This window comes from Anabrus simplex, chromosome 5 (assembly GCF_040414725.1).
Source record: "Anabrus simplex isolate iqAnaSimp1 chromosome 5, ASM4041472v1, whole genome shotgun sequence".
Taxonomy (NCBI): Eukaryota; Metazoa; Arthropoda; class Insecta; order Orthoptera; family Tettigoniidae; genus Anabrus; species Anabrus simplex.
In genome coordinates this window covers 397355838-397644195 of record NC_090269.1, presented here as the reverse complement: position 1 = coordinate 397644195, position 288358 = coordinate 397355838, and the positions used below count along the sequence as shown (strand labels likewise).

General features: G+C 40.4%; 3 protein-coding genes across 5 annotated transcripts; 2 read left to right on the top strand and 1 right to left on the bottom strand.

Moving 5' to 3' along the window:
- Positions 1 to 8137: 8137 nt before the first annotated feature.
- LOC136874174 (brachyurin) lies at positions 8138 to 53098 on the top strand. The gene is made up of 7 exons (XM_067147757.2): positions 8138 to 8238; positions 17938 to 18088; positions 26525 to 26696; positions 36336 to 36502; positions 38255 to 38350; positions 39751 to 39890; positions 52135 to 53098. The coding sequence occupies exons 1-7, from the start codon at positions 8194 to 8196 to the stop codon at positions 52306 to 52308; spliced, it is 945 nt and encodes a 314-aa protein (XP_067003858.2). The 5' UTR covers positions 8138 to 8193; the 3' UTR covers positions 52309 to 53098.
- A 23834-nt stretch (positions 53099 to 76932) lies between these two features.
- LOC136874173 (brachyurin) lies at positions 76933 to 125257 on the top strand. 2 transcript variants are annotated; one of them, XM_068227687.1, is made up of 7 exons: positions 76933 to 77074; positions 91414 to 91504; positions 105512 to 105656; positions 114998 to 115170; positions 123140 to 123241; positions 124515 to 124654; positions 124923 to 125257. In XM_068227687.1, the coding sequence occupies exons 1-7, from the start codon at positions 77033 to 77035 to the stop codon at positions 125079 to 125081; spliced, it is 852 nt and encodes a 283-aa protein (XP_068083788.1). In that variant the 5' UTR covers positions 76933 to 77032; the 3' UTR covers positions 125082 to 125257. The 2 variants fall into 2 exon arrangements, with proteins under 2 accessions (XP_068083788.1, XP_067003857.2); XM_067147756.2 differs by lacking the exon at positions 123140 to 123241.
- A 15467-nt stretch (positions 125258 to 140724) lies between these two features.
- Positions 140725 to 278782, bottom strand: LOC136874567 (inactive pancreatic lipase-related protein 1). 2 transcript variants are annotated; one of them, XM_068227952.1, is made up of 9 exons: positions 278726 to 278782; positions 258097 to 258152; positions 209682 to 209759; positions 192792 to 192834; positions 178254 to 178405; positions 161009 to 161257; positions 151849 to 152031; positions 150329 to 150491; positions 140725 to 140902 (listed from the first exon to the last, which is right to left on the bottom strand). In XM_068227952.1, the coding sequence occupies exons 2-9, from the start codon at positions 258146 to 258148 to the stop codon at positions 140827 to 140829; spliced, it is 996 nt and encodes a 331-aa protein (XP_068084053.1). In that variant the 5' UTR covers positions 258149 to 258152; positions 278726 to 278782; the 3' UTR covers positions 140725 to 140826. The 2 variants fall into 2 exon arrangements, with proteins under 2 accessions (XP_068084053.1, XP_068084054.1); XM_068227953.1 differs by lacking the exon at positions 151849 to 152031.
- Between the last annotated feature and the right edge of the window lie 9576 nt (positions 278783 to 288358).

Here is a 288358-nt window from a genome sequence, read left to right as displayed (position 1 = left end):
TGTTATATTTGTGGGTGTAAGTAAAGCCTAGTTTCTTTTCCTGTGGGATTGGAAATCTGTTTATGTAATACCAGGTAAGTAGACCTATGAGATGTTCGAATATTGTTTTAATAACGTAGTTGGTTTTATTAGTACGGTTTAATACTTGCGCACAGAATTCAATTAGGATATACAAGAAATATGAAAAATCTGCAAGGACTCCTCCGAAAAGAAAAGCAACGTTACCTCCTCTATAGAGATCAATTCGGTTGAAATGGAAGAACATTTTGTTATCAGCCTAACCTAACCTAAACTTTTCCTAACACGACTTCGGTACGATTTGCAGAATCAGCCTTTGTGTATTCTTATTGACTTGCAAAGCAAAGTCATCTCCGTACAGGCCATGAAGGCACTAGGAGGGGTGGAAGGTAAAGGCTTTCACTATCCATAACCTTGGCCCTCATGAATTAAACCTGGTACTCATTTTTGGTGTAGGCTGAGTGAACCTCAGGGCCATGTGCACCTCCGGAAGTGGAAATCTCATTTCTTAAATTTTACGATTTCCTGATGGGGATTCGAACCCACGTCCTTTCGGGTGAACCGAGCACGCCTTTACTGCCTCGGCCACGCAGCCCCTTCTTATTGACTTGGGTCATATGTAAATGCAATATATTTTCTCGTGTGTATTATTATACCGTGGTTTCACTTCACTCCGACAAGTAACAGCAAAAGTCATGAAGGGAGCTAAACTATCTACACCAGGCAAACACCGAAGAATTTGGTCATAATAATGCGTATATAAAAATAAGCCGCCTCTGTGGTGTAGTGGTTAGCGTGATTAGCTGCCACCCGTGGAGGTCCGGGTTCGATTCCCGCCTCTGCCACGAAATTTGAAAAGTGGTACGAGGGTTAGAACGGGGTCCACTTAGCCTCGGGAGGTCAGCTGAGTAGAGGTGGGTTCGATTCCCACCTCAGCCATACTGGAAGTGGTTTTCCGTGGTTTCCCACTTCTCCTCCAGGAAAATGCCGGGATGGTACCTAACTTAAGGCCACGGCCGCTTCCTTCCCTCTTCCTTGCCTGTCTCATCCAATCTTCCCATCCCTCCACAAGGCCCCTGTTCAGCATAGCAGGCGAGGCCGCCTGGGTGAGGTACTGGTCATTCTCCCCAGTTATATCCCTGGCCCAAAGTCTGAATCTCCAGGACACTGCCCTTGAGGCGGTAGAGGTGGGATCGCTCGCTGAGTCCGAGGGAAAAACCGACCTTGGAGTGTAAACAGATTACGAACGAATATAAAAATAAGGACAGAAATAGCTAAGGGCTTTACGTCGCAGATAGGTCTTATTGCGACGATGGGATAGGATAGGCCTAGGAGTTGGAAGGGAGCGGCCGTGGCCTTAATTACGGGCTGCCGACAGTGGGATTCGCACCCACTATCTCCGGATGCAAGCTCACAGCCGCGCACGGCCAACTCGCCCGGTGGGACAGAAAAATGTAACATTAAATTGAGTGAGGGTGAGAGAGACTGTTTATTTCATCAATTCCTCATTGAGATTGGAAACTGACTTAATTATGAATGTCTTGATTGATGATTTCTTGGGTAATGAAACCTCCATTTGTGATACATTGAGGTTAGTTTGTTGATATGTTGCTAGTTGAGTTGGCAACAGTGATGGGCGATTATAAAAGAGGATAGGCGGCGATATTTGCTTTCTTGGATGTATAAGAAACACGGAAAATCTGCAAGAACTCCCCCGAAAAGGAAAGCAACGTTACCTCCTCTATAGAGATCAATTCAATCGAAATGGAAGGAAGTTTCGTTATCAACCTAACCTAACCTAACCTAACCTAACCTAACCTAACCTAACCTAACCTAACCTAACCTAACCTAACCTGAACTTGTCTTGTCACAACTTGGGTACGGTTAGCAGACTTACTGACTTGCGGCATATGTACGAGTAAATATAATACTTGCTGAGTACTATACGTATGTCTTCACTACGGAATGTTACGCTTTCAGTGTTCAGTCAACAAGCCTCTGTGAATTACTTACGTGCCTCACAGTTCACTATCCCCAACTAGTTTAGTTCCACACTTCTTATGGTGAAATCGCTATAAACCGAGCCTAACTATAGTCTTTATGATCTTTCTCCACTTCTCTTACCCTCAATGGCTAAGTCCGTTATTCCCCTACGTGCCGGTAACCATCCTCCTCCATTCGCCTCACACAACGCCACCGTCTAAGCTGCTTTATACCTACAGATTACCCTTCTAGTTTACTCCTAATTTAGCCTGCATCTCCACATTTCGTATATCCTCCTGTCATTGTTCCCACCTGTTTGTGTCAGTAGTAATTCTTATTACTTTCATGTGTGTTACTTCTAAGTTATGAATAAGATATCTGTTGTCCACCCAATTTTCATTCCCGTACAGTAAATTTATTCTGAAAACAGATCGAAGTATTTTTTTTCTAGTTGTTTTACGTCGCACCGACACAGATAGGTCTTACGGCGACGATGGGACAGGAAAGGGCTAGAAGTGGGATGGAAGCGGCCGTGGCCTTAATTAAGGTACAGCCCCAGCATTTGCCTGGTGTGAAAATGGGAAACCACGGAAAACCATTTTCAGGGCTGCCGACAGTGGGGTTCGAACCTACTATCTCCAGAATACTGGATACTGGCCGCAATTAAGCGACTGCAGCTATCGAGCTCGGTAATCGAATTATTAGTTTCGTCCGAGAACTGACATCATTCTTACAGAATATTGTTGATCACAACTGCTACATCACTGCATTACCTTTGCTGCCGTTGATTCAGTCTCACTTACTGTACTACAATCCTGGTAGAACACAGATCCTAAATACTTGAAATGATCTACCGGTTCCAGCCTTGTATTCTGTACCTGACATTCAATCATCTTCCTGTTGAAATCATTTTCATCCTGGAAATGATATGAGGACAATTCAAAAAGAAACGAGCCGGAGGCTATAAAATGAAAACCGCTGAAAGGATCGTAATGCAATTGCCTCCAGAAGAAGACGCGGTCCCTATAAGAGCGCTGAGGTCCTGAACTCACCGCTGGAGGGACATTGTTGCACACTAAGTGACGACAAAGTTAGCACGTGCACGCGTTGACCGTCCACTGTACCAGTCGTGCTGATGACTGAAATAGAGGCTTCAAAAGAAGAATAAAATGGTGTAGAGCATTTCCTGACAGCAGAAGGAGTGAAGAGAACGAACATTCATCGAGGAATGGTACAAATGTACGGAGAACACTGTATGCCCGTTGCAAGTGTCAAGGCGTGCTACAAGCGATTCAGGGAAGGACGGATGGCGTTGGCCGATGATGCACGGTCTGGAACGCCACACCCCATTATCGATGCCATTATCCAGCAGCTGGATGCCCTTGTTATGCAAGACCGGCGAGTTACGTAGCAGCCATTGCCACAGAGGTCGGAGTGAGCGTCAAAAGTGTTGTCGCCATTATTAAAGACATTGAAATTTCGTTAAAAGTACGCCCAATTGGTGCCTCACAGTATCCAACCAGCACAGGAAGCATGTCGAATCAACCTCTCTCTTGAACAACTGCTGCGCTATCCCAAGGAAGGCGATGAGTTCCTGTCAGGAGTGGTCGCTCTGGAGTCGAGACATGGTGTCATCACTTCGAACCCGAGTCAAAAGGACAAAGTCTCCTGTGGAAGCATGCAGGAATGGCGCGACCCAAAAAAATCCAAGGTGAACTAATGCAGGATCTGAGAGGCAAGCGACTTACCTCGGATGACGATGTCAATCAGTACCTTCGGAACTGGTTCACAACGCAGCCTCAGGAATTTTGTGTCGAAGTGGGACAATGCCTCAAAATTGCTAGGCAATACGTTTGAAATAACGGTACAGGTTTTGATTTTATAGCCTTCGGCTCGTTTCTTTTTGAATGACCATTATATACTTTTCATGTCATACTCGCTGAGCCTGTTTCACCACAGTCATACAATAAGACCAAGTCATCGTCATAGGCTTAATAAATTACCTCCTAACTGAATCCCTGCATTTCATTTTATCCTTTCAATAGGTGATCCATGTAAACTATGAACAACAATGTTTAAAGTATGAAGATAGTCTAACCCCTGTAACTATTTCGAACCAAGAATTCATTCTACCATCAATCCTGACGGCAGTCAAACAGTAAACATTAATGTCTTTGATTGCTGCAATAACATGCCTCTAGTTCCGCAATATTCCTTAGTACCGCTAACATATTTTCTCTCGGTTCTCTTCCATATGACTTATCGAGATCTACGGAACATAGAATAAGTCTCCATCCCTCTAGTAGTATTTTTCGCTTTCTTGGTGCCTTCCGAAAACGTGGTCGTGATAACCCCCTTTCTCTTTAATTAATCACACTGGATTTCACCCAACTCTCTCTCCACAGTTGACTGTTCTCTCTTTAGTTAATCATACTGGATTTCACCCAACTCACACTCCACAGTTGACTGCTCTCTCTTTAGTTAATCCTACTGGATTTCACCCAACTCTCTCTCCACAGTTGACTGCTCTCTCTCTTTAGTTAATCATACTGGATTTCACCCAACTCTCTCTCCACAGTTGACTGTTCTCTCTTTAGTTAATCATACAGGATTTCACCCAACTCTCTCTCCACAGTTGACTGCTCTCTCTCTTTAGTTAATCATACAGGATTTCACCCAACTCTCTCTCCACAGTTGACTGTTCTCTCTTTAGTTAATCATACAGGATTTCACCCAACTCTCTCTCCACAGTTGACTGCTCTCTCTCTTTAGTTAATCATACAGGATTTCACCCAAATCTCTCTCCACAGTTGACTGCTCTCTCGTTTCCTAAATGCCCGTGAACACCTTGCCTGGTAAACTGGTCAATGGACTACATTTATAGTTGTTTCAACCCTTCCTGTTCCCTTCCTTATAGTTAGGTGCTGTTACTGCGATCATCTATCAGAAGTACCTTACTCACCTTACATGGTTATTCTATTACTCTATGAAGCAAGTTCATCCATGCCTTCCTTCTATATTTCACCATTTCAATAGAAATTTCATGTATTCCTGCTCAATATAATTTATTTTTACCAAGCTTTTCATTTCCTACAGCGTAATTTCACTGCCTTCATAGATCTGCTCCCCATGAAATCCATTGTTTGATATACTTCAATAGAAAAAAGTCTTTTTACATTCCGAAGATTTTCAAAATAATCCTTGAATCTCTCCAATGATTCCTAGAATCCACGATGAGTTCTCCTGATTTATCAAATGGACTAATCATGTTCCCCTTTTTCGTCCCTTTGTACGATTCTTCGCCGCGCTTACAGGTTATTAACGAAAACATCCCATGATATCTTCTTGGATTCCACAATTAATTTTCTTTGCTCCTTTCATCTACATCAGTTCTTCCCTGGAGCCACCTTTGACACAACCAAGCGAGTTAGCCGAGTGGTTAGGGGCGCGCAGTTGAGCGGTTGCATTCGGAAGATAGTGGGTTCGAACCTCACTGTCGGCATGCCGGAAACTAGTTTTCCGTGGTTTCCAATTTTCACAACAGGAAAATGCTTGAGCTATACCTTAATGAAGGCCACAGCCACTTCCTTCCCACTCCTAGCCCTTTCCTGTCCCGTCGTCGTCGTAAGACCTATCTGTGTCGGTGCGACGTAAAGCAACTTGTAAACTTTTGACACGTCTTCCTACGTTTACAACCTGTCCTGACGTCGTCATGACATGAAAATATTCACTTTTCCCCAATTGTTCACGCACAATATTGCTCTTAGATGTTTTATTCCCGTTTCTTCTACAATGTGACCCGAAGTTCGTTAACATTTGACGGGGCAATACTTCACGGAATATTAGAGGTAGAGGGCTCATAATTGACACACATGATTTGCATGACATGGGGTTTTATTGACAACAAAAAAATACTAAAGCTTAGCGAACAGTGCATATTATGGTAACGCCAACATGCCGCGATAGCAGGCGCATCTGATACCGTCTCTCACAACAGCTCCTGTTATACCTTACACGGGTCTCATGCGGCATCACTGTCGTGTTGCTGTTCGTGTCAATAAAACGCCGGATTATGTCAAGCATGCGTGGCCATTTTACCTGACGTGTTGCTGTCCAGCGCCATCCGTTGGCCCGTTTGTGCACTCGTTGTTCTTGTCAATAAAACCCCATGTCGTGTCAAGCATGTGTGGCCATTTTTACCTGACGTGTTGTTGTCCAGCGCCATCCGTTGGCCCGTTTGTGCACTCGTTCTTGTCAATAAAACCCCATGTCGTGTCAAGCACGCGTGGCCATTTTTACCTGACATGTTGCTGTCCAGCGCCATCCGTTGGCCCGTTTGTGCACTCGTTGTTCTTGTCAATAAAACCCCATGTCTTGTCAAGCATGCGTGGCCATTTTCACCTGACGTGTTGCTGTCCAGCGCCATCCGTTGGCCCGTTTGTGCACTCGTTGTTCTTGTCAATAAAACACCATGTCGTGTCAAGCATGTGTGGCCATTTTTACCTGACGTGTTGTTGTCCAGCGCCATCCGTTGGCCCGTTTGTGCACTCGTTGTTCTTGTCAATAAAACCCCATGTCGTGTCAAGCACGCATGGCCATTTTTACCTGACATGTTGCTGTCCAGCGCCATCCGTTGGCCCGTTTGTGCACTCGTTGTTCTTGTCAATAAAACCCCATGTCTTGTCAAGCATGCGTGGCCATTTCTACCTAACGTATTGCTGTCCTGCGCCATCCGTTGGTCTGTTTGTGCACTCGTTATTCTTGTCAATAAAACACCATGTCTTGTCAAGCATGCGTGGCCATTTTTACCTGACATGTTGCTGTCCTGGGCCATCCGTTGGCCCGTTTGTGCACTCGTTGTTCTTGTCAATAAAACCCCATGTCTTGTCAAGCATGTGTGGCCATTTTTACCTGACGTGTTGCTGTCCAGCGCCATCCGTTGGCTCATTTGTGCACTCGTTGTTCTTGTCAATAAAACCCCATGTCGTGTCAAGTGTGGCTATTTTGACCTGACATGTTTCTGTCCAGCACCGTCTGTTGGTCATTTTTGCTCCTTATTTTGGTTTCAATAAAACCCCATTCATGCCAACCATGTGCGTTAATTATTACCTCTAACTCTAATATTCCGTGACGTATTGCCTCGTTAAATGTTAACGAACTTCTGGGTCACCTTGTATATTATTCCTGCATGCCATCCATTATCTAATATGTTCACAATTCAGTTGTGCTCTCTCTGTTTGGCTCGCACTCATCCCCACTAGATGGCAGTACAGCTGCATTGATATATAAACTAACCTGTCAACGATGGATTCAAGCATCTGGTTTTCAGAATAATGGAAATTATTAAAAAATGTGAAATATGATTCAACGATCCCCCCCCCTTTCCACCATCGAGATGAGAACACAAATTAGTAAGCGGAGCTCGCTTGGAATCATAACACAATTTATGATCAATAAATAATCCTTGCATGTACAGGTACACGCACCTCATCTAACCCGTAAGCAAATTTCTGTGTTAACCTGTGGGATTTTCCCCTGGCTCTGAATTACTGGAAGCTACCACACCTTAAACCTGCCTTTTAACGTCATTTGCTTATGACGAGGCATAGTGTATCAAAGATTATGTTTACCGCCCACCCTTATCCGCCTTTATGCATAAAATTGGCTCGTTGTCGTACGGCTTAAGATATTCTGTTGAATAAATAAATGTCCACCATTCAATTAAAATGAATGGATTGCATAATTCGAAAAAGATGGCCACAGGAGCGGGGTGAACGTTAGTAAACATTAAAAGCAACCTTCATTCAGACATAAATTATTTAAGTTTGTTTCGGAATCTTAGGATGAATTTCATATAACAACACGTAACGAAATATTACAGATTAACTTCCAAGTCCTATTACTGTATTAACATTCGTGTAATGAATTCACACGACAGGAAAACAGCTCCCTCACTCACTCATTCACTCTCTATTTTTGTATATTATCATCAGTCACTGAAACTATTTTGAAATATTACGACGCACATTATCGCGAATAGTGATTGACGTGTGTAAATATTTTCCATGAATTTTGTTTTTTCCTGATACCGTATCATCATTATAGCTGACTCAATTGAAGTAATATTTCTCTTATCGTTCATATATAGGTTCAGTACTCGTTGTACAATTGAAAATACTTCCGCAGCAGATCATGAAGTTCATCGTAGTTGCACTCCTCTTTGCAGCAACGCTCCAGGTGAGAAAATCTCTCCATAGTTAATGATAACTAGAAACATAAATGAAAATTCAGCTACATAGTAACAGTACGTGCAGCATTTGTCCAAAAGTATAGTGTACTACAGTTTCTCATCGCATTAGGAAATGTTTTTATTCTTCAAGAACTACAGTGTATTATTCTTCATTTTCTTTCTTTCTTTCTTTCTTTCTTTCTTTCTTTCTTTCTTTCTTTCTTTCTTAATCCGTTTACCCTCCAGGGTTGGTTGTTCCCTCGGACTCAGCGAGGGTTCCCACCTCTACTACCTCAAGGACAGTGTCCTGGAGCGTGAAACTTTGGGTCGGGGGATACAACTGGGGAGAAGGACCACTACCTCGCCCAGGTGGCCTCACCTGCTATTTTGAACAGGGGCCTTGTGAGAAATGGGAAGATCGAAGCAGATAGACAATGAGGAGGAAAGGAAGCGGCCGTGGCCTTACGTTAGGTAACATCCTGGCATTTGCCTGGAGAAGTGGGAAAGCACGGTAAACCACTTTGAGGGTGGCTGAAGTGGGAATCGAACCCTCCTCAACTCATTTCACCTCCCGAGGCTGACTGAACCCCATTCCAACGCCCGTACCACTTCCCAAATTTCGTGGCAGAGCCGGGAATCTAACCAGGGTCTCCGGAGGTGGCAGCTACTAACCACTAAATCAGAGAGGAGAACCAGTATATTATTATGAACGTTGATGTCAAATCATGTCCGTTGAGTACCCCAGACTATTAAAAATAATTTTTGAATAAATGAATAAATAAGAAATTATATATGAAGAAGGAACAAATTCGTTTAAGTTCCTATTTAACTTATTTTAACTCATTAACACTTAGTTTAGTCCACCTCTGTGGTGGTTAGATTGATTACCTGCCACACCGGGAGGCTTGGGTTCGATTCCCGGCTCTGCCACGAAATTTGAAAATTGGTTCGAGGGCTGGAACGGCGTACACTCAGCATCGGGAGGTTAACTGAGTAGAGGGGGTTTCGATTCCCACTTCAGCCATCCTCGAAGTGTTTTTCCTTGGTTTCTCAATTCTCCTCCAGGCAAATGCTGGGTTGGTACCGAACTTAAGGCCACGGCCGCTTCTTTCCCCTTTCCTTGTCTATTCCTTCCAAACTTCCCATCCGCCACAAGGCCCCTATTCTGCATAGCAGGTGAGGCCGCCTGGGTGAGATACAGGTCCTCCTTCCCAGTTGTATCCCCGACCCAATGTCTCACGCTCCAAGACACTGCCATTGAAGCGGTAAAGGTGGGATCCTCGCTAAGTCCGAGGGAAAACCAATCCTGGAGGGCAAACGGATTAAGAAAGAAAGAAAGAAAGAAAGAAAGAAAGAAAGAAAGAAAGAAAGAAAGAAAGCAGGAAACTTATTTTAATTAAGTAGTTTCTTTTTCAGGAATGATGATAATTATGGCATGTGGCCTTCGGAGTGGCTTGGTGCATGTTTTTCTGAATTGACGCCATATGGGCAACCTGCGCGTCTGTGAGGATGGGGCCTTATCTAAGATGAAATCTAATGTTGAAGACGTCACAAACACCAAGCCGCCGAGCCATAGGAATTAATTAATGGAAGTTAAAATTCGCAAACCGACAGGGAATCGAACTCGGGGACCCTTGAACCAAACGCCATCATGCTAACCTTTTGAAACTGAGCCGGACTTTTCATGGAAATTTGTTTGGCAGACAGTTCTGTTTGCGTGATCTCCCTGATTAAGACTTCAAGGAGAGTTCTAATATCTTGACTAAGTTTTCTCGCACATCTACTGTAATATTGCCAGAGTCAGCAAATTTCCCGTAGCCCTATTTCATTTTCGGGAGGCCTGAGTTATTTCGGTTCTGTGCACCAAGTTCACAGATTTTTCGGTGAGATTTTTCTATCTGTCCTCTCAAAACCACAGTTGATCGCTTTCTGGAAATATTGCTTCCATCTTTGCAAATGTCAAGTTACAAAATCTGGAGTTAACCATATTCGTCCCGATTTGGTATAATTCCCTTGTACTTCCGTCTCTTTTGTTCCATGATAATGAATATCTTATTCTGTCCCTTCTCTGTTTCTGCTTCCATAATACATGTCGGAATAAACGTGTTATTTTGCTAGCGTCACAGCACTTTATAATCATTTTCTCGCGTATCTATACGGTGGTTTTTTTTTTTTTTTTTTTTTTTTTTTGCTTGTTGGTTTACGTCGCGCCGACACAGATAGGTCTTACGGCGACGATGGGACAGGAAGGGGCTAGGAGTGGGAGGGAAGCGGCCGTGGCATTAATTAAGGTACAGCCCCAGCATTTGCCTGGTGTGAAAGTGGGAAACCACGGAAAACCATCTTCAGGGCCGCCGATAGTGGGGTTCGAACCTACTATCTCCCGAATACTGGATACTGGCCGCACTTAAGCGACTGCAGCTATCGAGCTCGGTTCTATACGGTTCAGGTATTCATCCATTCTAAATATATCCGATACATTCTTTGCCTCATTCCTGGTTTTAATTTTCTCCTATGTTTTAGGTTACCACCACCATGTCTTTTGCTAACATTCACCTAAAATATGACATCCCAAGCATATTTTTCTCAGCCTAACTGATTATTTCTGCAGTCACCTCCGAGTTTTAATTTTCTTGGTCCAGAGCAGACAGGGTGAACTTCTTCCAAGAAGCTTTTACGACAGCCGTACTGCAATATCCACCACTTCCCCTTAGGTGCTCCAACTTTAAATTTCATACATCTGATGCCAGCATGGTAAGAAACCAAGTCGATGTAGTATTCCTACAGCCTCTCCAGAGAAGATTAAATTTAGCATTGGCTTATCATTTCAAGACCTCTTATCTTACACAGCAATTAATGCACTTGAATATTATTTCTTCCACCTGCAACGGTGATCCAGTGGCTTAACGTTTCAACAAAGAAAGTGTTGATTACTAATTAAAATCCTTAGGAGTGTTCGCTACGTCCTCATCAGTTACATTTCTGTGATCGACGTCGTGTCTTTGACTATACCCCTCCTCTGTTAGCAGTACCAACATGGCCATAAAGTAAACACACATAACAAGTGGTTCCTCGTTTAGGATCGAACTTACATCCACGTCCCTTTATTAATTTATTTCACCTATTAAGCACTGATTATGTTAATAAACAGGTTCTCTACGAATAGCTGAATACCTGTTATTCTCTCGGTTTTTTCTTAGGGCCGATGACCTTCGATGTTAGGCCCCTTAAAACAACAAGCATATATATATTTCGTATGGCATGAGGATACATTGTTACAATTTGGTTATTTACAAATATGTACAATTTTTTTCTATCACTCTTACTGCCCTAAATGTCGACTATTTTACACAGCCATGGAAACCACGATGCAGATGGGAACTTTGCCCTACATTTTATGCGTTGCCTAGGCCACAGAGCTTAAATTGTTTATTTACACCTTCTGCCCTTACTTAGTCAGCCATCTTTAGAGCGGGGTTTTCGTTGCTACACGTCCGTAGGTTTAACCTCATATTACCCTACACGTGATCCCTGGGTGGTGCTAAAAGAGCAACAACTTTGGCTGCTGGACCCAAAGCTCTGCTTTGTGGATATCCCAGCAATTCAGAGGATTCATCAACTCAATATGAGAAAAATTATTAAAATCTTAAATGACCCTTTTAAGAGCCCCACTGAAAATCATGATCCTACTCTAAACATTCTGCAGCTCAACATCGAAGGAGCAAGTCGACCAAAAAGTGACTATCTAACAAAAATACTGACTAACCACAAGGTGTATATTGTTCTACAACAAGCATCATCATGATACAACTCTTCATATCATTACTCAGAACTTCTACACTGTGCCTCTTTGTGTTGGTAAGATATAGTTGGACCCACGAGAGTTGAAATCTGACGTTTAGCTCCACCGGCAGAAAAACTTGACTATCGCAGCTCGAAAATGCTCTGTTGCTATGGCAACGATAACAGAGATGCCACATTTAAAGATGCTATCGCCACGTGGCTTGACTTGCTCTCAGTCGCTTCTGTGATGTTACTCGGAGTGATACAGTGTTAGCTGTGTTAGTTGTTGATGGTTTATGTAATAAATCAACTGTTTGTTCCCTGAATATTATTTTCGTTGTTAGTATTTTTTATAAGTAAATCAGCGGCTAGTTGTACTGTTCTATTCTCTATTTAACATGTGCATTTGTTGAGGTTATTGTCAGTTTAGTGAATATGAAATCTCATATTTATCCGCAATGACGTGTTCTGTCTTCAATGCCGGAATTATTAGCACGAGCTTAGGAACGGGTCAAAGTTTATTGAATTGTGTTAAGCCAACATAATAATAATGTTATTTGTTTTACGTCCCACTAACTACTCTTTTACGGCTTTCGGAGACGCCGAGGTGCCGGAATTTAGTCCCGCAGGAGTTCTTTTACGTGCCAGTAAATCTACCGATGCGAGGCTGACGTATTTGAGCACCTTCAAATACCACCGGACTGAGCCAGGATCGAACCTGCCAAGTTGGGGTCAGAAGGCCAGCGCCTCAATCGTCTGAGCCACTCAGCCCGGCTAAGCCAACATAGTCGATTAAATATTCAGTCTGTATGAAAAGATGAAATGCCGCAGACGGAGGTAACTATGACAACGCAGCGTACTTCTTAGTTAGTGATTTCGCCGCTCAAATGTCAGACTTAATTAAACACTCGTGGGTCCAACTATAGTAAATAACCTCCACCAGTGTATTTATTTCCCCTCTGCATTAGGTCTATGGAACACATACGATCTGCTGCTACGTTCCTTCCATTAAGTCCGTCACTTCGCGCCTTCAACCTGTCATTTTTTCAAAGTATAATGTCCCTACGTTCACGTTTATTCTATGTCTCTAGTACTGTTGTTATGTTGAGGTGGCCTCTCTAGCCAAATACGTGCATTTAGCGGTATCATTCGCATAGTCTTGAAGCTTGCGTCGGTCGGTTGCAATGTACGCTCTATCCTTGTTCAAGAATATACTGTACTAGCTGATGTACCCGTGCTTCGCTACGGAATTCTAAATTGTATACAGAATTCTAGGTTAGGTAGTGTACACGTTGTGAGCAAGATTGTATTAAATTGCGTAGCTCTTAACGTTACCCTAGAAACACGACGGGGAAGTCACCAAACGTTTTTTCACATATGAAGACTGGGTTGGGGAGTTTTTATTTTAATGCCAGACACTCGTTCTCCACCTGCCTTTTTACATCCTCAGAAAGACTGTCTTAGTAGTTTCCCCAATTGAAATGAACATAGGTCATTACAATGACGTCAGTATGAATGGCGCGATTAAAAGCAATGCTTTTATATGAAATACTCGATCAAATGAAAAACCACACATTTTCTCTGCCGATCTAACAGCCCAAAGTTCCAGAGCTGGAATGACCAAGCCGTGATCCGTGAACACACTTCGTCTTATCTTCGGCCGAGTGGGAGTGTCGAATAGTGGAGACTCCCAGAGCCAAACCTATGCCCTCTTACTAATCTGTTTAATAGGAGTACCCGTTCAGTCGGAAAATCTCAGTTCACTACGCAGGCGGCGGAAAAATCTATCTGACTTGGAGACAATTTTTTTTTTCCAAGCCAGAGGAGAAACCCCACCTCACTGCTAATTTGGAATAAAATGCATGTAGAATTTAATAAGAGTGAAGAGGAAGAAGCTTTCCTTAAGAAACGGCTCTTTTCAGGGTTGAATTTTGAGTTATTTTGTGAATTGTGTGGAGCTATAATTTGGATTAGTTCTAAATTGTAATCCTAGACCAGGTCATACTAATACTAATACTACTAAGTGAGCGTTTGCCTTAAGAGCGCACACTGCTCATTGAAAACAGTGTGTCAGAGTAGGGATCGAATAGCAGGAATATTCTGGTGAACCAGTCTGTAACGTACCGGCAGTATCAGAAAATATATGAACCAGAGGAATGGCATGCTAGAGAAGAAAGTTTACTAACTCCCTAGCTATTTTCCTCCAATATTCAGTCAGGCTGTTATACTCGTTATGCAGCAGTAATCCCATCTATTTGAGTTGAGCAGCAGCATAAGAGACAAAGAACATCACAACAAACAATGGTCAATGTAATGTTATTGTTGATCATTGTTATGCACTCTCAATATTGTAGGCTTCCACATTTAGTTTTCCCCCGACTCTGAAATACCACTCTTAGCATAGTCGGTACGGTAAAACTGAATAAAACATAAATGATCGGAAATTGTATTTTCTATAACTTATGTTATGTAGTACTTTTCGGTAGGATCAATAACATGGGTATTTAAAAATTAAATTTTAAGCGCCTTCCCCTCAACTACAATTTCATCCAGGGTGAATAAAATTGTTTACAGCTTAGACTGTAGTTTCTTATTCCCCGACTCCATATACCGATTTTCATTAAATTCTGTTAACCCATGTTCTCGTGGCTCGGCGTCGATATGGACTAAGCAACAAAAATACAAATTGATGAATATCTGTATTATCGAAGCCGGTACGGTAACAATGTATAACATAAATGATCGTAAATTAAATTACATATAACTTTCGTTATGTAGTATTTATCGATAGGACCACTAATAAAATAAATATTTGAGAATTAAATTTTAGGCCTTCCCCTAAACTACCATTTCACTCAACGTGAGTAAAATTATTTATAGCCTAGATTGTAGCGGCTCATCCCCCGACTTTAATACCAATTTTCATTAAATTCTCTTCAGCCGTTTTCTAGTGATGCGTGTACAGACAGACAGACAGACAGACAGACAGACAGACAGACAGACAGACAGACAGACAGACAGACAGACAGACAGACAGACAGAAATTACGGAAAAGTAAAAAGTGCATTTCCTTGTTACTATGAACATGACCGATACAGAAATACAATTTTTTTCAAATTCTGAGCAATGTACAGACAAAACTCTTATTTTATATATATAGATTTCTCTACAAACTATGGTCGCGTGGATGTGGGGTAAGAAGAGCGAGGGGTAAACTTGGCTGTCGGGCATGTTTCAAGGCCTGGCAATAAACATTTGTTCCGTCCGCGGTTATTCTTGCGAAATGAGGTTGCTGTTCTCAGGCTTCAAAGCGGTAGTGCAATAATTTTGCTTTGGTTACACATTTACTATAATTTACATGTACTGCTTATGAACAAGTTATTAGTGAACATGCATCTGTTTCAGAGAGTTCCCACTGTCAGTCACGAGTAATGATTTTAGCTTAAAATCTTAAAACCTACTCGTCAAGCGCAGAGAGTAACCTTTTTTTTTTTTTTTTTTTTATTGAGAGCGAGTACATGAGAGTCCCGGGACGAAAACTATGCCCCTCTACTCATCTGTTTCCGCGACATAGCCGATGAGTCGGAAAATATCCATCATGTGCGCTGGCGGGGGAAAAACGATCTGTCGTGAAGAGAAGATATTTCTCCACGTCAGAGAAGAAACCCCCTCTTCGCTACTCTGTAAAAATCAAATAATCTGGTGGAGTAAAGTTGGGCGAAGAAGAAATTGTTTAAGAGGTAGGGAGCTTCCTTCTTAACAAACGGGACGTTTCAGGGGGGGGGGGGGTGTTGAATTTTGAATTCAGTTATAAAGGAAACAATGAGGCCGAAAAAGGGGACGTTACCAGTTAAAACAGGTCATAAGTTAGCCAAGGGCCGCGATATTTGAATCTAGTGTTCGGCTTCTTGGTCCATGGCTTCTCACTCAGTTTTATACCAGATTTCCTTCCTGTTGCAACTCTCCCCGTTTATCAGAAATTGTGACCGGCACCATGCTTACCTCATTGACTGGGTTTATTTCCCAGATCCTACCGGTGTTAATGTAAATTTTACTGAAGATTATTTTGTACCAAAAAATGGAGGAATATTAAATTCTGAACTCCATACTTTACACAATTTTATCGGAATAGAAAGGTATACTTTACATCAGCCTAGGAGTAGAATGGGGAAGCAAATTAGTGTCATGAGAATGCTTGTGTAAGATTTTTCTATGGACTTCCTTGCGCTGACCATGTCACACAGTCGTACACACAGCTCGGTTGGCTCCGCCTGCAAGAACAACGCACACAGCATACTCCTTGCAGTTTGCATAGTATTCTAAAAACTTTTCAACCAGCCTACCTCCGTGATCGCATCAAGCTCCTGTCCAGAGACCATAACAAAAATATCCGATCCTGCACAACCATGTGTTTATCCCTTCCTGTACACAGAATAACAATCTACAGGAAATAATTCGCCGTTACGGCAGCCCGACAATGGTACCTCCTAGCAGTGGACGTCAGAAGCATGTCCAGCAGCTCAACTTTTAAACATGCCCGTGTGGAAATACTAGGTAAATATGCATGAATCAACCAAATTTGACCTGAAAATATTCCCTCCTATTTCCTCTTCATCATTATTTCCCACTTCCTTTCACAAATCATCATCATCTTCTTCTTCTTATACTTTTTACTAATCCTTCTCTTCACCTCTCAATTTGAAGGCGATATCTCGATATATTGTAGAAATGAACTGTATATATTTATGGAAATTTCTCTTTAGTAGTTATAGTACTAATTATTCATACCAAGCTGGATAGCTGCAGTCGCTTAAGTGCGGCTAGTATCCAGTAATCGAGAGATAATGGGTTCGAGCCCCACTGTCGGCAGCCCTGAAGATGGTTTTCCGTGGTTTCCCATTTTCACACCAGGCAAATGCCGTGGCTGTACCTTAATTAAGGCCCCGGCCGCTTCCTTCCAATTCCTAGGCCTTTCCTATCCCATCGTCGCCGTAAGACATATCTGTGTCGGTGCGACGTAAAGCAAATAGCAAAAAGAAAAAAAAAAAAGAAAAAAAACCTCATTATTCATATATTCTTAATATACTCTACGCACGATGTGAATTATATAGATGATATGATTTGCTTTTCTACATGTGATAATTTCTATTAGTACTATTACTGTTTTTATTGTTAATATTGTTTTCACAATATTGACATCAGTACTTAGTATTCACTGTTTCTAGGTTAAAACTGGTTAAGTGTAAGAATGGGATTACATCCCTAACTTTGCCAGAATAAACAAAACATATTACTATTACCGGTCCCGATACTTCAATGCATGGTCTGTCAAAAGCGGATTGTCAGCGGACGTCCATATGACGCACGCTTTAGGAGAGTTACCTTACCGAGTGGGACTTCTGTTTATAGTGGCAGGGAGGAGCTGATGAGTTAGATATATTGTTATTCGTCTAGACCATACATATTCTGATAACTGTTGGTACTTCACACACTACTTCATCGCAGTATTTAAGCTATCTTTATATAACAGCGTAAACCTACTTTCATTATTAATAATTTGGTAACTATTGAAACAATACAGAAATGTACCTATATTTTCTCATGCACAGTCTCCCAATGTCTCAGGAATAAGCGTATCCCGGTGTTCATTCTGAAAAGAAAGAAAAAAAACACGTGGTTGGTTCATTCCCTAGATTGAAAGGAAATATGGTGACATATCAAGTTTCCCCAGGAACAAAAAATTAGTGATTGGTGTGTTTCACTTATGAAAAAGGGAGTACAGTGCTGGAATTCTAGTTTCAGTATAGACTGCTAACATAGCTGTCTTGCTGGATTTCTTATCACGTACTTATTTTGAAACTTCACCTTCTACTGATCTACAGTATTATCACCTTAACAAACTGTTCTTTCAATTTTGTTTCTAGGTTACCGTGGGTACGGTTACCCTTCATCGGAAACGTATTGAAGTACCCACAAATCCGAAGTACATAAGGGCGGAATGGAAAAAGATCATGCAAAATCAAGTGATAAAACCTGAGAAGAACGCTATCTACAGTGGAACTGATCCACAACCGGGTAAGTTTCATAATAAGAAATAAATACAATTGAAGCGTAAAATGAATTTAGAGGTGTCTCTTTAATTAGCTGTATTAAGGATAATGGAGGTGAAAATGTGGACGCCAGCGGGACCTAAATAACAAATTCTTTCCATTCCGACCAGTACTCAGATGATAGTGGAATTATTTTTCCACATAAATTTGTTAATCGATGTTGAAATAGGATATTCAAGTTGAATTTCTTGCGCAGTGTTCGTGGAATAATGCGTCCTTTTTGGAGAACATCGAAGATACCGAAATCTAAATCACATTAATTAAAATCAATGGGATAAAATAACAGAATGAGTCTGTTGTGGCTAGTTTTAATGACCGAATGCCCTTCCTGACGTCAACCTCATCAGAGGAGTTAATGAGATGAAACCAACGAGCTAGAAAGAGGACTATAGAGTGGCTAACATGGCTGCTACAGCGCTCTGGGTGGTGCGAAGACGAAATAGCGACTCCATAGTTTAAGCGCCATTCATATAATTTCTTCCGCATACGGTGCGATACTTTTAACAGATTAGATCGAAGAAATTATGCTCTCTACGTTTGTGGCATGCAATTGCAGAAATTGTAGAGAAAATACGAAGAATAAATATCATATTTCAGACAAGATTTTTTTTTTACTAAAGTACACAGTTTTGGGCGATTAGCAGAATTACGTTGCCTGTGTAGCACAATCCAGCACGTGTAGCCTACATTAGGCCTACTTTTATTTTCTTGTAGGAACTGGCAGCCAAACACGATAAAAGTTTTCCTGCCTGACTAAATGGCTCAGACGGTAGAGCGCTAGCTTTCTGAGCCCAAGTTGCCATATTTGGTATTTGAAGGTGCTCAGATAGGTCACCTTTGTGTCAGTAGATTTACCGGCCCGTAAGGGAACTCCGCCGGGGCAAAACTCCGGCACTTCAGTTTCTCCGAAAACCGTACTAAGTAGTCGGTAGGACGAAAAACCAAGACCACTATTTATTATTACATTGTATCCTACAGAGCACATTTCCCCCCAGCATTTTGAAAATAAATATAAAGTGAACAACGGTGTTACAAGACGCCTGCTGTCCAACGCCACACCTACAATATTTAGAATTTCCTAGTCACCCCATCCCCTCTGCCAACGATGAGGACTTTCAGTCCTACATCACCACTACTACTGAGCGAGTTGGCTACGTGCTTCGCGGTATATAGCTCTTAGCTTGCATTCGGGATATAGTGAGTTCTAATTCCACTGCCGACAGCACTGATAGCTGGTTTCCCGTGGTTCCCATTTTCACATCAGGTAATTACGGGGGCTGCTGTGCCTTAATGCCACTGGCACTTCCTTCGCAGTCCTAGCATTTCCCTAAACCCATCGTAGCTATAAGGCGTGTCTGAGTGGGTGCTACATAAGGCAAATAAAAATCGGCGTTACCATAATCTTCTTCCAAAGATAATCGAAGTGAATTATTCAGGAAAGTTAACTTATGTGATTTAAGAGCATTATCACAAGAAGAACTGTTCTCCTTTTCAGCAATTATTTCAAATTGTTTATCCTACAAATTCTTGTTCTTATTTATTATTATTATTATTATTATTATTATTATTATTATTATTATTATTATTATTATTATTATTATTAAGGGATACTTTATTACACCATTGTTCACTTCAAACCTTGTACCCCACAGCTCCAGAATACTTATTTTTCGTAAATTATTATTAGTTTTACGTCCTATTAACTACTTTTTCGGATAAGCCAGGTGCCGCAATGTTGTCCCGCAGGAGTTCTGAGGGATATGAGCACCTTCAAATACTATCGTACTGAGCCAGGATCGAACCTGCCAAGTTGTTTAGTGTCGGCACCTTGGCTGAATGATCAGCGTGCTGGCCTGTGGTTCAGGGGGCACCGGATATGACCGGGTTGAGGATTTTAACCGGGTAGTCGACAATTAATTACTCTGGATCCGGGACTGGATAACCTTCTTCATCTACACACAACAGAACATACTACAAACCACTACAGAAACACGCAATATTAAATACATCACTCCACCTAGGGTTGGCGTCGTGAGGAAGGGCATCCGGTCGTAAAATTAGGCTAAATCCATACAAAATTCCAATTCCAGGTAAATGGAAAGATACTAGGATTTATTATTATTATTATTATTATTATTATTATTATTATTATTATTATTATTATTATTATTATTAAAGTTATATGAATTATTTCTCGATGTTGTTATATTACTTTGCTCAAGGTTTTCTGTTCTATATTTTCATTCCCTGTAAGTGGGTCTAAATTTTTGGCAATGTCTTGTGATTTGTTTTGTAATTTTGACTACTGGAAATGCGCTAATTTTCTTTATACAATATGTAAGTACGTAGCCTGTATCTTGTATTTTTAATGTCCTTTTAAACAGACATTGCGCATCTTTGAGTGCTTCCCTAATAAAGAAAACTGTGAAACGGTATTTATTCCCGCAGCCTCTGTACTTGCTTCATCACAAGCCCACTCGACTTGATCGCTTACAATATGGCGGACGTGGCTTTCAAGTAGATTCAAATATGGTGGTCCAATAGCCACTCTATAGTCCTCTTTCTAGCTCGTTGGATGAAACGAACGACGTGATATACGATAGGAAGGCAGAGGGTGAAATACGGTGCCGGCACATAGCCTACTCCTGTCTAATAGCACCAAGGGGTCTGCTGGAGGCTTATCGTCACCATCCGACGGACGAATCACCATCAAAAGTGTCATATGCCCTCACTCCACATGAGCACTGCGGAGAGGTTTAGAAGGTAATCCAGCCTTTTGGCACGCAATTTAATGATTAGAAATTGTATACCAACAACTTCTCTACCCTGCCGGCCAACATTCCGATGGTGAATTTCCTTTTCAACCAACGCGACTCGAACCGGATAACCACGGTATCAGATCGTTTAGACTTCAACGCCTTAACGATCATGGCCACCTGGCGGGCTACATAAAAGTAGTTAAATATTGTTACTATATTTCACTTACAGGGGAAAATAGCCGAATATAGGATACTTTAAAAAAATAAGTACCGAGCCCGATAGCTGCAGTCGCTTAAGTGCGGTCTGTATCCAGTATTCGGGTATAGTAGGTTCGAACCCCACTGTCGGCAGCCCTGAATATGGTTTTCCGTACTTTCCTATTTTCATCCCAGGTAAATGCTGGGACTGTACCTTAATTAAAGCTACGGCCGCTTCCTTCCCACTCCCACTCCCACTCCCACTCAGAGCCCTTCCCTGTCCCATCGTCGCCATAAGACCTATCTGTGTCGGTGCGACGTTGTGACCTACCCACTCTGCCCACAGATGTTTGACAAAATATAACGTGGCGGGTCACTTTAATATTAAAATAAATAAATGATATATCATTGTTTCTCCATAAACAATATCCTATGGGCGCCAGCCTTCAAGTTTATGGCTTGAAAACGAAAGTTGATAATTAATAATAATAATAATAATAATAATAATAATAATAATAATACGTAATGAGACTCAAAAAACTTCCAGGGGTGAGGTGACGAAACACAAATCATTAAGTACACTAACTTGGAATTTAAGGATCATTAATAATAATTTCAGAACATACAAATTAAAACAGCTATTTATGAGGATGAAAAATGTGACGTAACGGCGTATTAACGAAATCTGAACTTACGGAAGCAAAAGAAAAATTGAATGAAATTAACTCTAAGTAAATGAACTGTTGCGCGAAGACTTGCAGTAACTTATGCCATAAGCTCACCATGTGTAGACTTTGTTGTCTTGAAGCCGATGATCGATGGATCTCTCGTACCGGCCGCCTCATCTGTTGTTGGATTCCAGTCCTACTAATGCTTTTCCTGCCTTTAACACGTCCTACTGTACTCCTTACATAAAGTCGTAATGAGTCCTATTTTTAAATGCAAAACCACAATGGGTTATGTTCATGGAGAGAATACACTTGTATTCTTCCGTATTACGGAACAATAGTGTAGCTAAATTCATAACAAAAGCTCTCCTCCCCTATACTAGTCAAAATCGGTCTGCCGTTGACTACCTCTCGTCATTGAGATAACAAGTCCCAATGAGAGTAACTTTTGAGTAGTATCCTACGGTACTACTCAGATGCGAAGTGAACTAAGTTAAAATCTTCTCCGATGTGCAGACGTAGAAACGTTGTAAGAGTGTCTTCCAAGAGTGTCTCAGTGTCTAAGAGTGAGAATCAGAATGTCCGAATACGAGTGACAATCTGCTTACGAGTAAGAATAAGAATGTCCTCTCCAGCTCTTGTCTACGAAGTATATCGGTTCAAAAGTCTCCTTCCATCAGCCATATCACATGGTCCAGTAAGATTAGAGGTCTCATCCCTTCTCTTATGTATTGCTGTAAATCCATCACGTTGCTTCATTACGTTCATTCACATACGCTAAACTTTCCCGCTGAAATAAAGCGTCAGGTAGCGAAGTTCGAAAAGTGGGCGTTCATAAAGTTTCAACTGTCTCTTCTAGAGGTGGAGAGGGTAAGATCTCTCGTAACCTTGATGACGTTCTTTTCCTGGAAATGGGCTGAAATTAGCCTGCTGACTGGTCACCTCACAACGACTATTGGAAAATTTACTGCAAGATATTAATATGAATAATGTTGAAATACTTTACCCAATTATTTGTTCGTTCAGAATACGTTATAGCCGCGATACAAAGAAATGAAATTATGATTTAAATGGATGATAAAAACCCTATATATGTATACATATTAATTTAAAAATGACCTATCAGTGATAAAATATATACATCTTATCAATTAATTATATAGTTCAATAATTGAAAACATGCAGTGATGTCCCAAACATCACAACGTAAAGCAAATAGCAAAATAATAAGTATATAAATCACAAAAGTGATTTCTTGGCACTAACATGTGTTTGTTTTGTTTATAATGGTGTTCACAGAATTTAAACAACGATAGTTCCAGCACATATATTAAAAAAATTACATTTACATGCATAAATAAACAGCACACGTTGTAAGAATAGAGGTAGGAAGTTCATATTCACAGGACATGTTCATTAGTATGTTCTGCAGAAATGGTTAGATTTTCAGTCACCTAGGTTCAGCGTATGTCCTGTTACCTAATAGGCACTGGGTCCTCCATGGGCACTGATAACTTGTCCCATGCGTGATGGCATCGACGCATATACGGCGCGAATGGCGTCCTGGGGTATAGCCATCCATGCTGCATTCACCTAGTTCCACAGTTCATCTCTGGTGCTTGGCATTGGATCACAGCGCAGCACCCGTTGTTTCACCATATCCCACACATTTTCGACTGGCGATAAGTCCGGTGATCGTGCAGACCAGGGCAACAGTCTGACATCCTGTGACAAAAAGAAGGCACATGCAGCAAAAAGTGGTCGCGCATTGTCCTGCTGAAATATGGCGTCTGGGGTGTCATGCAGAAAGGGTATGGCTAATGGTCGCCGAATGTCATTCATGTAGGTCAAACTGGTCACAGTGCCCTGGAGACGCACCAACTGTGTTTTGTGGTTGTACCCAATAGCACCTCACACCATAAGGCCTTGAGTTGATGCTGTATGCCTTGTGCGAATGCAGTCCTCCTGTCTGCGGCGAACCCAAATGCAGCCATCATTTTGAAACAAACAGAACCTGGATTCGTTCGGAAACAGTATCTGCTGCCATTCCTGTCCCCAGTGACGTCGTTCAATACATCATTGCAGTCTAGCCTGTTTATGCACATTGGTCAAAGGTAGACGGAGAAGTAGACAACGCGCCGGTAACGCAGAACGTAACAAACGGCGACAGACTGTCACTCTTGATAGTGTACGATGTTTACACTGTTCCACTGTTAGACCAGAGCCGAGGAGGACGCAGATCTGTCCTGCAATGCCACTCGGATGAGGTGTCGATCTCTTCGGGGGGTGGTCTGGATGGTGCAACCATCTCGTAGTGTTCTACGGCCTTTTGTGAACCATGTCTATACACCCGTTGCACTGCCGACACACTTCCTCCCACACGAGCAGCAATTTCCCGGATGGACGCATGATGTTCTCTCATTCCAATAATGCGCCCTCTCTCAAACTCACTTATTTTACGGTACGGTTCTCGCATACGTCTGCGATGCATCTTGCACGTCTGCTCAAGACACACTAATCCATTACCTTCGGTTTATAGCGACAACGAGAGCCACAAATGATATTAATTTATTCAGAACATATTCATGCACATGTTCTATGAATATGAACTTCCTATCTGTAGTCTTTAAAGGTGTTCTGATTTTCATGAACATGAGTGAACTTATTCCATTAACTTAAATATATGAGGTACCATTAAAATGAAACGTGGGTTCCTAAAATTTGACGATACTGTCTCCTATTTTCGAACACTCTCCGATATTAGGAGGGGTTATGTTGGCGAGACGGTGAAGGCGTGCTCTGGACGTGGATTTGATTCCCCGACAGGAAGTCGACAAATATAAGAAATGAGATTTCCATTTCCGAAGGTGCACATGGCCCTGAGGTTCACTCAGCTTACACCAGAAATAAGTACCAGGTTCATTCCTGCGGGGTGGGGGTGGGGGGGAATGTGGCCACGCGTAGAGCTAACCCCTTTACCCCACCAAGTGCTTAGTTTACGGAGAGTGGAAGCCGTCCAAGAGTCTACATGGCTTGTACTGAGATGACTGTTTTTATATCTGGAATTAGACAACACTACAACCATATGTCTTACATCGTTTCAGTTTAACTCCGTAAACATCAGCTCATATCGAAATCTTCCAGTCATTTACATTGGCACACTTTTCATGACAACTCATACATTTACTACGCCATTTATCGTCCTTAGAAAATAAACTTCAGTACTTAGAGCATAAATATATTCTTCTTCCACTTCATCATCCTCATCTCTATTTGACACAACGTCGTTATTTCTAAAATTCAGTTTTCTTCTTCATCCATTATTAGCCTTTCTCTTTTTCAATGTTGCACTTCCCTGCAATTCCCTTTTGTAAGCAGGTCTCGTAAAGGGCGCTCTACTTGAGCATAACTTTTTACAAGATGTTTTAGGTCGCACCGATACAGATAGGTCTTACGGCGACTATGGGATAAGAAATGGCTAGGAGTTGGAAGGAAGAGGCCATGGGTTTGATTAAGGTACAGCCCCAGCATTTGGCCGGTCTACCTGAACGTACACTCCAAGTAATTCTCCTTTTTAAACCAGTGAAGGTTTTATCTCTGCCACCCCTAGAGTTTAATAGCTTATAGTTTCTAGGTTAAAGTGCATACTTTAAATTTTATTACTGGTTAAGTGGCACAAGAACTATATTTAGCGTTTCAATACCTTCCCAGTCTTGTCTGTCGTGTTTTGATGTATGTAAGCACCACTGTCTTCGAACGGGTTCTCTGGTAGCCGGGATTTGTGGTTGTTATTACCTTAACGGCACGTTATGTCGGAGTTGCAGAAAGTTCATCCTACTGCTTTAAGTAGGGTAATGAATTTTTATCTATATTTCTCTTAATCTCTCCTCGGCCGAGTCTACTACGTTCTTCGTAAGCAGTCCTCCTCAATTCGCCTCACGGAAGTGTAGGCGGTAAGAACGATGTGAATATGACAAGCAGATTAGAGCACATGTAGGATGCAGTAGTTACATAGAAATGAGAAGGTTAGCAGAGGATAGGCTGGCATGGAGGGCTGTATCAAACCAGTCTATGGACTGATGACTCAAACAACAATAACAACCTTATCACTGAGGCTGGTTAATGCATACAAATTCATCAGCTACTGAGTTGATTCCCAATTTCTTTCCTTACCTCCTCATTCCGAGCAGACTCTTTCCATTATGTCCTCCTCTTGAAACCAGCAATATTGGTTTAGCTGTCCGGCTCCATGGCTAAATGGTTAGCATGCTGGCCTTTGGCCACAGGGGTACCGGGTTCGATTCCCGCCAGGGTCGGGAATTTTAACCATAATTGGTTAATTTCGCTGACACGGGGGCTGGGTGCATGTGTCGTCTTCATCATCATTTCATCCTCATCACGACGCGCAGGTCGCCCACGGGAGTCAAATCAGAAGACCTGCATCCGGCGAGCCGAACTTGTCCTCGGACACTCCCGGCACTAAAAGCCATACGCCATTTCATTGGTTTAGCTGCTCCAGTTTATTGAAATTATATACATAGCCTTTCCAGACTTCATTCTCGTAGAGCAAACGTGTTCTGATAGCAGACCGACTGAGAGCGACTCCTTTCTTACAAAACATCGTTGATCCATTTATACTTATTAGATTGCCATTCTGGGAAAATATGCATCCTAAATACTTGAAACAATTCATCTGATCCAGTTTTGTATTCCCCATAAACCTATGAATTAATTAACAGCGGAAGTGAAAATTAATTGTCTTTAATGTATTTCTAGCCGACGCAGGACTTTCGAGAGTAAGTGTTCACTCCCGAATCATTAACGGCGAACCGGCGAGGCGTGGACAATTCCCTTGGCAAGCAGCAATCATCGCAGACAACAGTCATTTGTGTGGAGGGTCCCTTATCTCCAACCAGTGGGTGCTGACTGCCGCTCACTGTGTAGAGCCGTAAGTTATTTTATTTAATCGAATCGCGCTTTTACAGAGCACGTTAAATCAGTACTTCAATTCTTGCTATGTTCGTTCTTCCACTCGGTCCACATCTGTTTCATTCGTCCTGATTTCTGTTTCCGAAGCTGTTCTATGTTATGTGGTTTCTTTCTTGTTCATCCCTGAGGATCACTTTTTGAATTTTGTCTCTAAATACTTTCCAATTATGTGTATCGTTAATATCAGTGTTTGCTTGTTTGAGATCATTTAATGTCTGTGTAAACCATGCTGGTTGTACTTTCAGTTTTATGATTTTATTAAATATTGCTTTTAACAGTCTGTCATTACTCATTCTGTTCAAATGTCCGAAAATTCGACAATCCTCCTTCATGCGTGATGTGTACTGTATTCTCCACATGCACGTAGATTTCTTTATTAGATCGTGGATTGTTACATTCTACAGTGGCCATGCGTGTTAACGCGTTACGGCAATGGAACAAAGCTATGCCTTCAGGAGATTAGTGGTTTCAAACCTCACCTTTGCTTTTACTGAGAATATTTTTTTCACTCCCGGGCAAATGCAGGAAAAGATCCTCTTCATAGGCCGCAGCAGATTCATTCCACCTTCTTACCCAACACATATCATCTCAATGAATATTGAATTTTCACGACCGCGTTGTAATCGAAACCGACTTTCAACCTATTAGGTCGTGTTACGTACATCTAGTACGTGTTGAAGAGATGTTAAGTACAGAACAAAAATGGCCAACCAGACACCAGTGGGATCCGAACCCACAACCTACAAGCTACAGGTCTGGTACTACTACCATCACACTGTGGAGTGCGTTTAAGTTGCCCGTTGAGGGCCAAGTCAATGAATATTGAATCTTCACGACCGCGTTGTAATCGAAACCGACTTTCAACCTATTAGGTCGTGTTACGTACATCTAGTACGCGTCGGTTGCTCTACCAATTGAGCTATGGTGGCCTAGGCCATCTTTGTTCTGTTGGAAAGGATCTAAGCTACAGGTCTGGTACTACTACCATCACACTGTGGAGTGCGTTTAAGTTGCCCGTTGAGGGCCAAGTCAATGAATATTGAATTTTCACGACCGCGTTGTAATCGAAACCGACTTTCAACCTATTAGGTCGTGTTACGTACATCTAGTACGTGTTGAAGAGATGTTAAGTACAGAACAAAAATGGCCAACCAGACACCAGTGGGATCCGGACCCACAACCTCCCGATTTCGAGTCGGTTGCTCTACCAATTGAGCTATGGTGGCCTAGGCCATCTTTGTTCTGTTGGAAAGGATCTAAGCTACAGGTCTGGTACTACTACCATCACACTGTAAAGTGCGTTTAAGTTGCCCGTTGAGGGCCAAGTCAATGAATATTGAATTTTCACGACCGCGTTGTAATCGAAACCGACTTTCAACCTATTAGGTCGTGTTACGTACATCTAGTACGTGCTGAAGAGATGTTAAGTACAGAACAAAAATGGCCAACCAGACACCAGTGGGATCCGAACCCACGACCTCCCGATTTCGCGTCGGTTACTCTACCAATTGAGCTATTGGTGGCCTAGGCCATCTTTGTTTTGTTGGAAAGGATCTAAGCTACAGGTCTGGTACTGCTACCATCACGCTGTAGAGTGCGTTTAAGTTGCCCATTAACTACTCAACACCGTGCTTGGCATCACTAAACTGGAACGCATCTACGATAAAACCATCAGGGAAAGATTTGACGTTGCAGTGATTCAAAACAATATGAGTGAGAGTTGTCTGTGATGGTTTGAACAGGTGCTTGGTTCGGTTGCCCATGGTATCACGAACATGATTTACAGTTTAGAAGAGCCTTAGTAGGAGGCAAAAGGAATCTCAAAATAATGGACTAATACGCTTCACAAAAGTTCTGATGAACGTCATTCTGCATCCAAACATGACCCCGATCGTAGCTAATATGAGCCCTTTTGACGTGCAAATTGCTAATTGTATGGCGAATTACCAATATGTAAGAATTATAGCTCTCATAATGTTTATTACTTGTGCTGGGCTGAGTAGCTCGGACGGTTGAGGCGCTGGTGTTCTGACCCCAACTTGGCGGGTTCGATCTTGGTTCAGTCCGTAGTTTCGCAAATTTCACGTCAGGCAAATGTTCAGGGTGTACCTTAATTAGGGCCAGACCGCTTCCTTCCCACTCCTAACACTTCCCTATCGCACCGCCGCCATAAGACCTATCTGTGTCGGTGTAACCTACAGTACGTTGTAAAAAAAGTAAAAGTAAATAACATTATTGTTTTTATATTTCTTGTGTGACAAAATATTTTAATTGAATCGGCTGTGACTGGCGCCATCTGTCTACGAAGAGGATTACGCCAGAATATTTATTTCTATAACAAGGAAAGGACGCTTGGAGCTGTACTTCGAAGCAAGTGGAACACCTAAGCAGACAAAGGGTAAGTGAGCGGTACTTGCCAACGGTTACATATTTCGACACCCTGTTCGAGGCTAGATTGTGCGCGGATTCCTTGATTGGTCAGACCAGAGAAAGAATAATTTCGTTGATTCCAAAACGACACGCGAAATCAAGTCCTATGCGGCGAAAGCGTCACGACAAATTGTAAATATGATTGAACGAGAAACTGATTGATGCCCTGATTCAGCATGATGGAAAGGCAGATGTCCATGTAATAAAACAGCTGACACTAGGCAAGAAAGCGTCTTTATCCAGGGGAGAATGTGTGCGTCTTATTGTCTTGATATTTAGAGATTCGGAGTGTCTTTTCTTTGGAAGAGTTCATCTTTTCATATTTTTCTACGTGAGTTTCAGAACATCTTAATCCGGGAGTTCGTGCTGGATTCTTTACTTGCGAATGAGCAACTTAATGACTTCATCGAGAGAGAGCACCTTACCACGATAAACTTCCTTTTGATATTTGAGAAAATGTAATGGATTTCTTCCTAAGAAAATACATAGCTTCCAATGACTGTACATTTGAACTTTATTCGTCAAGTCTTACTGGGTTAGTAAGAGGAGTTACACATAACTGAACTTTGCAAACATAGAAATCTGGGACACGCGTTGCTATATCCATGCGATGCTATAGAATTTATGTATTAATGCTGATCAAACTTGCGATACAGGCTTATCGTGCTTTAAATGTAAAGGAGAGGTTCGCCAGATTACGGCAGAAACTGGCGTACGTGTATGCTGATGTAGAAAAAAAAATGGGAGACATCACTGTTCAAGACATGTTGATAGCACGGGAAGAAGGTGGCGATGCAGAGGAGCCAAGGACTCGTGGACACTGAGACCACATCTACAGTAATGGCCGTCACTTTTTAGTGATATTGAGTGGAGGTAGAGCTAAGTTGAAGGAACGAGCGCACTTCAATTTATTAAATAACTAGCATATACACCCGTTCTTCTCATAGGAAATGGTAATCGATTTCACAATTCCTACATGAATTTATGCGAAGTTACATGCCTTGTTGTTACGACATGTTAAACTGATATTCTTCTACAAAAGCACGCGGCAGTAATTTTAATTATGATAAAGCTGAACAAAGTGGAGAAAGAATGGAATAGATCACAGAGACTTTTGAACGACACAGTTCCTGGTCCGAAGTTGTGCGTAATTCTCTGTTACATATTGTTCATCTGAAACCGGGATTGCCACTGTACCTGAAAACTCATGAAACCAATCGTTTACTGTAACCTCTCTTATTATCTGCTCAATCGAAAAGAGTAAACTGGCTCATTAGTTAAACCATTTAAACCAACTGGAAAAGACATGGCAGCCTATGAAACAGTCCATTAATGATAACACCCTTTTTATCCCCCTATCGAAAAAATGCACGTGAGAAAAACATTCTTAAAAATTGATTTTCGTTAAGGCTGCTAGTTTTCAATTAAAGTTGGTCATGAATACTTTGTGGGAAGATAAAAACACGATTTCGACATCCTACAAATCCCCCAGACTAGTCCTGGATTTAGAAATAATATTGACCCTAATACCTACGCAAGGACTGATACAAAGTTTGGTAGAAATATGTAGACTAGTTTGCCAGTTATAAGAACTCAACAAACGGACGAACAGACAAATCGACAGAAAAATTAAAAATATGTTCGCTCGATTTAGAGTGAAAAACATTCCGTTAATGATATCTCCCTTATTAATCCTTTTATCGAGATGGTGTACGTGAGAAAGGGATATTTAGAAATGTATTTCCATTAAGGCAGATAGATTTCCACTAAGTTTGTTTGTGTATATTTTATGGGAGTGCAAAACACGGTTTCGGTTTCGTATAAACGCACAGTCAATTGAGGGATTTAGCAACAATCTTGGCCCTAAAATCTACCCAAGGACAGGTGGATTCAAAATATGAAATTTGGTAGAAATATATCCAGCAGTTTTCAATTAATAATAACTGAGACAAACAGAAAAACAGACGCCAAAGCTAAAAATATGCAGATGGTCATTATTACACCTGAAAAGAATAACTGAGTGAAAATTTCGCCAAAATAGTCAATGTACAGACACACCGTCATTGCGATTTTATTTATATAGATGTTTGCTTAATTAGTGGTCAAGGGTATAGGTTAATTTCATTACTGTGTAAATTCAATTTGTTATCTGTAAATAATTTAACGTAATTATCACCAGTGCGTAGAGTCTTCTTGCTTTAGAAACCAAGTGGGTTAACTTCAATTCCTATTTCAATTTCTTTCTTTGATGATTATTTTGCTTTGTTTGTGGAGATACTATGGTCGTCTTGGGTTAAAATTAATATTTAAGGGTACTTATTCAAGTAATATGATTAATTTAAATTCAGTAAATACATTTTGGGAAACAAACGGGCATGACACATTTAGCCATGCATGCGAATGACTGTGAGTGTGTTAGATCTTGGGGGGGGATTTTGTGTTCGATGCAGTATAGAATCATTATCGATTTTTTTGATTGTGCATGTTTATTTTGGACTATTATGCTGCCCAGACACACAGAGTCCTCGTCTGCTATTCATTTTGTAAATATGTGTTTCTCGAGTGATTAAAGATGTAAGTGTTGTCTTAAATTTCGAATGAAGGGATTTTTTGTGTTGGCCAAACTGGATTTTGTTTCGAAGCCCGCATATGATTTATGTTTCTTTTAAACTTTCAAGTCATCATTTGAATACATGATTATTTGGAATTGACCACTAAAGGTATTGGGAATTTTGGAAAATATATTTTATAAATTAATTCAGGTTGAGCCAATAGCGACATAATTACGGTCATCAGATTTTATTTTAACTGCACGCGCGGATAAGCTTTTCATAACATATTCAAAGTTAATATTGGGAGAATCGCATATTGTGATATGTTAACAATTTATTAACATACATACATACATACATACATACATACATACATACATACATACATTATCATGATAGACTGTTATGCCTTTCAGCGTTCAGTCTGCAAGCCTCTGAGAATTTACTAAACGTCGCCACAATCCTCGATTTGCAACTTGTGTTGTGGCCTCATTTAGTTCTATACCTCTTATCTCTAAATCGTTATAAACCGAGTCTAACCATCGTCATCTTGGTCTCCCTCTACTTCTCTTACCCTCCATAACAGAGTCCATTATTCTCCTAGGTAACCTATCCTCCTCCGTTCGTCTCACATGACCCCACCACCGAAGCCGGTTTATGCGTACAGCTTCATCCATCGAGTTCATTCCTAAATTAGCCTTTATCGCCTCATTTCGAGTACCCTCCTGCCATTGTTCCCACCTGTTTGTACCAGCAATCATTCTTGCTACTTTCATGTCTGTTACTTCTAACTTATGAATAAGATATCCTGAGTCCACCCAGCTTTCGCTCCCGTAAATCAAAGTTGGTCTGAAAACAGACCGATGTAAAGATAGTTTCGTCTGGGAGCTGACTTCCTTCTTACAGAATACTGCTGATCGCAACTGCGAGCTCACTGCATTAGCTTTACTACACCTTGATTCAATCTCACTTACTATATTACCATCCTGGGAGTACACACAACCTAAATACTTGAAATTATCTACCTGTTCTAGCTTTGTATCACCAATCTGACATTCAATTCTGTTGAATTTCTTACCTACTGACATCAATTTAGTCTTCGAGAGGCTAATTTTCATACCATACTCATTGCACCTATTTTCAAGTTCCAAGATATTAGACTGCAGACTTTTGACACAGTCTGCCATTAAGACCAAGTCGTCAGCATAGGCCAAACTGCTTACTACATTTCCACCTAACTGAATCCCTCCCTGCCATTTTATACCTTTCAGCAGATGATCCATGTAAACTATGAACAGCAAAGGTGAAAGATTACAGCCTTGTCTAACTCCTGTAAGTACCCTGAACCAAGAACTCATTCTACATCAATTCTCACTGAAGCCCAATTGTCAACATAAATGCCTTTGATTGATTTTAATAATCTACCTTTAATTCCATAGTCCCCCAGTATGGCGAACATCTTTTCCCTCGGTACCCTATCATATGCTTTCTCTAGATCTACGAAACATAAACACAACTGCCTATTCCTCTCGTAGCATTTTTCAATTACCTGGCGCATACTGAAAATCTGATCCTGACAGCCTCTCTGTGGTCTGAAACCACACTGGTTTTCATCCAACTTCCTCTCAACGACTGATCGCACCCTCCCTTCCAAGATGCGAGTGAATACTTTGCCTGGTATACTAATCAATGAGATACCTCGATAGTTGTTGCAATCCTTCCTGTTTCCTTGCTTGTAGATAGGTGCAATTACTGCTTGTGTCCAATCTGAAGGTACCTTACCGACACTCCATGCTAATTTTACTAGTCTACACACAAATTAAATTTAGGAGGTATGGATTATTTGATGCAGTGATTAAGGGGAAGTTTTCCTATTAAATGCATGCGCAATGAATGCGTAATTTGTTACACTTATCTTGGGTAGTTTATTACTTTGCAGCATCGTCGATTTTACCTGGACCCACGTTGTCTAGTGTCATTTACCTGTGAAGTAGTTGGAATCACTGATTTATTTAGCTGATTAGGTCAGGAACTTAGGACTCTGTCATATTTTATTCCAGCTAGGGCTAATTCCGATAAGGATTTTTGGCTACAAATGACGGTCGTTTAGTGCCTCCTATGTTTATATTTTCGCCCACGTTCCTTGAGGTTCTTTGTTTGATTATTTATTTTACTAGGTTTCTATGCGGAGTACTTTTGTTCTAATATCAGCTGGAATTTAAGTGTAGGACGGGTTGCTAGAGTGCGTTATGATTTTATTCCGAGTTCTCTTGACCATTTATTTCAGGTAACAACGTTGAAACAGTGATTGCTTTTAAGCCTGTTTCCCGTATATAATCGTATAGATATAAAGCATGTAAGGGGAAAGTTAAACCGAAGAAGTGTATTTGCTATAATACAGTACAGCTATTGACCTCTTGTTACTGTCCAAAAGGACAAAAGTCAACGTTTTCCGGTTTCTTTTACGACGCATTTGTGATGAGTGTATGCAAACACGTGTATACTATCTGCACAACAGACATTCACACAGGCGTGTTATGCTTGTCACAACAGGCCACTTGCCGTTGCGGCTCGAGTGGCTCCATTCTTACCTATTGTATTACCTTACATAGAAGTATTGATTTTTTTAAAACGTACCATCACAATACCTACACTATGCCCGAAAAATAAAAATGGTTTCCTCGCATGCCTTGCGTTGGTCTGCCCTCCCGTGTGATCGCGGTGCTACAATACCTATCTTTCACCCTTGTGTATGTATATCTATCTATCTACCCATCCACCTATCTATCTATCTATCTATCTATCTATGTATCTATCTATCTATCTATATAAGATTGATGTTTGTGTGTGATCCAACACAGCTCCGGAACACGCGGAGCAGTTTTAACCAACCTTGGTACACATATGACTTACTAACTGGAAAAAAGGCACTATGGGGGTTTGACATCCATGGCATCCCTAAGGGTTCAAGTGGGAGGGGGTGTCATGTAAAAATAATTGAAAACGATCAATATTAGTGATGGATTCAATAGTTTTCTTGGTCTCTGAGATGAATTATGACATTCTGGATGCTGGTTAAGTCCAAGTTCAGCCCCCATCGGCATGGGGATTGAAAAGGGGGTCAAAGAGGAAATGTCTAAAATTATCGAGATTATTGTTCAATCAACAGTTTTCGAATACAAATTGACTTAGAGCAACTGGTTGGATAACAAACCATGGTGGTCCATTGTGGAGTGATTGGCGTAATGCTTTAAAGATGCTAACGTAGCAGCAGTTCATGCCGTGCCAGGCAGGACCCAGGAAAATAACAAGCCCTTTCTCATGTCCTGGGTTATTGTGGCTATGGTGAAACCCTACGACTTACTAGACACCACGCGATATGAAGTCCTATCGCTCATTCATTGCGAGACGCTGGTTACATAGTGCACAAAGATATCCATAGAGTATCAGAGAACGGCAGTACCCATAGGACTGATATGATGGCCTCCAAAAATAACAACAATGCTTTTACTATGTATCCTATAGCTCGGTTTGAATCGGATGCTAAGCAGCCAAGTGAAGTACACGAGGAAAAGAAAAACATGTAAGTACTAACTATTCCCTTCTACCGACGTGAATACGGACTGGATAACAACGAGGTAATGGATGATTAATGGATTAGCTGACAATGGGGCAACTGTGTATGATCACTTTAAAGCGATTAAAGTATGAAGGCTTACACGGCCGGTGTCAATATAATAAAAATAAAAATCTTCCGGGCTGTTACGCCGTGGTCCACTCCTCTCGCTTCTCCCAGACGTTTCGACTACTGCTGCGGTAGTCATCTTCTGTGGCGTCGTGTAGATACGCTCTCCTGTATCCCGCTGGTGACTTTACTTTAAAGCGAGGTCACCAGATAGGTTTCCTAGTGTATTTTTATTGGGTCAGAGAAACTGATTGTCTCCTCGGGGCTAGACTCTTGTACTTTGGAGCTCAGACTCCTGTGAAGTGTACCTGCTCGGAGCAAATCTTGCTCTTTCAAATTAGTGTACCTGCCAGGAGTAATAATGCTTCTTTGTATGTAATTTAACGACTAGGTAATTATCTCAAGTTTTGCTCCTGATTTCAGGACTTCTAAGTCCGAGATATTATTAGAGCTGACGATCTCATTATTAAGCTGTTCAACTGTTTTGCTATTCATTCAGATTTTCTCTCTCTCAATTTTAAGAAAGGAAAGAAATTATATTCCCGAATTTGTTATATTAATCGCTGTTCTAAGTAATCCCTTGTCGAGCCATTCAACCAAGGCGCTTCCTATTCCTCTTTGAACCACGTTAACTCCGTAACAAGTGGTAGCATAGCGTGGTTTCGATCCACGGACTTCTGGTATTTAGGCCCAGAACACTTCCACAATTCCTAAGTTCTTCTGAAAATTCCTCTCAGAATTCAAACTACCAGACTCTTTGACGAAGCATGTGGTCCTGAAAGCTTTGAAAGGTCCATTACCCAAGCTGAGAAATTATGTATGTAGTCATAAATGTATTTAATATACTTCATTCTCATGTGCAACCTCCTTATGAGGGACGTGTTTATTCTCTGAATAAATTTATATTATATACGTCTTCATCATATTTCAGGTATACGACATTCCTTGTGGTGTTAGGTGCCTCCACTGTCTGGTTTAACGAGTCTGGAGTTGTGCAGCAAGCAACGAGGTCGAAGGTGGTACACCCTGACTACAACTCCCAATTGTACACTAATGACATAGCTTTACTGCGGCTTCTGTCGATCGTGTCCAGCAACAGTGAGTATTATAGTAATTGCAGTGCTGATTTCTAGCTTAACTATGACTGAAAGCAGTACCTACAATTCTGATGGACCCAGAATTCATTCAATAGATTGCATGCCTAAATTCTGGATTCAATTCCAAACCTCTCCCCAGTATTCATATGGAGTAAGGGTAGATGACAGTGCTGATGGTGATTTGTCCGTCGGGTGGGGACGTAAAGCTTTGCGTAGACCCCTTAGTGTTTTTCGACAGGAGTAGGCTACGTGCCGACACCGGGTTTCAACCTCTCCCTACCTTATAATCATTATCATCATCCCACATCAACACGCACAGGTCGCTCACGGGAGTCACATAGAAATATTTGCATTAGACGAGTGGTACATGTTCTCCGACACTCCCGGCACTAAACGCTATACGATTTAAAGAATAGCTTCAATGGCCAAGTACCAGCGCCGTGTCCTGCATCAATTAAATTAAATTAAATTAAGATGAGGCAACTCCTGTGACCACCTACGGATGGTTTTCATAAATTGCAACAACCTGGTATCTACAGAGTTCCCTATACTTTTGGCAAGGTTTGTATTGGGCAGACTTCAAGAACGGAATGTACTCGCATCAAGGAACATACCAGGTGTACCAGACTCAACCAGCCTGATAAATCAGCTGTTGCTGATCATGCCTTAACACCTGGTGATGATGTCTTGCTCCAAGAAGTGGATGTTCTTGCCCTATAAAGAAATATCGCCCAAGAATTAGCAGGGAGGTGGTTGAAAAACGTAAACACCCAGATAATTTCAACCGTGATACAGGCTACAACTTCAGTGAATCATGGCTACCTATTATCAGAAACATTAGAGAATGATACTTTACTGTTACCATTCGTTGTCTCTAGCATGGGGCTAAAATGGCGTCCCTTTTACATCTTAAAACACCATTTTTAAGTTCCTTAATGCGTCGTTTCATTTCTCTGTTGTCTCCTGATGAAGAAAGGCAAGGTTCATTTTGAAACGCGTAAAGCGTGTTTATAATTAATTACACTGCCTACAGAGGGGTGTCATCCATCTAACAGAATTGTTTCCATGATACATGCGTCTATTTATAGCACAAATAAAGGGGTCTTATGTGTGAAATATCATTGATTTTGTCCAGAAATATCGAATTTTGGATGTTACTGAAAAATACTACCCTGTTCTTATCTTAAAGTAGTAAAGTTGTAATTTTACCCTTGGCATATATTTTTTAAGTCGTGAAAGCCATTCAAAAATGGTTGCGCATTGTGTTTAAATTTCTCAGCATTTCACCCACCCACGACTCAAGCACTGACAAATTTCAGTTGTTATTTTCACAAATTACCGCAAACTGAAGTTCTGAAAGTCGATACGCAACATTTTTGTGGCATCTAGACGCAGATAACTCGTCGTTTATTGTAGTAGTCAAGTTCAGCATTGTATATGACTTCAAAACTGACATTTATATCTTGAAATCCTGTCAATTTATTGGAGAACGGCTATAAATAGCTCAGGAGAAAAATCCGTATTAATAGAATTTTAGAACACATGTCTTGAAACACTTTCTTAACATTCCATATACATGGGGACATCGGCAAATTGGTTTTAGACCCATTCCTTTAAACAACGCAACCAGTCAAAGAACTGAATATTTATGTAAATAATAATAATAATAATAATAATAATAATAATAATAATAATAATAATAATAATAATAATAATAATAATAATAATAATGCATTATTCTTTTTGCTTTCAGCCTACATTAATGCAGTACGTCTCCCAAGTGCGTCTCAAGCAGAAAATAGCTTTGAAGGCTCAGTAGTTCGTATCAGTGGCTGGGGAAGTACTGAGGGTAAGTTCTCTATTTACAGTATTATTGCTATTATATCCATATATACAATGCCCGACTCCTAGGTTGAATGGTCAGCATTGAGGCCTTGGGATCAGAGATACAATTCGTTTTGCTGACGACATAGCAATAATAGCGGAGAGTGAAACACTATCATTAACGATAATGTTGGAAGTAATGTACAGTACTCTTACATATGGATATAACATGAAAATTAATTCACACAAAAAGGTAATGGAGATAAGTATGCACCAAAGAAACTAAAGGTAGCTCTGCGTGGGAACCAGCTCAGTAACGCTGAAGAGTTTTCTCACTTAGGGAGCAAAATAACAGCTGATAACCAAAGTGAGGGCGATCTGGTCAGCCGAATTAACCAGGCACAGATAGCCTTCAATAAAAAGAGAAAGCTCTTCACATCTAAAAATATCAGCTTATAACCGAAGTAAGAGCGGTCCGGTCAGCCGAATTAACCAGGCATAGATAGCCTTCAATAAAAAAGAGAAAGCTCTTCACATCAAAAAGTATCAGCTTATAACCGAAGTTAGAGCGATCTGGTCATTTGAATTAACTAGGCATAGATAGCCTTCAATAAAAAGAGAAAGCTCTTCACATCTAAAAACATCAGCTTAAAACTGAGGAAACAAATTAGTTAAGACGTATGTATGGGACATTTTCTGTACGGAAGGGAGAGCTGTACACTAGGGCTGGCAGGGAGGAAGAGGGTAGAAGCATTTGAACAATGTTGCAATAGACGAATAATGAAAATTCCTTGGACAGATGGAGTTACTGATGAGGAAGTATTGGAAAGTGTGAGAGAAACCCCGAGCTTCTTAATGAGTATGAAGAAAAGAAGAAATATATAAATTGGTCATATAATCAGACATGAGATTTTACTAGCCTTCATTCTGGAGGGCTCTGAGAAAGTGAGAATATGTAGGGGAAAGTTTAGACTGGAATATGTTGGTCAACTGGTGTAGTAGCTGGGATGCCAATCTTATGTAGAACTGAAGAGAATGGTTGAAAACCGGAACATTTGCAGAGCTGGTGCCAACCAACCTTAGGGTTGTAAACTTCAGTGGTAGTAGTGTATGTACACTGTTGTAACTAAGATCAGTATTTCAAGATAATAGTCGGTAGCACTATCGTATTGTGACACCTCAGAAGTGCGGAAACCAGCATCAGTAATGCTTCTACGCTTGCGTATCGTATGAAGTGCCACCTGTTGGTCATTCGTGTACTTGATTTTGGTGTCAATAAAACCCCATGTCATGCCAATCGTGTGTGTCAATTAATACCTCTCTATCTTCAATATTCCGTGATGTTCTGTCTCGTCAAATGTTGGCGAACTTTTGGATCACTCTGTACATGACTGTTTTAATTATAACTCTTAACCGTTCAAACAGGAGGAGGTTCCACCAGTGACTACTTGAACTTCGCAGACGTCACCGTAATTTCCAATGAAGACTGTGCAATGTGGTTCGGCAGGTTTGTCACTTCGACCAATATCTGCACCGTTGGAGAGGATGGCAAGAACCCTTGCAGTGTAAGTGCCTTCAATAACATTGATTCTCCTACTTTCATAACCGTGTACATGCAAGTGCACGGAATCTTGGCGATATAAAAATACTGGTTTATGTCGGTGCATAATGCTACAAAACTCTGCCTCACCCAAAACCAGCCCTTTATCTAGTTCTGATATTCCCATGTGTTGACTGGTATTTTAAATTCAGGAGGTCAAATGGACGGTATTGCTATTGACCTGTCCAAGACTTTTGATAGGGTAGATCATGGGAGATTACTGACGAAAATGAGGGCTATTGGACTAGACAAAAGATTGGTTGAATGGGTGGCTACATTTCTAAAAAATATAACTCAGAAAATTAGAGTAGGTGAAGCGTTATCTGATCCTGTAATGATTAACTGGCGGTCCCACAGGGCACTATTTTTGGACCTTTATATTTTCTTATATATAAATGATAAGAGTAAAGATCTAGAATCACAGATAAATATATTTGTGGATGATGTTATACTGAGTTGCAGGATTGTGAGCGACTGTAGGGGCAATTAAACAATGTAGTGAGATAGACAGCAGACAAGGGTATGAATGTAAATAGGATGAAAAGCTAAGCTGTAAGTTTCATCAGGAGGATGTTTGTTTCTTGTTTGCTTGTTGTTTAAACGGACCTAACACTTACGTCATCGGCCCTCACCAAGAGAGAAAGTCCTTTCAGTTTTAATTATTGTGGTTATGGGGTGGCCGGCCCCGTGGTGTAGGGGTAGCGTGCCTGCCTCTTACCCGGAGGCCCCGGGTTCGATTCCCGGCCAGGACAGGGATTTTTACCTGGACCTGAGGGCTGGTTCGAGGTCCACTCAGCCTACGTGATTAGAATTGAGGAGCTAAGTGACGGTGAGATAGCGGCCCCGGTCTAGACAGCCAAGAATAACGGCCGAGAGGATTCGTCGTGCTGACCACACGACACTTCGTAATCTGCAGGCCTTCGGGCTGAGCAGCGGTCGCTTGGTAGGCCAAGGCCCTTCAAGGGCTGTAGTGCCATGGGGTTTGGTTCTTTTTTTGTTTGGTTATGGGGTGATAGTACCTCATGGTGAACAATGTAAGTACCTAGGTGTTAATATAAGCAATGACCTTCATTGGGGTAAACTTATTAACGAGGTAGTTAAGAAAGGTTACATATCTCTTCACATGGTTATGAGAGTATTAGGGGTTGCAGCAAGGATGTAAAGGAGAGGGCGTATAAGTCTGTGGTAATACCGCAGTTAGATTATGGTTCCAGTGTATGGAAACCTCACCAGGACTACTTGATACGAGAAATGGAAAAAAAAATCAAAGGAAAGCAGCACGATTTGTTTTGGGTGATTCCTGACGAAGGCGTAGTGTTACCGGTACGTGAATGTTGCAAACTTTGATCTGGGAAGACCTGGGAGTAAGGAGACGAGATGCTTGACTATGTGGTATGTTTTTAACTATCAGTGGTGAGTTGGCCTGGATTCGCGTAAGTAGAAGTATAAGCTTGAGTGGACCTTTAAAAGTAGGATAGATCATAATATTAAAATAAAGTTGGAATTCGAGAGGACAATTTGGACAAATATTAATTTATAGGACGAGGAGAATAAATCATCGAGGGAAATGTTCGAAAGTTTCCAAGTTCGTTGAAAGTATTTGAGAAAAATCTAGCTAAACAATTATAAATAAATGTACATATAAGAAAAACTAACCTGGTCGACCACCCTAAACGCAGATCATTGATGACTGATGATTGACCGTACCCCTATTCTTCCTTTACAGAGTCTAACGAGGTCAAAACAGCTCAAGGATCAAGTTATAAAAATTTCATTGGCTGGAAAACTTAACGAAAGTTGTTTGGGTCCTCAGTCCATAGGCTGGTTGAATGCAGCTCTCCACGGACCCTGTCCTGTGTGAAGCTTATCATTTCTACGAAATTACTGCACCTTACATCTACTTTAATCTGTTCATCATATTCACGCTTTGGTCTACCTCTGCTGTTCATATACCTGCACTTCTCTCAAGCACTAAGTGAACACGTAATCCTGGTGAGGGTCCCATAAACTGGAAGCATAATCTACTTGGGGTCTTACCAGAGACTTACTGTGTATTGCCCTCTCCTTCACATCCTTACTACAACACCTAAATACCCTCTTATCTATGTGCAGAGATCTGTACCCTTTATTTGCTCGTGGACATTCGAGAAATTGCCTACTGCCTCTTACCAGTGCCAAACGGAAGAGACTCTACAGGGGGAGGAAGAAACATAACTGGTGGTGGTGATTATTGATTTAAAAGAAAGTACAACTGGGCAACCACCCTCTATTTAACACTAATCAGGGAGATAAGAAAAATGAAGGTATCGGCCAAAGAAAGACAAGAGCCACGAAGGGCGTGAAAATGAATACCGTCGGGGTCGAAAAGAACAAGAGTTGACCAAGAAAGGTCGAACAGTATAGGAAAAGTCTTCTCAGTTTTAATTACTGCGTTTATGGGGAGAAAGTTCCTAATGGGGATCACTGAAAGTACCTAGGTGTTAATATAAGGAAACATATTCATTGGGGTAATCACATAAATGGGATTGTGCAGATCTCTGCACATGGTTATGAGGGTGTTTGGGGGTTATAGTGAGAATGTAAAAGAGAGGGCATAGAAGTCCGTGGTAAGATACCAAATAGAGTATGGTTCCAGGATTACTTGAATAAAGAACTGGAAAAAATCAAAAGAAAAGCAGATCGATTTGTTCTGGATGATTTCGGACAAAGAGTAGCGTTACAAAAATGTCGCAATGTTTGGGTTGGGAGGACTTGGGAGAAAGGAGACGAGCTGTTCGACTAAGTGGTATGTTCCGAGCTGTCAATGGAGAGATGGCGTGGAATGACATTAGTAGACGAATAAGTTTGTGTGGTGTATTTAAAAGTAGGAAAGATCACAATATGAAGATAAAGGTGGAATTCAAGGGGACAAATTATGCCAAATTTTCATTTATAGGAAGGTGAGTTAGGGATTGCAATAACTTACCAAAGGAGATGTTCAATAAATTTTTAATTTCTTTGCAATCATTCAAGGAAAGTCTAGGAGGACAGCAGATAGGGAATCTGCAACTTGGGTGACTGCCCTACATGCAGATCAGTAGTGAATGATTGATGAAAGTGAGGAGTCTGGCCCAAGTAATACCAGGACTCTGCTAAGGGCCCCGTGGTCGCCAAACTACACTACGAAGTTGAGGGCACCTGGGGCCCATTTAGTCGTCCCTTATGACAGGTGGGGAGAAGAAACATAAGCTAGAAGACGTCGCCCAGCCTCGTGCCTATGAAGGCTTTCCAGCAATGATTCGCAAGTGGAAGTAGGTACCATCATTGTTTGAACTCTCTCCATGGATGAATGATCAGCGTAGTCGCCCTCGGTTCAGAGGAGCCCGGGTTCGATTCTCTGCCTGGTCAGTGATTTTAACCTTAAATGGTTCATTCCCTTGGCTCGGGGTCTGGGGGTTTGTACCGTCTCTAACATTCCTGCAACTCACACACAACACTAACCTCCACTACAGTAACACCCAGTCCCATATATAGGGCAGATGCCACCCACCCTCTGTGGAGGATCTGTCTTACAAGGGATGCACCGGGCCAGCTGAACATGTCCTCGGACACTCCCGGCACTAAAAGCAATACGATAATTAATTAGTAAAATAGTTAAAGAGGAAACTTATTGACACAGCCTATTAAATTTGCTTCACAAACAGTTATTCAGATATACTTCCTTCCCCTAGATCCGGGTCACTTGAAACTGGGAAGAGAGAACATTTATTTAATGCAATGCATTTATTCGATACATGTATCATAATTTTCCTGTTACATCTATTTGTCTATTACTACATTAAATATTGTACTTAAATCTAATTGTGTTCACGCCGGCGCCACGGTGTAGGGGTAGCGTGCCTGCCTCTTACCCCGAGGCCCCGGGTTCTGAGGGCTGGTTCGAGGTCCACTCAGTCTACATAATTACAGTTGAGGAGCTTTCTGACAGTGAGGTGGCGGCCCCGGTCTAGAAAACCAAGAATAACGACCGAGAAACATGGCCAACGCATTGGTTGAATGTAAACAAGCCTGTGAAACATAAACATAACCTTCTGATTATTGTATTGAATTGTTAATTTGTAAATAATAACGAGCAGAATATTTTACTTTGGGTACTAGACCAATACTATCTAGAAACAGCCTATATTTACATAAGCAATATGTTGAAAATTCATAATATGAGTATTTTCTATGAACTAGTGTGGTCCAGGAAAAAGGTAATATCGGATTGCATTCTATAATAACAGTCCTGGGGGAATATCTGATGCGTTTCGAAGTGATGCAGTTTCAATTCAGTCAATCAATAAATCAGTCAATCCCTAATGATCTGAATTTAGGGCTGTCGTCCAAGTGGCAGATTGCGTGTCAATTGTCTACCTAGTCTTTTCTTGAACTATTTCAAAGAAGTTGGAAATGTATCGAATTGCTGTAGATTTAGCAGCGGGCACCCTTAGTGAATTATTCCAGGGCGTAATTCTTCTTCCTGTAAACCGACACTTGTTTTAGAAATACATTTATTTGAATGACCTTTCTATTACCATACGCCTTTAAATAGAATAACCTACCTCGTTTAAGAAATTTATTAGTAACATAACCTTGTCACAAATTTCAATTCTCTCATAACAATAATTCTGAAAATGATTCACCAAACTCCTATACTACATCTGTTTCACTTCAAATAATCACTACGGGAATTGATTTGAAGTTCTCTGGTGGCATATAAATTTTCGCCAAAATCGCTGGCAGGGTAATTACGTACTGTAAGTTACAGTATATCAGTTTATAGCTCGTCCTCTAATTTAACAAAGATAACATAATCTTGATTCACAGATAAAATCAATAGCTTTATCACTTTTTTATAACCTCACTTTTAAGAACCTCAAAATGTATAGTAATTGAGAAATGCACTAGGATAGGCACCAACACAGAGTTTTGACCTTATCCGGAAAAATTAGCTCATCAAGTACACGGGAAACATCCTCTCTATTAACAAATTTATCCTAGAATATTTTAATGTGCCCTAATAAATTATTTGTAACTACGAAGTCACACAATGCATTAAGTACACTTGATCTGAAGACGAGTGCATCTGTTGTAATACGAATTACATCCAGGCACACAATACGATCGACACGTCCTAATATATCAAAAGAGTTTCAAACCATATGTCAATGAATACTTCACTAAACTAACGTTTTCCAATCAAACAAAAAAAATGGTGTATGGCTTTTAGTGTCGGGAGTGTCCCTGCCGGGAATCTAACCCGGGATTCCGGTGACCAAAGGCCAGCACGTTAACCATTTAGCCATGGAGCCAGACATTAAACCAACAGAAAGGACTAAACATGATTTGCACATGCTCATGTTTAGAACTGAACAAACCGATCGCGGCACCATTTTAGCTAATATCGATAGCTGCATTAAGGTGTGATATATTGTACTTGGTCTTGGTCGTGCTGACCAAAAGACACCTCATAATCTGCAGGCCTGCAGGCTGAGCAGCTGTAGCTTGGTAGGCCAAGGCCCTTTGGGGCTGTTGCACCGTGGTGTTTTGTTTGGTTTAATAGTGTCCATGTCCATTCAACACATTATCACACTTCTTTTTGGTCATAGACGGTATGTTATGCTACATATTCTAGGACAAACATGTATACTACCTTCACTATGTTCGTTAGTGTTTATTTCCGCGTGGGCTAAATCAAACTGGTCCTGAAAATATTTACAATAGGACTGACGTGGGATTGAACATCACAGAAGATGATGGCAATGGCCTCATCTGAAGAAATGAAAAACTGAGGATTCAAAAGTCCTGACTCCACTTCACACAGAAACCACTGGCAGAACTCAACAAGCGAAAGTTCGTCTGGACGCTTTAACGTATGCACAGCAGTCAATTTGTAAGGATACAGATGAAGGTCTTTTTTGATGACGTTTCAACACGACGGTCTCTTAATTCCTATTTGCACAGATAAACAGTGATGAACTTTCGTAGCACTTCGTTCATTCGAGCAATGTTTCCTGGCATTCTAACTCTTTTCAGGATAGTTTTATTCGCTAGATTGTCTGTTTCACGTATTTTGCCACTAAGTTTTGGACTGCAGACTTTGCTGGAGGTTTTGCCAAAACACTCTAGCTCAAACAGTTCCGCACAAGTTTCAAATAACACTCTGCTTCAATGTTAAACAATTTTCCTTTCTTTTGCAACATCTTCACAGCGATGATTGCCTAGAAAATTTAACAGACAGACTGATTTGAAATGTAGAGGCTACGGAAAACAAGAGTGTTTGAAAATAAGGTTTACATTATTGTCAACCATCCCCAAAATGTAACTCGTAAAAATGAATATTGGACGTTCTCCAAAAATATGACAATGATATTCAATTTTATGCGATACGTTGTAATAAATTATGTCGAACTAAGCGATTCCTTGAATGCTGTGTTTATGTAGGATTTAAACGGGACCGTTAAATGTCGTCGTTATATCTGGTACGTCGTTCAACGCAATGTTGCAATAAACGGTTCCGACTGTGTTACTGTTATTGCAGTATTAACTGTTTGTTAGAATCGGTTTGTTGTTGAAGAAATAGTAACAGAACTACCATGATACAATGGATCATTTATTTCATTTTACGTAAAATAAGTACCTATAACCAGCATGACCCGCCAATGCTACGGTCAGTTTCGCAGTATTCCAGTAATGTTATTTTGGTCTTACATTCTTCCATAATCATCTGTTTCTCAGTATGTTTCACTCTAGCTCATGTTCATATGAATGCCCTTATCCCAAGAGACTCCCAATGTCACTGTCACGAGTCACTGCAGGTAGAACAACCGAGGGAAGGTGAGGAACAGGGAACTGTTGCCGAGAAATTTGGAAGTAGGATAAAGGGAAGAGGTAGTAAAGGGAAATGTGGAGTAGTGGATAGGAAAAACAGGTGGAACAGGGTCATGGGATGGAGAAAAGGGAGGAGGAAGTAGGTTCTGCAGCTGTCAGGAAAGATAGGACTAACTAGGTGGGGAGAGGATCAAATGAGGTGGGTAGGGTTGAGGCTCTGGTCATGGGGGATTCTATCGTAAGACATGTCGGGAAAGTGTGTGGAGGAAAGGGTACCAGGGTAGGGTGTTATCCAGGAATTAGGTTAAGGCAGATGTTGAAGAAAGTAGAAGAGAAGGAGGAGGGAAAGGAGAAGGTGGTAGTGTTTCACGTTGGTACTAACAACGTAAGACAAGCAGGTATAAGTACCAACATAGTTGGGGATGTGTGGGATCTGTTAAATGCAGCACGGATGAAGTTTAAGGAAGCGGAGATTGTTATCAGTGGAATACTGTGTAGGAGGGATACTGACTGGAAGGTGATTGGGGATTTAAATGAGACTATGGAGTGGGTATGTGGGAAACTGGGAGTGAAATTTCTAGATCCTAATGGGTGGGTAGGAGATTGGGATCTGCGCTCAGATGGCCTTCACTTAAACCGCAGTGGTACATATAAGTTAGGAAATTTGTTTAGAAGGGTTATAAGGAGGTACATTCGGGGAAACAAGGTGCGCTAGGCAGCGGTATTAAGGGAACAGGGAACTGGAAATCAAGTAGGGATGACATAATACTGTTAGTGCTCAACTGTAGAAGTATTGTAAAGAAGGGAATAGAATGAAGTAATTTAATAGATATATACTTACCGGATATTGTAATAGGAGTTGCATCATGGCTGAGATATGATATAATGGATGCAGAAATTTTCTCAGGGAACTGGAGGGTGTATCGTAGAGATAGGATAGGGAAGGTAGGAGGGGGAGTATTCATTCTGGTGAAAGAAGAATTTGTAAGCTACGAAAAAGTTAAAGATGAGACACATGAAATTCTAGGTGTAAGGCGCATTTCTAAAGATAATAGGCAACTTGATATATTTGGAGTGTACAGATCGGGAAAGGGTAGCACTGACGCGGATTCGGAATTATTTGATAGGATAGTTAGCTATGTGGGAAACGACATGGAAAGGAACGTGATCGTAGCAGGTGATCTCAATTTACCAAATGTCAATTGGGAAGGTAATGCGAACGACAGGAAGCATGAACAACAAATGGCAAATAAGTTGATATGGGAAGGGCACCTGATTCAGAAATTGATAGAACCAACTAGAGGGAAGAATATTCTGGATGAGGAGCTGGTAAAACCAGATGAGCTCTATAGAAAAACCGATGTAATAGATGGTATTGGTGATCACGAAACTGTTTTTTGTGGTGATTAAAAATAAATGAGAAAGGAAGAGATTAAAATTAGGACTGTTAGGCAGTACCATATGGCTGATAAAACAGGCATGAGGGAGTTTTAATAAGAAACTATGATCGGTGGAAAACGGTAAATAAAAATGTAAACAGACTCTGGGATGGGTTTTAAGCAATTGTTGAGGAATGTGAAAATAGGTTTGTACCTTTAAAGGTGGTAAGGAATGGTAAAGATCCATTATATTATGACAGGGAAGTAAAGAGACTAAGAAGGAGGTGCAGGTTGGAAAGAAATAGAGTTAGAAATGGCTGTGGAAGTAAGGAGAAATTGAAGGAACTTACTAGGAAATTGAATCTAGCAAAGAAGTCAGCTAGGATAACATGATGGCGAGCATAATTGGTGGACACACTAATTTTAGTGAAAAATGGAAGGTAATGTATAGGTACTTTAAGGCAGAAACAGGTTCCAAGAAGGACATTCCAGGAATAATTAATGAACAAGGAGAGGTTGTATGTGAGGATCTTCAAAAGGCAGAAGTATTCGGTCAGCAGTATGTAAAGATTGTTGGTTACAAGTAAAATTTCCGGATGAATTTACGTATGATAACAATGATATTTACAAAGATACAAAAGCTGAAAACTAGAAAAGCGGCTGGAATTGATAAGGTTTCGGGGGATATACTAAAGACAATGGGTTGGGATATAGTACCATATCTGAAGTACTTGTTTGATTTTTGTTTACATGAAGGAACTTTGCCAAATGAATGGAGAGTTGCTATAGTAGCCCCTGCATATAAAGGAAAGGGTGATAGGCATAAAGCTGAAAATTACAGGCCAGTCAGTTTGACATGCATTGTATGTAAGCTTTAGGAAAGCATTCTTTCTGATTATATAAGACATGTATGCAAAAATTAATAAATTGTTTGACAGAAGGCAGTTTGGGGTTAGGAAAGGTTATTCCACTGAAGCCGTACTTGTAGAATTCCAGCAAGATATAGCAGATATCCTGGATTCAGAAGGTCGATTGGACTGTATTGCGATTGACTTATCTAAGGCATTTGATAGGAGAGATCATGGGAGACTACTGGCTAAAATGAGTGCAATTGGACTTGACAAAATAGTGACTGAATGGGTGGCTCGGTTTCTAGAAAATAGAACTCAGAGAATTAGAGTAGGTGAACCATTATCTGTCCCTGTAAAAATTAAGAGGGGAACTCCTCAAGGCAGTATTATTGGACCTTTATATTCTCTTATATATATCAATGATATGTGTAAAGAAGTGGAATCAGAGATAAGGCTTTTCGCAGATGATGTTATTCTCCACATAGACTCACCCATCAGTAAACGCTAATATCCTATTGCGCATACCAGTCGTACGAGAGGATGTAAGAAGATATCGGGTGCCGCCGGGAGAAGAAGATCCAGGATTGAGATTGTGAGCAACTGCAAAATGACCTCGATAATGTTGTGAGACGGACAGTAGGCAATGGTATGATGATAAACAGGGATAAAAGTCAGGTTGTGAGTTTCAAAAACAGGAAAAGTCCTCTCAGTTTTAATTACTGCGTTGATGGGGTGAAAGTTCACTTTGGGGATCATTGTAAATACCTAGGTATAAATATAAGGAAAGATCTTCATTGGGGTAATTACATAAATATTATTGTAAATAAAGGGTACAGATCTATGCACATGGTTATGAGAGTATTTAGGGGTTGTTGTAAGGTTGTAAAGGAGAGAGCATATTTGTCTCTGGTGAGACCTCAACTTGAGTATGGTTCCAGTGTATGGGACCCTTACCAGGATTACTTGATTCAGGAACTGGAAGGAATCCTAGGAAAAGCAGCTCGATTTGTTCTGAGCGATTTCCGACAAAAGAGTAGGTTACAAAAATGTTGCAAAGTTTGGGCTGGGAAGACTTGGGAGAAAAGAGACGAGCTGCTCGACTAAGTGGTATGTTCCGAGCTGTCAGCGGAGAAATGGCGTGGGAGGACATCAGTAGACGAATAAGTTTGGATGGTATCTTTAAAAGTAGGAAAGATCACAACATGAAGATAAAGTTGGAGTTCAAGAGGACAAATTGGGGCAAATATTCGTTTATAGGAAGGGGAGTTAGGGATTGGAATAACTTACCAAGGGAGATGTTCAATAAATTTCCAATTTCTTTGCAATCGTTTAAGAAAAGGCTAGGAAAACAACAGATAAGGAATCTGCCACCTGGGCGACTGCCCTAAATGCAGATCAGTATTGATTGATTGATTGATTGATTGATTGATTGATTGATTGATTGATTGATTGATTGATTGATTGATTTATGATACTTATGTTTACCCTCCTCAGACAATTCGCGTCCGTGTTTTCTTTCTTTCTTTCTTTAATTATTGCGTGTCATATTTTTATCTTATCTCCTTCACGCTAAATGTTGTGTGGGCTTTGCCTGTTGTTTTTAAGTCGGATGTTGGCCTGGTTTTAGGAAGCTGCATCCTTCGTGTGGACCTTTGTTCTTTTTTCTGTGGAATTTTAATTGTGTTTCCCTTCGTAATTTGTAAATTATTTGAGACATATTTTTATTCGGGTTCGTGCTATTATCTTTTGTGTTCTTTTTTTATTTACGTGTGGAATATTTGGTTGGCTATCGTTGCCTTTAATATTCGGTGTGATTCCGTGTTTCTGGGATGATTGAATTTCTTGTGTACAGGGTCTGGAAACAAGTTTCAGTTTAGTGTGCTTTATTGTAGTACACCCGCTTAAAAAAACACTGGTCACTGGTGTAATTAATTTTCTAAAGCACGGATCCGTTTTAACTTTTATCATTTATTGACTCTAATGCAAGCTGTAGTTTGTAATCTGATTGTGTTTTCAGGATTTTAATTATTGTAAAAATAGACAATTGTCTCTTATTTTAATGAATTGAATAATAAGATTTTCCTTTTATGGGATATATGTTCTTCTATTTACTTATTTATTTACTATATAAAAATTATTTTACGTTGTTATCCGAGTGCACACTCATAGTTATTGCTTTAAAAATTGAGTTTTATCCGTAATTCAAAGAGGTTATTTATAGTTCAATTATTTGTTCTTCAGTTTTCATTCATTAATTTTTTGAAATTATCCTAATTTTTTAGTAAAGTTCAATTTACTGAAATTTAATTTTGCTTTCATTTAGTAGTTAACAATGTTGACCTGGCAACACCTCAAGTAGCTAGTTTTGATCCTACCCTTTTCCTTTATGTTCTGTGCCCTCCACGCTGGTATATTTAATGCTGTTGCTGCTGCTCGATGGTAAGTATTTTGCTTATTGTGCTCTTTGGTGCTATTTATGGGTTTTGATTGTCATTCCTGGTTTCATCTTCATCGGGTTGCATTTATTGTTTTATTATTTTACCTCATATTTATTTATATTCATTTATTTATAATAATTAATGCAAGCGCCTCATGGGTCCGACTCCTTGGCTAAATGGTCAGCATTGTGGCCTTTGGTTCAGAGGGTCCCGGGTTCGATTTACGCAATAGTGATTACATCCCTCCGTATAATGTTAAATCCACAAGTGCGACACAGATCGCACCCGTGACCCCACAGGTGTGGAAAAAGCGGTGGGAGAAGAAGAAAATGAATTACAAGCGCCTCATGGGGGCGGGGGGGGGGGTGAGAATATCCTCCTTATCACCTCCGTTGTTTACGCCACAGATTCTTGTAGACCCAATATTATTTTATTATTTTTCAATATTATTTTTCAGAATTTATCACTTATTACCTCTGGTTGTTTTCTGTCTACGCCAATGCACAATACAATGCTCACTATCAGTTAATCACAGTTAATAAAATGCCCGTTCAAATGTTTGACAGCAAAAATTATAACACTCGCGACTGGTTGCGTCTAATTTTCGAGTGCGACCTCTGAAGTGTTAATTTTTGGCCGTCTAATACATTTTATACCTGTAATTTTAATTTAAGATCTGTATTTTTCAGGGTGACAGTGGTGGTCCACTCATTACACACGAAAGTGACGGCCGCTACACTCAGATAGGAGTAGTGTCGTTTGGCAGCAGACAGTGTACAGCGAACATTCCAGTCGCCTACAGCAGAGTTACAAGCTTCCTCAGCTGGATATCATCCACTACAAACATCGCTATCAATGTTTAATCATCACATGACTGACGAATTACGAAATGAAGTATCGTATTTATTTATTTGAATGATCAACATATTAGCCTTTAAATGCATTAATTTTTATTTTGAAATATAACACTTGTTGATTCCCTGGAAGGTTTGCAGTGATGAGCAATTGAATTAGACTTAGCTGGATAGTAGCGCGTAGGACCATCTTTTCCACTGATGGTGCTGTTGATGATGCGGTGAGGCATGGACACCACATGATACCAGAAGCATGGAGGAGTCATACTGATCCATGTACACTGCACAACCGAGGAGGATGTTCAGCAGGGTGCTCACATCTCTCTCTTCAGTACCGCAAATGTGCTCAATAGGATTGAGGTTGGGTGATCTTGTAGGCCAGGCAAGAATCCCCATGTCAGTGGACTATTCATCGAGCCAGTCGGCGAAATTCAGAAGTTACGTGTAGGTGCATTGTCTTACTTCAGGTACAGATCTTATAGAGGATGATGGAAGTGAATAAACGGGTGGACAGTATCTGACGAAAGGTACTTGTATCTTTCTCCGATGAGGGAAGTTGTTGGATATACCGGGGGTTCCATTACATTCCAAGTGAATGGTCCCTTTGCTACTATAGTCATCAGGCCAAACTCAGCACAACTTTGCCAAAACGCGGTTATCTCTAATTCAATTACGCACCACTGTATAACAAGGGATAAATAATTTTTAAAATGTCATGTCTGCAGTTTAAAGAGAAGAGATATATGTTTCATTGTTTCATGTATGCTCTATCATGAATAAACGTTTCTGTCAACTAAAATATTATATGTACTCGAGATTGGAGATTGTTTATGAAATAAGAAATATATCCACAGGAAATCCAATAACATCAACATTTTCCTCGTTTCATCCCACGTTAGGTCGTGTAAGTTTTCGGACATTTTGTTTATATTCTAATTACTCTATAGCAGATGGAACGCAAAATGTGTCCGTTTTTTAGAGTGTTTCAACCATGCGCCAAATTTAAGACATTGCTTTTCAAAAACCCTTCATCTGATCGAATTAAAATTTAACACAATATATATCGGGGTGTTTTATATGTAGAAGATAGGTACACTTCAGAATGGTATATTTCCGAGAGCAAAATTTGTTATCACATTTGCAAGGTAACTTTTCCTCTTCGGAGTTTTTGGAAAATTGCGTTCTTGGTCGTGTTGTGATCTTTATATATACAATGCTTATGATGTATGACTTCTTATAAGGTTGTTTGATAGCAACAGTTCTGTAAAGGTGCGTCCAGACTTGCAACCGAACCTCTTAACGTAACTGAGTCACGTTCCTGTCTGGACAGTACTCTGTATATTTGGGGACAAAACGTTGATGGTCTCAGTTCCTGGAAGCGAGTTGGAAGCCGGCAGTCAATCACATCCTGCACTCTGCTGAGTTAACGAGTTCTAAGTGATTCTTGTTTGGTGTGGAGACGTTGCCAAACCACTTTCTTTCTCATGCTCTTCAGGCTTACCGTTTCTTCATGTCGAGTGCAGTAGACGATTTGACAATTCCGGTTTTAGTAGACATAGTAAATCCTATTAGCCGCTAATAGATACCGGGCTGCCGCTGGGAGTGGTGGTGTGAGGCAAAGTCGTCACGTTTTTTACCCAAGTATACGTAAGTCGCGTAACATTAACCAGTAACACGAACGTTACCGAATGAGGTTCGCCGGGTTCCACTGTTTGCCGGATTTCCCGCGACACCTCAAAGGGCTGAACGCGCGCAAGTCACAGCAACCGTGGACGTACACAGAACCTCGGTGCGTAACACGCATTCGCCTCTATCTGCTTGGTCAGCAAACATGTAGTGGTTCGAGCAAAACACGTTCCAGTTTATTGAAAAGAACAGCGGGTAAAGAAATATTTGCGGCTAGCCAAACACCCCAGGGATATCAGCAAAATTTTAAGGAATGGAGCCCTATAAACTCACAAGGTATTCAACGTACAAAGGTGACATTCTGATTTTTAAAATTAGAATGCTCATTAACTGTTTGAAACTTCAGGTCAGCCAGCAAATTTGAACTATCTGTAGTTTCGCCTACTTGTGCTAATCTCCTTGCTTTAATCTTTCCTATCGGCATCCCTAGGCCAACTCTTATTGTATTCAGACCCCAAAGGATTGCAAGGCCTAGGATAGGGATGGCGAATCTTTGACAGCGAACACGACATATGTTGCACTTCAGAAAACATACTAACATATTTTAATCATGTTGTATGTTCAGTCCTCAGTCCTAAGGATGGTTGGATCCTCAACAGCTCTGCCATCAACTTTCATAGATAGCCTAGGCATCACTGAAGTGGCGTACTAGGGAAACGAGGAGTGAGGTAGTTTATCGTTGTTTTCCTCACAGAGCCAGAAATTGGTATTACATATTAGTCTGCCAAGCCCACTGAAATGCATGCATCAACCGACCCTATGAGCAATATTTTAACACCATTTATAGCAGAGACTGGCTGCATATGGAATGGCATTACTAGCATCGCTCATACCTCAGTCACTTTCACATTGTCGAAGCGAGGATAAGACTGAGAGAGGTCAATGAAAGTAACAAAGTAGTTCTAGACCAGGGGTTTCCAGTTAGTAAGGGCTCGAGGGCCACATTGGAAAACATTATTGCTTAAAACACTATTGCACATGAGCATAAAGGAGTTAAATTAAATATTAACACTATTATACCCAGCACAATTGAATTCTGAAGAAAAGCACCCAACAATGACAGTTCATTTGAATTAATATTTGACGAATGACAAAAGAGAAAAAATGCCTTAAGAATAACGTAAATTAATAATGCATTCAAAACAAAACTTAAAAAAGTACAATTTAGTGGGAGTAGTATGGTCGATCTGCTGCATCTACCTCCAGCTCTGTTGCTAATCTCAAAAGATGCAGCAAGGAAGAATCTGAAAGTCGACTTCTGTATTGATTTCAATGAATTTCATAGATGAAAAACAGTTTCACATATGTTCGTGCTCCCAAACATTGAAGTCATTTTTAGTCCAAATTGTCTTAACTTTGTGGGTATTTTCACTGGGTAGCAGATTAAAAACGATGTGATCTCCTTTCTTGTCTTGTCTGTAGGAACGTATCGGCTTGTAGAATGCACAGCTCAAATTGTAGTTGTGGTTCTTGTTCCTCGATTGCAGCACGAAGAGGATTCACGTAAAGAATTTCAGTTTCCTTGAATCGTGTGTTGAATTCTTCAATGATCTCTTGAACGTGTGAACTGAAATCTGAAAAATGTATGCTTTCTTGGTCCTTCTCCGCCGCTAATTGTATACAGAAGGGGAAATGATTCAATTCATAGTTTTCTAAATAACATTTGAATATTTTCAATTTGTTTCGAAATCCATTAACATTTCCCACCATATCTGACAACTCATGGTTTCTTCCTTGAAGATTCAGGTTGAAGGTGTTAACGTGATCTGTCATGTCTATTAGGAAAGCTAACTGCTTTAAAAACTCCGGGCTTCGAATTTTCTCTTCTAGTTCTGAGGTACCTGACGAGACAAACTTATTAAGAAATTCGGGGATTACCTTGCGAATTGCAAAAAAACATTGAAGGCACTTCCCTGCACTCAGCCACCTCACATGGTTGTACAGCAGCAAGCCTCCATATTCTGCGCTAATTTCCAGCAGAAACTGTTTGAATTTTCTATTCAAAAGGGCTCTATTTCCACCTCTTAACATATTAATAATTGTAACCACAAGTTCAAAAACTTCCGTTTTCTTAATTGATTTCCCACACAACACTCCCTGGTGAATGAGACAGTGGACCATTGGACTTGTTACGCCAATTTCTTTTAGCAATCCCGTCAGTCCTATCTTCACCTCTGTCATTGCTGGCGCTCCGTCTGTCACAGTGGCTGAACATTGTCGACAGTTCTTTTAACAGCATTGTAAATGTCCCTCGATTTTGTTGTTCGTTGAAGAGAGCAGACATCAAACAGCTCCTCTTTACTACTGAAGTCTTCGAAGATGGTGCGTACAAATATTAGTGGCTGACTGACATCTGACTGATCAGTGCTTTCAGCAAGGCATAGCGAGAAATATGTGCTTTCCTTAATCAATTTAATGAGCGCTTTTTCTACTTGTTCTCCCATATCAGTGACCCTTTTCTGTATTGTTTGGTTGGAAGGTGGCACTGTATCAAATTTCTCAGTCATTTTAGCATCTCCAAAAGCCTTTGCCATTTCCATAGCGCACTTTTTAACAAGACTGCCTTCAATGAAGGTTCGTTTTGCCTTTGCAAGTTCAAGCGACACTGCGTAGGAGGTGTACAGAGAAGGCGACTGATTTTGTAAGACTTTACCACACATACCTGTTTGCTGTTTTAATTTGTTTTTGAAGTCTGCAACCAGTCTGTGTCGAGCGTCTTCCTTATATGCTGCATATTTTTTCTCGTGCATTGTTCAGTAATGTCGTTTAACGTTGTACTCCTTCGGCACAGACACTATTTGCATGCAAACCAAACACCGAAGCTTCCCACTGTGGTTAGTACTTAAATAGTCACTCTCCCAGCTTTCCTTGTAAATTCTGCGTTTCACTGAGCTTCCGCTCCTTTTCTACTCACGCAAAAGACGCAAGCACATTGCACTCAACACTAAACATAGCCTCCAAAATGGACAGTACGGTAACTTGTGAAATTTCACTACACGTCAAGCAAGCGCGACTGAGTATGTGGAGACGGGAGGAATAGCCAGCAAGCCTTACCGGGCGAGTCTATTGCTGCGTGTATGAAAGGGATGGGGGCAAGGTGGGGACATGCCCCCACTAGCTCTCAGGGAAACGGAAAATATAACGTAGTTAGGTGTTTTTCTTTCAAGAAAATGATTTAAAAGTCGGTATTACGTAGAAGTGGCACAGGATATCGTGGGTGGTATTCTACCGTGGAATACAAGTCGCCATTCATCCTCCAAAATATTAAAAATACTGTATAGACCCAGTTCTAGGCCCCCTACAAACTATCATATGGGCTCCCTTGGCATGAGGGTCAGTGGAAAGGCCCGCGTCCGCTCTTGACGCATCCTACCCTGTGTGATACGGCCCGTCGCTCGTAGAATGGCTGACTGAATTCTTTACCAACTTCGTTTGCTCATTTTTTCTGTATCTTTTTCAGACCAGCCACTTGCTGTTATGAGTGTATTTTACACATTTCATTAACATTAGCGATTAGAGTTCAGTTTCTGTGGAGTTGGGACCGGTTTCACATGAATGTGAATATTCTTTGTATCAATTAGGCAGTGCATTTCTACAAAAACAGTTTTGGACAGGTTGGAAATTATGAAACAGTTGAATGTTGCACATCGTATATGTCTGCATAATAATTCGAATGTTGTTATGTCATTAAGATATGTATGGCAATATTCAAACGTAAGTTATTGACAAATATTCTAAAATGTTAAATATTGATTTTATATTAATTGTAGTAAGATATACATGCAAGTGGAAATGATATCCATACGAAAATATATGCCCTCGCAAGAATGATGGTTTTATATTTAAAAAATAAAATAATCTATTCAGATCAAGTGAATCCTTAAAAACAGGAAATAATATTATACAATGAATTAATTCTGACTTGGAATAATTTTTGAACGAGCTATGCAATATTTTTTGGTACATTTACCTCAAATTCCTTTTATATATATATATCTTTTTAAAGCTCTCGCGGGCCGCTTTTTGGAAACCCCTGCTCTAGGCCATACCAGAAGACATAGTGTACTGCAAACTCTAGGTTCCGCCAGAAAAAGCATCTGAATGTTTTTAACATGTAATACATAGTTCGGAAGTATAGCAACAAAGGATTTGTTAAAGTAGTACGCGTTAATTCTATGGCCCTATTGCTTAAAAGTTTTATTAGGTTAAAGCAAAAATATACCTTATCGTTAAAATGTCCGGCTCATGGCTAAATGATTGGCGTGATGGCCTTTGGTCACAGGAGTCCCGGGTTCGATTCCCGACAGGGAATAATTGGTTAATTTCGCTGGCACGGGGACTGGGTATATGTGTCGTCTTCTTCATCCTCATCACGACGCGAAGGTTGCCTACGGGAGTCAAATCAAAAGACATGCATCTGGCGAGCCGAATTTGTCCTCGGACACTCCCGGCACTAAAAGACATACGCCACTTCACTTCATAGTTAAAATTTACCTGTTTTTTTTAAATGTAATTTTCGGGATGTCCGCAAAATAAAATCATGATACAATCTGTCGAGTCACACCGACGCAGACAGATCTTATCGTAACGATGAGATGAGAAAGGCCTAACAGTGGGACAGAACCGAGGTTTCGAACCCACTATCTCCCGGATGCAAGCTCACAGCTGAGCGCCGCTAACAGCACGGCCAACTCGCCTGGTCCCTCGGCGCCATAAGACCTATCTGCTTCGGTGCGATGTAAAAAAATCTTAAAAAACAAAAAAAGCTCTACAATCAAGAGCAATAAACAAGACTTTACTGTGATTGAAACACTAGTCCGTAAGGGTTTGCCATCTCTGGCCTAGGGTGCCCTGCATTTTCACGTTTATCGTGGCCCTTCTCATTTTTTACTTATACCTTCATCCTCTGAAGGGTCGGAAATCTCTGATTAGTGTTAAAAGAAGACAGTTGCCTGGTTGCATTACACCTTAAAACAGACATACCATCCCCACCACTACCAAATAGAGAATCGTGGAGTAAAGCCACGAAAGCTTGCAGGCTAATTGCGGAAATACGTATGAGTCCATGATATCTGTATGTGTAATTTATCTGTGTTACAGTTATTCAGTCACCTTATCTTTAATAGGACTCTTGACCTACTTTTCTTAATTGCGACACAGGTGATTTCAGGTTTACATGACTTGCAGGCTTATGTATCCCCCACATTCACAGCGCTTCCTTTATTGTTGCTATTCAATCAATCAATCAATCAATACTGATCTGCATTTAGGGCAGTCGCCCAGGTGGCAGATTCCCTATCTGTTGCTTTCCTAGCCTTTTCCGAAATGATTTCAAAGAAATTGGAAATTTATTGAACATCTCCCTTGGTAAGTTATTCCAATTCCTAACTCCCCTTTCTATAAATGAATATTTGCCCCAGTTTGTCCTCTTGAATTCCAACTTTATCTTCATATTGTGATCTTTCCTACTTTTATAGACGCCATTCAAACCTATTCGTCTACTAATGTCATTCCACGCCATCTCTCCGCTGACAGCTCGGAACATACCACTTAGTCGAGCAGCTCTTCTTCTTTCTCTCAATTCTTCCCAACCCAAACATTGCAACATTTTTGTAACGCTACTCTTTTGTCGGAAATCACCCAGAACAAATCGAGCTGCTTTTCTTTGGATTTTTTCCAGTTCTTGAATCAGGTAATCCTGGTGAGGGTCCCATACACTGGAACCATACTCTAGTTGGGGTCTTACCAGAGACTTATATGCACTCTCCTTTACATCCTTACTACAACCCCTAAACACCCTCATAACGATGTGCAGAGATCGGTACCCTTTATTTACAATCCCATTTATGTGATTACCCCAGTGAAGATCTTTCCTTATATTAACACCTAGATACTTACAATGATCCCCAAAAGGAACTTTCACCCCATCAACGCAGTAATTAAAACTGAGAGGACTTTTCCTATTTGTGAAACTCACAACCTGACTTTTAGCCCCGTTTATCAACATACCATTGCCTGCTGTCCATCTCACAATATTTTCGAGGTCACGTTGCAGTTGCTCACAATCTTGTAACTTATTTATCACTCTATAGAGAATAACATCATCCGCAAAAAGCCTTACCTCCGATTCCACTCCTTTACTCATATCATTTATATATATAAGAAAACATAAAGGTCCGATAACACTGCCCTGAGGAACTCCCCTCTCAACTATTACAGGGTCAGACAAAGCTTCACCTACTCTAACTCTCTGAGATCTATTTTCTAGAAATATAGCAACCCATTCAGTCACTCTTTTGTCTAGTCCAATTGCACTCATTTTTGCCAGTAGTCTCCCATGATCCACCCTATCAAATGCTTTAGACATGTCAATCGCGATACAGTCCATTTGACCTCCTGAATCCAAGATATCTGCTATATCTTGCTGGAATCCTACAAGTTGAGCTTCAGTGGAATAACCTTTCCTAAAACCGAATTGCCTTCTATCGAACCAGTTATTAATTTCACAAACATGTCTAATATAATCAGAAAGAATGCCTTCCCAAAGCTTACATACAATGCATGTCAAACTTACTGGCCTGTAATTTTCAGCTTTATGTCTATCACCCTTTCCTTTATACACAGGGGCTACTATAGCAACTCTCCATTCATCTGGTATAGCTCCTTCGGCCAAACAATTATCAAATAAGTACTTCAGATATGGTACTATATCCCAACCCATTGTCTTTAGTATATCCCCAGAAATCTGATCAATTCCAGCCGCTTTTCTAGTTTTCAACTTTTGTATCTTATTGTAAATGTCATTGTTATCATATGTAAATTGTATTACTTCTTTGGCCTTAGTCTCTTCCTCTATCTCGACATTATCCTTGTATCCAACAATCCTGACATACTGCTGACTGAATACTTCTGCCTTTTGAAGATCCTCACATACACACTCCCCTTGTTCATTAATTATTCCTGGAATTTCCTTCTTGCAACCTGTTTCTGCCTTAAAATACCTATACATACCCTTCCAATTTTCACTAAAATTTGTATGACTGCCTATTATGCTTGGCATCATGTTATCCTTAGCTGCCTCCTTTGCTAGATTCAATTTTCTAGTAAGTTCCTTCAATTTCTCCTTACTTTCACAGCCATTTCTAACTCTATTTCTTTCCAGTCTGCACCTCCTTCTTAGTCTCTTTATTTCTCTATTATAATAAGGTGGGTCTTTACCATTCCTTACCACCCTTAAAGGTACAAACCTGTTTTCGCATTTCTCAACGATTTCTTTAAACCCATCCCAGAGTCTGTTTATATTTTTATTTACCGTTTTCCACCGATCATAGTTACTTTTTAGAAACTGCCTCATACCTGCTTTATCAGCCATATGGTACTGCCTAACAGTCCTACTTTTAATACCTTCCTTTCTATCACATTTATTTTTAACTACCACAAAAACAGCTTCATGATCACTAATACCATCTATTACTTCAGTTTCCCTATAGAGCTCATCTGGTTTTATCAGCACCACATCCAAAATATTTTTTCCTCTGGTTGGTTCCATCACTTTCTGAATCAGCTGTCCTTCCCATATTACCTTATTTGCCATTTGTTGGTCATGCTTCCTGTCGTTCGCATTTCCTTCCCAGTTGACATCTGGCAAATTCAGATTTCCCGCTACAATCACATTTCTTTCCATGTCGTTTCCCACATAACTGACTATCCTATCAAATAATTCCGAATCCGCATCAGTGCTACCCTTTCCCGATCTGTACACTCCAAATATATCAAGTTGCCTATTATCTTTAGAAATGAGCCTTACACCTAGAATTTCATGTGTCTCATCTTTAACTTTTTCGTAGCTTACAAATTCTTCTTTCACCAGAATGAAAACTCCCCCTCCCACCTTTCCTATCCTATCTCTACTATACACACTCCAGTGCCGTGAGAAAATTTCTGCATCCATTATATCATTTCTCAGTCATGATTCAACTCCTATTACAATATCTGGTAAATACATATCTGTTAAATTACTTAATTCTAATCCTTTCTTTACAATACTTCTACAGTTCAACACTAACAATTTTATGTCATCCCTACTTGATTTCCAGTTCCCTGTTCCCTTATCACCGCTCCCTAGGCCATCCCGTTTCCCTGAATGTACCTCCCTATTACCCTTCCAAACAAATTTCCTAACTTATACGTACCACTGCGGTTTAAATGAAGGCCATCCGAGCGCAGATCCCTATCTCCTACCCACCCATTAGGATCTAGAAATTTCACTCCCAGTTTCCCACATACCCACTCCATAGTCTCATTTAAATCCCCAATCACCCTCCAGTCAGTATCCCTCCTACACAGTATTCCACTAATAACAATCTCTGCTTTCTTAAACTTCACCCGTGCTGCATTTACCAGATCCCACACATCTCCGACTATGTTGGTACTTATATCAGCTTGCCTTACGTTGTTGGTACCAACGTGAAACACTACCACCTTCTCCTTCCCCTCCTCCCTCTCTTCTACTTTCCTCAACATCTGCCTCAACCTAATTCCTGGATAACATTCTACCCTGGTTCCCTTTCCTCCACACACTTTCCCCACGTGTCTAACGATGGAATCCCCCATGACCAGAGCCTCAACCCTACCCACCTCATTTGATGCCTTCCCCTCCTGGTCAGCCCTATCTTTCCTGATAGCTGCAGAAGCTACTTCCTCCTCCCTTTTCTCCTTCCCATGACCCTGTTCCACCTGTCTTTTCCTATCCTCTACTCTACATTTCCCTTTCCTACCTTTTCCCTTCCTCCTACTTCCACGCATCTCAGCAACAATTCCCTGTCCCTCATCCTCCCTCTGTTGTTCTACCTGGAGTGACTCGTACCGATTTCGCACAGACACCTGTCCTGAATTCTGATCCTGAATAGAGCCCTTGGCCTGCAATCTCCTTCCCCTTAGAACATTAGACCACCTGTCTTCTACAACTCCTCCCTTTCCTTCCCCTCCCTCTTGTACACCTACTGTAACCTGTACATTGTTTGAGGGAGTCCTATCTTCCTTCCTGTCTTCTGTGAGAATCCTAATTATCTCCCTCAAACCTTCCAACTCCTCCCTCATACCCCTCAATGCCTCACCACACCCACAATAAGTACACTCGCGTTCCTTAGCCATTCTTTAGGGGAGAAAATTTTAAATTAAAAAATAAAATAACTTATTTGCAAAAAAAAAAAATGAACGGAGGGATATATTGTCTGGGATAGTACACAACAAATAAGGTAATTAATATACGACTACACTACAATACTACTTAGTCGTGCTCTATTTTTGTTATCCTACAACCCCTAACAGGATAAAAGCTGCTGTTAATTACTGAATATCGAAAGTAATACACAAGAACTACACAATTCCAAACTGCAATTAAGCCTATTCTAATTTCAACAATATTTTAGTAAGAGTTTCTACGGATACCTCTACTACACCAGTACTACACAAATATTTTACAATAATAAAATAAGCACACTAAATTCTAATAGGATATTACTCGTATACTACTGTACAGTACACTACAGTAATTTTTAAACTACTTTCAGACGTATCCTAATTACGATACCGTTACCGTACCGTATGTCACTACTAAGCACAACAGAAATGAAATTTGCAAGAACTACTGTACTCAAAGATTACCAACGAAGCTAAATGCTTAGACTTATTAGTATTACGGTCTAAAAGATATACACGAAAGATAACACACGAATATAGCAGGCAAGATACGGCACTATCTAAATGTACTGTATCTATACTACAATGTATCTACACTACACTACACTGCGTTTGGTTAAATGCTTAAGTATCAAAAGGATTGCCGTACACGAAGAAAAACACGAATATAACTGGCAAGATACTATCTAATATATTATACCTTATCTTCACTACAATTCTACTGAAGTGTGGTTATGTGATTATTACAGCTGGTGGATTACTATTATTTTCCCTACTCCACGGGACGGAGAAAAAAAGTGTCCTTAATTAGGCCTACTGAAAAATACGAGGTTGTCTACAATAATTTCTCAAATATTTCTATCAAAACTACTACTACTACTACTCCAGGGACTTGAACTGCAATTACTGGGATATATGAACTTTATTATTATTAGCTAACCGCTGATAAATACTGAAAGATCGAGGGAGCGAAATATAAATTACGGATACTAACTACCTACTCAGAAGTACAAATGAATGGAATACAAGGTCAGCTGATTTTTATTTATATTTACTTGACTACACTACACCCTTTGTTCACGACTGTAGCCAACAATGCAATATTTGAATATGAGGAGCGACAATAATCAATAACAATACGACTGTTAACTATTACCGTGTAATCTCTTTAACTTTTTTTTAAATAGAAGTTTACAGGCGTATCGTGCTTTTTAATGTAGTAAATTATTACCTTCGCGATAGTTTGAACGTATATCTATACGAAATACCGGAGTACGGTACTATTCCTTATGATAATCTGCCTTTGTAAGTACAACCAATGAACCTACAGATATTTACAAATATTTTTAAAGTTAATATTGTTACCTAAAGTATTACCTAAATCTAAATTCGAAACAAGGTGCACCTAGCTAGCCTACTTAACCTAGAAAACGTAATTTACTGAAGACCAACTGAATTACTTGTTACAAAATTTAAATAATTATTACTACTCCCAATTTCTACCAACAAGCACTAAACACCACTATAAAAACAGCACTAAATGAATCAGATATACACAAAATTAAGCTATTTCAATAGGTTTTCACTACTTTATCACTACAATAATGCAAGAGCTCTCTCAACAGCCAACCGTTCTCAAGCGCATCCAACAATGCAATTAATTAAATAACTACTTCATTCTTCGAGGTGTCGGAAGTATTCCTCATTTACTTTTATTAATATTGCAGTCGCTTAAGTGCGCCCAGTATCCAGTAATCGGGAGATAGTGGATTCGAGCCCCACTGTCGGCAGCCCTGAAGATGGTTTTACGTGGTTTCCCTTTTTCACTCCAGGCAAATGACGGGGCTGTACCTTAATTATGGCCACGGCCGCTTCCTTCCAATTCCTAGGCCTTTCCTCTCCCATCGGCGCCGTAAGACATATCTGTGTCTGTGCGACGTAGAGCAAATAGCAATATATATTAATATTGTAATGCACTGACAAATTTTCTTCTTTCCCTCTGCGGCCACTACCAACACCAGGGCTAAAACAGACTACACTACACTTCAGTTCCTCCAAGATTCCATAAAACCGGTTTTTTTAATTGTCTGCTGCAGTTTTGTTAGAGTATTAAAGATTGTTGTCCAGAAGAAGGTAAAAAAAAAGAAAGGAAATGGAATTTTATGCGTTTTCATCATGTTGCGCGTATGTATCTAATTACGTACATATTTTTTTGATTACATTGCTGCGAGTTCTTCCTTTGGATTGGATGTGACGAGGGTGTTGTCTAAATAAGAGTGTTCTATCTAAGGTGGTTCATAGGTATTGCTCTACCATATGCACGTGGAAAAATGTTTGGCTTAGCATGTTATTCAAGAAACGGGCAGTCTTCTTGCATGGTATGACTTTCAGAAACTTGAATAGCAAGCCATCCTTGCAGACTGTAATATACGCTGCTGTCAGATCAATGAAAGTTACTGATGTCTTAAGCTGAAGTCTTTAAAAGCAGTACCTTTCACGTGTATGCGGATGACTTACAAGCTTACTTCCACTTTTGTCCCACTAACGCATCTTCTTGTATAACGCATTTTAACCATGACATCTCTCGATTGATTGAATGGAGCGCAAATCATAACCTCCAATTAAATGTGGCTAAGACCCAGCTCATTTGCATAGGTTACACAAAACTTCTGAAAACTGTTGACCTCAAATCCCTCCCAGCAATAAAAATTCTAGAGACAGATATTCATTATAGTGACACCGTTAACAATCTAGGTCTAATTTTCGACAGTACCTTATCCTGGTCTGATCATACGTCAAATATAATCCGAAAAGTTGTGTCATCCATGCATATTTTGAAACGTAATGTGTCATGTACACCACCTTTCATGCGAAAACTACTTGTTCAGAGTCTTATATTTCCAATAATTGACTATGGTTCAGTCGTATACAATGACTTATCTGAAACTTTGAACATAAAACTACAGAGGGTACAAAACGCATGTGTTCGTTACGTTACAAATGCCAGGCGTGATGAACACATAACACCCTATTACATACAGCTACAATGGTTGAAATTCCACGAACGTCGGGAAATCTCAGTAGCTGTTGCTACGCAGAAAATTCTCAAACTGAAGACACCATCCTACCTTTATAATGCATTTAAACCTATGAAGTCGGTACATAACAGAGATAATAGGTTTACAAAAACCACCCTTCAAATTCCCCTTCATCGTACCACTAAATTTAACAAATCCTTTGTTTGCACTGCATCAGGTATCTTTAACGCCTTTAATCTTCACCGTTTCGCAAATAACACTAACTGTACACAACTTAAGCAGTTCTTAACATCTATCTTTCTGGAGGATTACGCAAGAGGCTGAGATCAGACATTCTTGTGTCGAACAATCAGAAATATGTATACATCGAAGAAAATTGTTTCTCTGCTCCAGCTTTATATTCTTTAAATCCATGTAGTCCAAAATAACAGAAGGGCTTAATGATTTACTTTCTTACTTATTATATAATGTATGTCTTAACCTTACTGGATTTGGTATCTGTATTTTCATTTTTTTATGTTTCATGTTTAGTTTAATACTTTAATATTATAAAAATGTAGTTACTGTGATCATAAATCTGTATTATATTATAAGAAGACGCTAGATAAAGGGGCTTTTCAGCCTCAGTGGCATGTAAATCATGATCAATAAATTCAATAAATTCAATAAATTCTATAATTCTATTCAATAGCCTGCTTCTATTTTTTTTTTGCTAGTGGCTTTACGTCGCACCGACACAGATAGGTCTTATGGTGACGATGAGATAGGAAAGGCCTAGGAGTTGGAAGGAAGTGGCCGTGGCCTTAATGAAGGTACAGCCCCAACATTTGCTTGGTGTGAAAATGGGAAATCACGGAAAACCATCTTCAGGGCTGCCGACAGTGGGATTCGAACACTATCTCCCGGATACAAGCTCACAGCCGCGCGCCTCTAACCGCATGACCAACTCGCCCGGTGATATCCTGCTTCTATATAAGAGTATGTAGTGCTTCTGTGACGTCTGAATCCTGCCTGCTCCCCTGGGATTTTCTTGAGTATCTCTGGGCAAGTTCTATTGAGAAGGAGCCTTTCTAGTAATTTGTATTGAACCATTCTGTCCATGGTTCAACTGAAGCAATATGTAATGCACTGATAATAATTATATGAGAGCACAGAGAAAGGGTGCGAACTGGAGAAATAGAGCGCTTGGGAGAATTACCGCAATAGTTTTGGGTGTGGTTCAGTGTGTGACAAGGATAGAGAGAAGGGAAGCCAACCACTTGATGCTAGGGGGGTTTTCTTATGCCAGTCTATGGACAAGAAAAGCGGGAGATTCCAGGGCTGAGAAGAAAGTAAACTTGAGATGTATCTTCGCCCACAGACAAAAATCTATAGAAGATAAAATGATAGAAAAATCAGAAATAAATTTCCGAGGGATATGATATGCTTGGCTATGCTAATTGTCATCCCCTGTAATCATTAGAAAGTTTTCGCGGTAAGCAAATTGAGAACCACGCCAACTGCACACAGGGGAATCAAGTGGATTTCAAGTGGGTTAGACGGGAAATAACATGACTTGGTGTGGGTAGTCGATCTAATAAATACTGAGCAGCAGCAGCCAAGACCCCACTCTGTACTCAACTCTGATATTGGAAGTGCGTAATGTGTGTCGGTCGCGCTTAAGCTTAATTTGTGTAACAAAGAGTAATCATCTGAACAGTGTTAGATAAGTTGGAAAACTTTTCTTTGTCTGGACAGTTAGAATACCGGTCAGCTGTTTCTAAACTGAATTATAAAGGCAAACAGCAAACAGATAATTATGTTTCGAATGATAGACATTCTCACTATAGCTAGGATCGCCCGCTACGTAGGCTTAAAACCAGTAAAGATGGACTGCTAACTTTGCTCTAAAGAACTGTGCTAACTCAGACTAAACTGTATAAATTAGAAATTTCGTTAATTGGGCTTTTCATGTGGACAGAAATGAATTTGCGGATGGTCTGTACGCTAAGCTAGATGAAGCTAGAACTGTGAATGTGAATAACACTAACTTAATAAGCATAGCAGTAGGAGAGATGAACTAGCCTCAAACATTTCTTTAGAGTTTGCTAGGACAAAGGTGCGTGAGCGTTTGAGCGCGGTAATTTGCTTGAGAGCTTTCCATCAGGAAAATGATAGGAGTAACGGTGCTGTGCTCTAGTAGGGTAAATGAACACAAACGAACATGAACGTTAATTCAGTGTCTCCTTGCAGTTAATGTTAGACCACATAGACACACCCATAAGTAAACGCTAATATCCTATTGCGCATCCAAGTCGTACGAGACGATGTAAGAAGATATCAGGTGCCGCCCGGAGAAGAAGATTGAGGATCAAGCAGAAGCCCCAGCCCAGGATCAACACGGTCAAGAAGAAGCAAGACCATTGTGCAGCTACTGGAGGTGAACCGAGGACTGTGAACGTGTGACGTGTGACAACATCAGTACCATGGAATGCTAGGAGCCTATGATCCGAGATGGACGACCGCTAAGTTCAAGAAACAAATAATTTTGGACAGACTCTATTTTATGCATGGTTTAGGGATAGAATAGCTTCGCAGATGTTTCTAAATAATTAGTTTAAGCCCTTCAGGCAAGAATGATGTATTTTTCACACTCAGGACTTGCATGTGTAGACAACGTAATTTTCTATTAGGGAGTGTTTTTTTATCAGAGATGTAGGTTGGATATTGTGTTGTTTATATAAAGAGAATTGTGGATTATTTCGGGGATATGGCTTGCAGTGTAAGATCATTTAAAGGAAAGAGACCGGTAGGGTCCAGTAACATCAATAGGCAGACCTCGTGATTTAAGTGAGCTGTTTAGATAGAAATTTTGCATTAGCATGAATTTCAGGTGCAGTTTAACACTATCAGATATTTCCAACGTTGTAGTCAGAATGGTTACCACAATAATTTCCTCAAGTATTCCCTTAGACATGAGCATGGCTTGAACTGCGGGCCACAGAGTCCAAAGAGATGGTGCACAGGCCAGATATATTAATGTTTGATTGGCCTGTAGGCGGCTTGGCTGGTTAACCTTATGTTTGCGTGGATTCCCAAGAGATAAATTTGCAATGTGCGATATTGAGTGGCCTGTAGATGGCTCAATAGAAGAGCCTTATTGTGTGCGTATATACGCATGAGATGAGAATTTATACTTCGCGATACATAATGACGTAGAGACGGCCAGGCAGACAAGCCTCATATTTTGCGTGTTCGCAATGAAAGTAATTATAATTTTGTAACGGACCCAGTAGAGAGCAATCAGACTGACAGGTCTGTAATTTATGATGGTCTGCACAGTATTAGTAAAGGTTTCTGCCGTGACGTATAGCCATGTCTGGGAACTTGAGTGGAATGCGAAGCTGTCGCTGACGTCACTTTGTTTGGGTCTGCGAGTCTCTATCTCATCCCACACGAAGGTGGTCATTAGCCCACGTTAGGGATGTTTGAGATAAGACGGTCTGTTATTTTTGTATGCTGCAAGATTCTCCGCATTTTATTATTGTACATTTCTTACAGGTGACTGAAGCTGCGTTTTTATTTTCCGTCTTTTGTCATTGTATTGTTTTCCTCCGTCTACATTAATGTTACGTTTAGAGGTATCGCACGGATACGATAAGAGCTGTAACGTCTACGTGTGTAGTTTATAAGTATTTTGTATGGGTAATTCAGTCCTGTAGTGCAGTGTAAATATTACCCAAAACATGGGAACAGATAGAGTAAGTAATGCGAAGTGATTTCCTCTCTAATCTCATGTATATTTTTGTTTCAGTATAAATTCGTAATGAATCCAAAATCGAGTGCGTTCAAGCCGAGTCACCTCTCCAGCACTAATGAATTCTCACCGGTTTTGGCCGAATGAAAATTGACTTTGCCAGTTCATGGCTGAACAATTTGTACATGTTGTGATGTAAACAACTGTTCAAAGATTTAATATTTGTTCTGGGACGTCACATCCATCCTCATGTTGTAATAAATAGCTCTTTTGGTTAGAAATCACTATTTTACTCACACAAGTGTGGACTACAGCCCTAGGCGTTTCTCCGGTTACTCTTAATTTCATTCATAATTCACGAGAACATTTTCCACGCATATCTCGACAGTGCAGCCTGGTGCCGAAGAGAACAGGACTTTATGGTAAGATATGTGCCAATATTTATACGTTACTACAGTACTTCCGATACGTTCTAAGCATTCGCTTGACGTGTATTGGAGTCTGTAGGGCACAATATGTCACTCTAAGCAGGGGAATAGGGCGATAGCTCACTGGTTATTAGTTAGCTTTGCCTTTCTTTGTTTGAATTATGTGTTACAACTTGGGGTTCAAAGACAACGTTAGTTCGATGCACATCTTTGGTACTTAAGTTTTCGGCTGCCGAGTACTGTGCTCCTGCTTGGTTGATTAACCCTCACACCGACCTCATAGATACGCAGCTCATAACTGCGATGCGTCTAATCAACAAATATCCCACGTAAACATGCTCTCCTCCGGGAGTTCAGAAATTAATGAATAAACCCCCGTTACAAGTACTTGGCGACATCGCTGTTGTCCATCTGAATCGTCTATGGTGTCGAATTCCACCAATAAGAACTGCAGTAGTTTTTAAGAATTCCAACTTCAATATAATTAAAGAATGACAGGGAAGAAAAGATACTAGGCATGAGTGAACTCTGCCACAAATTGGTTCGTCACTGCCACCTGGATTTGAGCTTTCTCGTAAAACCTGGGTTACTCTTAACAGGATGCTACCGGACCATCGTAACTGCGCAGTTTTCCGCTACAAATGGCAAATGGTTACCAAACCACGATTATGGTGCCTCTAAGCAGACCATGCAGCATATCATCAACGAATGTCCATAAAGAAAGTACAGTGGTGACATCAGTGATTCTGCTTGTGCGTTCCAGACACAATTAGTTACATACAACGTTGACATAAAGTTCAACACTGTTTGACAAAAAAGTTAAGCACCCAAAAGGAGTGGTTGAAATTTAATGAAAGTACGTATGCTTACAGATCATGCACTTTTATTGAACTAATTACAGTATGGGATGAAAGAGACAAGGCCGTTGGCAGTTCCGATGCAATTTTGGTGCCAGGTTAGTAGAGGGTGGGCGCAATGAACGTCCTTATGCGGTTCGAGGTGATGTCAAACAGCCTTGGGATCCTCTCCTGAGGCAAGTTCTTTCACAGGTATTACAGCTGTCCATACATATCCCGTATGTTGGTACTGGGACGTAGTCCCCTTCCAATGTCATTCCACACGTGTTCACTGATGGAGAATCCGAGGATCTTGCTGGCCGCGGGAGGACCACAACATGATCTAGGCAGTCCATAAACACACGTGCTGAGTGTGGACATGCATTATCTTGTTGGAACATTGTCCCAGGGTTCTGTGTCATAGGGGGTAGGACGTGCGGACGCAGAATGACTGTGACGTATCGCTGTGCAGTCAAAGTCTGCCGAAGCACTATTAGAGGTGACCTGACTGCATATCCTATCGCTCCCCACACCATAACACAAGGGATTACGCCTGTGTGTCCTTCCACAATATGAGCAGGATCTTCTCGCTGCCCTCGACGCCAAACCCGCACACGATGATCATCGGAGGTTATGGAGAAGTGGGACTTATCACTGAACGTGATGTGACGTCAGTCGCCTGCTGACCATGCTTCCCGGGCAAGACTCCACTCCAAACGCAGGCGTTGGTGTATTGGTGTCGATGGCAACCGACGCATAGGAAAGTAGAACCCCAATCCGGTGGATGCGAGTCGTCGATACACGGCGCGGGAACACACATAATGTTGTAGAGTCTCAAGTACATGTTCACGGATGTCGGGATCCCACAATGCTTGGCGCACCATACGACAGTCCTTTTCTGAGTGGCGTTCCTTGGTCGATTTGAGCCTGCACGACGTGATTGGATGGCCTCGTGTACCCATTGAGTCCAATCTCGGGCCGCTGTGACATATGAATGACCCATAGGCCTGGAAATTGCACGATACGAACAACTAGCCTCATGCAGTCCCACAATGCGGCCTGTGTCAAATGCTATCAATTGGTGGATAGGCGGTTTAACTTGTCTGCGGGGCATCACGAGTGCTTCGTACCGTACGTAGTCATCTCTACACGTCTTACTTAACTGTCTGATTCACAGCAGTTGACTGGTAACAACTTATCAACAACAGAACGGTGCCATCACCAATGCACCCTGGTGGGCGTTCTACAGATCCTTGTAAATCTAATAATTTAATCACATATCAATGGTATGCATGTAAACCGAAATGGGATAATATTGGACCAATCCTTCTGGGTGCTTAACTTTTTTTTGTCAGGCAATGTACTTTGCTTTCCAAAATCATTTACATATGCATTATATCTGTACAGCCATACGCTAAATAAATAATACTTACGTACGCGCTTCACCAGCAAACGATTGAATAGAAATTAATGAAAATCAGTATTTAATATCAATGCAGAAGGCGCTACATTCTGGACTGTAAATAATGTTATTCACGCTGGATGAAATTGTAGTTTATGGGAAGTCTGAAAATTGACCCTCAAAGTCGATAAAAGCTAGAGAAAAGAGTTGTACAAAATGACACTTGGGATCTTACGTGCAGAAAATATTTATGTTACGGTGAATAATAAGAGATTTTCTCCTACTGATGTCTTACCGTTGTTACTAAAGAATCGTTCGTAACAAGGGGGAAGCTATGGCAAATTCTGATCTTCCATATCTCGTAAACTTTTATGGTAGTATGAAAGTTACCGTCCGGATACTTAAAAGTACTGTCTGTCCCAAAGTTGGACGTTAGCGAGACGTGAGATCTAGAGGAGTTACCTTCTATAAATACTGGTTGGGAATAGCTGAGAACAATTTCTTCTTTATGTTTCCATTTCTCTGGAACACATTTATTCAGATAACTACTGTTATGCAGGCGCTGATAGGAATGGGGAGTTTACAACCGCGAATTAGATAGTTTTTCTCCGTTTACTGAAACCACAAATATACCCAATCTGATGAAGGAAGATTCTACAAATAGTATTGAAATAAGAAGTCTGTGCTAACTTAGTCCACTTAGCATACCTAGTAACGAAAATCATAAAGATCTTGAAGAACGCTACAAAAAATCCACTCAGGAATTTCATCTGGCCTTCCAACCTTGGTGAAGATCGAAAGCTGATGTTTAGACGTACCTACTTAGTTCTCATCTTCTTCTCTTCTTGACCCTTTTTCCCATTTCTTAGAGTCAGGGCGTGTGTGTATTTGGTCCATTTCTACGGCCGGATTCCTTCCGGGTTTCAATCCTATGACAATGGACGCAGTCACTATTGAGTGTTTCTGTGATGGTTATCTGTGATGAAGACGTGTGCTGAGACTATCACAAACACCCAGTTCCCGAGTCATAGGAATTAACGATACAGAGTTCAAATCTCCGGGAATCGAACCCGAAGCCCTCTGATCCGAAGGCCACTATGCTGAACATTCAGTCACAGATCTGGACAAGAAAACACTCTTGCCGGGCTGAGTGGCTCGGACGGTTGAGGCGCTGGCCTTTTGACCCCAATTTGGCAGGTTCGATTCTGGCTCAGTCCGGTGATATTTGAAGATGCTCAAATACATGAGCCTCATGTCGGCAGATTTACTGGCACGTTAATTAACTCCTGTGGGACTAAATTCCCGCACCTCGGCGTCTCCCGAAACCATAGAAAACTAGTTAGTGGGACGTTAAAACAAAAATATAATAATTATTATTGTACCGGGAGCTACACCTCAACGCCGGCATTCAAAACTAGCGCCTAAATGAACTCCTCTATCGGTAAAACCGTAAAACTGAAACTACACCAACTTGGAACTTTAATCAGAAGATGTCACCACTAAAATATTGAGTAATTTTGTTATTGTGAAGTTGCCTAAACTGACTGAATTTCTCCTAGTTTTGTTTGCTATACATCAAGAAGTTGGACATTTCTCCACAGATGGCACTACCAAAAAATTGTGATCATGCACCCTGGTGCAAAGTGAAAGAACTTATAATTTAAAGTTGTATATCTAGGTTTTTTAACTGATTGATGTTCATTTATTTTTATGTTGGCAATATTTACTTTTCCTTTCCGCCAGTTTTGAATCTGGCCAATGAAAAATTTCCGTAATTAATTTGCAACCTATCACAGGCCTCTTGTTCGATTCCGAGTGTAACTTTGAAATTGACGAATTAAATTGAGAAGGTGTGGCTGGTTTAGTCTTGAATGATCTCGAATCTTCCCTGATGGTTTATAAACTGCGGCTTTTCACGTTTCTTGGCCAATTGATCGACGTCTATCTGAGTGTGTGTGTGTTAAGCAGGAGGCGGGCGGCCTGTTTCGTCGGCAGCTAGAACATCTACAAGGTAATGGCCACATAACTTCTTTTTTCTTGCTTCCTCCGCAGTTTGTTATGTAAGAAACTTTTCTAAAATGTAAATCTTCTTCGGCTAGTGTAAAAATTTCATAAGGCTTTGACTTTAAATCGGGGATAGAGAGTGAATTACCCTCTCGAGCTCCCATTCATCTTGGTTTGAGGTTACTACGTTGTAATTTTTTTTTCCTTCCGTGATGTGTTAAAGTAAATCCTATACGGGTCACCTCAGTAGTTTGGGAATAGCCAGTGTTTCATCGGCCTAGAGCCCTTTATTATCTTGGAGTGCAGGGTACGCCTCCATTCCTTTCGTGTTTGGGCCAGTTATTTAACCTGTTCTTTTACATTAAGGCCCCGTAGGTTGGGTATTAAATACCCCTGTATAAATTTTCAAATGGTAAGTTGAGCCCTGAGAGGCCAGTAATTGTAAGTTGATGTTGCCTTGAGTAGGCTTGGAAAACTGAGAGCCTGTTAGCACTTTTTCAAGTGTTGTAATAGTAAAGAGTGCCTCTGGAAGGCTAGATTTTTGTATTTTGGAGAGCAAGTGCTCTTGAATTAGGGGATTTCTGTCCTTGAATAATATGTGCTCTTTTGTAAATTTGAGCTAGGAGCTCAGGAAATGTAAAGCGAGGGGCTTAAAGGCCAGGATTTGTTAAGATCACTAATCTTGCCTTTTCCTAGACTTGTTTTATGATTATCACTGTACCTGATATTTCATTATTATGACGAAAAATTGTTAAGTTTGAAGTTCTGAAAATATAACGCTCAGTTTAAGTTTTAAATTAATTTTGATATTGTAGTTAGACCCATTCAAGCCCGCACTTTCTTTCATCACCTCTGCGTTCCACGGGCAACCACGTAACAATTATTTAAAAAAAACTCTCTTCAGTTTATCCCAGGTAATTCTTAGTCAATCAATCACTACTGATCTGCAATTAGGGCAGTCGCCCAGGTGGCAGATTCCCTATCTGTTGTTTTCCTAGCCTTTTCTTAAATGAGCTGAGCTACCTAGACTCATTTTAGTTTTGGCAGGGAATTTGAGACCGGATGCCCTTGCATCCTGACTTTTCAGTTCAAAATTCTATTGCTATTTGCTTTACGTCGCACCGACACATATATGTCTTATGGCGACGATGGGACAGGAAAGACCTAGGAATGGGAAGAAAGCGGCCGTGGCATGAATTAAGGTACATCCCAAGCATTTACCTGGTGTGAATATGGAAAACCAAGGAAAACCATCTTTAGAGCTGCCGACAGTGGGGTTCGAACCCACTATCTCCCAGATGTAAGCTCACAACTGTGCGCCCCTAACCGCACGGCCAACTTGCCCGGTAGTTCAAAATTCCAACAAGAGATCGACCGAGATACGAACCTCACTCTTCCTAAGCCATTGTGCTAACCATGCCCTCCATTTTAGCGCGCCCTACACAGTTGTGAAATATCAGGCTTCACAACTAGAAATTGCCAATTGGCACAGACACTTTCTATATTTACATTTATTATTATTATTATTATTATTATTATTATTATTATTATTATTATTATTATTATTATTATTATTATTATTATTATTATTATTAAAAGATCTCTGGTGACACATTTGGTGTTTACCCGACACAATTAATTAAATCTCAGCCATGGGCGCCCAAGAGAGTTTCGGTTCAATCGGTCTGCACTCTAGTGAGCCTAGAGTAAAACGAAACGTCAAAATTGACGAGCAGACAGCCAGGTGGCGTCAGATCGAAGTGCCTGCACACGGTAGCTGAGGCCATACGATTATTATTATTATTATTATTATTATTATTATTATTATTATTATTATTATTATTATTATTATTATTATTATTATTATTAATGTTAATAATTTTGTGCGACTCTTTCTATCATGGAGATGCCCTTATAAGGCGTGCCCTCCGAAAAGGGTGGCAGCATCTGCTGTGCATGGGATGGGAAAATTATGTCTAAATATAGTTTGTGGTGTGTGAGATGAAGGAGTTTTTGTTAAAAGAAAAGCACGAAACTCAGTCACCGAGCCAAGAGAATTAGCCGATTAAGATTAAAATCTCTCTACCCGACGGGGAATCTAACTCAAAGGCCCCGAGGATTGGAGACCAGGATGCTGACCACTCACCAATGTGTGCAACTAAAGTGCAAATTTGTTGAACATTGACTGCGGGGCTTATCAATAATAATATCACTCTCCAGTACAGTTTTGTTATCTGTGGCTTATCTCTTCATTGATAACCGAACAAACAAGTTCTTAAATTATGCCAGCAGAATTCTCCGAAAAGGTGCAGGATTTATTAAGTCAGATATGAGTTACTTAACTATGAAACATTCTAGTTGAATTCTGTTTGGAGTGGTAGCGTCCACCTGGAAGAGAAGGAATGAAGATTTTTGTTTGTATTGTCTTGTTAACAGCAGCTCAGGTAAGATGATATTTATCATGTTCCATTTTCAGGAAAGTTCTACGAGAAATTCGAATGTTAGATGGATTTATATATTTATATAGATCAGGCAATGAAGCCTGCTGTTATGCCAAATCATCTTATACAGTCGAACCTAGATATCTCGAACCTCCGTTCCTCGAGTTTTCAGTATCTAGAAGTAACATAAATTTCCCTGTCATTTGCCCTATCCTTTACGTGTATTTATTTCTCTATTACTCGAAATTCGGTTGCACGAATTTCTCGATTTCTCGAAGCAAACATTTCTTCCCGTGAAGCCAAAAATACTCTGTAACTCGAATTCTGTGCAATACTGCATTTGTGGTTTGTGAGGAACAGTTAACAACTAAATAACGATTTACAGTGTTGCTGGGATCCGTGGCTCAGACGGCAGCGCGTCGGCCTCTCACCGCTGGATACCGTGGTTCAAATCCCGGTCGTTCCATGTGAGATTTGTGCTGGACAAAGCGGAGGCGGGACAGGTTTTTCTCCGGGTACTTCGGTTTTCCCTGTCAACTATCATTCCAGCAACACTCTCCATTCTCATTTCACAGCATATATCAGTCATTAATAAATCACTTTGGGAGTGGCGACCCCATCCTACTAATAGCCTATATATGCTTCATTCATTCCATCCCTGACCCGGTCAATGACTGGAAGGCAGGTTGTAGGTTTTCATTTTCAGAGATGCTGGGAGCTAATATGACGGGAACCGAAAAACTAAAACTTCTAGTGATCAGAAAATCGGCGAAGCCTCGCTGTTTCTCGGGTGTATATTAATTACCGGTCACGTACGAAAGTAGCGGGAGACAAGCTCCATTTACGAATCTCGGCTGCGTTGTATTGACGAGAAGTTTCAACGTGAGGAGAGGAAAGGTTAACAGTAACAAACAGAGAGACTAACGGATTTTTTTTCCAAAGGTGTTAACGGAGGTATGTTTCTTATAAAAAATAATATTATAAGGGTTACAATTAAAGTGATGCCATAAAATAGAGCTTGTTTATAAGTTTCAATACTGTTAAAAATAATGTATTGGGTATAAGCCCGTAGATTCTGTTATGTGATATACGTGATCAAGAAATGGTATTCTCTATATTTAGGAAATTCGATAACTCGAAATAAAATGTAGTTCCCGTGGTGATACTAGATAACGGTATATGCAACATTGTACAAACTGAAGTACAAGTCTTAACACGTTCGCTCTCAGCTAATGCATGGGCGATTTAGATGCCATTTATATGCTGAACTGTTTCAAACTGACGTTGTACATGACTGAGTACTTTTGATAACTGTTTCTGAGGTACTTAATTTATAAAACAGGAATTTGTCACATAATTTTACGTTATTCTCTAGTCGTGTTTATCATCATCATCATCATCATCATCATCTGTTTACCCTCCAGGTTCGGTTTTTCCCTCGGACTTAGCGAGGGATCCCACCTCTACCGCCTGGGGCAGTGTCCTGGAGCTTCAGACTCTTGGTCGTGGGATACAACTGGGGAGAATGACCAGTACCTCGCCCAGGCGGCCTCACCTGCTATGCTGAACAGGGGCCTTGTGGAGGGATGGGAAGATCGGATGGGATAGGCAAGGAAGAGGGAAGGAAGCGGCCGTGGCCTTAAGTTAGGTACCATCCCGGCATTTGCCTGGAGGAGAAGTGGGAAACCACGGAAAACCACTTCCAGGATGGCTGAGGTGGGAATCGAACCCACCTCTACTCAGTTGACCTCCCGAGGCTGAGTGGACCCCGTTCCAGCCCTCGTACCACTTTTCAAATTTCGTGGCAGAGCCGGGAATCGAACCCGGACCTCCGGGGGTGGCAGCTAATCACGCTAACCACTACACCACAGAGGCGGACTAGTCGTTTTTAACTGCATGATATATAGTGACACACGTCCGAGGATGCAGAGGAACTGCAGAAAATAGAGAATATTTCCAAACCGGTTACGGGGTGTCGAAGATTCGGTCTTCAATTCAATGCATTTTCAAATCCGATTTTTTTTCTTATTCCTGTCAAAAACATTAAATGTAAGAAAACGTTTAGCTCGGGAACATCTACTAGTTTCTATGGCTGCACGCAAGAGTATTTAGTGAAGGGGTGATGTGAAGCACTAATCGCCTGATTGGACACAGGTTAGCTCATTCGCAAATGTATTCAAAAGAATTCTCAGAAAGACGCAAATTCACAATCTATTTCATTATCCAGCATTGTCTAGCCCTGTATTAGAAATAAATGGTGGTGAAATTTGCCTACAAAGCGGATCGGTATCAAGTACTAAAACTTCTCCTCGCGTCACATTCTGTAGGTAGTTCTTCAAATTCGCTGTCACTTTCTCCATTTACTGGTATAAATTCATCACCCGAGTCTTCATTGAGCGACATGTCCCATATTTCTTCGGGTTCAAAACTTCCTTTGTAAGCCATACCTTCTTGTATACTTCACAACACTCACAATGCGCTCTTAAAAACATAATGAGGCACTCCGACAACTCGACCTCGACCTTCAAACAAATACAAACTAGCAGACATATGGCCTCCACGTCTGTACGTAAGAAGGTTGAAAAATATGCAGTGGAACCTCAAAATCTCAAAATCACCTCCGGAACTAGGAATTTTCAGAATTATATGTACCTACGGGCTTATATTGAATACCTTATTTTTAACAGTATTTACAAATATACAAACAAACTCTAACTTACAGCATCACTTTAATTATAACCCTCATTATATTAACGTTTTAGAAGACAGGATTCAGTACGTACATTAGTGAAACAAGAAACATACCTCCGGTACCACTTTTGGAACAAATTTTTTAGTATCTTCTGCTTGTTACTGTTAACCTTTGCTCCCTTCACGTTGAAACTTCTCGTCAAAACCTGGCAGCCGAGATGCGTAAATGGAGCTTGTCACCAGCTACTTTCTTGAGTGGCTTTCGTACGTGACCGGCAATTGATTCACACCCGAGAAACAGCGAGGCTTCGTCCATTTTCCGATCACTAGAAGTTTCAGTTTTTCGCTTCCCGTCATATTAGCTCCCAACATCACTGTAATCCTTTCTTTACTTGTTAACTGCAAACCACAATTGCCGTATTACACAGTTAATGTTGCACAAAATTCGAATTACAAAGTAATATTTGCTTCAAGGGAGGAATTGCTTGCTTCGAGAAATCGAGAAATTCGTGTAACCGAATTTCGAGTAAGACAGAAATAAATAATCGTGAAGAATACGGCAAATGGCCGAGAAATTTAAGTTACTTTGAGATACTGACAATTCGAGTAATGGAAGATCGAGATATCGAAGTTCGACTGTACTAAATTTATCTGCCATTTGTAGGTCAGAACCATAACTTTGATGAAAGGTGCGATTAGAGTCCGGTTTTAATTTCGTTGGACCCCGCGATTGTTTATTCGACTTAAGTCGGTTGCGGCCTCTTACACCGGTGTCCACTATCCGACAGAAGTCAGATACGGGAGTGAACGTGTTTTAGGTTCTTGATTATATAAACTTATTAAATTAAATCTCAATAGCTATAAACGAAGGGTAAATTTCTGAGAGTTACTATGATAAAAGGAAATGCTTCATTATACCTAACCTAATTACAATATATATTTTAATTCATTTCTTATACCTACGGTATGTTTGTAATTGAAGACCTCCCTGGAATAAGAATGTAATCAACAAATCAATACTTTCTTCAGGTGGGAGGGTTTTTTTTGGGGGGGAGGGATCTATTTCATGCTGTACACTGCTTGAATCAATTGCATATTTAAGTGTGCAAATCAGTTCATCTCTTAGAAACAAAAAATTATTGTTATAATTTACCTTTTTAAACAATGTATGAACTGGAAGTGATACAATTGTAAATGATATGCAAGTATGTCTTACGTTTGTATCTATCAGTAGAGAAATCCTGTACATGCACTGGGAACAAAAATGATAGCGAATAACTTTAGTGCAACAATGAAAATAACAACAATGAAATGGAAATCTACAGCCTGTATCAAGTCATTCGACCGGGTCAGGAATGGAATGAATGTACTTATTTGATTATTGTTTGGTCGAAGGAGCTATACCAGATGAATGGAGAGTTGCTATAGTAGCCCCTGTGTATAAAGGAAAGGGTGATAGACATAAAGCTGAAAATTACAGGCCAGTAAGTTTGACATGCATTGTATGTAAGCTTTGGGAAGGCATTCTTTCTGATTATATTAGACATGTTTGTGAAATTAATAACTGGTTCGATAGAAGGCAATTCGGTTTTAGGAAAGGTTATTCCACTGAAGCTCAACTTGTAGGATTCCAGCAAGATATAGCAGATATCTTGGATTCTGGAGGTCAAATGGACTGTATCGCGATTGACATGTCTAAAGCATTTGATAGGGTGGATCATGGGAGACTACTGGCAAAAATGAGTGCAATTGGACTAGACAAAAGAGTGACTGAATGGGTTGCTATATTTCTAGAAAATAGATCTCAGAGAGTTAGAGTAGGTGAAGCTTTGTCTGACCCTGTAATAGTTGAGAGGGGAGTTCCTCAGGGCAGTGTTATCGGACCTTTATGTTTTCTTATATATATAAATGATATGAGTAAAGGAGTGGAATCAGAGGTAAGGCTTTTTGCGGATGATGTTATTCTCTATAGAGTGATAAATAAGTTACAAGATTGTGAACAACTGCAACGTGACCTCGAAAATGTTGTGAGATGGACAGCAGACAATGGTATGTTGATAAACGGGCCTAAAAGTCAGGTTGTGAGTTTCACAAATAGGAAAAGTCCTCTCAGTTTTAATTACTGCATTGATGGGGTGAAAGTTCCTTTTGGGGATCATTGTAAGTATCTAGGTGTTAATATAAGGAAAGATCTTCACTGGGGTAATCACATAAATGGGATTGTAAATAAAGGGTACCGATCTCTGCACATGGTTATGAGGGTGTTCAGGGGTTGTAGTAAGGATGTAAAGGAGAGTGCATATAAGTCTCTGGTAAGACCCCAACTAGAGTATGGTTCCAGTGTATGGGACCCTCACCAGGATTACCTGATTCAAGAACTGGAAAAAATCCAAAGAAAAGCAGCTCGATTTGTTCTGAGTGATTTCCGACAAAAGAGTAGCGTTACAAAAATGTTGCAATGTTTGGGTTGGGAAGAATTGAGAGAAAGAAGAAGAGCTGCTCGACTAAGTGGTATGTTCCGAGCTGTCAGCGGAGAGATGGCGTGGAATGACATTAGTAGACGAATAGGTTTGAATGGCGTTTATAAAAGTAGGAAAGATCACAATATGAAGATAAAGTTGGAATTCAAGAGGACAAACTGGGGCAAATATTCATTTATAGGAAGGGGAGTTAGGGATTGGAATAACTTACCAAGGGAGACGTTCAATAAATTTCCAATTTCTTTGAAATCATTTCGGAAAGGGCTAGGAAAGCAACAGATAGGGAATCTGCCACCTGGGCGACTGCCCTAAATGCAGATCAGTATTGATTGATTGTTTTAAGAGGAAGTACAACTGGGCAACCATCCTGTATATAACCCTAATCAGAGAGAGAAAAAATGGAAGAGATCCGAAGCCGCCATCTAGCGGCCAGGATAGGAATTGTGCCGGCTGCCGAAATCTGTCGCACTCCTCTGGGGATATGATTAGTGAATGACAGATGGAATGAAATGATGTTGGTGAGTGTTACTGGAATGAAAGATGACAGGGAAAACCGGAGTACCCGGAGAAAAACCTGTCCCGCCTTCGCTTTCTCTCACATGAAACCCAGCGGTGAAAGGCCGGCGCGCTGCCGCCTGAGCCACGGAAGCTCTACAGTAAAAATAATAACAAATGTCAAGAAAATATTTCAAAATATACATGTGTTTTCGTCTGTGGCCTTTATTTAAATGATCTATTGCACCCGGTGATGAACCAACACAAGCAGTGTCCACCATCTTATCTATGTTACACCACGCAGGACAAAGCTCTGCTGGCAGTAAACCAGCTTGAACTTAAAATGTAAGACATAAGGGGACACCAGAGCAAATATGCGTGATTATACACCCTATTTCTTGCATCCAGGAGATAGTGGGTTCGAATTCCACTGTCGGCAGCCCTGAAGATGGATTTCCGTGGTTTCCCATTTTCACACCAGGCGAATGCTGGGGCTGTACCTAAATTAAGACCAGGGGCGCTTCCTTCCAACCCCTAGCCCTTTCCTATTCCATCGTCGCCGTAAGACCTATCTGTGTTGGTGCGACGTAACACCACTAGCAAAAAAGAATATCCACTGAAATATCACTTTTCAAAAATATGTTGGTTTCATCCTTATTCTGGTGAAGCCTTCCATTATAGCCGGAAGGGAATTCCAGGGGAGTACGGTTGCAGTTATGAATGAAATATCATGGCTTGTCGTGCGTTAAATTTGAAAACTCAGGAAGGAAGGTGTTTCCGACCTTTTGGGGATAGTGCCTGGGGACGACAATAATTATTTAGATTCGTTCTGATTTAGCTTGTCCGACTCATTAGCTGAATGGTCAGCTTTGAGACCTTCGATTCAGAGGGTCCTGGGTTCGATTCCCAGACGAGTCAGGGATTTTAATCGTGTTCGATTAATTCTTCTGGCTCGGGGACTGGGCTTTGTGTTTGTTCCAACACTTTCCTCTTCATATTCAGACAACATACTACACTACCAACCACCACAGAAACACGCAATAGTGATTACATCATTCCATATCAAGTTGGCGTCGGAAAGGGCAACCGGTCGTAGAACACGGCCAAATGTACATGTGCGACACAGTTTGCACCCGCGACCCCACACGAGTGGGAAGAGCGGTAGAAGAAGTAGTTCTGATATAGCTTGTTTCACCTGTAAGGAGTGTTTTCCGGATAATCGCGACAGAGAGAAGATTTGTTCCCTCTGCTGAACTTAACCACGACAGCTAGTTGTATGACAGTTAATTAGATATATCCGTACACTTCAAATATTTCACACTTAATTCTTGCCTCGAATTACGACGTACGAAAAAGATGTTGATTCAATTTTATTTTTCATGTAACAGTGTTCATGGAGAATTGTTTTCATTGCTTTTGTTGATCTCTATAAATAAAATTATAATTAGATATATCCGTACACTTCAAATATTTCACACTTCATTCTTGCCTCGAATTACGACGTACGAAAAAGTAGAATATAGGTTCAGTTTAATTTCATGTCTGTCTCGTTATCACGACATTGTAAAAAAAACAAGCAACGATTCAGAGTTGCGCTAATTGTTAGCTGCGTGGCACGGTGATTTTAGTACCTAAAGATGGACGCACTATTGAAACACCCGATTGGGTCATACTTAGGTCATACCAAGCGAGCTGCCTACGTAGTATGGGTCGCATTCAGAGGATAGAGGGTTCAAACCTTACTGGCGGCAGTCCTGAAGGTGTTTTTCCTTGGTTTCCCATGTTCACACCAAACACCTCATTTGAGGCCACCGTCACTTCCTACCGAGTGCTGCCCATTTCCTATCCCATCGTTACCGTAAGACCAGTCTGTACCAGTGCGTCGTAACAGAACGTGCATCAATCCTGTTTAAGATCTGGCTAACCAGTTTGCACGTAAAAATGTTGTAAATTTGAAGACTGGTTACAAGGAATTGTGGATCACAATAATTAATCAATTATTCTACTGATATTTGACATGATGTTTTAGTATTTCCAGTGCAGATATTCGCGCTGATTTCAAATCAAAACAGCTTTCCTCTATCACGTCCAGTTTTTAAGATGTTGACCCAATTTTATTTTTCATGTAACAGTGTTCATGGAGAATTATTTTCATTGATTTTCGTTATTTTTCATACAAAGCCGAAGTTTTTCATTTGCTTCTTTTTCATTGTCAGTGACAGTGAACATTATGGGGTCTAGAAGTTGCATAAATTCAACAAATCTCTTTTGCTATGTGTGTGCCTGTGTAACAAACAAAAAATTCAATACGTGCGATTGCACTAATCTTAGCTAAAGCCATGTTGATTAGTATTCCATGTAGTAATTTATGTCTACGGAGTTGTTTTTCTTGATACAATGTTAAAGATATGTAAATGGTTGATGTATTTCTCAAGAACGGAGGGCGATACAGAAAAATAATTTCCATATTTTGAATCAATATGTTTCAGTTGTACTGGAATGCGTGTTAGGTACCAAGATATTCGCCGAAATTCATTTTTTGTTGATCGGTGTTATTTAAGCACGGTTGGTTGATAGTGGAATTAAACAATAGCGTACAGTTCTGCACGCAAACGGAAAATAATGAAAGCGCTGTGGTGATTACGTGTTTCCTTTGTTAGTCTAGAAGAATATTCATTTTTTCATTGTTGAAAGTACATAATAGCAACAAGGAAGGACAAAAGAGAAAAATTCAAATGTTTCCGATTTTAACATCTATATTGCAACAGTTATTTGTATCAGACACAAAGCCATTATTGAAAAGAGAAATAAAAGCAAAGGCACCATAAAGGAGAAAGAAGTGAAATAAAATACCAGAAAAATTCAAATCTAATTATATCAGATACATGATGACTTCTCTTCATTGGAAGTTGTAGGTCATTTTGCACCGTTTTCAGAAGAAATGAAACTTTTTTCCTCCACATAAGCGAAATCTTTCAACAAATTTTCTATCACTTAGTTCTTCAGTCGGATCGCTCCTTAATCAGGTCGTCGGTTGCAAGTGGCCACGGCAGGTCCGTTGTACGACAGCTCTGCACTCCGACCGAGCAGAGGTGGAGTGGCTTCGACCCTACCGTGGTTTTAACGCCTCTGCATGCGGGAGTCGGAGAAGGGATGATCCGCACCGTCGACGGTTCTGAGAATGGTGTCCAGTGGTTTGCCATTCTCCTGCACTAAGACTAATGCCTGGACGGTTCCTCGTATAGGCCACGGCCGCTAACCCTCTCACCTTCTCCGAACATCTCAGTGGCATAAGAGACGGAGTTACCGTCTGTGAGGCCCGCCGTCCCCTTCAGGGAAAGAATGAAAACGTTTTAGTAATACGCTTAACTCTTATGAAATAGAATACTCCCATCCCCCAGTTTTGGATCGCCTGTTACTGGGGAGGGAGTAATCATTTATTGTAATCCAGAATATGTCTTGATACATGCATTCTTTTCCCTATGATCACATTAAACATCACAATTAAAATTAACTCTTTCAATCCAGTTTCTAAATTGTAGTTTTTTCTTTAAATTTTATTTACTTATTTTGTCCCAGATGTTAACAGAGTTATATAGTCCAGAACAAACATGTATCTTGCCCTCCCTAAACTATATTAGTGCTTACTTTGTGTCATCAATCTTTGTAGAGTTATCCTATAATTACGAACATACTGAATCAAATGAATGACTAAGGAGTGACTTAGTGCGTATATTAATTGGTGAGTGAATGATTTCATGATTGACTTGTGCTCGTTCATGACCTTACCCACTCATGGGTAGGCACCAACTTGGAAGTTGTAATGTTTATACTTTTGCACTCATTTCCGTGCTGTTCCAGATATTCCAAATATAACATTTCATGTTCAAAGTCATCTTCAAATTTGAGAGCCATTTTATATTCAGTGCTAACTACTGTTTACGTCTGGTAACCGCTCGAACTTGGGTGTTTAACCGACAATAATCAGGAATATGAATAATAATCAGGAATGATTCTCTGCAGTTTATTTACGTATGGTTTTGGAATAATCTTTAACGCTAATACGCTAAACAGGGCTCGTGCACTTGACCATTATTGTCAAATACAACGGTCCATCCTCTTTACAATGAGCTACTCAACATTGCCGTCACAAGTGTGTATAGAAACTGTTTCCAGTTTGAAACGTTCATGCTCTGTGCCACTCATTGGCCCATGTACGATTCCGGAACTATAGAAGTATTCTACATCAAAAGAAAGATAAAGGAGTGGTGGCAGAGATGGCTGATCTTGCGCGCCTGGCTAGTTCTTGATTGGCTTGTCGTGCGCCAATCAAAATGTGAGTAGTAACATCGGTGGTTAAAAAGGCAAGCCTACTCATTTTCGTCCTCCCCAACGACTTAAGTGGGGTAGGGGGTTCAAAATCTCTTTATCACAGGGCTGTTAGAAAGCAAACAATGATTACCTACAATGTCTTACTAATACCCCACAATTGTATGAAAGAATAACAACAATGCTGATTCTAGAAATGGAGAAGATCAGATGGAAAGCAATGGAGCGAGAAGTAGAAGGCTCTTAAAAATTGGTATTTAGGGGCCTAAATTAGGTTATTTAGTTCCTGTAAAATGTAAACCAGGCATTAATAATGTTGCTAAAGAATGACACTAATACAGCATGACAAGTCAACATATTTATTTAATTAATGCTGTAAAGTGGTGGGGATGATAAATGAAAACACAACGCTCTAAAATTCTCTGGCTAAGATGTATTAATTACAATTTATTGCTCACACACTACACATACAGACTGCGCAAAAAGTCCGTACACCCCCATTCATTATGTATTTATTTCTATTGTCATGCCTTTGCTGGCAGGACCTAGTGTTTACAGCGCACTATGTGTTCTGGTATGGGCTGAACAATTTTGTTACTTTCATCGATCTGTCTCTGTCTTATCGTTGGCTTTCACAATGTGAAAGTGACTGAGGTATGAGCGATGCTAGTAATGCCATTCCTTATGCAGCCAATCCCTGCTATGAATGGTGTGAAAATGTTGTTCATAGGGTCGGTTGGTGCATGCATTTAAGTGGGCTTGGCAGACTGATATCGTCGCTTCGCCGGTAAAACGTTGTATTCCACAAAGTTCTTCCTATCAATTATTCTCCTTAAGACTGGTCACGCCTCCCAGCCACATATGGATATGCAGTCCATCAGAACACATTTTTGTTGTGTTCATTTTCCTATGCCCACGTGTAAAGGGAAATGAACCTTACCGTACCGTACTGTAGGAATGTACGTTTGAATTACGTATTTACGCACTCCTAGTGCAAAATTAATGTAAGATTAATTTTCATTTACTCGTCCGCATAGGAAAACGAACACAACGGACATTGTTCTGATGGACTGCGTATCCATATGTAGCTGGGAGGCGTGACCAGTCTTAAGGAGAACAATGGATAGGAAGAGTATTGTGGGATACAACGTTTTACCGGTGAAGCGACGATATGTAATAGCAACTTTTGGCCCGGTGAGGAGAGCAACGGGAAACTCCCTCACTCCTTATTTCCCTAGTACGCCTCTTCAGTGATTCCAAGGCCATCTGTGACAGCTGATGGCGGAGCTGTTGAGGATCCAACCAGCCTTCGGGCTGAGGACTGAACATACACATTTCTATTGTCAGATACCCATTGTTATCGACTTCGATGTTGACAGATGTTGGTGCCAAAATATTGAAAGAATGGCTGATATAAGTGATTATACGGTTGAGGAACGTTTGCAGACCGCTGTGTGGTTTCATGGGCGTAAAATTAGTGGCAAATCAATTTAAAATGTAAGGGACGATTTCGTTGTGCGGTTTGTGAAAGCGGCACCGACAAAGAAGAAGTTGTTAACGAGGTAAAAGGAAGCCTTTCTAACTGGCAGTGTTTGCGACGCACCGAGAAGTGGAAGATCATCCAGCATACTTCGTTCTGATGTGGGAAAATCTATCAAGCAATCTCCAGTCAAATCCATACGGAAACGTGTGTCAGAGTTGGAGGTACCGGAATCATCCATAACGAATCACATCAAAGTGGATCTGATAATAAGGTCTTACCGTCCATTGAGGGTCAATGAATTATGAGATGATGATTTGGAGACACGTGGTGATACTTGTGGTCGGAAGCTGCAACAATTCCAAACAAAGGCTATGCGGGGTATACGGACTTGGTGCGCACCCTGTAAACGCCAGCACCACGTATTACACTATACGATACACATATACATAATAACATCAGTTTGCGCTGGATCTCTGCTCTCACTAACTCAGTCACACAGTTTTTTTTTTTTTTTTTTTTTTTTTTTTTACTCTTCAACTACATTCACGTCCACTCTAAGTCAGTTTCGCAATTATACTCGCTGTACGCTATCAGAGCCACTTCGTCCACAGTTCACACAGTTCCACAATCCTGTATGTCTTACACTGGCCGATCTCTCTCAGGATGCACCGGAGACACATACACACGTTAACTCACAGCACCTTGTAAATGAAAACAAATCTCATAAAATAATTGCCATGGTTATATTAAATCCAGAAGATGACGAACTCTCACATCACGGACAGAGTTACACTCGTTGCACTGACTCTTCAACTCAAACTGAACCACTTGCGCTCGTCCGACAAGCCTTAAATAGGTAGGACGGCACTTCCAGGTACTTCACCTAAGGGGAAGTCTCTAGAGTCCTCTCGATTCCGAATGATCACGGTTCTTCTTCTAGTTCTTTCTCTCACCGTCGGGAGGTCCAGTGAGATAACGGAGTAGTGGCAGAGAGGGTTGGTCTTGCGCGCCTGGCTCGTTCTTGATTGGGTCGTCACGCACCAATCAATATCGGAGTAGTTACACCGGTGGTTCGAAAGTTGACCCGATCCGTCTTCTCCTCACGAAGGTCTTAACACAAATATGGCGGACACCGTCACAGTATTAAAAACAAAAGGCACATATTTCTCACTTTGAACATGTCCATTCACTAACTGGATACTTTGTTTCCTTTACCATAATTTTGTTCATCAATATTCCCGTATTCACAGCTCACACAGTCTCACAGTCCGGTATGTCGTACGCTGTCCGTACAGTCAAAACAGACTTCGTTCACTGCCCTTTGCCGACCATTCTCACGTAGAAAATCGATTGTTTTAAAGTGAAGTACCTGTGAAGAATTTTATGGATATTTTGAACAGCATATCACACCAATGATTCCATTATAAACCAGCTCAACATCAGAATCAGGTTATCATCAATATGAAAACAAAAAGTTTTACAATTCTTTGGACACACTATGTGACGTGAGAATAACAGCAAAGAAAACTGATCATTCTTGAAAATATTCCAGACAAGGGAGCTCGTAGACGAAATCCCAATCGAAGGTCAAACATTCCCAAGAGTATAACTGGGTTGAACATCCTTGGTGCAGCACGTCTAGTCAAGGACACCAGGAAATGGAGGCAGCTGACAAATAGTCCCTTCAGAGATCACGATCTTCAAAAATGAGAGAACGATAAGGGAGGGAGGTTCCCTTAGTTTACCTCACAATTGATGAGAAGCACTTTTTCTACGTTTTCCATGGATAAGTTGTAACGTTTATCATTCAGAGTTATTTTATAGGCCGAAAAATAGAATTACACATCGACAGAATAAATAGGATGATATTTCAGATTTGGACTGAGATGAACTGGTGATTCAGTTCCAGGTTCACTTTTCATTCAGATAAAAGCATTAACGTCGATTTACGTCTGAAGTCCGGTGCTTATTTGCGGCGCCATATCCGATTTACTTTTCACTGTCATTGTCCATCAGTCCCTTCTGGATCACCGCCTACAAGTCCGAAAAAATTGTACCTAGAAAAGGAAGGGATTGTAGGCAGTAGACCTACAGATTATTAAGAAAAAGCGAAACAAAAAATATTAAAGCTGTAAAAAAAGTCTCTACCGTCAAACAAGCATTTGCTCTGTAAAACAATGTAAAACACCTTTTTTAGACTAATAATGAAATAGTGCACTTAATAAACCATTACAGTGACGTCATTAGATTGCAATTTTACTTTTTAAGATTTTTAACTCATGTTCTTCACAATACCACCATAATGGTTTATTTAATTTATTTAACTTTAAGAACGAGTTTTATCATTGTTTCAGGGACACAGTAAGATGCATTATGTCAGTTTTAATTATGATACATTATGTCAGTTTTCTTTGGTCACAGGAGTCCCGGGTTCGATTCCCGGCAGTGTCGGAAATTTTAACCATCCTTGATTAATTTCCCTGGCACGGGGGCTGGGTGTACGTGTTGCCTTCATCATCATTTCATCCTCATCACGACGTGCAGGTCGCCTACGGGAGTCAAACCAAATGACCTGCACCTGGCGAGCCCAACCCGTCCTGGGATCTCCCAGCCCTAAAAGCCATACGCCATTTGATTTCATGTCAGTTTTAATTATAAGTGGCTGAGGATGATCCTGAATATGGTCGAGACTATTTCCACAATGTGATGTATATATAATCACAAATTAAAATATGTATTGATTAAGTGGACTTTTTCCCAAACTATTGTAATTTGGGATGTGTTAAGCAAAAGAAAATAAGAGTTTTGCCAAAATTCTTCTGTATAGTAATTAGTATATTATATCCGACTTACTACCTTTGCAGGTTATTGCAGAGTGGCAACAATATAAGCCCGCCAGATATCCCACTTTGTATGAAAATGCGGCGAATAAACCGGAAGAACATCTACACCTTGGTACGTACGCTCCGATGGCCGAGAACGAAAGGGTTACAATTCAAAATCCACGATTTTTCAGGAGAAGTGTTTGAATTTTTGGCAGTTTACATAATTAAATATCAAAAATTCACTTGTTACACAATGTTTATAGAAACGTGTATGGACAAATGGTAGTTCTTAGATTATTATTTATTATAATCGGTAAAAAGAGTTACAACTCAAAATGACCCTTTCGAATTAAGCGAAAGCGACTAATGTCAGAAAGGTGAAATCCGTTATAAGTACTTACTGGCATGAATATATTCGATTCTTGCTTTAACATGATCGGAGGTACTAGAGGTCGAAATAAGCTATATATTGAAATGTATATGAAATGAAATATCTCAGAAATGTATTTTTTGAGTTCTAACCCTTTCGCTCTCAGCCATTGACTTGTTTATTATTGTAATTAACATATAATAAGCTTTTACGGAGAATCTACTTGATCAAACAACCTGTTGGTATTTTATGTATATAATATCTATTTCATCTGTCTCTTGGAGCAAGCCAAATCAATATATTGTAGCTTCTATCTAAGGCTGGTTTTACTCTATCAAAGAAATGTGTCAAAGTTATTTTGTAAAATATTTTGCTCAAGTTATCTTTTACAAAAGATTATAACGTACACCATTATACTACATAAAATACTTTTCCATAGTTAATGAACGATAATTGTATGCGTGTTTTGGTACTGTTAGTTTTTACCTATATTTTTATGACAAAACTTTTAAGGGGTTGCATTTAAGGGGTGCAGTAAGGATGTGAAGGAGAGGACATGTAAGTCTCTGGTAAGACTCCAACTAGAGTATGGTTCCAGTGCATGGGAATCCACCAGGATTACCTGATTAGAGAATTGAAAAAAATACAAAGAAATGCAGCTCGATTTGTTCTGGGTGATTTCCGACAAAAGAGCAGCGTTATAAAAATGTTGCAAAGTTTGGGCTGGGACTTGGGAGAAAGGAGACGAGCTGCTCGACCAAGTGGTATGTTCCGAGCTGTCAGTCGAAAGATGGTGTGGAATGACATTAATAGATGAATAAGTTTGGGTGGTGTTTTTAAAAGTAGCAAAGATCACAATAAGAAGATAAAGTTAGAATGCAAGAGAACAAACTGGGGAAAATATTCGTTTATAGGAAGGGGAGTTAGTGATTGGTATAATTTTCCATGGGAGATATTCAATAAATTTTAAAATTCTTTGCAATTATTTAAGAAAATGATGGGAAAACAACAGATAAGGAACCTGCTACCTGGGCGACTGCAATAAATAATACAGATCAGTGTCGATTGATTGATTGATTGATTGATTGATTGATTGATTGATTGATTGATTGATTGATTGATTGATTGATTGATTGATTGATTGATTGATTGATTGATTGATTGATTGATTCATTCATTCATTCATTCATTCATTCATTCGTTGATCTTCATAAAATATACCGATATGTTTTAAATTAAACTATGACAGGAGAACATACTGCAATTTCTACACATGTCTGCTTCTTCATACTACAAGTTTAAAATCCGCATGATTTTAGGTTATCCCACGTGGCTCATCATCATAAAACAAGTTGCTTACAATAATAAAAATTAAATGAATTGTAAGAAATATATTATATAATGTAAAGATTACATTCAATTTCTGTTCTTCAGCCATACGCTAGCTATGAAATCTATTCTACTGTTTTTCTTTTTCCCTTCCAAAACTGTGCATCCTTCCTGTATAGTACTTATCGCCTCAGCTATGTTTAAATGCCCTTGCTGTATTAAATTCATATTATTATATTCCAGGTGACTTGTTGTCGTACAACTTTTCATACTCGGAAATAAACAGTTTTGTTGCAGCAACATTTCAACTGAACTTACGGTGCGCCATTTTGGATTAAAGATTCGTCCACACCAAGACGTTTTCGTTAACTTTGTTAATAAACACTGTTAACCAACAATGATCATGAATATTTTTGACTGTTAATAAATAAGAATGCCGGCCCCGTGGTGTAGGGGTAGCGTGCCTGCCTCTTACCCGGAGACCCCGGTTTCGATTCCCGACCAGGTCAGGGATTTTACCTGGACCTGAGGGCTGGTTCGAGGTCCACTAAGCCTACGTGATTAGAATTCAAGAGCTATCTGACGGTGAGATGGCGGCCCCGGTCTAGAAAGCCAAGAATAATGGCCGACAGGATTCGTCGTGCTGACCACACGACACCTCGTAATCTGCAGGCTTTCGGGCTGAGCAGCGGTCGCTTGGTAGGCCAAGGCCTTTCAATGGCTGTAGTGCCAAGGGGTTTGGTTTTGTTTAATAAAGAAGAATATCGTTTTTGTTAACTTTTGTGAATCAAATTTTTCATTAACCTTTCGTGTTTTCGTTAACATTTCGATTCGCACATTCGCAACGACGCAATTATAGCTCGCAAATTCGCAGCGCGGAATGCGATGATTTCTTATTTTTTTCTAAAAATTGACTATCGAATCACAAGCGAAAACTGTAATGTACACGCATTTTGAATTCTGTGTGATATTCTTTGATCTGTGTTCTAATATAGTTTCATGTCCAGCTTCCCACTTCTGTGAATAACCTAATATTCCATAATCACTTGTATATCACCAAAATAATACTATGCTACGTAGGTCAAATGAAGATTTGCTTCATTTCCTACCTTTACCAACACCGGATCCCGTGAGATCTCCGAAGTTAAGCAACATTGGGCGTGGTCAGGAGTTGGATGGGTTGCCACGCGCTGTTGGGGGGGGGGTAAGGGAATGGAGGAGCGGAAAGGAACTGGCCACCCTACCGCACGTAAACACCTCTGTGGAGGTTCGGACCTGCCTTCGGGCAGTGTAACCCTTACCTTACCTACCTTTACCAATTTCTTGATATTGTAAAAAGCTTCAAACACCTCAGGCACAATAACTGAGATTGGTTGTTTTAATAGCCTTAGAGAAATAGGTATATAAGTGAAAAGTCTGAGTCACCAGTTGCTAGGGAACTTAGTGTTAAACCTACAAAAAATTAGCCTGTCAATAGCCTGATAATCTATATAATTTTTTTGCACTTCAAGGCCCAGTTACTGGCAAGAAGAACTGAAAGTCATGTGAGAGGCATTCTCAAGAAAATTTTGAAAAAATACTGCGTCATGAAATCAAAATGCTGGCATTGGTGTTCTTTCCAAACTTAATTCTAAACGCCTTTCCAATGTTTTTCTTTGCCACATTTTGAGCCTATTCTTCTTCCTGACCCTATGCATCGTAATCTCACAAACAGCTTTTCAGGTGTGGTCATACTTTTGAAAAAGTTTTTTAACAAACGTTTATTAACTACGTTGAGAAATGTCTTCATTAACATTGTTCGTGCGGACTAACCATAACAAGTCAAAATTTTGCAAACGATAGCATGATGCTCATACCCTTCATCAAAAAATTGTTGTAAAAGGACATTTTGTCAAATATTCCTCCACTAGACTGTGAAATTTAAAAATAAGATCTTTGACAAGTTCTTTTGATAGTGTAATATCAGCCTAAGTCCAAATCATATTCCAGGTTGTGACATTATTGAAGCTAATGAGGCAAATTGCGCTTTTAGCTTAAAGAATGTTGTTACTCATATGGTCAATTTTGTTTCAATAGCACGTTTTGACCCTTGAGCCTCCATAGCTCAGGTGGCAGCGTGCCGGCCTCTCACCGCTGGGTTCCGTGGTTCAAATCCCGGTCACTACATATTAGATTTGTGGTGAACAAAGCGGAGGCGGGAGAGGCTTTCTCCTGGTACTCCGGTTTTCCCTGTCATAGTTCATTCCAGCAGCACTCTCCAATATCATTTCATTTCATCTGCCATCCATTAATCATTGCCCCAGGAGAGTGCGACAGGCTTCGGCAGCTTGCAAAATTCATATCCTCGCCGCTAGATGGAGACTTCATTCATTCCATTTCTGACCCAGTCCAATGACTGGAAACAGGCTATGGATTTTCAGCATGTTTGGATCCAGTGACGAAAGCAATGGCAATTACCCCATTCCACATCATGCCTTCATCGAATTCGTGTTCCACTGCTTCAGGGACCTATTTTAACTCATCACTGTCTCAACATCTCCATATAACTAGTGAGTGTTTTAGTACATATGCCTACTTAGAATTGTGTAATAACTTAATATCTAGGGCACCCCCCCCTCTTCGCCCCCCGGGGCCCAGGCCATATCCTGGCCAGCCAGATCCCTTACTACAATCCACAACCACCCACCCCGTTATGCCACAGAAATTACAACTTAAGAAATAGCACTCAAGGCCTAAACGGTCGACGGGCTATAACTCCTCATAGATCCCTGTGATCAATGAGAATTGTGGTGCCAATAACTTAATGAAACAAAATATTTTAAAATGGTTTTCATTTTTTAAGAATTTTTATTTTTATTTTTAACGCATAAAATTCCTTATCCTACTTATCATGGACTAGCGCATAACCATGTGCAAAGATCTGTACTATTTAAACGGGACTGTAAATAAAGGGTACGGATATTTGTCCATGGTTACGAGGGTATTTAAGGGTTGTAGGAAGGGTAGGGATCGCAGTTTTTAAAAAAATACCGATATATCGATATTTCGATATATTGAAAACTTATTTTCGATAATCGATATTTATTGCACATAATATATCGGTATATTCAAGCGATATCGATATATCGTAACCCAAGAGTAACTACAATATCATCACCAGATCTCAATGCATATATATCAATATTGGTTTATTCTGCTACTGGAATTCGCGGTTTAATTATCCATGGAAATTATCCATCAACGGCTGCTAATTTCAGATGACCACTAGCCTGCACGGTTGCTAGGGTTATACTTCCATAACACAAATTTTCATTCACCCGCAGCCACAAGACAGCAGTCGAGGTATAGATCCTGAATAAATAGCTTTTTTAGAGTGAAAGAAGTAGTGTCAGTAATGCTTGATGTTCTTATAAACCTCGTAAATTAGTAGAAATGGCTGAAAATAGTTAAGAATATGATGCAGCATCTACCGTGCAAGTATTTATGGTTTTATCATTGCATTGATAGGATAAACAAGGAAGAGGAAAGGAAGCGGCCGTGGCCTTAAGTTAGGTACCGGTACCATTCCGACATTCGACTGGAGGAGAAGTGGGAAACCACGGAAAACCACTTCGAGGATGGCTGAAGTGGGAATCGAACCCACATCTATTCATTTGACCTCCCGAGGCTGAGTGGACCCCGTTCCAGCCCTCGTACCACTTTTGAAATTTCGTGGCAGAGCCGGGAATCGAACCCGGGCCTCCGGGGGGTGGCAGCTAACCACACTAACCACTACACTACAGAGGTCTTATCACGCTTACGTCTCTTGGTTAACTGTTTTGTTGAAACATTCAAATTTACGTGCAAACCAGATTCAGAATGACATAAAATCAAATGAAATTTTCCAATCATTTAGTAATACATAGAAGCAGATTCGAACAAATCAAAACATTGTTGATGGCTTCAAGCATGCTGCACATTTTAACGGACTTAAATTCTTAGCTGCCGCCTTACCTTATAAAGTAAGGAATCAATCACATTCGGAATTATATACAAACAAATTAAAATTTTTAATCATTCGGTATTATGTACAGATAGATACAAACAAATTAAATATTTCTTGATGGCTTCAAACAAGTTGCATATTGTTAATAGATCCCCGATTTATAGAACTTCAATATAATTTCAAATCCTTGTATTTTGGAAAAGAAATAATTTTATATCGAGATATATCGCTGTTTTGTTTTGATAGTAGGATAATATCGGCATGTCGATATCGAATGAAATATCGATATTTATTATATCGGAACGTCCCTAGGTGTTATCGATGCCTACGAGATAAGTAAAGGCCTCAGCATGCACGGTCTCTTCAAGTACTAAATTGACAAAGTAGCAGCAGTTCAAATATCGCCGCTGGATGTGAGGTTTTCCCTCCATTCCTCAGCACGATTCCAATTGGCATTACGATAATAACTTGCACATAAAAGCACATTACAAATATAAGACATTGCGTTTTGAGTAGGAAAGTGATATTTCTATGACGTTTAATGAAGAAAAATAAATGTATCATCGAGTAATTCAAGATGAGCTCATACGAATCAGGTAGTATAATTGCAACCGGAAAGTACACATCGTAATAAAAATGAAAATACTTCATAGTATATTTTAAAACACTGCAGTATTCACAGAGCCTTCGGCGATGAATGCAGAGTGGGTCTCGGCCCACAAGTGGCCACGGCTGGTCCGTGGTCCAACAGCTCTGCACTCCGACCGGCCAACCGAGCAGAGGAAGGGTGGCTCTTCGTCTCTGTATTCGGGAGATTGGACAGGGCTGGACCTCACGGCTGGTCTCCACTGTCGGTTTTCCTGAGAATGGTTTTACGTGGTTTTCCATTCTCCTGCAATAAGGCAAATGCTGGGAGGGTTCCTAGTATAGGCCACGGCCGCCAACCCCCTCACCATCTCCGAGCATCTCCTTCGCCGTAACAAATCTCCCGGCCTCACAGACGGCGTCACCATCTAAGAGGCCCGCCTCCTCCTTCAGGGGAGGAATTAAAACATTTTAGTATTAGTACGTAACCTAGTCTTGCCATGCAAATACCTTGAAAAAAGTGTTGGCATTGATTGCGACTAGTTTTAGTAGAAATGCTAAAACACGTGCTTTCAAAATGTTCACTACATACTACAGACTTCGAGGAAGGTTGCCACATGCTATTTTTCTCGTCACCGCGACATGACATAATTAAGACCCATTTTTCTCGTAGTTCCTCATTTGCTCGTGGAAATAAATGCCACTACCTTTCTGAAGTTTACTTTTGCAGAATGGTGCACAGCAATAAACTATTGTTTATCACGCGCAATACACATCTTGTGAATAGAATGTTTACAATAAATACTCTCTCGGCTCTTGCATATTTATCAATATGCACAAAACATTTTCTTAATGTAAATCCACAGCCTGTTTAGAGTCATTTGACCGGGTCAGCAATGGAACGAATTAAGCCCCATCTAGCGGCGAGAATAGGAAATTTCCCGGCTGCCGAAGCCTGTCGCATTCCTCTGGGGCAATGATTAATGACTGACAAATGAAATAATATTTGAGAGTGTTGCTGGAATGAAAGATGGCAGGGAAAACCGGAGTACCCGGAGAAAAACCGGTCCAGCACAAATCTCATATGGAGTGACCGGGTTTTGAACCACGAAACCCAGCGATGAGAAGTTGGCGCGCTGCCACCTGACTCGCGGAGGCTTCTATTTTCATAACTTTACGTTTAAATATAAACCATATACTCATCACAAGCTGAATACACAAATCAACGCCTTTTATAATGAATTTTAAAGCTTATCTCACCTAAACTTACCTTTTTCCTTCACAGTTTCCATATAGTCTGTGTTGTTAAATGGTGGAGGGCTAACACGAAGTCTAGCGGTGACTCTGGAACTAGAACGTATTTCGCGCTGTGTAAACTGCCATGCGGAGGCAACTGTGTTACATATTCCACCGTATGTATTCGAATTATAGTCCGGCCTACCAGAGGCTCAGAGCAAGGTATTGATTAGATTGGATATTTCCAGGTTGCAATTCCACCTTCACTAGCACCATCTCTTGCAGAATTATCGGCGTTCTCTAGTGCGGATGTTGTTAATGAAAATAATAATTCAAAAAAAAAACGATATATTTATGGAAAAACCGATATATTATTCGATAAATCGAATCAATATTTCGATATCGATATATCGATAAATCGAAAGGAAAATATCGGTATTTCATAAAAACCGATAAATCGTTGCCATCCCTAAGGAAGGGTGTAAATGAGAGGGCGTATAAGTTCTGGTAAGACCCGAAGTAGAGTATATGGGGCCCTCACCAGGATTATTTGATTCGAAAACTGAAAAAAATTCAAAGGAAAGCAGCTCGATTTGTTCTGGGTGATTTCTGTAAAAAGGAGTAGCCTTACGAAAATGTTGGAAAGTTTGGGTTGGGAAGACTTGGGAGAAAGGGGACGAGCTGCCCGACTAACAAGTGGAATGTTCCAAGCTTTCAGTGGAGAGATAGCGCACTGTGACATTAGTAGACGAATAAGTTTTAGTGGCGTTTTTAAAAGTAGGAAAGATCAAAATATGAATATGAAGTTTGAATTCAAGAGGACAAGTAGAGGCATATATTTGTTTATAGGAAGGGGAGTTAGGGACTGGGATAATTTAGCAAGTTACATGTTCAATAAATTAAAAATTCTTTGCAGTTATTTAAAAAAATATGAAAGTGCAGATCAGTGCTGACTGAAGTTGAAGTTGAAGCTGAGACCATGATACCCCTGGGGAGCTATATGGCTTAGACGGCTATTGAACCACCCAATCGCCCATACACCGCACAAACAGTAATCGGCTCACGTTGTATACATCCGACCCCATGACTAACCAGTTCGCACGCTCTCTTTTAGTCTAATTGGTCCCTGGTTCTATTCCCGACCGTGTTGGGAATTTTAAGCTTGGTTTATGAATTCCTTTGGCTCGGCGACTGGGTGTTTGTGCCGTCTTCAACGTTAGATTTGATCTACATCGGGCCCCGTAGTCGCAGACGAGCAAGTGACTCATGGGAGTCAACAGACATGCACCAAGCCACTTACGAGGTAACATGCCATTATTTTTATTAACTGCCAAGTTAAAAAACCACAGTTTAATTAAGTTTTAGGGGATTATTTATTTTATGTGAAATATTAAATTTTACGCAGGCACGTAATTACTCCTATGTGAACTTCTCGTTTTTAAATTAACATCATCCGAACTATTAAGGGCTTATTGAATAGAAATGTTCAGCATTAACGAAGTAGTTCTGTGTTTCACCAGGCCATAAACCAAATACTGTATTAGGATAACATTTCTTCATATCCTGCAAAACATGTACACTGACTGACAGTGACAATGCAACACCAAGGAGGAGTGGTTCGAAAGGGATGAAAGTTGGGAAAAAAACAGAGACGGCACGGACGAATAATTGATGTTTATTTCAAACCGATATGCAGGTTACACAATGCGCACGGCATCGACACAGTAGGATGTAGGACCACCGCGAGCGGCGATGCACGCAGAAACACGTCGAGGTACAGAGTCAATAAGAGTGCGGATGGTGTCCTGAGGAATGGTTCTCATTCTCTGTCAACCATTTGCCACAGTTGGTCGTCCGTACGAGGCTGGGGCAGAGTTTGCAAACGGCGACCAATGAGATCCCACACGTGTTCGATTGGTAAGAGATCCGGAGAGTACGCTGGCCACGGAAGCATCTGTACACCTCGTAGAGCCAGTTGGGAGATGCGAGCAGTGTGTGGGCGGGCATTATCCTGCTGAAACAGAGCATTGGGCAGCCCCTGAAGGTACGGGAGTGCCACCGGCCGCAGCACATGCTGCACGTAGCGGTGGGCATTTAATGTGCCTTCAATACGCACTAGAGGTGATGTGGAATCATACGCAATAGCGCCCCAAACCATGATGTCGCGTTGTCTAGCGGTAGGGCGCTCCACAGTTACTGCCGGATTTGACCTTTCTCCACGCCGACGCCACACTCGTCTGCGGTGACTATCACTGACAGAACAGAAGCGTGACTCATCGGAGAACACGACGTTCCGCCATTCCCTCATCCAAGTCGCTCTAGCCCGACACCATGCCAGGCGTGCACGTCTATGCTGTGGAGTCAATGGTAGTCTTCTGAGCGGACGCCGGGAGTGCAGGCCTCCTTCAACCAATCGTCGGGAAATTGTTCTGGTCGATATTGGAACAGCCAGGGTGTCTTGCACATGCTGAAGAATGGTGGTTGACGTGGCGTGCGGGGCTGCCACCAGCTTGGCGGCGGATGCGCCGATCCTCGCGTGCTGACGTCACTCGGGCTGCGCCTGGACCCCTCGCACGTGCCACATGTCCCTGCGTCAACCATCTTCGCCACAGGCGCTGCACCGTGGACACATCCCTATGGGTATCGGCTGTGATTTGACGAAGCGACCAACCTGCCCTTCTCAGCCCGATCACCATACCCCTCGTAAAGTCGTCTGTCTGCTGGAAATGCCTGGCATTCTTAGCTATACACGTGTCCTGTGGCACACGACAACACGTTCTACAATGACTGTCGGCTGATAAATCACGGTACGAAGTGGGCCATTCGCCAACGCCGTGTCCCATTTATCGTTCGCTACGTGCGCAGCACAGCGGCGCATTTCACATCATGAGCATACCTCAGTGACGTCAGTCTACCCTGCAATTGGCATAAAGGTCTGACCACTCCTTCTTGGTGTTGCATTTGCTCTGTCAGTCAGTGTATTTTGTACATGAAGTTGTCAACCGAGCGGCGATAGGGGCATTTATGTTAGGATCTTTTCTCGGTGTGAACTTTCATTTTGATGGGTATCATATTTTGAATCAGTGTGTATATTACCTGTATATTATATCCTACCTCAATGACAGACATCAAATTGTACTGGTGGAAACTTAACAACCTGTGGCTCTCAAATTTAAAACAAGGGTGATTCGGGGTCCATATATAGGAACTTCAGCGTGTATATAAATGATATTTTAAATAATATACCCTTCAGGTCTGTGCTCCATGCAGATGATATTGCTATCAAATCTAGCAATAGAGACTTAATGAGTTTTGGAGAGGAAAGGGTAGAAATGCTAAAAAAAAATCGTCCTCTTTGTTGCATGTGAATAAACTTTTCTTAAATAGTAACAACACAGAAGTTATCTACTTCCATTTAATTCATTCAAGTTTGGGTAATATGATCAAAATTTTGTCAATTTTTGGAATTGTATCTGGATTGTAAATTAACCTAAACACACACACACATGTATGAAACTGGCTAGAGTGATATTTTTACTTCGAAGATTTCAAGGGTCAGGTTAGTAGTAGTCAGATGAAATGAAATGGGTATGGCTTTTAGTGGCGGGAATACCCGAGGACATGTTGGACTCGCCAGGTGAAGGTCTTTTGATTTGACACCTGTAGGTGACCAGCGCGTCGTGATAAGGATGAAATGATGATGAAAAGGACAAATACACCCAGTACCCATGCCAGCGAAATTAACGAATGATGGTTAAAATTTCCGGGAATCGAACCCGGGGCCTCTGTGACCGAAGGCCAGCACTCTAACCATTTAGCCACAGAGCTGGACAGTAGTCAGATGATGTGTGTATACTATGCCTTCTTTCATTTACGTCTGTCATATGGTACTCTTTTATGGGGTAATTCAACAGGGGCTCAAGCTCTATCCAAGTGGCAAAGGAAGGCAATAAGATATATTAAATATAAGCCCACCAGGGAGGCATGAAAGCCAATGTTTCAAGAACTTACAATTATGAGTCTTCCCTCATTATTCATATATCATAGTGTACTCAATACCGTTCGCAAAAATGTACACTCGTATGACAAAAGAAATATGAATCATTTAGATTTACCACATGTTAGGTTAAGGAAAACACAAGAAATATATAGGTATGAAATGAAAATCGACAGCCTGTTTCCAGTCATTCGACCGGTTCAAGAATGGAATGAATGAAGCCCCCATATAGCGGCGAGGATAGGAATGGTACCGGCTGCCGAAGCCTGTCCCACTTCTCTGGGGCAATTATTAATGACTGACAGATAAAATAAAATGATATTGGAGAGTGTTTCTGGAATTAAAGATGAGATGGAAAAACCGGAGTAGCCGGAGAAAAGCGTGGAATCTGTGTATATTATTTTTGACCCTATTGGGTAGCTTGCAGTGTCACCTTGCTTGCAAAACTTATCTTGCAGCAGACATGGGAAACAGGTATAGGTTGGGATCAGGAAGTGAATAAGGACCTCAAATCACAATTCTTGACCTTGATGAGGGATTTTCCACACTTAGAAGAAATCAAAATTCCAAGATGGATACCGGGGTCAGATACGCAATAAGATTGGACACTTCGTACCTTCTGCGACGCAAATCAACTCTCGTATGCAGCTGTGGCTTACGTGTTGATCATCAGGATCAGGTTCATGTCCAGCTCATCCTCGCTAAAGCAAGAGTCTCTCCAGTTAGTAAGCCTAACCAGGAAACGACAGTCCTGAGGATGAAATTGTTAGCTTCAACAGTAGGTTCTAGGATGTGCTCTAACATTGTTCATGACTTCAACGTCCCTGGTGTTAAGACAATATTTTGGAGTGACACCACTACGGTCTTAGCATGGATTCAAAGAGATGATAAATGGGATATGTGAGGTATTTGAAGTTACTGGTATCGATTTAGCAGGTCCGCTATACGTCCAGACTGAGAAGGGCAGTAAAGAAAAGGCACGGATGTGTTTGCATATAATTGTGGAGTGTAACGAGCAGTACATTTGGAGCTTACATCTTCCCTCTCAACGACAGTTTCACTCAGAGTCTTAGGAGATTCATTACTACCAGGTAGAAGTGGTCAGCCATTTCTTGCCTATAGTGACAATGGTACTAAGTTTTCTGTCACTGATATTGCATTTAAGAAATTGGACTGCAACTATAGTAACCTTTACAGCACTGCCAGAAAAATTAAATGGATGTTTAATCCTCCAACTAAATCCTAGTGGGGTGGTTGCTAGGAGCGGCTTATTGGAATACTGAAGAGACTACTGGGTCGTGTCCTAGGCCAAACATCGTTTCACTAGGAGAAGATACAGACAATTTCGTGCCGTCATCAATGTTCGTTCCCTGATTTACGTGCCTCAGAATCGTGGTGATTTGACTTCTCTAACACCCAGTAAATTTCTACAGGAACTTGAAGAGAAAGGAGTTCCAAGTTTTGATTTTACAAAAGCTACGAGAAGTTCTCCTACGGAGATTTCATTCTGAATACTTGGGCAGCTAATGTTGTTAGCCAATAAACAGCAACATAGACCAGTTTCAGTTAGTGAAATAGTGTTGGTGGAATATGACAACACAAAACGTGTAGAGTGGCCTTTGACAAGAGTTATTAAACTCCTAAAGGGACCTTACGGTGAAACCAGATTGATCAGAGTGAATACTTCAAGTGGCTTGCTTCTGAGACCAGTGCAGAGAATCTACCCGTTGGAACTGGAACTTGGCCAACCGCGTGAAAGTGCAGTCATCGGCAGAAGACTTCGAGTGGAAGTTGCAGAAATACGCGAATTGGTTAACGTGACCATCACCGAAGAGACTCCCAGTGAACTGGTGGAAACAAGATGTGGCATGACTGTTCGTAAGCCGCTAAAACTGAACATTTGATTGTGTTGTGTAAGTTATCGTTGTACTAACCACCGTTAACTTAGGTGGGAGAAGGTGTACTAATAACCTTAAGACTTTAATAATATCGATTGTTTTCAACTGTGTTGTGTGTGTGTGTAGAATTTTTTGGATTGAGTGTTTTGTTGTTGTTGTTGTTCACAAGATGTCTTCCATCTGTATGTGTTTAAATAAATCTGTTCAATCATTGAGGAATTGTACCCGTGTTTTATGGTTTTTGAAGTGAATACCCAACACTGCGCTGTAAATAGCCGTGATGTTGCATACGATTACTTTTTCCTAATGTTTTAACTTGGAACTTACACACTGAAGGATTTCGGCGATGCAAGCAAGGGAAAAGGATAGGAGTGGGAAGGTAGCGACAGTAGCCGTAATTAACAAAAATAATTTACGTAGATTTAAGAATATAACAGCGCTTATTAGGTCATCTGGTGACGAGTGATAATGTCATTCAATCAATGTAGCAACAGTCGACTGAAAGCTAACATTTCGGAATCATTTGAACATTGTAGGCGATCGAGTTTCTCTGCTGAGAAAGTAGAGCAGAGTGTTCACTAAACGTAAAGTGTCCCACAGATATTCTCTTTCACTTGCTGCCCTTCCCCTCTCGCCCCCCAACATTTATTGAAATCAGGTCTATTAACATGGGCCAAGGAAATTCAATCTAAACGTGATAAGTTCTTATCCTCATGAATTATTTCTCACTGTTAAAGGAGGAGTTCGAATAATTGGAGGAAGCGTTGCCAATAGAGGTCAGTTTCCTTGGCACGCTGCCATTATCGTAGATGGCAAGTTCGTCTGCAATGGCGCTCTAATTGACGCTTCGTGGGTTCTCACCGCAGCTCACTGTGTAGATGGGTGAGTACGAGAATTTTTATTACCTTTTAGAGTTTAGAACAATATAAATCAATATAACGTACCTCATTGGGAATAACGTCATATTCTAGTCTGATGAATATCTACTCAAATTCAGCCAAGAGAACATGGAAGGTCCTTACCATATTAAATGTAAAAAAATACAAATAACAATGTATTGTGGCAGGAAGGAAAATATGGAATGAAAATGAAGTGTCAGGACTCCTGTGGTCTAAGCCAGTAATTTAATAAAATTACACCAATTAGCAATTACATGCTTTTGGTGAAAAACCCATTTTCTTCTGGTGGTGTCATATTCTGTGATGTGGTTGACTTAATTACAACGTTATATTGCCTATCTTCAGAGTATAAAGTTACTATTATTTATATGAAGGTTTTGCATCTTCCGTTGGTTAGGCCACTGTTGTGGTGAAACTTAATTGCGCTTAAGAAAGGGAAGGAATGGTTGTTGAATAAATGATCCACTTTTAGGACCCGCTTTGTACAAGTTCAAGCATTAAAGTGTACGGATATCTATTCGTAATCCCGTAAGTTCAAAAGGGTATTCATCCTCCAAATTTATACCTGAGTATTTTCTTTCATTTCAGCTATCGGTGTATTATTTTCACGTCTATCAAATTCCCACACCCACTAATACAGACACTTTGTAAACGTACTTCACAAATATTTGAAAACAGTTTGAATAAGGCTGCACATTGTTCTTTACTGGAAGATTCAAATCCCATGTACTGAAAAATACACGGTGGGTCCTGTTTACGTTTCTCCACTTCTTTTCTGATCTCTACGTATATTCCTTTCCTGCAGTTCTTAAATATTCTTGTGTATGAATTTTCAGTCCTAGTCCTTTCCCTAAAAGGACTTTTAATGTTGAAAACCCTTCGTAGCAGACAATGTAAGGGTCCCCATACTACGAAGAAAATACAATTTAGCTCTTTCCTTGACTGTGCCGAAAAGTTGAATGGCTAAATGCCCAAAAAAAGGTTTCAAATTGTGAATGTTGGATAGTTATACCAAACAAAAAAAATTTTTGGAAAGCACTTCCGGCCTAACTGCAGTCGCGGTAATATAGCCTAAAATCGCCAGTTTCTTTACCCGTTTATTTTTCTTGTTTCAAATCCTAACCAAATAAATTTATTTACATAATTCTTTCTGTAATGTGTTCCTTGGTTCAGTATACTCAGGCGTTTATTGATTTTTATGTCCACACCGAATGTAGTTATAAGGTCTTAAGTGAAACTCTGTATTGACTCACATAGCGCTCGTAGTGGTGCTTAAGTGAAACATTGCATTGACTCACATTGCGCTCGTAGTGGTGCTTAAGTGAAACATTGCATTGACTCACATTGCGCTCGTAGTGGTGCTTAGGTGAAACAATGCATTGACTCGCATTGCGCTCGTAGTGGTGCTTAAGTAAAACTCTGTATTGACTCACATTACGCTCGTAGTGGTGCTTAAGTGAAACATTGCATTGACTCACATAGCGCTCGTAGTGGTGCTTAAGTAAAACTCTGTATTGACTCACATTACACTCGTAGTGGTGCTTAAGTGAAACATTGCATTGACTCACATTGCGCTCGTAGTGGTGCTTAAGTGAAACATTGCATTGACTCACATTGCGCTCGTAGTGGTGCTTAAGTGAAACATTGCATTGACTCACATAGCGCTCGTAGTGGTGCTTAAGTGAAACAATGCATTGACTCACATAGCGCTCGTAGTGGTGCTTAAGTGAAACAATGTATTGACTCACATTGCGCTCGTAGTGGTGCTTAAGTGAAACATTGCATTGACTCACATAGAGCTCGTAGTGGTGCTTAAGTCAAACAATGTATTGACTCACATAGCGCTCGTAGTGGTGCTTAAGTGAAACAATGTATTGACTCACATTGCGCTCGTAGTGGTGCTTAAGTGAAACATTGCATTGACTCACATAGAGCTCGTAGTGGTGCTTAAGTCAAACAATGCATTGACTCACATTGCGCTCGTAGTGGTGCTTAAGTGAAACAATGCATTGACTCACATAGCGCTCGTAGTGGTGCTTAAGTAAACCTCTGTATTGACTCACATAGCGCTCGTAGTGGTGCTTAAGTGAAACAATGCATTGACTCACATAGCGCTCGTAGTGGTGCTTAAGTGAAACTCTGTATTGACTCACATAGCGCTCGTAGTGGTGCTTAAGTGAAACAATGTATTGACTCACATTGCGCTCGTAGTGGTGCTTAAGTGAAACAATGCATTGACTCACATAGCGCTCGTAGTGGTGCTTAAGGGAAAGAATGCATTGACTCACGTTAGCGCTCGTAGTGGTGCTTAACTGAAACAATGCATTGACTCACATTGCGCTCGTAGTGGTGCTTAAGTGAAACAATGCATTGACTCACGTTAGCGCTCATAGTGGTGCTTAAGTGAAACAATGCATTGACTCACGTTAGCGCTCGTAGTGGTGCTTAAGTGAAACAATGCATTGACTCACATTACGCTCGTAGTGGTGCTTAAGTGAAACAATGTATTGACTCACATAGCGCTCGTAGTGGTGCTTAAGTGAAACAATGCATTGACTCACATTGCGCTCGTAGTGGTAGAAAAATGCAAACTGATAGCGATAGCGATAGCGATACCACATAGCGATGATTAAGAAAAGGATTGTAATTTTTAGGAATAAATAATACACTGACTGACAGAGCAAATGCAACACCAAGAAGGAGTGGTTCGAAAGGGATGAAAGTTGGGGAAAAAACAGAGACGGCACGGACGAATAATTGATGTTTATTTCAAACCGATATGCAGGTTACACAATGCGCACGGCATCGACTCAGTAGGATGTAGGATCACCGCGAGCGGCGATGCACGCAGAAACACGTCGAGGTACAGAGTCAATAAGAGTGCGGATGGTGTCCTGAGGGATGGTTCTCCATTCTCTGTCAACCATTTGCCACAGTTGGTCGTCCGTACGAGGCTGGGGCAGAGTTAGCAAACGGCGTCCAACGAGATCCCACACGTGTTCGATTGGTGAGAGATCCGGAGAGTACGCTGGCCACGGAAGCATCTGTACACCTCGTAGAGCCTGTTGGGAGATGCGAGCAGTGTGTGGGCGGGCATTATCCTGCTGAAACAGAGCATTGGGCAGCCCCTGAAGGTACGGGAGTGCCACCGGCCGCAGCACATCCTGCACGTAGCGGTGGGCATTTAACGTGCCTTGAATACGCACTAGAGGTGACGTGGAATCATACGCAATAGCGCCCCAAACCATGATGCCGCGTTGTCTAGCGGTAGGGCGCTCCACAGTTACTGCCGGATTTGACCTTTCTCCACGCCGACGCCACACTCGTCTGCGGTGACTATCACTGACAGAACAGAAGCGTGACTCATCGGAGAACACGACGTTCCGCCATTCCCTCATCCAAGTCGCTCTAGCCCGGCACCATGCCAGGCGTGCACGTCTATGCTGTGGAGTCAATGGTAGTCTTCTGAGCGGACGCCGGGAGTGCAGGCCTCCTTCAACCAATCGACGGGAAATTGTTCTGGTCGATATTGGAACAGCCAGGGTGTCTTGCACATGCTGAAGAATGGCGGTTGACGTGGCGTGCGGGGCTGCCACCGCTTGGCGGCGGATGCGCCGATCCTCGCGTGCTGACGTCACTCGGGCTGCGCCTGGACCCCTCGCACGTGCCACATGTCCCTGCGCCAACCATCTTCGCCACAGGCGCTGCACCGTGGACACATCCCTATGGGTATCGGCTGCCATTTGACGAAGCGACCAACCTGCCCTTCTCAGCCCGATCACCATACCACTCGTAAAGTCGTCTGTCTGCTGGAAATGCCTCCGTTGACGGCGGCCTGGCATTCTTAGCTATACACGTTTCCTGTGGCACATGACACCACGTTCTACAATGACTGTCGTTTGAGAAATCACGGTACGAAGTGGGCCATTCTCCAACGCCGTTTCCCATTTATCGTTCTTTACGTGCGCAGCACAGCGGCGCATTTCACATCATGAGCATACCTCAGTGACGTCAGTCTACCATGCAATTCGCATGAAGTTCTGACCACTCCTTCTTGGTGTTGCATTTGCTCTGTCAGTCAGTGTATATTCTCATACTTTATTATATTTTATTTACCTAAAATTCGTAGCCCATATCCATAGGATGTTTTCAACATTGAGTTGCTTGCCTGAAGAGCTAGAACTGTGCATTTTTTAAAATTTTCTCTTGTTATTCTGATAATTTTAGTATTTGGAGTTTATCTATAGCAAATTGAAGGTTTGCCTCCTATGCATTTGTTATTTTTATTGCTGTTGTTATACATGAAGTCCTCTCATTCTTTGATAGGAGGCTTAACAAATGTTGCACTTGACTTCAAGATAAGGTAATAAGGTGAATAGGTGTAACGTACTTTGGAGAAAGAAAGAAAGAAAGAAAGAAAGAAAGAAAGAAAGAAAGAAAGAAAGAAAGAAAGAAGAACTAATGTTTCCATTCTGGATGAACTCTGCGTCAAGAAACGTCTATCTTCCCGTGCGAGTGAGTATTACCTCCAGTTCCTTGGCCACATTTTCAGACGAGACGGAGAGAACTTGGAAAAGATCATTTTGCAAGGCAAAATCGAAAGCAGTAGACCACGAGGAAGAACCTATAGATTTATAGATCAGGCGAAGAAGATCACTGGTCTACCACTTCAGATAATATTAAGGAAATTGCAACACATAAATGATAGATTTATGAGGTCACGACGCACAGTAATGAGCATAACGACTAATGATGATGACTTTGGAGAAAGTTCTCATCAACAGGAACAGATGGCATCTTTATATATGGTTTTGCGTGCTGAAGAGGGTTAGACACTATGGCACTGGTCGCCTCAATTGTTTTATGCTTCCTACTCCACCTTCTGTCTAGGCCTGAAATATCAACTTGAAATCTTGTTTTGCGATTCCCTACAATTTGCTAAAATTCGACATAGAACTAGTGTAGTTTAAGGTATCGATTTGCACGCATCAGCTACGAGATTGGAAATGTTTGTAAGTAAAAGATATTTCTGAGTATGTGGTGTAATTGTAATGAAGTCGGCGGTTTGATAAATGGGAAAAAGTATGAGTATCCACACATTCTACCCCTTTCTGTGATGGAAATGACAAAGCCAGTTTATAGGGATCTGCTGAAAAATGTCTGTGTGGACGGACACAAAATCCAAACTAGAGTGCAAACAATATCTGGAGCCGGATTCCCAAAACAATCTATACCCTACACCAATCTATACCCTACACCAGGGCCTCTCAGAGTGCATGCATCTGGTGCATGCTCTGTGCACGGTGCAAAAGACGACTTCGCTTGGTTGACCAGAGTGCAGACGACCCACTCCTCGATTTGGAGCAATGCCGCTGTCTCTCTCTTTCCCCACGCCTGTCTCGCTCGCTCCGCCAGTCTCCCTCATCCTCACTTGCTCCGTAGCGCTCCATATCCGAGCCGAGTTGCGCCGAGCTTAGCCGAGTAGCCCAGAGACAAAGCGTTGGTCCGAACCGACCCGAGTGTGACCGATGCAGTGTGCATAGGAATTCTGCGCCTCAATTTGCTCGCGTGAGATTTTGGGCGTTTGAGAGGCCCTGTCCTACGCCTTGGTGTATTTGATGTAGTAACAATATTCAATAAAGGAAATGTAACAAGATTTAAGGTTTTTGAAAAACTGGGATTAGGTGTCAGGTGTTGAGCTGTTGAGCCCATGCTGAGATAAGACAAGTAAAGACTCCAGAATGCTAACAGAATATTCCAGAATTTCACCAAGGAAGCAAGGGAACGACATATAGCTGCCAAAAGAAAACTGCTAGATCAGTTTTAAGATGAGGAGGATGACCCAAGTTAAGGGGCAGCCTTATTCTTCCATTGTAATTATGGAGGCTATTTTCCGGTAAGAGTAGCTTTCTATTGGTTACAGGAGCTGGAAACTTTCACAGTTTGTTTATTCAAGAATTCTACTTGTGACAAAGTTCTCTAATTGTTTGATTTCTAGTTTCTGGTCATCTTAATGAAAATTATGTTCCCTGAACTATATAAATATTTTTACATTTAAAAATATATTTACGAAACATGACGCACAGTTTCAATTACATATGCTTCAGTAGTTAGTCAAGGTACATGTCCTGAACACATAACAATTATTTCATAAGTCCGCCATGGATAGTTTCTGAGAAAAGGTACATCAATAATTGAATATTTAGCATTGCAGGTAGGTGGCATATCGTTTCCCCTAAAGCTTTGTGCAAGAATTTGGGCCATGAAATAGGGGGATTTATTTTTTCATCAGCTAGTGAATGCATAAAATGATTAACAATTCCGAAAATTCGCAATTTTCGTGATCCCAAGCTGAACATGTGTCGCTCTGTGTAGTCATCAGGACTTTAAAATTCCACTCCAAATGTGAAGCCATCACTTAGAAAATTTCTCAAACCAAAGCTTTTGGGACTCCGGAACTTTTCGGTATCCATTTCATGTTGGGAGAAATTGAACTTGTAATTATACACACAGACTTGAGTGAAGGGATTGCATTCTATCATCCTACGATCAAGTTACTTATACTTTGTTATTCTTGTTATGAGAGGGTAATCCAGTATTTGAAGCACAGTGGAATAGTATCACATGGACTATTTATGTAAAGTTTGCCTTAATCAGTTTCGCGGTTAGGTTTGCCAGTAGCCACGTCACGAAGTTGTCCAGGTCCTAATACGTTTGGTTCGCTAAGTTTCAAGAAACACATGTGGAGAAATTTGTAACCAAAAGTGAGTATTTCTTAGATGTGAAGCTTCCACGATATGACTATGTAGGATTATTTAGTTCTTCTTACGGGTTGAAACGTGTGGTCTTTTTTTTTTTTTTTACATTGCCTACTGTTTGTCGGCTTTTCGAATACATTGCAAAATCCTTTGTCAAGGCGACTGCATTACTCCTACTCTAACCAAGGTAATCAGTCTCCGAGGCAAATAAATCGTAAAAATTCGCAGGTTTTCTTGAACCTCAAATGCTGAACCTATGTCTTTGTAGTCGTCAGGACATTATAATTCACTCCGAATGTCAACTGAAGACTTCAAAATTTCTTAAATCAACGCTGTTGGGACTCTAAAACTTTTCGATAGCCAGCCTGGGAGACAGATTACCTCGGATCAATTAGGGGTATTTCAGTCGCCTTGACAAGGAATACTGCAATGTATTCGAAACGTTGGCAAGCTGTATGGAATGTACAAGAAACAACATCACGGTTCAACCGGATAGAGGATCTAAAAGTGACTGTTATTTAGGTTGAAAGTAGTGCGTTCAAGAGTTCTTACATAAGTCCGTTAGTGGAATATCACCACATTGAGTGGAGTGTGTGCCACGTTACTCTAACTCCAAGATGAACGTATACTGCCAAAGTACTTCAAGATCTGGAGAGATGATGGACTAAAGAGATGGAAACTGTCTAGGCATTTTCTAGTCCCCAGGTCCTATAACACAACGTGGTGTGAGTCATATCATTCATGTGTTTGTTGACGTCTGACTTTTTTTGTGTTCATTAATATAAGTATTTCCTTAGGTAGAAGTATGCTTAATTACTTAGTAATGCAAATGTGGACAAATTCTGTAGCATGCTGGAATGCCACCTTGCGATATTGTTGTCATTCGAGTGTCACTAGCAAATTAGGTTACGTCGCGGTGTGTTTTCATTTCAGATTAAGTTATGCGTTAAATGTCATGATGTTGTTAGTGGTAATAGTATCATTCATGACAGAATTCCGAGGTTCAGTATAAGATATTTCCCTTTGAAATCTTTGAATATTCCATCTGGGAGATTTCGTTTAGATTGTAATGACTTCCAACGTTATGAAATCCTGACTAAATTGTCCTGATAACCTAAAATATAGTTCAGTATTGGGACGACTGAAATTTCATGGGCACAAAGAATGAAAAATAAAAGACTTACTAAAAATATATGTAATTACGCCTCCTCACTAAAATTCAAGAATAATTGGGTAATCGACATTGAAAACAACTTCAAGAAATCAGTTTAACGGATGAAATTATATAGGACAGACCTAACTTTAGAACGTTGGTGAACAAACATAATTTTTCTGAAAAACCCAAGATGAGAACCGCCAATGCATGGACGGAAGAACGGTAGAAATCACACAGCGAGTGGATCGGAAGTTTCTGGGAAGAGAAGAAAGCAGATACATCCGCTAAATAAGTTCAATCACGCTCCTTAATTAGGCATAAAATTGTGATAAAGACAGTATTGACTTACTGATTGTTTAAACATCTACTAGTAAAAGTATATTTGTGTCATCTTAGATTTAAATCCAGTAAAGTACCATATGCTCAAATCAAGAACAAATATAGGCCTAATTCCCATGTGTTTTTTATGATGTGGGAATTTCTTCCTGGTAATAAGTCAGATATAATAGCCTTGGTGATGTGGCACTGGATGTTGTGTGGAACATGGTGGTCTGTTCTTGTGATAAATTTTAGTGATTTTCAGCCCAAATGAGTTTCTTGCCACGTGACCTGTGATTTAGAGTTGTAAACATTGTTTATACAATTACATTGTTAAGATGGAAGCCAGACTTCCCAGTGTCGACTTCGTTAATGTAACTTAAAAGCTTTTCAGTGTGTTGATTATCTAGTTAAAAGCATGTTATATAACACTATAACATACCTGTAAAGAATTACACACTATTAAACAAGAATTACAGGTTTCGTTCTGCAAGAAAATCCTCAGATTATATCATATCACTTTAACTCATGCGCATATAAGTAGAATATTGTTTACTTTTGGAGGTGCATATGGTCCTGAGGTTCACGCACCCTACAGCAAAAATGAGTACCAGGTTAATTCCTGGGGGGCAAAGGCGGCCGGGCATAGAGCTAACCACTCTACTCCATCACGTGCCGAGTTTAACAATGGTGGAAGCCTTTACATTCCACTCCTCCAAGGGCCTTCATGGCCTGTACAGAAGTGAGTTTGCTTTGCTTTTAATTGTTTACTCTGGGAAAAACTGGTCAATGATTATGTTAGGCGATGTTATGAAAAATAATATATGTATTAGTCCTATACTGTCACTTTAGAAAACTACGGAAATTATTATGTACTTGGTCTTAGCTGCTGTAGTCCGTTACCTTCAGAAACTGTGTTTGGACTCACGCCGGTCCTTTAGCTTAACTCTTGGTCTAGGGAGGTCAGTAGCGGTAAGGAGAAATTGCCTACATTTGTTTTTAAATACAGACTTTTAAATGGATACATTGTATGGAATTGCTTGTACAATACCTTTGTGTGATCTCCAGATGGGCACGTATTTCTAATTTCAGCGCTTACGTATTCACTGTGGTGTTGGGAGCTTCGGAGAATGTGACGTCGAATTCCCAGAGTGGCGTGCTAATGCAGGTCACCACAAACAAAATCGTTCACTCTGGTTATAGCAAGGCCACTTACAGGAATGATATTGCTCTTCTGAAGCTGGATATACCTATCCCTGTCGCCAGTAAGTAGATTACATTGACCTTCCTGTTCCGAATAACATAGAATTTATTGCGTAGCTAGTTTCATGAAGGCTGCTTCTCCATACTGGGACTATGTGTCCAGTATGTTAATACTAGACGAAGTATATAATCATCGATGGTCTCATTCGAGCTTACAGGAGTGCTGTCATCATCACCATTATCATACTCATCATCCCAGTCATCACACTTTGGTGAAAATAAGAATTATTCTCGAACTCTTCAATGTTGCAAATTAGACACTTATCATTAGAAAGGTTCAAAATGCCAAATTCGTAGACAGTGAGTTATTGTTAAAAAATTGACACTGACAATTTATTTCCTTTCTATCTTTTTTTTCTTTCTTAACCTGTTGAACCTCCGGGGCTGGTATTCCATCGGACTCAGTGAGGGATCCCACATCTACCACCTCAAGGATAATGTCCTGGAGCGTGAGACTTTGGGTCAGGGATACAATTGAGAAAGGGGACCAGTACGTCGTCCAGGCTATGCTGAACAAGGGCCCAGTAGGGAATGGGGAGATCGAAATGGATTGACAAGGAAGAGAAAGGGAAGCGCCGTGGCCTTAAGTTAGGTATCTTCCAGGCATTTGCCTGGAGGGGAAGTGAGAAAACCCCAGAAAACGACTTCAAGGAGGGCTGAGGTGGGAATAGTATCCCCGTCTCTTCATTTGATCTCCCGAGGCTGAGTAGACCCTGTTACAACCCTCGAACCATTTTTCAAATTTCGTGGCAGAGCCGAGAATCGATCCCGGGTGTCCAGGAGGGTGGCAGCTTTTCATCCTAAACTCTACACCACAGAGGCGGAACAATCAATTTAATGGATTTATTTAAGGAATTAAATCAAAGGAATAACTGGTAACTTTTCATCTTTGACAATAGATAAGTCCTGGAAACATTTCATGTATACTATGTTACATTTATTATTCACGGATCTGCAAATAACATTACGTTCTTCCTTGGCCAAATAGGGAATCGTGACCTTCAAATCGTTCTTTTTCTTTTTTCGAGTGAGAACGTTTAATGGAGTGCTACTTCAAACGTAGCTCATTATGCTAAATGTCATTTACGTGTTTCCCATATTTTCTCAAGTTTGACCTTATGGCCAGTAAATGCTAATTCCAATGAGTCATAGGTAATGTCGACAGCTTTGCAAAAATTCATAGTTATTGTCATTGAAATTTCTATCTGCCATTGTTTGACGATGTTTTAACAACTTATTCCTATCAATTAAGTTCCCAGAAGAAAACCATAATTTAATTTCATCGATGGAAAAATGTAAAATCATTTAAGCTTTTTAGGCCTTATCAGTCGTGAAATTACCAGCGTTTCGCCTCAGTGTAGTAGTGGGCTCATCAGTTGGATTGCTATATCTTTCAAGACTGTCGCGCCTAGTGCACCGTTGAGACACCAGTACAAGCCTCCTATGTAGGACAATGCAGTGACGGCGCGGGTTCGGGTATGAAGTGAGATGAATCATAGTAGCAAGTTTTTATGACCAGATGCCTTTCCTGACGTCAATCTGATCAGAGGAGGTGAAATGCATCACGTGATATATGATAGGAGGATGGGAGAGGCACATGTCCGACTCTTTGGCTGAATGGTCAGCGTTGATGCCTTCGGTTCAGAGGGTCCCGGGTTCGATTCCCGAATGAGTCGGGGTAATCGTGTTTGATTAAATATTCTGGCTCGGGGACTGGGTGTTTGTGTTTGTTCCAACACTTTAAACTTCATATTCAGACAATACATTAGAGCCTCCGTGGCTCAGGAGGCAACGCGTCGCCATCCAACGCTGGGTTCCGTGGTTCAAATCCCGGTCACTTCATTTGATGTTTGTGCTGGACAAAGCGGAGGCGGGACTAGTTTTTCTCCGGGTACTCCGGTTTTTCCCGGCATCTTTCATTCCAGCAACACTCTCCACTATCATTTCATTTCATCCGTCAGCCATTAATCATTGCCCCAGAGGAGTGGGACAAGCCTCGGAAGCCGGCATAATTCCCATCCTTGCCGCAAGATGGGGGCTTTATTCATTTCATCCCTGACACAGTCACTGACTGGAAACAGGCTGTAAGTTTCCATTTCCATTCAGACAACACACTACACTACTATCCACCACGGAAACACGCAATAGTGATTACGCAGTGTTCATATGGAGTGAGGGCATAGCACTTTGCTGATGGCGAATCGCCCGTTCGGTGAGGACCGTAAGCTTGAGCAGACTCCTTGATGCTACTCGACACGAGCAGGCTACGTGCCTCTCCCTCCTCTTCTTCTTCTTGTTCTACCGCTTTTCCCACACCTGTGTGGTTGCGGGTGCGAAATGTGTTGCACATGTGGATTTGGCCCTGCTTTACGGCCGGATGCCCTCTCCGACGCCAAACCTATTTGAAAGGACGTAATCACATTGCATGATTTTGTGGTGATTAGTAGTGTGTATGAAGATGCGTGTTGACACGAACGAAAATACCGAGTCACCCATCCCGACCCATTGGTATTAATGATATATCGTTGAAAGCACCGACCCAGCCGGGATCAGAGCCGGGGGCCCTCTGAACCGAAGGTCACTACTCTGACAATCAGTCAAGGCGCCGGATTTTTCTTGTTTAGGGCCATTTGAGCCCGCGTAACGTAACTATAAGGCATTTCTGGAAGCCTGTTTTTGCAGTGCAAAAGCGTTGCATTCGTTTTCTAGCGCCTGTCTTCTCTGTTCTGTCCAGCCACTGTTCTGCTTTTGATCATTGTGGCAGCTTTTAACACGTTGGGCGCCAACTTTTAATGTTGAAAACATTTCTAAGCAGACAAAGTAGGGGTTACCATACTACGAAAAACGTAAAATTAAGCAATTTCCTCGACTGAGCAGAAAGTTGAAGGGCCCTGAAAGGATAGTTCTATCAAACAAACAATAAAAGTTCGAAAATCACATCCGGCCTAAATGCATTTCCGCAAAACAGCATAAAATCGCTTGTTTCTTTGCTCGTTTTCTGTTTGTTTCAAATCCTAGCCAAATTAACTTATTTACATAATTCTATCTGTAATGTGTTCCTTGGGTCAGTACCCTCAGGTGTTTCTTGATTTTTTAAAAAATGCCCGAACGGAATGTAGTTATAAGGGCTTAAGTGAAACTCTGCATTGAGTCACATTAGCGCTCGTAGCGGTGCCTAAGTGAAACAATGCATTGACTGACATTGGCGCTCGTAGTGATAGAAAAGTGCAAACTGCTAATCTATCCCTACAATGTTTTCAATATAGACTTGCTCGCCTGAAGGGCTAGAACTGTTTTGTTGGTTTTTTTAATTTTTTACTTTGAAATTTTGCACTGTGGGCCGAAACTGTATTTCTATTTTCTGCAAGCGGACACGCATGTCCACCGCGGCCTAAGATGAAATACAAAATTAGTCACCTTTTCCCCTGTGGCGCTCAACGTGTTAATTACTGGTCTGTATTTTGATCGGTTAGAGATGTCCTCCGGATTCGGTCCCATTCTCTTCAGGTGCTTCCTTGAACCATTTACACGAGACGTTAAATCTGTTGTCCAATACATTAATAGTCTGCTTCGTTAGTCAAGTTGCATCCATTATGAACAATGATCGTAGAACTTCAGTCGTCATTTCCTTATTGACTCCATCAACCGTTCATCATCCCTGTATAGCTCTTCTATTCCTCGGAGTCTCTACTGCCCATCTGCTATCTTGGGACCTATTATTTTGCGAGGAATCTTGCGCTCCTACTTCTCTGCTTCTCTTAGTCTAGCCTTTCCTGTCATTCTGAGGCATTCACTTGCGTTCAGACACTCAGATTTAATCACTATGTTATAGTGCATGAGTTTAGCTTTTCTGGATATTGCTTTTTTTCTTGTGTATGACATGCGTCCTACGAATAGGTTCGGCCGTATTCTCTCACCTGTTGTTGTCAGCTTCTTTTTAACTGGTTTTCACCTGTACTATCACACCAAGAAGTCTTTAATTCTCTATTATTATTGCTGTATAGTTTATTTGTGACTAACAATACCTTATTACTTTAGGACCGGTTAAACATAAGAAAGGGACAAACATCTCCAAATTTGGCAGGATAAATGAAGAAAATTACATTTTATTCTCCACATTGCGGTGCTACAGAAATGGAGCTAAGCTCTGCAGTCGGAAGGCGAGTGGGTACGAACCTATCGTCCCCTGTCTTTAAAATCATATTTTGTTCTTTCCCACTTTTCTTCCCAGATAAAATCTTGGACGGTTCCTGTCAATCACCACTGATCGGCATTTAGGGCAGTCACTCAGGTGGCAGATTCCCCATCTGTTGTTTACCTAGTTTTTCTTAAATAATTGCAAAGAATTTGGAAATACCGTATATTGAACATCTCCCTTGGTACATTATTTCAATCCCTAACTCCCCTAACTATAAACGAATATTGATAGGCTAGAGCCAGTTCGTTTCACCTCTTTAACCAATTCAATTCACCATCATTCATCTTCATAAATACGTCAAATGAAGTTAGCGACGGGAGGGGCATTCTGCCGTAAAATCATGACATATCATTTCACCTCAACTCATCCCCGACCCTGTACTAGGAAACATCTAGAAAACTTCAATCAATACACCTAGTTTTTCCTTACACATTGTCATCTATTAAATTCTTCTTATTATTATCATTATATGTAATTATACTGCTAATAATAAGAGTTGGGGTCTGGCATTTCTTAGAGGGAGGTCCGTTTACTGCCTGCCGAGGCGGGATAAAGGGAGTGGCTGTGTGGTTGCCATGGAAACGAGGGTGGAGCGACTGCGGTTGCCATGGAGATAACACTTCAGGGCAGCTCGTCTTGCTAGGAGTTGCCAAACCAGTCACTGTCACTGATAAGAACATGATTGTTTGTATAAGAGTGATCGCAAATGGGACGACACCGCCTGGCCAGATAGTCTACAACAGATCACAGCGGCCAGAATGAAGGAGAGAACAAGTGAGCCGGAAGCGAGGGGTAAGAGTATGTAGAAAGGAATGCTGGAATGTGGCAACATCGTGAAATGGCACGTGGAGTGCTCCTCCCTCCAACCATACCTGTCAGACACCAACTCTTATTATTAGCAGTATAGGAAGAGAAAAATATAAGGGCAGTAATGGCCGAATGTATCAACTTTCATTATTGTAATGAGTGTTTAAAATGCCCATTAATAATTGTTTATCTCACTTATAGTGCATCAATCCCGATTATGGGATTAATCCCTGATTTAAATTTAGCCGGTCAACTTCGTGCGTTTAAGTATGCTAAACAATGATTAGCATCGAAACTTCATGTCAGTAAGGTTTGTAAACATCGATTTTGAAGACGAGTTACTGCATCCACAATATCTTGAGTACATTCTTATTCGGGGAGACAACAAGGTGATAGTTGAGAAGGGTAACCCTTTTGAAGAAATGAGTAGGATAAAAATCATGGAAAGGTTCCCTCTCTCGAAACGAACTGTGTTATCACAGAGGCTTATCCTGTGCGGAATGGAGAGAAACCATCAAAATGACGGCGAATGTCTGCCCGTTCTCTCCGTGCCGAGAAGGTCCCGGGACAACACCCACTGTCGGCGTTGCTGCAGAGAGCACGAAACTTTTGCCCATGTCCTGTCCTCACGGGGAGGTATTGAGAAATTTCCGCCATCATTCGATACGGCACATAATTGCGAACTCGCTGAGAGATCGCAGGTTCACAGTGGACGAAGAGGTTTCTGGTCTGTCTACGAATGGGAATAACAGGCGTATTGTCATGATAGCCTTTCAACCTGCTAGAAGCAAGGACTGATCTCTAGATCCCACAGTACGCTTCGAGTCGCACTTTAGCCAACCTGAAGAAGTCGACTTACCAGCCAACCGTAAACTATTATAAAACCAAATATCACCTAGACAACATCTCCGTCCATGATCGGTGCTCGAGGCACAATCCCTAAATTTCTTGTACATCTATGGAATTATCTTGGTCTCAACCGGACATGACTTGACGACATCGCTTTCGCCGCAATACGAGGTTGGATAACCCGCAATCATCTACATAATATCTGATCAGCTATACATCGTCAGACTCGTTGGCTGAATAGTTACCTATACATGGCAGATGCCGCCCACCTTCATCGAAGGGTCTATCTTACAAGGGCTGCACTCGGCTAGAAATAGCCATACGAAATTAAATTAAGTATTACCTACGTAACATCATGTTATGTTTCAAATTTATTTCTGAGCCTTGTGATTGTTGTTATTTGTATCTGGCTCATTCTAGCAAATTCGCCAGTGACTTAGAAGACAATAATGTGTAGTTGATATCCTCCGTCCTGGTGGTGGTGGTGGCGGTGGTGGTGATTTTTGTTTTAAGAGGATGTACAACTAGGTAATCATCCTCTCTGAACAAATTACTGGAAAAGAAATTTAAAATAAAATAAAAATACATATTGAAGGAAGGAATTTGGAAACGCAGTACAAAATAAAACAAAAAGCAATGAATTAGGCAGAAAAATTACTAACGAATCAAAAGGGAACGCCCGTTCCCTGAGTAACAGTAAAATTATTGTAATGTATATGCCCTTGATTAATTCATTTTCGCACATAAAGCAGTAGTCACGTCATCGGCTAGTATGCGTTCGAGTATTTCCTGCAGGCCGAGGCTCCGTCTTAGGCCAGAGAGATCGGCGCACTCTATCAGGATGTGAGCCGCTTTCCTTTGTCCTTGTGGTAGCCTCTTCATGGGGGAAGTTCAATTAATAAGGCAAAAATAAATATTACTACCACGAATTTGCGATCAGTTGGATTTTCCAGCACAAGGAAATAACCCTGTATTTCAGTAGACCTAAACAAGCTACTGATTATTTTAGAGTGTTACGCTACAGGTGCTTTTAACATCGTAATATGAAATATTGCCGGAATACATAGGGCAACTGCAGCCAGGATTATTCATGACGTACCGGGCGAGTTGGCCGTGCGCGTAGAGGCGCGCGGCTGTGAGCTTGCATCCGGGAGATAGTAGGTTCGAATGCCACTATCGGCAGCCCTGAAGATGGTTTTCCGTGGTTTCCCATTTTCACACCAGGCAAATGCTGGGGCTGTACCTTAATTAAGGCCACGGCCGCTTCCTTCCAACTCCTAGGACTTTCCTATCCCATCGTCGCCATAAGACCTATCTGTGTCGGTGCGACGTAAAGCCCCTAGCAAAAAAATTATTCATGACGTAAGTAATATTACAGCCTCTCTCAGCAACATATATGATTTTTTTGAAGAACAGATACTGAGAAAAAGAGAGTTCATGGAAGGACCTTTTAACATAGCCGTATTTCCTGGATTGATTGGAAAAATCGATTCATGTCTGAATTTAATTTCCTGGTGGCAATAATGCAAATATATTTAGGTTCAGAAAAAGATACTTGTGACAGCTTTACTAATAATATAATAATTTCTAGCCGGGTGCAGCCCTTTTAAGGCAGACACTCTGATGGCGGTGGGCAGCATCACCCCCGTGTAGGTAACTGCGTGTTATTGTGGTGGAGGATAGTGTTATGTGTTGTGTGTGAGTTGCAGGGATGTTGGGGACAGTACAAACACCCAGTTCCCGAGCCAAGGGAATTAACTATTTAAGGTTAAAATCTCCGACCGGGCCGTGAATCGAACCCGGGACCATCAGCACGCTAACCATTTAGCCATGGAGCCGGACGCTTTACTAATAAAGGACACCATCGCCAGATTGCTCGGTTCTCTGCACGATGGCACTATTTTTCAGAACTGCAGCAACTGGGCGAACTGATTAATTCCGCTACTAACTTAACACCATTAAGCAATCAGTGATTTCGGGTTGTGCGCCTCAGTTGTTTTAAACAACGATTACAATTCAAATAGATATTAAGTAATCTGCGATTAGTAGCTCATTAATCGAGATTGATGCACTTGGCGAGAACTTAAAAGAATGATTTGTGACGTACTTTTGCTCAGTTTCAGAATTTTTTGGCATTATAAAACGTCCTACTACAGCAGATGACAGTAAAACTCTTCTTGCTGGCCCCCTCACTGTCGTCGGGTGGGGCTCTGTGAACAGTAAGTAATCTACAATTCTCAGTTAGGCCTAAATCTGTCATGAATTTAATGTAAATTTCATGAAGAAATTTCTAATCATTCTATATGTAGACATATACATGCAAGTAATTGATTGATTGATTGATTGATTGATTGATTGATTGATTGATTGATTGATTGATTGATTGATTGATTGATTGATTGATTGATTGATTGATTGATTGATTGATTTTATAGCAATAAGGAGCTTTGGCAGAATGATGGGATGTGCCAGCATTGCGGCAAAGGTTTTGTTTATAGAATTAATCTCTTCTGCCAGTTAACAGGTAAAAAATTGATGCGCACCGGAAACATCTTTATACTCGTCAGCAATTGATAATGATATGTACATCTTACTTCATGTTAAGACGTTTCTCTTTTAGAGTAAATCAAACCTCATTGATTACCCCAACAATGTTATCTTATTATCCGGCGTACTACAGTATCAGTTCATTAGCTGAAAGTAAAACATGTTCACTACCAGACATGTGGTGTAAGTAAGTGAATTGTGTATAAGTGTATTACAGTCCCTATTCTTAAGGAACAATACATAACCTTGAATGAGATTATTGAGACATAGATTGGACAACTTAAGATACGAGTGATATACACATGTCATTCACTCACACATTCATTAAAGTCAACTGTATACACCCTGGAAGAATGTACGGCAAGCTGTTTGAAACTGTCTCTGCAAACATCAAATCAAAGAATGCTGCCACCTTTCCACTATAATATCGTTTATTAATAGTATTGCTAGGTTTCTCTTAAGTTTTAGTTGAACAACCTTTGTATATTGATCGGCGCTGCCGACCATTACATTCATTATGTTACCATGCAATCTGAAACTGTTGACTTACACTAAGGCCTCTCAGGGTGCATGCACCAGTGCAAGGTGCATAAGACGACTTCGCTAGGTTGACCAGAGTGCAGACCCCCACTCCTCGATTTTGAGCAATAGCTTTGTCTCCCTCGCTCCGCCTGTCTCCCCGTTCCTCACACGCTCTACAGTACTCCACCATCCGAGTCGAGTTGAGCGGAGCTTAGCCGAGTCGCCCCGAGACAAAACGCTCATCCAAACCGAGCCGAGTCGGACCTATGCACGGTGAACAGAACCTTTGCGCCTTCTTTTGCACCCATGAGACTTTATGCGTTTGAGAGACCCTGACCTACACTGTCTATTGTAAGAGTATAGGTATTATTTATAACGAGTTTTCAAATTGTAGTCACAAAAATATCTACGGTTTTCTTCCAGACAGTTCCAATACCCCCAGCCCCTCGCTGAAGTACTTGGATTTGGCAACAATAGAAAACGCAATATGTGCAAGGTTCTTCAATAATACCATACCGGACTCAAAGTTTTGCACTTCTTCTTCAGAACCAAGTCCTTGTAAGGTAAGTTGCTTAACTAGCTTCTTGACTTACTTCTACAGAGGTGAGGGGAAAAGGTACGAAATCGCAGTTGCAAGAACCAATATTTCAGTAGGGAAACCCATTACTACAATTTTCCACTTGATTTTCGGCTAGTTCTAGGGTGTGAAAGGTGAGATGTATACTTTCCTGTTTAAGATTAAGGAAATATGCCTCTATTTAATACATCCTGCGAATGAAATTTGGCATGTGTCATAATGATGACTTTGATTTCGATGTGCTTTTGTTTCAGTACGATGACGGTGCACCAATATTTACAACCAGAAACAACAATACGCTCTTAGTTGGAATGGTGTCTTTTACTGCACCCAGCTGTCAAAATGCCCCTACGGCAGCTACGAAAATCACAAGTTATCTCACCTGGATATCAGCAAATACTGGTCTCTCATAGGATCTGATCAGCAGATGATTCTATAAATTAACATGTTTTAAGAAAATGTTCTGTATCACATTATTTTAACCTTTTAAGTTCTGAAAATAAACCTGCTATCAATTTTAAACAATAGCACTTATGCCAGTCTCACTGCCTGTGTTGGATATTATATAATTAAAAATTAACATTTTATATTTCGATATTTTGGTAAACCTCTGCGCTGTCCTAAACATAAAATATTCGTACCCAATTAGTGGTATATTTTATATTTTATTTAATTTCGCGCAATGTGCATAAGTAGAGGACCTGCTCTTAAGCACTTTCACAGAATATTGTCAGAGATAATTCTCTGCGCTTACACGTCATTGCGTGATATCTGTCACATGGGTTATCACAAAGTTTGCATACGCATAGTTCATCCGGTTTGTGGTAGATGTCTCTCGTACAGATACTGTGCACAGTGGGTAATTTCTAGCATCCAGCCGGCCAAAAATAATATTTTCAACACTTGTCTTTGGTGCGCATTTTCTGTGAGTCGTGTTTATAAGACTCTTGGGTACAGTAATTAAGTATTGAAAAGTCGCGCTGTCTGATTATCTTTTCTCACCGAAGGCCTAAAGTGGCTCTCCTCCGTTAGGGCATCATATTCTGGGGAGGTGAGCGCGCAGTTATTATTATGCGAGGGATCAGTAAAGACATCAGAACTAAATATTTCTTTAGATTGCAATGTGATTATATTAGATGAAGGTATGTATTTTATATAGTATGTATCATTTTCTGAAAATTAGTATAATGTTGTCCGAAATATGCACTTAAAATTCAGGTACACGGTGTCCAAGCGCTATCTAATTATACAAATACTAGCAAGATACCCGTGCTTCGCTACGGTATTATACTGAAATTTATAATTGAATGCTTATAGTTTAAGATATATAATCCGCCGAAATTCGCGATCTGATCGTTTACTGCGAGAATCCGCCAAAATTCGCGATCTGACTCGTTTTCTAATAGATTACGGCAAGTTTCCTCCCATTTTTCAATCTTTCTTTCCAGCAATCGATTTCGTACTTCCCGGGCTAGGTCCAGGTATTCCACCCGGTCAGTTGTGTCCCTAAATCTTTGCCATCTTTTCCTATAAGCATTTTTAATATGGATCAAATCCTCCAGGAGATCCGGCGTGGTGTCGTCTTGGGTGCCTTGGCGGTACTAAACCTGCAGCCGGACTGCATTCTTAGTCATTACCCGTCCATGACCCGTTTCCAGCGCGGTCCGCACATTTGACGACGGTCCAGAATATTATTATTATTATTATTATTATTATTATTATTATTATTATTATTATTATTATTATTATTATTATTATTATTATTATTATTATTATTATTATAGATGTGCTGGACCCCGCAGCAAGATGCAAGACCGCTACTTGGCGGTAAATTACATCTGCTGCCATTGTCATTTTTGACAATGTGACCAGCACCATTGTCCCGCGAAGGCAAGTGTGCGGGATTTCTAGCGATAAGAATGACATACTTCCGTGCATTATTGGCCTTATTATAGAGGTGAACAATGTGACGGTCAATCTCATTCCTATCGTTTATTTCAAATGTGTTTAAATTTTTATTTATATGCCAGTAGAATCTACTGTAATCTAAGAACGTTCTCCGAAGGAAAAGGTGGCTGTTGAAAACGAACCCAGGAAAGATTAGAAATGATCGGTCTATGATCAGAATAAGTACATCGAAAATCTACAGCCTGTTTCCAGTCATTCGACAGGGTCAGGAATGGAATGAATAAAGCCCCATCTAGCGGCGACAATAGGAATTTTGCCGGCTGCCGAACCACACCTCTGGGGCAATGATCGATGAACGACAAATGAAATGAAATATTGGACAGTGTTGCTGGAATGAATGATGACAGGGAAAACCGGAGTATCCGGAGAAAATCCTGTCCCGCCTCCGTTTTGTCCAGCACGAATGTCACATGGAGTGACCGGGATTTGAACCACGGAACCCAGCTGTGGGAGGCCGGCGCGCTGCCGCCTGAGCAACGGAGGCTCATTATAAGTACATTATGAACAGTAAATTCAATTGGTCTCACCTCCTTTTACACCCCTCCGCCGTTAAGTTTATTTACACCCCCCAAAAAATTAAAGGAGGGGTTTTCTTTATGTTTAAAGGAGATTCCAAACACCAATGTTCACGTCTATTACTTTCAGTTTTGAGATATAAGTATCCCCATAAAAATAATTCACTTTTTTTACTTCCTTTCACACTCCTCCCCCCTCCCCAAGTGAATATTCCGGCAAAATATACGTGTTTCTTTAATAGTAAAAGATCATCTAAATACCAATTATCACGACTCTAACTTCAGTTTTTGATTTATGTGTCCTCATGAAAGGAATTCAACTCGTTTTCACTCCCGCCCAGAAGATGGTTTCCCCCACAAAACGCGTGTTTCTTTGTTTTAAAGGAGATCCACATACCAATTTTCACGTCTGTAACAACTTTAGTTTTTATTAGATGTATGTGTTCTCATAAAATTAAGTCAATTAATTTTTCAATTCTTTCACTCCCCCCCTTTCATTGGATTTTCCGAGAATACGTGTTTCTTTACTTTTAAAGTAGATTCCAAATATCAAATTTCACTTCTGTAACATCTTCATTTTTGAGATATCAGTAGCCTAATTAAAAGAATTCTACGCCATTTTCAGTCACTTTTACCCCCCTTCCACCCAAGTGGTATTTCCGAAAACTCAAAATACACGTTTCATTATTTTTAATAGAAATAAAATTTGCCATTTTAACTTCTGTAACATGTTAAGTTTTTTAAGATATACTCTAGAAATTCTCATTTTAAAATTTCATCCCTTTTCAGTTCCCCTTAAGTGGAGTTTCCAAAAACAAATCACCCATGTTTCTTTACATTTACAGGAGACTCCAAATACCCACTTTTTACGTCTTTAACATTTTACGTTTCTCAGATATTGTATAGATATAGTCTTTCAAAAAATTCACCCCAATTTGTCACTCTCGTTTAACCGCCATTAATTGGATTTTCCAAAAAAAAAAATACGTGTTTCTTTATTTTTAAAAGAGATTCCATATACAAATTTTCAGTTCTGTAATATCTTCAGTTTCTGAGATATATGTATCCTCATAAAAGCATTCAACTCATTGGTCACCCTTTTACAGCCCTCCTATTGGGATTTACAGAAAACAAAAAAAATACGTGTTCCTTTATTTTTAAAGAGATTCTAAATACCAATTTTTACATCTGTAAACTTTTAAAGTTTTTAGATGTAGACACACTCATTTTAAAAATTCCCCGCCCCCCCTTTTCACCCACCATTACTTGAATTTTCCAAAAACGAAAAATACCACTTTCTTCATTTTTTAAGTAGATCCCAAATCCCAATTTTCAGGTCTGTAATATCTTCAGGTCTGAAATATAAGTGGTCTCATTAAAGGCATTCAACCCTGTTTTAACCCTTTTCCATGCTTCCTATTGGGATTTTCCGAAAACAAAAATAAGTACGTGTTTCTTTATTTTTAAAGGAGATTCTAAATACCAATTTTTACATCTATAAACTTTAAAAGTTTTGAGATATAGATACACTAATTTTAAATATTCACCCCCTTTTCACCCCCCATTAATTGGATTTTCCCAAAACAAAAAAAAATACGTGTTTCTTTATTTTTAAAGGTGATCCGAAACACCAATTTTCAGGTCTGTAATATCTTCAGTTTCTGAGATTTATCCTCATTAAAGGCATTCAACCAATTTTTCGCCCCTTTTCACTCCTCCTATTAGGATTTTCCGAAAACAAAAAAATACGTGTTTCTTTATTTTTAATAAAGATTCTAAATACCAATTTTTACATCTGTAAACTTGAAAAATTTTGAGATACAGATGCACTCATTTTAAAAATTCACCCCCTTTCCACCCCGCCCTTAATTGGATTTTTCAAAAACAAAAAAATATGTGTTTCTTTATTTTTAAAGGAGATCCCAAACACCAATTTTCAGGTATGCATTATCTTCAGTTTCGGAGATATAAGTACCGGTATCCTGATTAAAGGCATTCTACCCCTTTTTCACCCTTTTTCACTCCCTCCTATTGGGATTTTCTGAAAACAAAAAAATACGTGTTTCCTTATTTTTAAAGAAGATTCTAAATACCAATTTTTACATCTGTAAACTTTTAAAGTTTGGAGATATAGATGCACTCATTTTAAAATTTCACCCCCTCTTTTCACCCCCTTAGCGACGGTTTATCCAAAAATCCTCTCTTAGCGAGCACCTACATCTTGATATGAATATATCTCCAAAATTTCATTTCTTTATGTCCAGTAGTTTTGGCTCGGCGATGATGAATCAGTCAGTCAGTCAGTCAGTCAGTCAGTCAGTCAGTCAGTCAGTCAGTCAGTCAGGACAAGTTATTTTATATAGATTTGAGCTGACTTTCAAAATGGATTGCCTTTGATTTCAGCAATGAAAGTATTTTAGATGAGTTATATATACTTCAATGAATAGAAAACTGTGACTTTTTGCTGCGACCAGGCGCGACCATGAGAGTAATTAATTATTTTCAGAAGCCATGTACTCTGTAACCCGGAGGTCGGTTTTCGAGCTGTTGAGTAACAGCAGGGAATATAAGCGGAACGATGATATTGTGAATGTTATAATTGAACATTTAGGCTTCGAGGATTGTTCCGAGGATATATCCAAGTCAATAAGGAAATCTGTCAGTAGTTTGTGTGCTAAAATTCGATCACGCTGGACAAAATATGGTAGAAAAAGGAACAAATTGCTGAAGTACAATAAAAGTTTATTCAAGCAGGGAATGAGCCGTGCAGAAGGACGTGCATCACAAAAATGTCAGGATGAGCCTGCCATAAGCCTACTATAGCTCATTCCATGTTAAGGAAACAGTATTGCTCTTTTTACAACAGGGTTGCCATATCGAACGGCTCCGCTCAACCCCATCACGGGAAAACGGCGGCACATAAACTTGTGAAATTCAGTATGTAAGTTCAAGACAAAAGGCTGAAGAAACTAAGCTAAAAATTACCTTTATGAACTGAAGGGGACGTGGTGTTTACAGGGGCCACTTTCGGTTCGTACAGAATCAGAGGTAAACTACGGCACATAAGAAACTTCAGCACTGAAATATAAGGCAAATTGCGAGAGAAAATAGACAAATAATTGTTATGAACTTGAGGGGCAGGTGATGTATTTAACTGCATTTAATAAATGTATCCAGACGATAAAAGCTATAAAACAGACGCAGTAAATAAATACTGCAGATGACTACAAAAGATCACAGTATTAATATATTAAAGAAATAAATCACACACGTAGGTTTATCGCATAACTCTCATTCAACACAATACATTTACGCACTGATTTAAAGCCTAAAATACACACTCAATAAATAAATAAATAAATACTGAAGATGACTTCACTACAGAAGTTCGGGAGGAAACGCGCCTAATGGCTGATATCCGAAGCAAAGTGCTGGCAATACCAATGATGGAAACCACTAGAAGATTCTTCGGAGAGGCTTCCACTTCTGCGGATGTTACTGGAGTAGACATAAATTTAATAAACCATCTACGTGCCATCGTAGAAAAACTTTCGTGTGGGTATGGCATTGATAAAGTAACATTTGGCATGTACGCAAAGGAAACTATACAATTGTACTTACAAAAATACAAATCGTACTGCATGCCTGTAACTTTGCACAAACTCTTGGGTCATGGCACTGTATTATACCCATTGGACACCTCTCCGAGGAAGACCAGGAATAAAGATAATAGGAAACCTTCCGGAGAGACAAAAATACTGACCTTTTCCATAGGCTGCTTACATCATCGCACCCTTATATTACCAGCTTAGAGATATCAAGGAGGAGGAAGTTGATTCCGCTTTCAACTTACTGTTTGAGCCTCCTGTATCTGGTTCTGCCGAAGGAGTTAATGAAAGTGACGATAGCGATTCTAATGTAACAGCATCTAATGAATACATTGTTTGGCAAGTACATGTATTCCTGTATCTGTTTTTAAATATTCTAAACGGCATGTCCCACTATTAACATCTATTTAATTTCTTAAAGCTATAACGAAAAATGATTAAAATTACAAAGATTACTAATTCTATTCTTGGCGTAGTAATTTGTTCTTTGTACGTGATTGACCACACACTTAATTATCTCCAATAAAAGCAGTTACATACTAATTTTTATGTAAATCGGTCCATTAGTTTCCGAGATACGATTTTTGACCGGCTAGATTCCTGAAATTACGCACTGTGCGATTGTGAACGCCATGAACAGCGAAACGCGTCATGAAGTGTCTCAATGCATAATTGGCTTTCATCCATTCTCTGTTGACCATGGCATCTGTAGCGTAAAATTCAGGAAATATTTCTTCTCTTTTTCCTTGCAGTTCTCGGAGTAGACACTGGTATGCTTCTGTTGATGGCAGTCATAGGTCCTATCTCAAATCCTCAACGTAGGAGAACATATGCCACTCGTGAGGGTGTATACTTTGAAATACACAAGGCTTTTTTCAGGAATCTCGCTTTTAATTTTTCGATTTCCTTGAGGTTTTTCTTTCTTAGTTGGTCCCAGATTAATGTCAAACCATATGTCACTATTGGGGTGATTTTTAACTTAAAGATTTTTAACGCAGTATTTAATGGTAACTTGCGTAAATTCGGTATACTGTTCATAGTGGTATATTTTTAGCATATCAAAAATGTTCAAGCATCTCCTGGCACTTCCTACAGAAAGCGGAACGATCCAATGAACTGCGTTATATACGGGAGATCAGTACTGGAGATGAAAAGAGCCGTCCGTTTTCAATCCCTATTATAATAATGTTATTTCCTTTACGACTCAATAACTACTCTTACGATTTCCGGAGACGCCGAGGTGCCGCAATTTTGTCACACAGGAATCATTCTAAGTGCCGATAAATCAACCGCAATGGGCTGACATATTTGAGCACCTTCTAATACTACCGGACTGAGGCAGGAGAAAGTTCGAAAGCGCCTTAACAGTCCGAGCCACTCAGCCCAGCCCAATCTCCTTTCTTGTGTCAGTAGAACTACATGCACTGGCTTCTTGGTAATGTCCGTTAATAAAATTTCGCTTATTATTATTCCTATCGAAAAAGCGCAACATGAGAAAAATTAAGATTTGTCAATATTATTTTTATGTATGAGTGAAATCATTGCTTTAGCTTTTCACAAAACCCTGTTCTTTCAGGGATTTTTTAAGTGTATGAAGCCTGTCAGGATTGGAATGAATGAAGCTCCCATCTAGCGGTGAGGATAGCAATTGTGTCGTCTATCGAAGCATTGATTAATGCCTGACAGATGAAATGATAATGGAGAGAATTTCGGGAAGGAAAAATTACAGGGAAAACCGGAGTCTCCGGAGAAAAAAATGTCTAGCCTCCGCTTTGTCCAGCACAAATCTCACATGGAGTGACCGGAATTTGAACCATAAACCCAGCGGTGACAGGCTGGTGCGCTGTCGCCTGAGCCACGGAGGATCCTAATGGACGATGTATTAAGTCATGTCTGAAACAATCTTTTTCAGCACTAACATACTTAAAGGCACAATATCAGATTTCGTCCCGAGGGGGTGCTGTTCATTTAAGGCTCACTCCCGGTGGAAGTGGGCTGCGTGTACCATTTTCGTCACATACCAGCCTACTTGCCAATATTTAAATTTCTTACAGTACCAGGAACATAAATTCGGGCCCGATAACTCAGCAGTTAATATGCTACCCTTACACTACGAGGGTGGTCTTCTACCAACTGAAAACTGAAAAAAAAAAAGTTTAGTCAGCGCCTAAGAGCCATGCTTCCGTTTTGAAACATTCATATATTTATTTTATTTTTATTTCAATATAAGCACCTGAGACAAGTCTCTTCTTGGTGCAATACGGAGGAATTACAACGACGGCCATGTTTCACCCCTCAGGATGCATGCACCGGTGCATTGCGTGGAGCAAGGTGCAAAAAGCTACTCCGCTAGGCTGACCAGAGTGCACTCCTCGCTTTTCAGCGTTGGCGATGTCTCTCTCTCTTTTCCTGTCTCACTCATTCCGTCCGCCTCCCCCCTTCCTGAGTTGCTCTGCGACGCTCCACCATCCAAGCAGAGTTGGCCCGAGTCGCCCCGAGACAAAACGCTGGTCCGAACCGAGCCAAGTCGGACCGATGCACGGTGCACAGAACCTCTTGTGCTTCAGTTTACACTCGTGAGATTTTGGGCTTTTGAGAGGCGCTGATGTAGTGTAATGTGATGCAATAAATAAGACACGACAAAGCTTCATGATCATGATTACTATACTACTGTAAGTATTTAGTTACATTACCCTTTCATCCGGTAGACAGTTTGTTCGAATCCAATAATCGCCAGCTTTGAAGATAGTTTTCCGTGGTTTACCATTTTCACACCAGGAAAATGCTGGGGCTGTACCCTAATTAAGTCCAAGGGCGCATCCTTCCCACTCGTAGCCCTTTTCTATCCCATCATCACCATGAGACCTATCAGTGCCGGTGAGACGTAAAGCAACTTCGTTTTGCGGGAATGCACGATAGTTGCCACAAGACAGATTATTTCAGATAATTATCCAGCTGAGCAATGAAGTGACTTTAATCGGTCCTGTAGCCAGTAAAAATGTGCATCGGTTTGGTTATCTGACCTGGTATTGCATTTGAGAACATCGGTTGAATCGGTTAGTTCCAAAACTCAGCATGTGAATTGAGAAAAAATGAAGAAACTGTTACCAGTGTTAATATCGGCATTAAACCGATAGAATGTGTGATGTGTTAAGGGAATAAGGAACGGTTAAAATAGTCAAACATATCATTTTTATATTTTTATACTTTATGAATCTCTGTACTCTGCTCTTTAAAATGATGTATACTACATTATATTTTAACAATTAAAAGTTACCACAATTTTAATTTAAACTTGCGCTAACAATGAGAAAATCATATGTATAGAAAGTTTTAACTGCAGTTTTCTCAGTTTCCAATTTTTTCAAATGTATGTTCCTTTTTCTAGGTGACTATTTATTACAGAGCTGTGTAATTTTCATCATTAATTTGTCTCATATTGGTTAACATTTTAACGGAGGGATTTCCTGATTTATATAAAATTGTTTGAGATTTGACTGTTTTTTTGGAAAAAATTATTCTATTTATTGACTGTTTAAAAAAATATGTGTCTGAGTCCCCTTAAGTCCAATTACAAAAACGCTCCGTCAGTATGTTAAATAAAGTTTGAATAAAATGTGACATAAATTTCATTTTCATAACTTTATTAGATCCTGAGAAAAAGGAACATGAATTAAACAAATTTAACATTGGTAAGATAGGCGGCTCCGTATCCCCTTAAAGTGAACTGCTATGATTGGAATAACAACAGTGACAATAATGTAGGATTTCACTAGAGTTAAATAATAATGAAAGTTGTTTGGTCATGTTGAGTTTTGGAAAGTACAGGTGGACATGTTCAGTTTTGGAACAAACAACGAAGGACACAATTTTGTTTGGACCAGATTTTGAGGTAAGTTACAGACTTAATACAACTAAACATTTGTATTTTTACGCTATGTTTTATATAGCTATTATTTGTTGAAAATGTTGTACTTTAGAACGGAAAATTTTCTACGTCAGTGATTTCTTCAACATTAAGAGCAAATTAATATTGTCTTCTTGAAAAAAACACTTTCAAATAGCATTGCTGTGAATCATTGGCCCATCTTCCTCCTGTTCTTCCCGTTGTTGGAAGTTCAGTTGTCTAGAATTTGCCAGTTCCTTGTAGAAGCTGACATCTAGATTAGATTCCCAGTAACTATCATAATTCTTTTTGAGCAGATTAAGAACGTCATTGACTTTTGTAACTTACAGTAAGGTACAACACAACCTGTATTGGTTCACTAAATATATGGTTCATGCTCTTGCCTCTTCTGCAAACACCTTTTGGCTCCCCCTATATTTGTGAAATATGTTGCTTCGCCCCGAAAAGTTACTGTGGTCTTGCTCTTCTGTTTGATTAATCGCTTCAGGGGAGCAAATCTGAATTTCCAGTTAGCAACTGGTTTCAACATTTCTCCGACTGTTTTCTTCCAATCTATATATATATAAAATAAGAGTTTTGTCTGTACATTGCTCAGAATTTAAAAAGGATGGTATTTCTGTATCGGTCGTGTCCATAGTGACAAGGAAATGCACTTTTTAATTTTCCGTAATTTCTGTCTGTCTGTCTGTCTGTCTGTCTGTCTGTCTGTCTGTCTGTCTGTCTGTCTGTCTGTCTGTCTGTCTGTCTGTCTGTCTGTCTGTCTGTCTGTCTGTCTGTCTGTCTGTCTGTCTGTCTGTATGCATGTACACGCATCACGAGGAAACGGCTGAAGAGAATTTAATGAAAATCGGTATATAGTGTCAGGAAATAAGCCGCTACAATCTAGGCCATAAATAACTTTATTCATGCTGAATGGAATGGTAGTTTAGGAGAAGGCCTAAAATTTTATTCTCAAATATTTGTGTCATTAGTTGTCCTATCGACAAATACTACATTAATAAAGTTATATGGTATTAAATTTCCGATCATTTATGTCTTATACATTTTTACCGTACCGGCTACGATAACAGAGATATTCATGGATTTGGATTTTTGTTGCTAAGTCCATATCGGCGCCAAGTCACGAGAAAATGGGTAAACGGAATTTAATGAAAATAGTTATGTAAAGTCGATGAATAAGGAACTACAGTCTACGCTATAAATAATAAATAAATAAATAAATCTTCAGGGCTGTGGTCAGTGGTTTTCGAACCCACTACCTCCCGGATGCAAACCCACAGCTGCGCGCCCCTAACCGCACAACCAACTCGCCCGGTCGTACCTAGTATAACAGCCTGCCTGAATATTGGCGGGAAGTAGCTGGAGAGCTAGATAACTTTCTTCTTAAGCATGCCATTCCTCTGGTTCGTAAATTTTCTGATGCTACTGGTACGTAACAAACTGGTTCATCATACCAATCGAGCTATTCAATCCCTACTCTGAGGCACTGATTGCAATGAGCAGTGTGAATATTTGACGGAGCAATGGCAGAAGAGTGTTCACGGCTGTCTGCGGCCTATTCATTCCAGCACTGGAACTTTGGACTGTTAGATCGGCATCGTAGTACTGTTCGTTAAAAGCGAGAAAATGTGCGGTTTTTCATTTGAGCGAGTATTTTATATGATAACATTGCTTTTAATCCCTACATTCCTACTGACGTTTTGTAATGGCCTAAGTTAACTGTAGTTAGGAAAAACACAAAGACAGTCTTTCTGAGAATCCAGTAGCGAAGCACGGGTACGTCAGCTACTATAAAATATTATCGAGACAGGTTATATTTCCAAATTTCTGACAAATGTCTCTAAAATCCCCATGGTTTAGAATGATTTCTCTTCCTCGGATTTATTTTTTAATTCAACCAAATACTCAAACACCGAAGAAACTTTGAACACTATGAACACTACATTGGAGCGTCACTTTTCAACTACTTACTTAACATATCGATAGTAATCTGAACTCGTTTGCAGTCGCCCTGTTATATCTACGCCGATGTACAGACATCTCTTGATGTCGTTTTACTACGTCCAGGCTCAGTAGCTCTAATGCTGTTTTCGCAGACTTTAATCTCTTTTTCATTATCCACTTCACTGGTTATAAAGCTGTATGAGTGTCCACACTGGCTCCTCTATAATGAAAGAAGTCACTGTCAATATATTTCACTATGGATTATTAACAGAAAACCTTTCTTACATCAAGAAGTTCCCTTTGTTACCAAGTAACTTTGAAAATGTAAAGTTATTGAACAGAACATGTTGTGAACATACTCAGTTTTGGAACAGAACGGAAATTTTTAATGTTAATATCAAAGGAATAAGAAGAGTTATGAAACAAAACATGTTTCCATATTAAACAGAGAGCCCCATAGATTATGAAACATAAAATTTCTCAATTTTTATGTTTGTGGACATGTTGAGTTTTGCAACAAACCGACTCAGTCGTGTAAGTGCGGCGAGTATCCAGTATTCTAGAGATAGTGGGTTCGACCCCCCCACCTCCCTGTCGGTAGCCTTGAAGATGATTTTCCGAGGTTTTCAAATTTCAAACCAAGAAAATGTTAGGGCTGTACCACAATTAAGGCCACGGCCGATTCCTTCCCAATCCCTAGGGCTTTTCTCCCTCATCGTTGCCATAAGACATCTGTTCCGGTGCTACGTAAAGCAAATCGTAAAAAAAATACCCTGGAATATAGATAAAGTTAGTACAATTTTGATGTTTTTCAGAAGTGAATTATATATAGTTAAGGAAAAATGCCATAGAGAATTTTGACCATAAATAGAAGAGTGAATCGGACTGTAGTGAATATTATATATAACTATCGCTTCATTATTGAAACGGGTTTTTTTTGTTTGGAAAAGCACACGTGTCCACTACTACTAATTCTGAGAAAAGTGGAGAAAACTGCCTACAGCTGCTAATGTTTATTAATTGTGTCTGGTTTCTATACCAATTGTTTATCAGATCTTTTGTAATAATTCTTGTACCGGGCGGTACACCTCCACGCCGCTAATTTAAAAGTTGCACCTGTTGAAACTCCTCTGCTGGAGGAAGTCTGAACTTTATTGACGGTATTAATTTTCAAGTTTCTCAGAAGATGTCACTACCTGGAAATTTTGGAGTTTTTGAACTGTGTCCTTTTCGACGTATTTTTGTTTTGCTTGTAGTAAGAAGTGTGAACTTTCTCTTCTAGAGGACACTACTGAAGATCAACAATAGTGCACCCTAGTGCGGAGTGAAAGAACTGTTTTTTGGAGAAATTTTTATTTCAAAAGTTTGTTTCTTGTTAAATTTCTTTCTGTTATTGTTTAAGTTGGCTGTATACCCCTCTCTTTCCCCTTGTTTTGTATTTACCCAATCCCGAATTTCTTTTATTAATTGCTGACCAATCCGAGGTATCTTCCCCCAACTTGAGTATGTTGCTGTATCCTACCCAATAAAGACTTTGTGGGAGGGTGTTTTCATTCCCCTAACGCCTCGAACCTTCCGCGAGAGGATATAAACTGCTGATTTTAGGGTCTCCGGGCCACTTCTGTACCATCTTTCAGTGTGTATAGTACATAGCAGGGGGCGGGAAGCGCCTCTTTCTCCGGCTGCGGTCAACAACCAGGTAATGGCCAATTAATAACTTCTTTCTTTGCTAGCTCAGCAGTTTAACTCTCGGGGCGGGTCCGAAGTTTTTCCGTTATGTAACCTTCCTTAAAAATGTAAAGAATCTGGTATCTATTTTATCTTTTAAACTACGTATTGGGATAGAGAGTGCTTAACCCTCTCGATCTCCCACTCATATTGTTTTGAGGTGAACTTTTTTTCTCAACCTATTCTTCCTTAACATTATGTAAATTTGTTTCTTTTCTAAAGTCACCTCCGTAGTATGGGATTAGCCCTTGCATCAGTGGCCTAAGAGCCAAATTAGGTTTTAAAAACAAAGTGTATTAGGAGTGCAGATCGCCTCCTCTCAAATTGTTATTTTGGAGGTCATGTAATCAACCTTCTTTTCATTTAATAGACCTCAGTAGGTTGGGTATTTTACCCCTGTGTCTATGTCCAGTGAGGACAACTCGAAGGTGGAGTTTGGTGTGGCCTTTGAGAGGCTTAAAGTTGAGAGCGAGTGGCTCGTTTTGGAAATTGAGTGTTGTATGCCTCGTGGAGGCTTTTCAGTGTAATTTGGAGCAAGGGCTCCTAGGCATGAATGGGGTTTTCTGCCCCTCTGTTGAAACTTGTGTTTGGGGTAAAACTGAGCTGATTGCCCAAGCATTGTGAAGTCAGGGCGCGAAGCCCAAATCCTGTAAATATTGTAACTACCCTTTTGACTTGCTACTTTGTACCTGCCATGCTTGTTATTTCCTTATTTTGAAAAGAAAATATAACCTTGTTAAATTTTAAATTAATTTTACTTTCGTAGCTTGAGACCCGTTCACACCCGCACCTTCTTTCACCTCTACCTACCGCTAAAACACGGTAACAATTCTCATCATTTTTTAAAAAAGAAATGAATTTCCAAAAAGGAGTGCTATGGAAACAATATTGATGGACTTGTGAGATTTTCAAGTAAATAAACTTTTTATACCACGAACCTACTACACTGGCCTAGCAGGGGGCGAGGGGATACTCCCACCTGGCGCGTCCCAGGTGGCGGATAGGGGGGTCCTAACCGGCTTGCCGGCGGACTTGAGGGAAATAAAATACCTCTCGCGGACCAAACACACTACCCCTTGCGGGTGGGGGACGCACATGTAGAATACACCCGCGGTATCCCCTGCCTGTCGTAAGAGGCGACTAAAAGGGGCGACCAAGGGATGCTGGTATTAGAACCATGAAACTACTATTAATTAGTACCATCACGCGGGGAACACCATGGGTCGTCTTTACTTACGAGTAGTACCACTGTATTTGGCACACAATAGGTTTGTGATTAGTAGCAGCAGAGAGTGGTTCCCCTGTGAGTTTCCAGTACCTGTGCGTCGTACGCATGTGAGCAACACCGCGGGTCTGGGCGTAGCCTGTGAGTTGTACCACTATAGGAGTGACACCGTGGGTCTGCGTTGCCTGTGATTAGTACCCCCTATGTGAGGAACACCACGGGGCCCGTGGGACCGGCGCCCGTGACTAGTACACCTAGGTGAGCAAACTCATCCGGTTGCGTTGGCTCTGAGTGGCGCCATTGTGTGAGAAACACCATAAGTCTGCATTACCTGTACGAAGTACAATACTTGTGAGTAGTACCATCTGTGTGGAACACCGTGAGTCTTCGCTACTTTTGATTAGTACCCCAACATGACAAATACCATGGTTCTACTTTACTCGCGACATGTACCATTCTGTGGGGCCTTACACGTGGATTTTGTTCCACCATAGACTCCCTAAGACCTCGGATAGGCTCTCGTTGAAGAATGGGACCTGATACCAGAACGTGACCTCCGTCGACTTTATACGGTGTATGCCACGTCGGTGCTAAGCTGGGATAAATGTTCGTGGAGGACATACACCATACTGAAGCTCTTCAACTGTGATAAAAATCCACCCTGGAGGACTGTTATCACTTTGTTTTCGCCCCTATTTGGACATTTTCGTTTGTGTTTTGAAAATGAACGCGAATTCATGGATGTCCTTTTTATACTTCAACGGTAAAGAATAAAGGTTTAGTTGGTAATATACCTGGGTGTGAGGTATTGTTTTGTGGAGCATGGCATACGTTCAAAAACATGTTCCCGTAATTTTATAACTGTGTATTATAGAAGCCATTGTGCGGATATTTTGAAGTGATAATACATTACAATACCTATACAAACCTTTAGTCGGTGTCAGCATGGGTAGTTTAAAAATTAATTTTTATGTACTCTTCCGAAGGAGCTATGCATTCCCAAATAATTCTTTACTACAGGATGCCCAGACGTGTACCATAAGAGATAGTACATTTTCAAGGACTTTATCACAGTTATTAATGACTGTATATAGGGATATTTCTGGGAAGTAGGTGTCTCATTCCTGGGAATATCATCTGAGAGGAAATATTTGTCATGTATATAAAAGAGGATTTTTTTTATTTTACCAAATATATATAAATAAATATATATATCCTTAAATGTTAGACTTCATTTTCGTCGAAGAACATCTGCAGGTTTGATCAGAGAGTCTCTGTGTGATCCCCTAAGCCAAATGGATATTCATCTCTGGTGCGGAGATAATATTTGCCAGCAGCGCTGAAACAAGAAATGTTTCTTTAGTACAGGTAGCCAAGTTAGAAATTAGATTTCCCACAATTGTTTGTGCGTAAAGGAAATGTTATGAAGGCCACAGATAAACTTATTGCCATGATATTCTATTATTGGTCAACGTCCTAATTGAATATTACTTAATGTATGGATTCAGCGTTCTGTTACCCATCCATTAGAGTTCGTTGTGCCTCTTTTCCAACAATTCCATCATATCTGTGACTGGTTCGTCACACGTCAATAATGATATTCCCGAAGGACTCAACAATGCTATGTGGTGCGTGTGCACAATAAAAACATGGCGTTACAGTCCTGTTGGGTTTTGGCCTAACAAGTGGCCTCTGCTGTGAGGTGGTCTGCAGATTACGAAGAGATCCATGGTTAGTGCGACGAATGCTATCGAAAGTTATTTCTGGATCGCGGCTGCTATCGGATGGTCAGATAGCTCCTAAGCTGCCTTCGCATAAGCAAAAGTCGCTGACCTGGCTGGGAACGGAACCCAGGACTTCTGGGTATGAAGGATTCACTAACCGAACCCGCGGTGGCGGTGGCGTATGGGGATACATATGTCAATTAATGTCTATGTACTCACTTAACTGAGTGAAAGATTTACTTCCTTTCAAGGTCAGAAAGATGTTGGTTCAACAACTAGTAATGCATCATTCTGTTTGACTACTGTGACGTCTGTACGCCAGACTAACTGGTGCCCTCTCTAACAGACTTCAGAGAGCTCAGAATATTTATTTGTGTCAGCTTTATACTGAACATCCCAAAATTTCCTCATTTAACTCCTGCATTCCATGAGCTAAATTGGCTTAAACTAAACCTGAGTCGTAGCTATCATTCGTTGCTTCTACTCCACAAAATAATATATAGGCAGATACCCTCTTATGTAACAGATCTCTTCCAGTTGCTCTCAACAATGCATAACATCCCGACCAGAGCTGCAGCTAACCCAATCCTCAAGATACCAAATCACAAATGCACTCTCTATAATAATTCTTTGACTGTCAGTACAATTGGAACCTGGAATTCGTTTCCCAATGACCTAAGGTACGCCCTATCTGAACACTGAGCGGGTATTTAAAAAGAAATATTGGCAGCGGTACATGGCCGGATCAAGCAGAGTATAAATACATGAATTGTGTTTTCGTGTTTAGCTATTTCATTCCGTGTGTCACTAAGCTTTACTAAGTTTGTTTTTATTGATACATTAGAAAAACTCCCTTTATTCGGGGTTATATATACGTTTCGTTTTTCTTTCCTTTAATGTGTTTTATAACAATGTTTCATGTTTAGTATGTGTGTGTAATAAGTAGACATGGGATTTTTGGCTCTAAAAAATTCGTTTTAAGCGCCTAAAATAGGCTTTTAAAACAAGTAAATAGGCTTTAAAAGAGAAAATAGGCACTAATATGTTTTTTAAATGTGTGGATAGGTAGAAATAGATTTTAAAATATTACAATATACACTTAAACTGTAACGTGATACGTTTTTACTTTAACAAACGTGGTATCCCTATTCTTAACCGAAATAACTGAAAAATTAAAACAAAATAAAAAAGACATTTATCAAAAACAATATAAAAAGTCATGTGTCAAAAAAGTTATGGATTATATGATATATCATTATCAGCACTGATCTAAAACCTTAATACTAAAATCACTGTACACATTTACAGCACTGTAGGCATCCAATAACGGTGTAAACGTGAATTGAGTATGTGTTTATTATCTGTAAGGAACATTCCTACAGTACTTTCATTCGTAGTTTGCTTTACAGTAGGCTACATAACAATAATCTTCTCCAAATTTTCCACAGTCAGGCTGTGTCTTTTGTCTATTAAAATCATTTTGAAAGCAGAAAAAAAGGCGCTCCTCACTCACAGATGTTAGAGGGGCATAGGAATATTTACCTACATTTTTTAATTCAATTTCACTTGGTAAGTCTACTTTTTCCGCATCCATTACCTGATGTACCCTTTTCAGCACTGAATAACCTGGGTTCTTCTGCAGTACACTAGACCACTTGTCTCTTATTTTATCGCCTACCTTGCCCCTACCACTTTGTATGTTATTCTCAGCTTCCTCAATTACAGAAAATTGCTGTTTGAGACTGTTTCCTTTTTCCTCCATTTTTGTAATGGTGACTGGAAGAAATGAAAAATTTGCCTGAATATACGCAATGTCTCTCTGAACACTGGAACAATCATTTAACAGCTCTTTGACAGATGACACACATGCAGAGTTGTCCGTTAAAGGCAAATTGTCTATCACAGTCATGATTTCCTCAAGATGTTCTGCATAATACAGGGCAGCTTCCATCCAGGAACCTGAACGGGTGACGATTGGCTGTGGTGGAAGGGGAATAGAGGGGAGTTTCTCTGGAAAGATGGCTATTCTTGATGGAGCCTTACGGAACACTTTCTTCATTGATGAAATGAGAGTATTTACTCCAGGAAACTCGGCCCTAACTGTTTCTGCGAGTCTATGCAAGGCATGGGTCATGCAAGTAAAATGAATTAAAGAAGGATAGAAAGTTTTGAAGAGAGGTGCAGTGGCAAGCATGTAGGAAGCAGCAGCGGAGACAAGGAGAAGGACTTTAGGATCATCAACACTCCCAGGATACAACAATTGCAACCTCTTGTTGATGAAGTATACAATGCTTTGACTATTGACTTTCTCAAGCTGTTTGAAGCAAAGAACCAAAGTGGTAGATGCCTGATTGGGTTCCAGTTATTCTGCTATAAGGTTAGCAATGTACCTGCCCACAGAGTCGGTGGTTTCGTCCACGCACAACCATATGCAAGACTCCCCAATATCCTCCCTGATTGACAAATTACCTCATTGTAATAAATATCTATGTAGTTTTTCTTTAATGTAGATGCTGATGGGATGTGCTGCTTGGTGTATTTCTATTAAAAAAGAAGGCTCTGAAAACCGGATTATGCACAGCATTTCAGGGGATATTTGCTGCAACTAGGGCTCTACACATATCAGCATAGAAACCATTATGGATTGTAGGAGATATAGTTTGTGTGAGCAGAGTCTATCTAATGTTACTTTTCATGCTGCTTTCGCTTTGTGATTGGCAGTATTTGCATGCTGCTGAAGGTGACATTTTTTCTCATGTAAAATCTAAAACACAATACAGTGATGTCAATTAGAGACTAAGATGAGGAATAGAAAAGGTGAGCTATTGAATAAAATTTGTAATTTTGAACTATTTAAATTAAGCCATTATTGCTCTAAAGTTGCCAACGGCCGTAGCCGTGTTGAAACACCGGATCCTGTGAGATATACGAAGTTAAGCAACATTGGGCGTGGTCAGGAGTTGGATGGGTTGCCACGCGCTGTTGGTGGGGTAAGGGAATGGAGGAACGGAAAGGAACTGGCCACCCTACCACACGTAAACTCCGGTTCAGGAACACCTCTGCGGAGGTTCGGACCTTCCTTCGGGCAGAATAACCCTTACCTACTCTAAATTTAATTAATAACAAGAACACCACAGTCCCCGAAGGGCCTTGGCTTTCAATAACGGTTGCTGCCCAGCTCATGGCCTGGGTGGCGTTTGGTCAGCACGATACATCCATCAGCCGTATTGCCTTGCCTCCGTGACCCCTGCCCACTGTAGCTTCTCAACTGTCCTCACGATGCTGGGTCAACACCGTTCCAGACCTCATAGAATTCTAAATTACTGCCGGTACTGGAAATCGAACCCAGGTCGACTGGACTAAGTCTCTACAATTAATTAGAGGAGCCAATATCAAAACCTTAGTTTTAGATTAATATGAAATTTAAGATATATGCACATACCTGTTTATTGCAGTACTGGCAGAAAACAATCTTGCCATCAAAGGTCATCCCTGGAAATTGTACAAGCCATTGTTGTATAAGCGCACTCTTAGATGATTTCGTTTTAGGCATGATGAACTGTATTCAATTAAACAGATGTTGTTTCACTGGCGACTTGACACAGTATGTCTCTTCTTACTACCTGCTCCTTGTTCTTCCTAGATAATCCTCCCCCTCATCCCGTCACTCGACACAGTACTTCCTTTACTACCTGCTCGTTGTTCTTCTGAGCTAATCCTCCACGTCCACCCTTCACTCAGCATTCCTTTGGTGACAGTTGTCTGGGAAGAGCACATTTCTGTGAAAAACCCACCCTCTGCTGTTCTGACCATTCCAGGCATGTCCATTGTATGATTGTAAAAAATTGCAGAAGTTGAATTTGATTTTAAATGTAGAAAATAGGCAATTTAGGCACTAAAATAGTAAAATAGGCTCTAAAGGTCCAAATAGGTATTTTAGGGCACTATAAAACTCTATTAATGTAAGGGATTTAACATGAAATGTCAACATATTTTTAAAAAATCATGTTGTTTCGTAAGGAGCGAAATAGGCATTTGCCATAAAATTCCAGGTCTAGTAATAAGTTATGTGTAATATATTTTAATCTGTACGTACATTCTAAGACATGATTTGTCAGAATAGCAGGCAGGCCTTATAGCCCGAGTCACACCATATAAATAAAAGCATAATAATAATAATAATAATAATAATAATAATAATAATAATAATAATAATATGGTCAATATTCGAAGCTGCATCACAACATCTCGGATAATAGGACCAAATGGTAAATGCAAAAGCATTCATGAGCCAAAAATTATGGATAATAGTAAATTTCAGTGGGAGGTGTAATTAACTCAGTTACGTCTGACAGCAGATGGGCAAAAATTTCGGACTTTTTTTTTCTTGCCGCATACCGCACTGTACTATTTTCGCATGAAGTACAAATGTTAATATCATGCTTATTAACAAATTAAGGAATAGGAAATTACAGTAATTAAATAATAGCATAAACCTAATTATCAGTACTATATTTTATAACTTAATGTTAAGTATTGGAATTATATCACATTAAAATCTTATCCATACCCTTGTTATAAATTTATACGAAAACCATTACTAAATGTAATTAGTTATGAGGATTGTTTGAACTGGAAACAAGAGATGAAGATGCTACAGCTACTTACTTTAATAACAATAATAATAATAATAATAATAATAATAATAATAATAATAATAATAATAATAATAATAATAATAATAATAACTTCAATCAATCGATCACTGCTGATCTGCATTTAGGGCAGTCGACCAGGTGGCAGATTCCCTTTCTATTGTTTTCCTAGCCCTTTCTAAAATGATTGCAAATAAATTGGAAATTTATTGAACATCTCCTTTGGTAAGTTATTCTAATCCGTAACTCCCCTTCCTATGAAAGAAGTAAACTAAAATAAAAAGTGTTTATCTGAAACCCTCAAAGTACAACACTAAAGCACAGTGGTCAAACCGGAATACATATACGCGAGTGAATGTCTAGTTACTGAATTACAAGCTGAATAAATTAGAAGAACTGGAACGAAAACTTATACAGAAAGTACTCGGTCCGCTAAGAACTACAGAACTCTGGACATCAAAAAATACAGTAGAACCCCGCTTAACCGAACTTCACTTAACCTAAATGCTCTGGCAAAATTGTATTTTAATATTTTGTTTTTCCCCCTCTTTTAGCCGTCGATATTAGTAATTCTCCTGCTATATGTGCTGAGAGCTACTAGGCAAACCCTATTTTGGCAATAGCAGTTCCGAGAATCGATTTAATGGATTTAATGCATTGGAGGTAAGATTTATTTCGATTTTTTATTAACTTACAATACCAGACGCTTTAATTACAGTACTGTAATAAAATTATTGTATACGGTATTCAGTTCAGTAGTAATAAAATAAATTTTTCATTATTTCAGATCGCTTTGCGCTTTGTTGAACAAAGCAATGAATCTACACCAGCTGATGTACTGTTGATTAAGCGGCTGCATGACGGCGCTGCACCAAGAATATTCAGAAAAAATCACTGGTTTATACAGTGGGTGACATTATCTAAACATTTTAATGTTAATATACATTATGCACCTTTGTTTAACAGAGTTTATGCAATTTTATTTCGACATTTAACTTCCGAAATATTTACCATGTGTCATCCGAAAATATGCTTCAAACGAAATGACTCCTCCCCTCTTTTTCGGATAAACGTGGTTCTACTGTAATTATGAAATATATCGGAACATAGAAAACATAACAGATACAATGCGGAAGAGGCGATTGATATTTTTTGGACATTTCTACAGAATGGATGACAACAGGTTCACCAAACAGATCTTGAAATACACTGACTGACAGTGACAATGCAACACCAAGGAGGAGTGGATCGAAAGGGATGAAAGTTGAGGAAAAAACAGAGACGGCACGGATGAATAATTGATGTTTATTTCAAACCGATATGCAGGTTACACAATGCGCACGGCATCGACTCAGTAGGATGTAGGACCACCGCGAGCGGCGATGCACGCAGAAACACGTCGAGGTACAGAGTCAATAAGAGTGCGGATGGTGTCCTGAGGGATGGTTCTCCATTCTCTGTCAACCATTTGCCACAGTTGGTCGTCCGTACGAGGCTGGGGCAGAGTTTGCAAACGGCGTCCAATGAGATCCCACACGTGTTCGATTGGTGAGAGATCCGGAGAGTACGCTGGCCACGGAAGCATCTGTACACCTCGTAGAGCCTGTTGGGAGATGCGAGCAGTGTGTGGGCGGGCATTATCCTGCTGAAACAGAGCATTGGGCAGCCCCTGAAGGTACGGGAGTGCCACCGGCCGCAGCACATGCTGCACGTAGCGGTGGGCATTTAACGTGCCTTGAATACGCACTAGAGGTGACGTGGAATCATACGCAATAGCGCCCCAAACCATGATGCCGCGTTGTCTAGCGGTAGGGCGCTCCACAGTTACTGCCGGATTTGACCTTTCTCCACGCCGACGCCACACTCGTCTGCGGTGACTATCACTGACAGAACAGAAGCGTGACTCATCGGAGAACACGACGTTCCGCCATTCCCTCATCCAAGTCGCTCTAGCCCGGCACCATGCCAGGCGTGCACGTCTATGCTGTGGAGTCAATGGTAGTCTTCTGAGCGGACGCCGGGAGTGCAGGCCTCCTTCAACCAATCGACGGGAAATTGTTCTGGTCGATATTGGAACAGCCAGGGTGTCTTGCACATGCTGAAGAATGGCGGTTGACGTGGCGTGCGGGGCTGCCACGGCTTGGCGGCGGATGCGCCGATCCTCGCGTGCTGACGTCACTCGGGCTGCGCCTGGACCCCTCGCACGTGCCACATGTCCCTGCGCCAACCATCTTCGCCACAGGCGCTGCACCGTGGACACATCCCTATGGGTATCGGCTGCCATTTGACGAAGCGACCAACCTGCCCTTCTCAGCCCGATCACCATACCCCTCGTAAAGTCGTCTGTCTGCTGGAAATGCCTCCGGCATTCTTAGCTATACACGTGTCCTGTGGCACACGACAACACGTTCTACAATGACTGTCGGCTGAGAAATCACGGTACGAAGTGGGCCATTCGCCAACGCCGTGTCTCATTTATCGTTCGCTACGTGCGCAGCACAGCGGCGCATTTCACATCATGAGCATACCTCAGTGACGTCAGTCTACCCTGCAATTGGCATAAAGTACTGACCACTCCTTCTTGGTGTTGCATTTGCTCTGTCAGTCAGTGTATCTTTGGAACTATAAGTCGACAACAACCTGGATTCATGAAGTCAAGAAAGATTTGGAAAGAAACAACATAAAGAAAAAGAAGCAACAGAGAGAGATTTTTAGAAAGAATGTGTTAAGAATGGTACGATTCTAAGTTCGGGAGGGAAAGAAAATGGGCTCAAATTGGTCCGAGGAGAGGAATAGGAGGCGTAGTGAGCAGATGAAGGATTATTGGGAGAAGAAGAAGGAACAACAAAGGATGAAGCAATGAAATTTTCACGCTGTCAATTGAATACTTTAACGGAGAAATAATAATAATAATAATAATAATAATAATAATAATAATAATAATAATAATAATAATAATAATAATAATAATAAAAATAATAATAATAATAATAATAATAATATGGATGCTGTGGTAAAAATAAGAAAATGAAAATTTCTACGAACAATTTGATTTTAGAAAGTTAAAAAGTGATTCCGCCTCTGTGGTGTACCTGTTGTGTGACTAGCTGCCAGCCCCAGAGGCCCGGGTTCGATTCCCGGCTCTGCCAAGAAATTTGAAAAGTGGTATGAGTGCTGGAACCTGGTCCACTCAGCCTCGGGAGCTGAAGTGAGTAGAGGGGGTTTGATTCCCTCCTCAGCCATTCTCGAAGTGGTTTTCAGTGGTTTCCCATTTCTCCTCCAAGCAAAAGCCGGTATGGTACGTAACTTAAGGCTATGTCCGCTTACTTCCCTATTCCTTGCCTATACCTTTCAAGGCTCCTGTTCAGCATACTAGGTGAGACCACCTGGGTGAGGTCCTGTCCTCCTGTCCAGTTTTATCCCCCCGACCCAAAGTTTCACGCTCCAGGACACTGCCCTTGAGTCGGTAAAGGTTGGATCCCTCGCTCAGTCCGAGGGAAAAGGCAACTTTGGAGGGTAAACAGATTAAGAAAGGAGAAAAAACAAAAGTGAACGCCTTGGTGGAATGTTGAAGTAATGCCGGTTTGCAAACATCAATTGATGATGAAGTAGGAGCAAATGAAGACATGGGCATTTCAATAAAATAAACTGGAATATTTAAGAAATCACTGGGAAAGCGGCAGAAAAATCCATCTAGACTATAATAGTATCAGAAATGGACGGGGGCAGAGAAATGATTAGCGTTTTGAGTAAATTCGATAAACACACTATAGACACCAGAGAATCATTGCTCTCATGGAATTAATAGTTTGAAAATTGGAAAGCCAGAACAGGCAGGTTTAATGACGGACAACATGTTTGGACAATGACATTATGATTGTGTAATAAGAAGGAAAAGTAGGGCCACTATCCTTCTATGAGCTCATCCCACGGAGATGTTCTAAGCATGCTCGTTTAAAACTTCTGACGTTTGAGACTCCTCTCACGTTTTGAGGAAGAATGCTCCTTCCACGGCTGGACACAATAGTGAAGGGCTTTTTGTAGGTTAAGTATTTGTACTTAAGATTAGTCAACAGTGTCATTCTTAACACATTCTTTCTAAAAATCTCTCCCTGTTGCTTCTTATTCTTTTATGTTGTTTCTTTCCAAATCTTTCTTGACTTCATAAATCCAGGTTGTTGTCGACTTATAGTTCCAAAGATATTTCAAGATTTGTTTGGTGAACCTGTTGTCATTCATTCTGTAGAAATGTCCAAAAAATATGAATCGCCTCTTCCGCATTGTATCAGTTATGTTTTCTATGTTCCGATATATTTCATAATTACAGTAGAACCACATGACAGACAGATAATGCAAGCGAGGAATATATTGGTTTTCGTTACTTACTGGCTGTTGCAAGGGTAACCCATGTACACAGACTGGTTGCTAACTTTCTTGCATGTTCCATCCTTGAAATGATTCCAACTGTCACACTTAACAGCAGGGAAAGCCTTCTCGTAGATTACAGATTCCGCGTAGTATCTCCAAGATCGCTGGTGACTGCAGTATGCTGATGAAAGAAAATTTCATTATTTAATGTTTGCAAAAAGTCCACTGTTCTAGCCCTTCAAACAAGCAAGTTAACGTTGAAAACATCCGAAGGGTATGGGCTACGAATGTTAGGCAAATAAAATATAATAAAGTATGATACTATATTCTTTATTTATTCCTAAAAATGATAATCCTTTTCTTAATCATCGTTGTCCGGTCGATTAGATTAGCAGTTGGCTTTTTTGCTACCACTACGAGCGCTAATGTGAGTCAGTGCATTGTTTCCCTTAAGCACCAGTACGAGCTCTAAAGTGAGTCAATACAGAGTTTCACTTAAGCCCTTATAACTACATTCGGTGTGGACATTTTGCAAAATATCATAAAATGCCTTAAGGTATTGTACCAAGGGACACATTACAGATGTAATTACGCAAATAAGGTAATTTGGCTAGGATTTAAATAAAAAAGAAACGAGTAAGGAAACAAGCGATTGTAGGTTGTTTTTCCGGAACTGCATTTAGGCCGGCAGTGATTTTAGATTTTTTTTTAAGTTTTATAGAGCTATCCAACACTCATAGTCTAAACACTTCCCGGGCACTTTAGCCCTTCAACTTTCAGCACAATTGCAGAAATTGCTTAATTTTACGTTTTTTGTAATATGGGGATCCCTACTTTGTCTGGTAACAAATGTGTTCAGCATTAAATCAACACGTCCTGTATTTGCTAGCAATATACAATATACTTGCTCTGGAACATACTTCAAATTTCTTAATAAGGAATTGATAACGACAACATCAATTTTCGTTTCATTCACATACTGTAACTCACTGCGCACATTTTGAGTCGGTACGCGCAGCCAGTGACAAAACACGGGTACCATATATTTATCATATTATATGAAATAACATTCCCACTTACAAGTCAGATATTGCTTTCTGCTACAAATGCTTTTTAAAAATGTAAGTTCGGTAATAATAGTGTATATTTTATCCACAAGTTGGTCTTTAAAGATAGAGAATGCAAAGATTAGGTGGTAGTAATAGCATGCTTAAGAGATGTACCATAGCCTGCACGGTTGCTAGGTAACATTGTCTGGCCCTCTTTCCATACCTTACATCACTTCCTGTACGGTTGCTACGGTTACACGTCCGCCACACATTGATCCTTTCTGATGCGGAAGGTGTTAGGTTTAATGAGCCTAGGGAGTCCATCATGTTTACGCCCTCCTTGCCCTTAAATTTCCATTGTCGATAATTGTCCATAATTTCAATGTTCCGTATAGAGGATGGTTGCCTAGTTGTACTTCCTCTTAAAACAATAATCACCATCACCACCACCAGTCTCAATCTTCTTATATGAACGATAGTTTCACTTACGTCTTGCTCCCTTACAACCAGGCTGATATTTCCGTCCACCGTTAGGGTAGAAGTCTAACGTGTAAGCGCTTGATTCGTCTCCATAATTTCCTGCATCTGTGTGAATAATATCAACGGTACCCGCTACTTTCCTCCGTAGTGTGCGACGCAAACCAGTAGTGAAGAACATGGCAGGATCAAGCGCTGGAAATACAAAATAAATTGTTATGAGAAATTCCTGTTCTTAGCTATTAAAAAAAATGCATTTCCCGTTTGCACAGCGCTCTGTTCAATTCAACCCCAAGGTATAGAATAGGAGGTAGGTACCACGGGAGAGATGCGCAGTAGCAAAGCGGAGCTGTGACGTCACGCGGGACCCTTAAGCGGTCAATAAAACTGTCAGTACCGACAAGTACTGACAAAATACTGATCGTGTGTGGACAGGAGTGATGGAATGAAGACCAGTAATGAAGCAGATCAAGATTTGCTGACCTGCGAGCATCAGTACTGCAGAGTGGTGGGGATACAGAAGGTTATACTGACCGTGTGAGCGCGCTTATCATGATTTCTGTCAGTATAATGAACTAGCGATGGATGATGCATGTGCTTCTTAAAGCCAAGTATGGGTGCATATGGAACCGTCGGGTGATCGGGAGTTATTACAACAGTTTATCGAACTGTACGAAACGCTGCCAGAATTGTGGAATGATACCAATCCAGATTATATGAACAAAAATACGGAATAAGGCGCTGGATTCACTGTTAGTAGTATACTCCAAGTTGAAAGCAAATGCATCCCATGAAGACGTGAGACAAAACCTTGTGTTCAAATTACCGTAAATAATTAAAAAAAAAATAGTTGAGTCAAAACGCTCAGGGATGGGAACAGATTATAAACAGTACACGAACCATCATCGTGAGTGTTTTATGCACTTTAGTTCTTGAATAAAGCAGAAGTTCCTGTTGTGCTCAGCGCTCCGATAAACGGAAATGTGTTCACACTTTTCACTTCATTGTAGCCTACCGGGGAATAAATGGATTATTTAATTTAATAAAACATAGCCCCATATTATATAACTTCTATTCTTTATAATAAACAAATTTTGTTTGTTAGTAATGAGCTTTCATAACGAAAGCCTTAACTTTCTTACTCTTGTAGAACGTAACGCAATAATTCACATGTTTCTACAACTTTCATACTGATGGAAACTGGTGACATTATAGCGGAAAATTTTAAATCCTCAAAATTTCTCCCAGTTACAAGATATAATTTCTTCCAGTTACAAGATTACAAGATACCTCTACCTCGCCGCTAATCTGTCTGTCACCGGAAAACGGGCCCGCATGTGTGTATTCTGCCTTATTAGAAAAGGATCGACCATTCCAATTAATTTCTTGAAAGTACCCTCACTCATTCGGAGGTAGTTTTGATAATCGTCTTCATCGGTGTGTTGTATTTCGCTCAACAACTTCATTTTAGAGTGCTCTTCTCGTTTTGTAAGCGATCTTTAATGCATCCTTTACGTTTTAACACTGTGTTTCATGCAGAGTGCTGACTGAAATGTAGCTACACATGCGCATCTTTTACGATCCATTTTGATGGAATACCGCAATGATCAACACGTACACAAGTACTGACTTCGTGGTTTCCCATTTTCACACCAGGTAAATGTTGGGGCTGTATCTTAATTAAGGCCACGGTCGCTTCCTCCATCTCCTAAGCCTTTCTTATCCCATCGTCGCCGTAAGACCTATCTGTGTCGGTGCGACGTAAAGCAAAATAGCAACAAAAAGAATGTACTGACCAAAATATTGACAGAAATAGTGATCATGTAAGGTCTCTACAATACTGATGTGTAATTTCAGTATTATTGACTCCGTATTACTGATCAGTATCTTTGACCGTGTAGGGTCCGCTTTACACGGAAGCTGCCCTGAACGAGGTAGAGGTATTTCGAATGAGAATCACTGTGCACACAGAAACTAGGAATTAATAAAACGCGTCACTAGTACATCTGAGTTTTAAAAGAAACTGTGTGATGAAATGTAAAATGCAGTAATAGTGTGTATTTTTCAGTATGGTCTGTTGCGCCATTGTAAGCAGCACAGATCATAGCAGGCACGCAAAGGAACGGAACACACAGTGTCATTCATTCCCTAAAGCAACTGACCTAAATATATAGTGGTCCATGCTTGTAAAAGACGTGATTCGCTTTTAACAAATGATGCAAGGGTTTGTTCCGAACATTTTGGAGATGAAGATTAACAACGAGATTTGAAGGCAGAGTTACATCAGCTCCACATTTGAAATTGCCATGCGCTGAACGTAAGGATTATTATTATTATTATTATTATTATTATTATTATTATTATTATTATTATTATTATTATTATTATTATAACAGTGCAAGAAGTCAGATAGTAATAAAGAGAGGTTAGTCTTTTTTTTTTTTTATTTTGCTAGTTGCTTTACGTCGCACCGACACAGTTAGGTCTTATGGCAACGATGGAATAGGGAGGGGCTGCGAGAAGGGAAGGAAGGGGCCGTGGCCTTAATTAAGGTACAGCCCCAGCATTTGCCTGGTGTGAAAATGGGAAACCATGGAAAACCATTTTCAGGGCTCCCGACAGTGGGGTTCGAGCCTACTATCTCCCGAATACTGGATAATGGCCTCACTAGCGACTGCAGCTATCGATCTCGGTGAACGAGAGGTAGAATGAAAGAAGTAAACAGTTTCGTGTGTAAATTTGACGATTCTAAAAAACAAGAAATAGTGAATAATTCCAATGCAGCAGATGTATCCGATTCGACAGATATTTCTGAAAACTGTACTTTAACCTTCAAAGAAACTTTAAACAAAGAACTATTTTCCAAAAATATTATACAGTTTCAACAACAGAATAATGCACTGGCTGAGGGAAATAAGGACGTCCTTCTAAAATCAGGAGCGGCAATTGTCCGAGTTTGTAATAAATAGAAAAATGAACATATGGAATGGCGATCGCAGTTTTAGCATTGTTTTTTTTTTAATGATATTTGTTCCTGGCGCCCACCTCTATAGATCGTTTGCCACTACTTTCACCATGTGATAGGAATCTGCGTGTAAGTGGAATTGCGGAAGTGTAGAGTGTTGAATGTGAGGAAAGCAACGTTAAGTACGACACAAACACCTAGTTCCCAGGCCAGGGATATTAATCATTTACAATTCAAGATCCCTGACGCGGCCGGAAATCGAACCCGCGGCCGCGGGGTGACAAGCGGACGCGTTGCACCCTACATCGCGGGACCGGACCTTGGCGTTGTTAAAACCTTTTATATAGACATTATAAATCATTCAGAAATATTACCTGATTCACACTGTATTCGATCTCCCATTATTATTCTAATGTAATACTGTTATACCTTTTGGGAGGTGGGGTTAACATATCTATACCGTTCTCTTTTCTTTAATACCTGGCGAGTTGACCGTGATGTGAACTTGCATTCGGGAGATAGTGGGTTCGAACCGCACTATCGGCAGTCCTGAATATGGTTTTCCGTGGTTTCCCATTTTCACACCAGGCAAATGCTGGGGCTGTACCTTAATTAAGGCCATGGCCGCTTCCTTCCAACTCCTAGGCCCTTCCTGTCCCATCGTCGCCATAAGACCTATCTGTGTCGGTGCAACGTAAAGCCACTAAGAAATAACTTTTCTTTAACTTGTGGTTAAAAACAGATTCGCCCACAGCTGTGTATTTCCCCATACAGAAGACAAGGCGCTGAGATGTCTGGGTTCCGAAGACGTCACCGACGTCTAAGCGTGGTGGGGTGACCTGCGCATGATACCTGTCTCTTACTCTAACTACCTTCAGTCAGCCCGATAGAAAATAGGAATAGGAATAGGAGGCCATTACTTTCTTCCGGGTTACGGTTATATTGTCATATTTGTACGCACCACTCTTCTCTTTACTACAATCAAATGATGATAAACATATCTCTCGGTCATAACCATCCATCAACGGTTGCGAATTTCAGATGACCACCAACAATAAGACATAGACTGCAACGTTGCTAGGTAACATCGTCTGGCCATCCATCCATACGTTACATCACTGCCTGCACGGTTGCTAGGTAACATTGTCTGGCCATCCATCCATACGTTACATCACTGCCTGCACGGTTGCTAGGTAACATGGTCTGGCCATCCATCCATACGTTACATCACTGCCTGCACGGTTGCTAGGTAACATCGTCTGGCCATCCATCCATACCTTACATCACTGCCTGCACGGTTGCTAGGTAACATTGTCTGGCCATCCATCCATACGTTACATCACTGCCTGCACGGTTGCTAGGTAACATTGTCTGGCCATCCATCCATACGTTACATCACTGCCTGCATGGTTGCTAGGTAACATTGTCTGGCCATCCATCCATACGTTACATCACTGCCTGCACAGTTGCTAGGGTTGCATTTCCGTCACATATTTTGTTGCGTCATATCCGAAAATTTGTGTGACGTAAAAGGAAATCCACGCCTGTCATTCCATTCCTGACCCGGTCGAATGACAGGCGTGGAATTTTTGTTACGTCACACAAATTTCCGGATGACCCTCTGCCATAAGACATTTATGTCAACAAAACAATGATGTTCATAAATCATCATTGATCTGTTCTTGGACCTGTCGCCCAGGAGGCTGATTCCCTATCAGTTCTTTAACTAACATTTTCTTCAATGTTTTATATATATATATATATTTTTTTTTTTTTTGCTATTTGCTTTACGTCGCACCGACACAGATATGTCTTATGGCGGCGATGGGATAGAAAAGGCCCAGGAATGGGAAGGAAGCGGCCGTGGACTTAATTGAGGTACAGCCCCAGCATTTGCCTGGTGTGAAAATGGGAAACCACGGAAGACCATCTTGAGGGCTGCCGACAGTGGGGTTCGACAATGATTTCAAAGAACATGGAAAAATTATCGAACATTTCCTTTGATAAATCATTCCTTTCCGTAATACCTATTCTATAGGTATATGTTGTTGTTGCTGTTGTTGTTTTCGAGTCATCAATCCATAGGCTGGTTTTAATGCATAATAATAAAATAATAATAATAATAATAATAGTAATAATTTCTTTTTTCTTCCTTCCTTCCTTCCTTCCTTCCTTCCTTCCTTCCTTCCTTTCTTTCTTTCTTTCTTTCTTTCTTTCTTTCTTTCATAATGAATTTTACCCTCCAGGGTTGGGTTTTCCTCGGACTCAGTGAGGGATCTCACCTCTACCGCCTCAACGGCAGTGTCCGGGAGAGTCCTGAGAGATGTATAGTTGCCCTAATATTTGTCCTCTTGAATTCAAGCTTTATACTCCACTTCGTCTCTCCACTAACAACTCGGAACATACCGCTTAGTATTCTCATATAAAATACGCCGTACCTTAATTTGTGATATGCCTGCTGAAGGAAGTGCAACAAGAATGTAGGAACAACAATACTGTGGGAGAAATTAAAGAAGAGGAAAGTTCCAGACACAACTGCGTGGGAGACTACAATATTAATGTCAAAAACATATACTTGTAGACAATAATTGGAATGATGCCCAATAAACAAGAGGAGAATTAGTTTAATGCATTACCTTAGCATAGTTTAAAATATGAACAACACAACACTGAAATAATGAAACGTACAAGTAAATAAACATGGCATGTAATACATAAATTGTATCTAACAAACAGCTGGTTCTACTTAACATAGTAATAAAGGATGATACCGTTCCTTTTATTAAGGTATACGCTGGTGGTAGATTTGACGATATTCATCAGTGCAATCCTAACCGAGTAGTTACGGAAATATTAATACAGAATTGCAACGGTAGAAAATTCAAAGTAAGTTAAAATGCTCATATAAGCTAGGCACATATCTGTTGAAATACTATTTAGATATTAAATTCAGAAATTGGATAGTGCCCTCATTATGTGAAATTTCATGATATTTCATGATAAATGCTCATAGCTAGAGCAATTTCTGCCTCTCGATAGCTGTGGAATTCAAGGAGTTCCTGGTCAAATTTAGAGCAAGTTTTAGTAGTATTCTTAAAACTCTATTCTATCGAAAATATACATGATGAAATAGAATCATAAAGTTAGTTCTTTGTATTAACTAATAGACTCCTGGATACGCGGAAGCAATTGTAGCAGCCCATATCAGAAGCTCTGGCGGAAAGTGTTCCCTACGTCGTAACCCCGCCAACAGGTGAGACGCCGAGCGGTGAGTGGAATCACCTGATGGCTAACAACAGTACTAAAAACGAAAGGGATGTAAGATGGTAATTTATAGGCGTTAGGTAAATTGGTTGTTAAGAGTTGAAACTCATTATTTCCTATATATATATGCGTATATTAACAGATGATGTACAAAGAATATACACGTACAATTGAAATCGGTCACTTAGTGTGACGTACTGGAACTAGCCTTCCTCAGAACGGCTACTCCAAGTAAATGCAAGTGGACTCTAAAACATTAGAGTACCACTGAAATGCTAAAGCGATGTAAAAACAGAGTATCATGGAGTCTCACAGAGATTCATCAAGCTTTAAGTTGCCAACTACGATAAAACCCAGAAGAACTAGGGCTTAAGTCGAGAATCAAAGTATGAATTATGAATGCCAAGTGTTAGCACCACCGTTCAATTTGATCTACTAAGATTTATTGTAAGTAGCGAGACCTCTTGTAGAATCGATTGCGATTCCCTGACCTGAGCGGAAGGCAGGGCTTCCAAAGCGAAGACTAATGCAATAAGATGCTTGTTCCTTCAATTACATACGTATTTAAAGAAACTAGCAATTGATATGAGGGTCTCCCCTCCTCTTAGATAAAGCGTTACTGGCTTACCGTTGGTTCTATCACCTCCCCCATGTATCGCAACTCCCACGCTATTCACGTGGCAATATTTATTATCATTAACTTGACTTCTCGCCCTTAACCCTATCCTCATAACATAACTCCCCCATTTCTAATACTTGTCATCATAAACATGATTCTCCGTCCCGTATCACTTAATTGGGTGGCCCATTATTTTTTAGTATGGGATCCTTCAAACTACCCCCTTTCTTGCTATCTCTAGACGATAGAACGTGACCATTTAGATTGTCCGTATAGACTCCCTCGTAAGACCTCCTGAACTCACAAGACTCTGTTTTTAACTTAATTCCTTATCACCCCAACACATGGCTGCTTGGACAGCACGGCCAATGGATTGAGTTTTCAAAGTAATGACTATGTACTATTCATATTATGTAATGCTACTTGATGCAGGTTCGTGTCGCTGGACATGACACCTAAGGTGAAACTAATAATTCCAAAGCAATGTTATTTTCCTACATATTATTATATCCATATCACTATCAGGAATAAAGGCATCCTCTAAAATGTTCACTATCATATAAATCCTATTGGAGGTGGAAAGTTGTTTGTAACTGAAAACTGAATCACCAAAGTGTACAGCTTATCCCAGCAGTTATACGGAAGGTCTCAGTTGGCAGCCACCTACTGTCCTAGAAAACAACTTCATATTCAAGGCACTCGACACTTCGGAAGGGGTATTCCGTGATGGATATCGTCAAATCCACCATCACCGTGTACTTTAACAAAACAGAATAGCTTAAACATTTTACCTTTATTACCACGTTCAGTGGAACCAGGAGTTCGTTCTAAGATCATTAATAATAGATCAAATCTTGTTCGCAGCACTTGGAAAAATTCAACTCATGTCCCTAGAATACTCACCACTTTCTTCTGGAAAGAGATATTTCTTAAGCACAAATCTCTTCACCACAAATTTCATTGAGGTAATCACTTTAATGGCATTGTAAATAAAGGGTACAACTCTCTGCACATGGTTAGGAGGGTATTTAGGGGTTGTAGTAAGAATGTAAAGGAGAGGGCATATAAGTATCTGGTATGACCCGAACTAGAGTAAGGTTCCAATGTATGGTACCCTCAAGAGGATTAATTAAAACAAGAACTGGAAAAAACTCCAAAGAAAAGTAGCTCAATTTGAAGAATGTGAAGATAAAGTTAGAATTCAAGAGGACAAATTGAGGCAAATATTCGTTTATAGGAAGGGGAGTTAGGGATTGAAATAACTTACCAAGGGAGATGTTCAATACATTTACAATTTCATTGCAATCATTTAGGAAAAGTTAGGAAAACAACAGATAGGGTATTTGCCACATGGGCAACTGCCATAAATGCAGATCAGAAGAGATTGATTGTTCGATTCGTTTAACCTTTGAATTAATTTCCCCGGTGTATATTCCTTGTCTATTTCTATTTTAAAGCTTTATATTCAGGGACTTTATAAGTTGAAGTATCTGCAACAGTATAATTTAGTCTATAACCTAGTACGGAGCACGAACGATCCATTTTAGGAAATGCTACAGCACAACAATAGACTCTATTATGCACTACTATTATATTCCCCTAATACTACACAATATGAATTACTCGTTAAAGAGTGCGTATATACTCTATTCATCAATAACGCGTTTGAAATGTTACTTTTTGCCTTTAGTGTAAGTTGGTTTAATGTAAGAGAATGCCCAGTGGCCTTAACTACGCCAATGAAGACACTGATCTATCTATCTATCTATCTATCTATCTATCTATCTATCTATCTATCTATCTACGTAAACAAACGTAATCATGTGCGAACCACACTTCACTTACGACCAATATGAATTCCACCATTTTCCCGCCAATCGATAGTAGCATTAAGGTCTGAGATATTGTAGCCGGTCTTGGCCTACGTGATTACAATTGACGAGCTACCTGACGGTGAGATGGCGACTCCGGTCTAGGAAGCCAAGAATTCGTCGTGCTGACCAAGCAACACCTTATAATCTTCAGGCCTTCGGGGTGAGCAGCGGTCGCTTGGTAGGTCATGGCCTTTTAGGGCTCTTGCACCATGGGGTTTGGGTTCGAGATAGGCAGTAAGAACGGTAGGGGGAGATCAAGGTACGAATATCACGAACAGATTAGAGTAAGTGTAAGATGTAGTATTTACGTAGCAATGAAAATGTTATCAAAAGATAGGATGGCATGGAGGGCTGCATCAAACAAACGACAACGAAACTATCCGAAGTAAGGTATAGGCCTATACTCCAAGTTTTAGTGTAAAAAGGGAACATTAACACTTTTCAACCTACCTGTTATCCTGTGCACTTTTCCTGTAGTTATGTATTTTCCCACGTAGCCAGCTGCTTGTCCGCCCAGGCTATGTCCTATGATATGGATCGAAGATGTATGCAGTCCTGCTCGAACCATATCATCGATTGAAGCTGCGACGGCCCTGGCCACCGTTGGTACGGTCTTTAGTGTCGCCAGGTAGTCGGGGTTACTCAAGGCTCTGTACGCGTCTACTATCATCAAATTATGGCCTCCTTTATCCAAATATGCTAAAAGGAAAGAAATTATACAATTATTTATACATTTCGGCATATGCATAGTGCTCAATACGATAAACAAATCCAAAGGATCAAAAAATCGATTTAAAGCGCTTGAAGCCATTCTATGAGATCTTTCCTTGTGAGGAGAAAATCAGGTTCTTGACGGTTGATCATGGACGGAGAATTACTATTACCTGGCTTTAAAATTTCGAAACTACGTTTAAGAACATGTTTTCAAGTACACGTTTAATATTATATTGCATTTTCTTTCCGGGATAATTGTAGGTGAGTCCTCCTCTTTACATCTGTAACACCACGCAAAAGAGTAGCCAATTCAAAAAATGGATGCAATCAGAAAATTTGTCACACAGAGAAAATGGGCATTTTATTCATATGAAATTGGAATAAATTAAAGAAAGGTGATGTTTTTAACTCGCGATCTGTGTATTTGGATTTAACACACAAATTTTCAGTCACTCTCTAAAACTTTTCTCCTGTTTAAAATGTTTATTCCGGGATGAAAATGAATTTCCAGAACAACACACACCTCTCTGAGGAGAGTAACAACTGCTTATAAAACCTGCACATTTCACCTTGTGACAGCTTATTAAATTCCAAGTATGGTCTTTCTGACTCTAAGAAAATAAGACAATTACTGAAATATCAGGAATTTGAAAAATTGCGTCAGCTTCCTCAAAAGGAGAAAGGTGTTACCTCATTTAAAGAAAACCATTTAGCGAACAGTTGGATAACACACCATGATGTTCTATCTTGCAGTGATGCTCCAAAGATGACTGCTTATGTCACAGCCGTTCGAGCCATGCTGGGCAAAACCTAATTGTTGTCGGCATTATCACAACGAAATAGAAACCTTTTCTCATGTCCCGGGATATTGTCCCTATGGTTAAACTGCGACTTACCAGACACCACGCGATATGAAAATCCATCGCCCAGTCATTACGAGACGCTGGTTACAGAGTACAAGAAGAGGTCCATGGGTTGTCGGATAACGATAGTAACCGTATAACTAATATGATAGCCTTCAAAAATAACAGCAATGGATATATTATTGATCCTACTGTTCGGTTCGAATCGCACGGTATCCAGCCCAGTGAAGTACACGAGGAAAACAAGAGGATTTTCGAGCCAACTATTCCCTTCTATTGACGTGAATAAGACCTGGATAACATCGAGGTTATAGGCCTCATAAGAGGAACGATACCTAAGTTCTTTAAAAAATTCCGTTCAAGATTCAAATTTCCAAAATCTTTGACGAAGAATAAGGTTATGAAAGCATCAAAAGCTTCACTATCAATACTGCGACACCATCTATATAGTCATTAATGTATTTAGTATAAATTGTCCTTATGAACAACCTCCTCATATGGGAAGTGTTTACTCTCTGAATAAATTTCATATATCAGATCTGTTAATATCAGTCAGACAATGTTAAGCCGAGAGAAACAACGTACTGGCACTTTATTTACGTGAATAAGCTGAACTGGAAACATAAGGAAACCTGAAGTACTGAGTAGCGATTTTTAATCTGTCTTATTTTCTTGCACACAATAAATTATATATTCTCTTTTCATTATTCCGTAGATAAAGGCTAAGGAGTGCAGGTGTAGGAATTGTGGGTGTGGCTAGGCATTAAGGAGTACGAGATAGGAGATGGAGAGTTTGAGGGAGATAATTAGGAATCCCTCAGAAGACAGGAAGGAAGATTGGCCTCCCGCAAACAATGTACAGAATACAGTAGGTGTAGAAGAGTGATGGGATGAAAAGGGCGGAATTGTAGAAGACAGGTGGTCTAATGTTTTAAGGGGAAAGGCATTTGAGGTTAAGGGATCTATTCACGATCAGAATTCAGAGCAGGTGCCTGTGAGAAATCGGTATGAGTCACTGCAGGTAGAACAACAGTGGAAAGATAAGGAACAGGGAGCTCTTGCTGAGAAATGTGGAAATAGGAGGAAAAGGAAAGGTACGAAAGGGAAATGTAGAGTAGAGGATAGGAAAAGACAGGTGGAACAGGGTCATGGGAGGGACGAAAGGGAGGAGAAAGCAGCTTCTACAACCGTCAGGAACGACAGGGCTGACCAAGAAGGGAGGGGATCAAATTAGGTGGGTAGGGTTGAGGCTCCTATCAAGGGAGGTTCCATTGTTAAACATGTGGGGAAAGTGTGTGGAGGAAAGGGAACCAGGGTAGGGTGCTATCCAAAAATTATATTACGGCAGATGTTGAGGAAAGTAGAAGAGAGGGAGGAGGGACTGTGGAAGGTGGTAGTGTTTCACGTTCGTACCAACAAAGTAAGGCAAGCAGGTATAAGTACCAGCATATTAATTTTGGAGACGTGTGGCATCTGGTAAATGCATCACGTGTGAAGTTTAAGGAAGAGGAGGTTGTTATCAGTGGAATTCTGTGTAGGAGGGATATTGACTGGAAGGTGATTGGGGATTTGAAAGAGATTATGAAGTTGGTATGTGGGAAACTGGGAGTGAGATTTCTAGATCTTAATAGGTGGGTAGATGATAGGGATCTGTGTTCAGATGGCAACTTAAACCGCAGTGGCACGTATTTAAGAAATTTGTTTAGAAGGGCGATATGGAGGTGCATGGGAAAAGGGGTGGTCTATGGAGCGATGATAAGGGTACAGGGATCTGGAAGTCAAGTAGGGATGACATAAAAATGTTAGTGTTCAACTGTAGAAGTACTGTAAAGAAAGGAATATAATTAAGTAATTTAATATATTTACTTACCAAATACTGTAAAAGGAGTTGAATCATGGCTGAGAAATTATATAATTGATGGAGGATTTTTTTAACGGAACTGGTGTGTTTGTTGTAGAGATAGGATAGGATTGGTAGAAGAGGGAGTATTCACTCAGGTGAAAGAAGAATTTGTAAGCTACGAAAACGTTAAAGATAACAAACATGAAATTCCAGGTTTGTCTCATTTCTAAAGATAATACGCAACTTGATGTCTTTGGAGTGTACCGACAGGGAAAGGGTAGCGCTCATATTGATTCGGAATTGTTCGATAACATAATCAGCTATGTGGGAAATGATGTAGAAAGGAACGTGATTGCAGCGGGTGATCACATTTTACCAAATGTCAATCGGGAAGGTAATGCAAACGACAGGAAGCATGACCAACAAATGACAAATAAGTTAATATGGGAAGGATATCTGATTCTGAAAGTGATGGAACCACCTAGAGGGAAGAATATTCTTTACGTGGTGCTGGTAAAACAAGATGTGCTCCATACAGAAACCGAAGTAATATATGGTATTGGAGATCACGAAGCTGTTTTTGTCGTAGTTAAAAATAAATGTGATAGAAATTAAGGTCTTAAATGCAGGACTATTAGGCAGTACCATATGGCTAATAAAAAAGGCATGAGGACGATTTAAAAATGTAACTATGATCGGTGGAAAACTCTCTCTCTTTCTTAGCATTAATCCCGACTTCCAGGGTCTGCTGCTTTGCTACATCTCCTCCATTTCTGTCTGTCGTTGACATCTTCTGGTGTTAAGCCAACACTGTGCATGGGAAACAAACGGTAAATAAAAATGTAAACAAACTCTGGGATGGGTTTAGAGGAATTGCCGAGTAATGTAAAAATAGGTTTGTGCATTTGAAGGTGGTAAGGAATGGTAAAGACCTTTTATATTATCACATAAAAATAAAGAGACTAAGAGGGAGGTGCAGGTTGGAAGGAAATGGCTGTAGAAGTAAGGGGACATTGAAGGAAATGACTAGGAAATTGAATCTAGTAAAGAAGTCCGCTAAGGAAAATATTATGGCAAGCATAACTGGCAGTGAAAAATAAAAGGGTATGTAAGTCGTAAACAGGTTCCAAGACGGACATTACAGGAATCATTAATGAACAAGGGGAGTGTGTATGTGAGGGTCTTCAAAAGGGGGCAGTATGTATTGTCAAATTATCAACTTGCGAAAATTTATATTTACAATTCCACCTTTACAATATTGTAATTGTCTTTATGAAAAAGACTACATTAGAATATACTCGTGATACACGCTTCGTCCTCTTATGGGACATTTTCATTCACACATACAAACATTGAAATGGAAGTGAGGACACGTTGAAATATGTAAATAAAAACTCCTTAGATCTTGTGACGTGGCGTGTCTGGGACCCGTCAATCTATAATGTTCAAACGGTGCAGCATGGACACAATATGAAGCATAAAGTCCCATTAAAACACAGATAAAAATGTTGTTATATGCATAGAATTGTCCAATTATAAAACAACATGAGTGGCTGTGCAAATCAAATTATAAGCAGATGACCTCACACTCTTAGCTTCAAGTATGGAAGAAGCTACGTACCAGCTATCCTACCTAGAACGCATAGCAGTTAAAGTAGGGCAAGTAGGGCTAAAGATCGCTGTCAATAAAACACAATTTCTGACCAACATCAGAGAAGCACCCAACTTCATATCTTTGGGGGACAAAATAATACACGAGGCCAACTCATTCAAATATCTTGGAGAATGGATAACCCCAAATGTTAATGAGGACCTTGCAATGAAGAGTAGATGCACTAAATTAAAAAGAGCCTATCATCTTTGTAAGAACATATACAGGTCTAAATCCCTCTCCTTGAATCTTAAACTTAGACACTACAGCACCGTAGTAAGACCATCTCTACTGTACGCCTCAGAATGTCTAAACATGACCCGGAAAGGACAACTCAGAAAACTGGAACTGAAAGAGCGAAAGATCCTCAGAAGGATTATGGGTCCCATTAAAGAAGGAGTTGGCTACGGAATCAGGCACAACAAGGAACTGTACAGTAAAATAGAGAGCATTACAACAGCTATGAGGAAGAGAAGACTAATGTTCTAATGTCACATAGTCAGAATGGACAGCCAGAGACTCACTTCAAGGATCTTCAACACTGTATCTAGACGTAAAGCAACAAATGCCAAATGGACGAATTTAGTGCGGAAAGACCTACAATATCTAAACATTGATCACATTGACATTTACAACCGTGATAAGTAGTAGTCAAGACATCTGACTCTCTCCAGTCACTAACAACTAAATCACTGCGTCCAGGAGTAGGAGTGAAATGGACTCAAGAAATAAAAGACATCCATAGCGCTACAATGAAGGAATACTGGGCTAAGAGGAAGAAAAGAGCTCACCAGAGTTAAGAACCACGTGGTCCATCGTAGGCCTAAACGAAGAAAGAAGAAGAAGCTTGATGATATTGCCACATTAACATAGCTTTCTTGATTATATTGCACCCATAAGCGAATTTACCTAATTAATTTACAAATTTAAAGTTGAATATTTCGCATATGGGACACTACAGTTGGCTGTAAACTAGCAGTCACAAAGGAACTTTCTGGCGCCAGTGTGACGGCGAGTAGAATCCTCGAAACTCTTCTTAGAGCACGACCAAATTGTAAACCGCCCTGAGTACTCCTTCCAATAAATTTTATGATACCGCCTAGGAGTGGCGACGTTCTGTTGGTTCTCACGAGAAAATCACGCGTTGAGGCTTGACCTACTTAGCTAGGACAAAGGGACAACGACAATACCCGCCAACTCTTGGGAGGAAATGGAAGCATCCACGCTACGAAGAGCGCGAAAGTCTCAGCCAATCACAAAATTCCAAATTTGAATGAACTGTCATAGCGGGAATCTACAGTCAGTATTTCGCTATCTGAAGCCCGGTGTGGTGGTGAAAAACAGTGTCCTGATTTCTTTATAATATTTGGAAATTTATCAGTGCGAATCTGTGGTTAATAAGTGCCTAATTAATAGAATTTAACTCCACACGGAGGGGTAGTAGTCTCCAGAAGAATGAACTGTCATGGCGGGATGGATCCATTCACCGGAAGAAAATAACACCAGTGACGCGCGCCGTCGTGTGGATTATCCTGTGATCATTTCCCACGGCGAAATATTACATGTAAGTCAGACAAAATTTAGGAAGTTTTGCACATAAATTTTGAAAACTTTAACCTACGGATGTACGATAAAGCGCTCCCGAGGGCTAGATCACTACGCCACATCCCTTCCACAGAACTATTTTCAAGGTGGGGGGAGAACTCTTTACGAAACCCAGCGACCAGGGGGTTGAATTCTCAGTGATTCTTCAGAATTCTCAGTGTTTCTTCAGATTCTCAGTGATTCTTTTGTAGTCGCAGTGATTCTCGAGTATTCTCAATGAAACTTCAGTTTGACAGTGTGAATCAGAGCGACAGTGTGACAGAGTGTGACAGCTAATTCAGTTAGTCAGCTTTACTTTTGGCTGGTAGGAAAGCGAGTAGAGACACTTGTAGGCATTTTGAGAAAGCCTTGTATTATTTTACTTGGGAGAGTAACATTTCAGAAATGAACACTTTAACGAACTTTTACTATTTATGCAGAAATAACAGGCAAGAGCTACACTTTCAACACTTGGCTTAAATGAACTCACATTACGAGTCGAGAGGAACAAGTCCATGTTTTCAGCATAATTACATAAGACCTCTCTAACCCACGGGTAGTTTCACATGTGTTATCAGCATAAACTTCTCCACAACATTTGAAACTTTATTTTAGCTTGCTTTTACCACTTAATAAACTGTTTGGCAAGCGATATGTTTACGGGGAGAGACGAGTAAAGGCAGACAGGGAGGAGAATGACTTTTCTTCAATGAAGGCCGCAGTGGTAGACCTTGAGCAAACAGTTATGTCCCGTTGGGGTTAATGTACGGTAAGCTCTATGTAAACAAAAGCTGAGAGACCAGAGTGCAGACCAACAGGTGATTTTCAGGTAGATAGCGGAGACGACCGGCCAACTTCACGACAGGAGTCTGCAGTGGTATCGTCTAACCTTCACTGGAGTGCGAGAAATGCGAGTGTTTCATGTTAACGTAAGCGTGTGTTTCGGCATGACAAAAATGTGTCAAATTTGCGTGTGTGAAAATTTGGAATACCACAGCAGCATCAAGATGGTATTCTAATTCACCATGACCGAGTCCGGAGGGTGAGCCAGCATGCCTCCATCACCAGGTATGAGCATCAATAAATAATGTAAATAAATATGTAGGACCGTGACTAATCGATGATCAAATGTAGCTTAGAGTATTAGGTAGGATTGTAAATAATTCACAGTTTTATTATACTACTACTACTACTAATAATAATAATAATAATGTTGCACTTTCATCTAGAGTTATTTGTGCATTTCGTTGAGGTAGATGTTGTTTGCGTGTTGTTATGGATTATTTCTGTAGTAGGTCACTTTGACAGTTTAGGAAGCTATGATATTTGATCTATGAGTGTAACGCCGATTTATTTATAATTATATTCATCATGTTATTATATCGTTGGTTTTGAGTCATATTTTGTTGGAGTTTTAATCTAGTAGACGCCGCATTGTTGTTTTTAATGTTTATTTTTGCTTTTTATGCGCATTCAGTTTGTTTATGTTGGGGAATCATCCTTCAGGTGACCGTTTCTGGTAGTACTTATCCCATGTATTTTTGCGACGATTGTTGGTAGACGCGAGTATTTATTTCTGTGAAGTTGCGGTTACACATGTTTCAACATCTGTGTTTTGAGAGGCAATCTCGTCATTTTTTTAAAATATAGAAACAGTGAGTGCCAGGAAGCCATTGATGAGTCAGCTCTGATATTTTGTGATATGTGAAGCAGAGAATGATCGAGAGATCGAGCTAGATGAATAATATCCCTGATGATCTACGTTGATAATGGAAATGTGAGATTTGGACCATGTCATGAACTGTCGTAAGAAATCGTAATATGCACGACAGATATTTCGCCCGCCGGATACGAGCGAGGCCGTATTGTGAGAATAATGAATAATGATGACGTCGAGAATTAATGAGTAAATAGAATTGTGAAATGAATAATTTAACCAAGAGTGTTAAATGTGTTACGACATGGGTTATGATTGTAGGCAGAAGCCTGTATTTGTTTAAATAATTCCAGGGAAAGTAGATGCTCGGCAAATATGTTAGCCATTGTACATGTGAGCAGAGCGACAAGTCAATGTGTTTTTCGATAGTCATGTAAAGTCATGGATGACATGAAATAACAGTAATTATTGTCCAGAAAGGTTAAATAGTATCATGTCCAGACATTTATCGTCTGAGGTTAAAGATTGCCGTCAAATTCACAATATTTATATTTTTGCTACTCGCAGCGGGGTATATTTTTCTGGAGACTCTGATTTTTATTTTGCGCATTCCATCCTTATTAATTTCCAGTAGGCCGCGATGGTGGGATCTAGTTTTGCTTATTTGTTTTCTTTCTGAGTGTACTTTAGTACCGTTTGTTGTAGGACGTGAGCGTATGTGAATTATTTATATTTGATTGGATGTAAATAGATAGAGGTAGATAGGCTAGTTTTGATTTCTGTATTTTCTTGGTCGGAGCAATGTTTCTCCGTTAACTGATTTAATGATGTAAATAAGATTTCAGATGTTAGGTTAATGGATCATCGATTAAGTCACAGTCGAAACCATAGTAGTGGTATGCTCATACCAGATTTAGTAATTACCAAACCTTTTAAAATCCACTACATTTTATTTAGAAAGTGAAGCGATCTTTAATAAACCAATTGTATAAAAACTGCCGCAATGAATGAGGTAAACAAGATGGCATCTGCCTCCATCTAGTGGTGGTACCACAAATAATGAGTTGATAATGAAATGCAGTTAGCGGCAAATTCAATAGAAATTTTAATGTACAAGGATCGCTGTCATTTGAATGTTAACATGAGGCACTTGGCCTAATCTTTTGGATTATTTTAAGAAGTCCAGTCTATCACAGGCATGCAAGTGAAGTTTAAAAATTAGATGAGTGGTTGTAACACTCAGATTTATGTTTCAATAATTTATTTTGTTTAATCATGAGGTGTTTGAATAAGACAGTGGTTATGTGGTAAATGAAGGGTGATGTTCATGGCTGTTTTCTTCGAATTATTCCTTATGTGATACACTTGGTTAGTGCAGTCCATGATTATTTTAAAGTTGGGTGTTTTCCCAAATGAGCCACATGTGTTAATATTTGATAACTCCTCTGAGACAGTGGATTTGATGACGTAACTAATTACTTTATTATGATTCAACTACTTTTAATTTATTTGAGAGATATTTTTCTACGTAATATATTTCTGTAGTTCAAGAAGGTGGTCTTTCTGACCAGAGTTTAAATTGATTCACGTTATCAACTTGAAGACAGTGTCAACATAGTCTGGAATATTTTAATTAATGTGATTGACCTTCAGTCAATTATTAGGCAGATAGTGGTGTTATTGTGAGGCAGATCCTCAATCTTTAAATTTTCTTAATCTCATTTATTTTATTTTGTTTACATTTTTTTCACCAGTCTAGTTCAATTACATTCTTTTTTTGGCACTTTGCATTTTATTCAATAAATCAGTCTTTATTTTAAATTTTAATTCAGTCTTTGGGTACCGTCATTTTAGTTAGTTTACCCCATCTTTTCATTCCCTCACTCCTTGATCGACGGGTGGCCTCTCTTCGGGGATAGCGGACGGTCACGACTGAGGAATAAGAGTCTACATGCAGCGGTGAGTATCATTTACATGTCATTTATTACAGGAGCAGCCGGCGCACAGAAGAAGGAAGAGTTCACCGCAGTTGTTGCCTTGAAAAGGGCACAATATGAAGAAGGTGGAGCTATGCTGATGACGCAAGTTGAACTTGATTGTATATTGACAATATGGCCTAAAAGGAAAAAATATGAGTAAACTAAAGAAGAAATTCAATTGAAAAGTTAACTGTGCGCCCATCTGGTCACTCACCTCCTTGCCCGTCCTACGTCGACCACTCCACCTCAAGTGTTAAAGCTGACTGAGTGACGTCCTCGAAGGTAGTTGAGGACTGACTAGGAGGGGAGGTTGAGGGGAGTTTCATGTAAGGGGAGAGGTGTTAAGCATTACCCACGCACCTTGGTGTAAAGAATTTACTGATTAACTCCGCGAAACGTATATTGATTTCCTCCAATATTTCATTAAGATTAAAAATCAGGTTGCATTTTTTATCAGTATTTATACAAATGTTTTCCAAAAGATTCAATAGATTTCCTTTCCTACATAAATGGAGAATTTGAACGGCTTGCTTTATGTCAGTGAATGTATGAATGGTATCGACCATATGAGAACCAAATGCCGAAAATCTGACGTATTTTGACGCATTAACATGTTAATTATTCCTTATGTTAAAATTGCGTCCTGTCTGTCCAAAATAACTGGCGGAACACTTTAATTTGTAAACTTCCGATTTCCAAAAATTGCTATTGCAGTTATTGATAGTGTGCTGATTATAGAAAAGACGAGCGTTATTATTGGTTATCTTGAAAGAAACTTTCATATTAATTTTCTTGAAAACATTTGTGAATTCGTATATTTTACTGTGACTGTAGGTGAAAAGGGCGTAACTATATTCTTTCTTTTTGGTATCCTTGGTTAATGTGGAAAATTATCTCTTCTCCATCTTGCTAATAATTTTATCCTCAAATTGCCTGCTGAACCCGTTGCTTTTAACTATAAAATAAATAGTACCCAATTCATTTTTACGATCTACTTCTGGCATGGGTATATTATAAGCTCTGTAAATAATACTATAAAAGGAGGCCCTCTTATGTGCTGCCGGATGTATGGAATTTTGTCTAACTACGTTCACCGTTTGAGTGGGTTTCCTGAATATTTTATACCTAAGTTTATTAGAGTCATTAATAATTGTAATGTAAAGAAAATTTAACGCTTTATTATTTTCACTTTCAAAATAAAATTTAATCTGTGAATCCATATTGTTTAATTGGTCTAATACCTCCTCTCCATTAGTAATGCTGTGTTCAATTATTGTAAACGTATCATCTACGTATCTCAACCAGCATATTATTCCTTCAATGTTGTTGATTTTATTATTTTCAAGAAAATCCACATACATTTTCGCCAAAATTCCCGAAACAACATCCTGTTTATATGTTTGGCCATTAAATATAAAGTAATTATTAGCGGTGATGAACTCCAAAATATTAATAAAATCGGCTACGTCTTGCCTACTCAAATTCCTGTATTTATGTAGATTATTCATTACAAGATTTATAGTTTTTGATACTGGAATATTCTGGGACATGTTTTTCACGTCAAATGAATATATCTTATGGTTCTATTGCATGTTTAAATCTTTATTACGATCACAAAATTCTTTTGAATTCTTAATAGACTTGTTAGCCTCAAATTACTTTTGTTTTGGACTTATTTATTTTCATCTTGTACTCCTTACCCAAGACTTCATCCATACCACAGGGCAACTTCTCGAACTCTTCTGCAGTCTCAGATAAAATAAAAAATTATCAGTAAATCTGAAGGTTTTGATTTCCTCTCCCTGGAATTTGATTCCCTTTACAAATTCCTCTTTGATTTCCTTTACTGCCTGTTCTATGTAAACACTGAAAAGGAGGGGGGACGGACTGCAGCCTTGCCTCACTCCTTTCGGGATTGCTGCTTCTTGTTCAAAGCCCTCAATTCTTATCACAGCAGACTTATTTTTATGCAGACTGTAGGTAATTATTCGTTCTCGGTATCTGATCTCAATCACCTTCAGAATCTTAAATAGCTTGGTCCAATCAATATTATCGAATGCCTTTTCTACTTCTACGAATACCATGTACGTGGGCTTGTCCTTCTTAATTCGATCAGGATTGCTTCACTTGTTCCTAATTTTTTCTGAAACAAAGTTGATCTTCTCCCAACTCAGCTTCAACTTGTCCTTCCGTTCTTCTGTAAATAATACGCGTTAAAATTTTGCAGGCATGAGATACTAAACTAATGGTGCGGTAGTTTTCACACTTGTCAGCACAGTCTTCCTTGGGAATAGGTATAACAACATTCTACCGAAGAAAGTATGGCGTTAATTCTGTCCCATATATCTTACACACTAGATGGAGTAACCTTGCCTTGCTGGTTTCTCCTAAGGCAGTCAGTACTTCAGAGGGAATCTCATCAATTCCAGGTGCCTTGTTTCTATTTAGATCTCTCACAGATCTGTCAAACTCTGACCTCAAAATTGGGCCTTTCATTTCATCAGCATCAACAGTCTCGTCTTGTTCCAGAACCAAACCATCAACGTCTTTACCTTGATACAACTGTTGGATATGTTCCTGCATCTTTCTGCTTTGTCTTCTTTCCCTTGAAGTGGCTCCCCATCTGAGCTGTTATTATTCATACACCTATATCTCCTTTCCCCAAAGGTTTCCTTGATTTTCTTGTATGCAGTATCTACCTTTCCTAAGACCGTACAACCTTCAACATCCTTTCATTTCTCCTTCAGCCATTCTTCATTAACTATCTTGCACTTTCTAACCACTTTATACTTTAATCGCCTGTATTCTTTTCTGACCTCTTCATTTCTAGTATACTTGTACTTTTGTCGTTCATCAATCAGGTCTCGTATCTCCTGAGTTATCCACTGATTCTTAGTTGATCTTTTCTTCCTTTCTAACATTTCCTCAGCAGCCCTACTGACTTCCTTTTCCATGACTATCCACTCTTCATCTATTGTGTTTCCTTCAGCCGTATCATTTAGTCCGTGTGCAACATGTTCCTTGCAAAAATCCCTCACACTCTTTTCTTTCAACTTGTCTAGAGCACATCTTTTTGCATTACTTCCTTTCTTCAATTTCTTCAACTTCAGATGGCATTTCGTGACCAACTAGTTGTGGTCAGAGTCCACGTCTGCTCCTGGGAAAGTTTAGCAATCCAACACCTGGTTTCTGAATCTCTGCCTAATCATAATGAAGTCTATTTGATACCTTCCAGTGCCTCCAGGTCTCGTCTACGTATACAGCCATCGTCTGTAATGTTTGAACCAAGTATTAGCAAGGACGAAAATATATTCCTGCAATATTCATCCAGCCGACTTCCTCTCTCGTTCCTTTGTCCCAATCCGAATTCTCCTACTGCATTAACTTCTCTTCCTTAGGCTACCACTGCATTCCAGTCTCCCATTACATTTAGATTCTCGTCACCTTTAACGTATTGTATTAAATCTTCTATAACTTCATATATTCTTTCTATTTCCGCATCATCAGCTGAACTAGTAAGCATATAGACCTGTAATATTGTGGTGGGATTTGGTATGGTGTCTATCTTGAAGACAATATTTCTTTCACTATGCTGGTAGTAGTAGCTTCCCAGCTGACTTATTTTCTTACTCATTATTAAACCACCTCCTGCATTTCTCCTGTTTGATTTTGTGTTGATAATTCTGTAGACACCTGACCAAAAATCCTGTTCTTCCTGCCAACTACATCTAACTTTAGTCTATCCATTTCCCTTTTCAGATTCTCTAACTTACCACAACGATTCAAACTTCTAACATATCACGCTCCGACTCGCAGAATGTCAGCATCCATCTTCCTGTTGGTTGCCTCCTCTCGTGTAGTCCCCACACGGAGATCAGAATGGGGGACTATTTTACCTCCGGAATATTTTACCCTGGAGGAAGCCATCATCAGTACATCATTCATACAGAGAGAGCTGCATGTCCTCGGGAGTTAGTTACGGCTGTATTTTCCCGCTGCTTTCAGCCGTGTAGCAGTATCAACACAGCTAAGCCATGTTGAGTATTATTATAAGGGAATATCAGTCAATCATCTAGACTGCAGCCCTTGCAACTTCCGAAAGGCTGCTACTCCCCTTTTGAAGAACCGTTCGTTAGTCTGATCTCCAAACAGATACCCATCCGATATGGTTGCACCTGTGGCTCGGCTATCTGCTTCACTGGGACGCGCAATCCTCCCCACCGCGGCAAGGTCACATGGTTCTTAGGGGAGGAAATAAAACTTATGGTAACTTAATTATACCTGAATGAGAAACAACTTAACTACAACAGAACGCATTCTATGTAGGAGTTCCCAAATTCAAGTGTTTAAGGATTTAAACTGAAATATACATGTTTATATAGTTGGAGCCGGCCCCGTGGTGTAGGGGTAGCGTGCCTGCCTCTTACCTGGAGGCCCCGGGTTCGATTCCCGGCCAGGTCAGGTATTTTTACCCGGACCTGAGGACTGGTTCGAGGTCCACTCAGACTACGTGATTAGAATTGAGGAGCTATCTGACAGTGAGATAGCGGCCCCGGTTTAGAAAGCCAAGAATAACGGGCGAGAGGATTCGTCGTCCTGACCACACGACACCTCGTAATCTGCAGGCCTTCGGGCTGAGCAGCGGTCGCTTGGTAGGCCAAGGCCCTTCAAGGGCTGTAGTTCCATGGGGATTGGATTGGATATATTTGGAATTTTTGAGTGTGATTTGATAGAAACTGATGATGCTCTTTCAAGACTGAAACATGAGTTTCTGTTTTAATTAAATTTGTTTTCCACATAAAATTGAGTTACCATACCAGGTGTTCGCATAAGTCTTTTCCCTTTTCACTAAGAGATAGCGCCTGCGAACAGTACGCAGCGTATGAGTTTGACACTTACGTCAGTTTGTTCGTCTGACATTAACCTACCAACACAAACAAGTTAAGTCCGCCAAACACTAGCGTCTGTGTTGTATCGTTCAGTGATCTTGTCGACGCTTGTACCTGAAAAAGAACGTTTGCGACACGAATTGCTTTATCTTATTTAATCAAAAGGAAAAGGCTGTCGAAATCGTTTGCTGGTAGAAACATATGGTAAACACGCTCCATCGATTAGAACATGTGAGACATGGTTTCGACAATTTAAACGTGGTGATTTCAATGTGAAAGACAGTGCGCGCTCTGGTATTGCATATTGTGAACTCTTGAAGCCTGGCTAAACCTCTAATGCACAACGCTATAGCCAAAAAGATGATTAATTTAAATCATGCATTGATCGAACTTCAAGTATTTGGGAAGTATGATCAGAGATGAGTATTGCACAACAAAAATTAAGAAAAGAATTGCCATAGCAAAAGAAGGCTTTAAGAAAAAATCAAAATTATTTTGTGGACCACTAAACAAAGATTTGAGGAAAAGACTTGCTAAGTGTTACATTTGGAGCATAGCGCTGTATGGCGCAGAGACTTGGACATTGAGAAAGAAAGAGAAGATTTTAGGCAATAGAGATGTGAGTATGGAGGAGAATAGAACGAGTGAAATGGGAAGACCGGGTAAGGAATGAGGAGGTATTACGAAGAGGTTGAGAAGAACGAAGTATGTTACAAATCATTAGAAGGAGAAAAATGAACTGGATCGGACATTGTTTGAGGAGGGACTGTTTACTGAAAGAAGGAATAGAAGGAATGGTGAAAGGCAAACGAGGAAAAGGAAGGAAAAAGTATCAAATGTTGGACAATATCCAAGGAAATAAATATTCGGACATGAAAAACTTGGCGCAGGACAGGCAACAGTGGAAGAAGTTCATCCCATGACAAGACCTGCCATAAGGCAGAATACGTATATGGTGATGATGATGATCGAAAGACGACCGGAATGGGCCAGAAAATACGTCAAAGTGACTCCGTTACACGGCAATGCGCCGTCTCACGCAGCAAAACCAGTGAAAGACGCCTTGAAATCGCTTTGATGGGACATCCTTCCGCACCCGCCTTAATATCCCGAGCTGGCGCCATCTATCACCTCTTCGCATCAGTAGGGTACGCCTTGCAGAGCAGCACTTCAGCAATTTCGAGGAACGGTTTGCCGCAAAAGACAAACAGTTTTTTTTCTGGCATGGTATTCATAAATTACGTGAAAGATGGGCGAATGGTGTAGAAGCCGATGGTCAATATTTTGAATAAACAAAAAAATGAATTTCACTCGAAAATTACGTATTTTCTTTACCACAAAAACCGGCAAGAACTTATGCGTACACCTGGTATGATTTCTTTTTCAAGTATTTATAAATGCATTTATTCAAAGTTAATTTCTGCAGGCTGAGTAACCCAGCAGTTATAAATGGACTAAGTCGAATTTGACAAATCGCCAAAAAAGTAAAATAAGTAAGTCGAAAATAATAGTAATGGAGTGCAGTCCAACGAACTCAGGTGATGCAGGATATATTAAATTATAAAATGAAGTCTTAAAGAAAATAGATTAATATTGGTACTTGCGTAGTAAAATAACTAACGATGGCAGAAGTAAGGAGGACATAAAATGCAGACTATCACTAGCAAAAAAACGCATTTCTTAAAAAACAAATGTGCCGACTTGAAACAATGATATATGAATTTGGTCTTTTTGAAGACCTTTGTCTGGAGTGTGGCATTGTATGGAAGTGAAACATGGACGATAAGTAGCTCAGACAGAAAGAGATTAGAAGCTTTTGAAATGTGGTATTGTTCAAAGAATAATGCTGAAGATGAGATGAGTAGATCGAATCACGAATGAAAGTATCCTGAATCGGAAAGGTGAGAGGAGAATTTTGGCTAAAATTGATTAGAAGAGGAGATAGAATGATAGTACACATCTTAAGTCATCCATTAGTTAGTTTTCGAAGGAGGTGTAGATGGTAAGAGTGGAAGGGGTGGACCAAGGTATGAATATGACAAACAGAATAGAGAAGATGTAGGGTGTAGTGTAGTTACGTAGAAATGAACCGGCTAACACAGGATAGGGTGGCATGGAGAGCTGTATGGAGTGATGACCCAATCAACAACATGATACGATGTACTTGAATTAATACATTTTCTTCGATGTTTTGCAGGTTCGCAAGAACAATACGGAAACTCGCAAATTTTTAGGGAGTTCTCCACTTGTTAATGCTCCGTTCGATACAAATAGTTAAGAGATGCAATATTATCTGACATCTTGTTAAAAGGAAGCCGGCATTAATACATTTTTACAATAATATTATAATGTCCTGAATTATATATCGTGCTTAAAAAGAGTTAAAATTTATAATTCTCACAATGTTCGACATATGTTCTGTTTGTAAGCGTCATGTCTTTCATTTTAGAGAAAGAGTTCTTTCAACACACTTTCATGATTAAACATTACTCAAATAACGAGTATTTTATCTTACCTTGAATGACGGTCCGGACACTTTCTGTATCATATCTCTCGGTGTAGCCAGGCATGTAGATAACTGTCGGTTTCTCCAGTTCGAACAAAGAATTGTTCAAGAGCTGAGGTGATTTATGAAGTGGTATAACTTCGAAGTCCCCTGGCGTCGTGCTAACATAATGATATATTAAAAAGACATAGTTACCAATTGGTAAATCCATAATTAAAACATGTATTTTATGGATTTCAAAATTTTCTTAAGTATCAGAATTGTTTTATGTTCACTTCATCATCCCCTGGGGGCATTCAACGTCTGACCATGAAGCACTGATGGCGGAACTAGGGTCTATCTCATAATATTTATTTTTATTAGCCCTTGAACAGTTTAATTTCACCTTTTACGCATAAACTTCATGAGTCAATCTTGTTTTCCCCCTACCTGAACGATATTAGTTTTGCGAGGCATAGGGAGTCTTTCGTTCTCATAGCCTTCATATCCTACGCTTTTGTGTACCTTCATCTTCATTCTTCCAAGGTTTGACCCTGTTCATTTTTTCCTTCCTTGTTAGAGTTTTGAGATGACGTATTTGTATTTACTAATCTCCTAAATCAAACATTACTACGACCGTTCCGTTCCTCCTCGGACTACAGAAGGGGGAGTCAGGACTGAAAAGTTGAACTACAATTTACTACTTATCACAACCAAATTTAAAAACGAAAGTATATATTAAGAAGATATAGATAGCACCATAGAAAATTGGGAGTTGATTAGTTAATTTCTTGCAATGTTATAAACAAAAAACATATATTTTATATGTAGCAATAATTTGGCAGGTTTGTAAAATATAATAACATATTTAGTGATAAATCTACGGTTTTGCAGTCATGTATAAAGTATATTGAAGATGTAAGATTTTCAATATTTCATTATTCAAATTTAAACAGCATATACGGATTTTGAAATACAATAAATTAGAAATATTATAAAAAGGATTTGAAAAATAAAATATTGAATTTAACCTATGAAATCTGTGCCACATTTAAATGTTGGTCTATGAATGAATTTAAAAAAATATTCAAAAACTAAATGGAAATTTTAATTTTGGTGAGATATACAGATTGTTTTGCTTTTATGATCTTAACACATTTTGGACCATAAAATTCAATTTCAATAAACATATAGAAATATTTTCATGTAATCGAGCCGCTAGAAGATTTTTTTAAAAATGAATCAAATTTCTAAATATTTAAATATTTTTGATACCGTAATACATAATAGCTATCTCCATTTTCAAAGAAATGGGAGAAGTCTTTGTGTCGCACTTCATGCACCTGTTAAAGCGAGTTCTGCCCACCAGACTGCTATGAATTTATCTTTCTACTTCACCCATTGAGTTGTAAAAGGTAATGCTTCTTTTGGGAAGCCTCGCCCCGCCCCGCCCCAGTCCTAACCCCTTCGAAAAATTTCTGGATACGACCTTGCCTTCACGAAGTTAGTGCCTAGTTGAATGCAGACTGTATGGCAGTGCGGATAATTTCGCTGATAATTTCCAAATAATGAAGTTTATTTATTATCACTCCTGTATACTCTTATTCCGGCTTGTGGTTAAGACGATCCTTGACGTTGATATGGGAGAATGGTGAGTACTTGAAGCCGTAAATCTGACCTAAGCCTAACTGGATCCTGCCCGCAATTCGTGGAAGGAACGAAAAAAAATATTCCGAAAGAAAACCGCTCAATACCTCGGTAGTAGTTGCAAGAGGAAATCCTTCATAAACATGTGACTGTAGGGGTTCTGGTGCCCGGTACCAGGCTTGTTGTATTGTGTTATCAGATCTATCCGTTTCAATACCTTAGGTGTAATATTGTTAAATGCAGATGCGGATGCGAATGAAGGAAGTGGACGCGGATAACATTGTGTATATCCACACAGGGCTCTACGTATTGGGAATTGATTCTGTGCGAAATCAAGCTATATTTTCCCAACAATCAGTAGTACAAGATTAAACCTAAGACACATGTGTTGGACTGATGTTCAAATTTAGTCCTACAAATGTTCAATATGACCCCCACCAGCAGCTCGGACCACATCAAGGCGGTAGGACAATTCCTCCCAAACTCGTTGCAGCATATCACGATCCACTGAGTTGATCACACGTGTTATCCGCTCTTGAAGGTCATCCAGTGTCGTGGGTAGTGGCGGCACATAAACGTTGTCCTTGACGTATCCCCACAGGAGGAAGTCGCAAAGAGTGAGGTCTGGGGATCTGGGAGGTCATGCGAGTAGAGCACGATCCGTAGTAGTGTGTCCATCAATCCACTGTTGAGGCACTGTTTCATTCAGAAATGCTCGCACTGGTAAGCTCCGATTGACTACCTTACGTTATAAGAGTTTCATAGTAACTTGCCCGTAAGTGGAGAATATTTTCAGTAATATATATACCAATTTTAGCCTTGTCCATTATATTGCTGAATTTCTACAAGTTCAAATCTGCTAAGGAGACGAAATATGGACCACTTACCTTATATGAAGGCAGAATGTGAATTTGTATGTAATGTGTAATCTTAGAAACTACGGGAACGATTTTGAAATTTCTTTCACTATTCGAAAGAACATTCCGGTGAACATAATTCATGTATCATCTCGGGATATCAAAGGGTTCTTACGAGAACCGAAACTGAAGAAAAATATGGCAGCAAAAGTGTATCTGAATGTTTGCTTGCCCGTCTCTAATTTTTCCACAAAAATTACTTACTTGATGGATCTTAAATTTGGCAAGCATTTAGCAGGTACCCTTGGTAAACATATAGGCTACTTAACATCACGTTATCTTTTAAGTGGGTCATGTAGCGAAAGGAAATGTGAACCAAGTCGGAGAAAAACGTACGCCTGGCACACAGAATCCAATACGCTGCCGAAACTGTTAGGCCTATTGAACATTGGAGTATACCTGAAATTCGATTTACCAGGAAAATATATTATATGAATTTTCTTCGTATCTCTAATATTTTTCGGAAAGGAATTGCATTTCTGTGTTTTGGCGCATGTTTTATCCGTTTTATGTTTGTGTGTGTATGTGTTGGTATATTTCGTGTAAAAGCTACTTGACGGACCGTGCTCAAATTTGGCAATCATATGGATGGAACCTTTTGTTACTATATGGGCTACTTACTACCACAGTGAATCTTAAGGGAGCCATACGGGGATTTAAAATGTGAAGCAAGTCACAGGAAAATGTACGTCTGGGATCCATAAAAGTGAATACCTAAAGTACTAGTCTTTATTAAATAATGGAATCAGCGAGTGTACATAAAATCCGATTAGAAGAAAATTTATATGCATTTCATTATTTTAACAGTATTCGAGAAAAGATGCTTTTTTGTATTTTACAATCGCATTACCTCTTACTGTAAGACAGCTATGTAACGATAAGTGAATCAGTTCAGAGGAAAAAATACAACTGGGAACCTTAAAAGTACCCTTATAGTACCTTAAAAGAGTATATGTTCCCTATAAGATTAGTCCCATTAAATACTGGAGAACATCGAGTGAACCTCCAGTACCCCCTGTGGGTGGGGGCGGTAGAATAACACCCAGGGCATCCCCTGCCTGCCGTAAGAGGCGACTAAAAGGGGCCTCAGGGGCTCCGACCTTTAGAACGTGGGTTGGCAACCACGGGGCCCTTAGCTGAGTCCTGGCATTGCTTTCACTTACTTGTGCCAGGCTCCTCACTTTCATCTGTCCTATCCGACCTCCTTTGGTCAAGTCTTCTTCTTTTCCGACCCCGACGATATTACGTAGAGGCCTAGGGAGTCTTTCATTTTCACGCCCTTCGTGGCCCTTGTGTTCCTTTGGCCGATATCTTCGTTCTTCGAAGTGTCGGACCCCATCCATTTTTCATTCTCACTCAGCTAGTTGCTTAAAGTCGCACCGACACAGATAGTTCTTATGGCGACGATGGGACAGGTAAGGGCTAGGAGTGGGAAGGAAGCGGCCGTGGCCTTAATTACGGTACAGCCCCAGCATTTGCCTGGTGTGAAAATGGGAAACCACGGAAAACCATTTCAGGGTTGCCGACAGTGGGGTTCGAACCTACTATCTCCCGAATACTGGATACTGGCCGCACGTAAGCGACTGCAGCTATCGAGCTCGGTCTTCCATTTTTCCCTCTGATTAGTGTTATATAGAGGATGGTTGCCTAGTTGTACTTCCTCTTTAAAAAATAATCACCACCACCACCACCTGTACCTACAGTAAAATTCGAATTGCCAGAAGAAAGGTTTATATGCATTTTCTTCGTAACTAATAGTTTTCGAGGAAAGAATGATTTCCTGTGTTTTGTCGTATACTTTTGAGGGTTGGAATGTTATGTCCTCACTTTTAGTGAATAAAATAAGCCACAAATTGGCGGAAGCTGGACCACTTAATTCGAGAACTCTTACACACATGTATGAGTGATTCATGGCGCCCAGTCACGCTCTCGCCGTAACTAAGTACGAAACCATATACAACTGACTCCGCTTCAAATTGAGGACCGTACACTAGCGCCGCGTGCGAGTATAACATTAAATGCCTCTGATTGGTATTGAACAAAAGAAAAACAGAAACACACTCGTCAGATAACACGACATGGAGGTTCACTGCAAAATACTTCAAAAAGTAATATAATTTTGTGCGTATTACCTCCCACTCAGTCACAGCCTTCCTGATTGTTAACATTCTCCAAGTTGTTATGAACTATTTTAGCTTTATGCTATATATCGGAAACGTGCTTTTCTTTAGGAAACCATATTATACGTTACGTATGAGCTGGTCAATTATCCCATATACCTGTACGAGGGCGAATCAGAAAGCAAGTTACACTAGCTCGCCGCGAGAGCACGCTGTGTGACGTGACCGTGGCCAACGCGGAACAAGCTACAGTAACTGCTGACACGTCCGATAGGAAGGTTAGTGTGGTATCCCGTCGCGTTGTATGTGCAGAGCGGGCTAGGCTCAATGGCGCGTCAACTGGATGTTCGTTACAAATTGGAGGTGCGTGCAGCGATCGGATATCTATGGGCTAAACGGCTCAATTGCACGGACATTAATTGTTAAATAACTGCTGTTATATGGTGAGCGTGCAATTTCTCCCCCAGGTATTGTAATGTGGTGTAAGCAATTTGACGCCGGACGCACGGATCTCACGGACGAATATCGCGAAGGCAGGCCTGCAACGTCCAGTACCGTTGCAAATGTTGACCGTGTTGATGGGACCATTAGAGAGAATCGGCGCATAACACTGCAGGAAGTTTCTAGCATGCTGAACATTTCATATGGCACCTTGGATTTCGTAAACTGTGTCAAAGATGAGTCCTACATCTGCTCACCGATGTTCACAAGGAAGGCAACGAGTTTTTGTGGCAAATCATCACAGGGGATGAAACATGGGTGCACCTCTTCACCCCCGAAACAAAGAGAACATCGATGGAACGGGTGCACACCAAATCACCAACATGAAAGAAGGCCAAGGTCCAATCTTCAGCAGGAAAGGTAATGACGACAGTGTTCTTTGACATGGAGGGTATGGTGTACGTGAAATATATGCCGAAAGGTACGACAATCAACTCGGCTTCGTATTGTCAAACCTTGAACAGGTTGCGTAAGGCAGGTAAAGAAATGTGGCGGGAAAAATTGAGCGCCGGTGTGATTTTGTTGCACGATAACGCAATACTTCACACGGCCCGCCAAACGTCCGAACTGCTGCAGAGATTAAAATGGGAGGTACGGCAACATCCTCCATACAGCCCAGACTTAACGCTATGCGATTATCATGTGTTCGGTAAGCTGAGAAAGGATCTCGGTGGACGACGATTCCGAAACGATGAGGAGGTGAAAGCAGCTGTTTTCAGGTGGTTACATAGCGCTGGAGTTGAATTCTACGCATCCGGAATCGAAACGTTGGTTGACCGTCCCGAGAAATGTTTACAGTCTCTTGGGGTCTACGTGGGACTGTGAACTTACATTGTATGTTGTCATGGCCGTGTTGCCTATGTTGTGTAGGTGGTTTCATAAATGACCATAACTTGGAAGTGTAACTTACTTATTGATTCGTCCTGTATATTCCAGCAATAGAATATTAATATTAAACATTAAAAGTAGCCCACCTGGTGGCCATGGTCGTTAAGGCGTTGAAGTCTAAACGGCCTGACACCGTGGTTAGCTGGTTCGAGTCCCGTTGGTCGAAAATTTTTCACCACCAGAATGTTGGCCGGCAGATCACTAGATTGTGTCCAAAAAGCCTGGATTAAATTCCAAACATTGCCGCAGTGTTCATATTGAGTGAGGACATATGAAGCTGTTGATTGTGATTCGTCCGTCGGATAGAGACGTTAAGCATTGAGCAGAGTCCTTGGTCCTATTCGACAGATGTAGGCTACGAGCCAGCACAGGGTTTCATCCTCTCCCTTCCTATCATACATCACGTCATTCATTTCACGATGAAAACACAACGGGAGATAGTGCTCAAGTGGCGTTCGCTGAACTAGGTTTGTTCTTTGGTGCGATGTTACTTTATAAGCGATTACTGGAACGTTGACCCCTTGGATAGTAGAGGTAACGCGGAGATGGGCTAGGTAGGCCAATTAACAGTTAAAGGGGTTGCTGATCCGTGTATTATTGTGTTATTAGAAAATAGAACTGTTCTGATGTTGATGTCGGGAAGGGCTCATAAAAATCCGCCACGATAGAATCATCTCACCTCATACCGGTCCCCGTAAGGAAACAGGACAAGGATTGGCCAAACAATATTTTTTCCTTTAATTTTGAACTTAAGCAGATACGTATTTAAATAACTTTGTGCTTGTTTTTATACCCCTGTCATGGTGGTGTTCTCTCCCTTGGAAGATCCTTAATACTTTGGGAAACCACAAAGGCAGTCTTTCTGAGGATATAAAAACAAAGGAAGGTGGACAGAGAGTGTCTGCCACTATAGTAAAAACTGCCGAAATCTACTGTGACAGGCAGTAGGCAAAGGGGCCTGCCATTATAATGAAAAATGCTCAACTTGATTGTGACTGAGATTAGGCAAGAGGGGTTGTCATTATAGTAATATATCTACAACTCTATTGTGACTGGCAGTAGGTAAGGGGGCCTGCCAATACAATGGAAACTCCCCAGCCCAGTCTTCACATGAGAAACGATGCATGGCGACCTCCCGATCGTGTTTTTCGGGTAACTCTAAGAGCCTTGCAATTTAATGTATTCTTACAACGTGTAAACTACTTCACCTAGATTCAGAAGCGGTGATTAGGGGGGCCGAGAAGGGGCAGTTGCTCCCAACTTGTGGATAACAAATTATAATTGTATTCCATTTTAGCCACCTATAACTAGGAATTATTTTAAAAATAGCAATTTATACAAACTCTGTTTATCTATTACCTAATTCTTTAAATATTAAAATAATACTTAGCGAAAATACGCACAAAATGTCATTCGACTCAGCTAATCAAACTTTCAGCGCCACAGAAAACAGTAGAGACTCGCACAGCAGAGTGTAGAAGCGCATTAGTATCTGATGGCACAAAACCATAGCTCCGCGCATGTGTATTGTTCCTTTGGTGAAAGTTTTATTGTGCCAGGGATAATCAAAAACTAAAGTTACAAGGCCGATATTTCTGGAGTTTCGTCTGTTATAGAAATATTAGTCATGTGCAGTAATTCTTACATGCGGATGGCATATATGCAGAGTTTCAGCCTCCCGCCAACTACAGCGCTAGTTGTAGGTAAACACAAATGGCGACTCTTTTGTAAAACTGGTCTCGCGAAGAAATCCGCTCAGTTATTCGATTTCACTGGGTGAAATATGTAACCGCGGCTGAGATCCACCGCAGTTAATGAAGGTTTACGAAGAGACTGGTAATATTGTCTTGTCAGCATGTCGCAGAATGGTGTCAAAAGTTTGTGGCCGGTAGAGGAAAGGTCATCGACGAGGATCGCAGTGGCCGATCCAGCACGGCATCAACAGATTTTAACATAGCTCGCGTGGAGGAGCTGATGCAGGATGTCAGGAGGATCCCTTTACGGCATATGACGTTAGAATTGGGAATGTTGTTCGGAAGCTTTCGTCACATTGTTTGCGATATTCTTCAGTACCGGAAAGTTCTTTTCCCGATGGGTTCCACGAAATCTGTCCAAGCAACGTAAGGAAAAGCGCATAAGGCAAGTCTGCAACTTTCGCATTGTTTCTCCACGGAAAGGAACCGTTTCCCTCACTGCATTGTTACTGGTGGCGAAGTATGGATCTACTACTACAACCCCAGCAGTAAGCGGTTGTCACTGGAGTAGAAACACACCTCATCTCCGAAGAGAAAAATTTTAAGGTGACGCCATCTGCCGGGAAGATGATGACCACAGTGTTGCTGGTTCAGCTTGGGTGTAATACTCACGGAGATTTTGGAAAGAGGGTACAGAGCAACCGCTGACAGATACTGCGAGACCTTAGCAAGATTGCGCGAAACAATCAGGAGGAAATAGCCAGGGCTTCTCACAGAGGGCGTCATCTTCCTTCACGACAACGCACGACCTCATACAGCCCAAAAGACCACCATGCTGTTGAAGCATTTTTCGCTTGAACATCATCGACCACCCTCCCTACAGCCCGGACCTCGCTCTAAGCAGCCTTCACCTCTTTCCTCACTTGAAGGAGCACCTAGGAGGCCGACGATTCGATTCAAACGAGGAGGTGAATTACTTCGCGCCAATGTGGCTGAACTTGCAAGGGCAGGGTTTTTACCACGAGGGAATATTCCTTACAAAATGCAGGAACAGAGAGAAATCCATCGTAGCTTATAGCAAAGAAATGTAATGTAAATGTAACTAAATGATTCTTTTTGCACGACATGTGTGCGTTTTCAATAATAATATTCAAACTCATCCCACGAAGCCACAAGTGCCTAAACCGATATGGAGATTTTGTAGAAAATAACCTGATGTATGTACTATCAATTGGCAGTATTGGTTGTATGTACGAGGGGCGTACTATATTGTTTTACACTTTATTTTTGGTACGTCCGGGTATGGTTCACAGTTCACTTTTGCAGGTGGTGAAGTGAAACTAGTGTCATGTTCCACTGTTTGGTAGCAGCACACGCACAGGGACCAACGAATGCACTCGTCATAACCATTTCATAACAACATTGTCAGCGTAGGAGCAGACAACATGGAAAGCAACCGTCAGGGACAGCGCTATACGACTTGGTTCCTATGGAAAAAAGGCGTGACCACTGCAGAAATTCATCGGCGCTTGATGGCAGTCTGTGGAGAACATTCGCCGTCACAGTTTACAACAGGGTGGAAGTCGAGTGGATCTTGATCATGGTGTTGCGAAAGTTCTCTGCACACGTCCACACGCCTCTGCTTTTCGTCTTCAGACAAGAATCTAGGCACCCGCTTGGATGACACCTTCCACAAATGTAAATGGACGTGTACGATCCGCTGCAGGGTGTTTCGTCTAATTCCCGTGGCTGCCTCCATTTTCGTAAATGTGATGCATTTGTTTCCTTGGATGGCCCGTTCCACTTGGGCAATGTTGGCTGGTGCTGCCACTGGCAAATTCCTTCCAGAACTTGTTCCTTTATCCACCGATGTGCGCCCTGTTTTTCAACCTTCCACCCAATTTTAAACTGTTTTTCGTGACGGTGCATGTTCTCCATAGACTGCCACCAAGCGTTGATGAATTTCTGCAGTGGTCACGCCCTCTTTCCGTAGGAACCAAGTCGTATAGCGCTGTCACTGACTGTTTCATTCCATGTTGCCTGCTCCTTCGCTGACAGTGTTGTTATGAAATGGCCCCTGTGCGTGTGCTGCTACCAAACGGTGGAACAAGACACTAGTTTCACGTCATCACCATGCCCGGAAGTACCCAAAATACAGTGTAAAACAATATAGTACGCCCCTGTACGTAGTAAAATGTACACGTTTCACCGCTGCCTTGTAACCGTACTTTTTGATCACCCTTCGCACAGTGTTGAATAAAATTTCAATGAAGTATTATTGCCGCAGTTAACTCAGGAAACTACCAACCCTATACTTCTCCGTCAAAATTCACTCACAGAGCATGCAAGAACTTACCATTTTATAGTTATTTTGTTAGTCTTTTGTTTTCTACCCCCGCTATACTTTCCAGGCCCCGTGTACTTTTAGTTTTCTATTAATTCCCCCCCCCCTCCTCCCACTTCTAATTTTCAATCGCCGCTACTGCCTAGAAATCCGTAGCGAAACTTTAGTTAGTAATATACGTTCATAAATATAATTATGCCTAGTGAGTTATTTTCAAGGTACCCGTCCACGATAAATTTAAATGGCTTGCAACTTCGAGTTTTGTAAGAAAAGTTTAGTTTATCGGCGTAAATAGTCGAGCAATTTTCTAACATGTACATGCCTTTCAAATCTTGCGCAATATCAGAAGTGGAACAGACAGAGTTGCACCATCTGAAAGTGGTTTGAACATTTTAGATAGCTTTCGTTTCACAACTTACTCACGTCTTAGTCTCCCTACCTGTAGGTGTTTGAGAGATTACGAACTCTACTGAAAATACAGTATTTAGTTCCCTTTGTATAAATTAATTTATTGCAAACAAAATCAAAATGCATTATTGAAGTATGATGCTACTAAACAAAGTGGAAGTAATTTGATGCCCGTAAATTCATGTTTCCCCACACCAGCGCCGGTTATTACTCTGCGGATTGATTGTTAAGTACAGTAGTTTTAAAAATACAGGTATTTCCAGGAAATCTTTTCTCAGTGCGACAAATCTTTTTCAACTGCTCCTGGAAGTTTTTAAGTTATTCAAGGCGATGTATCACTGAATTATGTAACGACACGAAGTCGTAGACTTTACTATACCAAGCGCCCAACGTAATATTTCCATCTTCATTTGTCTTACTGAATACTTATTTATTAACAAACACATCGCAATTGGGAAATATCCCGGTAGCAATGGTGACTTACAGTAGTGTGATAATAAAGTAAAGTTAAAACATAATTATCTAACAACAACAACAAGAAGAACAACAAGAGTCCAACAAGTTTAACATTCTTTAAGTATATTCAGTGCTTAACACTACGGCTTACAATACTATTGGTTGAGCTTACTACTAGCTTAACATTATAAGTGATAATAAAGAAAAGTTAAAACATAACCACACAATGACAACAAGAACAACAACAATAAGAGTACAACAAGCAATTCAATGAAAAGACAATATTACGAGAAATACTACTAGTTTAACATCCTGAATCCAGCATCATAATATACAAATACACACACAACTTAAATATTTCCAGTGCTTAACACTACGGCTTACAATAATATAGGTTGATCTTACTACTAGCTTAACCTTACAGTGATAAAGCAAAGTTAAAAGCATACTTATACAACAACAACAACAACAACAACGACGACGACGACAGCAATAACAAGAGTACAAGAAACAATCCATGGAAAATAAATGTTACAAGAAATACCACTAGTTCAACATTCTAAATCCATATGCAAATTCTCACACAACTTAAGAATTTCCAGCTCTTAACACTACAGGTTACAATATTATACGTAGGGCTTATTACTACTAGCTTAACATTACAAGTGATAATAAAGTTAAAAACATAGGTATTTACCCAACAACAACAACAACAACAACATGAGTACAACAAATAATTTCACTTTACACTAACACTAATGATCTTAATTAACTTGATATCGCAAGGAAATATATAAAATACTGCTGCAGGTAATTTATTCCAATCCCTTACGGTCCTGTTTACGAAAGAAAACTTGCCCACATCCGTATGCTGGTTTCTGGTTTTAATTTTATGGTAGTGTTCATTTCTCGACAAGTACGAGGGAGGTTCCAACCTATTTCCAATACTACTCCAGGCAGCCCTTCCCGTATAGCTCTTATAAAGACCACACAGGTGAGCTCTAGTTCATCTAGATTCAAGACTTTCCCAATTAATGGTATTGCTCCTATTCTCGGTTACGAAACGCACCAACCTCCTTTGAACTTTTTCTAGGGAAATACCCTGCATGTATCCCAGCACGCAGATCCATATTCAAGAATCGGTCTTACCAAACTTTTATAAGCTTTACTTTTGGCACCAGGATTAGCTTTCTTGAAATTCCGCATAATTAAATGTAACGATCTCCAGGACTTCCTAACTACATTTTCCACTTGCTCTGATCAGTTTAAATATTTTCTAAGAGCACCTAAGTACTTACAACTATCAACTTCAACAACACTTTCCCCTCTAAATTCGTAACCCCTCTTTCCGTTTTTTTTTTTTTTATTATTGAAGCACAATTTCTCGCTTTTTCCGCTTTGGATTTTCATTCGATATTCAGGCGCCCATTTTTCTAAGCTTCTAAATCCTGCTGATGCAATAGTTCGTCCTCCTCTGTCTTTAGCTCCGAATACATGACGCAATCATCAGAAAAGAGGCGCACTTCCGATTTTATCGAATCAGGCATATCATTCATGAAAGGTATGAAAAGAATTGGCCCAAGAACGTTACCCTGAGCCACACCAGATCTAACGTTTATTGGAGAAGGTAGGGTTTCTCCTACGCGCACCCTCCGAGTTCTTCCATTGAGAAGTTCTCGTGGTAGGCCTACGTACAGTGGAGGAACAAAATAAATCTCACTGTCACCACTACGCGTTCTGTTGGTGAGATGCATTTTCCCATACCCGAATTAACCTGAATATTTGAAATGTAACTAATTAAGGTATCATTGTATCATGATGACAATTTGTTTTATGTCGCACCGACACAGATAGGTCTTATGCCGACGATGGAATAGGAAGGAACTAGGAGTGGGAAGCAAGCGTACGTGGCCTTAATTAAGGTACATTCGGAGCATTTACCTGGTGTGAAAATGGGTTGCCGACAGTGGGGTTCGAACCCACTATCTCCCGAATGCAAAATAATAGCTACGTGAGTACAACCACTTGGTCGATACTTTGATGTATTGACATGAATATGTCTTATCGCTGGGATGTTCTGAAAAATTGCCTGAAGCTACTGTAACCTTAGCAACCGTGCGGGCTATGTCTTATGGCTGGTGGTTATTTGAAATTGATGGATGGCCACGATTGAGAGACGTATTTATTATCATTTGATGTTCTCAAATGGAACAGTGGTTTTAGTTTATGTTGCTATTTTTTGTCTGCGGTTTGTAAGTATTCAGGAAGACAATATCTATGGGAAATGTAGTCTTCGTTCAATATCAAGCTAGATGGTGTCCCGTCTGCCATTACTGACGGTTACATACGTTAACTTCCCTGATTCAAACGAGTTTCTAACTTGAGTTTTCAATCTCAATTTCCGGCGTACATTTTGAACAGCTAGATGTTTACAAGAAGTTTTCTCTGAAGGGCCAGTTTCTGTTGGTAAATACATTTATTTATTTATTTATTTATTTATTTATTTATTTATTTATTTATTTATTTATTTATTTATTTATTTATTTATTTATTTATTTATTTATTTATTTATTTATTGTGCTTCACACAGGTATAAAGCTAATGATGTGAAACACATATACATATATTATTACATTAGATAAAAACAAATATCAAATTAAAATTATATTGTCTCTTATGAAAGTATAAAATAAAGTCTTAAATGAAATAAAAATACACTTGAATTCAGTAATATAATATTGCAAATATTCAGTTACATATGCACATAGTATAACAAGGTATTTAAAATATTACAATTAAAATGATTTACTAACGACTTTAGAGCTGCATTAGTACTGTAATTATACATGATGGTAGTGATGTTATCGAAGATAATAATGATGATGAGGTAGTTGATATTACTAGAAACTAGAAAGATAACTAAAGTTATGAGCTTAACAATAAGAGTCAGCAAAGTGGGATTTTAACTTATATCAGAAAATAATTAAGTTATTTGTTTACATTGTCTTGCTATGGAAGTGCATGTAGTTGCAAATATATCTAGTCTGTACTTATTGCTATATTTATTAAATATATTCATTGAGTTTAACACTGGTGAATTACTATGTCGTTGGGTTCTTGATCTAGAGCAGTAGAAAGTACTATATTTTGGGCCTGTAGATGAACTAGGGACAGACGTGTTGAACAGAGAGAGAAAGTTAGGACTACCAATAAGATTGTTAAATAATTTGTAGACAAAGAGAAGAACTGAAATTACTCGTCTTTTTGCTAAGAACTTATAGCCAAGTTGTTTCATTAAGTCATCATACGAATCAAATTTAAGGTAATTATTAGTTATTTTGTACGTAAGATATATAAGAAATATGTTTTGCACCATTTCAAGTTTGTTTTCATATAGTTTAAAGCTGGAATTCCGAATGGTCGATGCATATTCTAGACGACTTCTTACAAAGGAGTTGTATAAGAGCTTGCCATATTATATTTACCATATTATTAGTAGTAGTATGAGGAGGGGGAGTAGTAACACAACATATATTTTGGAAATTTTCAGAGCTATTAGGACTTAGTTGGCACAATATGGTGATAATACTCACCCATTTAGAAACAAAAACCGAATGCTGTCCGCAACGTTGAAAGCTGTGAAAAGTAATAAACATTAGCTACACTTAATTAAATATTACCTATATTATGCTTTAAAATTTGGAACCTCCGTCTAACATGGCAATACTACTACCCTTATAATTACTTTCCTAGTAAGCAACTCACTTTAATAGATGCAAATATTTTCTAGGATATATTATATAACACCCTTTAGTGGGAGTCTTAAGTGCCTCCTTGGCATTATTTGTCGGTCACAAGAGTGAGTAACAAGGAGATCTCCCAAGGTGTTTGAAAATTTGGAGAGGATTGGTGACCACAGAGCGTCTAGCTGAGTCTAGCACTGCTACCAATTATTTGTTATTTTCTCATGTATGTATTTCTCATCCAAGCCTCCTTGGCCAGCCATTATGCCCATTCACTATGAAAATTAAACATAACCGTTTAACATAAAACTTGTGTCCATGATTGTTAGGGCGTTGAAGTCTAAATGGTCTGACACCGTGGTTAGCGGGTTCGAGTCCCGTTGGTCGCAAACATTTCACCATCAGAAAGTTGGCCGGCAGGTTAGGGAAGGTAGTGGCATACAATTTCTAAGCACTAGATGCCAAAAGCCAGGATTAAATTCCAAACCTCTCCGCATTGCTCATGTGGAGTGAGGGCATATGACGCTGTTGATGGTGATTCGTCCATCGGATGGGGACGTGAAGATTTGAACACACTACTTGATGTTATTCAGCACGAGTAGGCTACATGCCGTCACCGGGTGTTAGTGGTGGTGATTATTGTTTTAAAAGGAATTGCAAGTGGGCAACCATCCTGTGTATAACATTAATCAGAGAGAAGAAATGGAAGAGATCCGATACTTCGAGAAATAGAGATATCGTCTAAATAAAGACAAGGGCCACGAAGAACATGAAAATGAAAGACTCCGTAAGCCTCGATACCTAATAGCGTCGGGGTCGGAGAAGTTCACGAGTTGACCAAGGATGGTTGATAGGATAGATGAAAGTGAGGAGCCTGGCAAAAGTCAGTAGAAGCAACGCCAGGACTCAGCAAAAGGCCCCATGGTCACCAACCGAAACTCCCAAGTTCAGAGTCCCTCGGGTCCCTTTTACTTGCCTCTCGCGATAGGCAAGGGATACCGTGGGTTTTTTCCACCGCCCCCACCCACAGGTGGGCCGACACCGGGTTTCACCTTCTTCTTACCACTTTATCATCATCACCCCACATCAATACGCTCAGGTCACCCACGGGCGTCAAATAGAAAGACCTGCACCAGGGGAGCCGAGCATGTCCTTGGACACTCCCGGCACTAAAATAAATAACAGCACATGATTAAAGCATTTATGTGTTTACCGTTAGTATTTTTGTGCCGGGGGTATCCGAGGACATGGTCAGCTCACCTGGTGCAGCCTTTAGTAAAGCAGACGCTCAATAGAATGTGGGCAGTATCTGCCGTAGATAGGAACTGTGTGGTAATAATCTATAATAATAAAAAGAAGTGTTTATCCGTGTGTGTTTTGTGTGTGCGTGATGCCCAGCAAAATTTAAAGCATGCGGAGATCTGAAATTTTGAACATAGATAGATGGAAGGGGGGTCCAAATGCATCTCGAAGCCGAAATTTTCATTTTCGCTTTCGTTGTAGAGTTATTAACGAAAAACCATCTGAAAACATGTATTGGGATGTGACAATTCAACGTGCTGTCACCAAGATTAAATGCATAGGTTCACTGTCTCTAGGTAACGTACATATGATGGGTAATACAAGTCATGGAGCCATTTTGAGCCCATGGTGTAGAAGCCATTTTCAGTCTCAGACATGAGGAGCCATATTCAGTCAGTCCGTGATGTCCGGAAATGTTCGTCTGTATGCTTGCGATGCGCGACCGAATCCACGGAACGCAGATATCTAAAGATGTGTCTTTTAACAACGACATGAAAAATATAGTCAAACAAACGCTTATTTTCTCTGAATCTACCGTACACAGGATCTGGAGAAGTTGCTGTGTACTCGGTATGGTCTTTGAGAAAGAGTAAAATGTAAAAACAAAGCATAAATAACGATATCTTAAATATATAAAAGAATAATTAAGGCCTTTCATGAGGCATCGCTTTAAAAGAACGTCTTAAGTGGTTACAATGGAAGAGAAAGACCAAAACATGAGCAGTGCAAAACAGAAGTAATAATAATAATAATAATAGTAATAATAATAATAATAATAATAATAATAATAATAATAATAATAATAATAATAATAATAATAATAATAATAGCCCGCGTTCAAGGAGCTATGAAAATTAACAGTTTGGCCAGGTCGTGTAAGCCAAATACTGTCGAGCTCGGAAGACTACAAGGGTTGACCAAGCGAGGTCCGATAGAAAGATAAATGTAGTGAAACCGGTAGAAGTACGTGAAATTAATGTCAGAATTGGCTAGGGGTCCCGTGGTCTCAAGTTTAGACACTCGGCTTACCCCTTTTAGTGGCATCATACGACAGGCAGGGGGTACCGTACACAGATGAGCAGTTGAGTGAGTAACCAGCTGTGCGAGTTGAACTGATTACCTCAGACAGTATAAGTGATATTTCAATGTGCTCAGATACGAATCCTCAAGGCGGTAGATTTACTGGCACGTAAAACAAATGCTGCGGGGCAAAATTACGAGGCCATGGTGTTTCCAAAAACTTCAGACGTAGTTCTTGGGACATAAAATCATTGGTGTCATGAAGAACATTCGGTCGTAAAACCGGGCAAGTCCACTTCCTAGGTCTCACAAAGGTAACAACGCTAGGGTCGGATTAGAGTAAGAGATTGTTATCTATAGCCTGTGTTCGAGGAGCTATGAAAATTAAATGTTTGGCTAGGTCTTGCAAGCCAAATACTGTCTGGCTCGGAAGACTATAAGGGTTGACTAAGTGAGGTCCGATAGAAAGATGAATGTGGCGAAGGTGGTAGAAGTACATGGAAGTAATGTCAGACATGGCTAGGGGTCCCGTGGTCTCAAGTTTAGACCCTAGGTTTACCACTTTTAGAGGCCTCTTACGACAGGCAGGGGGTACCGTACACATATCCTACGTCCAAACAAACGGGCACAGGTTGCTGCAAAGGCAATTGCAGCTATATGTAACGAAAAGCATAACACCTAACAAACTGCATCAAGAAAAAAGTTCACGAATTATAGTACAGTTTAAAAGGCTGTGGTATATTTTTCTATACGTGTGTGAATTTCTCATTGAACTATTCTATGTGTTATAACATAACCACAACAAAGAACCAGACAGGGAGAGGCAAAATGGCGGGTAACCCGTCTCTCTGAAAACTGAACTGGGAATGAAATGAAGCGTGTGTTCCTGTAGTGCATGATTTTAATGTTAGTGTATGATGCCGAATTATCCTTCATAATTCTACTCACAACCAAACAAATGCCAGCCAGATTCACTGCGCTAATTTCATTATAGGATTAAACTCATTGAACAGATAATGCGGCTAAATATCACGATACGAATGTCAAGGCAAGGAATCGGTAGCCTCATAATGGTTACAGGCAACAATTAGTTCACTGAGCTTCAACCAGGGCGCTGTATCGAGTACGTTTAGCAGTCTATATCTTTCATGTCGTCGTGTTTTCATCACAATCCAACGCGTCATGACTACGATTAAAAGTACACATTCATTGTCGCTAGGCAACCTGTTTCCTGTTATTGACATGCAATAAATCTTCGATGTGTCTCTGTACACGTACTTATCTGTTTTCATTAATTATTTACATTAGTTTCTATCGTTTTAACTACATATTTATTGAAAATATGCCCGATATTCATTTCATTCCTTTCTTATCTTTTTGTTCCAACGTGGCTGCAAATTAACACTTGGAATTGTGTTAGGCTAAGGCTCAACATTTATCCGATATTAATTTCATTGACTTATATTTTCATATGGGACAAAGATGCCGCAGCATGCTCAGAAAACGAAATGTGTACGAAATCTACAACGAGAACACAGAGAAACACAACAAAGAAGAAGAGAAGTGGAATCCACTCCTGAAAGAGAAGCAAGACAACAGTAGAGCAGAGAAAGAGAACAAAGAAGAAGAGATGTGGAATCTACCCCTGAAAGAGAAGCAAGACAACACCAGAGCAGAGAAAGAGAACAAAGAAGAAGAGATGCGGAATCTACACCTGAAAGAGAAGCAAGACAACAGCAGAGCAGAGAAGCGGAATCTACCCCTGAAAGAGAAGCAAGACAACAGCAGAGCAGAGAAGAGAACAAGGAAGAAGAGGAGTGGAATCCACCCGTGAAAGAGAAAAGGACAAATAGAAGAGAGAAGAAGTTATGAAAGAAGAAGATAAGCTGAAACAATACCAGAAAGAGAATCCAGAATACAGCATGTTAGAATTGCAACAACTACTTGAAGAATGCGCATCTGGAGAACTTTAGAGAATGCAGCTTCCGATTACCACCCATCGGAAGATTATGCCTCCAATTCTTTGTGTCTCATCGGATCAATGTCTATAACATGCCAACACTGTGAAGCAAGGAAGTGGAAAAGTGAAACCACAGGTAATGTGCTGCATTGGAGGAAAGGTTCAACTGATGCCGTTAAAGGATCCTCCCTTGCCCCTACGTACTTTTCTAATTGGCGATTCCATAGACGCTAAACATTGCCTGCAAAATATCAGACCGTACAACTCATGATTCCAGATGACTTCTTTCGGTACCACCAAAGAAATTAGAGAACCAGGATTCATGCCGACTTTCAAGGTTCAGGGTCCCAGTATATCATCGCATCGGAAGGCTACGGAGCCTACCGAATAAAGATCCTAAATCTCTGCAAGTATATTTAATAGGGAGCAGTACACTACAAGCGGAGCAGCGTTGCAGGAATGTACCACAAACGAGAAACCATATAGTAATTCAGTTGCAGGACATGCTGAACCGTGAAAGTTCCTACGTCCATAGCTTCTAATCGGCTATGGAAAAGATGAGTCCTGAATTCAATCTGGTTAACTTAGCAGGCAAAACCCCACAAGGTGAACATAAAAGGCGATTCAACGCACCTACGACAACGGAAGTGGCTCTAGTAATGGTCGGAGAACATCATGGAGCAAGAGATATAGTTTTTAGAATAAAGAAGTGGTACGATCAAATAAATTCCCGATACGCACCGATCGTATTATGCGCTACAGTATCCACTGATTTTCTGGCAGGGTGAAGATGGATATCATTTTCAACTGCGACAAAGAAACCCAACTACAGGAATGCTGCAGAACAAGAAGATTTCAGCTATGGAGGTCTATGCTTACAGAATTATGATGCGCTGTTCAAGTTTCAATATTTTACTGCGGAGTAGAGCCCTGTTTCAACAGTTTATCGTAGACCTGTATGCCACGATTGAATCTAAAAGGTTAAGTTACATTCGACATAACCAGAAGACATTGAGAGTGGAGCAGTATGCGCATTTGAGGGATGCCGTCGTCAACGATAGGAATGTTACCGACATGGGCCAGCTGATCATATTGCCTTCTAGCTTTACCGGTGGTCCCAGGTACATGCACGAGCGTACTCAAGATGCCATGACGTACGTGCGAAACTACGGTAGACCAGACCTCTTCATCACATTCACGTGCAATCCGAAATGGACAGAGATACAGCTAGAACTGTTTGACGAACATAAACCCCAGGATCAACATGATTTGTCGGCAAGAGTCTTTCATCAGAAACATAAGACACTCATGGGCCTCATCGCAAAGGCGAAGACTTTTTGTGAAGTTCGCTGCCATATGTATACGATAGAGTGGCAGAAGCGGAGACTACCTAATGCACACGTTCTGGTTTTGCTCAGACACCTTACACGTACACAGAGTTGATGAGTTCATCAGTGCCGAAATCCCTAATCCACAAGAAGACCAAAAACATTTTAGTACAGTGACGAAGCAGATGTTGCATTGTCCCTGCAGATGCAAAAATCCCCGCTCTTCATGTCTGAAGGATGGAATCTGCACGAAGCGATACCTTCGACGTTTTCTGAAAGAGACTCAGACCGGGCAGGACGGAAATCCAATGTATCGCCGTAGAAGCCCACAGGACGGAGGATTTGCCTCAAACATCAATGTTCAAGGATGGGAAGTGTCTGTGCACAATACGTGGATTGTTCCGTATTGTCCTTTGTTATCAAAAATTTTCAACGCGCATATTCAGTCAAGTCGATCAAATATGTTTGCAAATATGTTAATAAGGACTCTGACATGGCCGTATTTGATGTCTTAAGTGGAGGCAATGAAGTGAATGAAATTCATCAATATCAAATGGGAAGATGCATAAGTAGCAACGAAGCGGTGTGAAGAATACTAGGGTTCTCTATAGATGAGCGGCAACCCACAGTTATTCGTCTAAGCATCCATTTAGAGAACGGCCAGGGAGTGTACTTCACAACAGAAAATGTAGCTGGACGGGTTCAAGCACCTCAAGAAACGATACTCACATCTTTCTTTAGACTTTGGATCAAAGATTAGTTCGGGCGTACACTACTCTTCAACCAAGTCCCTGAGTACTACATATGGAACAGCAGAGACAAGATTTGGAACCGACGTAGACAAGGTGAAGTTGTACCAGATCAAGCAGGGATTAGATGCCCTTGGCCGGGTGTACAATGTCCACCCAACCAGCTCTGAATGCTTTCACCTGCGACTACTATTGCACGAAGTAAGAGGTCCAATATCATACGACTATTTAAGAACAGTTGATAGAAGGGTCTGTGAAACTTACAAAGCGGCTTTCCAGCTTAGAGGATTTCTGGAAAACGACGATCACTGGAACAAAGCGTTGGAAGAAGCAGCTGCGTGTCGATCCCCTAAGATTATGCGGAACCTGTTAGCTGTTATGCTGCATACATGCTCCATGTTAAGTCCGGAACGGTTATGGATGAACCATCGGGAGAGCCTATCTGAAGACATACTGCATCCAGCACGACTTCAACAGCAGAATATGGATCTCGACTACAATGACGACATCTTAAATAAAGTTCTCATCTATATTTAAGATAGAATAATATCATTGGAAGGACTGAAACAGAGATTCCGCCACCCCGTGTGAAGTACATACAGAACGAAATTACGACAAAGATTTTTTCACAGCGTACATCGAGGAGAACAAGTCAAAGGTCGACGGCCTACGACCTAATTAAAAAATAATATTATACACGCAGACCTAGAGGACGTGCACTGTTACGATGGATGGACCAGATCAAGAGCTTGACCAGACGTGATTGATTGATTGATTGATTGATTGATTGATTGATTGATTGATTGATTGATTGATTGATTGATTGATTGATTGATTGATTGATTGATTGATTGATTGATTGATTGAGTGAGTGAGTGAGTGAGTGAGTGATTGATTGATTGATTGATTGATTAATTGATTAATTGATTGATTGATTGATTGATTGATTGATTGATTGATTGATTGATTGATTGATTGATTGATTGATTGATTGATTGATTGATTGATTGATTGATTGATTGATTGATTGATTGATTGATTGATTGATTGATTGATTGATTGATTGATTGATTGATTGATTGATTGATTGACGCCATTTGGACAGCTCAGAGGTGTTGCGTTCTAATTGCCTGTTTCGTTGCATCGCGACAATCGTAGAGAGAGAAGCTTGGAGCTTACAACTCCGATATTTTTGTCTGATATTAATTATGTCTACTTTATTTTCCTTATTCTTCCTCACCTTTTCCCAGTTACGTTGGTTTTACGGCCGGATGCCTTTCCTGACCGTGTGTTGTGGATACTTGAAGATCTGTATTGGGACAAACATAAACACCCAGTCCCCGAACCAGAGAAGTAAAATAAATGCTGTTAAGATCCCTGACCATCCGGAAATCCAACCCTGGGCCCTCGGAAACAAAGACCATTATGCGGTTCAGAGGACCCCGGGTTCGATTCCCGGTGAGATCAGGTCTATGTTCATGCATATTTAATCATTGTGAGTGCTCCTAATTAGTAAACTGTCTGCAAGCATCTGTGTTTATAACTGTATTTGATTTTCCTTGTGAGTAGGTCTTGATATTCATTTCCAGCCCAGACGGTATTGGGATCGAAGGTCGTATGTCATGCCTTTCATGCCTTTTCCTTTCTCCTTCCAGTAGCTTTCTTCTTCTAAAGGTCATGCCACTTTATTTCTCATTACTAATTAGCTTTAAGAAGGGATGGTTATATAGTTGTACTTCTTAAAACAGTAACTACCACCATCACTGTGCAGGTAGGAAATCTGCAATTAGTTAAGCCCGATTTAATTTGGGAAAAGTGTACGAAACATTATCCAACAAACCTGGGAAAATCTGGGACAAGATGTAATTTAAAGACTCTACCAGGGTAATTAAGACATATGTAAACACTGTTGGCTAAACTGGATTTCCAAGTGTGAGATACAGTTAATTTTCTTTGTTGTCGTTATTTCAAACTGTTAGCAGGAAATGAATCACTAAAACAAGACATGAAAAATTAAAATCTAGTAGTTTGTCATTCGATTGAGATACAAATTACCCTTTGTAATTGTATGAACCCAATGCCACTATGTGCATAATGATTTTCCGGCAGCCACAGGTCACCGAACAGGTTGTACAAGTCACGACTTCACCCTCAACGCCCATGACAACGCCCAGCCCCCAAAGTTAGATATCATGGGGCCCGGTAGAGAGGGGCCCAACATTATGCTGAGTGATCTCTTCAGAATAGGCTTAAAGTCCTTTTCACTGATGTGTGTGGCATAAACCTTGATTCCTGATGATCATCACCAACGTGTTTTGAGGCAGTCTGGTCAGGCTTCACGTTTCAAACACACCGTACAGCACGTGTAGCAAGATGGTTACTCCCAGATGTTTGAGGGTGACATTACGGAGGGCCACCGTGAGCCACTCCTAGGACTATGTCGTGGCTGTACGATACAGGGGCGACATCCTCCGATCCATAATGACACCGTATCGTCGAAATTTTAGAGGAGAATTTGCCTTAATGGACGATAATGAGAACATCCATATGTACAGTGGCCACCATGCTCCCGGACATGAACCCTATCGAGCACGTTTGGGATAAATTAAAGAAAACTCTTCGTGGACGTCACGAACCACCAGCTATTCTGCGAGATCTACGTAGAATCACCACTGAGGATTGGGACATACTTGATTAACTAGTGGACAATATGCCAAGATGAATTCAGGCATGCATCAATGCAGGGGACGTGTTAACCGGTATTAAAGGTATGGATGTGTGCTGTATTCAGTAACTCAAATTGAGAAAGCAAAGTTGTATTGTTGTGAGACTCCCTTTTGTTGTTTTCTTGGGCAATAAACAACGCTTATATGACAACACACTATATCTCGCTTTGTTATTATTATTTTTGTTAAGAACCAGGAACTTTTTGTTCCAGGGTGGTGCAACTCTTCTTTTATGTGTAATAATAATAATAATAATAATAATAATAATAATAATAATAATAATAATAATAATACAATGATATAAAATGTATGCTACGGTATGTATTTCCAGAGTTGCCCGACGTCCGAGATTTTACGGGACAGTCCCGTATCAATGCTAAATATCCCGCATCCCGAACAGTTCTTATCCGGGACGGTTATTGTCACGTATTTACGAGCGTTTTGTAACTCGAGAGAAATGCGTCCGTTTTTATACCTCTGGTATACTATTTCCTTCAAAAAGTTTTCCTTTCGTCTTTCTGTCACAAGTTTTCATTGCAAAGAGTGCTTAATCTGGTATATTCGTTCGCAAAGACCAAAGAAAATATTTGCTTCATTGCTTACAATTTTTGCGAGTTTTGGGTTGGCCTCTTCTTCTTAATTCTCAATCCTAATCTCTTCATTTCCACATATGAACCTGTTCCTACGTAATCTCTGATCTGTCTTGCATATTGCAGTCTAGGTCTTCCTCTTCCTCTTTTACCTTGAATCTTTCCTTCTATGACATTAACTATGAATCCATTGTGCCTATAGAGATGGCCAATTAACTGGTCTCTTTTTTTATTGTTGCTAAAAAGGTTCTTCTTTCACTTATTCGTCGAAGAACTTCTTCATTGGTGAGTTTTTCTGTCCATGAGATCTTTTCCATCCGCCAGCCTGGCGGATATAGTGGATATAATGAACAACTGCCCTCAGTGCCGCATCTGCTGTGCTTTTTCCATTTTACTAATTTCTGTCGCAAAGTAATGTTGTGTTTTATATCTTGTGAAGTGAACACGTGGTTGTTTTGTAAAGGTGTAAATCAATAATGGAAGTGGATATAGCTTTGAAATGCAAAGGTGATCACGTCAGGAAGAAAGATGAAAGGTTGTGCGTTTTCCAAAAGAATTGGGAAAATGAAAGTTAAGTAAGCGATTGGTTAGTATGTGATGCCAATAATCAGTACAAAGCATTTTGTAAGTGTTGTCTTAAGAAATTATCAGTTGCATATGCTGGACGAAATGATGTGACCAAACAAGCCGCTACTACATCAACATCCATTAGTAAATTCTTCCTCGTAAAAATAGCACAGTATTTGAGAAGGTACATTATACTGCTTTGAATAGAAAATTGAATTTAGAAATCAAAAATCTGATAATTAGGTAGATTAAGATATTGTATTGAAGTCACTCAAAATGCTTTCACAACGTACAATTGTGCCATTACTCCGAACGAAGGAGATTTTTCATCACTGCTATATTACCAAATTACGATAACATCAATAATTAGATTTAAATAACTTTGGAAACTACATGTACACATACGGTACATACATACGGTACGGTACATAAAGTGCCAAATAAATTCATGAGCATTGAAGTAATAATTATTGCTACATTTAAATTTCATATAAATATATAAACTAATGCAAAATATAACAGTAAACTAAATTTATAATTTAATTTTGTTAAAAATCGTGAAAAACCATGAATTGCAGTTCGACCATTTCAAAAACGAAATATTATGAAAATAAAATATATTGCACTTTGCCCGTGGCCGCAGTTACGTATTTCATTCAAAATTAAAAGCTAAGTGAATAATAATGAATAGTTTGAGTGATATTTTCTCTTGTAAAATGTTTTTCACAAATCTTCGTTCGTTAGAAGGTGTGTGAAGAAATCTATTGCGATTTTTAGAGAATGCCTTAATGTACATAATTACCCTGTTTAGAATGCAGTTCGGTACCATAATTCATTTTGATTTCAGATTGCCCTGGCTCAGGTTATGAAGGCCCTACCAACGTATCAAGCATTATCATTCATACAACGCATTTGGGAATAAATTAGCACTTTATATCTTAGATGAATCAAAAATTACATCCAAAATTTCTTGTGGAAGAATGAAGGCCGAATCCATTGCCAAATTTGTTTTAACAGCTGCAAAATTAGGTTATTACTCCATCGCTATAAACATCTCGAACAAATGTTATCCAAAATATTTCCAGTACATTCCTCTTAAATAACTCGCTATGTCCAAATTAATACATTTTATGGACAAGCCTCGTGAATCAGCAGAGACTATAGTGAAATGTGTTACAAACATTAAATAATTGTGGTAATCTCATTTAGTCTTGTCACATCATTTTGTGAGGAGAGCACTAATGCAAATTTGTAAAGAAATATTCAGCATTTGTGCTATTAAAAGAAAAAAATGGTAGATCAGTTAAAATAGGGTGCCCTGCACACATTGTAAATAATTCTTTCAAGTATGCCTTAGAAATATTATATGTAGATATTGAAATAGTTATTCTGAAAAAGTATTCCTATTCCTCAAACTGAGCAGTTCGTGCAGATGAACTAAAGAACAAGGGTGGCATGAACTTCTGAGGCATGTAACAACCTCTTTGGTTGACTTTCGGTCCTTCAGTAGATAGATTATAGAGTGCTGGGAAACTGTAATGTCATATTTTTTAACATTAGGTTAAGATGTACCCAAAGCTTTGAGAAAACTATTGAAAATTAATGTAATTCTGATGACGTAAATGAACATAAGTTTGTCAATGTAAAAGTTACTTTACACTTTGTGAGTTATAACTGGAAGTGTTTCGAGTCGCCCAGCAAATAATTACAACCTGTGCACTCAATATGTGCCGATGCGTATAATATAATGCATACACAATGTGAACAGTGTCTCAATAGAACTGAAGATAGATTCTTTGGTTCTTCTGTATCTACTGCATCTAGTAAAATTGCTGCTGATAGAAGGAAAAAGCTTTCTGGAAATTTTGTACAATTTCTAGAAACTGCATTGAGTTATCAAGAAAAGTGGTTTGACTTCTCTGATGAAAATCCTCTGAAATCAATGGGATTTTTGACCCTAACAGAAGATATATCCTTTTGTGATATTAGTGTCCTTATTTGTAAGTTAAACAGAATGTTGGCGTAGATATGATATATGAGCATTCAATTATAAGACCTTGATTATCAATGTTACAAGCAGATAATAAGTTTTTTGTAAGTGAAAAGTGACTAAAAATATTCTAAAGTGTGGAGGAATATGAAGTACCAAACATTGTAAAAATGCTTTTGTTTCGTTTAATCCTAGCTGCCTCAAATTCTTTCGTCGAGAGGCTATTTTCAGTAAAATGGTCCGATTTGAGAAACAGATGTTCTGTCGACTTGATTAATACTGGAGTGTTTATCTTTGTGAATTTATCTTCAGTTTCAGGCAAAGACTTTGATGAAATTTTAAGAAAGTCAATAAACTATTACAATCCGTTCAGAGTAACGAAAAATATGTTGAATGACGTAGTACCGGGAAGGAAAAGAAGATGTTCGTTTCAGTGTATGTATTAAATGGTAAAAGTAATTGTTATTTATTAATAAACTGGCCTGTGATGTCATTTTAACTTCTGTTAAATCATTCTTAAAGGAAGTTCACGAGTTGTCGATTATGGCACACACCGATTTCCTAGACAATACAGCTGTCCATTAATTTGTTTTAAGGAATTTGACAACTCTGTGTATATCCGATAGTAGTACTTTTAAGAACTATTTAAGGAAACATACACGCTTCTTCGATGGCAATTTAGCTTCCTAGGGACTGGCTAAGGAAGCAAGAAAACATAGAAAGTTTACTTGGTAGGTGAGCAAAGAGTGGAGACAGGTTTCTGGCTACTTGCAAAAGCCGGAGTTCCTCCCATTTCCCTCAGTGGTCTGCTCTTGGGACTGTCATACGTGTCATTTCTGCCACCTGACAAGCTGACAAGTCGTTGAAGAAACAAAACATCGTATCTCACAATGCTGTTCCTCCCCATTAGTCTATTTTCTTGATCACGCCTCCCAGCTACATATTGATGTATGTATGTTCAGTAAGGCTGGTTGAGTCCTCAACACCTCTCCATCAGCTGTCATAGATGGCCTAGGCATTATTGAAGAGGCGCACTAGGGGAAATGAGGAGCGAGGTAGTTTCCCGTTGATTTCTTCACCGAGCCAGAAGTGACAATTACATAGCAGTCTGCCAAGTCCACTGAAATGCATGCACCATCCGACCCTATGAGCAACATTTTCACACAATTCATAGTAGGGACTAGCTGCATAAGAAATGGCATTACTAGCATCGCTCATACCTCAGTCGCTTTCATATTGTCAAAACCAAGGATAAGACAGTGACAGATCAATGAAAGTAACAAAATTGCTCTACACCATACCAGAAGACATAGTGCACTATAAACACTAGGTACTGCCAGCAAAGGCATTACATATTGATATGCAGCACATAATAATAATGTTCGTTGTGCTCAATTTTCTATGTTTATATATAAAGGAAAATGATTTTTTCTTTTACACCTTCGCACAACGAAAATTGTTCTGATGGACTGCATATCCATATGTGGCTGGAAGACGTATTAAGGAGAATTATGTTTAGGAGTAGTATTGCGACATACAAGGTACTGTTTCTTCAACGACGGTATACTGGTCGCATGGAGTATTGTAGTGCTGTCGTTGTCCCATGGGAAGGTAGGTATGAGCTATTGTAGGTTGAAAATTCAAATTGTAATGTATTCCAAGTGTATGAAAGTGCGATAAATACAAGTAATTGATTTATTTAATTTATACTAGGATTAGAATACTCATTTAAAAATGTAAGCTGAAGTTTCATAAACCCAGTTTGTTGACTATTGGAAAATACAGCAGGTCATGATTCAAGGTAGGTAGAAGTGATTGGCAGTGTATTAAAAATTCCCGTTTAAGGGATTCGTTCTAGTTAGAACGCTGAGGAATTCATAAAAAATACAATTTAAACAATAGAATACAACTTGGATAGTTAATGGTTCCACAATCATGAGCAAAGCTTCTTCTTAAGCATTCAATCCATGAATTGGTCTACGCCAGTTCTACAGTCGGTCCTATTCATAGCTTTCCTCTTCATTTCTTCATAGCTTCAGCATCCTGCATCAGACATGATTTGCTGTACATATTGTAGGCGTGGTCTTCCTGGATTTCTTTCGCCTTAAACCATTCCCTCCAATACAGTTTTCAACTGGCTATCGTGTCTCAAAGTATGTCCTGTCTGTCTAGTCCTCGTCCTCTTTATACTTTTCCACAAGGTATAATTTTCCTCCCCATTCATAAATACTTCAGCATTCATTATTCTTTCTGTCCAGATAATCTTCATCATTCTTCTATAACACCATTGTTCAAACGAATTTAAACTCCTTTTTTTCTTCTTTTCCAATTGTCCACGTTTAGCAACCATAAAAGGCAATGCTCCAAACATACGCTTTCAATAATCATTTTTTGTTTTAACATTACTAGAATTTGTAGTGAATAAACATTTCTTTTTGTGAAATGCTAATTTGGCTTGTAAAATTCTACTTTTGATTTTCTTTTTGCTTCTTCCATCGTTGGTAATTTTGCTCCCGAGGTATTTAAATTCTTTAACAATTTCCAGTGTTTTGTTGCACGAACAAAATGAATGGTTGACTTCTTCGTATTTTTTATTCGTGAATGATTTACTTCTTGTGTGTGGTCGAGTTTAGGTCATCATAGACTTTTCTATTTATGCTATTCGAAGAATTGAGGTAATGGCAAGAGAAACGGTTGAAAATCAGACATGTTAAGGCCGCCACACACAGAAAGCTAAGACAAGCTGCGTTAAGCTACGCTATGCCAAGCAATGCGAAGCTATATTGTGCTATGTCACGAATGTAAAGCAAAGCTAAACTATGGTCTGGAGCTGTTTAAGGATGGTGAATTAACTGAAGAGGAGGCTCTTGGAAAGAAAGAAACAGAAAGGGTAGAAGTTTTCGTATACGTGAAATTAGAGGGATTTCCATCATTTGATTCATACATTGCATGAAAATGATGAAGAATTAAAAATCACTTTCGTCTAAATCAGGAACAGCTTCATGAATTTCTCTCTTTTATTGTAGATGGCATTTTAGAAATGAACATGAAGTACCCAAATTATAGAATGTAGTTTAAGAATGTATGTAAAAGCAATGAATAATTCGTACAATAAATGTCCAGTTTTTCATTCATTTGTTGTATCTCTTTTATAATTTGCAGACAACTATATTTTCATGGTTCATGGTGTGGGTTACTGTGGTCACATCCTAGTTCGTGAACCATGAGCAACGGCTGAGTGGCCTAGTAAGTGGTCCTGAGAGTCGGGATACCAGTTGTTATGGAATGGGAGTGGGCATCTCGGACATATTCTGAGTCATGGCCCTCCTTGTGCTCAGGCGGCTAGGACTATACAATCCACCGGTGGTCCATAACCCGTTAGAAAAGGGATCCTCACTTGGACTATGTGTAAGTAGGGTAGCATCCTGCTTCATGAATTTACCGAGCTCAGAACATTTTAAGCAAGCCTCGGACCTATGGGAGTAACGGAGCCCCACTCTCATTTGACAGGCGAGGGACTCTGTGGAAACAACTTAGCGAACGAAGTGGAATTCGATGGGTAGCTATCAAGATTAATGGGGCTTATAGAAGAAAGAAAGTAGAAATGGCAGAGTCAGCAAAGGGGAGGCATCTGGATGTGCTAGGAGTAAGTGATATTCGGGTAAGGGGAGATAACGGAAAAGAGATAGGAGATTATAAAGTGTACTTGACGGGTCTTAGAAAGGGAAGGGCAGAGTATGGGGTAGGGCTGTTTATCAGGAATACCATGATGTGGGTAGATTTGGCAGTTGGAGGAATTAGGAAGAGAATTGTCTCAGTGTATTCACCACGTGAGGGTGCAGATGAGGATGCAGTTGACAAGTTTTATGAAGCATTAAGTGACATCGTGGTCAGGGTCAACAGCAAGGATAGGTGTGTCCTCGGATCCAGGGAAGATAGACGTGAGGGCACAGGTGTGCTCTAGATGTTATAGCAGCAGCTAATGGAATGACATTGAAAAAAGATCAGTAGTCGGTCATATGTAGCCCAATAAGGATCTGTTTACCTGCCCCCTGGTAGAATAAAAGAGAACGTAGAAATTGACACACAGGCTAAAGAGTGAAAAATGAAAAAAGAATATCTCGACACTTCATCTAAGTTTATGCATTATTTTAACATGGAGATTTTCAGCACCTCCCCAGGGGGGAAATATCATTCAATAAATCATATCGTATTTAATATCTTCCAGACATATTAATTCAGTGTACCACATTTGAGGAGGAGGGTTGTATCAAAGACACTGAATATTTATTTAATGCCTAGGCCTAAATATGAACACATCAGCTTCTATAGATAGTGGATTCCATTTCCACTGCCGGTAGCACTGAAAATTACATTTTCCCATTTTTACTTTAGGTAAATGCTGGAGCTGTACCTTAATTAAGGCTACGGTTGCTTCCTCCCCACTCCCAACTCTTTGTAAACCGTAAAAGAATTAAGAATACAAACAGAACTGAAATTGTACTTACGAAAGTAATATGGAAGCAGAAGACAAAGTTTCCTGAAGAAGCAAACTCTTTCAACAACAAGCTCACCGGTGTATGGTCCTGAAATAGAAAAATATTGAATACACACATTATTCACAGACGGACACCTTCCAAAATCTCACGTGTAGACATCTCCTAACATTCATAAACACAGTCACTAACGTAAGGAAATACAGTCGAACCTCGATATATCGAATATCCATCACTCGAATTTTTAGTATCTCGAAATAACTTGTATTTCCCGGCAGTTTATCCTATTCTTCACGTGTATTTATTTCTCTATTACTCGAAATTCGGTTACACGATTTTCTCGACTTCTCGAAGCAAGCATTTCCTCCCTTGAAGCCAAAAACATTCTGTAACTCAAATTTTGTGCAACATTACTGTGCAATACGGCATTTGTGGTTTGTGAGGAACAGTTAACAGGTAAATAAAGGTTTACAGCGATGCCGGGAGCTAATGTGACGGGAACCGACAAAGTAAAACTTGTAATCATCGGAAAATCGGCGAAGCTACGCTGTTTCTCGGGTGCTAATTAATGACCGGTCACGTACGAAAGCAACCCACGAAGTTGGGGATGACAAGCTCCATTTACAAATCTCGGCTGCGTGGTATTGACGAGAATTTTTAATGTGAAGGGCGGAAAGGTCAACAATAACAAACAGACGAGACTGGCGGACTTTTTGAGTAGTGTTAACGGAGGTATGTTTCTTGTTTCACTACTGTATGTACTGTATCGTTCGAGCCCCAATGTCGGCAGCCCTGAAGATGGTTTTCCGTGGTTTCCCATTTTCACACCAGGCAAATGCCGGGGCTGTACCTTAATTAAGGCCACGGCCGCTTCCTTCCAATTCCTAGGCCTTTCCTATCCCATCGTCGCCATAAGACCTATCTGTGTCGGCGCGACGTAAAGCAAATAGCAAAAAAAAAAAAAAAAAAGTACTGTATCCTGTCTTCTAAAAAGTTACTATAATAAGGGTTATAATTAAAGTGATGCCGTAAAATACTTTGTTCGTATATTTTTTAAGTACTGTTAAAATAATGTGCCGACTGCACGGTGTAGGGGTAGCGTGCCTGCCTCTTTCCCGAAAGGCCCGTGTTCGATTCCCGGCCAGGTCAGAGATTTTTACCTGCATATGAGGGCTGGTTCGAGGTCCACTCAGCCTACGTGATCACGATTGAGGAGCTATCTAACGGTGAGATAGCGGACCCGGACCAGAAAGCCAAGAATAACGGCCGAGAGGATCCGTCGTGCTGACCACACGACACCTCGTAATATGTGGGCCTTCGGGCTGAGCAGCGGTCGCTTGGTAGGCCATGGTCCTTCGGGGCTGTTGGGCCATGGGGTTGGTTTGGTTAAAAGTAATGTACTCTGTATAAGCCCGTAGATCCATAAGATTTAATTATGTGCTATATATGCTCAAAACATGTATTTTCCATATCTCGAAATTTCGACCGCCCGGAAGGACGTGGGTTCGAATCCCCGTCAGGAAGTCGCAAAATTTAAGAAACGAGATTTCCACTTCCGGAGGTGCATGTGGTCCTGAGGTTCACTCAGCCTACACCAAAAATGAGTACCAGGTTAATTCCTGGGGGCAAAGGCGCCCGGGCGTAGAGCTAACCACTCTACCCCATCACGTGCCGAGGTTAACACTGGTGGAAGCCTTTACCTTCCACTCCTCCAAGGGCCTTCATGGCCTGTACGGAGGTGACTTTGCTTTGCTTTTGCGAAATTTCGACAGATCGAAATAAAATTTAGCTCCCGAGGTGACTCGAGATATGGAGGTTGCACTGTACGTACAATCGTACAAAGTTTACATGTTGTCTTTCCTTAATGGAGTAAAATTTTATCCTCGCGTGGTTCTGGTCCGTGAGCGCCTATCTACGTTGTGTCTATAGGCTATTCTGATTCATAATTTGTAACTATGAAATTGCCATTGATATGCATTTAGTGCTGTCACCAAGATGACAGGTTCCCTACCAGCTGTTTACCTAGTCTTTTCTTAAATAATTTCAAAAAGGATCGAATATCTCCCCAGACAAATTATTGCAATCCCTAATGCCACTTCCCATAAACGAATATTTCCCCCTATTTGTCCCCTTAGGCCGCCTCTGTGGTGTAGTGGTTAGCTTGATTAGCTGCCACCCCCGGAGGTCCGGGTTCGATTCCCGGCTCTGCCACGAAATTTGAAAAGTGGTACGAGGGCTGGAACGGGGTCCACTCAGCCTCGGGAGGTCAATTGAGTAGAGGTGGGTTCGATTCCCACCTCAGCCATCCTGGAACTGGTTTTCCGTGGTTTCCCACTTCTCCTCCAGGCGAATGCCGGGATGGTACCTAACTTAAGGCCACGGCCGTTTCCTTCCCTCTTCCTTGCCTATCCCTTCCAATCTTCCCATCCCTCCACAAGGCATAGCATAGCAGGTGAGGCCGCCTGGGCGAGATACTGGTCATTCTCCCAGTTGTATCCCCCGACCAATTGTCTGAAGCTCCGGGACACTGCCCTTGAGGCGGTAGAGGTGGGATCCCTCGCTGAGTTCGAGGGAAAAGCCGAACCTGGAGGGTAAACAGATGATGATGATGATGATGATGTCCCCTTAGGTTCGAAATTTATATTCATACCAGGGCTGTATTTAAAGTAGTAAGAACGTAGTCTGGACACATGCGCAAGTAGGATATGGGAGCGGTCAGGTGGCGCTGTTGTCTACGTGTAGTGCGCATCCGACGGGAGTGCTGTCGCTATGTGGCGGTGAAGTGAAGAGTGTCGATTTCACCGCTCTAAAGCATGTCTTCAAGATGTGATCAGCGTTCATGGATTAAAATCGAGGTTGCCCATGGCAAAAATGCATCAGAATGTTATCGAGGATTACGGGAAGTCTGTGGCGAGAATGCATTACCGTATAGGACGGTTGCAGGATGGCTCAAGGCGTTTCATGCGGGTGGGAATAAGACTGCGGATTTTCACCGCACAGATCGGCCGTCCATTCCTCAAGATAAGCTTGACATCGTGAATGGTCTCTTTTCCGTAGACCCTTAAGTGCGGCCAGTATCCAGTAATCGGGAGATAGTGGGTTCGAGCCCCACTGTCGGCAGCCCTGAAGATGGTTTCCCGTGGTTTCCCATTTTCACACCAGGCAAATGCCGGGGCTGTACCTTAATTAAGGCCACGGCCGCTTCCTTCCACTTCCTAGGCCTTTCCTATCCCATCGTTGCGATAAGACCTATCTGTGTCGGTGCGACGTAAAGCAAAAAAAAAAGAATTCTGTAGACCATCGATCCACTGTCAGGAATTATTCGTAGAGTCATCTGTAATCCACACAGTAGAGCACTCCGTCACTCTCATCAACATAGACCGCCTTGGCAATTGTCCCCAACGGCTTCGCGACATTTGGCAAAAGTTAATAGACTTTGCGGGTGAGCACATTGAAAGAATGTGATGCAATTGTACTATTTACTTCAATTGTACATTATCTACAGCCCTCGTATTATTCTGTCGGGCTGAGTGGCTAAGACGGTTGAAGCGCTGCCCTTCTGAACCCAACTTGGCAGGTTCGATCCTGGTTCAGTCCGGTCGTATTTGAAGGTGCTCAAACACGCCAGCCTCGTGTAGATAGATTTACTGGCACGTAAAATAACTCCTGCGGGACTAAATTCCCACACCTCCTTGTCTCCGAAAACATAAAATTAGTTAGTGTGAAGTAAAAACAAGTAACATTATTACTATAAATAGCCGTGAGATAATGATGTCTCTCAGCTGGTCAACGGTATATTGCTTCCCCCTACGATAGGATGAACTTCACTTGTTTCATACACTTCTGGAGAACAAAAGGATTCTGCATGGCGTTTTTCATCTTTTAACATTTTTAGAAAACTCACTAAGCAGGGTTTCTCGTCCGTCTGTATATAGTGGAGAAATCAACTAACTAGGGATCCATTTAGGGTATTCTTCTAAATCGACGTTATTCTTCTAAATTGACGTTATTCTTCGTTTGATTGCAGTATGAAATGAAATGAAATGTCGCATGGCTTTTAGTGCCGGGATGTCCCAGGACGGGTTCGGCTCGCAAGGTGCAGGTCTTTCTATTTGACTCCCGTAGGCGACCTGCGCGTCGTGATGAGGATGAAATGATGATGAAGACAACACATAAACCCAGGCCCCGTGCCATTGGAATTAACCAATTAAGGTTAAAATCCCCGAACCGGCCGGGAATCGAACTCGGGACCCTGAACCGAAGGCCAGTACGCTGACCGTTCAGCCAACGAGTCGGACGTTTGATTGCGGTTATGTAACTCGTTACGTTGTAAACTGCTTCTTGAAACACAAGGAGGTCATTTTATATAGTACAGTAGGACAGTAGAGTTTTCCTTCAGTGTTTGCTTTGTCTGCTCCGTGTTTCTTAAATAAGGTTTAAATCGCTGGTTTAACCTCATGCAACCATTTGTGAACAGTTACCGTCCCTGTTTTTTACACGACTTTCCATGCCTAACTACATCTGTTGACAGTTATCTTTGACTTCATCATCTAGAAACGCATTTATTTAATTCTCGATAATTTCCCATGGTTAGTATTTTACTGTTGATACGTATCTTCAGCAAGACAGCGTGGTTATCACTGAAGGGTATTATCTTAACACCATTGCCATGTACAATGGGTGTTCGGTCTCTGTTTTTATACAATCTAGAAATTCTTGAGCGAGATTCTCCTACGAAAAATGTATTTACCTTGCCACGCTTATTTCCCATGCAACGCGAAGCCCTAAATCCTGAAATATACTTTCAAGCGCTGAAGTTGAATTGAATCCTCCTCTCTTGCCTTTTACCTGTAAAACATAATTAAAATCCCTACTGAAATTTAAATCTTTGTAGTGATGTCGTAAATAGAATAGTAGTTGTGTGGTCAGAAACTCCTCTGACTCACAGCTATAAAACTGGAATGATAGTGCAGAGAACAATGCAGTGATTTTTAAACAATGGTGTGTTTTGTCCCAAGGATAGTTTTCACCTAGTTGAAATGACTAACTTCTGGAGGAATAGTGTAACAGCGAAATATTGTAAAGTATGATTTAAAAACTGCGAATAGCCCGACTATTCTCTGTTTATATTAGGCAACTACTGCCATGTTTTTATATTTTCTCTATAATGTATCAAAAATTATCTCAGCATAATCGTGCATGTTCAGTTCACACTCCCTGCAAATTAAACAGTGTGTCAATCGGATGCGAACATTTGATGGCTTCCAGGTACTGAAAATGGTTATTGTAAAGTCACGGGCGAAAATAACTTATTTATATACATATATATTTATTATATGTGCAGTGCATCAAAATGTGAATAAGTATCTACCACATTTGTGTTTTTCTCATTTCTTATTCCTTCTTCATTCTTTCTTAATCTGTTTACCGTCCAGGGTTGTTTTTCCCTCGGACTCAGCAAGGGATCCCCCCCCCCTTCTAACGCCTCAAGGGCAGTGTCCTGGAGCGTGATATTTTGAGTCGGTGGATAAAACTGGGGAGGAGGACCAGTACCTCGCCTGCTATGGTGAACAGGGACATTGTGGGGGGATGGGGAGATTGTAAGGGATAGACAAGGAAGAAGGAAGGAAGCGGCCGTTGCGTCAAGCTAGGTACCACCGCGGCAATTGCCTGGAGGAGAAGTAGGAAACCACGGAAAACCACTTCGAGGATGGCTGAGGTGGAAATCGAACCAACCTCTACTCAGTTGACCTTCCCAAGGCTGAGTGTACCCCGTTCCAGCCCTCGTGCCACTTTTCAAATTTCGTGGCAGAGCCGGGAATCGAACACGGGCCTCCGGGGGTGGCAGCTAATCACACTAACCACTACACCAGCGAGGCAGATTTCCCTTTTCTTCCTTCCTTTCTGTTACCAAGGTAGGCTTTAAAATTAGACATGATTTTATATTATTTTATAATTGAGTTATGTATAATTACCCTGTGTATAACTTTATACAGAGCTTCCGTGGCTCAGGCGGCTGCGCGCCCGCCACTCACCACTGGTTTCCGTGGTTCAAATCCCCGTCACTCCGTGTGAGATTTGTGCTGGACAAAGCGGAGGCGGAACAGGTTTTCCTCCGGGTACTCTGGTTTTCCCCGTCAACTTTCATTCCAGCAACACTCTCCAATATAATTTCATTTAATCTTTCAGTCATTAATCATTGCCCCAGAAGAGTGAGACATTCTTCGGGAGCCAGCACAATTGCTATACTCCGTTAGATGGGGGCTTCATTCATTTCATTCCGGACCCGGTTGAATGACTGGAAACGTGCTCTAGATTTAATTATTATAACTGAATATGTTTGAAAAACTTCTAAAATGAATATTATTCATCATTAGTAATGTTGCTCCATCGTGACCAAACTTTCACCACGCGCGGAACATCTGTCCTTTGTTTCCTCCTTGCGGCCTTCCCGCGGAGGACGTAGTTGGGCGGTGCACAAGGCTGCAAACCTTTTCACTTAGGAACTAAGTTCCCCAGGTTAGACCCACGAAGCTTGGACAAGACTATTGGTCTGGAATGGTTTTAGTGGGTCCTGAACAAGACCACTATTTTTATGTAAACTAACAAATTAAAAAGCTGAAATAAAAAACACCCTTAGCAGAAGAATTTTATTTATCACACTGAACAGAAAAAAAGAAACGAGAAAAGGAAAATACAGTCGACTCTCGATAATTTGACACTCGTTAATTTGAATCTCTCGATAATTTGAAGTTTTCTCCTTGTCCCTTGAAAAATACTCGATAAATTGAAAAAAATCAATGTTATTTGGTCCCCTTGGTAATTTGAAGTTGTAGGAATGGCATCTTGCTCGCCGACATTCTATAATTTGAAGTCGGGCTTCCCTACCCTCCATAATTTGAAGTCGGTGATTACAGTATGTATTGTTATCGTGCACAGACCTGTCGTTTGTTTACATCAATAATGAGATGTATGAGTGAGTTTGCAGGCGTGAGTCTCCTTTCAAACGTTAAAGTGTGGTACAGTATGTTAACGTTTGATTTGTGTAATTTTTAAGCATCACAATGAGTTCAAGAAAGAACAAGTGTCTTTCCATAAGGGAAAAAGCCTGTGATTCAAGCTGTGGAGGATGGACAATTAAAAAAAACAAGTCGCCAAACAGTTCGGTATTTTACCATCAACATTATCGATGATTTTGAAAGATCGCGTCACCGAAAGTGCCTTAAGTGCGAGTAGAAAAAGGTCACGTCAGGGTGAATTTCCCCGTCTTGAAGAGTGCTTGCTTAAGTGGATTCGTCAGTGTAGAGGACAAAACCTTCCCTTGGGCGGTTTCATGTTGAAGGAAAAAGTCAAGTCTTTTGCGCAGTCTCTCGGGATTAAGGGATTTGCAGCAAGTGAGGGGTGGCTTTCAAATTTCAAAAACCGACACGCCATCACATTTAAAAAGATCTGCGGAGAGAGCGCCAGCGTGGATAGTTCCATTTGTTCCGAATGGATTGACGAACTAAATGAACTTTTGAATGGCTATGACCCAAGGAACATATCCAACACAGACGAAACCGGGCTTTTTTTAATAAATGTCTTCCTGATCGCACCCCGACGTTCAAAGACGAGAAGTGTCATGGAGGGAAACTGAGCAAGGAAGGAATAACGTCCTTCTAGCATGTAACATGGACGGATCTCAAAAGTTGAAACTACTCATTATAGGGAAATCTGCCAAACCACGCTGCTTTAAAGGAATAAAATCGTTGCCCACAGCTTATCGGTCAAACAAGAAAGCATGGATGACGACAGAGTTTTTAATGAATGGCTGACCTCGGTTAACAGTGACATGAAAAAGGAAAACACAAAATCATGCTATTTCTGGACCACTGCACCGTATATAATAATAACCCACCACCATTAGACCACGTAAAATTGATTTTCTTTCCACCCAACACGACATCAAGATTCCAACCATTAGACCAAGGCATTATTCAAAATTTAAAACTCTCTACCGCAGAGAAACTGTTTCTCTTGTGCTGGATAGCCTCGAAAAAGGTGAGAAGGCGAACATAACAGTTTTGACCGCTATAATCATGATTGATAAGGTCTGGAAAAATGTCAACCCTATCACTATTTATAACTGCTTCAAAAAGTGCGTGTTTAAGCACACCGAAAACGTGAAACAGTCATCATAGCCGCCAAAATTTATGAATTTTGTCTCAGGATGGGGACTTCTACCTAACTGTGGGGAGTTAACGTTTGAGGATTACGTTCAAGTTGACGATGACATCGGTGTCCACGGTGCCCTAACCGATGCTGAACTGTTGGATTTAGCCTCTCTGGATGAGGGCGAGGAAGAAAACGAAGAAGAACAACCGCCAATTCCAGTCACATTGAGTGAGGCAAGGACAGCTTTTACTACCCTACGCTCCTACGCCCTCAGAACAGACACAAGTGACGATTTCTTCTCAGCTCTCACCACTATCGAAAATTCATTGGACCGTGATAGATGGAAGTCGCTCACTCAAAAGAAAATTACGTACTTTTTTCAAAATGAACATTTCTGTATGAATATTCAAATGAACATTTCTCTATGAACATTCAAATGAACATTTCTGTATGAACATTTCATAATTGTACAAATGTTGTTAAAGAAATGAGTAAGTATAAGTGAAACTCTTGTTTACTTGAATTTTTCCCTCCCTCCCTCTTGGTTACTTGAACTCCTATTATTTTGAACTCTCGGTAAATTGAACTTTTTCCCTGGTCCCTTGAGTTTCAAATTATCGACAGTCGACTGTAATTACTACTCTTCATACAGAATACAAAATACAACTCCTGTCTACAGAAGACTGCCTAAAAGAAAATGGAAAATACTTTACAGAAACGTTCCAGGACTGTTAGAATTCTTCATTAGATAAAATGAGCATTCTTTCGTTTGGCGAACAACAATCACATGGGAGTGGAAAGCATCAAATCTTAAGTTCATTAAAATAAATTGAACTATACGACGCCTTGCGAACAGCCAGTAACAGATCAGCTCCAGGCCCCGATGACTTCACTATTTCTTTCTGTGAAATGTAGTGGCACATCATGAGTGCAACAATTTTAACATTTGTACAAATATTGCTCGCAAATCTACAGGACTGTACAGGCTTTAATGCAGGGATTATATTCCTTATACCCGAAGTCCCAACGCAACAAATTGTATCAGACCCCCGCCCGATTACACTCCTCAACACCGACTATAAACTCTTCATGAAAATACCGGGGAATACAGTACGACCTCACCTAAATAACCTCATCAAGGGCAAGCGAATGTGTGCGACTACGGGAAGGAAAATGACCCACATCCTGCGAGCAGTAAAGAATGCAATGATACATTTTTAAGCATAACCAACCGAAATGAGTACAATTCTATACCTGGACTTTCGGCTGAGTCCTCCATGGGTACTTGATAGCAGTGCTGCAACGCATGGATCTCCCAACCATAACATGCAATGTTTTTCGAGCCCTTGGCTCAGCGCATTCTCGCCAAGTTCCTAATGGAAAGACCAATTCCAGTTAATACATCGGTAAGATAAGCATGCCAATGATAGTTTACGCTTCAAGTAGTGAACCCTTTATCCGGGCAGTCCACTTTGTAATGTGGACTATAGACTATACCCAACCACAAGAAACCCTTCTCTGTTGTAGCCTATGCTGATGCCGTCACCTTAATACATCAGACACCAACCGTTACCTCACAGTTGAAGTACATAATAACTTAAGAGAAAGCCTCCCAAGTCTGCTCTCAAAATTACAATATCTTACTATTTGACGGCTGCTCAAAAGAGACGACAATAGCGTCAGTACCCGTTAAAGACAGAATAAAAATTTTAGGATTAAAGTTCACCCTTAAACTACACCAAAATATTGACATAAATTGGACAATAATAGTTTCAACGGTACAGGCCACATTGAAAATAAGTTTAAGCCGAAAGCTGATCATTCAGAAGGTGTGGCATGTAAACTTGTTTGCCCTATCTAAACTGTGCTACGCGGCACAAATTCAACACATACCGGAAAAAATAAGCCAGCGAGTTGGACTATGTACTAAAGGACTTAGTCTCATTGCAGTCACTGAAAATAGCAAAGCGCTATTGATGCGAGAGATAATGATTGCTAAGACAGGATCAGGAGTTCAGCAAGATACTTATTTCTGGAATGCACGTCAGCAAAATCGAAACTATTCAAAGCTGACACGATGTTTTAGAACAAAGCTGCAAGCGATAAATAGGATAAGAATGATAGGAAACAAAGTATCTTCTACAAAAGTATTATATTGTTATCTAGGCAGTCATACAAACTTCAGGGGAAAATGGAAGGGTATGTATAGGCACTGTAAGGCAAAAACAGGTTCCAAGAAGGACATTCCAAGAATCATTAATGAACAAGGGGAGTGTGTATGTGAGGATCTTCAAAAGTCAAAAGTATTCGGTCAGCAGCGTGTAAAGTTTGTTGGTTACAAGAATAATGTCCAGATAGAGGAGATAGAGACTTAGAAGTATTAAAATTTACCTATGATAACACTGACAATTAAAAGAAGATACAACAGTTGAAAACTAGAAAAGCGGCTGGAATTTATAAGATTTCTGGGAATATACTAAAGACAGTAGGTTAGGATAGAGTATCATATCTGAAGTACTTATTTGATTATTGTTTGCATGAAGGAGCCATACCAAATTAATAGGGTTGAGATAGTAGTCCCTGTGTATAAAGAAAAATTACAGAACAGTAAGTTTAACATGCATTGCATGTAAGCTTTGCGAAAGCACTCTTTCTTATTATGTTAGATATCTTTGCGAAATTAATAACTGGTTCGATAGAAGGCAGTTCGGGTTTAGCGAACGTTATTCGACTGAAGCTTACGTTGTAGGATTCCAGCAAGGTATAACAGATATCTTGGATTCAGGAGTTCAAATGGACTGTATCGCGATTGATAGGGCGGATCATGGGAGACTACTGACAAAAGTGAGTGGAATCGCACTAGACAAAAGAGTGACTGAATGGGTTGCTATATTTCTAGAAAATAGATCTCATAGATTTAGATTAGGCGCAGCCTTATCTGAACCTGCAATAATTAAGAGCGGAATTCCTCAAGGCAGTATTATTGGAGCTTTATGTTCTCTTACATATATAAATGATCTGAATAAAGAAATGGAATCAGAGTTCAGAATTTTTTCGGATGATGTTATTCTGTATGTATGTATGTTGGGTATTCACCCCGAAGGCTGCTTTGATCCTCTGCAGCTCAGCCAACAGCTGTCATACATAGCCTGGCCGTCACTGAAGAGGCGTACTAAAGAAATGAGGAGTGAGGTAGTTTCCCATTGCTTTTCTCGCCGAGCCAGCCGTTCCTATTACATATCAGTCTGCCAAGCCCACTGAAATGCATGCACCAACCGACCCTATGAGCGATATTTTCACACCATTCATAACAGGGACTGGTTGCATAAGGAATGGTATTACTAGCATCACTCATACCTCAGTCACTTTCATATTGTCAAAGCCAAGGATGAGACTGAGACAGGTCAATGAAAGTAACAAATTTGATATAGCCCATACCAGAAGACATAGTGCACTGTAAACACTACATCTCACCAGCAAAGGCATGTTATTCTGTATAATGTAATAAATAACTTACAAGATTGTGAGCAACTGCAAAATGACCTCGATAATGATGTGAGATGACAGCAAGCAATGGTATGTTGATAAACGGGGATAAACGTCAGCTTGTGAGTTTCACAAACAGGAAAAGTCCTCTCAGATTTAATTACTGCGTTGATGGGGTGAAAGTTCCTTTCGGGGATCATTGTAAGTATCCAGGTGTTAATATAAGGAAAGATCTTCATTTGGGGTAATCACTTCAATGGGATTGTAAATAAAGGGTACAGATCTCAGTACATGGTTATGAGGGTATTTAGGGGTTGTAGTAATGATGTAAAGGAGAGGGCATATAAGTCTCTGGTAAGACCCCAACTAGAGTATGGTTCCAGTGTATGGGACCCTCACCAAGATTACTTGATTAATGAACTGGAAAAAATCCAAAGAAAAGCAGCTGGTTTTGTTCTGCGTGATTTCCGAAAAAAAAGGAGTAGCGTAACAAAAATGTTGCAAAATTTGGGCTGGGATGGCTTGGGAGAAAGGAGACGAGCTGCTCGACTAAGTGCTATGTTCCGAACTGCAATTGGAGAGATGTCCGGCTCCGTGGCTAAATGGTTAGCGTGCTGGCGTTTGTTCACAGAGGCTCCAGCTTCGAATGTAGGGTCGGGAATTGTAACCATCATTGGTTAATTTCTCTGGCAGGGGGCAGGGTGTATTTGTCGTCTTCATAATCATTTCATTCTCATCACGACGCGCAGGTTGACTACGGGCGTCATACCTCAAGACCTGCACTTGGTGAGCAGAACCTGTCCTCTGAGCCTCCCGGCACTAAAAGCCATACACCATTTCATTTCATTGGAGAGATGACGTGGATTGACATTTGTAGACTAAAAATTTGAGTGAAGTCTTTAAAAGTATGAAGGATCACAATATGAAGATAAAGTTGGAATTACAGAGGACAAATTGGGGCAAATATTCTTTTACAGGGAGGGGAGTTAGAGATAGGAAAAACTTACCAAAGGAGATGTTCAATAAATTTCCAATTTATTTCGAATCATTTGAGAAAAGGCTAGGAAAACAACAGATAGGGAATCTGCCACCTGGGCGACTGCCCTAAATGCAGATCAGTAGTGACTGATTGACAGAGAAGAACGAAACATAACCCCAGGTCGTGGAGATGTTCCCAAACAGGAAATGGAAAGATATCGGGAGATTATTCAAAGTTTCTTGTATTCTATCTGGCTGAAAATTAGCCAAATACAAAACTATTAACGAAATAATCCCATCAGAAGGTAAATAATTCCTTCATAACATCACCCAGTGCCCACTCTACAAAATATGTCTGGACGTCGACACACCGGGGCATAAAATTACTAACTGTCCAAGTGTCAAAGTTGTCTGAAAATGAATTTGTTTCGTGCTAAGACAAATGACAAGATCGTCCAATCTTTATGAATCATATAGAACAGTTTTAGGGCTAGAATACAATACACATTACTTGCAATATGCGCGAATAATGCTTGTCATTCCGTACCTGTAATATGTCCGCACAAAAGAACAGCGCTACCTGAACATATTTATCCGACTTCTAAAAGATGCTAAACAAATTTATTAAAACGTGTGTCACGGATATAGGGGAAGTCACGTCGAGGAACTCAAAAGTATTTGAATATCATTCCAATGTTAGTGCAGAGAAAAATGCAGTAATGTTTAAACAATGGTGTGTTTTGTGCCAACGATAGTTTTCTCCGCAGTTAAAATGACTAACTTCTAAAGGAATAGTGGAACTGAGAAATAATATAAAGTATGACTTACAAACGACGAAACGACGTTGTGACAAATTAACTTCATACTGTAGCAAGATAATGAGGATGATTGTGATTTGCTTATTTTACTATAGTTTGTTATCTCAATCCGTGTAATTTGTGAAAAATAAAAATAAATAAGTTATTTAAAAACGGCTCCTTAACTATTTCCCCTTGAGGTTCATAAACTACAGCATAGTTTTTGAAATTGACAACTTAGAATTAAAGTCCTAACATCAAACGAAACGTTCTGACAGCTAGTACAGGAGGGAGGGCCTACTGTGGTTCCGTTGTTCGGTGTAGCCACGATCCTATGTTACTTTCTTCTTCACGCTCTCGTGTTCGTTGAGACAGCCGTATTCTGTTGTAGCGTGTGACACGATGTAGTGAGAGGTTTGGCAACCTACGCGAACAGCAGGCAAGTCTCCATGGCGACCGCAGTGGGTTCGCCCTCGTCACCATGGCAACCCTTCTGTCCAGCCGGGTAGGAAGTAAACGAACTCCTGCTTCACTACCTGTCAAAACGCTTCTTTCCATATTACGACTACAGTATAGTAAGTTTTTAAGATAGATAACAAGAACTCACTAATCTATCATCCTGTTCCAGGACGGAGATCTGAAATGGCCATAAATTTCAGAGTTCTCTGTAACTCTCTTTCCATTGTTGTGCATGTCCATTTTTTATAATATAGGCCTACATCGTATTTTATGGTCGTTGTGATCATGCGTGATTGTTTTTCATTAACTAGTGTTGGACCGGGAGAGTTGGCTGTGCGGTTGAGAACGCGCAGCTGTGAGCTCGCATCCGGGAGATAGTCGGCTTGAACCCCACTGTCGGCAACCCTGAAAAGGGTTTTCCGTGGTTTCCCACTTTCACACCAGGCAAATGCTGTGGCTGTACCTTAATTAAGGCCACGGCCGCTTCCTTCCCATTCCTAGGCCTTTCCTGTCTCATCGTCCCCCCCCAAAGAACTAGTGTTGGTCTAATTACATTAATAGGATTTTTGGTAGTTGGTAGTTCTTGCTCTTGGCGTCACTAGGCGGTCGCACTTTTGAGACTAGCGTAAAGTGGATGTGCCAATTTGGTATCAATTCTATTCCTGATTACAAGGGTGTCGTAACTTCCTTATTTTGATGCCAAACAGGTTTTTATATAAGAGTTAGGTCCGAAGTGGCATATTTGTTTGTTATGGGTTTGTTTTTAAGAAACAGTCCCTTATTTTTCGGCTTGGGAGGGATTTGTAGAAAGCTGCGGTTTCGTGATTTATGCGGTTGTCATCGATCGATATATTTAGTTCTCCGTTCCGATTTGTTCCGTGTGTCGGGTTTGGACTGTCCTAGGTTCAATATTAGTAGTTTCGTAATTACCTCGCCTTCTCAAATGACTATCGCGAGCGGCTCTTACATGCGTTCGGGAAGCCGAGTGTTGAGGGCGGCCACATTTTTCAACTTCTTCTTGTAATATATCAGGAAATACTTCATTTTATTGTAGGTTAGTGGGAGGAAGTTGTCATTATTAGTCTGAGAGGTGAGATAATAAAATAAGTGATAGGGTACCCTTGTGAAATTACCATATAGAGTGGTTTTTCTTATCAGAATTATCAGTTATCTGTTCGAAGTAGTTTGACTTATCTTTCTCCCTTGTCAATGAACTCTGCTTGCAGTGGTTAGAAGACCATTCACCGGCTCAAAAACAGTGTTTGGACTGTCTACGATATCTTCGTTCATAAAACTTTAAAGGGCCATACGAATAAAAGTGAGTAATTTATCCTTCCTCACAGTGTTTGTGCAGCTACTCGCATTGGCATGAATACATTCTCGGTAGATCGTTCTCACACTGGGAGCAAGTTCTCGCTCGCTTCCTATTCCGTCTCAGAGCGTTTACTCAATTATAATACCAATATAAATGGTCCGTTATTGGACATTATAAAATTTCCAGCACACCCACCCGCTAAGTACCAACTGATGAGCCCAACTTAGCATACGGGGGCGAAACGCTGGCAACCAGGAATGACTTGGTTGGAAAAATGTATAATATCCAATAACGGACCATTTATATTGGTATTATAAATTTACCCATTCAGGACAAATATTTCAGGTTCCCTATGGGAATCAACATCTATATCATACTCAATAATAGTAATGAATAAAATATATAATTTTCTAACCAGTTGTAGTAAATACTAGAGTTAACTCTGTAGGTGACTCAAGATCGAGAAGTATACAATGGAAACGTGAAATGGCAGAGTATATGTTTGCGGTTCAGCGCAGAATGATTTATAAAAAACGTACAGAGTCACATGTTGTTAATTATAAAGATCTTTATAGGTTTCAGCAGCAGAATACAGTATTTGGTGGTTAGCGCAGCACGTCTCGGAGACCCCTACGAAAGAAGAGAAAATGCGATTCTTCTTGCGTTAAGTGGATGATCCAGAAAGGATTTCAGCGTGGAGTAGGAGAAGATGCAGGAGTGGATCAGAGCACTGTATCTCTAAAGTACACAGAGGTAATGAATGCCACCTTAGCAAAGCCAGACCAATGGATACAATTTCCTGTTACTGACGATGCCCTCGCAGCCACAAAAGTCAATTGTCAAGAAAATTACTGATTCTCTGCGGCTATTGGAGCTCTCGATTGCACTGCGTGTTAATAAAGAAAGCATAGTAGATTCGGAGATGACTATATTAATTGAAAAGTAATTTCCGTCATTACCGTCCAAGCCACATGTAACGCAAAGGAAGAATTCACAAGCATAGATGCTTCTGGACCTGGATCTATTCACGATTCCCACATCGGGAAAAAATTCCTATGTATACAGAATACTAAGAGAGAATACAGCAAATGCTGTGCTAATTGGTGATGCTGGTTAATATGCAATTGCGCCCTGGCTGATGACACCGTATCAGAACTCTGCAACTCCAGAGCAGCTAACTGATAAGAAGTGCCATGAAAAGGAAAGAGTAACACTTGAAAGGTTTCGGTCAAGTAAAGCAACACTTAGCTATACTACAGAGTGAAGTAAGACTAGCTACAGAGAAAGTATCTTCAGTTGTTCCGTGCTGCTTCGTTCTACATAATATTGCTAAACATCAAAATAATCAGGATTACGATGTGCCCGAAATTGACAAAAATGTAAACGAAATCATTGGGGAAGATGAAACTCCACCACCTTTACGTGTAAGAAAGAACAGCGAAGGCGAGATAACATTGCAAGGATTTTATATGGATTTCAGTAATAAAAAAGAAAGCAACTTTGTTCTTGTAGGTAGCTTGTTTAATCACTTCATCACCTTTTACAGAAACTAAAAGCAAAATACACCACTTTATATGTACTTGAATGTTATAAATGAAGGGAAGGCCTCACAGTGTAAAGTACGTTGGATTAATATTCGTAACACTGTCAAGAGTTGTAACACCGTATTTTCTCTGCACTGCTCCTCCCACAAGAGTTTTTCCTTTATTTCCCCTCAGCAGAGTTAGTTGCTCTAGAAGAACTAATCTCTGAAGCTTGTTATTGTACATCGATTTTGTTTCCTCTGTTTCTTCAACGTTGGCCGTACATTTCTCGTCACCTTTTGTAGGATAGTCCCCCGGGGCTCGACAGGGACATAGAAGCTGAATGTGAACTGTCACTTGCAGAGTAGTAAGCCTCAGAAACACCACCACATACACGTGTAGATGACTATGTTTTCCGAGTACCACCAGTAAGCCCCCCCCCCCCTCCCACTGTTAATTGTAAAATTATAACATTACTTTAAATTGAGCTAATAACTTAAAATATCTAACTTTGAAATTGATGGATTGCTCTCTCCTTCTATAAGATCATAAAGGACCTGTTCCCAGATTTTAAGCACTATCGTCTTTGTTCCAGTCTTCTATTCCAGCCTATATCGCATATTGGAGATTTTCTTAGATAACTGCGCTTGTGTAATTCCTACACCATGTCTTGAGTGATATATCGATACAGCTTGTTTTAAAGCTGCAGATTTCTGCTTACTGGACTCTGGTAACTGCGGCATTTAAAAAAAAAAAGGGAAATATTTACTATTGGCACAAACGAAACCTGGGTCTCTCGGCGAGTTACTTCATCAGAGCTGTTGTCCATACTAGAATGATGATGAACTTAAAGAGGTTTTAAATTATCCTGGCTGCCACCTGTTTTTACTTATGCTTACACATCTCCAATTTTAGAAGTACGATTACGTTGATGTCATACGTGGGCAATAGCTAAGCGATTGCTCAAGTCGCAGAGGAAGCATTTACAGTGGCAGTCAACTTTCCATTCATACGAAATGGAGAAATTGTTCATTCAAATGAGCCACTTCTCCACTCCTGCTGAGAAACTACTCCTGACAAGTTACTCACTGTTATTCATACAACCTTGTCTCCATTTCCTGAGCTGTTTTGAGTTAGTTAATTATGTATTTGGCTACTGGCTAGTACACAGTGTTATAAGTTACATGCAAATGTAACACAAATAATAAGGAAGTAATTGAAAAATTAATAAAACACTAAACAGTCAACCAAACTCATGGAGAGTTCATAAATTTTCCAGCCAATCAATAGACTGGGAAGACTTGGGAGTAAGAAGACGAGATGCCCGACTATGCGGTATATTTCGAGCTCTCAGTGGAGAAATGGCGTGAAATGACCTAAGCAGACGAGTAAGGTTGAGTAGAAGTCCGGCTTCGCGGTGTAGGGGGCGGTGTAGGGTGCAACGCGTCCGTCTGTCACCCGGCGGCACCTGGCTCGATTCCCCGCCGAGTCAGGGGGTTTTTAATTGTAAATTTTTAACATCTCTGGCCTGGAGACTGGATGTTTGTGACGTCCTTAATCTTCCTTTCCTCACAATCAACACTTTACACCTCCGCAATTTCCAAATACACGCAGGTTCATAAAATATGGGGCGCACTTATCATCACAGATCACTTCTCGACAACACGCCTTCGTCGTCTGTCTCTACAGTGGTCTGTCTTCTCCATTACGTCATCCCAAACTATTTTTGATTCGGCCGGGTGACGCAGCAACTCTAACATTGCACCCAGCCGACCCAACAAAGTATATCGGCCAGACACCAGGTTGGAAGTCGGCCTTCCCGCCATGTATTATACCTGTATAGTCCGTGATGTTGACCTTGCAATCTCCGACGAGGCCATCCAGACCGATTTGCAGACCCTCGGCGTTCATAGTGCCGCACGACTCTACGACGGCCCCGCACGATCACCGGATGTACTTCTGTATATCGACTCTGCAGATGCCTACTTCAACATTCACGATAATGGTATGTTCATCCAACATCGCCTTCATCGTGTGGAATCTACTCCTCCCAACGTCTTCACGCAGCTCATGGACAATGCACCTGCTACAGCCGCTTCGCCCATCGCAACCCCTCCATCCCCGTCACCACCAGCACCTTCGTCCTCTAGTTACACCACCCCCGTTACTACCATTACTACTACCACCACCACTACCACCTCTGCGCACACTTCACTCAACACTCCTATTACCACCACAACGATGTCCGAGCTTTTCCCCCCTTATGATATCTTCTCTCCCCATCCCTCCCACCCCTGATCTATCACGTCCCCAGAGCACATCTCTTCAGCCACCTGCCGAGGGAACTATTACTCCTGATACTCCTGGAAGTATGTTACGTCCATCATCGACGCCACCGCCTTCGGACCGTAATACACTGTATAGCTGCGTCGTTGGCGGTGTGGAACCAAGTATACCAGCTGACGTCATCGCCCAGGAACGCGAAGAGCGTTTCGCATCCACAACGTCGACGGCCCGACCTTCTTAGTCAGACTCCATCTTCCAACTTCCGAAGACGCTCAACGCCTCATCGACAACGGGATAAAACTCTATGGCCGCCACCATAGAGTTGAACCATCTCGCTCGCCTCCCCAAATCTCGCCCCGACATACCACATCTCGTCGCCGTCCCCGGCCTGCCCCTTCTCCTCAACCACCTAGTCCACATCTCCGACCTTATCCACCCCCAGCCCGTTACTTTCCGCCACCGTCGCCAACCTCTCACCTCCTTAGCCTCCTACTCACTTCTCTTGTTAACTTCTCTTCCTTTTATCACTTCCTTGCACCTCATCTTATCCGTTGCAACCTTGGTTAAACCTTCCCTTCTTGGCTTCTCTCCTGTAAATCTGTCCACAAAGCACTAAATAACCTACACATCCTTTACTCTCATCTCCTTAACTTCTTTATACCACATTACCCACCTTCCTCATTTCTCACACCTCCCAGTTCTCTTCACTTCTCCCGACCCGAGTGAGAGCGTCACTCTCTAGGAGGCCCGCCCCGAATAAATACCATTTTTATTTTTATTTTTAAGTAAAGATTGAGTGGAGCTTTTAAAGGTAGGAAAGATCACAATATGAAAATAAAATCAAGAGGTGAAACTGGGGAAAATATTCATTCATAGAGCGAGAAGTAAGGGATTGGAAAATATTATGAAGGGAAATGTTCGATAAATGTTCAAGTCCTTTGAAAATCATTAATTAAAAGCTAGGTAAACAACTGATATCGAATCTGCCACCTGGGTGATAGCCCTAAATGTACATCATTGATTGATTGATTGATTGATTGATTGATTGATTGATTGATTGATTGATTGATTGATTGATTGATTGATTGATTGATTGATTGATTGATTGATTGATTGATTGATTGATTGGTAGCTCACACAAAATTTTCCAATGGCTGCAAGTATGGTCTCTTCGGGCATTTAGTGGCGATATGCCGGATGGCCTGCTTTCTCTCACCGCAGTGCTCTCAGGGGAGGATGTCATACCCACTCACGTAGCAATGAGCCATACCGTCCATGAGTGGTGCGAACTCTATTTAGGGCAGCCCAGGTTTTTCTTGGGAAATTATAGCCAGCTGGTGAATGGTGAACACTAAATAAGACCTGCCACTCAATTCCACTCCAGTTGACCCTCACGAAATCCATTATAGGACCTTTCGATGAGCTCTCTGGCAGCTTGAACGGAAGGAGAATTTGATTTCAAACGATCAGACCTAGCAGTCAAATCTTCATGGATGGGGAGAGCTGGGTTGATTAATATTTTCCTGAACTTACGAACCAGATTATTTTGTCTTCGTATTCTTCGAATGGTGCGTAATTCAACACTGGAAACCAAAATATTGGAGTAGATATGACTGCATCATTGACTAGGCGCTGTTTCATGGCTGTATCAATGTTCTTAAGGGGGGACGTTCATGAAATGGGCCCAAAATGTCAATTTTTCAGTTTAGCATTTATTTAATAGTAGAACTCATTGACAATATGTTACCAAAGTTTCAAGGATGAAATTGCATCCGAACTGCCTGAAAAATAATAATTAAATGTGTGACGCAACCTTACTGCCACGCCCACTTTTGAAGCATTACTTCAATACTAGCTCGGTGAAGAACGATTCCGTGGATTTCTTTCAAGCAAACTTGCACGGGATCCATCTAGAAGGCCGTGATACATTCTCTTTGGTTTTATATGTCATCTATGACTGTGTTCCGCATCTTAGAAATAATACCAAACCAAGTGCTTTGTTTACGAAGAAGCAATAAATTCTTGTTTTGCCTTCTGCTACTGACGGAGATTTACGCAAGTGTTCGATTCTTTCATCATTCAGTAATGCTACGGTCACAAATAGTGTGTAGAGGACTGGATAAGCTGATTTTGCAGAAGTTAGTGAACGCAAGACATGAGAAGCAAACCAGGAATGAGGTTAGGTCCGAAGTAAGAACTGTATCGGATACATATTTTCATATGGTGTAAACAGATGAACAACCCATTCGTAATCTGTGCCACATTAGCTGCTGTAAATATCTACAGGCTCAGAGGGATAATAACCCCTATATCCACAAGCAGAGGCTTCCAAAATGTATCCTAGATTATGTTAAGCCCACTTACAGGTTTCTGGCCGATCCGGAACTTCTCAGAAAGTGTGTTCTTGGCAAAACCCAAATCCAAATGAATCTCAAAATTGACTCGTAAGGAAACGATGCCCTAAAACCACATTTTCATCTGCTAGTTGTCAGAATTGCAACGTATGATACAGTTCTTGTATTTAATGGCGGGAACTTAGTGAGGATGAAGGTATTAGAGAGAATGGGCTTTAAGGTAGGAGTTTTCACTCAACACATCTTGAGAAAAATAGATTTACAGCGGCTCTCTGCAGCTGAAAATCAGTTGAAGACCTAGTAAATCAAAGGAGGCAGAAAACAAGAAACCAAAAGAGAAGTCTTGAAGGAAAGGAGGACACTCAGTACAGTTCTGGAGCCTTTTAATAAACAGAATTGCAAGGAAAAATTAAGATCAACTTTAAAGTGCATTTTCTCAGAATCACCATTTCCGTTATTAAAGTACACCTTTCTCAGAAACTGGAAAAGATAGAGTCATGATTTTTGGCATCCCCATTGCTGTATATATAAGAAACATATACACAGGGCCAAAGTTTAATATCATTCATGTACGCCGAGGTATACAAGAAAAACTATATATTTTTATGGATAATTTTTCAGTTTACAAAAGAATTAAACACAAAATTATCTAAATATCAATGTATTTAAAAATGCTTCTGTGGATTTGTTTCTGTACCTATTGAGGTTACACTGTACAGTTTTGCTGACAATTTGTTGAAAATTGTATGAGAAAATGGTACCTTTATTGACCACGGGGTCATAAAAATTATAAATTGCAAAACGTTTCAATTTAATTTTGCTTAAGTTATGAAAAATAGTGAAGAGATGCATTTAACCATTTTAACCTCTGTACTAAATTTCATTTATGTACCTTATAAATTGTGGATTTGGTGAATGATTATATTTGCACATGTATTTCATGCACGTCCCCCTTAACATATGGGCCATTCAGTCAACAGAAGATCAATACTCACCTGAAGAGCATACCAAGCCCACTGGTGACGACTGAAGAGTGCATGCCAAAGCTTCCCATGGAAATCCCGCTATGTTAATGTTGAAACATTTCATAGCAGACAAATTAGGGTTTCCACATACATACTACAAAAAGAATTAAGTAATTTACTCAATTAAAGTTGAAGGGCTAAAGGGTGCGGAAGGGTTTCAAATTATAATTTTAGGATACTTCTCTCAAACTAAAAAAAATAAAGTTTCGAAAATAACTTCTGGCCTAAATGCAGTTTCGGAAAATCCAGCTTAAAATCGCTTGTTCCTTTACTCGTCTTCTTTATTATTTAAATCCTAGTAAAATTAACGTAGGTATTTTCATCATTTTTTCTGTAATTTGTTCCCTGGTTCAATACCCTCAGGCGTTTTGTTTGATTTCATTAAAAATGTCCACACCGAATGTAGTTTTAAGGGGTTAATGGAAACTCTGTATTGACTCACATTAGCGCCGTTAGTGGTAGAAAAAAAAAGGTAAATTGCTAATCTAATCGACCGGACCGGATAACAATGATTAAGAAAACGATTGTAATTTTTAGGAATAAAATGAAGAATACATTCTCATAATTTACTATATTTGTTTTAGAATTCGTAGCTCATATCGCTAGGATGTTTTCATCACGGCGTTGCTTGCCTGAAGGGCTACCACTGTTCATTTTTAATGATATTCCTTGCCCTGAGTTTAGCTGCGGTATTCAATAACAGTTTCTTGAATGACAATGTCCGATCAAGAATTACTCCATGATACTAGGGGCCTACCTTGTACATACATTCAACCGTACAAACATGAGCCGTTGTTGAGTTGTTCATACGGTGCAGCACTGGCTTCCTGAGCTATGTCATTGTGTTCGATTCTAGCTCAGTTCGAGGGTTTGTAAGGTCGGTAGGTGAAGCGCAACATAACAAACAGCAAAGGTGTAAAGTTCCTACACCTCGGTATTTCGTAAAACCGTAAAAATAGTGTATGGTGTGTAAGAAACCACGACCGACTGATTGTCTCCATGACATCTTTCCATCTGCTTCAAAAATATAGCTTTGAAGTTTAGTATTTTTGTCTGTCCATTTGTTTGTATCCTTGTGTGTCTGTTCTTTACGCATTTCGAAAAGATTGAACATACCGGCATTTAGTACTTTAACAAAAATTCGTTTTTAATAGTATTCTAAAGCCAGAATTGATATTATCCCACATGAAATTGAAAATCTCGAAAAAATTGCTGCAATAGCAATTATTGTAATTTTTCTTACTATATATATATATATATCCATCCCTTATTTAGGATACAGACCCCTCAACTGGTTTGCTATAAGACACAGTACTGTACTCTTTTTATATTTTTCAAAATAAATGGTTCCTTAAGAGAAGCACAGGCCCTCGGTAATCGCGGCTAGGTAGCTTTTCTTGAGGGCGAACCTTTTCCACAACTCAGCCATCTTCCCCTGCATGGTACCCCTTGCACCCACTGAAAATCCGTAGATGGACCCGCAATTCACATGACATTTCTCCATCATGTAATTGGAAACTGGAACGTGGATTGCTTATTTCTCTGAGTGCATATGGTGCGGTTATTGTTCGCCTGATTCTAGACGTACTGTTGGATCCAAAACTACAGAACGACCTCTTTGTTTATCGATGGCTAGAATATCTAAAGGGTGTTTCAAACCTTTTGGGTCAAATTGAAACAGGAGATAGTGGGTCCACAACCGATTATATTGAGATGGGGAGCTGTGCACTGTAGATGAACTGACATAAAAAGTTCAGAGGTTGTAAGGTATTTATCATAGTATTTCCGGCAGCCAGGCTGCTTGCTTTCAACTGCCACGCTCACACGATTGCACCCGAAGGTGCCCGACCATTCCAGACTTCGATCATATATCCAATAGATGACTGATGACGTCACAATCTTGAAGCAAAGATCTCAATCATCTGACTGGTGGGTAGTGCGAGAGTTTTGAACATAGTGTTATAGGCGATAAGAGTGATCAGCGTACTTAAAAGTGACTTTTAGCTACTGTTAATGAAGCGATGGTGAACTATAGCGTAGCGTATGGATGCAACGAGACCTTCAAAAAAGGACCTGGCATTTCCTTTCACGGGTAAGTAAATATTTACCTAAATATGATGATGATGTAAGGGGCTTCATACAGTTGTTATCAGGTGTCTGTAGAATACGTACAATTACATTAATTTATTTTATTGGTTACAGTTCCAGTTTCCCGGTTACAGCAAATTTCAATACTGTGCTTTTATTGATTTCAGTTTTCCTGCTGATTAGACAAGAAAAAAGCAATGGGTAGTTGCATTAAGAAGAGAGAACATCTTGCCTGGAAAGCATTTGGAGTGGGAGTTAAACTGAAGCCAAATGCAGTACCAACAATTTTTAATTTTTCACCCCACCTTTTACATTCTGAGAAGAGGAGAAAACCTTCTGTGAAGAGGAAACTTCAATTGGATCCTGTTGCATCAACAGGTTGTGTGTGAGCAGATTTTTTTTCCATAGATTTATGCAGGAATGTGGACTGTCATTCTTATGTGAAATATTTGTGTTTAAGACATTTAACGTACTGTTCAACTGCAACATCTGTTGCAGCATATTAGGTCACTATATTACACATAGTTAAGACATTTTTGTTGTTGACCCTTATAATTTTCATATTTTTTTTCAGTGTTCCTCAGGAAGAGGTGTTCAGAAAATCTTATGTTGGTGATTACACTGAGGAAATAGTAAAGTCACCACGGAAAGTCCAGACCTTCATGCAGGATGCCTGAGAAGTTATTCATAAATCCCATAAGAAGCTAAAATTGGAAAGGCAGAAGTATCGGCGAGTTTCAGAATGGGGAAAGCCTTAGTAAACCATCTGAAGGAGAAAATTATGATAACTGAAGATGCAGCTTGCACACTTGAGGTAAGAAAACAACAGCTTAAATAATTTTTTCGATTTCCCTATATCCGCTAGCCTTTGGTGGTGCTATTTGAAGATCCAACCAGTCCCTGGGTTGATGACCTAACAGACGGACAGACATACATAAAATATGGAGCCTTTAGAAGTCCGTAATTTTTTTATTGTATCACAATCTATGTTAAATATTTCAAAAACAATGTAATACCATAAATTAACTTGTGAAAAAGCATAATGCACCTTTTAACTTCCATTGTTCCAGAAATGTCTTTCTCCTGCTGCTGCCCAACTTCTGATGCGAACAAAGGATGGTGATACAAGAGCAGATTATCGTCCTGAACTACGCTGCTTTGCACTTACATTGAATTTCTATTCAAGTCGTGCATACAGCTACTTGAGGGATGTATTTCCTCATGGTTTGCCCCATCCAAGTACACTGCGGAAGTGGTATCAGTCGGGGGATGGTAACCCAGGATTCAGTTCAGAGGCCGCAACTGCTCTCATTTATAACGGGAAGGAGATGGCTATCAATGGAAAGCCCCTAGTGTGTGCACTGATGATGGATGAAATTTGCATCCGGAAGCACATTGAATTTGATGGAAAACAATTTCTTGGTTATGTGAATTGTGGTACTGAAGTCAAGGATCAGGATTTACCAGAAGCCAAGGAGGCTTTAGTGTTTATGGTGGTCTCGCCAAATGGACACTGGAATATTCCAGTTGGTTATTTTTTGATTAACGGTTTAAGTGGCTCGGAGAGAGCAAACCTAGTGACTGAGTGCCTTACATTTTTAAATGACCTAAATGTAATTGTAGTGTCACTTATTTTTGATGGTGCTGCTTCTAATTTATCCATGGACCGTTGTCTGGAAGCTTCTTTTGATGAAAATAATATAGTGAACTGGTTTGAAAATCCCTCAAATGATTCTAAAGTATTTATTCTTCTAGATGCTTGCCATGCTATAAAATTAGTGAGGAATACTTTAGGAGCTAAGAGAACTTTTGCCAGGGGTGATCATGTCATAGATTGGAGGTACTTAGAAGAGTTAGAACATGTCAGGGGATATCTTTGTTCTAAGAGAAAAAAATAATAAGACTAGAATTTTGAACAGCTTGCGCAAGATAGCGGCTGTTATAACCTCCTTCTCCTCTACCTGCTCTGTCAAGGCATATCTCTATCGAACTTATAACGCGATCTTATGCATAAGGCAGTGCACATATCGCGTAGCTAAATCGCTTAGTAAACTATAATATGAATATAGCAAAAGTACAACTTCAATGATTTGCCTAGCGTGAAAATAAAAAACTACGGAAACACACTGTGCACATATCGCGTAGCTAAATCGCTCAGTAAACGATAATATGAATATATTAAAAGTACAACTTCAATGATTTGCCTAGTGCGAAAATAAAAATCTACGGAAACACACTGTGCACATATCGCGTAGCTAAATCGCTCAGTAACGATAATATGATTATAGCAAAAGTACAACTTCAATGATTTGCCTAGTACGAAATTCAAAATTACTGAAACACACTGTGCACATATCGCATAGCAAAGTCGCTCAGTAAACGATAATATATATACAGCATAAGTACAATTTCAATGATTTGCCCACTGCGAAAATAAAACCTACAGAAAAACCATACTGCGTAGCCAACTTGCTCGGTAAACGATAATATGAATATATCAAACATACAACTTCAAATGATTTGCCTTGTCTTGTGCGAAAATCAAAAACTACTAAAAACCTTACCGCGTAGCCAACTCGCTCGGTCGCACACACCACACAGCTAACACGTTTAGTAATTGCAAATACATCACAACACGAGTTATCGACCAGAATACTGATATACGTGATGCGAAAATAAAAACCATACTGCGTAGCCAACTCGCTCGGTCACATATATCGCACACCTAACACGCTCAATAATTGCAAATACATCACAACACGGGTTATCGTCCAGAACACTGACATACGCATACACGTCACTCTTTTTCGAAACACACGGACAAGAATGTTGTGAGATAGTACACCTAAGATACTTACATGTAAAAAAGGGAGGGGGAAAAGGAATGAATCATACATTTTTGTATGCATGTTGTCTCTGCCAAGTTATAAGACCAAATGGGAGCAGTATTGTGAGTTTCTGCTACCGCTTGCGAAGACGTGAACGGAAGTGACATGTTATCTCAGCAAAAAATACACATTACCTTGTTCCTGCATACACGCAATTCAGACACTTTAAGGTAATTTGCTCCTAAATTTGTTATATACGAATAAAAATAGGGCCACCATCCATTCTGACCCACAACTTTCTGTACGTGGATGGTGGCTGCTTATATAGCCACCATCATTACATGAAGTCACAATTTCCTTTCATTGGTAGGAACATTTACACAATACCGTAGGACAAATACAAGTAGTCTTTACAAATTTGGATGAACCTTGATGACAGACTAGAAGAATTTTCAGGATCATCTTGTATGTCAATGTCATCAGTGTCCTTGGGATCAGCTGATTCAATCTCTGACACATTATCATGCAATACAGAATCATTGCTGCTTTTATAACGAGTAGATATATCCATCACCCGAGTTCTGTATGTAACAGAATCTTCAGCATCACTATCCCCACCTAACTCGGATTCGTATGCTTGATCTGCTGAAACAGCGTCTAGTAAGTCGAATAGCTCGTCTGCCGACATCTTATTTACGTCCATGTACTTCGCATGACTCATCTTGAAACACCGATAATAAAATACGGCTAGGCAGATGTTTTCTGGCAGCTGGATGCTGTAATAGTTATCATTTATAGCATAAAGATAGGCCTAGGCCTACGGTTAAAAGTGAGGTTGTGTTTCGTCACTTGCCAACGCGGGTAAAGGCGATAATATTATCTCAGCGGATAATTTCCGATACTAAAGTCGCATATCGGTTACATATATGTTTCTTTCTTCATGCATTTCTACCTCACACTATTCTATAACTGTAATTGTTTCCTTTATAATGTAAAATAATTAGTTGGCAAGCGCAGTATTGTTTGGGGCAACGTCAACAAAACAACTTCGTAAAATAATGTACTTGTGAGGAGATCTGCTAACCGTTGGCAGAATAGACTGTCTGAATATCAACTGTAGACACTAATATAGCCACCACTAGCAATTCAAATTCGGTTTGCTACGAAAACAACATCGAATTCTCTCCAATACAGCATAACCACGTTTTCCCATGGAGCCTCAATGGATGGTGGCAGTATCCTTAGCCACGTCGATCGTGTTCCAATTCCAATTGCTTGCACAGCCTTCATAATCTTCTTTGTGGCTTACTATATAGCCACAATCCGTTCAGGCATGTGGCTTATGGCGATAAAGACCAAATTCATGGCAATTTGTTAACGATATGGACCTTTATGTGGGGTGGCTAAATATTTAGCCACCAACCTATAAGGGGTTAAAGCCGTGTGATAAGAATTGACGGACAATCACAAAAACAAAAAAAGGTGTTCATGTTTAGACATTTTGGACAACCTCAAATATCCAAATGACAATATCTCAAAATCTAGGAACAGAAAATTAGACTCTAATTTGCGGGTACTTGGGTCGTATTGTTGAAGAGAGGATATAGTGTGACATTTATTCAGCAACATCTCCCTACCTAGTGCTTCGACACCAATAAATGGAATTCATTATGCATCAGGACAGAGGAGGACATCGATACGCAATACCTTGTTTTGTTGCGCTGATAAAGCATTTGCAGGAGTTTGTAGTAGGTGCTATGCATTACTGTCGGAAATCCTTCAAACTTACGAGCGTAATACGAGGACTTGCTACTTCTTCCCTTTCAGAATGTGTTCTGTTGCAGTGTGAGGTCAAAGAATATCAGCAGTCCAAGTTCTTAAGACCCCTATTAACTGATATTGTGTTGGAAAGAACACAAAATGTTAACAGCTTGGTGTATCACACCGAGCCTTCGTCCAGGAAAATCTTAAAATTGTGACAATAAAGTGGCCAACTACGACTTCATACAGGTAATATTACCGATATTTAATATTACTGACGTAATCACGAACTTCAGTGAACATATCACTAAACTGCATATTGTTTTGTAGGCTGAATAATGCATTGAGAACTTTGTGAGTCTATGTCTGCCATCTACCGGATAATTTTTGTCGCAGGCTATTCGGTAATTTCTGTGACAAGTGCGGGTGTATGCAGTAGAGTTAATGAGCGTTGTGGCCAATATCTATCACATCACTGCGAGTATTTTTTTCTGTTATTCATAAATAATTAATACCTCTATGTGCTCAAATAAATGTAATATAAGTATATTTTAGAGACAGCAACAGCAGGTCACGGCCAACTCGAAGTTCCGGCCTGCTACACATGATAGTTCTATAGTGATGACGTCAGCCGTTTAGTGCATTGGTGAGGTACGAGTTTTGTTTTCGTGGTTGTTTGGTAGCACGTTGTCATTATTTCAACATTATTAGAGGTGTTTGTTTTTCCACGTGATAAAACATTTGCGTTTCCTAGCGATAAGAAGAAGTGAGCTAAATGAATTCATGCTATACACCGAGCTAATTTTGATCCCAGCAAATATGCCTGTGTCTGTATTAAACTTTTTTCCGAGAATCACATAATTCGAGTTGACACTGAAGAAAACCAGACGGTTGGGTTTTAACTGTATCCAGGGTAAAACCAAAATTAACTGACGATGCTGTGACAATTATATTTCCCGGGCAGCCGTCATATTATGTCTCAACCAACACCAGCCAAACGAAAATCGCCAGAAGAAAGGAGAGAGGATATTTTGCAGACTGACGAACTAACCTTCAATACTATGTGCTCAAATAAGTGTAATATAGTGGTATTTTGGAGACAGCAACAGTTTACCTAGTGACCATTATACTACTGTGTTTTTCAAATTGTTGTGGAGAGCTATAAGGTAACTGAGATCTTGATACCTGATTCGAAGATGCATTTTTAAACAGTAGAAATCGTAGGGATGTTTCTTTCAATGTTTTGATAACGAAAGTTGAAGAAAATGGTCATTCCTGTGACAAGTGCGGGTGAATGCAGTAGAGTTAATAAGTGTTGTGCCCAATATCTATCATATCATTGCGAATATTTTTTTCTGTTAGTCAAAATAATTAATACGTCTATGTGCTCAAATAAGTGTAATATAAGTATATTTTAGAGACAGCAACAGTTTGCCTAGTGACCGTCATGCTACTTTTTCAAATTGTGGAAAGCTACACATTAACTCAGACCTTGACATCTGATTTAAAGGTGCCTTTTTAAACAGTGGAAATCGTAGGGATGTTTCTTTTAATGTTTTAATAATGAAAGTCGAAAAACCTGTAACAAGCGTGGGTATGTGCTGCTCAGTTAATGAGTGTTGTGACCAAGATCTGTTATATTTTGGGAAATGCTTTTTTAACATTTGTTCATAGATAATTAACAAAAACATGTGCTCAAACAGGCATAAAGGAATGACATTATTTTGAGTGAAACAATTCGCCTAGTCATCATCAGCGTACAATCCAGATGAGTACTCCTCAGTCAAACATTTTACGATACTCACAGTAATATAATACCTTCAGTGCATATATTTGTGCATTCGCATGTATTCTTTTGATAGTATTTTGTCTATGTCATGTGTTTATAGCCTTATTATTTCATTTTCTTTGTCATATTGTAAGGAAAAGTATCGTATTAGCAATATAGGGATTACACGCGACGATGGAGACTGACCACTATACGCGTGACGTCACAACTGTTGGTAGCAGGCCTCTATATTTTAAGATGGCCGTGAGCAGGCAGTTTAGGAAGATCGACATGGCGGTGATACTTAAATTATGATAAAACATTCTATACACATTGATTATGAAAGAGATTTTTTTAAAATAAAAGACGACTTAATATGACTTAATATGATCTTTCCAATTCCATTGTAGCCTATATATTTAATAAGTAAATTTATTTACTTTCCACTTCCCAAGCATTACCAAAGTGTCTTCATTTCGTATTTTTGAAGTAAAGAATATTTAGACCTACAAAGATGTGTCCGGCCAGTGCCGTCCACAGTTAAAGCTTGAATATATGCTTCGCAACGCTGTACCTATCTGTCAAGCGGAGGCCGATTGAAAAGTGGGTGTGTTCGACTTTGAATGATTCCACCCATATTCACTACATTTAGACCAACACGGTGATTATAATAAATGTATACCCTTCGTAAAATGATACTAAGAAACACACCGACATCAGTAAATGTATTTACTGAAGTTAGAAATACAAATTTTACATTAATAAAAACAAAACTCTTTAAGAACAGCACTCACAATCTCAATTACTGCGCAGCGGTCCGACTCGTTGGCTGAACGGTGAGCGTACTGGCCTTCGGTTCAGAGTGTCCCGGGTTTGATTCCCGTCCGGGTCGTGGATTTTAACCTTAATTGGTTAACTCCAATGGCACGGGGGCTGCGTGTATGTGTTGTCTTCATCATCATTTCATCCTCATCACGACGCGCAGGTCGCCTAGGGAGTCAAATCCAAAGACCTACACCTGGCGAGCCGAACCCATTCTGGGATATCTCGGCACTAAAAGCCATACGACATTTCATTTCACTATGGAGCATTGACAGCTTCCTCCGCTTAATTTTATTATCCTCACTGCTGATATAACTCTTGTTCATCGTCTTTTTTCTATAATTATTTAATGAGACATACGAAAATGTAGACAAATAAACAATGACCACGTTCAAACCAGAACTGTTGATATTCATCTCTTCCTAAAGCAGCTCTGAATAGTGAGAAGAGAAGTCCAGGTAGATTTCCTTGTAGTCTTCAGATACCAACAAGGTAAATATTCTTGTCACTGTTACGAAAACGCACAACACGACGTGATGGCACCACTAACCCACCTCTCTGAAGTTCGAACTCGGACATCACTCTGGAGGATGGGATCTCTGCAATGTCATTTCTTTATTCTCTCTATCAGTTACTGTATTATGGAGAAATCTAATAGCATTAGCAATAGCTTCTACAGTTCCAGGACGTTTCTGTTGCTTTGTGCAATATTCTCATTTCGTGGATAGAATTCCGTAGTTGCATTCTACCGTTTTTCGCGCCACCGACAGTTTCTTATTAAATAGTTCCTTCTCTTCATCTAGATGTTAGCGAGCATATGGTTTCAACAAATTTTCATATTCTAACGTGGAAGAAATTCTTCAGCAGGGATATTTAGTGCGAACTTTTCCATTAATTTGTAAATTACTGAGCTCCAGGAAGTTCCACCATTACTCTTTTTGCATATGCTCCAATTTCATATTTCGCTGGCTAATTAAATTATTACTCAATGTGTTTGTTAAACGGCAGGAAGAGTGGCGAGGAGAAATGCTTCAGTATGTTGTGGTAGAGGTGCGAGATGCGCGGCGAGGTGAACAGCTCCAAAGTGTCCTTGGTCTAAGAGTTTGTCAAGCATTTTTAATACATTTCTTCGTACACATTCAACACTAACAAGACTAGGAGTGGCTCCTGTATAATTTAATAAATATTAATTTATTTGAGATCACTTGGATATTTTACCATCAGCTAAACATGTCATTTATTTTATCATCACCTGATAACTATTAACATATCTTGAGACCTTCATATCTTAGTGAATTTTGAGTAAATGGCTTACATTTGGCAAATCATCCACCTTCTTGTTTTCCCAACTCTTCATTTCTAGGCTCCTACCTTCGGGACCTTTTCTTTTGACACTTTTTGATGACAAATATTTTGGCATATTTGGGAAAATAATTGGCCATGCGTCAGGAAGAAGCGCATTATTTTGGGGTGGTAGTATAGTTACGTTGCCTTTACTATCACAAATACGACCGTCTGTGAAATGTTTTATTCACAAGATAGAATCCTTCCCAGGTTCCCTAATTATCCCGTTTAAAGTGAAAAATCCACTTTTGTTTATAATTCCTTGTCTGAAAGAAACCTAAACGAGTTAACAAAACCTTCTTTCCATACTATAGCTGTTACGATACAAATTCAGCCTGCGCCTTCACAAACAATAATGTCATTAATTTAAAGTCCCGTAACTACTTTTACGGATTTGGGAGATGCCGATATCCCGGAATTTTGTCCCTAGGAGTTCTTTTACGTGCCAGTAAATCTACCGACACAAGGCTGACATACTTGAGCACCTTCAAGTACCACCGGACTGAGTCAGGATGTAATCTGTCAAGCTACTCAGCCGTGCTACGTCTTCACAAATTTCGATAATATGTTCTACGTATGCTTATTCGATCACTTACCTTATTAATATACTCGAAAATATCCGTGAAAATTAAAACGAAACACAAGACGAAGTTCTCTATACATCAAAATACACGGACAGCTCCCGCACTTTCCACCTTGGCCCCCGCTGCACGTTGCACCACACTTACATGACTCCAGCTTGTAACTGTAGTAGGCTATGGCCTGGCCCATTCAGAACCCCAACGATCAAGATATCGACTTTAATGTGAACGACTGTGGAAGAAAAAGAGATAAACAGGCTAGCTGGCGCGTTACCGAAATGATATTTCCATCCAAAAGTAAATTTATCCCTTGAAATATTTCAAATTTCAATTTTTTTAGACATGGACATTACCTCGAGCGATGATTACAGTAATACTGGCACATAATCAATGGTCGGAAATGCATGTATATTATGTTATGGACATATACAGCGTATACCGCAAAATAACAGCTTAGCCGATAGTAATTTATCAAAGTGAAGACCGCAAGTCTCAATGCATGCATGGCAACGGCGCATGACGTTTTGGCGCACTCTCTCAAAGATCCCTGGTGCCTGTTGTAACAGGAGACAGGCAGCTTGAACTCTATAAAGCAGGTCTTCATCCGTTTCTAGGATAGTGGGGGGGGGGTCATACACCAGTGACATGACGTAACTCCAGAGGAAAAAGTCCAGAGATGTGAGATCCGGCGATCGCGCTGGCCATAGGAGAGGACTTAACCTTCCAGTCCAACAATGAGGTGTGTGTTATTCAGGTGCTCTCGGACATTAACACAGAAGTGGGCTGGTGCATCGTCGTGATGAAATCACAACAATCGAACGGGGAGGCAGCAAATAAGGTCCTATAAGGTGATCTTGGACAATGTTTGCCCGTACGTTGACAGAGAATCGTTGCTGGTCAGCACTGATGTGGGTGGCGTGGGGTTTGTCCTCACTCCAGGCATGGCTGTTGCGGCTGTTGAAAATACCACCATGGGTGAGTGAGGCCTTATCCGTCAACAAAACAAACCGTACAAAGTTCGACACTACAGCACTGCGGTGGATAATCCACAGACAGAAGTGTACGCGGGGCTCAAAATCCGTTGATCCCAGTGTTTGTACACGTTCTTTATGAAAGAGTTGTGATACCTGTTCCGCCAGTACTCACCACAATATATCCTTCGAAGTTTGCGTCTCACGGGCAAGTTGACAGGTGCTTATTGCTGGGTGGTCAGCCACACGATCCAACACCATCTCCTCAAAGTCTGATGTTCGGACATGTCCATGGCGGGAACCCTCGTCGGCTCTCTGTGGCGTGAACGACCCCGTCTCTCGTAAGTTGGTATGCACGGAGATAAACTTCTTCCAATTAGGATGACATCTGCTAGTAAAGCGTCCTCAAACATGGGCGCCCGCAGGATCTTTTCCAAGGGGGGCACATTAACAATTTTCTTGAATATAAATACCAATATAACGTCGGCAACATTAAATTTTTTTACAGAAATTTGCGAATATAACAGATGCTAGATGACTGTCAGTAAGTTCCGTTTATGAAATAATCTGGTATGATATTAAACAATTGAACATCAACTTTTTAGAATTCCAGGGGAGGGCAGGCGCCCCCCCTTGCCCCCCCTTGCGGGCGCCCATGTCCTCAAACATTCGTGCTGCTTTACGGGCACTACAACCTGCCGCACCGTACATAAAATGCATGTTTTCCAACTCTCGTGACGAGTAACGTTCCCTCTTTGACTACGCGTTATGCACTGTACACAGTAACACACCTCACCATGGACACACCACAAGCTGTCTGATGCATTGGACAATTGACACCAGGGATAGTGGTGTGCGTAATTCGCCCGTGCGATGCATGTGGTTGACACACGTGCTATGAGCTAAGTTGTGTACAGTACGATTGTTGGGTGGTCAGGGGTGTACGGTGTTTTTCGTTCGCTGCCTGGTCCAGTATACAATACACACCCGGGATATTTGCAACAGTGCTGCAGAACTGCTTGCATTGAGACTGGCGGTCGTCACTTTGAAAAATTACTATCAGCTCCTACGTTGTTGTTGTTGTTGTTGTTACGCGGTGTACGTTGTGTATTTCCATAACACAACACATATGCATTTCCGATCATTGATTCCCCATCTGAATGTAGTCGGTTGTGGATCCACTATTACCAGTTTCAGTTTGACCCAAAAGTTTTGAGACACCCTCTATTCTTCTCGTGCTGCCATTTTCAGCTAATAATTTCACTTCTTCATGTACTTCCCACCCGTTATCGCGAAAGGTTTTTGCAATAAGGCCGTCAATTGTGTGATGGCAAGTATTCCTAAGCAATGAGCAGAATAGACAGTAGCCGAGAACATGTCCCAAAGTTTTAATCACACAATAGGCACGCCTGCAGCGGTTGTTCTCCTGGTTTCTACCACAGAAGCTTCTTACTAAGTCACGTGGGCCATCATTTAGAATCTTTCAGTCCACTGTGATGTTTTAATTTTAATTTCGTGTGGCTATTTCTAGCCGAGTGCAGCCCTTGTCAGGCAGACCCTCCGATGAGGGTGGGCGGCATCTGCCATTTGAAGGTAACTGCGTGTTATTGTGGTGGAGGATAGAGTTATGTGTGGTGTGTGAGTTGCAGGGATGTTGGGGACAGCACAAACACCCAGCCCCCGGACCATTAGAATTAACCAATTAAGGTTAAAATCCCCGACCCGGTCGGGAATCGAACCCGGGACCCTCTGAACCGAAGGCCAGTACGCTGACCATTCGGCCAACGAGTCGGACACTGTGATGTTTACTGATTGTATATCAGAATGTTACATAACCGCTCTTAAAGACAATGCCGTTTCCAGCATTCTTTGCTCTGTGTACATTTATTGCTCAGATCTGATATAGCACGGAGAATATGTTTCTGAGATTCGAAACCTAGAAAGAAAGTCCACCATCCACGCTCTAAAAACAGTATAAATTCCTACTAAATTAATTCAGAGAATCAATAAAACTATACGGAATCATTTTCCGAAATCTAACCCATATCGATAAACTTTTCCAAAAGGTGGGGGGGGGGGGGCTGTCTTGGAAACACGGCCGTAGCCAAGAAATACGTCGCGTGGATGCTGGGTAAGTATTAGGAATATGTGAATTCGCAGAGTTTAGTTTCAAGAACTTTCTTGCCTTAGTTGTCTGTAGTTCCAATTTAAATTGTGTTTACACCTTCTTGAGTATCTTCGGAGGTACCTACCACCATGGGATATACGGGATCAGTATACGTACTCGGTTTTAGCTTATGGTTCTCGGCCATCTCGAGTTTCCTACCTTGCATGTACACTCAATCGCACAAAAATTGACCGTCGCAGAAGACGGCTTTCTTTCAAAATCCCCTTGTTCGAAATAGGATAAACATACTGTGCAGGTCGTTAGCATGAATTAGTGATCCGATAATGCCTCACGGAACACCGAGTGAAAGGAGGACATGTCATAGAGAATTTTCAACGGAGGATAAGCTCAGAAACTTAAAAGAAACGTCTACAACATTCGGAGTAGTACGTACGCTTTCACCAAGAAGGAATCTGAATCCTCTCTGGGGAAAATCTTTGCAAGTATCAATAATATAACAGTGCGTTTTCGCGAATTGTTGATCTCGAAAAACACAATTGCATCCACTCGGAGGTGGGACTACACATTTGTACAACATGCAATAATACGTTTTCACGAAACAAACTATACTAGACTTAACTAAAGTTGGCATCTGACAGGTAAGGTTGGAGGGTGGAGCACTGCACGTGCCATTTCACGATGTTGCCACATTCCAGCATTCCTTTCTACATACTCTTATCCCTCGCTTCCGGCTCACTTGTTCCCTCCTTCATTCTGACCGCTGTGATCTGTTGTAGACTACCTGGCCAGGCGGTGTCGTCCCGTTTGCGATCACTCTTATACAAACAATCAGGTTCTTATCAGTGACAGTGACAGGTTTGACAACTCCCAGCAAGACGAGCTGCCCTGAAGTTTTATCTCCATGGCAACCGCAGTCGCCCCACCCTCGTTTCCATGGCAACCACACAGCCACTCCCTTTATCCCGCCTCGGCAGGCAGTAAACGGACCTCCCTCTAAAAAACGTCAGACACCAACTCTTATTATTAGCAGTATAGGCGATAAGCCATATAATAATACTCTTCAGGCCCTTAGGAGATTCACAAGGGTATTTATTTATTTACTTATTTACTGTGCAGATGGTAGGTCTTCAGGTATCATTTCTTCGGCCACCTTCTCTCCATTCTTTAGGAATATTCTCGCCTTTCCAGAATGCATAGAATTAAATATTTCTTTGACCGCCAATTTTTCTGTGGTTGAGTGAGCTCCCTCTCAATCTCAGCATATATTGGTCGTGTAGAATTTGACTAATTCATTGTTCCTGATTCCGTTTTCGGTAGATATTGAGATATTGTCCGTATTCGTAGCGTAACGGTCAACACTATTAGCTGCCGTTCTCTGCCAGAGATTTAATAACGGCAGTAGGGCTGGTACATGGTAGTTCACCTCCATTGGGGGGTGTGCCTGAAAAGAGTTGCACCCACCTCAGGTCGAGGATACGAGTGTACTTTATTGAGACATTTCCGAAATGTACACATATTTTGCAAGGATTTCGCTATTGTTCACGTCACTAATTAAGTTTTGTCACAAATATTAGGCGTACTATTTCACAACACACTTCTAACTAGTTCATTTTCAGTACAAAACGACGGATTTTGCGCCATCTGACCTTGACAACTATCTTTACGCTTTTCTCTTTCCACGTTGGTTATTGTATTTTTGCTCGCTTGTACACTTTTGAAGTTATTGGAGGGTATCTGGTATACATTTTCCCTAATAGAATACGTCTATATTTTTGGAGCCATACTTAATTCGGTGAGAATTTCAAAATCATGAAAGATTTAAATAAGTTCCACGTGACAGTGTTCAGTATATATTTCATTGTAAGGATGAAAGACAATTGTATCAAAAAAACAAGCGACTGATCTTTGTATAGTCATCGAGTCTTTGCAATATTAATTTTAATATTAACTTCGCTCTGGAGCATGGTTAATAGTTCGTGTAGTTCTAGACTTCCCCCTGGTGGCACCTCGTCTAAGGTGCCATTTGATTCGTCTGTGTGTTGTACAAGCATACGGCAAAACAATTCAAATACAGAACATTTTGGAAAATATGATTCGATGAAGTTAAAAAATGTGCAGCCTCGCGTCTCATGCATTGCTCATAACTGGTGCCCGGATAATTATTCAATAATAGTTTAGGATGCAAACAGATTGTGTCGAGTAGGAAGCAACAACTAAGCCCTCTCATTCGTAATGTAACGGGAGTAACATAAATGTAGGGGTTCTAAGAGGCCGGGCCCCTAATTTTTACGCAAATCTCATGGAAGATCTGTTGTCCCAGATTTATACTTGTCACTCGCTTCTGTAAAATTGCATTCTAACCTATTAATGCATAAACTGGCGGGATGTAGTCACAAAGGTCCCGTAGCTTGTCAAATATTCTGATGAACACAGTTCGCCGCAAAGGCACAAAAATCGCCCGTGCCTTCTCGCGTAATCTGGTAAGAATGCTACATGAAAAACGGATTATTTCAGCATATTCCGGCATCTGCGGGCGTGAGGTGAAAACTTCAAACCCAGGAGGATACAGTGGCCGCGACAGGCCAGAAATAGCAATGGGCGATCAGTTGCCTGTCTCCGCCAAGGCAGGTCGAGCGACGCCAGGCTCCATTTTGCCTCAATCACTGGCCGAAGAACAGCCAGACAACGACCGCTCCCCCACCATTGTGGACCAATAGGCGACCAGCGCATCGTAGTCTGCACTATCATTGGTCCATAAACAGCCAATCCTCGACCATCCCCATTATGACCGACCACAGGCTGCACAATATATTGAGGTGGAATTGCGACATTGAGCCGTCAGACGACGACTTCAAGGATCATGTTCAGGAGGACATTGAAAACCTAGGTGAATTCAAGCTTCCCCCTGATTTCAAGTTTGTCTCCCCTTCCGAACTGCTCGCTGCTATCCGCAAACTCAAGAACAGAAAAACCCCTGGCCTAGACAACATCTCAGCCCTTCTTCGAAAACCTCCCAAGGAAAGTCTTGACTTTCATCACGAAATTCTTCAACGCCATCTTCAGGTTCGCCCACTTCCCCACCCCGTGGAAACTGGCGATAGTCATCAGGATCCCTAAAGTGCTTTAATACTCCACCTTCCCTCAAAACTACAGACCCATCTCTCTCCTTTATATACTCTCCAAACTCTTCAAGACAATTTTACTCTCCCGCCTTCAAGCTTTTATCGACGACAACCATCTTCTCAACGACGAGCAGTTCGGATTCTGAAGTGATAACTCCACCGTACATCAGCTCATGAGGATCACCGAAGAAATCACTAAGAACTACAATCACAGGAGGCATACAGGAGTCTGATTTCAAGACATATCACGTGCGTTCGACAGGGTATGACACGAAGGGGTCATTTATAAACACAAACTTCTCGACTTTCCCAACTACTTGGTTCATCTCCTCCATAGTTACCTCTCAGAGAGAAAATTTCTGGTCCAAGTTGGCAACTCCCTGTCGGACCCCCGCCCTATCGGCTCTGGGGTCCCGCAGGGAGGGATCATCTCACCCGAAATTTTTAATTTATACATGTCCGACATACCCCGTCCTTCGCGCACGAATTCTGCATGTACGCTGACGACACCGCCATTTCCGCTGTCTCCTGGCAAACACCCAAAGTTCAAAATAATTTCTAAGAAGCCCTCTCAACTATCGAACCATGGCTTCGACACTGGAGAATTAAAATAAACGTCTCTAAGAGTAGTGCCACTCTCTTCTCTAAGCGCACTCGTTCCAACCCTCAACCACTGGTCTTTTTCGGCGAGGTGATCCCGTGGTCCGATGTAAAATGCTCTCTAGCCTTATTGTAACCAAGTGTGAATAAATTCATTTGAATTACCCGCTAATTGCATTTGTTGTAGAGGATCGCCAGAAAGCTTCTATTATTAAGCCACTAGCAAGAGAAAATATTTTAATTCTACATATCAACCAATTCAATTGAAAAGACCCCAGCAAGTAACTTGTCTATACCGGTAGCTCAGCTCGGTGGTAATTGAAGGTGCTCAAATACGTCAGTCTCGTGACGATAGATTTACTGGCACCTAGAATAACGCCTACGGAACTAAATGTTGGCACCTCGTCACCGAAAATCGTTAAAGTAGTTGCCAGAACGTAAAATCAAAAGCGGGGGGGGGGGGGGGGGAGGGTGGTACCTATAACCTGTTAAATAGCGAATAGCATTTGCACGGATCCAGCTTTGTAATTATGGAAGTTCTAGCCCCCTTCTTTCCGACTGTGTGCAGTTTAAATGAGCCCTCTTCAGAGTTGTTGTAGTTCTCCATCGTAACTCTTGTCACAGTGCTTTTGCGTTCCTGTACTCTCTGGAATAGAATTAGAGGAACATTCCTTTACGAAAAATCGTAGCCTCTTCTTCGAAGAATTCCCTTGAGGCACATTTTCCTACGTTCGTAATAAATTTTCACACGTCGGCCGGTGGTATTTTTTCTTCACGAGGTGGACGAGTTCTGGGCCTTCCTCCCCCTCGAAGAGTATTCATCATGTTCGAAACATATATTGAAATAAAGTAATTGCACGGAATTAGTATTTAATATACCGTAAGATACTTACTGTAATAACGTCCACAAAGCAGAAACAGAAATAGAATATAACTCACACTGAACCACTTGCAAAAAGATTTTACTCAGAAGTGAGTGGTTTGGCAACTCCAAACAACACGAGCTGCTAGCAGGCTCCCCCTGTGGGTGGGGGTGGTAGAATAACACCCACGGTATCCCCTGCCTGTCGTAAGAAGCGACTAAAAGGGGCGTCAGGGGCTCTGAACTTTGGAGCGTGGTTGGCGACCACGGGGCCCTTAGCTGAGTCCTGGCATTGTTTCCACTTACTTGTGCCAGGCTCCTCACTTTCATCGATCCTATCCGACCTCCCTTGGTCAACTCTTGTTCCTTTCCGACCCCGACGCTATTAGGTTTGCGAGGGCTAGGGAGTCTTTCATTTTCACGCCTTTCGTGGCCCTTGTCTTCCTTTGGCCGATATCTTCATTTTTCGAAGTGTCGGATCCCTTCCATTTTTCTCTCTGATTAGTGTTATATAGAGGATGGTTGCCTAGTTGTACTTCCTCGTAAAACAATAATCACCACCATCACCACCTGCCAGCAGGCTTATATCCACAGCAACCATAATGGGACCACCCTCGTTTCCATGGAAACAATACCCCTCACTTCCTTTATGCTGCGCCGACAGGCAGCGAAAGGTCCTCCCTGCAAGAACTGTCAGAACTCAACTTTCAGTATTACGACCTTAGCGATGGGGCTTTAACTTTCCTGAGATAAATTATTGTTTCGGCAAGTGAGGCCTGTTTCATATCTAAAGAATGCAGAAAAGTGCTCATGAATGTATCTATTTTTACTATTGCCTGATTTTTACGTGGGTTCCGAGAAGCATGCAGTCTCAGCATGGGGTTTTGCGGGGTGCTTTTAAAACCATATACTATGCAATTTCTCTGTCACCACAGGTTCGTCTTTTTTTAAATTCACATCCGAAATTCAATAAGTCAATCACCACTGATCTGCATATACGGCTGTCACCCAGGTGGCAGATTCCCTAGCAGTTTCTTACCTAATCTGTCATAATGATTTCAAAGAGTCGAACATCTGTCAAACATTTCCCTTGGTAAAGTATTCAAAACACTAATTCATCTTCCTATAAACGAATATTTGGCCCTACTTATCCTCTAGAATTCTAACTTTATCTTCACACTAGCAAATGTGCCCGTGCTTCGCTACGGTATTCTACACTGTATTGGAATATCGAAGTAAATACTGTATATGCACTAAATATGATTGTTTTAAAATTGCAGGTCTCTTAGCGTTATCCGAGAAACAGCATGGGCAGGTCCACATACGTTGTTTCCAATGTAAAGTGTTTGTTACGGATTTGTGATGATAAAGGCAGGCTCACTTGCCTACTGCCATTCACAATCGAGTTGGGAAGTTTACATTATAACTGCAGGCCCCATTGCTTACTGTGCGGTTACAATCGATTTGGGGAGTTTTCGTTACAATGGCAGACCCCTTTCCTACATCCAGACATATTACAGTTGAGGAGTTTTTATTATAACGGCAAGAAACTTCCCTACAACCAGTGGAAATTGAGTTGTGCAGTCATCATTATAATGACAGGGCCCTTTTCCTACTGCCAGCCAGCTGCCAGTCACACCATGTTGGTGAGTTTCCATCAAAATAGCAGGCCGCTATGCCGAATGCCACTCACATTTTAGATGGGTACATTTGTTTATAATGGCGGGCACCCTTGCCTACAGCCAAGCACATTCAGGTAGCGGAGTTTTAAACAAAACTGCATGCTCCCTGGCGTTCTGCAAGTCAGATCGAGAAGTGAATTATTCATTACAATGGTAGGCCTTCCTTACTAATGCCAGTTACACAGGAGTGGTGAAGGACCCCATTCCTACTGCCAGTCAAAGTCGGTGTGAGAGTACTGATAATAATAGCCGACGCACCCTGTCTCGATCGCTACAAATCGATATCAGTGAATATATATAAGTCGACATACGAAGGTATATGATTGTTTACGATATTGCAGACTTTCATTTACAGATTAACTGCTGCTAAACGGTACGTCATATCGACAAAGGATTGTACCATAAGACGCCGGATTTAGCGGCCTAAATGGCTGGTCCTATGATATCTCATCTATTCTTGAGTCAGATTGAGTTAGAAAGGTTGAACAGGGTAAAGTTTTTGTAAGATTATCTCACATTGCATTATTTTTCGGATAATTATGTGACAGCTACATACATAGCATTTGGCTCACATATGGCTACTGGGTGGGCCAATTTTTGTGAAGAGTTTGATGATTCCACATTTCCTATAAGTGATTGAAAATATGAATTATGCACGTGAACAGCCCAAATTTACTTAACATTGAGAAATAGAGAAAATCAATCGTAAAAGGGATACAGTTACGACAAAAAGTCATAAGAGCAAGGTTGTAGATCAATCCAAATTGAACGGAGATTGTGCCATTCGTTATGTGATAAGACTTCCCGTAGGTCTGCACCATCATTAAAATTGCCTCCATATTTCTATTTTCTTCGGGGATAAAAAGTGTAAAATTTAAAGATCTTGAAAGTTTTCCGTCCGTTACAGGCTAAAACGTATAATTTTGCCAAATTTCAATTTTCTTGTTCGCCTGGGAGATTATGCCACAGTCTGGATTTTGGGCGAGGAGGGTGGAAATTAGGACTTTCAGGAAACTAAACCAAACAAATATGCAGATGGTCATTATCCCTTAAACAGGCAGCTAGACGAAAATTTCGCCAAAATTGTCAACGTACAGGCACAAAGTCGTTACGATTTTAATTATATAGATAGATAAGGAATCTGCTTCAGGTACAACAATTTTGGGCTATGTCCGCTGGACTTAACCTGCAAAACCGACCGTTCATGATATCTCCCTTATCAATCCTCCTGTCGAAAAAAACGCACATGAAAGTAAAATGTTTTAGAAATGGATTTCCATCAAGTTTGATCGATTTTTAGCCAGGTTGGTCTTGTACTGTATATATTTTGGAAGAGTAAAAACACCATTTCGGTTCCATATAAACCGAAAGTCCACTCATGGAACATGAAATGTTATTGACCTTTAAATCCTACCTTTGGACAGGTGGATGCTAAATATAAAGTTTGCTTCAAATATCTCCAGTAGTTTTCAAGTGGTTAGAAATACGCTTTACACGCACCCGCTCTTGAGTAAAGTCCGGTGGGACTTGTACCGAAAAGCGGTCCGTTGATGATATCTCCCTTATTAATCCTCGTATCGAAATGATGCACATGAGAAAAAATGATTAGAAATTAATTTCCATTAAGGCAGGTAGGTTTCCATTTTGGTTGGGTATATTTTGTGGGAGTGCAAAATCACGGTTTCGGTTTAGTATAAACCCCCAGTCACTTCAGGGATTTAGAAACAATACTTGAACTAAAATCTGCCCAAGAACAGGTGGATTCTAAATATCAAGTTTTGTGGAAATATATCCAGTAATTTCCAAGTTACAGACAAACAGACGAACCTACACCATAGCTAAAAATATGGAGATGGTCATTATTACACCTGAAACAGATAACTGTACGGAAATTTCGACAAAACAGTCAATGACTGGACACACTCTAGAAGTGCAGACCTTTATTTTGAGAGTTACTGCTTTGAAACTGTAAGACATATCTATAAACGGACTTCACCCTCAGACGCCTCTTTTAGTGTTTTACATGGTTAGACCTGCGACATCTTCCCGTATCTCTTATATTTATGGGTTATATTGTTACACTCATTGAATGGGGTGAAATTTTGTACAGTTTTCACATACTACTTTTAATTTTGATACCGTACTCATGTGACAGCTAGAATCATACAATTCGGCTATCACATTCCACTGGCCATGGTCAATGTGCGAGCCGAATGTCATGATTCTATCTTTGCTATAAATATGGCAAATGATAACATCTAGGTGTAAAAGTACAAAATTAACTTTAAATCGAGAAATACAGCTCTATTTGACGTATAAGGTATAGAAATACGACAAAAAGTCATAGGAGCAAAGTTGTAGATTTCTCCAAAATGAAACGCGATTGTGCTTTTTAATTTGTGGTACGACTTACCGATTAGCCACTAATTATCCCGAAACGAAGTTCTGCACCGTTGTTAAAATTGCATCCATATTTCGATATTTTCCGGGGCCAAAACTTATACATTTGCACAGCATAGAACAATTCCTCAAAGAAAAGAGTGTCTGTCCAGCTTTCGGGATTAGCACTCGAATTCATACGGAGTAATTAAGGAAGAGAATAATACAGTTAAAAATAGTTGAAATTAATAGAAAATGGATTATAACTGAGGACAGCCGGATGATGACAAATATGTAAATACCAAAATCAAAATCAAATTCCACTCAATAAATTATACTGGTGTGAGTTATGGATATAAGAAAGTGGTAACGGAGGAGAAATTTAGGCGCAAGGGATTCTTAGGTAAACAGATAAGAAGATGATTATTGTTGGTGTTACTTCCTCTGTCCCAAAATAATAGTCGCATTTCTTTCGCAAGTAATTTATTGACAATAAACAATACAGAAACAGAAACACTAATACAAATACAATACAATACAATACAAATACTAATACAAAACACCAAGCCGATGCTATTGACATTACTCACACCTGATCACTCAACACGTTCCAACGCAGCACGAACTGATATGACAATATCGGAATCACACTGTAGAACAAGAGGTATACACCCCTGTCGTTGCAGTTTCTGTTTCCCCATGTGAGGCAGGTTGTAACAGTTCTTTCCATGAACCTTCATGCATTCAACCATAACTTGTTGCAGGGCCAGGAAAACATTATTCAGTGTCTCAGCAGGAAGGCCGGTGAAGGCTTTTTCAACAGCAGTAAAAAGTTCATCTACTGTGGATGTTGCCTCTTGATATTGGAGAGACTGTATGGCATGGAAGAAGCCGAGATCTAGGACATTAATATCCGGGCTATTTGGAGGCTGACAGTACAATTGTATGGTTAGAACATTATTAGAAGCGGCAGCTTTAAACTCAGGATCCGACGGATAAATGTGCGTTTTTTCATTATCCTGTTGCATGTAGATGGGTTTTGATGCTGTCCGAGAAGGCCATTTTAACTGGATAGCTGGAAGAACTTTCTCGATGAGCATCTTTCTGTATTCGTCCTGTGTAACGGGTTGGATATATTTCGTAACCAGTGTCCCCCTAGGCCTATTTTTGCTACTGCGTTTTGCTGGTTCCTGGACGATGAATGCAAATACTCCAAGCTTACCATCACAGTACTGGTTACGGGGACGTGCCACTGCTGCTAGAAACATCACCTTCGTAATGAAGCGTTTATTCTGTCAGGTTCGATGTGGATAGGGTTCTTCAGCAGCAAGGTAAAATCGTCCTTTTCCTGCAGTCATGTAAAACCATTTTTCATCAACATGAATCCGATAGAACATGTCCAGAAATCTTGTTCTGCGTATCGAAATTGCTGGATCCAACAATGACAAACAAAATTGCAAACGCTTCTGTTCTCCTGTGAAGTTCAGTGTTGGTTTTAGTCTTGATGAATGTCGCCGAACAGCATTTTCTTGGATTCTGCGATGCACTGTTGATTTTGCCATACCCAAAGCTACAGTTACAGATCTGATAGTCTCTTTGACGAAAGGGAATGTTTTTAAAGTCTATTCTGATATATGCATTTCTTCTTTCTACCGACTCTCCCTTTCATTATAGCGGAGACATCAGCAACATTCATTGTGGAGTTCTCACCTTGTTTCAATATGCGCTCTATGGACCGTGTATGAACGGCAAATTCCACACCACTTTCCCTTATTACACCTCTTTGCAAGATGCCATTATTGCTTACACGAAGTAAATGCTCATAAATGGCCCTCCTCTGATCATCATCAATGTTTTTCACTCTTCCCATTTCTTCAATGGCACTTTATCACTGCAAGTACAATGTGTAAACGGTACGTACCTCGTATTGACACACAAAGCGTCTGACTCACGTCACTACCCCTGCATTCACCGATAGCTCGCATTGATCTGAACACCTCGGTTCATGCGACCGCCTACCAAAGTCATGCGCATATGTCCCAGACTGCTAAACGAGTTTATATGCTCTGCGACAGAGCAAACATCACTGTTCTGTGCTTAAATTGCTATTACGTTGGCGCTGTTAACAATAAGAGCTTGTTGACGAAATGCGACCATTATTTTGGGACAGAGGAAGTATTTTAAGCTATTCGAGGACAGTTATAACCTCCAGCGATATTCCGCCAATATCCCGCAGAATGTCCGATTGACCCCTCTCTTGTTTTCTACTCAAGGAACAACCACGAATTTACAGGAAATATGACGAAAATGGCAATACGTTACTTCCCTGCTGGCATGCAGTCAGTGACGTTGCCATGGTAACCTGTAGGTTCGTTGTCGGTCTGTCGGTCACTCAATGCAGAGTGTGATACCCGCAGAAAATCTTGAAAATCTTCTCCGTCATTTCAAGAGTAAGGTAAATTTTGAACATAACAAAAGTTGTTTATAATGAAGGGGCGCTTCACATATGGTCCACGGAGTTTACAGAAAATAAATAGTATAAAAGAAAATGGAGGAAAACCGTTCTTGTTTTCCTACAAACCCCCATCTATTCAAAGATTTTAAAATGATATTCATATCGAAACCTTTCTCGGGATGAGTATAATCTAAATATAAAGTTTGGTTGAGATCTATTGACTTCTTTCGCCGTCATGGTGGAAGAAACAGACAAACAGACAAACAAACAGACACGAAAAATAATAACCACCGATTCGGTCTTCAGTTGACTTAAAATGGATGAATATCTAAAAAAACTGGCAAAACAGATGAAATTACAGACAGCGGACCACCTACAACTTCATTTATATAGATTATGATCTTTCCTACTATTAAAATCACTCAAGCGTATTTGTCTACTAATGTCATTCCAAACCAAGAGTTTCGAACACAGGTCACCCGGATTAGGAGTGGAACGGTTAGAGCACTAAATTAGTACGTTTCCCCTTATGATTATGGAGTATTAAAAATGTTAAATTCAAAATGGGAACCGTAGGTTCTGGAGGAATTCCTGCTCCACACATCAAGGTGAAATGTACTCGTAAAACAGTAATTTTACGATTCAGAATAAAGTCTTACCTATGAGAGTCTGGAAGAAGATCAGTATGAAGAGTGAGTGTGTCCACAGCATTTTTCTGCAATAATAAAATAAATATATAATGTTATTTCTCGGAAATATTATTATTATTATTATTATTATTATTATTATTATTATTATTATTATTATTATTATTATTATTATTATTATTATTATTATCAGCATGACAGATAATCTAGCCTATCCCTATATGAGGCAAAATCTATTTTCCTAACCTCGAGGTTCGTGAGAATAATTAATAAGAAGAATATCCACAGCCTGTTTCCAGTTTCGATCGGGACGGGAATGAATTGAATGGAGACCCCATCTAAGGGTGAGGATAGAAACTATTCAGGCTGCCGATGCCCCTGGGCAATGATTAAAGGTTGACGGATGAAATAAAAGGGGCTGCCTGGCCGAGGGGGTAAAAGGCGTGCTCGGTTGGCCCGGGAGGACGTGGGCTCGAATCCCCGTCAGGAAGTCGTAAAATTTAAGAAAAGGGAATTCCACTTCCGGAGGTGCAGATGGCCTTGAGGTTCACTACGGTTACACCAAAAATGAATACTAGGTTAAATCCTGGGGGCAAAAGCGGCCGGCGTAGAACTAACCACTCCACCCCACCACGTGCCAAGGTTACACATGGTGGAAGCCTTTACTTTCCACCCCTCCAAGGGCCTTCATGGCCTGTACAGATATGACTTTGCTCTTTTTTGGATGAAATGGCTGACGGATGAAATGAAATGATATAGGGAAGTGTTTCTAGAATGAGATATGACACGGTGAACCTGAGTACCTGGAGGAAATCTTGTCACGCCTCCACTTTGTCCAGCACAAATTTCACATTGAGTGACCAGGATTGAACCACGGAACCAGGCGGTGAGAGGCCAGCGCGGTGCCCACTGAGCCACGAAGGTTCTTCCTGTGGAGAATAGTGAACAATATTCACCCATTCTAAATGACCACTGGGCTAACATGGGACATGGCTTACTGGTCCTTAATCTCAACAAGAACACCCTAGAAAATGAATTGATCCGAGTAATCGCGGACTATCATGACGTCATTGGTGAGGGGCTATTTAATTCACCACGCAGTTGTCAGATGTTTTCAGTATACCAGTCATGTATCTGAGCAACAGGCTCTGTCTACATTACCACGGGGATTTCGAAACCCTGGTACATACTGTATTACGGAATGTTATGCTCATGAAGTACTGCACTTGATCAATCAGTGGTAGAGTGCCTGTTTCACGATTCCAAGTTCATGGGTTGGATTATGGCCGAGGAAGCTAATTTTTAACATATTAACATAGATGTTTGTATTTTAAAGATATAAAAAATTATATTCATTCAGCGATAGGAAATTTCCAACTGAATTCCACTTTTGTTGCTAAAGAGTAGCACAAACTGAATTTCAAAACTGACAGGCAAGACACATAGATTCATAAGTTCTATAAATCGGCAAGTGAGGGCATACGTTTATTATTATTGTACCAGAGGTACATATTCCCCGACTATTTAAATTGCACGCCTTCTGTAATGCCATCTATACCAACGGACTTGAACTGGTAAACTTCCAAAGAATTTAGTCTTCAACCTTTAGATGGCTAGACCTTGGATTTGTAAATACTTGACAGGGTAATGTTTATTTTGGACTTGGTAAACCTGGTTCGGAGGACTGCTTTTTTTAATGCACCAAGTTGTCAACACTTCAGCTGGTTCCTCCGCGATTGTAATCTACCTATCAGATAATTGGAAATATGTTCTCTAGTCAATTAAAACAGGGGGTGTGTACAGGAATCCAACCTATCAGCAAAGAGTTCTGGAAGCTTCCCCTTATGGAGCAATAAAAACAGGGCACTTTAGGGCTGTTTTGTCTTAATCGCTCCAGTGCTTCGGAGTGCGACTTGACGGAGGCAGAATGGAGGCAGGGGAGAAGCCTGCGTGAGGAAGATCCAGTGGCATAAAGTAATGGAAGAATTAACCTAGACATCTGATAGCTCCTGCGTGTAGTTTGAGGGGAAGGTTTCGACCTCGTTTCTTTTAATGCCATTTTGTAAAATGGTAGTTCAATGTGGAATTGTCGGCAAGTCTGAGGACTCTGGTTCTATTCCCTATTGGGACATATGTAATGTAAGGGAACAAAGAGTGATGACTCTTTGTCGTTTCCCATTCAACCTTACGATGGGTTACTAAAGCTTTTATCCTCTAAATTTCGTAAATCTTCTCTTGGCATTAATGTTTTCTCCTTTAGTCACCCCTCAATATCTTCGGGCCATAAGCCCTCTTAGGGTTTTAACGATTTCTATAAGGCGTGCTGATGTTTCGCATCCTTGCCTTTTGTTTATGGCTGGTTATGTGCAAACTGTTCTTTTACCATTAAGGCCACGTAGTATGGGCAATTATGCCCCTGTTTATTTCTTTCAGAGTGTAAAGGTTTTCTTGTGTTAGTTCCCTTTGGGAACAGTGACTAATGTAACTGTTGAGCAAGAGATAAACCTACATCGGCGCAACTGTGTATGAATACTTTAATGTAAGGCCAACCGATAGGTTGCCAGGGGAATTTTAGTGCGCCATACGAAACTGATGCTTTCGCGAGGCTAGACTATGGTAATTTTAGAGCGCAGACTTCTATGTAGTGTAAATTATCGGAGCAAATCCCGCTCTTGTTAAATATTGTACCTGTCAAGGGCAATAATGCTCTTTTCTATGTAAATTAACTGCCTGGTAATTTGTTTTGTACCTGATTTTCGGACTTCTAAGTCCCCGATATCGTTAGACCTGACGAGCTCCTTAATAACTTGTTATATTGTCTGTTATTCATTCTGATTTTATATCTCTCAATTTTAAACTAGAAGAAAGAAAAGGAAGGAAATAAAATTTCCAAATGTGTTGTGTTAAGTTCTGCTCTAGTTAATTCCTTGTCCAGCCATTCAAACCAGGCGCTTCTTATCCCTCTAACCCACGGAAACCAGGTAACAATTATTCTTATTATAGTCATTATTATCTACTCGATTAGGCCATCCAAGCACCATATTAACATGTTTTCTTCTTTTTGTCTTCCCAAAACTTCTTCATTCTTTCTCGGTGTTCTTTTCTTTCTTCCGTCCATTTACTACCTGATTTCTTCTTGGATTCCTCTCGAAATTTAGTATCAAATACGTCTTTCCAAAATTTCTTTCTATTTGCAATTTGTTCTTTTTTTAAATTTTGACTAGTTCCAAATCTTGTTCGGCTTCTTTGAAAAATGCAGGTTTAAATTTGGTTTTTATTTGCATAGTGTTCAAACTTTGTTTTGTCCATTTTGTACTGGTGACCAAACAATCTTATTCTATTGTTCTTTTTCTGAAAACATGGCCTATTTTCTCTGATTTGTATAAATCTTCTTCTGGTTTCAAATTGTATATGCTATTCTCCCAAATAAGCCCCATCATTTTCCTTAGGATTTTCTTTTCTGTTTTACTTATTCTTATATCTGATAAGGTATTCAAACACTCTGCAGCATTTAAAGTTGCTGGAAGAATTATAGTTCTGGAGTGTCTCGATATAAATTAGCCTACCTCGATACTGATTTTTCTTCCTTTCTTAATCTGTTTACCCTCCAGCAGACTTTGGTTTTTCATGAACTAGACACTTGTTCACGCATGTTCGTACGTCATGATGCAGTCCATAGGCCATTATAGTCTCCATATGATGGCTCCTGCATTGTACCAAATCATTCTGCAAACACCTATGACACTGAAAACCGCGGTGCGCGAGTAACTATTTTCATTGATCGACTGAAATCAGCCTTTATCCCAGACCCAGATGATTCTAATACACCGAGGACCTAAATAATTCCTGTTAATCCACAATAAAAAACGACACATCATACACCTCACACGACATCACATCGAACTGTGACAACCCGTTATTGAAGATGTGTTCATGTTAACAAATATTTCCTTATCAGTATTCAAACAAAACACCTGCTGTTCGCCGCCGTGGAAAAGTTTCACAAAATCTTCAGATGAATTTCGATTTATCGTAACAAAAAGCAGTGTGCTATTTTTCTACAATTCCATTTAGTTTCATCTTCTCTTCAACTTAAATCTAAACTGTATTTATATTCAGTGTAGGACTGAAGCTTCACCTCAATTTTTTTATATTGATTGCGAAAAGTATACATTAATTATGAATTCGCATTATTATTTTATACAGTGATTATGACTAAATGGTTACAGACCTACGGTTTTAAGGGTACATGTGAGTAGCAATACTGCTCCTCAACTTGAGCGAATAAACAATTCACACTAAATATGCAAGTACGATATGTTAAAAAAATATTTTGTCAATATTTGCTTCTAAGTTTCTATACTATTTAAAAAATAGTTTATTTGCGAATTGTTCACTCAGGATCACGCTACAATTTTGCTGCCTTTTTGTCTGAAATTTCCTCTACGTCCAGTACTCCTCCATATGGGCGCTATGCTGTTTCTTCTGTTCATCCGTCCAGGCTCTTCCCGTCTTTGCAGTTCTTTCGTCTTGAAATCCTTCCAAAATTTGAATCATGGTCCGAAATATGTTCCTGTCTAACATCTAAGCTTCCTGGATGTTGGACTTCTCTAGATCTTTATGAACATCCTTAATTCATGTCGTCGTTTTCTACTTGTTCCACAGGTAGTCGAATAACTTTTTGGTTAGTCTGGTTTTGTCCATTCTGTACAAATGTCCGAAGGAAGACAACCTCCTCTTTTTCATGGTCTCTGAAATTGTCTCCGCATTTTTGTAGACTTCATTGTTGTTCCCAAGTTTCTATCCGCTTTCAGTCCCTGTTGGACACAAGATTTCCCGTAGTACTTTTCTTTCTAGGATCTCCAGCTTCTGCAATTTGTAATTCATCGAGAGACACTCGGATTTTACTACAGTGTTGTAATGCCTTATTTTGCCTTGTTGTAGAGGTAAAAGAAGGTACGGGTTGGAATGGGTCTAACTACAAAGCTGTGATATTAATTAAAATTGAATTAAAGGTTATATTTTGCAAAACTTAACAATTTTGACACAGAATTTGAACATACAACAAATAACAACAAGTTAACAAACCAGGTACAAGACCAGGAAAGCCAAGATTTAGAGATACTTTAACGATCTGGGCTTCGAGCCCCACCTTATACAATTCCTGAGCTCTCACCTCACAACCAAAGGGCAGAAATCCCCTTATTGCATGGAGCACTTGCTCCCACCTTTTAACCTCAAGGCTCCCAGAGGCACTTTTCAAACACAAGAAAGAGCTGACCCGCTCTCAATTTTTTTTTTGCTAGGGGCTTTACGTCGCACCGACACAGATAGGTCTTATGGCGACGATGGGATAGGAAAGGCCTAGGAGTTGGAAGGAAGCGGCCGTGGCCTTAATTAAGGTACAGCCCCAGCATTTGCCTGGTGTGAAAATGGGAAACCACGGAAAACCATCTTCAGGGCTGCCGATAGTGGGATTCGAACCTACTATCTCCCGGATGCAAGCTCACAGCCGCGCGCCTCTACGAGCACGGCCAACTCGCCCGGTCTCAATTTTTCAAGCCCATTAAAGGCAATATCAGACTTTTACACTAAATTGCCATCAAGGCACCGCTTACATCAAATGAAACGGGGGTACCTCGTACGCAACCTACTGGGCCTCAGTGGAAAAGAACAGATTAATTAAATGGCCCAAAATACCAAGATGAATGGAGGCATTGCTTGCACTCCTACATGAAACCTTTTAAAAACCTAAGGGGCACTAGGTCGATGACACAGGGGCTATTCCCAAACTAGGGAGGTGACTCGAATAAGAAAAAAATTTAACACATTAAGAAGAGAAGAAAATCGGTTATGAAAACGCAGTCGCCTCAAATCAAAAATGAAGGGGAGCTCGAGAGGGTAAAGCACTCTCTATCCCCGATTTACAGTTAAAGTAATAAGAAAATTTTACATAAGCCGGCACTAAGTTACATTTTTAGACATTGAAAAGGTTTCGGACCTTCCCCGAGGGTTAAACTGCTGAGCTAGCAAGAAATAAAGATGTTAAACGGCCATTACCTTGTTGAAGAGCTGCTGCCCGAAGGAAGAGGCGCTACCCGCCCCCTGCTACACGTCCATACACAAAGCTAGAGGTTGAAGAAGTGGCGACGAGCCGTGAAAATCAGCAGTTTTTAAACCCTCGGGGAAAGTTCGAGACCTTTCATGAATATTTAAGACACACCCGCTCAACTTTATTGGCTAGCTAAAACTTACACAGAAAAATTGAAGAAGAAGGACACGATTGGTCAAAAATTAATAACAGAAATTCTGGATTGTCTAAGTTCAAAACTGGCGGAAAGAAAAGATTTATATTGTCAACCCACAAATGAAAGAACGAAATTTAGTTATAGGAAAACTTATGAGTATAACATATCTTCAAGAAAAGTTCCTTCACTTCGCACCAGGGTGCATGATCATAGTTTTTTAGTAGAGACATCTATAAGGGAATGTCCACACTTCTTGATTAATGGGAAACAAAACAAGTTGAACTCCACACAGTATTGACAACTTTGTAATCACAAAATTTATGGTAGTGCCATCTTCTGAGAAAACTTATAAGTTGATACAGTTGTTAAAGTTCAGAGTTTCTCCTGTAGAGGAGTACTTAACGCGGAAAATTCAACGGTGTGGCGTAGGGGTGTACCAACCGGTACAATTAGTATTAGTTTAATAGTATTATTATTAAACGGCGCCCACACCTCCATAGTCAAGAGTGAGGTACGCCCCAAAACATGAAAATGTTGAACAGCCCTGCCTTACGGTGTACGCTTCCCGTGGGAGGTGCTAAACGAGTGAAAACGTGTCCTCGTCCCGAGGTGCTGCAGCTTTTTTCAGGTACACCCCTATGGAGGTGAACTGGATGTACAATTTTAACTACACAACAACAACCCTCCTATCGTTCCTAAATTGCTGGCAGTATCGGGAATCAAATCCGGGCCTCCGACGACTGCAGTGAATACAAGGTCTTTCAAAAAGCTCGCCCGGTTTGATATATCAAATTATGAAATTCATTATTTCAAAACACATCAATAAAATACATAAATATGATCATGACATGTTTCCATTTTATATATGGAAAACGACATCCCCTACTGTACTGGCATGCAAGAACTCTGTCCGTGAAATTCGCTATGACTGCCCGACAAGTTTCCACCTGTACTTCGCCAACAACACGTCAAATTTCCTCCTTTAACTCGTAGATGTTTCAGGGCTTATTGAATCGTCAAATTTCCTCCTTTAACTCGTAGATGTTTCAGGGCTTATTGACTCGTCAAATTTCCTCCTTTAACTCGTAGATGTTTCAGGGCTTATTGACTCGTCAAATTTCCTCCTTTAACTCGTAGATGTTTCAGGGCTTATTGACTCGTCAAATTTCCTCTTTTAACTCGTAGATGTTTCAGGGCTTATTGACTCGTCAAATTTCTTCCTTCAACTCGTAGATGTTTCAGGGCTTATTGACTCGTTAAATTTCCTCCTTCAACTCGTAGATGTTTCAGGGCTTATTGACTCGTAAAATTTCCTCCTTTAACTCGTAGATGTTTCAGGGCTTATTGACTCGTCAAATTTCCTCCTTTAACTCGTAGATGTTTCAGGGCTTATTGACTCGTCAAATTTCCTCCTTCAACTCGTAGATGTTTCAGGGCTTATTGACTCGTCAAATTTCCTCCTTCAACTCGTAGATGTTTCAGGGCTTATTGACTCGTCAAATTTCCTCTTTTAACTCGTGGATGTTTCAGGGCTTATTGACTCGTCAAATTTCCTCCTTCAACTCGTAGATGTTTCAGGGCTTATTGACTCGTCAAATTTTCTCCTTCAACTCGTAGATGTTTCAGGGCTTATTGACTCGTCAAATTTCCTCCTTCAACTCGTAGATGTTTCAGGGCTTATTGACTCGTCAAATTTCCTCCTTTAACTCGTACATGTTTCAGAGCTTATTGACGTATACCAATGATTTAAAGTAACCCCAAAGAAAAATATTGCAAGGGTTTGAGTCACATAACCTTGTTGACCATTCCTGGTCAGCATTACGCGAGGTGAGGCGATGAGGAAACCGCTCATGGAACAACCCAGTTGTTTTAGTGTTCAATGTTGAACCCATTTCGTCGAACTTTACCGAGTGTACACGAACTGTTGATTCATTCGCTGCTTATTTACGCCCTAGAATCGTACGAAGACGTCTGGCAGTTGCTGGATAACTTTCTCCATTCTGATAAAACGTTTCCACAAATAGCACGCGTTGCGTCATAGTAAACGGCTCCATGGCGAGATACACAATGAAAAAATGCGCGAAATTCGGACTAAAGCAACAATTGTAATGTTTATAGATACCGAAACGTTACGCAACGATGTCAACAACTGAGAAATAAAAATATGCCACGCGATTAAATACGACGCGTTTTTTGAAGTACCCTGTAATAATAACCGTTATGCTTCGGAGGCGGACAGGCGCTAAGATGAGACCGAACTCTCTGAATTGACCTCTCGGCAAAGAGTAAGGAGGTATGTATGTGAAGTTTCTCAAAGTGGTCCTTCTCGGGACCAATATTAGATCACCACTACCTGTCGGCAGCCCTGAAGATGGTTTTCCGTAGTTTCCCATTTTCACACCAGGCACCTTAATTACCGCCACGGCCGCTTTCTTCCCAGTCCTAGCCCTTTCCTGTCCCATCATCGCCGTAAGACCTGTGTCGGTGCACGTAAAGCCAATAGCCGAAAGAGAACATCACCACTACCTGACTCTATCAATTAAACACTGAGAGTATCAGAATGTCTGAATGTGAATAACATAACGATCCATGAGATATATGCTACAATAGGTATCTTCGATCAGTGATATACATTGACAAGTGTTTAACAAAATAACATCTTACACTACATCCTCCGCCTCAGCTCATGCAAGGCTGTCCAATGGCTTAATATTACAGATCAAAGAACTACGTATGAACATAATTGGAGCCACTGTACTAACAGGTCCAACAGCTAGCACATGCGTACCTCAGATGCCCACGATACGAAGAAAATTATCTTTCCTCTCAGAAGGTTGCAATTTTCAGCAGTGAAAGTTTCTTTTAATACAGAAGTTAATAAAGCCGACAGGTCAACATTCAAAAATTTTACTTTAGATGAAAGGCAAGAATGTTTGTCTTTTTACGGTCAATCAAATTAAAGTGGACTAATCCATATAGAGATGTTAAGATATTCAAATCATTTAATAAATGGCAGGAGATGCAACTAGGAGTGTACTGTATACCGGAATGGAGCGAGGGGTAATATTCAATACTTTTTCATCGATTTTTGCAAGACATTGGATTGAAGAAGGGTCTGGTTTCAGACGTTTTATCATTAATAAAGGCCTCATTTAGAAACTTGAAGAATCAAGCGTACGACCCATAAAGGAACATCTCAATATGGTATGGTTTAGATATATATTATACAAAAAAATGACTCCTTTTTAAGGACTTTAGTTTCGATTTTATTCAATGTTATCCTCAGCCTTCGAAGAGAGGAGATTTGACGACAACACATACCTTGAAATTTTCAAGTCAAACGTTGATTCTAAGGCTGAAGAATACTTTGAATAAAATGGAAACTTAAGTCTCTGAATTGGATTAATTTGTGGTATAAACCATATCATAATAATCATATACCACAACAAGCCACCTATAACCATGAACATTTAGGCTAATATAACTCTCTTTCGGCCTCAAATGTTCAATATATTTATATATTATGCTGGAACTCCTTGTCCTTGCGGCAACTTGATTTTTGTAAGCAAGAAATATAATAATAATAATAATAATAATAATAATAATAATAATAATAATAATAATAATAATAATAATAATAATAATAATAATAATAATAATAATTCTTTCTTAATCATTTACCCTCCGGGGTTGGTTTTTCCCTCAGACTCAGCGAGGGATCTAACCTCTACCGCCTCAACGGCAGTGTCCTGGAGCGTGAGGCTTTGGGTCGGGGGATACAGCTGGGGAGGAGGACCAGTACCTCGTCCATGCGGCCTCACCTGCTAGGTAACATTGTCTGGGGTATGAGAAGATCGGAAGGAATAGACAAGGAAGGGGGAACGAAGCGGCCGCGGCCTTAAGTTAGGTACCATCCCGGCATTGGCCTGGAGGAGAAGTGGGAAACGACGGAAAAACGTTTCGAGGATGGCTGAGGTGAGAATCGAATCCCCTCTACTCAGTTGACCTCCCGAGGCTAAGTAAATCCCGTCCCAGCCATCGTACCACTTTTAAAATTTCGTAGCAGGACCGGAAATCGAATCGGAGCCCCCGGGGATGGCTGCTAATCCCGCTAACCACTACACCACAGAGGCGGACAATAATAATAATAATAATAATAATAATAATAATAATAATAATAATAATAATAATAATAATAATAATAATAATAATAATAATTGTACCGGGTGGTACACCTCCACGTCGCTAATTCAAACTTTGCGCCAGTTGAAACTCCCCTACTGGAGAAAGTCTGAACTTTATTTAAGGTGTTAATTTTCAAGTTTCTCAGAAGATGTCACTACTTGGAAATTTTGAAGTTTCTGAACTGGGTCGTTTTCGATGTATTTTTGTTTTTCCGGTAGTAAGAAGTGTGAACTTTCTCTTCTAGAGGACACTACTGAAGAACTACAATGGTGCACCCTAGTGCGAAGTGAAAGAACTGTTTTTTTGGAGAATTTTTTTATTTCAAAAGTTTGTTCCTTGTTAAATTTATTTCAGTTATTGTTTAAGTTGGCTGTATAACCCTTTCTTTCCCCTTGTTTTGAATTTAGCCAATCCCGAATTTCTTTAATTAATTTATGACCAATCAGGTGTATCTTCCTCAACAGGGATATGTTGCTTAACCCTAGCCAATAAAATTCTTGTGGGAGGGTGTTCTCATTCCTGAAACGCCTCGAACTTTCCGCGAGAGTATATAAACTGCTGATTTTCGGGTCTCCGCGCCACTTCAGTAACATCTTTCAGTGTGTAAAGTAAGTAGCAGGGGGCGGGAAGCGCCTCTTTCTTCGGGCAGCAGTTCAACCACAAGGTAATGGCCGTTTAATAACTTCTTTTCTTGTTAGCTCAGCAGTTTAACTCTCGGGGCAGGTCCGAAGCTTTTCCACCATGTAACTTTTCCCCTAAAATGTAAAGACACTTAGTATCTATTCTATCTTTTAAACTACATATTGGGATAGAGAGTGCTTAACCCTCTCGAGCTCCCACTCATATTGCATTGAGGTGAACTTATTTTTTACAACCGTTTCTTCCTTAACTTAATGTAAATTGTTTCATTCCAAAAGTCACCTCTTTAGTATGGGATTAGCCCTTGCAGTAACGGCCTAGTGCCAAGTAGGTTTTATATAAAGTGTGTTAGGAGTGCAAGAACGCCTCCTCTCAAGTTGGTATTTTAGAGGCCACGTAATTAACCTTTCCTTACTTAACAGGCCTCAGTAGGTTGGGTATTTTACCCCTGTTTTCATGTCCTTGGAGGACAACTTGAAAGTGGAGTTTGGTGTGGCCTTGGATAGGCTCGTACTTAAGAGCAGATTGCTCTTTCTAAAAATTTTGTTTCCTGCGCGCCTCGAGGAGGCTTTACTGTGTAATTGGGAGCAAGTGCTCCTGGGTATGATAGGGGTCTTCTGCCCCTTTGTTGAATTGTGTATATCGTAAAGTTGGGCTAATTGCTCAAGAATTGTGAGTCCGGGGCTCGAAGCCCAAATCCTGTGAATACTGTAATTGTACATTTGTTGCCTTGCTACTCTGTACCTGCCATTCTTGTTACTTCTTGATTTTGCTAAGAAAATATAACCTTGTTAAATTTTATCTTAACTATAACCCGGCACTACTCGCTAGGTCTTTACGTGCGTCGTTACTCGCTAGTGAGCGGAGCGCTCACCTTTACGTTTAAACGCTATAATATGCCCATATAAAGTTGGAGGTATTTTTAATATGTCAGTTTGAGATAGTTATAGTACGGCCGAGTGGAATGGCTATGGAGGCAAGCTCTAAATTTGGGAGACGCGCGAGTTCGATCCCCACCGTTAGCTGTCCTGAGAATAGTTTTCTGTTAACGCGTCCAGGCAAATGCCGGGGCAGATTCTATTCATAAACTACAGCCGATTCCTTCCACCTATTTAGCCAACTTCATTCACCATAATTTATTTCATCTTTATTAGCTCCTCAAGTAAGTTTGGCGTCAGGAAGGGCATCTGGCCGTAAAAAATCCATTTAAACTGATCTCACAGAATTCAATATACGAAAATTCCTCTCGTTCACAAAACTTGCAGACACTCTGAAACACAGTTATGATCATTTTCGTAAACCTCATCTGTTTCATTACTTTCAGTTTCGTTGTTCAAGAGCACTTTTTCCTCCGTTTCGGCCAACCACGAAAGTATCTGATTAGTGGATGGCATTGTAACTTGTATATATTGTCTAACAACAGTCACAGTATAAAGATTTCACATTAAACACAAGCATGAAACAAACCCTGACTTATTACGAAGCGCGAAATGTAAGTCGCACAGTTACTCGCTACTGAGCGCACCGCTCACCAAACATACACTACTGTGCCTAATAATGAATTGCGGGTGTTTGTTTTCAAAGATAATGAAAGTGACTGGCACATCCCCTTCATAACAATCTGTTAGAAAGGTACAGGGAGTTTCAAACTTGGAGGTCTTTTAACATTCCAACAAGAAACAATATAGTACGAAGGTGAGCGCCGCGCTCACCATGCGAGTAACCGCGGGTTAATTTCGTATTTTGAGACCCGTTCACCCCCGCACCTTCTTTCACCTCTGCTGTTCCACAGATACCTCGGAACAATAATAATAATAATAAATCGTAGATTTCTGAGTTAACTTACGTGACAGTAAGGCCACCTTCAAATAACACAGGACTGAACAAGGTTCGAACTCATCAAGTTAGGTTCAGAGGGTTAGCGCTTATATTATCATTCAATACTATAACCTTCCAATGTATGTCAGGATGAGATTGGTGAACACATTGGAAGTTTATGTTGAAAAATAACGTCAATGAAATCTTATGTTCAGTTATCACACCTCCAGGTGAATTTGAGTTCAGTTGACTTGTCTAATTATGTGAACGGCATCGCTGAATTGAAGATAGCGGCGGATTGATAACAAGCTCTAAACCCCGTGGTGTCTTGGAAATATTGGTAGACGATTAAACATCGTGGAAGATAGGGCAGGATTAAATACACATTCCTCAAGTAAAGTTTCTGAAATGCATGAACGGCAGAAAATATCAATGACAGAACGTTACTGAGGGCCATGAAATGTGCGAATAATAAGTTTATATGAGAGGGCTATACCTTGTACATCTAGTCTCGCACGATTCGACGATCGAGATGAATAAATGAAACTGTCGATTACTAACCTAAATACAAGGCGGCAATTATTAAATAAGTTCCTTTGCTAGTACAGCTGATTTATACAAGATCATTACGCATTATGTGTCAAATGTTTCCAATTGTCAAGAACATATGGGAGCTGGAAGCAGAGAAGAATTCTAAAAGCAAACCGTCTGCGATTATTATGTTGTTGTAGAATTTGTTTTTTTGTCTCTGAGGAAGTTGACTTTCAATCTGTATCTCAGAAGGATCGGAAGCAAAAATTCGTAGGGAAAAGATTGTGTTGAAGAGATATATTAGCGTGATATTGGCATATTATAAACACTTATTATATTGTAAAACAAGATATCTTGTTATTGAAAGTGCAAAGGCAAGTGTATCCATTGAACTGTAAAATTGTATCAAGGTGTATAACTCTGTCCTAATTGATATCTCTGAGTTTCAGGTAACATGGAACCGTCAGTTATTGGTTATACATATGAGATGACTGCACGTATTAACATGAACAACTAAAATAGAGGGACCTCGAAGGATCTGGCCAGGAATGTGATGGACATTGATGAATAATATTTATGGTTGAGAGCTGAACATGGAAGGTGACACTGTCGTGGAGCAACAACCCAGGATGAGTACTTGAATATCTTTTAAATGTTCCGCCACGTAGATGCTTATTTTAGATGTAGAGTAGTATTTATTTTAATGTCAATTTAAGACATGTTCAATTTTCAACTTGAAGACGACCGTTATTTGTTAATCATTGCGTTGTATTAATTATGATCGTTGCGTCTAGTGCAGTGAGTCAATCTACGTTGTGATAATATGCGATGGGTCGTGTAAGTTTCCTTTTAATATCTGCTAGCAAGGTTTTACGGAATGGTTTTTCGGCATCGAGGTTATTGGTATCGTAATGGTGTTACGGTGACGAGCATTAACCTAACTCATGGCTCAAAATACCCTGGAGGAGCTTAGTACTTGCGACGTGCGATTCTATGGTCTTCAAATATTATGTGCTCGTGCAGAAATGCGGTGTTTGATTATGGAAGTGTGATATTCTTGTGGTGATATGGTGTTAATGCGGCAACGTATTTAGTAGTTTTTGACGTAATTGCCTGAATAGATTATTCCTAAGTATTGTGAATTCATTGTGCATGACGATTTGTGCGACGTGATAAGGTGTTTGATACGGTAGGATCTTTGAGAATATGTACGTGGATAGAGAAATGTGGATGGTTATAGACGTGTCATTAGGATTGCGTATTTTATGATGATGTAATGTGAAGGTCCTGATGATGGCATTGGCGTTAGGAATTGTGTTGGTCATGCGTGAATTTTGATGTTGTTGTAATGAATGATTTATTTAGGCACGAGGCCGTATTTTAGAATAATGTTATAGAATTTTGCACTCACGAACACTAATAGATGGTCGTCACATTTATCCTATTTAAATATAAGATTGACCAGAGCGCACAGTATTAAGGGGACGTTTAGGATCTTCACAAAATAAACGATAACGTATAGATATTCGGTCATGTCGCAAAGGGAATATGATCTCCTATGGTAAGTAAATCATTTTTTTGCTAGTTGGATATTTTGTAGATCATTTGAGTTGACGCCTAGTGCTGATGTAGTTATTTCAGGCCAAACGTCGCAGCGGAATACGGAGGCGCAGAATCAACGTAGTTAGAGAAGGTTATCGTAGATATTGCAATGTCTATTGATGTTCTTTATCTAGGTGCAGTCTTCGATGAATGTTCGAGAGGATCGAGTCTGTCTTTTAAATGCATGATTTTGGTGGATGACATATTATGTTACGATCCTGTCTTTCAAACATTTCTCTTGCATTTATGATGATTTATGAATTTAGAATAACGGTGTTTTCAAGTTGCTAGGTAGACAGTTTACCGATAAATAGTGCGATGATTTAAATGAGAATGACGGAATAATATGAGATATTTGAGTAGGAACAGCATCCTAAAATGAACGATTCAATAACTCCCAATTATTTACTTCGAAATGCGCGATGGATAATAGATCTTTCACTGTAAGCCTTCAGCAGTGGGACACTTTGTCTCTTTTGTTTTTCGATTTTCTCTTGATTGACGATGTTATAATTTCTTTGTAACAAGAGCAAGAAGTTAGGTGTTTATTTCAATTTTAACGTAACATTTATTCTTTCTATTTCCGTTTGTGTTGCTAATAATTTGATCATTATGTAACTGACATTCGAAGTTATTTTGAATCATTAAACGGAAAATCCTTCCATAAATGAAACATTTCACAGAGTTCTCATTTGATGTAGCGTAGGAATACTAGGATAGTTATTTAATTTAGGATAAAATGAAATGATGGTCAATGTATCTTGATGAATATGCCAATATCCTAGATCTTTTAGCATTCTGTTGCGGAATATTCACGTAATTTTTGGGCAGGAAATGATGATTACTTTCTACGTTTAAACCACACTGATAACAGTCCACTATATGAACCTGTGACCCGACTCGTCGGACTTGCACGTCCCTAGAGTGGAGGCTTCATGGATCTCCGACTGCTTTGCTTTGCCGCGGCGCTACCCAACACTGAGATACAGAAATTAATATGTACAAAAAGGTCACAGGGATGCTGTCAGGGCTCAATACAGATGCTGTGTGTAACATTCGAAAGTCTCCTTGCATATGAAAAATGTGTCTACATGTTGCACCATTCCTCACAAACAAAACGAATGAAACCCCATGGCGCAACAGCCCCGAAGGGCCTTGACCTTCGAAGTGACCGCTGCTCTGTCCGAAGGCCTGAAGATTATGAGGTTTCCCGTGGTTTCTCAATTTCACACCAGGCAAATACTCGGGACTGGTATCTGTCAGCTTGTATTAGGGAGATGGTGGGTTTGAATCCCGCTGTCGGGAGCCCTGAAGATGGCTTTCCGTGGTTTCCCATTTTCACACCAGACAAATACTTGTGTTATACCATGGTTAATTCCTTCCCATTCGTAGCCCTTTTCTTTCCCTCCGTCACCATACATGTGTCTGTGCTACGTGAAGCAAGATATAAAATAATTGAATTTACTGATGTGGTCCCTTTCACATAACTACTGAATGTCTATTCATAAATATCTACCTTTCTCCGCCGTAATGTTTATGCCAGAACTTCGATTGGAAATGCCGATTGCCCAACCAGATAAGCCAATCAGTTGAGGAATGCAAGACATAATAAAACATCTACTGAATTATCACTAGTGCAGGCTTCCTCACTGATAATCGAAATATTAATAGCCTGGTAAAAAGGAAAGTTTTCTTGCTTCATAAACATGCGTAGGAGTAGTCCATTAGAGCAAGAACTCATTACGGCGAAACATGTACTCGGTTTAGCAGATTGTTGTTATATCTGTTTTTTTTCATAGAAGTCGCAAAAATTATCACAAGAGAAATCGATATGAAACGGCAATTAATTTGTTCAAAACTTAGGTGAAAGTGTTTATGTAAGTGGTCATTAGTTTTTTGGTAGTTTAACGAGTGATGTGTTAAGCTGTACAGGGGTGCCTTCGTACTGTCAGTGGGTATAAAGGGAAGGTTCTAATAAAGAATTAAAAGCTCGAAGATTGTGCTAAAATCATTCATTATGTTCCCAACGACTACGAAGTCTTCTACCAATAGATCCTACTGTGGCTAACTTCTAACGAGGACGAGGACAGTGATAACGTTCAAAGCTGTTTATGTGGTGGACGATACGCCGCCAAGTCCCTTTGAAAGAAACCATTTTCCTCTTTGCGAAAATCAAATGATCGTATGTATGTCTCCCGGTCACGGCTATCTTCCAACGGCCGCTAATATTTCAGGTGGCAACCAGATATAAGACATAGCCTGCACGGTTGCTAGGTAACATTGTCTGACCACCCATCCATACCTTACATCACTGCCTAACCGGTTGCTATGGTTACATTGTCTGACCGACCACCCATCCACACCTTACATCACTGTCTAACCGGTTGCTATAGTTACACTTCCGCCACACATTTTGTCGTGTCATGTTACTTAAATTTTCGGATGAGTCCGAGCCATGAGGCATATTTATGTCAATACTTATTTTAATACAATTGCAATCTTGTTACTTAACCCTTTACTGCATACTGTTGCCCTCAGGCAGCATATAACTTTTCACCTCTTTCACAGATTGTGGACAGAGGTAGTTTTACGGCACATCTTCAACTGTACAGTCATTAAAAATATATAGCAGTGATGCTTTTTTTTTTTTTTACATAACATTAGACAAAACAGCCCTACAACCAAAGGTACTCCTTCCCCCCGTCAACATCCACGCGTACCAACCACCGTTTATTTTACGTGGGCCCTCCTCATCACATTACCACAGCCTTCAGGAGTACCTCTGGCTTAACCTCAAAGCATCTTGCGCCTTGCAGTACGTACCCATGACCAGTAGGCAGTAATATTCGGTCTTTGAATGTTAAAAGTTTAGCGTGAAATCGTGACAAATGGTATATATACCCCGTTATGGTAATCCACATCATTTACGAAAGTTAAGCTATTAGCCCCAGTGAAGAATTGCTGATAAATCTAAAATCCTGAACGTACGTTGAAATTTTCTTCACCAAACGTAAACAAAAAATAATTCATGCAGTAAAGGGTTAACAAGAAGACAGGGGAAATATTTCTTACGTTAAAAGCCACGGCATTTTAAACAAACAATACTGATTTCCAACTTTTCTTTAGCACTGTCTTTCAATTGAGTTAAAGAAAGGAAACATTCCTACGTATTTTGTTCCCTTCAATATAGAACATAAGGAAAATATTTACTAGCTTAGCTACCAAGATCTTTTAGATTTACTTTGAAATGTTAAGCTTTTCATGTTTACCTTAGAAATGCTCCTTGGAATCTTTACATTTTTAATTTGAACCTTCAAATGAAGACACAATAATTCATCACTGCTTATGGAACTACATGGAGTATACCGAAGTTATCATTAATTCAACCAGTCGATCACCGGGACGTCTTAAGGCAAAGTGACAGCTGTGAATACATAGTTTCAAGGAGACAACTCCTGGAGTTCAGTCAGAGCACAAAATTACCCAGAACCTTTCTACGGTAGCGTGCAGTTAACTCTTCATTCTTTTGATCTACCTATCCGTGCAGTCTCGAACACTGTCCTCGAATACAACCAGGTATATTGATGGTTTCTTCATGATTGTGTTTGATTATGCTAAATGAATATTGTTCTGCATTATGAAACTTCCCTCGAAAAAAGTGCAATCTAAACTTTTATTATTATTATTATTATTATTATTATTATTATTATTATTATTATTATTATTATGATTATTATTATTATTACGTGAACACCATTAAAGAGATACATTTGTCCTGCTAACTGTCATTTAAAATAAATTTCACAGCAGTTTACTTTCATTTTTCTAATAATTAAAAGCAAAGTCACCTCCGTACAGGCCATGAAGGCCCTTGGAGGAGTGGAAGGTAAAGGCTTCCACCATTTTTAACCGCAGCGCGCGATGGGGGTAGAGTGGTTAGCTCTACGCCCGGCCACCTTTGCCCCCAGGAATTAATCTGGTACACATTTTTGGTGTAGGCTGAGTGAACCTCATTTTTTTTAATATTAATCCGAATTATTTAATTTTCCCTTATCTGTGGGATCGCGGGTGCGACTTTTCCTCACATACGTGGATTTCGCCCTGTTTTACGGTAGGATGCCCTTCGTGACGCAACCGTATGTGGAGATGTGTAAACATTATTGCGTGTTTCTGTGGTGGTTGGAAGTGTAATATAGTTAACTGAATGTGAGGAGGAGAGTGTTGGGACAAACACAAATCCCAGTTCTTGAGCAGGAAGAATTATTCAGAAGTGATTAAAATCAGCGATCCGGCCGAGAATCGAACAAGTTATACTGTAATAAAGGTCAAAAATACGAAATGATTGGACAACTCTGCATTGAAAATTCAAAGTTTATCCAGAAAAATAATATAGAAATATATGTATATTCAATTTTAAATAAATTTAGTAATTACACGTGCCCGCCTCTATGAAGTAGTGGTTAGTGTGATTAGCTGCCACCCCTGGAGACCCGGGTTTGATTCCCGGCTGTGCTACAAAATTTGAAAAGATATGAGGTTCGATCTTCCAAGTGGTTTTCTGAGAATTCCCCACTTCTTCTACAGGCAAATGCTGGGATGGCACCTAACTTTAGGGCCATGGCCGCTTCCTTACCTCTTTCTTGCCCACCCTTTCCAATTTTTCCATCCCCTTAAAGACCCCTATTCAGCATAGAAAGTGAGGCCGCCTGGCCGAAATACTGATTCTCCTTCTGAGTCGTAACGTCGGCGAAATTTCTCACGCTCCAGGACACTGCCCTTGAGAAGGTATTTGTCGAGGTGGGAACAGCAAACCCTCGAGGGTATATAGATTCAATAACTGAATGTGAGGAGGAGAGTGTTGGGACAAACACAAATCCCAGTTCTTGAGCAGGAAGAATTATTCAGAAGTGATTAAAATCAGCGATCCGGCCGAGAATCGAACAAGTTATACTGTAATAAAGGTCAATAAAGGTTATATAGAAAGTGATAACATCGGTAACTCACAGTATCAAATACACCGTAGTTCTTAGAAGATACTACAAAACAAAGGAGATATACTACATTATTATTAATATTATAAATAATACTAAATTATTATTGTTATTATTATTATTATTATTATTATTATTATTATTATTATTATTAAAATGCCATTAGAGTTCTACAAACATCGCGTGGTCCATTCTGCAAACATTGGCACCTTGAGTTACTGAAACACTGTATGTTCTTCTAAAACAGTGATTCGCTAGCGGATATCACAGGTTACAGGTAGATGAAAATCATAAACTAGATAATAGACAATCGTAAATCGATCAATTAATCACTTCGATCTTCCGTCTAGATCGACTAAAACTATTGCACTTGACTGATTAGGTGAAGTCAGTTCTTTATAATAGAAAGGTTATCATAATATCAGTTACTTTCCAAAATGCACCCTCAAATCTATCCGAGCATTGATGGAAAATTGGAAGGTTATATTTTGATATGAAAGGAAATAATTATTCCCGAATTCAACCAACCAAATCTCTCAGTACGTAGTGACTTACATTAATGACTTACCAGGTGCATCTTGAAGTTACATATTATTTTACTAGGCTAGTTAATTCTAAGTTGCTTACAGCACAGTTGTTCACCATTCTTGAGCCATTGGAGACTTCGACGAGACTGCAAGTCGGTTTCCACAGCAGGTAGACATATTAAGAAATACTCTACGACCGGCTTCCATGATAACACTTCATAACGAACAGGAGATAAAGGGGAAGCACTAAAGTGTTTTGACATACCATACTGTACACTATACAGAAAGTGATAACATCGGTAACTCACAGTATCAAATACACCGTAGTTCTTAGAAGATATTTGTTTTAAGTCTTCGCTCGGGTCTTATGCGAGAATGGTAAAAATTTACAACAACAATTATCTGCTTCTTATCACTACGAGCCGGATGTTTCTGACCTGAAAATTATCAATAAAATGCCATTAAATTTATAGAAAAATGCTATAAAATACATAAAAAATTTACTGACAATATTTGACCAAATTCAGTTCTGGTGATTGTGTAACCATGGTTTCACAAGTAGTATATTTCTGTTATATTCACCTCTTGTTTTTGCAGAAATAATTCTCTGCTAATTTACTTGGAAATGTACATTGAGTGGCCAAAAGTCACGGAAAGGGGTGTCCCATTAGAAAATGTGCCGTATATGACCTCTGAGCGTTGTGACTAGCTGCAGCGTAACTGAGCAGTGTGACATTGTCACCAGTATCGTGAAGATGGCAACACGTCGCGAGTTAACCGACTTTGCACGTGGGATGATCATCGGCGTACGACGCATCGGTCATAGTATTGCGGCGATTACACGCTAATTCGGGTTTCCGAGGTCAACTGTGTCGATAGTGGATCTTCAGTATCGCAGATATAATGTTACCACCCTCGTAAACCGCCGCATGGGAAGACCACAAGTGTTTAATGTCACCTCCGCAGAACACTACTGGGCGCTCAACGGGTTACTGTGAGTCAGATCACCGCCCAGTTGAATGTTGAGAGTCAGGAACCCATTTCTACCAGGACGGGAAGGGTGCAACTGCACCGCATAGGCTTCAACAGCCGACGACCAACTCGTGTCCCTTTGCTGACACCTCGACAGAGAGTTCAACGACGTGCATGGCTCCGCGAATATCGGCAATAGACCATGGAACAGGGGCGGCGTATGGTATGGTCGGATGAATCCTGGTTCCAGTTGAATCGAGCTGATGGGCGCGTGAGAGTGCAGCATATGCCCCATGAATCTATGGATCCTGCGAATCAACAAGTTTGGGTCCAGGCAGGAGATGGCTCTGTTCTCGTCTTGGCGGCGTTCTCGTGGTCACAATTAGGCCCCATTTCCGAGCAGCAGAGAGCGCTGAAAGGTGCACGTTATGTGGATATTCTTTCAGACCATCTGCATCCCTTTCTGGCCCTAGGGTACTCTGATGGAGATGCCATGTTTCAACAGGACAACGTGCCATGTCACCGCTCTGTGGTGGCACGCAGGTGGTTGGAGGAGCACTCCAGTGAAGTTACGACCATAAATTCGCCCTCCAGATCCCACGATATTAATCCAATGGAGCGTTTATGGGATGCGGCCGATGCTGGTGTATGCTCCATGAATCCCGCACCCAATACACAAGACCAATTGTGGGAAGCGGTGCAAGAAGCGATTCCAACACCTTGTAGATTCGATGCCTCGCCGTATTGCTGCCGTTTTGAGGGTTCCCGTAGGAGCAACTCGTTATTAAAATCACGTTCAGTGTCTTCCCATGACTTTTGTCTATTCAGTGCGTATAATACTTACGTAATAGTTTGCTGAATGTAGTGCTAGCAGTTTGTCCCCGAAAAACCTGAGAACACTTGTTCCTTCGCACTCGTTACAGATTTCACATATTTTCCGCTTCCGATGTGCTGCTGTGAAATAAACTTCCTTTCCACACTCCCTTTAACACTGCACAATTTACAAAATAAAACACGCCCATTTGTCGTGAACACGCCATTTCCACAATCATTTACTAGCTGTTTTATAAGTACACTTTGTGGTGGTTTCATTTTTCGCATTTTTCTTCCACAGAACTATAGTTTCAGGGGCGTAGCCAAGGGGGTGTTTCTGGTGGTTACATACACACTTCCCGCGTATGCAAATTTTACAAAAAAAAAATAAACAGTAACTGACAATAAACTAATTAAAAATTCAGAGACTTAACTGTAGAACCAACACATCTGTTGAATATGTTTTCTGAAAAGCCTCGAAAGTTGGATTATAAACTGAACACACCATTCGCTGTAAAACTATCGTATTGTTCTTATTCTGTATTTTAGTGTAAGATTTTGTAATGTATTGCAATCTGAACATCAACATAGTTCACTTGTGTCAGCGTTCTTATAATGACAAGTCTTACATGCGCGCACCGCACACACACACACACACACACACACACACACAAGCCCCTTCTTTGTGTTCGCCCGATCCTGGCTACGCTCATGTATAGTCTGGTTTTCCATGGAATATATTTAACAAATTTAACGGTTAATATTTGCATTTCTTCCACACTGTAGGGACGCTCGTGCAAACTGTGTAGATTTGGTCCTGTTTTACGGCGGATGCCTCTCCTGACGCCAACACCATTTGGAGGGATGTAATAACTACTGCGTGTTTCTGTGGCGGTTGGTAGTGTAGTGTATTGTCTGAATGTGAAGTTAACGACATTGAGTACAGCGTTAGATTCTAGTCTTGTTATGTATCAATCTGATCTTCTCAGAACAAAGGTATCCCCAGACATGTTCTAAACATATGTTGTATCGAGTACGGTGTTCAGTTCTAGTCTTGATCACTTATTTAGTGATCTGAACACATCAAATAATGTTCTAATCAAAATGTTGAAGTTAACGACATCGAGTACAGTGTTCGATTCTAGTCCTGTTATCTTTCAATCTGATCTTAGAACAAAGGTATCCTCTGACATGTTCTAAACACATGTTGTATCGAGTACGGTGTTCAATTCTTGTCTTGTTCACTTATTTAGTGATCTGAACACATCAAACAATGTTCTAATCACATGTTGAAGTTAAGGACATCGAGTACAGTGTTCGATACTAGTTATGTTATGTTTCAATCTGATCTTCTTACAACAAAGGTATCTCCTGACATGTTCTAAACACATGTTGTATCGAGTACAGTGTTCGATTCTAGTCTTGATCACTTATTTAGTGATCTGAACACACCAATCAATGTTCTAATCACATGTTGAAGTTAACAACAACCAGTACAGTGTTCGATTCTAGTCTTCTTATTTTTCAATCTGATCTTCTTAGAATAAAGGTATTCCTTGACATGTTCTAAACACATGTTGTACAGTGTTCGGTTCTAGTCTTGATTACTTATTGAGTGTTCTCAACACATCAATCAACGTTCTAATCACATGTTGAAGTTAACAACATCGAGTACAGTGTTCGATTATAGTATTGTTATGTTTCTTTTGTAATCCGCAAGTCTAAACATGCGCAATGATGTTATCACTGCACACTCACGCCTTAGCGATGCATATTCGATAAAGCTATGCCTTGACAGAGGAGGGGAGGAGGAGGAGGATCTAGTGGAGGCTATAACAGCTGCCGCCGTCTTGTGTAGTAACCTCTAAGTGCTGATTAGAGTCGAGAGGGGCATCTTGTTGTAAACTAAGGATATTCTCTTTCAAGATGGTAGATGAGACGTTAGATTCGCGAATGCATTAAATTTTACTGTTTAGTGATGGTAGCTAACGGAATTTTTCAAATTACCCGCCACCACATTTCAAAAGTAGTAAGATAGCAGCACGGTGCTCTGCTGATTAAAGATTGCAGCTGGATAGAATTTCAAATTACCGCCACCACATGTTAAATGTATATAGCTAAAGATAGCAGCACGATGCTTTGTTGATTAAAGATGGTCGCAGATGCATGTGGAATTGCCCGCTACTACGATAAAGATAGGAGCACGGTGCTCTGTTGATTAAATATGGAGGATGACAGCTGTCAAAAAAGCACGTGGGTTTGTTTCCAAAACAAGAGCACGTCGAATTTTTCAAACTGCCGCCACTACATTTCTAAGGTAGTAGCTAAAGCTGGCAGCACGATGCTCTGTTGATTAAAGATGGCTGCTGTCAGCTGTTGAAAAGCATGTGGGTTTGTTTCAAAACAAAAGCACGTAGAATTTTTTAAATTATCCGCCACCACATTTCAAAGGTTGTAGCTAAAGGTAGCAGCACTGAGGTTTGCGATGCAAGATGGCGGATGACAGCTGACGGAATTTTTTCAATTGCCCGCAGTGCTCTGTTAATTATAGATGGCGGATGCCGGCTGACGGAATTTTTCAAATTGCTCGCAGTGACGTAAATATAGCAACACGGTGCTCTCTTGATTAAAGATGGCGGATGACAGCTGTCAAAAAGCACGTGGAAATTGAATTACTCACCCCCACATGTCAAAGGTAGTAGCTAAAGATGGCAGCATGATGCTCTGTTGATTAAAGATGGCTGCTATCAGCTGTCAAAAAAGCACGTGGGTTTGTTTCCAAACAAGAGCACGTGGAATTTGCCGCCACCGCATAATGAAATGCAATATGCGCTGATCTAAGATTTCGGTTGACCCGCTCAGCCAGACATGTTTGAGGATAATACGCCGATGTAGTTACGTGTGATGTAGACAGGTCAAAACAGAATTTACGGAAGTGGTTGGATGTAAATGCCTTAGCATTATCAGAAACTATGTATTGACACGGACCAAAGGAAGCGAATATGGTATTTAAACAAGAGATGGTGGACTGAGCGGTAGCCAGTTTAGTCGGAAATAACCAGGAAAATCTTGAGAAACCATCTACACACACGAGAATGAATTTTTTGGCGTTCCCCTTTGATTGGTGGAAGGGTCCTACGCAGTCGATGTAGAGGCGTTCCATGAGGCACGACGATTGATGAGAAGATAGTAGACCTAGCTTAGTGGACAAGGTGGGCTTATTAAGCTAACAAGATTTACGAGATTTTATTAATTCTCGAATTTCTCCGTCCATACCTTTCGAAATAAACATCTCGCTGATCTTTTCTCGAGTTTCGAAGATGCCTAAATGCCCCCATAATGGGGTCTCGTGATAGTACTTGAAGATCATAGGTTCAAGGACAGGTGGAACCACCACTTTCATCTTTTGATCATGCCTCGACGGGCAACATAAAACCCCATTCCTGAACACATAAGGGACGACATGTTCCCCAGAAGAAAGAGTTTCCATGATAGGGGCCAGCACAGGATCTACACGTTTATATTTTTCGATATCCCTAAACAACATGGAGGCGTCAGTTAGAATGGCATTAATGCCCGAAGGTATGGGCGTGGGAAGAGAAGAACTCTTCCATTTCGGAGGTCTCCACATCATGAGCAAACATGCGGCTTAACCCATCCGCCACAACATTTTCAGATCCTTTTATATGCCTAACGTCAAATTGGAAGGCAGAAATCCTGATGGCCCATCGGGCTATACGACCAGTACGACGCGGCCTAGCTAGGACCCAACTTAAGACTTGGTTATCATTTTCTAGGTCGAACTTAACATGTTCCAGATGGAGTCGGAACTTCTCTAGTGCAAATAAGACTGCCAAACCCTCAAGTTCATAAATGGAATACTTGGCTTCTTGATCCGATAGTGTCCAAGATGCGTAGGTGATGGGTCACCTTCCGAGTTCCGTTTCTTGAAGAAGCAGAGCAGCCACTGCCCACGACGAGGCGTCGGTTTGAACGATGAATTTCTTCGAAAAATCAGGCTTAGCAAAGACAGGGGCGTTATAAAAGAGCTAATTTCAGGTCTTCAAAAGCGGCTTGTTGAGACGGCCCCCACTCAAATTTGACGCCTTTCCTACGAAGTAAGTTTAAGGGCGCCGCTCTGTTTGCGAAGTTGGGAATAAATTTCCTGAAGAAATTCACCATGCCGATGAACCTGGCAATACCTTTGATGTCCTTAGGAGGTTTGAAATTATGGATGGCCTGTGTTCTAGAATGATCGATCGAAACACCATCGGGCAACACAATATGCCCTAGGAATGACATGGAAGGTTTAGCAAAAGCTACCTTAGACAACTTCACAGTTAACCCTGCCTTACGCAGGCGATTAAGGAACTCTTTCAGATGATATAGATGTTCATCAAAGGTCTCCGAAAATGCGAGGACGTTTAACATAATGGTACAAGTACTCGAATTTGATGTCGGAGAAGACCCTATCTAGCAGTCTCGTTAACACAGCTGCCCCCCGTGTAGAGCGCGAAAGGCACGCGGTTGTACTCATACAAGTTCCAATCCATGGCAAAAGCTGTTAGATGTTTTGATTCTTCTGCTAGAGGGATCTGATTGTACGCCTGATTAAGGTCTAGGATGGTGAAGAACTTAGCTTTCCGAAACCATGAAAAACAAGAGTGAAGGTCGGGAAGAGGCACAGATTGTAACACCACTTTCCGATTTAAAGCCCTATAGTCAATCACAGGTCTGAAGACACCATGGCTTTTCGGAACCAGGAAAATAGGCGATGAATACGCCGACTTAGAAGGTCGAATGATACCATCCTTTAACATCTGATCGATGATCTCTTTGAGGGCCTTCATTTTTGGAGGAGATAGCCTATAAGGTGGAAACCTAACCGGAATCGAGTCCGTAACCTCAATCTTGTATTCAACAAGGTCAGTAACACCCAGAGTATCAGAAAATACATCAGAAAACGACTGACAAAACTTACGAATACTACTTTTTTTCTTGTGCTAGTTGCTTTACGGCGCACCGACACAGATATGTCTTATGGCGACGATGGGACAGGAAAGGTCTAGGCGTGGGAAGGAAGCGGCCATGGCCTTAATTGAGGTACATCCCCAGCATTTGCCTGGTGTGAAAATGGGAAACCATGGAAAACCATTTTCAGAGCTGCCGACAGTGGGGTTCGAACGTACTATCTCCCGAATACTGGATACTGGCCGCACTTAAACGACTGCAGCTATCGAGCTCGTTTACGAATACTATCAGCCTGCTCCTCAGGTAGATGTCGAAGGTCTAACAACATCTCATCCTGGGTGGGCGAAACAGATGAACATGATGAAGAATTACATTTAAGCAAAGGAATTTTACAATATTTGGCAAATTTGAAAGTGCACGACTTGCTCTGAATGTCGAGCACTAGACCAGCTCTTAATATTACCGGACAAGACAAGTTCTTACCCACAAACAATTTAACTTTCCAGGTGAATTTATAAATACGAGTTTTGGCGAAGAGAAACCCTAAAATTTCTAAGGGAGAGGAGTTAGTCGAAACGCATTGAACCGAAGACGAACAATAATCAGAAAATTTACAAACAGACTTTAATTTAAAATACCAATCATCCGAAATAATCTAACAAACACTCCCAGAATATAATAGAGCGGTAAAGTGCTCACTATTCAATTCCACTTTCAAAAAAGGTACCAGTGCGGGGGGTCTCCGCCGCAGTCCTAAGGCATTCTTTAGGGCATTCAAATGAGGGGTTAGAAGAACTTCTACCCTGTTCTGAGCTTTCGGTGGTTTTAATCGGGCTGAGCCTTGGGAAGAAGAATTTCCCGACTCAGCCGATACCACTAGTCACTTTCGATTATTCGAGTTGGTGGAGGTTGCACCAGAAGTTGAACAGGAGGGGGTGCTATTGGCATTAGGGCAATTCTTGGCGCGGTGATTAAAGGAGCCACACTTGAAACATCCTTGTGATGAACCTGCTCCATTCTTTGTCCCATTGGATTTAATCAAAGGGCACTTGTTACGCAGATGATCTGCTGACCCACAAGCATAGCATTTGCGGGTGTTGTAAGTTCGGCGCTGTTGAGGCCGAACATTTCTCGAGAACGGAGGGGGATCCTTAGCAACACCTAAGGTCTCGGCATACCTAACTCCTTCGGCTGAGACCGAAATAGCCTCTAATTCAGCAAAGGTTTGCGGACGCGACGCAAAAAAAAAGTACGACCTATAGGGTGGGGAAATGCCTTCCACAATGGTCTGAACCATTTGATCATCTGGGAAATGAAGAGCAAATACCCTAAACTTAATGTCCTGGATGAACTCGGCGAGATTTACATCCAGTCGCTGTACTCTGTTATAGTACCTTTGAATTAATGATAATATAGCTCGAGCCGGAATGAAATTCGCCAGGAGGTGTACATGGAAGTCTTCTATAGAGGATTGTTCAGCTATGGCTCTGACTATTTTGTCCGAGAGTACACCTATGGAATAAGGATAATTTGAAGAATTTAAGGAGAAAGAGAAAACTCTAGAGCGTGATCTTGAAACTCAACTAAAAATCTTAAGAAAGACATGACATCATTGGTAGAATTAATCGAAAATTTAGAAATTCCCCTAAGCAACATAGCCAAACGATGTGGCAAACTACAGAACCCGGGTGACATAGTAAGTAACGACCTAGGAGGTGAAGAAGCTTCAGAGACTGCATTATTTAAAAAGAATGGTGGACTGGATGTTCGGCGATCAGATTCATTTCCTAATGGGGCAGAAGTTTGTTGAGTTGCCACGGATTTTCTACCTTCTTCACCCTTGGAAGAATCTTCCTCACTTACAATGTTTACAACGGTGGCCTGGTCGGTTTTGGGGGTAGCTGCCCCAGTTAACAATTGACTAACTCTACTGGACATTCTTGATAGATGATCATTTAAATTACTCGCCTCCTCAGCATGATTTTCCTTTAATTTTAGAGACAATAGATCGCTCACCCTGTTATAAAAACGGAACAATCTTGCCTGCACTCTCTTATGTTGGTTAGCAGAAGGATCACTCACTTCAGAAAAAGCTAACTACGGATGCTAGCCCAGTGGTGTTGTCAGTGATAGTTGAGAGAGCCTCATCAATATCCTTCTCTCCCAAGGTTGGAATACAAATTGGTAACTCTAATGACTCTTTCAGTTTGGTTGTATCTGCCGCAACCGTGCCTCCAGATTGAACATTTCGAATAGATAAATTCATACATTAATTCCTCCTTACGCAAGTATCCGGGGTGGAGGACTTCGCGAGGGCCCGACATGATGACAGAAATTTACAAATTTAGAAAAATACCAGCGACCAAGAAAATTCTTCGAGTTAGGTGCACACACTATGTTTAGCCGTCAAAAGGGGCTTAATTGAGACCCATTCAACCACGCTCTGCTACCACTTGTTCCGGGGTTACCCGTGGAACGCAGAGGTGAAAGAAGGTTCCGGGGTGAATGGGTCTAACTACAACGTCAAGAAAGAATTTAAAACTGAAATGGAAGGTTATACTTTTGAAGAGCAACAAGATAACACACTCTCACTTAGTGAGATAACAATGACAAAAATAGACAAATCCAAGATTACAGTACTTTAACTTTCTTGGGCTACAAGCCCCTAGTTTTACAATTTTATAGTTCCCAGCTCAAATTTACAAATAGCACAAATTTACACAAGGGCAGAAATCCCTCCATACATGGAGCGCTTGCTCCCAACACACAGTATCAAGCCTCCCAGAGGCACTTTTACAACACTTGAAAAGAGCAAACGTGCTCTCAGTTCTCCCAAGCCTACTCAAGGCAACATTACATGAAAATCTACTAATCACAGGCCTTATAAGCCACTATTTACCAATTTGAAACAGGGGTATCTTTTACTCAACCTATTGGGCCGTTGCGGAAAGAAACAGGTTAAGTAATTGGCCCGAAA

Coding starts and splice junctions, on each gene's coding strand:
- LOC136874174 (XM_067147757.2), top strand. CDS start 8,194: ATGAAGTTCATCGTAGTTGCACTCCTCTTTGCAGCAACGCTCCAG. Junction 26,697..36,335: donor GCCGCTCACTGTGTAGAGCC/GTAAGTTATTTT, acceptor ATCATATTTCAG/GTATACGACATTCCTTGTGG. Junction 39,891..52,134: donor ATGGCAAGAACCCTTGCAGT/GTAAGTGCCTTC, acceptor TGTATTTTTCAG/GGTGACAGTGGTGGTCCACT.
- LOC136874567 (XM_068227952.1), bottom strand. CDS start 258,148: ATGCTGTGGACACACTCACTCTTCATACTGATCTTCTTCCAGACTCTC. Junction 192,835..209,681: donor TCTGCTTCCATATTACTTTC/GTAAGTACAATT, acceptor TACTTTTCACAG/CTTTCAACGTTGCGGACAGC. Junction 150,492..151,848: donor TGGTTGTAAGGGAGCAAGAC/GTAAGTGAAACT, acceptor TTCTTTCATCAG/CATACTGCAGTCACCAGCGA.
- LOC136874173 (XM_068227687.1), top strand. CDS start 77,033: ATGAAGATTTTTGTTTGTATTGTCTTGTTAACAGCAGCTCAG. Junction 91,505..105,511: donor GGAAGAACATCTACACCTTG/GTACGTACGCTC, acceptor TCACTGTTAAAG/GAGGAGTTCGAATAATTGGA. Junction 123,242..124,514: donor CGGGTGGGGCTCTGTGAACA/GTAAGTAATCTA, acceptor GTTTTCTTCCAG/ACAGTTCCAATACCCCCAGC.